This window comes from Antechinus flavipes, chromosome 2 (assembly GCF_016432865.1).
Source record: "Antechinus flavipes isolate AdamAnt ecotype Samford, QLD, Australia chromosome 2, AdamAnt_v2, whole genome shotgun sequence".
NCBI classification, from domain to species: Eukaryota; Metazoa; Chordata; class Mammalia; order Dasyuromorphia; family Dasyuridae; genus Antechinus; species Antechinus flavipes.
The window spans coordinates 527,517,355-527,759,499 of record NC_067399.1 but is presented as its reverse complement, the minus strand read 5'-3'; the positions used below and the strand labels follow the sequence as shown (position 1 = coordinate 527,759,499).

Here is a 242,145-nt window from a genome sequence, read left to right as displayed (position 1 = left end):
TCTATGGTTTAAGGCTAGGGAGATTTAAGGGCTAATTTTCAATTCAAAAAAGGTGGTGATTATGCTCCAGCCCCAAATCTCCAATTGAATTGTAGACAGAGATGGCCATGGGAGTTTCCCCTAAGAAGAGGAAGGTGGGGCCCCTCCCAAAGGTGGGAGGGGTTGAGAATTTAGGGTTTCTTTAATCCAGGTCCACCCATCCCCAAAGATCAGGGAGACACAGTTTACATCAATTTCATTCAAAAAAGGTAAAAAATGAATGATCAAAACCACTGAAATATTTTTGGTATATTCAATAGAGAATCTGAGTGTTGAGATTTTCCATTATATGTGGGATATCAGAATATTGTGTAATCTAATTGCATCATTATATATTGTATCTCAATGTGGTATGCAAATTTTTAAATACCAAAACTTCCCTTTTCAATATGACAGCTGTCATAATTCATTTTTTAAAACATTTTTTGTATTGAAAAATTAAAAATAATTTAATCACCTGATAGTTATTCAAGAGGATCATAGGATGGAATCTCAGTTATATGGTCAGCAAGATTTTGAATATCTGGTCATTTTATATAAACTCTCAATAAATCCATATATATCATTACAAAGTCATTACAATTACATTTCACATCCACAGAACAAAGAATATTTACAATATTATATTCTTATGAATTAACCCTGGAGAAATCTAATCTTTAAAACAGCCAATGAAAGAGAATAAGCCAATGAACAGGACTCATCTTGGTATTCCTATTTCCCTTGCTGTAGAAATCTACTGAGAACCATACCCCACCTCCCCTTCTGATGTAATCATGGACACCGTCCTTACTCAACCACCTATTACTGCTGAATCAGAGGAGGAAGGAAGAGGCGGGTTAAAAACAAGCTGCCTTTTGCCTGGGACCCAATTCTAAGTGAGAAAACCAAAGACTGAAAAGAATGCCTGGAACACCCATAAAAAGTAGCAGACTCCCAGACACAAGAAGAAAAGGAGACAACCCAAGGAAGCAATAGTGTAGATTACCAGCATAAATAGCTGTATCCAGTTTGAAGAATGGTACAAAAACTTCAATGGAACTAGTTATTTTCCCCAAAGGGTGGTAATGGCAGGAATCCAGATTGGAAAAGGATAGTTTCTAACTTGAGGCTGAGGCAGCCTTGCAGCTCAATGTCAGAGGTGTGGCCATCAGAAAAGGAATGGATCCAGGAAATGAATGATAGGATTTTTTTTAAAAAGGTCAAAAGACCAATTGTGTCAAGAAAAAAAAAAAAGCCTCAATAAAAGCCTAGAGCACAATCAGATAAATCAACATCTGATTCTAAAACCAAAAGGATGAATATTAAGTTCTCAAAAGAGAAAGTTCTCAACAAGTATTATAAAACAAAGGAAAATGAACCAATACTTGAAGAATGGGATGAACTGAGTGAAGACCTCAGGGGAATGTGGTCTTGAACTAAGCACTAATTGTGACTTGAGACTTTGCAATAGCAAGTTGAGTTATAGCTAAAAAGCTGCAAGTGTTCAATTTTTTTGGATAAACATTTTCCCTCGTTTCCCCCACACATTAGCTTTTAGGTTCTTCTTTTAAAGGCAAGATGGCTTGGGGAAAGAATTCTTTCATCCAAGAGATAGCAATTCTCTAGGGAAATTTAAGAGTTTGTTATTTATTAATATTCTTTTGTTTCTGGGGTAGATATCCCCATTTAGAATGTAAACCTGCATTCCTCCAGATAGTGGGAGAAAAGGTGGGAGGGGAGCTTGTTCTTTTAGAGTCTATTTAATCTTGTGTTTTGAAGTTTGTACTTTGCACTCCTTTACTGACACCTTTTCTGTTCAATTACCCTTTCTCTGGAGGTGGCAATAAATCCTTTTGGTTTTTTGCTTAAAAAGCAAATTAAAATATCAAGGTAAAACCTTGAGAATCTGATTTTAAGGGTCACTCTTCCACAAGTTTGGGAATTTGGGATATTTCCTGTTTGTGAGGGGTCTCTCCCATACGAATCCTTGAGAGGGTGCCCTCTGGAGAGTTCTCCAGTGGTTTTGGACTCAGTTTGGGAACTCCTGCTCCGATCAGTTAAATTCCAGAAGAGAGAAACTCAGAGAAAGCAAAAACAGAAGTGTGCTAGCAAAGATAGAAGATTAATTTGGTGCAAGAGATTAACCAGCTGAGAAAAGTTTGAAATCAAGTAAGTGCACAACCCAGGTAAGGCAAGTAACTGGTGAGGGGAAAATGAGGAGGTTGATTCTAAGCAGTTCAAGTCTATAAGAGGACTTTCCTTTTGGCAAGAAGTAGGGAGCCAGCTGCGAGACTGGGAGAATTTAAGATTCCCATTTCTCTTTGAAAACTCTTTAAGAGATCTGAATCCTTAAGGGTTCTCTCATTTTTCTTTGGTTAGATCAGGTGAGTCTTCCATAAAGAGAATTAAGATACTGTGAATTTTGGGAAAGGAACAATCTAGTTGGCTCTAAAAATCTTTGTAGTATTCTGGAAAGATGACCCTTCTTTAGGAAGAATTGGGATTAAGTACCAAAATGTGTAGGGATTAAATACTGTTGTTTTGTTTTTGTTTGCCTGCCCCACTCCATTGGAGGAACTGTCCATCCCCCAAGGGCTGTGTGTAAATTCAAAGAAATCTTTAATACCAGCAGGCTCCTGAGGTTTCAGTTCCAGATTCTTAAGAAATCTATTACTAAGGTGATGTTAGAGACTAAATTGTTTTAGAACAAATTGCCTATTGCTTTGTTAAAGAATTCGAACTGGTCCAGAATACCAGACTGGTTTATTTTGTTGAGAGGAAAAAGGGAAAGACCATCTTTTGAAATAAAGGATAAGTTTTTAAGGAATTATATACTGGCAGTGTCCTCATCCTTTTTGGCTATTATGAAGCAAGAATTGCTGGTCCAGATGACACTTTTGGAGTTTGAAGTTCCAGGAGAATGGGTGCTTACTAAGTCTTGGAAGAAGCAGAATGGGAAGGACCTTACTAGACATTACAGATGATTGAAACTACAGTTGGGAGGCTGAGAATACCAAGGCTAAAGGACCTCTGGAGGAACCTCAAGAATGAACTGTTAAGGACAATTTATAACCTCGAAAATTGACTTTGCAACTAGGAATGGTTTGGTGGGAGGGGAGATTAATTGTGCTTAGAGGAATTTTAACAATATTGGTGGTGTACCTGTTACTTATATTTCCAGAAAATTTTATAGGGACTCTTGATTGAAAGAAGTTGAATTAAAATTTTTTAGGATGAAGAAATTTGTAATGTTAATTCCAAAAGAGTTCTTTAATGTGAAATGAGAAAAGTATATTTTATGTGACTTTTAATTAGTTATATTAAGTCATTTAAAAACTGTTCCCATTCTTTAGAGGAGCATTGAGAACAGTGGTTTATGTCTTTGTCCCTTTGAACATGGTTAATACCTGTACATGTTTTGATATAAATTGGTTATTGAACATTTTAAAGTGTAATGTTGAATTAAAAACCCATCTATTTAGATATAAAGATAGACTGTGAACTTTCTAGGATGAATCTTTTATTATCAATGTAATTAGGTATAGTCAATACATATTTAGGATATGTAATCCTTGAGAGCTAAATTCACCTGAAGTGTTGATTGAGACTTACTATTTGAGATAAAATCCCTCAGGACTGTAGCTGATATTATTTGGAGTTTTGAATTCAGATATGATTGTCTGATGGATCATCAAGCCAATAATCCACCATCTGAAAGGAATATGCCACAAGCTATCTGAAGGAATGTGATCCTGAATTGTTACAAGTGAAGGTTAGTATCTGGGCAAGAGTTGGGAGGACAACCTTGGCCTCTGCTTAAGGTGGGATCCTTCTGATTCAGTTTCCCAGTGGTATTCCTTTGAATAAGAGCCCACGTGATTATTCCTCAGTCTGACTATAAGGTGAAATTGTTATTGCATACATTTAGTTAAGAATGCTTTATCCTGTCATGTATGTGCTCTCAGGCCAAGATCGGAAAGACAAGTTTTGATGCTATTATAATCATGTCCCTGCTTTTTCCTTTCATAGCAAATTTCTATAATCAGGGCAAGTATTCAGTAGAAGTTATGAGCACAGTTCAAGTATCTGAAAAAAATGTGATCATTATATTCTAAATAAGTAAGTAATACATATTTGGCTTAGTCCTTTATCTGTTGCTAGATGTATATATCTGTTTCTTTTAGCATTTTTGTTGTTGCTGACTTTCATGATAAATAGTTTTATTTGCGAAAGATTATCTACTACAATTACTAGGGACAAAAATGATTGGAGTGATAAATGGTACCAGATGGGAGTTGGGGGTACAGAACCCCAATTTTTATGCTGAATAGGCTCATTGGTCAAAATAATTATTAACCAGCAACAAAGGCATTGGATTTGTCCATGGATCCGGCCCGCTCAGACTAGAGAAACAGTACTCCAGAATACATTGGTATTTGCTAGAACTCAGCTTCAGTGAATACCCAAAGTGTGAATCTGAATAGAATATTCAAGGCCAGGCAGAAGATATTCTTGGTAACTGCCTTTTGTTAATCTGAGGGACAGGGTTTATATACTCTTTAAGCTACTGTTATGTTAACGATAGCTACCTCCAGGTGTCACCATGTTCATTCCAGGGTTAATACATAAACCATAATTTGACATTTCAGTCCTTAATTATCTTATCCACCTAAACTATCCACCTAGTACTATTTATCAAAACAGAATTGTAAATAGCATAGTTGTGATGCTCATCAATACCAACAGAATTGTAAATAGTTGTGATTCTTATCAATACCAAAGTATTTACTGAAACAGTTGCAAATAGCAGTAATTATCATAATCAATATATTTACAAGACAGAATTATAAATGGCATAATTGTGACACCTTGCTCCTGTCACATGCATTCTCCATCAAGATTATCCTAAATTTATCTCAAGTATGTCTTTCATTCATTATTAGGGAGGTAGTAAGCTATTAATTTGAATTGTTCACCCTTATAGAGAGCAGATCTCAAGTAATACCTGGACTGGACTCTTCCTGTTCATGGACTTATTCAATATTAGCCCTCTACAATGGGAACAGTCACATAGAATATACTTTTCTCATTTCACATTAAAGAACCCTATCAGAATTAACATTAAAAATTTCTTCATTAGGCTACTTGTATTAGACTACTTGACTGAAGAAGGTTGAGTTTGTGGAAAATTATTTTTTTTGCTATGTAAAAATTGATAATGGACAGGTAATGAAGGAAATTCCCAAAGACATCAGAAAGTTGGCCTGTGTCCCATTCTAGATCTGGTCCTCACTGATGTGATCTATGGCATGAGGTTTGTCACCAAATGATGGCAGGCACCAAAAGTTGGGATTTGATCATGTGAAGATTCACGGTGGCCATTCTCTTTGGCACAGGATAGATTTGAGGAAATGAGTTGCAGACAAAATAGGAGGATATGGTGGACACCAGGAGTGGCAGATGTGAAGTAGAATTGGGAGAGCATATGAATAACAAGTTCCCCCATGAGGTGAGAGCCATTGTCTGGCAGAATGCCCAGAGTTAGCTAGAGGAAAGACACTCTGAGGGAGAGAAAATATCTTAGTGGTCTTAATCCTGAAGAGAATTTAGCAAAAATTTTCATCATAAGTAGATCTTTTATGGGAGAAATGTAGCCTCAGGTGTTTTAAGATGCAAACTGAAGAGGGAAGGTTTGGGAGTCAGGTGGTGGACTAGGTCCTAGACCTGCCTAAAGATATGCCATCAAGATAGTCTGGGAAAGCTTAACTTCTTAACTTAATTGTAGTAAGACAGTTAGTTTCCCAGACTAAATTCCCATTGAGATTGTCTCAAAGGTTATTGTGTCTATCTTTAAAGATGCTAACTAGACTGGAGAAAGGCTGGAGGAATTAACAGTGGACTACAGACATTGCTGAGCAGGATGATAAACACTACAACCTGAAGAGGGAGGTCCAGTTAAACAAGGATGGACCCTAGTAGAGAAAAAAGCACAAACCAGGTCCAGAGGGATTAGAGAATGAGAAAAAGAGGGTTGAGGAAATGTACCAAGAATGGTGTGAAAGGTCTTCAAAGATTAAAAAAGAGGAGGGACAGAATGGAAATGAAGACCTTTCATGGAAATGTGGCTTTGAACTATGCCCTAATTGTGACTTGAAAACTTTGCATTAACAAATTGAACTATAGCTAAAAAGCTGCAGGTATTTGATTGTCCCCTTCTATTTTCCCTCAGTTCTTAATTAACATTTAAATACTTCCATGATGGCTTTGGCAGTTCAGGTAACAGAATTCTCTCATCCAAGATTATCTGTTTGTATAGCAGTTCTCTAGAGAAATTTAAATTAAGAGTGTGTTATTCACTAGAATTCCTTTGTTTCTGGATAGATATCTCCATTTAGAATGTAAGCCTGGACTCCCCCAGACAATGGAAGGATATGTTGGGGGTGGGGGCAGGCTTCTGCATTTAAAGACTATTTAATCTTATGTTTTGAAGTTTGTGCTTTGCACTCCTCCACTGACATTTTTTCTGTTGGGAGTTGCCCTTTCTCAGTTGATTTAATCTTTTTTTTTTCTTTTTACCTTGAGAATAGTTGATTTTAATTTGGATAAGAGTCACTGTCTCACATACTTGATCAATCACAGAATGCTATAAATTTTCACGAAAGCATAGAAAAATTCCACAATAATTATTTTTTAAAATAAAGGAAAGAAATTGTGTAAGAAAAATTAAAAATATAAGTCAGCTTTGAATGTTCAATGCAGAATTTTTAAAAATCATTTGATTAGAAAAATAATTGAATCCATGATAGAGATTATCACCAAAGAAATAAAAGATTACAGATTTGGAACACAAAAATATTGAACTGGAGAAAAATCTGGCAAAAAATGAAGCAAAAGTCAACAATGTTAAAAAGAACATATAAATTCCATATGAGCAAAAATGATTGACCTTGAAGATGGGATACACAGAAATTTTTTATGATCATAAATCTCTCAGAATAATATGAAAAAAAACAAACAAACCTGAATACCATAATGTAGGAAATGTCAGAATTGTAAATATAGAAATAAAACCCTAAATGAAACAATTTAAATATTGCCTTGAGGAAACAACAATACAACTTGTATTACAGGAACCTCATAATATACTCCCAGCTAATGGAAATTTCACAATTATATTCTAATGTTATGCCACAGTTCTCTTTTAACTGTCCTGACTCAGTTTCCTTGTACAAGTTTCCCTTGTCTCAGTCTCCCTAATTACTCCCCTAACCTGTAAATCTCCCTCTGGTCCATGAAGGCTGAGGACCAATTACTCTAAGGTTATAAATTGTTAGCCCAAGCAAGATAAACAAGAGAGTAGACCTCTTGATTATCTTCTGTCCTCAAGAATTTACAACATCCCTCTAAAATATTCCAAGATATCTCTGGGTATTCAGACTTCCTCTCTCTGAGTTTTTTGATTTATGGCCTTGATAGGGGCTTTCCCGCTCTTTCCCTCTTCTTTGTCTCCAAAGGTATTTAAGAAGTTGGGGTTCCTCCATTCATTTGCTGGAGAATGGCAGCTGCATGCTGGACGCTGGATTCTTTGAGATGACAGTATCCTCCAGCCCTGGGACCAACATGAATTCCTTGGTCCCAGTATATCTTTATCTCTGTCTGGACAATTTGAGATGAGAATCCTGTCCAGTCAATCTTATTCTCCCATTAATAAAATATTAAAAACTCTCTAATCTCTCTCCTGCCTCAGTTTCTCCGGCATTACACTATGAGTACTTAAAGATTTCCTTTTGGTAAGGAGCTACTTTAATTTCCAAGAAGGCTTTATAACTTCTACCTCTCCCTATGTATGCCCTTTAAAAAAAGATTTCTATTATTCACTGTTATAAATATCATGATGTTAATTCATCAAATAAACAATTATATTTATGAATACGTACATTGTGAGAAAACAAATTTAAATATTTAGTAATTTGGAAGAGAACTGTATGTACCTGGTTTGAAGTAGTTGATAGACAGTGATGAGAAATCCATTTCATTAACAGTATGAAAACCACTGATCCCCTAATTAGTGTTGGTAACTTTTAAATATCTGATTGGAAGGGAAGAGAATTCTTTTGTTGCAGTCCTGTGAACTTTTTAAAACACCAATTGAATGACACTTATTTCAAAACTTTAAATTGACATCCTAAAGCTAATATTTTCCACCCCACTCCCCAGTCTATATCCTTTGATTTAATTTATTAATACAAATCCTATTGTAGAAACTTTTTCTCACCCATGTAGGTTGAAAGTTCATCTGTAATTTATAGTATTAGAAAGGCACTTGAGGTACTGAGAAGTAGAGTCTGGCAATGGTCATTTAGCCAGTATGTTTCACAGACAGGATTTGAACCTGTTTTCCTAATTCCAAGGTCACCCCCAACTACATGATACATCATGCTGCCTTTCAACCTAATACATTTTTAAGTTCAATTTTCCAAAGGGAGAATACTGCTTTTAAATAAGTGTAAATATTTGAGCTCTTTACTTTCACAAGCGAGCATATTCTTTTAAGGGAGTGGTCCCTGAAAATATTCACATCACAGAAAAAAGCCAAGTAATGTGATGCTAAATAAACTATAACTGTAAAAAGGCAACTCTCCATCTCTTTATGTAGTGCAAGTTAGTCCCCAGAATGAATCAAAAAGGGAATAATGCTACAGAATTAATAATTAAACTATACCTCAGGGTAACTTTTAAAAGTGAGTTTGAAGATAGATTCAAAGTGTGTGGGTGTAGGTGTGGGTGTGGGGGTGTGGGTAGTAGTAGTAGTAAGTAAGTGAAGAACTTCCAGCAGCTGTATGTAGTAAAGATAAAGTGAAGAAATTCCAGCAGCTGAACTTCCAAGGACATTTAACTTCCTCTTCTGTATTTTTAGTTTCTCTAGGTCTCTGTGACCTGCGTGAGTATGTCGAGTAGCAGCCAATATGTACTTAGATTTTAGATATATGTATTTAACCTAGAATGACGACATTTATCATTGTTCAAGTTATTAATGTTTAGGCAACTAGTTGCCTGATGTATGGTTCCTCCCAGAACTAGGGAATCTGCTGTTTTTGGCACGAATAACATCCAATTAAGGGATGCGGGGGAAGGGGTGGGGGACATCTATCTCTTAATGTTCTCCAACTCATGATGTAATCCTTTGTAACTAAAACCTATAAAACTGTATACCTTATCCCCTTCTTTAGCCCTTCTACCGTGAGATCTCTCTCTTTCCCTCCTCACGGTGGAATTGCTCATTCTCATGAGAATGAATAAACAACTTTTCTGCTTTTTTTTTACTTCGAGAGGTCTCTGAGTAGTCACTTTTGGATAGGATTTTCTGTCCCTCACAAAAGGAAGAGAGACAAGTTGGAATATAGCTACAAAATGGAGGAATAGAAGCATAAAGCTGGAGAAAGGGAAACTATTTACTTGGAGCTGGAGAAAGGGAAGTATTAGGTAGGGCCAACTTTTATAAAGAATTAATCTTAGCATGAAGGTATCTCAGAAGCTGTGATAGGGAAATTGCCTTTCACCCCTTCTTCCCACGTACTGACACAAAAGTGGTAACCTAATATTTCCTTTCCCCTGGAGTTCTGTAGCAAAGATCTAAAACCACTTTGGGAAAGGAAAGAAAGGGTAGGGGAGAGTAGAATAACATTTGTTTACCTTTATTTTAAATGTTTACTTTGTTTTTATAAATAGTAGTAACCACTAGCCCTTGCTAATTAAGATTGTATTTATTGGGAGTACTGTTGGGAAGAATCAGCTGTGCGAGGGAAATATCCTTCACTAAGAGAGATAGCTTAACACTGATGTGTTTTTTCAGAATTCTGCTTCTGACTTAGGTCTTGAAGCTGACAAACTGACAAAGAGAAAAAGCTTATCCTAGGAAAATCCCTTTGGCCAATACTCTAGGAATATAAACCCAGTCCTTCAGTAAAACATCCGAGTGTACAAGCTTATATTAGTATTCTAACAGTAATATCTAGCCAATTATTAATGTAACCTTAGTATGCTCATTGCAACTTTTTATAGACTTTGAGAAAATATTCTATTAAAAATATGCTTCTCTTAAGGCACATTTCTTCTGGAACTTATCTGAGTATATTAATTAAACCATTCTTCTTGTAAGCCTTGCTTCTGATTGGGGTAAATACTGATTTCAGAAAGATGGATTTTATCTTAATCCTTTTTACCATTATATTAATTACATGTACTTTGTTTTGCTCAAATAACATGTCTTAAATATAGACTCCTACTTTGTGTCGACTAGTGGGAAAACCATTCTTCTAGCAATTTTAAGGGTTATAGAAAAATAAAGGAAAAGTGGAAAAAATAGCGTCATTCATTGATGGAGGAATGAATTTTAGTTCTAGATAAAGTTTCTCTATTTGGAGTAGAAATGGATCCATTAGTGGATTTGGAACTCTCTTTTCCTACAGAAAACAGAAAACCTGGTTAAATCTGAATCTGCTAGCAAGAATGATTTAGGAAAAAGCAAAAAGTTAGCAGTTAAGCCTTTCTCAGGAACATCATTTGTGTTTTTCAGTATTTGAAATAGAAATTTTCTTTTAGAAAGATTAAAAGGAACATAAGAAACTGGTGCTAGCATAGGGAAACCAATGCTGAGAGAAAAGAAGGGCATCTGTTCAAAATTGGTTACTTTATTGTTTGAGACTTTACCACAAAATGGAGGTATTGGGCAGAAGCTACTCCCCATCACTTCGAATTTGGTTAAGAGCTTATGATCTTTTGTCTCTGGATGTTAAGACCAGAAAGACAGTTTATAGGTATGAGATTGAAGTAAAGAGGGAGAATTCTGATCTATTTCATTATGACATTCCACAGCCCTCCTGCTTCCTCTCCTAAATGTTCTTAATGTCATGTCTCAGCCCTCAAGTGGACCACCACAAACATTAAACACTAAATGCAGGTGCTTAAACATTCCATTTGAGTTTCTCAATCACCTTGGGAAATAAGTACGATTATTAACCCCTTTTTGGGGAGGAAACTGAGGCAGACAATGATTAAGTGATTTGCCTTAGGGTCATACAGCTAGTAAGTGAAGTCATGTATGAATTCAGATTTTCTTGACTCCAGGCCCAGTGCTCTTAAGTGGTGGCACTTAAGCTGCCTCTAGGAATAGGATTTTTTTTCCCCCCACTGAGGCAACTGGAGTTAAGTGACCTGCCCAGGGCACACAACTAGGAAGTATTAAGTGTCTGAGGCACATTTGAACTCAGGTCCTCCTGACTTCAGGGATGCTGCTCTATCCACTACACCAACTAGTGCCTCTAGGAATATAATTATTGAAAATGCCATGTTTCATTTTATACATGCATTCTCCCTAATGCATTTTATTACAATATTATTATCATGGTACAGAGGTTAAGGAGGCTAGGAAGTTTAACATGATCAGTTCCAATGCAAAGTACTTTGTGGGAGGAGACGGTTGCAAATCATACTATCAGTATCAAAGTGTTGAAAATACATCATTAACTTATCTAAATAACTCACACAAGTTTTTAATCTTTGGGAGTAATGAAATCTATAAATTTTATGTATTAGAAAAATACAATACTTAATAATACAAGAGAGTATATTTGCTACTTGACTCTGGTAAAACATTTTTATTTATGTAAAAACTATAAAGTTTCAAGGTATAAATCCTTGTTCTAAATATTTAACAATGTGAATATGAACTTATTTCCTCTGTATTAGTAACATAGAAGAAATAATTTCTAGAGTTTGGTCATAATACTTTTTAGCCTTCATCTTTACAGGTAAAGAACCCTGTTTTTTTTTAGTCTTGTCTTTACAATGAAGATCTTTTGATCATTGCTATTCTCTAGATCTTTTAGAGCTCTTGGTTCAAATCTGAATTCTACCACTTTCTAAATTCTTGAATAACGTTTCATTTCCTTGTCAAATGAGAGCATTTCCTCTACCTATCTCACAGTTATGAGAATAAAATGGATTTTGAAAACATTATTATACTGGGTAGTTAGTATAGCCTCTACCAACTATCTGCCTTAGGACTGAGAACAATTTATAGTTACTATGTGAGATCTTTAAGAATGAAAATCACAGTAGCAATCTGAGGTTATTTTGGTATGTAGTGCAGTGACTGTGTATAAATGACAGGTTACCCATTTCAGCCAGATATATGGATACTATTTAGTTTGGTGACTCTGTGTGTGTAACTAGTCTGTCAAATCAAACCATTTTGTTCTGTTCTTTCTGCAACTATTCTTAACTTATGTGTTTGCCATGAAAATGCTTTAACTTTTCAAACTTTGTCTGAAAGGAATTCGCCTACCCTGAATTTCCTCCTATGATCATTTAAAAGCCTATTATTCTAACTCTAATACATTTTTTTTACCCACACGGTAAAAAGGATTTACTAGTTACTACTTACTGAAAATTCTATAGAATTATTACATGTTAATGTAAAATCCGTTAGATATTGAACATAGGATAACAAGTATTTTTAGAAACGTTAAGTACTGACACAGTGAATACCTTATAGTTTTTAATTGCTATGTTGCCTTTTTTAATAAAAATGATTAAAAAATCTCAAAAGGAATGGGCATGAATTCTACTTCATCAATTTCTTTGAGCAACTTATAATAAGGATTTTTATATGTAAATGAGACAATAAAAACATTTTGAAGTTCTTTTCAGAAAATAAATCCAAAGAATAAAGAAATGGCTTAAATAAGGATATATCAAATTTAATTTCTTTTATTTTATTTTTTTTACTTCACCTATTCTGAGGTAACTACTATTTCTAAAATTCCACAAGAGTTGGGTGAGAAACATTAAAATTAAAGATCTGTCATTCAGGTAAGAAGACAATTACCTTAACCACCTGGTTTATTCATTTAAAGTATCTTCAATGTGGTCCAAATATTTTTGTTACATGAATGACTTTTAGCCCTAACATTAAATGCATATTTTTCCAAAATGAAAATTTCCCCATAAATACAAATAGTATTTTCATAGAGTGTGTTGAAAATTTGGAAAGTCAATGACTCTGCCTCTGTCAAGCACAGTGTTCAGATAATTATTCTGAAACATTCCAGTCAGTTTAAGGTGATTTGTAAATGTATTACTCTTTGGGAAAAAGTTGCAAGGAAGAAATGGTGGTATAGGTGTTATTTCACCATAACCCCCTGAAGTTGTTTTATACATGATCATCTGAGGTTTTGACAATGTAGTACATGTTTGGAGGGTAGGTGGATCCAACATACAGGAAAATACAGGATTGCCTGGATTTACACAGGGAGGAAGGTCTAAGGGTTTTGGTTGTTTCTTTGGAAGCAATTTCTTCTTAGGTGAAGTAATTTTCTTTTCCTAAAAGATAAATACATCATATTATTCTCAGAGAGTTTGATAAATAGGTCTACTCTATTTGACAAAGTCAGTTCAATAAATATTAAGTAACTACCACGTGTAAAGCATTTTGAGAAGTTCTAGATATTAAAAAAAAAGTACTACTTCTTGTCCTCAAAGAGCTTACATCCTACTTAATATAATATGAACACATAAACGTAAGGCAGGATAGGGAAGAAAGGAGGAAACAAGTGGTTTTGTAATATTTAATAGGGGAAAGAGAAAGCACTAAGAGGCAGGGAGGAAATATTACAGACAGCCACACAGCCCAAGAATCACCTAAGCTAAATTGTAAAGGAAAAGAAGGATTTTTGAAAGGTGAAGATGAGAAAGTGTATTTTTAGACTTGGAGCACAGTTTATGTTTACAAACATAGGTGGGAAGATATGTTAAATTCAGAAAACAGAGTAATCTTGTTTAGCTGGAATATAGGGAATATATATGAATATAGAGTAATGTGAAACAGGGACAGAAAGGGTTGTTTGAAACCAGAACATAGAGGACCTGTATTTTTTCCTAGAGGCAATATGGAATAATAGAAAAACAAGAGAATAAGCAACCTAGTCAGACTTGTGCATTAGGAAATATGACACCTATATGGAGGAGGATTAGCCATGAATGGGGGAAACTGAGGGTAGGAAGAGCAATTATGAGGCAGTTGTAGTAGTCCAAGTGGGAGAAGATAAAGTTCAGAACTAGGGTAATAAGCATGTGAGTGGGGAGAAGGCATTCTAGAGATATTGTGGAAATAAAGTTGATAGGTTTTGACAACTGAATACAATTTTTAAATTTTTTGACAATTAACAGAAATATATTTTCTCTTCTACCCCAGTTGAAAAAATAAAGTCTTGTGACAAATATATATAATCAAGCAAAATGACTTTTTGCATTTTGTGTGTTTGTATTTATCATCTTATACTACTAAGTTCAACTTTATCAGGAGGTGGGAACAATGCTTTATCACTGGTCTTCTAGAAGCTTAGCTGGACAGTGCTTGATAAGAATTTTTTTTTTTTTCTGAAACAATTGGGGTTGTGACTTGCCCAGGGTCACATAGCTAGGAAGAGTTAAGTGTCTGAGGCCAAATTTGAACTCAGGTCCCCCTGACTTCAGGGCTGGTGCTCTATCCATTGCACCACCTAGCTGCCCCTTGATAAGAATTCTTAAAAGCTTTTGATTACTTGCTTTTACAGCATTGTCACTATACAAGTTATTCTTCTGTTCATTTTACTCTGCAATCTTTCCAGTTTTCATTGAAACTATTCCTTTCTTCACTTCTTGGAGCACAATAGTTTTGTTACATTCACATAATCATAATTTGTTCAGCCATTCTCCAACTGATCAACACCCCTTTAGTTTTCAGTTCTTTGCTACTACAAAAAGAACTTCTACAAATATTTTCATAATATGTATAGGTCCTTTAATTTCTTTGGAACCATAGACCTAGTAGTGGAATCAGTTGAGGTAAAGGGTGTGAATGCAGAGTTTACTAACTTTTGGGGCATAGTTCCAAGTTGTTTTTTTAGAATGGCTGTACCAATTCACAACTCTACTAACAGTACCTTAAGGTGTTTGATTTTTTTTTTTTTAACTCCTCCAATAGTTGTCATTTTCCCTTTTTGAAGGTCAACTTTGCCAATCTGATGAATTTGAGGTAGAATTTCTGTTACTTTAATTTTTGTGGTTTAGTTGTTTCAGTCATGTTTGATTCTTTGTGCCTGTGTTTGTAATTTTTTTTTTTTTTTTTTTTTTTGGCGAAAATACTGGAGTGGTTTGCCATTTCTTTCTTTAACTCATTTTATAGATGAGGAAACTGAGGCAAACAAGGTTAAGTGACTTTCTCAGGATCACATAGATAGTACTTAAAGCCAGATTTGTACTCAGGAAGATGGTGTCTTCCTGACTCCAGACCTAGCTTCTATCCATTGTGCCACCTAGCTGCCCATAACTTTGATTTGAATTTCTCAAATTATTAGTCATTTGGAACATTTTTTTCACATGCTATATATAACTTTAATTTCTTCCTTTGAAAACTGCCTGTTCATATTCTCTTGACTATTTATCAACTATTTATCAGTTGTTCCAGAACAACTGAATGAATCCAGAAAGAGAGGAAAGTCGAGAATAACTTTGGGATTATGAATTTGTATGAGTGAGAGATTGGTAGTACCTTCTTTGAATAGAGACTTCTCTAGGGAGGATAGATTCAGTGGGGACAATGAGTTTAATTATGGCATTTTAGATGCTAATGGGACATACAGGTATAAGTATATGACAAGCAACTGACAGTACAGACTAGAATTCAGGGGTTCAATTAAGCTTATGTAGATTTATAAGAAATATATATTAGATGTATAGATTTGTAAAAAAAAAAAAACCTTTGGAGAAGAAGAAAGTGATTAGGTTATCTGATGGAGAGATATAGGGGAACAGTATCATGTACTTCAGGAGAAATTAAGTGAATTTATTGGGGAGACAGAGGTAAAAATAAAAGTCTTTCCCTATGAGAAGGGGATGCTAGAGATATAGGGACAAAAGTGAAAGTCTTTTCCTTTGAAGACGTTACAATTTAGCTGAGGGAGATAACATAAAAGAATATACAAATTATATGTCATTTTCTAGGGAATGCAGTAACATAGGGGGATAAAGAAAGACTTCATATAGAAGATAGACCGTGAGCTGAGTCATGAAGGAAATTAAGATTTTCAAAGAGGTGGATGAGGGGGGACTGCATTTGACATAGAGAAGCTATTTGAATGTGGTCTGTGAGAAAATGATCATCTGGGTTGGACTGTAGTATTCATGAAAGGGAGTTATATGTAATAAGGCTAAGACTAAATGCCAAATAGAGTTTATATTTGCTGCAAGAGATAATAAGAAGTAGACTTTTGAGAAGAGAATTACATGGTCAGATTTGTACTCAAGGAAAATTGCTTTGATTGTTGTGTGGAACATGGACGGGGGTAAAAAGAAAGACTTGAGAGAGACCAATTAAAAGGTTACTACAGAAGTCCAGGCAAGAAGTAATAAAGATCTAAACTATGGTTGTCGCCATGTGAGTGGAGAAAAGGAATCATATCCAAGTGAGGTTGTAAAGGTAAAAATGGCAATAGACTTTATATATGACTTAGTGATAATGAGGATTCAAGATTAAATGATACAGAAGATAAGAGTACTGGGCCTGGAGTCAGAAAGACACAAGTTGTGTGATTCTGGGCAAGTCACTTAATCCCTATTGGCTTTATTTCCTCATCTGTAAAATGGAAATACACTGGAGAAGGAAATGGCAAACCAGTTTTTTTTTTTTTTAAAAACAGACTTTCATGTAGAATCAGACATGGTTGAATGACTGAACAAATGAACCTTCTTTAGTAGAAAAATGGTGGGACCCTTGACAGAAATGAAAAAGTTCAGAAGTGGGACAGATTTGGGGGAGAAGAGAATGAATTCTGTTTTAGACAGGTTGAGTTTAAGATATCTTTGAGATATCCAGTATGAAATATCCAATAGACAATTGGTGATATGAAATTGGAGTACGCATAAATCTAGGAGTCATCTGTTATATAGAAATGATAACTGAACCCATGGGAACTAATAATGTTACAGAGTGAGAAAATGTAGAGAGAAGGGAAGAAAGTATCCAGAACAAAGTCTTGGTGTACAGTAAAGAAATAAAACATGTAACATGTAGACATTCTGAGTGGAGCCTGAACCAAATTAAAATGGAAATGGAAAATATTTAACAAAAATAAATAAAAATACAATAAAACAAAGATGATGTTAATTTGTGATGTTCTAAGTATATGCATCCAAAAAGAATCCTTATGTATGGTTTAGTGGTCTGTTTCTATTTGAATTTGACACCACTGATGTGTACACCCACGATTAGGAAGAATGATGCAGATTATAATATAGCAAAAGAGGCTAAGGAGTGTTCAAACCAGTGGAAGGAGAACCAAGAATGCAGTGTAATGGAAACCCAGAGAGAAAAGAGTATCTTCAAGGAATAGTGGTATTGAATGCTGCAGAGGCAAAAAAGGATGAAGACTGAGAAAAAACCATTAAGATCGGTACTTATTTTTGATAGTTATAATTTCATTTAAGTGGTGAGAAAGTTGTAAAAGGTTAAATGATAGGAAAAGTGGAGGCAATGATTTTCAAAGAATTTGGCTGTAAAAAAAAGAGGTAGAGTCTAATGGGGGTCTTAAAGATTAAAGAAACTTGGCCATAGGGAGAAACTGAAAATAAGAGGAAATGAGAGACTGACTCAGTTGGTGATTATGGAGGAATTTGGGTGGGATTAAGAGTACAGATAGAAAAGCTGGCTTTGGTGAGAAGGGTTATCACTTCATTAGAAACTGAAATAAAGGAGGGGAGAACTGGAGATAATATGAAGGAGTTAAGAGATGTAGAGAAAAGGAAAAGGAACTCTTATGATAGTAGGAATGTTGCAGGGCTTGAATGACTAACAAAGTTCACAAACAAAGGGTCAAAGATGCAAGGATGGAGAGGAACACCTTATTGAAATTGTTGCCTGTGAGGAAAGAAGACAAACCCAGAGCAATGATGATGGTCTGGGGAAAAAGAGAAAGATAGGAGAACAGGGATTTTCAGTGGGGATATTTCTTTACATCTTGTCAATAAAGCACAAGAGAATGTAAAATATTTTGCTAAAATTGTATATATTGTACCAGCTCCTTGATCTACTGGCTTAGAAACTGTCAAAAAATATAAAAAGATTAGTACAGGATGAACAATTGCTAATGAAGCCAGACTGGTTTTTTATTTTATATAGATATATATGTATATAAAGCTTTTTAGAGCTTCACTGGATTATTTTTTAAAATATCATACAATTTTGCTGGGAATTCAAGGCAAACTCATGAGTCTGTAATTTTCAGATTCTACTCTCTTTCCTTTTTAAAAAAAGTCAGGACTTTTGCCATTTCCCAATCCTGTTCTCTCTTAATTTGTAAAGACAATTGACAGTAGATCAGTACACATTCATCAGTTTTTCAGATCTGTGGAATAGAATCTAGTTCATCTAGGCTTTATGAATCGAATTCTTAAAAGCTAGATAATCTTTTATTATCTCTAGACTAGTAATGGGTTTTATCTCCCTATCAGCTATTTTGGTTCTAGAAGTAACCAAGCCTAGAATTGTTTCTTGTGTTACTATTGCTCTTTTGACCAATGGTTGTGGACCTTCTTTGATCCTCTTCTCTTTCCGTGTTTTTGTTATCTTTAGCATTTGTTAGCTTTGGTTCATAGCGAGATTTAGCATTCTTAAAGCTCTTATAAAATAGTACTTTGGTTTGTAGTCATCCACTATTGTCTGTCTGCTCTTCTTCTTTTTCTGTATATCTTTTTTTTTTTTTTAAGTTAATTAATTCCTTCATGTTCTTAAACAATTGTTCCTTCCTATTTCTGTTTTCCTCTTTAACTCTTGCCTTTTTTAGCTGAGGAAAATAACATCTGTGTCCTTGAAGGGTTTCAGTTTCTTAAACCCTCATCATCTTTAGCAATGCTTTCTGTATTCCTTCTGCCCATATAATTTGTTTCCATGTGAATCCATAGAATAGCAAATAAGGGTGACAAGTTTTGGGAGTGTCTTATTTCTCAGATACATGCTTTAGGAAAATAGAAATTCTTTCTATTAATGTTAGATAAGACAAATAGTTGATTCAATATTCCTTACCACATTAATAAAATCAGTTTCAAAATCTGAAGAAATTACAGTGACAATACAAGTCAAACTCTCACACAAAAGAAATTTCCACTATAACACACATTTGGTTGCTCAATCACTGTTTGAAGATCCCTTGAAGAGAGTGAACACTATTCAATTAAAAACTAGTCTCTTTTTCTCTGATCTTTACTCCATGACCTCTCCCTACATCGATGTGATCATTTCTTGGGATTTAATTAAAGCAGATCCTTCTTCTTCAGAGTCAGTTTCAAAAAAAAAAAAAAAAAAAAAAGCTAGAGATCCATTACTTAACTAGAGATATTTAATGGTTCTTCTCTTCCTCTGGTCTATCACATTTTACTAGCCAGCAGTGCTTTGACATAGGTTATAATTCCTTTTTGTTTCTGAAAATCTCTTTACTTCTGTTTCTTAAGCCCTTTATTTTTCTCTATTTTCCCTACTAACTTGGAGAATAGAACAACATTCTTTGAGCCTTCTCATCTTCTTTTCTAGAAGGGAGACTGGCCTGCACTTTGAATTTAGACAGCAGTTACTTGTCAATGAGAGACAAACATAGTAAACTATGCAGCTCATCATAAAATTCTTGTGGCCCTTCATACTGGTGTGAAATGAGATCTTTGGGCCTCAGTAATCTTCATGGTAATTCCTGTGACCAACCACAGTAGTAGATTGCCTGCAATCTTTCTTTTTGAGTCACTTGGGCCTTCTAAGATGGTTCCTTTTAGCAACATAAAAGATTGGTCTTCACAAGAGAGGGGGGTAAAAATGAGTTATCTTCTTTGAGAGCACTTTGTGTACTAGAAGTTGGAAAGAATGTGAGAGAAAGCAACTTTAAGAGGGAGTTTGTGAACAAAAGACCATTGGGTCCAGAGGATTTTTCCCAGGGCACAAATGACGTCTAGATCAAATGATACAATAATTAATTATGCATTGCTTTTTATGCATTCTTTAGTGCATCCCTGAAAAAAAATCTCTGAAGCATTGTTTGAAACAGTGAAAATCTGCAACAGTGTTGTACAGTTAAGAGTTGGGGGTAGCAGATGTGAAGGAAAAAAAAGTACTTCAGCTATGGCAACTATTGGGCTAACAGAATCAATTAAATTTAATAAATACTTAAGTTTCAAATAGCTGAAATAATTAACAGTAAGAGTTAAGCTCTTAGTAAAATCTTTAATGCAACCCAACAAGCATGGAAGATATAATTATACATTTATTCTGAGGGAAGTAGGGAAACTATCACCCAAAATAGTAAGAGCCATAGCTATCTCACAAATGCTGTACTCTATACTAAATTTAATAAAAGCTTATACTTTCATATCTACTACTTTGTCTTTCCTTAAACCACGAAAGGTAGTAAGATTTCATTTTACAGCAGAAGAGAATTGATTCATAAACATGTACATTATTGTCTAAAATCACCTAGCTGGTTAGCACTTAGATGAAGCTCTCCCAGGTCTGAGACTTGTGCTTTTTTACCCTAGACTATCCTGAATTAGTTGTCTATATAATCTTTCTGGATAAATTTCCCAGACAGATTCTGAAGGGAAATTTTCCCCAGCTGAGAATTATTTCAACCCTAAATTGCTTAATCTTTACTAGGTGAGGGTTATCAGATACTTTGTTGTCCTGGAAGAGGGAAAGGAATATTAGTGGATAGAAAAGTATATGCATTCTACTATTTGTTTTGTAGCATGTGTCTAAAAGTGTAAGCTCTTTGAGTGTGCAAGATATTGTCTATAGAACTTAATAATATTGAATTGAAATGTTTTATCTTTGTATTTTTAGGGCCTAGCCCACAGTAGATGCTTAGTAAAAGTTGGTTTAATCAATTAAACTTACTATATCTGCTTTAGACTTGGTGGGACAATCCAGTTCATTCAAAACAGGAAGCTTCTATAAAATTTAGATCAAAGAATTATTTGGCAGTTTTAATTTATTTTTTCTTACATTATTAACTCAGTATATAAGTGCTGAACATATTTAACCCTTAACATTTAGGCTTTGGTTTTTAAAAGTACAATTTAATTACCAGTAATTTCTATTTTATTATGAAATTTTTATGTGATATCATAAAAGAACAGTTATGATAGAACGTTAGTGCTGAAAGGGGAGGGGTCTTCTGACAATGGATCCAGTGCTCTTTTCAGTTTACCTTAGATGTCATATCAGCAGCTGCTGTACCTTACGTAAAGACAATAATAATTTAAATTACATTTTAAATATTATATCTTTCAGAAGTACCTTGAAAGTGAAAACTGTGTTGATATTTACCAGGTCATTTTAAGGTACGAGTATATCTTTTGCTAGCAACATATCTCCCCCACCTCCATCCCCATTTGTTTTTTTTGCCTTGGCTCTAAAAGTACAAACTCCTTAACCTTCTATTCCCTAGGCACTTAACTTCGCACAACCTACGCAATCCATTTTTTTGGTGCGCATCGTGTTCACTACGCTCTTCAGGCTGGGGATTAAAGGTTGGCGGTTCTGTCCGCCAACACAACTTGATCTTTTGGAGCAAATTAGCCCTACCCTTTCCCTCCTGAGTCTGCCCTCCTTCAAAAAAATCAGGATTTTACCTGAGAATCTGATTTTATTTCTCCACTTTCCCGCCTTCCAGTTTCTAAATATCATCAATCCTTAGAAATACCCTCCCCGCGCCACGCACATACACACCGCGCTCCCAATCCTCCATCGCCCATCTCTTCATCGCCCATTCCTCCAACCAGCCAGCCCAGTCCCGTCCTCCAAAGTCTTTTCTAAAGGGAAGTCTCACCATTTTCTTTAATCTCTTCAATATACTAAATATAGCCAGCTGTGGTCTGGCGGGGAGGCGGCCAAAAGAGCCCCACCCGCTACAGCACTAGAAGCCTCGCCACACCCCGAGGAAGCCGAATAGAGATCCGACTCTCGAGATCAATCAGAGTAAAATAGATACGATCAGAGCCGGGGAAGTCCCCGAACCCGTTTCCATAACAACGAGCTCGTGCGCCCCTTTTACCGCTAAGACCCGGATGTTGTGATCGCACAGCTGACTCTCTGGGCGAGCCGGGGCTTCCTAATGTCGCCCAACGGCGGGGCCGCATTGCTCTCTGGGAATCGTAGTTCTCCGACTCCACCTTCCTTCAAAGACGGATTGAAAGGGGACTACAAGTCCCAGCATGCTCTTCGGCGCCACCGCCGGTCGCTTCTGTCGCCTCAGCAGCAGGAGCCTGTGAAGCAGGTTGTTGTTTTTATGAGAGGCGTCACTGGGGACCTGAGCCTCGGATCACCGCCAGCACGATTGCCAGCGCTGGCTTCGGGAGGTGGCCCTGGCCACTTTCAGGTACGAGTAGCGCCGCGTTTGGGTTCTCCTGGAGACTCCAGGTACTGTTTCTGTCGGAGGCAGGCACTCTCCCCAGCGATCCCCGGGGTCGACTCGGGCTGGGGTTGCAGCCTCGATTTACTCAGGGTCTCCTGGGAGAGGCTCCGGGCTGTGCGCATCTATGTGTGCCAACTTTTCGGGTGTCTGGCGACCCCTCTGGGGGCGTGTAGTTTGAGCTTATGAAAAAAGAAAAGAGGTTTCCACCTGATTTTCCTTCCCTAAACTGGGACGAAGCCTATGGGATCCATATGGAGTGGAGTTTAACGCTCCGCCAAGCCCGCGGGTCCTGCAGATGGAATTTGCTTTTTGAATCTTGTTTTTTCTATAACCGAAATCAGTCTGGAATGGGGGCTGCCGCTTCCACTGTGACCCGCGGGCAGCCGTCGGAACCGCGGGGGCGGGAGGGAGTGGGAAGGTCGCTCGTTTCTTCAGTTTTGAGTCAGCCCAGCCTCCATTTATTTACAGCCTCTTGCTGCGCCCCAGTGCTGAAGGATGTTCAAATCCTCAGGGCTACGGAGCTCTTTTTGGGCTGCATTCCCACCCTCTTTGGCTGTTCACCTCTTTGCCCTTTGCTCATTCCCCCAGGTTAGATTTCTCCCATGAAGTAAACTCACAAGTCTTTAAGCTCCTACTATGTGCTCTTCATTGCCCTAGGCTCTGGGGATACAAGTAAGAAAAGTGGAGGCTTGTTGTTTTCGAAAAGCTCATTTTCTTTTGGGAGAATACCTGGGCTGTAATAAGTAATAAAGTATTTGCAACATAAATACAAGGTTAGTGGGGGAAGGGAAATAACGACTTAGAGACTCCAAGAAAGGCCTCAAGGGAAGCAGCCCTTGGTGTGAGTCTGGGTAGGGAGGAAGGGCTGTTAAGAGTCTGAGGTGCAGAGGGAGAGGGTATTCTAGACATGGCACGTTAGCCTGTGCAGAGCTACAGAAGCCAGAAATATGTTGTACAACAAAGTGCAAGTAGAGTGGTTGGGCCAGAAGTGAGCATGAAAATGTTACCACCTCAGAAAGATAGGTTGAATTCAGACTGAAAAGTATTTCACAGTCTGGCTCCAGTTTTTCCAGACTGTCAGGTCAACAAGCATTTATTAAATATCAGACACTGTGCACAGAGGATGAAAAGAAAGATGAAAATAGACCCTGCTATTAAGAATATCACAATCTAATGTGATACAAATAGAGGACTTTGTATCCTAGAGATAAAGGGGAGTCACTGATACTTATTAAAATGGGGTCATGCATGATCAGTTCTGCACTTTAGGAATATAAATGTGGATGGATTGAAGAAAGGAGAGTCTTTTGAAGCAAGGGCACCATCAGTTTTGAAATAGTTCAGGCAGAGGAAATGAAGGACTTGAATTAAGGTGGTGTGATAGGTGAGCAAATGGAAATATTGGGAAGTGAAATAACAAGACTTGACAAATTGGATATTGATTGGATATAGAGATATGAGAATGATAAGTTTGGCATTATACTTAAATTAGTGAACTTGGGCAGTTGGAGATGGGTGGGGCCCTCAGCAGAAATAAGGAAGTTGGAGGAGATGAGAAGAGAGAAGAAAACCACAAGTTTTGCTTTGCTTTTTTTTTTTTTTTTTTTTTTTTTTTGAGACAATTGGTTTCAAGTGATTTTCCCACAGTTACCCAGCTAATAAGTGTTAAGTATCTTGAGATTGGGTTTGAACTCAGATCCTCCTGATTCCAGGGTTATGCACTGTCCACTGTACCTTTTAGCTGCCCCAAATTATATTTTGGACATGCCTAATCCAACATGTCTGTGGGACATCCAAGTGTGCTAGGGACCATTAAATATGGCAATTTAGAGAGCATTGTTAAGTTGGAGAATCCTATCCCCATCTAATGGGGAAATAAACCAGATTGTAAGAGGTGGATGGTGAAAATATGGAGGCCCTCACTGTCGACAGCTTTTTCTAGGAGTTTGAACAAAAAAAAGATGCTTATTGCCTAAATGACCTTGAGCAAGTCATTTTAATCTTGTGAGGCTTCCAGATCTAGATCTATGGACTTTCCTGAATTCCCTAGCCAGAACTAATTGTTTCTCTTCTCCTAGCTTTAGGCTTGTCCCAAGTACTCTTTAATTAAAGTGCCTTCTTTCTGTGAATATTTCCTATTTATCCTGAACATAGCTTGTTTGTAAATATTTCTTTGCTTGTTCTTTCTGGCATTAAATTGTGAGCTCCTTGAGTTAGAGATTGCCTTACTTGTTTTTGTGTCCCTGATTTTAGCACAGTGCCTAGCACTTAATAGGTGCTTAATAAATGTTTATTGACTGATTTTGTTTTCTAGCCTGTTAGGACTAGAATTGGGAAGATGTTGGAATCCTTACAAAATGTTAACTCATTAGAGTTGATAGAGACAATAATTATCTAATTTAGCATGGTTCAGTATGATTAATCTGATCTTACAAAGAGATGTTATGGGCCAGAAGAAACAAGGTACTAAGTGGAACTGATAGAAACAATGCTTGTGCTGGAGATATTTGGAATGGTGGCTGGCCTCCTGCATGCACTTCCCCCATTGAGACCAAGGCTGGTCTGAAAGGCTCTCCAGAAAGCTGCCCAGCCCCAGATAAGGAGACAAGAGATTCATTCCAACTTTCATCTTGGTGCTGGCTGGAGACAGAAGAAAGCAGAGGCAAAGGACAAGTTGCAAGAGCTCTCCGAACCAAGGAAAGCTGAGGCCTCTTAAGAAAGCGACCCGGGCCCAAGGAAGGAGAAAATAAATATTTGCATTTTATCAGCTGGCTGTTTTTGAGGTGATTATTACTTTTAACTGAAACTAAGGTTGCCTCTAGAAAACCTATCCAAGAAACCTGCTCCCAGAGAGAATCATTATATTATAAAGAAGAGAACACCACAGGAGGGATTTTCAAAGACTATACAGGGGTCCTCAAACTACGGGCTACGGGCCAGATGTGGCAGCTGAGGACCTTTATCCCCCTCACCCAGGGCTATGAAGTTTCTTTATTTAAAGGCCCACAAAAACAAAGTTTTTGTTTTTACTATAGTTCAGCCCTCCAACAGTCTGAGGGACAGTGAATTGGCCCCCTATTTAAAAAGTTTGAGGATCCCTGATCTAGAACATCCCTCTTATTTTACACTTCAGAAAACTGATCAGCCCAAAGAGGTTGTGACTTCCCTTAAGAAAGCAGAACTGGAAAGAGTTCATCAATGGCTCCCCTTTGTAAAACTTACCTTTTGCACTTTTACAAAATACCTTTTATCAAAGATTATGTGCTCATTGTATTTCTTCCACTAAATTTAGTATTCTTTGAAATTAAGGACTTTATCTTTTCATCTTTTATTTCTTTTTCTCTTACTGCATCTAACACACTGAAAACTCTAGATTATTTGTTGGATGAATAAATGTTTTATTGAATAGAAGAAACTTTGATGGATAGACTACTAATAGACAATAAGACAAAATAGTCTTAATAGCCATCCTAGGCAACTGCTTATATATAATTCAAATTCAGGGGATTTAGGATTAGCTGTTATGATACTTAAACTCAAGTTTCTTACAGAAGAGTGATTTCAGTCTTTCATACTTTCTTATCCCATTATTTCAGTAATTCAAGTTTTCATCCTTTACCCCTTACTCTCTTTCTTATCACTCTTATCCAGTCTGTTGCCCTTTCCTTTTGATTCTACCTTTACAACATTGTCCATAAATGTCCACTTCTCTCTTCAAGCAAGAGTACCACCTGGATGCAAATTCTCATAAACTTATGCCCAGGCTAGTCAAATAGTCTGCCATTTGGCCAATCTGTTGAAATTCTATGCCTACAATCTCCATCCTACATTCAACTGTCAAAGTGATTTTCCTAAAGTTGAGGTCTGGCCATCTTACTAACCTATCCAACAAATTCCAGAGACTCCGCGTTGTTTCTAAGGTCAGAGGTAAAACAAAACAAAATAAAAAAAAAACTTTGGTCTTTAAAACCCATTCTTCCTTTTTGATTTTATACTTTTATTCTTCTTCTCATTCTAGGTAAATCAGTGATACTTCATCTCCCAAGCCATGCATTTTCACTGACCATTTTATGTTAAAAATTCTCTCCTTCCTCAAATCCTTCTTTTGACTTCCCCGGCTCTTAGCTGAAATCCTATCTGCCTGAAACCTTTCCTGTTTTCCTCTGTGATGATTCTGTTTTTCTTGAACATGTTTTATTTGTTCATAATTGTTTCTATGTTACTTAAAATCATTGGGAGTGCTTTTACCTTCCCTCCCCCTCTTCCCCCTCCACTTCCCCCTCCCCCACAATATCCCAGAACCTAGAACACAATAAATGTTACTGAATGATTGCTCTTTCTCTTTTGAAGGACTGTGTGGATTAAAGACTTGGGATACTGTTTTATTTCCAAAATTGCTTAGGACTAGTTCTACCTTGAATCTCTTTGACTACAAATTTTAAGAACCTCTTCAACAGTTTAAAATACTTATATCTTTCCTCCTCTTGGCACTTTGCCTGTATCCCTAGCAATATAAAAGCTAACCAAAACAGTCCCTACCCTCTAGGAGTTTACCTTCTGTTGAGGAAAAAAAAAACAACAACACTATTTTTATCCTTTCGGATTTACTTTCTTTTGGGGTAGACCACTCATAGATTCAAGTAAATTTAAGGTAGTTTTGGATGTTGGTGGTATAGGAGGTACTTAGCAGCTGGGGTTGGGGGTGAAGGGAAGAGGGCTCCACAGGATCCAAGAAAGTTTCCAGTAGGTTATATTTAACTGAGCTTTGAAGCTGGCTAGGGATTCTGCGAGGCTGAAGTGAGGTGGGAATGTATTATTGTCATGGGACACAGTCTTTTCAAAGGCATGGGGTTGGAAGATGGAATGGTATGTATGACAGACAGTAAATAGTCCATTTTGGATGGAATGGAGTATACAGAAAGGGGAATAATATACAGTAAATCTGGGACTTTAAAAATCAGAGTCATATATATCTTGATCTAAAAGTGCCAGGAGGCTAGAGGAGCTTTTTGAATAGGGGAGTGACATGATCAGAGATAGACTTTGGGGTTCTTATTTTGACAGCTGATTGACCCTTCCTGTCTAACCCCCTCCATCCAATTCTTGATCTTCTCTCCTCCTTGAACTCATTCCACTCATCATTTATTCTTTCATCTCTTTCTCATCTCTCTCCTCTCAGCCTGCAAAAAAACAAAATTAAAAATTAGCTAGTCTTCATATCTCATTGATTCAGAGCTAGAAAGGGCCTTAAAAGTTGCCTGGTACAATTTCATTTCACAAATGAGGAAACTAAGACCTAGAGAAATTGAATGACTTGCCCAAGATCACAATCAGCAATTGGCAGAGCTGAGGATCTGAACCTAGTCCTTTAGTATTCTTTGCCCTAGTGATAGTCTAGGAAAGAAATGATGAGAATGGATGCTGTGTTAGTGGAGAGAAAGAGCTGACTAAAAAGGATGGATGAGGGAAGGATGGTGAAAAGAGCCAGGACTAGAGTCAGGATCTTGGTTTAAATTGAAACTAATTTTCATCTTCCTCTCATTCTCCAGATATGTGTGTTATGATAAGGCTCTGTCTAGGATCTTTTTCTTTTTTTCTTTATAATCTCTTAGCAATCTCATCTATTTCTTACACACACACACACACACACACACACACACACACACACACACACACACACACCCACCCTCAGTTTTTCTCTTGAGCTCCTCTTTATCTTTTTCAATTGTTTACTTAAACATTTCCACATAAGATTTTACACTAATATCTTAAACACTATGTTCAATTAAACTAATCATTTCACTACACTCCCCTTTCTCCCTAACTTGTTAGTAAAATGGATAGCACCTCTATCCTATCAGGGACTTAAAGACAAATCCTCTTTCTCACTTTAGTACAATTAATTGCCAATATTCGTTGAGTCTACCTATACAATATTTTCCCTATGCCATATCCTTTTTCATTTATTTTGGAATTGGAAGTGATTTCAGGAATCTTTCACTCTAATCCTTCACTCTAATCACTCTAATCCTTGGAAATAAAACTGCTCAGAGGTAAAGTAGTGTCCCAGGACAACTAGCTAATAAGAAATATAGCACATTCTTTGTTTTCAAATCTAGTGCTTTCATCTCTTATTACCATCCTAATTTAGGACCTCATTTATGTCTTCCTGGGATATTAAAATAGCTTCCTAACTAGCCTTCCTCTTTCTAGTATATCTCATCTTTTCATTCAATAGAGTAGTCTTAATGCTACAGGGCATGCCCTTGTTCTGAATTCAGTACCTCTTCTTTTATATGATAAAATACCTAACTCTGGCATGGAACCACAGTCTGGCTCTAATATACTTTTCCAGGTTTATTTCACTCAATTCCATATACCCACAATGGCAGGGATTCTTAACCTTTTTTTTTTTTTTTTTTTTTTTAAGGTTATAGACCCTTTGGCAGTAGAGTAAAAACTATGGATTTTTTTTCAGAATAAGATTTTTAAATGCAAAATAAAATATACAAGATTACAAAAGAAATTATAATTAAATGCAATTATCATCTGAAATCATAAAGTCATATTATGCCTTTATAATCTTAGGAGAATAGAAAGGGAGGAGGAAAATGAAGAGGGAGCAGGAAAAGGAAAGTTTGAAGAAATTACAAGACGTGGATTCAAACAAAAAGGCAGCTGACATTTAAATCTCATTCTCATATGAAGGGGTCAAAGTTTGCACGATTGGATACAAAAATATATTTTATTCAACAGGGAATAGGAGAGAAATGGGAGAAAGGAGAGGGGAATTAAAGGGAGTATAGATTAAAGGAATTTTTAGACCTAAGTGAAACAAACTCTTAAGGATGTACAAAAATATTTATAACCATTTTCTATCATGGCAAAGAATTAGAATCTGAGGGAGTACCCATTCATTGAGCAATGAATGACCAAATAAATTATGGTTGTAAAATGTGATGGAATGCGGTTGTGCTATAAGAAATAGTGGTTTTGGAAGAACTTGGAGAGGCTTTTCTACTTGCCTGAAATTCACTCCTTATCTATCTCCAAATGTTATGCAGTTTTGGGTTTTCAAGTTCTAGGTACATACCATCTACTCCAGGAAGCTTCCACCTCTTCCATCCCAGTTGAAAAATAGTTTTTAAAAAAACAGTTCAGGGCAGCTAGCTGGTACAGTGGATAGAGCACCAGCCCTGAAATCAGGAGGACCTGAGTTCAAATGTAGCCTCAGAGACTTAACACTTCCTATCTGTGGGATCCTGGGCAAGTCATTTAATCCCATTTGCGTCAGGGAAAAAAAGTGGTTCATATTTTATTATTTTCAAGTAACAAATATGTTTTTTAATTATTGTCTCTCCTCTCATATGCCACAATGAGCAGGTTTAAAAACAAATCAAATCCCCATATCAGTCATGTTTGAAAATGTTTGTCTCTGAATTTAAAATTCATTGCCTCTCTGTCAAGTTTTGAATAGTGTTTTTTTCCTTGATTCTTTTGGTTTCATGATTTATTGTTCCCTCACATTTTCTTAGAACACTTTGATTGAATCATGCCTTTGCTATAATCACATTTTACTTTATGTTATGCTTATTTGTGTATATCTCTTCGATAGATACTGTGTTTTTTTTATCTTTCTATCTTTGCATTTAGCAGCATTTAATTTTAACAATAACTTAGTTGATATGAGATCCTTAATAATATTATAAAGTGGGATGCTTTGTAAAATGCTTACAAAGAATCCTAGAGTCAGCTCTGGAGTAATTCTTTTTACTTGTCTGACAGATCTTCTCACTGTCTTCCCTTCAGGCTCATTATTCTTGTTTTCACTTTATAGGTGAAGAAACAGGTTCAGAGACTTGCCCATCATAACAAAGCTAGTAAATGTCAGAATAGAGGCTTGAATTATTCATCCTCCATCTTCTAGTACAGTGTTTGTTTGTTTTTTTTTTCCCCCAATTAAATTTGATGAAGAGAGATCTTGAGAAATATAAGCTGGAAGCCATTGTACTATATTACTGTATACCTCTTTTCCTGTTTAGCTTCATGCCCATTTTCCTTTTAGATAAAGATTAAAAGCAAATGAATTCATTTGGCTGGTAAATTTTATCAGTATTTTGGGAATGGGAATGAGCAGTTGGGCTACAGACATAAAAGCAAAGGAAGGTAAATATGGTATCTTCTAACACATAGAAACTAATCTTATTTTGATCTAATTTTCCTCTTTATTTTGACTGATATATCGGGATAAGACCCAGATGTGTGGTTTTTCTTTGTTAAATAGAAAATATTTCATTCTCACATGGTCATATTACAGATTGACAAAATATCTCTTCTTATCTTCTTGAAATTCAAGATTGCCTATTGTATTTGATAAGGCACTGGATTTTGTAAATATTTAGATTTGGTGCATTTTGTTAGTATTTGTAATTAGGCTTTAAGTAGAGATGTTTAATGAACTATAATGGTCCAGCACAGATTGACTTTTAATGAAAGGGGATATTATTTTCCCAGTTCCTGTTTTGTTGCTTAAGCCATTATTTGGAATTAGAAACCATTTCTGCTATGAATTTTATTACTAAGAATTATGTGATTTGTGTTCTTTGCTTTAAAGTTTTAATTTTTATTATTTAAAAGGAAATAAACAGTAATACATGAAATCTATTAGACATTCCAGAAGATTACTTGATAAATTATAGGAGAGTGCTGTATTTAAAGAAAGAGGTTCCTGTTGTACATTATAAGTGTCAGTTGAAATTAGCATTGATGTATTCAAATGGTTTGATGCTTATAATCTTATACTGAACTCCTTGACCATCTTCCCAAAAAGCTATCACCAAGAAATTTATTATTCTGTAAGGTTGCATCAATTTTGGTACTTGCACTTCATCAGTACATCCAAGGTGCTGGAAATTTTCCTTGATTCCTTGCCATAAGAATACTCTGCTAGCCACCTGTCATCTCTTGCTCTTGTCATGTAACCAGTTCATCCTTTCCATGTCACACACATGATTCTTCGATAAAATCCTTTACTCTTTTTCTTAAATTCCTAGTTCATTATATGTTGCAGTCTGCTTAGTTTCATTGTATGTATTTACATTGTTTGTGTGAACTTATTTATTTATTGCTGTTTTGGAAATATTGGGATATCCTGATATAGCAATACTAGTATAAAAATTAATAAATTAGTAAAAACCTAGTAAAATTGAGAGCTCTGCCAAAGCCATACAAGCTGTTCTTTTCTACTCTTGAGATCAGCAATTTTTCGATCTGTTCCCTGTCCCAGATAAACATACTGTAGGGCAAATTTTATAGGATGTCTTTTCAAATGAATCTGAGCAACAGGTATTTCATCTACTTGCTGTTTCCAATGTGATTAATGCTTTTTTTTTAAATAACTTTTTATTGATAGAACTCATGCCAGGGTAATTTTTTACAACATTATCCCTTGCATTCACTTCTGTTCCGATTTTTCCCCTCCCTTCGTCTACCTCCTCCCCCAGATGGCAAGCAATCCTTTACATGTTGAATAGGTTACAGTATATCCTGGATACGATATACGTGTGCAGAACTGAATCGTTTTCTTGTTGCACAGGGAGAATTGAATTCAGAAGGTATAAATAATCCGGGAAGAAAAACAAAAATGCAAGCAGTTTATATTCATCTCCTAGTGTTCTTTCTTTGGGTGTAGCTGCTTCTGCCCATCTTCAATGTGATTAATGTAATCAAATATCCAAAATCATTATGGATATAGACCTTTTAAAAGACCTCTTAATAAATTGTTGGTGGAATTGTAAACTGATCCAATCATTCTGAAGAGCAATATGGAACTATGCCCAAAGGGCTGTCATACTGTATACCTTTTTAATCCAACAGTGTCTCTACTGGACTTGTATGTCAAAGAGATCATAAAAGGAGGGAAAGGGTCCCACATGTACAAAATTGTAGTAGTATTTTTTGTAATGGCAAACAACTGGACACTGAGTGGATGCCCATCAATTGGAGAATGGCTGAATAAGTTATGGTATATGAATGTTATGGAATATTACTGTTCTATAAGAAACGATCAGGAGGATGATTTCAGAGAGGCCTGGAGAGATTTATATGAACTAATGATAAATGAAATGAACAGAACCAGGAGGTCATTGTACAAGACAACAGCAAGATTATACGATGATCAATTCTGATGGATATGACTCTTTTCAACAATGACATGATTTAGGCCAGTTCCATTGAATGATCTTGTGATGGACAGAATCATCTGCACCCAGAGAAAGGACTATGGGGACTGAGCGTGGATTACAACATATTTTTACTTTTTGTTGTTTGTTTGCGTTTTGTTTTCTTTTTTCTTTTTTTTCCCCTTTTTGATCTGATTTTTCTTGTGCAGCATGAAAATTGTGGAAACGTGTATAGAAGAATTGTACATGTTTAACATATGTTTAATTACTTGCTGTCTAGGGGAGGAGGTCAGAGGAAGAGAGGGAGAAAAAAATTTGGAGCACAAGGTTTTGCAAGGGTGAATGAATGAATTAACTATCTATGTGTATGTTTTGAAAATGAAAAACTTAAAAAAGATTAGCCTAGGTTGGTTTAAAGCCGAAATTGCAAACTCATCCCCTATGAACTGTTAGGAGGATGAGTTATGGGAAAAAGCTAATTATATTCAGAAGTAGAAATTGTTTTGGTCTATCCACTTGGGAATGTTTCATCAATTTTAACTAAGTCAAAAGAATGTACAATTATTATTTTAAGTTTAGGTTTCAATGAAATAAACCTGCCTGCTTTTCTCATCTCATCATTTTCTCATCTGAATGACTTTTATAGGCCATCTTGGATTGAAAGGAAAGTAACAATAAACTGTTTAAATATATTTTTAAAATTAATTGAAAGAAATTCTTACTTAAATTTCAATATAATTTTTGGAAGGATATCAGATATTCAGTAGATAATCAAATGTTTAGTGACTTTAATTTAACATCAGTGAGTTATTGTTTTTTTATTTTTTTGGTAATACTTTCTGAACTTTGGATTCTGATTGTATTTCTTCTTGATATGGGACCTGGAATCATAGATTGAAAAGTTATTTAGTCCAACCACCTCATAATATTATTAGCTAAAAATATTTAGTGTTTTAAATTTAAAAGGCAGTTTGTATATATATTCTCATTTCTCACTACAATCCTATGAGGTAGGTGCAATTATTTGCCTTTTCTTTCATGAGCAAATTGACAAGAGGCCAAATGATTTATCTGAAGTAAGATAGCAATATTTAGAGCCTGTGTTGAAATCCAGATGCTTTAACTTTCAATCCAGGGAATCTGCCACTTATATCACAGTGGAAAAGCGTTTGGCCAAGAAATTTCTTGGTAAAAATTAAGTCATATTTGATTTCTTAAAACAGCTTAGCTTGCTTTTTACCCTTCCTATGTTGAAAGAAAACATATACATCATCTTTACTGGCTGACTTGATTTTCATACTGCTGAAATGGAAAGATTCTAAAATTGCAGTATTATATTTGTGGTTTTATTTTTGTGTCTCAAGTCTAACAAGATCAAATAATGTAGTTAGTAAGAATAGGGTATTATTTTTCATATTTTTGAAATGAGACTTTTGCATTAACTATATTTGAATATGTTTCCACTATATCTACGATATCAACAATGTGGATAAATGCACGCTTTTGAGCTAAACAGTTAGATTATTGATTTTTTTCCTCTTGGGAGACATTTCAGTCTTTGACCATTTGTAGTAATTCTTATTTCATTCAGCATTTGACATGTTTGTAGCTAATTGCAAAAAATATGTAAAGCAAAAATTATAAATCATTATTATACTTTATTAAAATATAGAAGATCTTGAGGTATTTGTGGTTTTATATTGTTCAGGTTTATATAATTAGATGATAATTTTAAAGAAGTTTCCATTTGAAAAATCATCCCATGTTTATTCTGCAAAGAGAAATGAATTTTAGTAAGAATAAGTGATATCCTTTATCTGGTTGTTTAAAAAGAAAAGACATTTCCTAGTTCTTTGACTTCTTTGTACTAGGCATTGGGGATATGCAAAAATTAAATACCGCACCTGCCCTCCAGATTTCAAGTTTAGTACATTGGGTTTGTCACTTAGTGTGAGTATACATTCTTATAAATTGTTGCCTTTTAGATGAAGAAAACCAGAAAGGATTACTTTATCTTCAAATATAGCAATAGTAGTTTCTGTTTCTCAATTTGAAGGATGTTCCATCATAGAAGAAAACAAACTCATAGTGCTATTCTTTACTACAACAGCACCTCAAGTATATGTGGAATAATCATGTATTGACTCAACTCTCTATAGCAAAAAAGAAAATCTGGATTAAAAAGAATTAATCTACTAATCTGCTATTTCTCTTTATATTACTAAAATGAATTACAACTTTCACATCCAGTTTTAAGAAACAAACAAAAAAATGGCCTTAGGTTCCAATTTGTCTCCGGGCACATTTTAATATTTTAAGTACTGGTCTAGTTAATGCTATTACTGGAAACTCTTTCACATTCTCCTTTTTTGTAGGGAGAAATTATTTCAGAAACCATTCTCATGACATATATTTATAAAAAAAAAAGTTCAGGGTAATTATGTGATCCTGTGAGCTCTAAAACAAAATTCCCCAAAGTCATTATTACTCCAGCATTATTTTCTTCATTTAAATTTTACTTTTCTTGAGGTAGTTGTCATTTAAAAAATGTTATTCTTTGTTAATAGAATGACTATTAACTATTACTATTAACTTATTTTTTCATAACTTTTTATTAACTTATTCTTTAAAAAATTTTAAAATATCTTTTAAAAATTATTATTATAGTTTTTTATTTACAAGATATATGCATAGGTAATTTTTCAGCATTGACAGTTGCAAATCCTTTTGTTACAACTTTCCCCCTCCTTCCCCCCACCCCTTCCCTCAGATGGCAGGTAAACCAATACATTTAACTATTATTCTTCACAAGATGATATAGTCATACCACAATGCCAGAATTACCTATCTACTCTTTGTGCAAAGTGATTTCTGTCACAATTACAGTGATGCTTGTCTTCTTAGGATTGATCTCTTTTTAGAAAGCAGAGAGGATTAACTTGTTAAAGACATACATTAAGGTTTGAGAAAATTAATAATAAGGGAATACTTAGATAGAACAGGGGATAGTACTTATAACTGAACTTCAGACCAGTCTTTGTGAACTTGAGTAAGCCCCCATCACTTATCTTAGAAGGCAGCCTCTCTCCTTTCTTTTCTTTTAAAATTTTAAAAAATTTGTTGTAGCTAGTAGTTGATGTACTTTTTTTTTTTTAAGTTTATTAATTGATAACTTTTAATTTCTTTCAGCCCCAGTAACTTTCTCTTGTAAGCAGAACGTTATTTATTTTCCTTTTTTCTTTTTAATAATAGTGTTTTATTTTCAAAATTTATGCAAGGATAGTTTTTAATGTTCATCCTTGCAAAACCTTATGTTCTAAATGTTTCTCCTTTCCTCCAACCCCTCTAGATAGCAAGTAACCTGATATATGTTAAACATGTACAATTCTTCTATACATATTTCCACATTATCACTTTGTACAAGAAAAATCAGATCACACTGGAAAAAAATTGAGAGAGTAGAAAAAGCAAGCAAACAACAGAAAAGATGAAAATACTATGTTGTGATCCATACTTAGTATCTACAGTCCTCTTTCTGAATGCAGATGGCTCTCTCCATCACAAGTCTATTAGAATTGGCCTGAATCACCTCATTGTTGAAAAGAGCCATGTCCATCATCTTGTTGCTGTGTTTAATGATCTCCTGGTTTTAATCACTTCACTTTACATCAGTTCATGTAAGTCTCTCCAGGTCTTTCTGAAGTCATCCTGCTAATCATTTCTTATAAAACAATAATATTCCATAACATTCATATACCATAATTTATTCAGCCTTTCCCCAACTGATGGGCATCCACTCAATTTCCAGTTTCTTGCCACTACAAAGAGCTGCTACAAACACTTTTGCACATGTGGGTCTTTTTTCCCTCTTTTATGATCTCTTTGGGATTCAAATCCAATAGAGACATTGCTGGATCAAAGGGTATGCAGTTTGATAGCACTTTGGGCATAGTTCTAGTAAGAAATTTTTAAAAAAATCATTAAAACCAAACACATCGATCTAGTGTGAAGGAAAATGCTACATTCCCACACTGAGTGCTCACCACTTTTTAAAGATTGGAGGTACCTTTGCTAATCTCTTAGGAGCCCCACTCTGTCCTTATAATTACTCAGATTCCTATTTCCATTACATTGTTGTAGTTTTTCTGTGGATCCACCCTCTCCCCTCTCTTCCCCCCTCCCTTTTCACTGCCACCCTTCCTTTTCCAATCTCTCTAGGTTTTAGTCTCAATCTGAATGAAGTGTTTGGATTTCGGCAGCAAATAATGTGATTGAGGTAAGCAATTGGCACTAAATGTTGGGGTTCCGTTGTGAAGAATTCACAATGGCCTTTCTTTTTGGCAAAAGGTAGGTTTATTTTTGAGAAGAGGTTACAAAGTGAAGAGGTAAAAGGACACCGCAGATATGAAATAGTTAGGAGAGCATATAAATAGAGACCATAAGGCATGTGGGACAAGGAGAAGAAAAATACCATGGAGCATAGGGCCATGATGGGCTAACCCAGAAGAATTCAGCAAAGATGGTATGGGCCATGGGCAGATTTATAAAGGAAATTTAACCTCAGGGGTTTGACATAACTTGACTTTCTGGATACAGTACAGTGGGGTTACACAAGACCGGAGGTGGGATTGTAAGGTTGAGCTGATCCCCATCAGTGCCCTCAGGGAGTAATCTTAGTATTTCCGGCTTTCTCTGCCAATCTGATCTTGTAGCCCAGAACCTCAGCATCAAGATTGACAGAAAATAAAGTTAAAAAATTTAATATATAAAAAAACTTTAATATGTAGCAATACTAGACTTGATGTCATAAGGTTTGATGTTGTACTTATTAGCTTTGTGAGCTTGGGACAAGTCCTTTGATCTCAAGATAAAACGAATTAGTTGGAATCCTTGATTCCCTAAGGTCTCTTGCAGCTTTATCTTTTGATACGTTTTTGCATATTCATTTGAAATTTAGATTTTAATGAGTCACCTAAGTAAATACACAGGTAGTATCAGAGCTTGGACTCAGGACTTTTGGAACTATGTACCATTCTCTTCTCTGTGCCATCTTGCCTCTTCATGCTCTAGAGACAAGTGCTACAGTGGAAGTATGCTGGAATTGGAGATTAGGAATTCCAGCTCTTCTCCTTGATGTTTGTTTATTCTTTCTTGAAGATGATAATTTTTGATGTTTATATACTGATTACTGACTTATGGTTTATAGAACACTTTCCTATTAGCACTTAGCTTTCTTGCAGTCTGCAACATGAAGCCTTTCCTGATTTCTATTATCTTCTCTCCAAAATTGTTATATTTATTATATATTTATATTCCAGATACCTGTATGTATACATATTGTTTCCCATAGAATTTAAGCTCCTTGAGAATGGTTTTTGTCTTTGTATTCCCAGTACTCAATAAATTCTTGTTGATTGTTCTGATCCTACTAGATCCTATACATGGGGTATCTAAATGTCAATTACAGAAATACATTATGAAGCACTATGTAAGATGGCATTTATATTTAACAAATGACATATGGGATAATATCTGTGAAATAATATGATCAGAAAAGAAGATGGGCTGGTCATATAACAAGACTATAACACATGACAAAACTAAGTCCTGTATCCACAAAATGCTAAAAGACCTTAGAATATTGAGTAGAGGGTATGGTTTGAAATTTAGTAGATGAATTTTGAATAGGTTGAGATTGATCCAGTGAATATATTCACATGGATGGGATCCTGGATTCTTTGAATTGTTATTATTGCCATTGTGATTATTTTTTTCCTATCTACTTGTTTATTTAAAAAAATTATTAGTATTTTATTTTTCCTAATATATACAAAGATAGTTTTCAATATTCACCTTTGCAAAATCTTGTATTCCAAATTTTTCTCCCTCCCTCCCTCTCCTAGATAACAAGTAATCCAATATTGCTTAAACATGTGCAATTCTTCTATAGATAGTCCACATTTATTGCACTTAATTTTTAATAGTGTTTTATTTTTCCAAATAAATGCAAATAGTTTTCTGCATTCACCTTTGCAAAACCTTGTATTCCAAATTTTTCTCCCTCTCTCTTCCCCTGTTCCCCCTCCCTAAGATAGTAGACAATACGACATAAGTTAAACATGTACAATTCTTCTAAACATTATTTCCATATAGTTTTATAGCTCTTTTGGCATAGTTCCAAATTGCACTCAAGAATGGCTGGATCATTTCAAAACTCCACCACATCATTGTTAATAGTAATAGTAACTAGCATTTATATAGTGTTATAAAATTGGCAAAGCATTTTAATATATGAAAAGTTTGAGTGACATAGTTTCTGGGTAATTAACCATTTTATAAATTATGTTAGAGAATAATTATTAAAGGGGGAGGGTTATTGGATCATGTCTCATAAACCAAAGACCCTTTATGAAATTCTCTGAATGTTTATATGCCTTTGGAAGAGTGATGTTATTGAAGTGGAAATCAACTCTGATTGGTTAACAAGTGATGAGAAAATGAATATACTGAGAGGTAGGTTTGTCCTACTGAGGGTCTCTGGGACTATGACCCTAATTACTCCATTTTATATAGAGAAACTTATCTATATCCATATCACCCCATTTAGGGTAATCTAGATTAAAGGGGGAATCCACATCTACCCAGCTCTGTCTGACTAAAATACAATGGGCTGAAAACCAACACTTTCACATACAGTAAAATTTTTTGTTACCTTTAGAATAGATCTAAGTTTTTAATTTCATTATCAGCCCTGTTCTGTCTACTTTGCCCAAAGGAATATAAACTTTGATCACTGAAACCTAGCCAGATATCTTGTGGTTTGTAGGCTAGTTTTCTTTTTTATGGATCATACTTTAAACTCAAATTACTCTTGCTCTTTTTGGCCAACAGTTAAGTCCCAGCCCAAGATTCATTTGGTCATTGTTTGGATGGTGTCTCAGAATGAATGTAAATAGTACTTATTTCTGTTTTGGTCAAAAACCCTGAAGGTATATGGAGTTTTTAGAAATATACCTAGAAATGTTATCATTAGATGTATTTCACATATCTGATATATTTTCTATATCTAATAAATTATTTATATTTATATATCTGAATATCTTGATTATCAGATGTATTATAGATGAGAAATGATATATTTAGAGAATCCACTAAAAAACTACTTGAAATTTGTTGTGTTTCTAGTATCTGTGTATTCTCTAGGATTCTCTAAGTATAACATCATATCAATAGTGATAGTTTTGTTTCCTCATTACCCACTTTAATTCTTTCAATTTCTTCTCTTATTATCTAGTACAATATTGTGTATGTGTGTGATGACATATAATGTTTGCTGATGTCTTTAGATAGATGCTGCTTCTCATTTTAAAGAAAATTCCATTTATTTATATGCTCTTTAGTGTTTTTATTAGGAAAAGGTGTTGGTTATGTTAGTTTTGTTATTGAATGGTCATTTATACTGATAGTTTATTTTATATTTAAATAGTCTTGCATTGCTGGTATAAATCTCACTTGCTGATGGCGTATTATTTGATTATAAGTTTGCTAATATTCTTCTGTTAAGATTTTTGCATCAATATTCATTAAGGAAATTGGTCTATAATTTTTTTTTCTTCTGTTTTGGCTCTTCCTGTTTTAGGTATCAGCCGCATATCTGTGTCATAACAGAAATTTGGTAGGATTCTCTATTCCTCTGTTTTTCCACATAATTTATATAGTATTGGAATTAATTGTTCTTTAAATATTTGGTAGAATTCACTTGTAAATCTATCTGGCCCTGGAGATTTTTTCTTAGGTAATTCATTGATGGCCTTGTTCCATTTCTTTTTCTAAGATGGGATTATTTAGGTAATTTATTTTTCTTCTGTTAATTGGGGCAATTTATATTTTTGTATATATTCATCTATTTCAATTAGATTGTCAATTTATTGGCATATACAGTTAGGCTTTTAATCACTTTTGAAATTCTTTCCTAGTTGCTGGTTAGTTTTTACTTAAAAATAAATTATTATTATTATACCTTGTTTTTATATTACTTAGATTTCCCAGTGCATCTTCCTTCTCTTTCCAAAGATCCACCTCTTGTAACAGACAAAAGAGAGGGAGAGGACCATTTCAGCAAAACTAGCAAGCATATTTTAAAAATTGACATTATATGTGATGTTTCACACCTTTTACTTTCCCCATCTCCCATCACTGTCCCTCAACTCTTTCTATGAAGGAGCAAGGTAAATTTTCCAGACTCATTTGGGGCTAAGTTTAGTCATTATGATTTTGCAGTATTCATTTTTCAAATCAATAAGTATTAAGTTTCTGTTATATGTTAGATGTTGTTAAGCTCTGGGGATACAAAGAAAGACAAAGAACATTATCTTCTCTCAAGAAGAAGAATTGGTTGTATGATATCTTCTCCACTAGGTAATACCTAGTGGAGAAGATATCATACAACCATACCTAGTGGAGAAGATATCATACAACCAATTATGCACAAAGAAGATATCAATTGGAAGTAATTTCAAGGAAGGCAAGATTCAGGAGGATTAGTAATAGCATCTTGCAAAAAGTGTTTTAGCAGGGACTTGAAGGAAGCCAGAGAAGCCAGGACACAGATATGAGATGGAAAAGAATTCTAGTGTTGGGAGACAGCCACTGAAAATATATGGAGCTGGGGGATGGAATGTGATTAGCAAGGAGGCCAGATTCACTAGGTTACAGAGAACATGGAGGGACAGTAAGGCGTATGTAAAAAGACTGGAAAGGTAGGAAGGGGCAGTGTTCTAAAAGGCTTTAAAAAGTCAAATGGAGGATTTCATGTTTAGTCCTGGGAGATAAAATAGGGAGTTTATTCAATAAGAGAGGAATACAAATATAGACCTGCAGTTTAAGGTCATTTTTAACAGCTGAATGGAGAATGCTCTGTGGGGAGAGACTTAAGTCAGAGAGCCCAACAAGCAACCCAGAGTGCTGATCAGAGGAGAGGAGGGGGTGTGTAAGTTAGATTGTGAAGGTAAAGAATGAATTCTGGACTTGGAAACCAGTTGGATGTGAGGAAGTGAGAATGAGGAGTCAAAAAATGAGACCTAAGGTACAAGTCTGAGTGACTGGGAAGATGGTGTTTTATTTATTTATTTTTAAATTTATTTGGCAATAATAAGAAAGTTAAGAAGAGGGAGTTTGAGGGAAAAGACATAAGTTCAGTTTTAACCTGTTCAGTTTAAGATATCTATGAAACCTCTTTTGAGATTTCCATTTAGCATTTGGAAATTTGAGATTGGAGGTCAAAAAAGAGATGTTAGGACTAGACAAATAGCTCTGAGAATCATTAGCATAGAAACAATATATGAATCCATGAGTGTCGATAGAATAGAGAGAAAAGAAAAGAGGGTCTAAGACCAAGATTTAGATGAAATCATGTTGAATAGACATGATCTGAATGATGTTCCATTAGAGGCAACTGACAGGAAGGGAAGAGAACTAGGAGAGAGCATTATTAGGAAAACAGAAAGAAAAGAGAATATCAAAGAGAAGGTATGAAGAAATGACAGTTTATGAGGAATGTGATAAGTAAAAATGTCAGGTTTTTGGAAGCACATCTTTATGTTTGGATTGCTCTCAAAATTAGACTTCTACTTGCTAAATTAACTTTATAGCAGATAGTTCAAATAATATTCATGACAATTTATGATTTAAATTTATTAATGGGTTAAATATCTTACCTTTCTTATAAAGCTAGGTTTTAAGTGTCAAGAGTTAGGTTTTAAACTGTTTCCTGAGAGGAAAGGACCAGTATTTGCTCATCTATACTCTGCTCTTATCATTGTAAACCTCTTTCTATATAAGCTGCCTCACTACTCAATTACTTCATCAACCTATGTACAACAGAGAAAAAGCCTCTTCATGACTATCCTGCAATGAAGAGAAATATTAGGCAAGACTTTTGCTTATTATTTTTCACAGATTTCACTCCATAGATAAAATGATGTTCTTATTCCAAAGCAGGTTAGGCTAATTTAGATAATGTATAAGAGACTATAGTTATTCATGTTACTATTTTGCAAGGCTGAAAAATCTTTTCTCTTCCTCAACAGCAAATATTACTTTCAAGAAAACATTTTTATTTGATTTTTGGGCAATCTGTGAAAAGCATTTTATTTTTTGACTAAATTTAGATAGAATATGGGGGGGTAGGAAAATTTAAAGGTTAAAAATGTCAAGTAACATTGATCATTGAATCACTTAATAGGATGTTAACATATATCCATTTTCTTTCTGAATCCTTCTGGAGTCTGCTGACAATCCATTGTTTACTTTACAACAGAATTTTAGCCATGTAGGAGAATAATGCTCTGATTCTTTTCCATCATACCTGTATTCTAGAAGATAAGGTTTTGGAAATCTGTTCTTTTTCATAGTAAGATGTAGTTATTCAGGAATGATGAGGGTACCATCATATCAGGTAACAAATAATTAATCCATCTCTAATTTATTGAGATTAGAATCATTATTTTATATAAAGAATAAGCAAGAAAGAAAACAGGTATATTTGTATTTTTTTTTTTTTTTTAGTGATAGTAATTTCTAATCCCTTGGTTTCTGAATTCATATGTTCTTTTTACATTAAAGCTTAGTTCAGTGAGAAAATTATAGGTAAATATCATAGATTTTCCTCTATATCAAGGGACAACCTAGAGATCTTAATTTCTAGATATAAGGAAAAATAATTTTTAAAGAGACTGTTTTTATATACAAAGTTAATTTAGAAGAACCTGATATTTATTCTTAGGGAGGAAAAGCCTTTAAACCTGATAATGGCAAAAGTGGGAAGTGCTTTTTGTATTAAATATAACAGGCATACAAAATTTTATTCAATGGTTAAAAGAGACCTGTGAGCAAAAATTTAGTACATTCCTACATCTATTGCAGAAATCTATTTTTTAGGTATATGGTAGAAGAGTGGTCATCTACTCAATTTTTTTTTTAAATAAACATTTTTAATGATTTTTGGATTTCTCACTAATCCACAAAACAGCTTTTTCCATTTTCAGAAAGCTTTTATTGTTGATGAGTTAGATGGAAATTTGTTTCCCTCAAGGTACCTTGGTACTAGCTCAGCCTTAAGGAAAACAAGATACAAAGATTTTTATCTTTCCATCATTTCCTAATTTCTCATTTCCTCAAACTCCTTAAGTCTCAGAATTTGCTGCTTTTATTCTATTACTCTACCTCAGCCACATATATAGGCATGGCCATGACATTACTCACAAGTGTTCCACTTCCCCTAATTAGAAGCTGACATTCTATTATGTAAGTGACCACAACCTGCTATTCTACTCTCTTACATCTCACCTCTTCCATGCTGATTTCTTACCCTCATGATTCCTTAGTTCTTTCTCAGGCCACTTTCTCCACCTCCCACCTTACCCCATTCTCTTTTAGATGTGCCTTTGATCTTATTCCTCCTGATTTTAGGAGTTTGTCATCTTCAGCCTTTTCCTATGAATTGATTCCTGTAATTGATTACAAATCTATCTTTTCATTAAATTACTGCCTTAAAACATGCCCAAGTCTATTCTTTCCTTAAAAAAAAAAAAAAAAGACCCTATCATCCCTCCCAGCTATCATTCTATATTTTTCTTCCCTTTCTTATCCATATTTCTTGAAAAAATTGTCTGCTCTCATTGCTTCTTCCTGTCTTCTCACTCCACAATTCTTTGCAACTTAGCTGTCCATCATATCATTCAATTGGAAACTGTTATTTACAAACTTAGCAATATTTTAATTACCACATCTGATGGTCATTCCATAGACCTAATCTTTCCCAATTTTTCTCATTTGTCATATTGATTACTGTTTCCTCTTGAAAAGGAGGCCCAGTCTTCTCTTTCCTTTCTGTGTTTTTTATTCTCTCCAGGTTTACCTTCTACCTCATTTACTGCCTTTCTCAGTTTCTTCTGCTGACTTTATTTTCCATATCATATTTCTTAACTATTTCCATATCATATTTCTTAACTATGATCCAATTTTATTCTCTGCTCTTTTCTCTTGAAAAAATCAATAATCAGATCCTAAGGATTTAACCATCATGCTTTATGTAGATGATTCCCAGATCTACATAGCCAGTCTTGTTTTCTTCCCCCACTATTATGAAGACATCTTAAATTCAAAATGTTTAGAGCTGAACTTAACTATTCCTCTAAACACCCATCTCTTCAAAACTTTTCTATTTTTATTGAAGAAATCCTATCATTCCCAGTTGTATTCTAAGCATTTACCTTGGATTCCTCCCTTCTATTCCATGTAACGAAACAGTTTTCAACTCTTACTGTTTGTATCTCCACAGAATCTCTCACCTCTTGTCTTCTGTCAATTACAAAACATCTAATCACTTCTCTCATAGATTATTATGACAGCTTTCTCATTGGTCTCTCTGCTTTTAGTCTTTTACATACAGCTATCAAAGTAATTTTTCTTTATCTGGCCATGTGACTCTACTTATTTAATTCAGTGGCTTCTTTTTGCTTCTAGAATAAAATATTACCTCCTTGATTTATTTCTTAAAGCCCTATACAACCTGACATCAAACTATCTTTCCAGCCTCATTGCATATCACTTCTCTTCTGCATCTCTGTAATTTATTGACCTTTGAATATGGCCTAGAGAACTATGTGTTATAATTCATGACATTTCACCACCTCTTTACCTTTGCACTGTATGTTCTCCATGCTTGGTATATACTTCTTTCTTACTTTCCTTCTATCTCATCTCATAGAATTTCTCTCTTTAAGATGTAATTCAGATAATCATCTTTTGCATAAAGCTTTTCTTGATATCCCTCCAAATCCTTCAAACCTCCTTACATTTAACTAGATTTAATGGATGTCATACCATTGTGCCTTATGTGCTTGATCTCCAGCCTTCAGGGGAAGAGAAGAAGCATTATTTCATTGTACCTGTGTCTTGCCACTGAGATGAAAAGAGAAGGTACCATTTCATTATTCTATCCTGGTCTTCTGCCTTAGAAGATGGAGAGTTATCACCACTTTTTTTGCTCTTGAGTTTTTCCTCCCCTGCTTGAACTGTCCAAGACTCTGAATGGATTCTTCCCCATACCACCTAAACCCTCAGATCATAATAATACTGACTTGAAAATCTTTCTAAATGTTTTACTAATTGATGAACAAACTCTCTCTTGACTCCTCATAATGAAGAGGGGACCCTGAAACTCTAAAACTCCTTGAAGGAGAAAATCAGTGAGGAAGAGTTGAAGGAAATTTTCTCCTTTAAGGAATTTGAGTTTCAGGGTCCCTTCTTTAATCCCAATGATTCTGGAACCCCCTCAGTAATCAGCTAGACCTTGTTCCTCATCTTTTCACTATCTTATTACTTATTCCCATTCCCCTAATTGCCCTTTTCCCACCTTCCCTCCTCACCTACCCCGGGCCCTAACAAAAAGCTGCCTTATCTCCAAAATGCTTGCTCTACAGACAACAAACTTCCTTTCATCTTAAATCTTTTTTTTTCCATATTTCTTTTCACATTCTGTCTCACAGGACTTTGGCTCCTTTCTGATAATACAGACTCCCAGCCACCCTTTGCAACATAGATTGCACTTTCATCTCCTCCATCACTCTTCATGCCCATTCACACTTTGAATTAGGAAAATTGTAATCATTGACTCCAAGAAACTCTTAAGCAGAAGAAATCTCTTTGTGTTTTTTCCTCCCAGTTGAAGGATTAGTCAGGATATAACAATGATCTGAAATGATTTACTACTTTATGGTATTCAAGATTTTTGCTTTTTTTTAAAAATCATATTCTTTTGGGAAATTTAAATATTCTTTTTCTTTTCTTTTTGAGCCAATCAGTGTTAAGTGATCTCAGCCTTCTTTCAGGCTGGGGACTTCATCTATCTTCTTCTCTCCCTCAAATACCTCTTGAGGTGACCTCACCTGGATACCATTGCCCTTTGTTTCAGGCCTAGTGTATCCACATATGTATAGTAGCATCCTGCCCTGGTTCCTTTTGTTCAATTCTCTGGCTGAGTATTGTTTTTTTTTTTTTTTTCCCTCAACAATATTGTATTTCTTATTTGTAACAGCTCTTTTTGTGGTAGCAAAAAATTGGAACATGAGTGGATTCCCATCACTTGGGGAATGGCCGAGTAAGTTTGGTATATGAAGGTAATGGAATATTACTGTTCTGTGAAAAATGAATAGCAAGCTGATTATAGAAAGGTCTGGAAAGATTTATATGAATTGATGCTGAGCGACACATGCAGAACCAGAAATATATTGTACATAATAACAGCAAGAATGTGCGATGATCAGCTAAGAAAGGTTTGGTTCTTCTCTGTAGTTCAGTGATCCAAAGCAATCCCAATAGACTTTGGACAGAAAATGTCATCTGCAGTCAGAAAAAGATCTAAGACTGAATATAAATCAGCACATGCTATGTTCACTTCTTTTTTCTGTTTTTATCTCCCATGATTTTTCCTTTTTGCTCTTATTTTTCTTTCTCAACATAATTCATAAAACAATGTAAATGTAAAAAAAAGTATATTAAACTACTAAAAATAAATAAATCCAATGACAAAATAATAATTTATTTTTCCAAATACATGTAAAAGATAGTTTTCAACATTCATTCTGTAATATTGTTTCAAATTTTTTCTCCTTCCCTCCCTTACCTTGTCCTTCCTCAAGACACCAAGCAATTTAATATAGGTTATACATGTACAATCCTTTTAAACATATTTCCATATTTGTCATGTAGTGCAAGAAAAATCAGATCAGAAGGAAAAAAAAAAGAAAAAGCGAACAAACAAAAAAGATTAAAATATATTCTTTGATCCACATATAGTTTCCATAGTTCTCAATTCTGTACGTGGATGGCATTTTCTATATCAAGTTTATTAGAATTGTCTTGGATCACCGGCTTGCTGAGAAGTGCTAAGTCTGACATAGTTTATCATCACATGATCTTGCTGTTATGTGTCCAGTGATCTCCTGGTTCTGCAAACTTCACTCAGCATCAGTTTATCTCTCTCTTCTGGGCTTTTTTGAATTCAGCCTGCTCATAATTTCTTATAGAAAAAATAATATTACATTACATTCATATGCCATAAGTTATTCAGGCATTCCCTATTTGATGGGCATCTACTTAATTTCTAGTTCCTTCTGGCTGAGTATTGTTGAAATACCATCTTTTGATTTTCCTTCTGATAGTTGGTAAGGTAAGTTGTGCTTACTGAGTATTAGAAAATAGGGATTAGCCTCTGCTTTTCATCCATGGAGACTGCTGAAATTGTTTTATCACTTGTGCATAATTTTTATTTTGGAGAGATTTGAGAGGTTTTTGAGTATTGGAGAAAATTTGTATCCTTTTGCTTATTAGCCATGTGACCCCAAAGTCCAGCATAACAGTAGAGCCCCTATCATAATGATATTTCAGTTAAAATTTTGCAAGGAGTTTAAAAAAGAGAGAGTTCAAAATTTTTGCTTAGAGTCTCCATTTTGAGCATTAATAGAAAAGTAGAGAAGAGGGTTTGGGGGGAAAATAATGAATTCTGTTCTTGACATGGCAAGAGATTTGGTGGTTTGGTTCTTCCATTATGAGATTCCCAGTTAACAGCTGGTGATGCCATTTGAGTGGAGAGTATTAGTATGTGGGTGATTGGGAGAGCTTCGTGTAGAAGTTAACTGAGCTGGGTTTTGAAGGAAAGTTGATTGCAAAAGGCATGGAATACCAGGAGATCATTATATACCTCAACAATAATACTGTTTGAGGATATATTCTGATGGAAGTGGATCTCTTCAATAAAGAGAGTTAATTCAGATCAAAGATGGACAGAAGCAGTTACACCCAAAAAAAGAACACTGGGAAATGAATATAAATTGCTTGCATTTTTGTTTTTCTTCTCGGGTTATTTCTACCTTCTGAATTCAATTCTCCCTGTGCAACAAGAAAACTGTTCAGTTCTGCACACATATATTGTATCTAGGATTTCAATTGGAACTTATTCCAAACCCACAATATTTTTCTCCAGTTGATTATGTCTCTCCTGGTTTCCTTATATTGACATGTGTCCTAACTACACATGTTCAGGACTTTGGGAGTCATCTTGTAATTACTCTTCATTTACAGTCACTAATTTTGGTATGATCAAAGCTGGTTTAAAAAAACTTCTTGTGTTTTGGGGTTCTCTTCCTCCCACTCCCTCATTTTCTTGGGTTTAGTTTGGGATAAGGGAAAATTAGTTAATCCTTCTACCAGGAAGCAAAAGGGCAAGGGATAAAGTAGGGTTGTGGACAAAGGGGGAAGAGGGAGGAAAAAAGTTGGGTTTGTTGGACTGGCTAGTGGTAAGGTACATGAGCTGTTTTTTTTTTTTTTTTTGTTTTCGTTATGTGGCTAATTGAAGGAGGACAAGGAGGAGGAGCAGGAGGAGAGGAAGAAGAGGAAGAACTAGAAGAAAAATTAACTCCTGTCAGTCCCAGGAAGTTTGTGATTATGTTACATTCATTTAAGCTTTTTTGACACATGGGGCAGTATTAAGCAATTCCAATCAGATACTGATCATGTGTCTGGCAGTCAGTTATGAAATGAGTGATTGCTGGGTAACTACTGGATGTTCTTACTCAACCCATAGTCATCTTTGCACATAAAACATTCTAATGCTGAACCTATCTATCTGCTTGTTCCTTTGTGATTTGTATAATGGGAAAGATTGTATTTTTTCTTTGTCTAATGGTGGGGGACAGGTGTTTTCAACTAATTAAGGAGCAGTATAATGATTATATCCAGGCCGTTAGCATCCCTTGTGTAGGTTCTTGGATTATACAGGCAATATTTTCCTACTTTTAAAACTCTAATCCAAGGTTTAATGTCGCAGGTGCATCAATTCCTTTGACCAGCTGCTAAATAGTCTTTTCTATAGTTGGGTTGCTTTCAGACCTTTTTCATCTTCCTGTTTCTTAATAAGCGTTGTAGGTCCTTAGATTTTACCCCAGACATAAAATGTGTGAAAATTCAAAATTGCGTTAAAAATCACAAAAGCAAACTAGCTATATATAACTCCACAGTAAGATGGAATAACACTGATCCATGCTCTCAAATACTTGTTTATGCTGACTCATAGAACCTATAGAAGAGTTGAAACTATTATTTTTGGTCACTTATGGAAGTTCTTTAATAAAATCACACATCTTGGGTAGCTATAATTTGGAAACCTCTGAAAGATCTCAAAAAAGGAGAAAAGCTTCCATTTCTTACCCTCCCCAGTTTTATCTCACCTGCCATTCTGGGGGCACAGGGGCAGTTAGTTGGTGCAGTGATAGAGCAACAGTCCTGAAGTCAGGAGGACCTGACTGAGTTCAAATCTGATCTCAGACACTTAACGCTTCCTAGCTGTGTGACCCTGGGCAAGTCACTTAACCCCGATTGCCTCAGCAAAAAGGGGGAAAAAAAAAGGAAAGAAAAAAAGAAACACAAAACGGAAAAGTTTGTATTTTATCTTAGAAGTAATAGGGAATCACTGAAGTTTCTTGAACTTGAGGGTGGGGTGTTCAGACTTGTGCTTTAAGAGCATCAATATGACATTTATGTATAGGAAGAATTAAGAGTGGGAAGAAATTGTAAGCTTTATCTTATTATTATATTCAGGTGAGAATTGATACAGACCAGAAATAAGGTAGTGATCATATAAGTAGAGAAAAGGAAAAGAATTAGAGAGATTTTGTTACTTAAACAATGGACCAACCAACTGTAATAGGGAGTATGAAAAAGGCAGACAAATCTGGGTTTACCCCAAAGTTCTGAATCTGGGTAATTGGGAGTTTGGTGATACCTTTAACAAAAATAAGAACATTTGGAGAAATGTTTATTTTTTTGGTTGGAGAAGAGCAGGAGGAATTGGAAGATGCAGAATTCAATTTTGGAAGATGGGGTTTGTGATGCAAAATATTTAGTAAAGATGTCCATAGACAGTTAGTGATGCTGTACTGAAGCATAGGAGAGAGTTGGATTGGATTTCTAGATTTGAGTTATCTCTATAAAGATAATTAGATATTTAGGAGCTGAGATAAGCAAAAGAAGGTATATAATAGAAAGATCAAAAGCAAAGTCAGAATAGCCTTATATTTCCAGGGACCAAGATGATGCCTTGCATGTCACAGTTAATAATTCTTAGATTGCCTAAAATAACAAGCACAAATTACTTTTTCAGAGTAAAATTAAGGCACCTAAAATCTGATTCTATTATGCATAACATTTCAAAAATCTTAGTGCAATTTAAAGTTTTAATATCCGTTCAAACTTTCTCAAGAATTGTCCACTTTAGCATGATTCTTCATCTCATAGTCTACTAAACCCAGCTAATAATTATCATTCTTAAGTATATTTCACAAAAGTCTTCACTCAAGAGTTGTGCAATGAAAGAGTACTGAATTCATAGTAAGTGAACCTTTGTTTAGGTTCTGACTTTATTATTTACTATATATGTGTGACCTTGGGTAAATTATGTAACTAAGCTTTGTAGACTTCAGCTCCTCATTTGTAAAATAAGGCTGCTGATCAAAATTTTGAATTCTATTTTCCTGGAGTTTTATGAATAAGGTAATATATTATAATGACCATATTATAGATATGGAAACAGAAATTGAGAGATAAAGTGAATTACTTACTAAGTATCTTAGAAGTGAAGGAGCTGGCTCTCAAATCCAAGGCCTGGGGAAATTATTTTTATATGATACCAGGTTGTTTCCAATGTCCGTTTATCTTCTGGGGCTTGGTACATATCTAACCTCTCTCAGGAAAACTTGCTAGAATATCACAGTCCGCTGTGATTATCCCATCCTCTGTATTTATTTTGTACTTCTTGCCTATACATTTAGTGTTTATCTAAATATTTAGTTTCAAAGGTAAGTTCCTTTGAAGACAACAATTATGTTTATCTCATTGTAGGAACTCAAATGAAAAAAAAAATTCTGTTTCTTACAAATATATGTATCATTGTATTTCTAGATACCTGAAAAATGTCTGAAAACTCCAGTGACAGTGATTCATCTTGTGGTTGGACTGTCATCAATCATGAGGTGGGTATTTAAATCTTAAATGTTATAGTTAAATGAATTACTGCATTGATGATATTATGGATTCATTTGGTTTTATTAAAATGTCTATATCCAGAACTAAAATTATGTGGTCTAATATGTGATTTGGTCCATTGGATTTTGCTATCACCTAAGCAACTGATTGAAACTTTCTAAGGGAACCTTAACCCTTACCAGCCATACGCCTTTTGGATATTTGGATCTAGGGACTTTGGCAGGAAAGATTTTGATTTACAAAGTTCATCTTTTAACATTCTTCTTTCTCCTTGATTTATTATTAACTTTCCTTTTTTTTTTTTTTTCTACTTCACTCAACTTTATCACTACATGCTATGCTGACAGATTTCTGTTATAGTTTGTTTTAAAAATATAAATTTGACATGCTAAATTTTAATTAAATGTTAGTTTTAAGGTTATCTTGCTTGTCTGGCTCTTTTCAAAGTCCTTCTATTTTGTGTATTAATTAAAAAGTGCTTCACATTGTATGTCAGAGACTAGTCATTGATACATACCAAATACCCTGTACCAACAATAGGTCAAAATGGATTCATGATTTAGACATAAAGAGCAGTATTATACACAAATTATAAGAACAAGAGATAGTTAACCTCTCAGATCTGTGGAGAAGGAAGGAATTTGAAGTCAAAGGCGAAGCAGAGTACATTATTGAATACAAAATGGTTAATTTTGATTATATTAAATTAAAAAGTCTTTGTACAAATGAAAGTAATGCAGACATTAGAAGGGAAGCAATAAACTAGGAAACATTTTTAGATTCAAGAGTTTTGATAAAGGTCTCATTTTTAAACTATATAGAGAATTTACTCAAATTTCTAAGAATTCAAGCCATTCTCCAATTGATAAATGGTCAAAAGATGTGAACAATTTTCAGATGAAGAAATTGAAAACATTTTTAGTCATATGAAAAGGTGCTCTAAATCACTATTGATCAGAGAAATGCAAAGAAAGACAAGTCTGAGATACCACTACATACCTCTTAGATTGTCTAAGGAAAAGATAATGACAAATGTTGGAGGGAATGTGGGGAAAACTGGAACACTAATACATTGTTGATGGAGTTGTAAACCGATCAACCATTCTGGAGAGCAATTTGGAACTGTGCTCAAAAAGTTATCAAACTATGCATGCTCTTTGATCCAACAGTGTCTCTACTGTACCTGTATCACAAAGAGATCATAAAAAAGGGAAAAGGATTCACACATATACAAAAATGTTTGTAGCAGCTTTTTTTATAGTGGCAAGGAACTGCAAACTGAGTGGATGCCCATCAGTTGGAGAATGGCTGAATAAATTATGGTATATGAACTGTTATGGAATATTACTGTTCTATAAGAAATAACCAGCAGGATGATTTCAGAGAGGCTTGGAGAGACTTACATGAACTTATGCTAAGTGAAATGAGCAGAACCAGGAGATCACAGCCACAGCAAGAAAAGATGATCAATTCTGATGGTCATAGCTCTTTTCAACAATGAGATGATTCAGGCTAGTTTCAATGGTCTTGTGATAAAGAGAGGCATCTACACCCAGAGAGAGGAATGTGGGAACTGAGTGTTTTGTTTTCTTTCTCTTTTTTTTTCCTTTTTGATCTGATTTTTCTTGTGCAGCATGATAATTATGGAAATATCTATAGAAGAACTCTACATGTTTAACATATTGGATTACTTGCCATCTAGGGGAAGAGTAGGGAAAAGGGAAGGAGGAGAAAAATTGAAACACAAGGTTTTGCAAAGGTGAATATTGAAAATTATCTAAGCATACATTTTGAAAATAAAAGCTTTAATTTAAAAAAAGTTTTAGCATCCTTTCTTTCTTCTCTCTCTCTCTCTCTCTCTCTCTCTCTTTTTACATTGACTTAATTTACTCCTTTCCTCCTTCCCTTCTTTCCTGAATTGAAACAAAACAAACTTGAATCAATTGAGGCAAATAAGCACAATCAGTCAAAGAAAATGCATATATCGGCTGTGCTAAAAACAGTATCCATAATTGTTCTGAATATATTTTATCATTTCTCTGGAATTGTGTTTAGCATTTTTCCAAAGAGTTTTCTTTTCCTAACAAATTCATTCCAATCCCAAGACTTTCTTATTTCTATTGAATGCCCTGTCATTCTTCTCTGTCACCAGGTTCATATTCTTGGCCTTAAGCTCAAATCGTCATCATTCTTCCCACATTATCAAATCTTGCTGTTTATTTGTCCACATCTTTTACATTTAATCTTTTCTTTCTACTCATACTACTACTACCTTAGATCAGACTCTCATATTTCACCTAAATTATTACAGTAGCCTCCTACTTGTTCTCTCTTCATTCCAGTCTGTCCTACACATTGTTGCCAAAGATCTGACCTTGAGATTTCCCTACTCATTTATCTTCATTGGTTCCTAGTTGCTTCTAGGACAGGAGGTTTTTTTTTTTTTTTTTTAAGTATTTTGTTTTGTTTTTCCAAATACTTGCAAAGATAGTTTTCTGTTTCTTTTTTTCTTTTTTAATAGCTTTTTATTTACAAGTTATATGCATGGGTAATTTTACAATATTGACAGTTGCCAAATCTTTTTTTCTAATTTTTCCCCTCCTTCCCCCCACTCCTTCCCCTAGATGGCAGGATGACCAGTAGATGTTAAATATATTAAACTATAAATTAAATACAAAATAAGTATACATGAGCAAACCGTTATTTTGCTGTACAAAAAGAATCGAATTCTGAAATATTATACAATTAGCCTGTGAAAGAAATCCAAAATGCCGGCAGGCAAAAATACAGGGATTGGGAATTCTATGTAATGGTTCTTAGTCATCTCTCAGAGTTCTTTCGCTGGGTGTAACGTTCAGTTCATTACTACTCCATTGGAACTGATTTGGTTCATCTCATTGCTGAAGATGGCCAGGTCCATCAGAATTGATCATCATATAGTATTGTTGTTGAAGTATATAATGATCTCCTGGTTCTGCTCATTTCACTCAACATCAGTTCATGTAAGTCTCTCCAGGCCTTTCTGAAATCACCCTGTTGGTAATTTCTTACTGAATAATAATATTCCATAATATTCATATGCCACAATTTATTCAGCCATTCTCCAATTGATGGGCATCTACTCAGTTTTCAGTTTTCAACATTCATCTTTGCAAAACCTTGTGGTTTTTCTCCTCTTCCCCCTTTCTCTCTCCCTAAGATAGCAAGCAAAGCAATATAGGTTAAGCCTGTGCAATTCTTTTTTTTTTTTGGCTGAGACACTTGGGGTTAAATAACTTGCCCAGGATCTAACAGCTAGGAAGTGTTAAATGTCTGAGGCCAAATTTGGACTTAGGTCCTCCTGACTTCAGGTATGCAGTTCTTCTAAGCATATTTCCATATTCATTATGCTGTCTAAGAAAAATCAGATCTAAAGGGGGAAAAATGAGAAAGGAAAAAAACCCCAAGCAAACAATAAGAAAAAAAGGTGAAAATAACTATCCTTTGATTCACAGTCTCCATAGTTCCCTTTTTGGATGTAGATGGCATTTTCCATCACAAGTCTATTAGAATTGCCTTAAATCAATCCATTGTTGAAAAGAGCCAAGTCCATCACAGTTGATAATCATATAATCTTGTTGTTACTATATACAATGTTCTCTTGGTTCTGCTCACTTCACTTAGCACCAGTGTAAGTCTTTCCAGGCTTTTCTGAAATCAGCTTGCTCATCATTTCTTATAAAACAATAATATTTCGTTACATTCATACACCACAGCTTATTCAGCCATTAGAACAGGGGTTTTTAACCTAAGGACTATGAATTTTTTAAAATAAAAAGTATATTGATAATTATAATAAAATTGATTTCTTTTATGATATATGTATTTAAATTTATACATAGAATTTAAATATTTAAAAATATTATTCTGAGGTGGAGTATGTAGGATTTATCAGACTGCCAAGTGATCTGTAATACAAAAAAGGTCAATGTCTGCTCTAGGATCAGATATAAATTCCTCTGTTTATCTTTTAAAGCCCTTCACAAGCTAGCTTCAAACTATTTTTAGTCTCATTGGATACTACTTTTCTTCCATTCTTTTCCTCAAATAAGATATTCCTTTTCTCATCTCTTTGTTTATTGCAGTGTCCTTGGAATGCCTTCTTTTCTCATTTTCCTCTTATAAAATCTCTTAGTTCTTTTAATACTCATCTCAAGCACCACCAACTACTCAGATGCCTTTTCTACATGCACTGCTTTCTCCCATTCCCCAGTTACCAGTGGCTGTCTTAAACTTTCTTGTATTGAACTATTCATAACTTATATTTATTTTGAATATACTTCTGTATATCTACTTACCTTTTTCACCTTAGAGTGTAAGCTTTTTGAGAAAGGAGGACTGAATTGCAAAGCAATTTCATCTAATTTTAAAGATCAGGAATTATTAATGTTTCATTGTTGTCTTTTTTTTCTAGGGGTCTGATATAGAGACAGTGAATTCTGAAAATGTAGCAAATGAAAGCCCTGTGTTTGCATCAGAAGAGTACACAGCTTTAGTGCAGGAGATACATCAGGAACAGCCTTTAGATCAAGAAGGTAAAGGTAAGTAGTAAAAAAACAAAGAAAAAAAATTAAAGAAAACTAAAGCCAGTAAGTTCAAGCCCTCTTTTGTGATAACTAGTATCTAGTCTTTTTGACATATACTCAGACACTAGTCCTGTGCCCTCAAAACCTGAATTACCGGGGATAATACTATTAGAATCTTTTGGTTTTATATTATTTAAATTTTTACCTGTATTTCTTCTCTTACCTGCTCATAGAGGGTCATCCCATACAATAAAATTTTTTTTAAATGAAAAAGGAGGAAAAAAAATCAGCAATGTAGTGGTAGTTTAAAAAAATTTAAAGCTTATTTTTCTCTATCAGTATAAAACAAATATAGTTTATTTCTATCCAATAACTTAGTAGTAAATTGTATCATACTCTTACTTATCTTATGGTCAAGGTCTAATTAGACTAATAAGTCTAATGGCTTATTCAAGTTAAGATTATTACCCTAATAGAGGAGTAATTGGGGTAGGGGATATGGTGGAAAGAATGTTCCAAAAAGAACAATGGAATTTTGAAACAAAAACAGGAAACCACATATTTAATCCTATGCCAGAGTCAAGGGCAGAAAAGTATACCACAGCAATGTTTTCATAAGAAGCTTTTATGATGAATGGCTACTTTACAGATGAAGAAACTGAGGTCCAGAAGAAGTCAAATTTAGATCCAATAGTCTTGTCACTCTAACATTTTATTTGAATTGAAATAAATGTTTAAAAAATTGACATTAATGTTTTAAAAAATATGCTTCTTAGATATATTACTCAGTATCTCTCAAAAGGTATTTTTTGTGTGTATATGGTCTATATTTGTGATTGGTCTAGATTAGAACTAGTCTTTTATTGGCATAATTTGTGTAAAACTCTACAGGATACTGAAAAAAGCATTTTAAAATAAAGGAATAATATAATTTATTTTTGTTCCATATCAGGAAATAGTGAAGGTGGTACAGTGTTAATGGGAGAAACTACATATCTAGCTTTGGAAGAAGCTAACTCAGTTCTTGAGGTAAATTTCAAGGATTCCCATTTTCTTTTTGGTTAAATGCTGAACAAGATTTTATTTCTTTTAAAAAAAAATTTTAACATATGCTATGTTCACTTCTTTTTTCTATTATTTTTTTCCTCTCCCATGGTTTTTCTCTTTTGTTCTGATTTTTCTTTCCCAACATGATTCATAAAGCAATGTGTATTAAAATTCATTTAATTAATTAAAAATATTTTTCTCCATTTATACATAAAAATCATTTTTAGCATTCTTTTTTTAAAAAACATTGAGTTCTAAATTTTATCATCCTTTTTCTTTACCCTCCTGAACATTGTATTGCTAAGAAATGCTAAGTCAGTCAGTCATAGTTGATAATCGCATAGTATTGCTTTTACTATAAGCAGTGTTCTTCCGGTTCTGCTCACTTTATTCTGTACCAGTTCAGGTAAGTCTTTCCAGATTTCTCTGAAATCATCCTATTTGTCATTTCTTATAGCACAATAGAATTCCATTATAGTCATATGCCACAACTTGTTCAACCATTTCCCAGTTGATGGATATCTTCTCAATTTCCAATACTTATCCACCACAAAAAGAATTGCTATAAATCCCTTATACACATAGGTCCTTTTACTTTTTTTTTTAAATCTCTTTGGGATATGTATATAGAATTAAGAGTGATAATGCTGGGTCAAAGAGCATGCTCAGTTTGGTATATGAACAAGATTTCTAAGATAGAGAAATTATGTCATAGGAATTTTTTTTGTTTCCACTCAAAATTTAAGAAATTTTGTTATATATTTTGAAAATTTATTGATTCATTTTGTTCATAGAGATCAAATATATATTCTATTTTGATTGATTTGATTTCATTGATTAAAACCTTGAAGATATTTTAGTTCAGAAGAAACAGTAGTATTATAAAGAAAACCTAATTTAGTAACTCTTCACTCACCTGCAATGTAATTTTCCTGAAAATAGCCAGGCCTCTTTAATTAGATTGAAGAGGCTTAATATAATATATATTTTTAGATCTTGTGATCTATATACATAATTCAAATGAGAAGTACATAGCATAGTGGACCTTAGAGTAAGAAAAAACTGCTTTAAACTTCATGTTTAGTATATACTGGCAATGTGACCCTAAGCATTTCACTTAATAATGTTTTTATGTTCCAGGCAAACTGTAATAATGAAGTCACAGGTCTTGTTTAAAAAAAAAAAATCAGAACAGAAATTTAAACTAAAATATAAGTTAAAATGAAATTCTTGTGAAGATATCCTAACTTTTTAAACAAAGTGAAGCAAATTGGATTTTCTATTCAAAAATTATTATGAATAGGGCATTTTACTTTGACACTTATACTTTGTTGTAGTATTTGGAATTATGAGTTAGGTACATGTAAATTTTCTCAAGTTTTTATGGCCCAACTGAGAACTAGGCTTCTCCCTTACTATACTTATCCTTGTTTACTACTTTTATATCTTTCTCCCCTGCAGATAATAAAGATTTAGGCATCTAATATGTATGCATTATTTTATGAAGTATTATACTAATTTACAATCTTGTGGTTCTTCCTCAGACAGAGAGAGAAAAGTCACCTGATGACAATGTTTATTTTGGGGCTATCAGCGATGATTCTGACATTGTTACCCTTGAACCACCTAAGTTGGAAGAAATTGGAGCGCAAGAAGAAGTTACAATTATTAAGGACATTCAGAGTCCTGAAGATTTTAACTTAGGTTCTTCCTCTAGTAGCCAGTATACATTTTGCCAGCCAGATACTGGTAAGAACTTTACAGAGATAAAGGATCTTCAAATTTTGAGCCTTGTCAAACTTTATATAACTTTCTTTACCAAATTCTCAGCTTCTAGGTTGTTGAAAGAATTACATCATATTAGCACAATAAGAAAGTTGAACCTTTCTAGTCTTGTGTATGACATACCCTGGTTGTATGATTCTAATTATTTCACTGAATCTCTCAATATTCTGGGCAATTCTCTAAATCCATGTGAGCTATAGAGCAAATATATTATGCATTAGAGAGGGAGTTTCTGATTGAGAGTTCTAAATACTTGTGTAATATATCAGGGAGCCATTACTGTATAGTTGTATCCCATGTGTTTATAAATCAGAAGTGTAAGGCTTGTCAATTCATGATGTCATTAAAAAATGAAACATTATTTGAGGATTTATCTTACATTTAATACAAAATAGGCAAACACTACTAGGGATAAAAAGAAAATGATCAGATATGAAATTATACTTAATCTACAATTTTGAAAATGTATGTTATCAAAAAAGAAAAAAAGAAAATATATGTTATCATTAAAAAGGTAATAACAAAATTATCCTCATTGTTTTCATATCTCTTTGCAAAATTTTCTTGCTTTTTTACCTTTTCTTATTGGTTATATAATTGTTATAAATGTGTGTATTCTTTAGTTCTTTTTTATTCTGCTTGCTTTCTGAGTCTTATTTTTAAATTATGTATATTTATCATTTCCTATGACTTAGCATTCATGAATACTACTAATATAGAGTGGAGTGTTAAAGTTGCAAAGTATTTATATGGCATTTGGTTCTTATAACAAAGAAGAATGATACTTTACCTCATTTTATTTACATTTGAAAAAATTGAGCTTTAGAGAAATTAAGGATATTTTACCTGTGGTTACAGAGAATAGCTAAGAAATACACGATACTGGGTTTGACCCCAAGTCTTTCTGAATTCTAAATAGTAGTTCTTTCCACTACATCATGTATACACAATAGTGATCAGCTCTTCACAATTGTTAGATACGTGGGTATTTTTTCCCCCAATTTTTGCTGTCATAATTTTGCTGCTATAATTTTGTAGAGATGTTTTTCTTTTTCCTTTCAATAATGTCCTGTTGGCATCAGTATTAATAAACATCTTTCTCAGTTATACATTGACAGAATATCATGATTTTTATTTTAAAAGTGCATTGGTGTCAATCATAACCTCTCCATTTTTTAAAATAAATTTTTTTAGAAATTAATGAAGGAGATCCAGAAAGGAGAATAAGGTTAAGAAATAACTCAGTGATATCTTAGCATTTGTCGAAGAGTCGTAGAAATCAGTTATTTGTGTCTATGATGGTGGTAGTGGTGGTTTATTTTTGGTCATACATATAATGCAATAGAAGAAGCATGAATAATGACCTAGATAAATGTTATAGTATAATAGATTAAATTTTAATTTAATCTTTTTCCAAAATATATCCAAATCTTTCCTTTTTATTCTTTGTAACAAAGGCTTAAAAGTATCTTTTTCTTTTTTATTCACAAAAGAAAGATGGTGGGAGAAGCTGTGGAAGATTCCAGAGTATATAAGGGGATGGGATGATCAACTGAAGCACCATGTCCCGAGCCAACTCTTTGAAGGTGGTGTGACTAAATCTGATCAGCTTGTATAGAGCTGTATAGTCACATTTATTGAGTGCTTTAAAAATCCATTTGTGCTCTATAATACTAAAACAACAGTTCAAAATTAGCCCTGTTTAAAAAACAACCGTGTGGCTTAAGCTTCTTGCATGACTTTGAATTGCTTACATTTTATGAATGGATTCAAAATCCATTTTATCAGCTGATTGCTTTAGCTGTAATTTTGCTTGGGTTACAGAGCAAAACAGTGTTAGATGAAATAGATTTTGAATGAGGATATGTGTGGCTGCTGCTGTTTGAAATAGTTTAAACTGGCTTTTTAGCTAGCAATACAAATGGTGACATACACAGAAAATTATTTTACATTTGTTGTTATAGTTAGAAAATGATTCTTTAATAATGCTTTGATTACTCTTAAGTACAGGAGTCTGACTACATGATCCATTCAGACTATGACCATGAAAGCATTTATTTTAAGTAAGGATTTGTTTTAATTCTTTCTTTGTCCATGAAAATAGAAACTCACCTGAGGAACATCCTTGGAGATGATATATTAAAGAGTTACCATTGAAAACAGACTTCACCTTTATGTCTTTAATTTCACTCTACTTTTTCTTGGTCGTGAAAAATTAGGAATGCTTATGCATGCCTCTTACCTCTGTATTAGTTTTCATAATTCTGAGAGTTATCTGAATCTGTGTAATCTGCTTGGAAAAACATTGCCTAAAAAGCTTATCAGATTTGTGGCTTGACACTTACTTGCATAGCCAGCTTAAATATATGATACTTAAGTACTTGATTTGGAGCTCATTTTCTCAAATTTAAGTTAATGATTTGTTCTTCTCCAATTGATCTTTCTCCTTATTGGATTGTGGACATTATTTTTCATGTAGTTTGACCTTTGGGCTTTACTAGTCTATTGCTACTAATTACACTGAGAAGTGACTAAAACTCAGGAAAAATTTTAAGTGAAATTCAGTAGGAAAAAAAAATTGTGACAGTTATGTTGGGGAAGTGTTTGGAAAAGAAAAATAAAATTCACTTGAGTAGAGATATTTTTAGTTCTTGTAGCTTTCCTTTGGAAACCTAGATTATTTTATTTCCATTTGTAGATTTATAATCATCATATGCTGTTACATTGCTGAGGAGCTATTTCTAATACTGAAGTGCTGCTTTTTCTCTTCTTTTGCTGATATCTGACAATTTACCAAATTATATTTGTCTAGTAAGAGTAGGAAATTAAGGGAAGGATTTTTCTAGTTTTTGATAAACAAATTTCCTGGCCATATAATGGAATGATGGAAATGAAGTGTGCATTGTCTGCACCTTGTAAATTTGTTGGATAGGTATCTAGTAGTCTGTTTTTTTTTTCCTCCACCATTTAAAATTGTCTCGAAGTTGTCTTTCTTTGGGATCAAATTGACAAAGTATTTTCAGTTTTCTTCTGAATTCACGCAATTTATAGACTTTATTTCTATTGAAGGGCTAAGAATAGGCTAGAATGTAGTGATTACTTTTCCACAGGTGGGAAATGGAATGAAGAACATCTTGAGGTCAATGAGCATTTTCCCCCTAATCCCAAATAGATTCCTTCTGGAAATACATGTCAAATATATGTGTCAAAAATCAAACATCATAATAGTACTTTTCATCGTTCTGTGTTGCAAGAAAATTTTTAAAACTAATTTTCACATCTTGTAATTTTTTTTAATAGTGTTTCCATCTCAGCCTACTGATGATGAGTCAAGTAGTGATGAAACAAGTCATCAGCCCAGTCCTGCTGTGAGAAGACGACGTGCTAGAAAGAAGACAATTTCTTGTTCAGAATCTGAGGATAAGCCACCTAATGAACACGAGTCTGACCCTCCCAAGGAAGAGGTGCCTCAGCGCCCCTTCAGTAGTGGCCTCAACAAATGTATTATACTAGCTTTGGTGATTGCAATCAGCATGGGCTTTGGACATTTCTATGGTAAGAATTAAGAATTAGTCAGATTATGAGCATGTGGATGATGCAGTGGTCAGGGTGTTGAGGTCAAATCTGTTTCCTATTTAGTAATGATTCTATGATTAATTAGATGGTACGATGTTTAAGCTCCTTGGGCTTTTTTCTCCTGTAAAATAGGAATCCTTATTATCATATCCATGTGAGTATATGTGTGTCTGGGTATACATATAGACAAACACATATATGTAAAACTTGCGTCTTTCAGGGTTAATGTGATTAGAGTGGCCAAATGATAGATGTGTTTTGAAAAGTATTAACTATATTACTATAAAGGCTTTGTAGTATTTTCAGTGAGTTTTATAAAAAAGATATTTGTCCTTTTATAGGTAGGATTAAAAATATAGGTTTTTACAATACTGTTGACTATTGACTATAAGATATGAGTAAAATAGTAATTATAGTATAGTAACTTAGTAATTAGTCATTCTAGCATCATGCCCTTGGGGAAAAGATGAAGGTCATGAACTTTATGAAATGCTTTTGAGATATTTAACTGAAATTTACATTTGAAATCTACTATTACTAATTTCTTACTATTTATATGTAGGATTATATTTTGACTTTTGCTGGTCTTATGATTTAGTAAAATTTAAGATGTTTCTTCATGACTTTTCCATATTTTAATATATCATTGATGTTTCTGTGCATTGAATTTCTCATAAATTATGTAGCATCTATAATTTAAGTGAAACAATTAAGGAAACTTCTTAATCACTTATCCCTTTCTCTTAGGATATTATTGTCAGTGTAATTGATTCTGCTCAGCATTTCCTATGTATTCTAACAATCAGTTTATATGGTATCTTAAAATTTACAAGTGCCTCCCTCATTCATCATGTGATGTATAGGTAGTATTAAGTATTAACCTCATTTTATAGTAAAAGGATATGGAGGTAAGTGACCATTCTCAAGGTTATATAGTCACTATGAGAAATAAAATTCGGAAAGTTATTTTAATTTCATTGCATTGTATTGCCTCTCCCAAATAAAAATCAGAAAGGTTCAAAGGGCACATTGTCTCTCACATTTGGAGTCTTTGTCAAAGAATGGGACATGGAGTGGTCTTAAAGAAAGTGGGGGAGGAAATTTGGAGAAAAGATTGTTCTGGTAAAGGTAGGGTTGAACTTCTAAGAAGAACTCTTTTAGAAAGAATATAACCATTAACTTCACTAATAATTATATTCAATCTGTACTTAATTCTGAACCAGATTTTCAGTTTATTAGGTAATCTAAAATTTTGCTTTATCAGGTTCTTAAGTGCCTCTTAATAGGGTTTTGGGAGAGTTTGGTCTGCTTCCTTTATGTGCTGTGTGTGGGTTAGCTTTCTTACTCAATCAACATGACAAAAATAAGTGACTGTAAACAAGAATATAAAGACATTTTGGGCAGATTCAGTTGTAATGTACTGAAAGAGACTATTAATTATTTGAGACTTGTAAATCTTAATGTTGTCTCCTGATTTTCAAGTGCTGTAATTTCAAGATTGCCCTAACTTTCACAATATAATTAATCAGATGTTTCTCTTCAAATAATGAACAAATTCCAAAGTGACATTGGCTTTAATTGAAATATGCTTAGTAGATACTTTTTCAATGAACTTAACAAGAAATTATCTTCTTAATCCTTATAGATAGAAGGTAATCTTTATCTTCCTAAGATAAAAAATCGAGAATATACTGTCTGCCTTTTCCAGTGGCAGCTAAAGTAATTTACAATTCTGTATTAAACAGTAGAATCATTTGGTGTACCAGAAAAATTTCTTAGTGCTAGTAAGAGAAATGACATACTTCTTACTCTTTGATGTAATGACAGATTGCTACATATTACCAAGGTATAGTTTCTTATAAATACCTCTCAAAATGTCATTTTGTTTACCTATGTGAATTTTCAAAAAGGACATTTAGAAATAGGATTTCAAATATACTCATATAGCAACTTTTTAGAAGGGAGGAGGAAGATATATAGCCTCTGACAGATCCTTTAGAATCACTAAAGTTACATAGCTTAATTGGGATTTGTATCAGAAGAAGAAGTTTTCACACTGAGATTTCTTCCCACTAGAATTCTTGTTCTTTTTATTTCATCCCTAGAATGTCCCTCTTTTCTTCTTTTTAATTCTTAGTCATCCTTCAAAATACTATTTACATAATTCCTCCAGAAAGCCTTCCTATGGCTCTTAACCCTCCCTCACCCCTAAATCATTACTGATAATTCTCATTTCTTCCATCTTCTGAATGGATACTTTGCATGTTTTCATGTGTGTGTATATTTATGTATCTAAAATTGTTTAGTAGTTAACTAATGGACTTATTGGTTTTATTTGAATAAAATGTTGTCTTTCCACAGGTAAACCTGCAGGTAATAAGAAATATCTTTTATTCTGTTGCTTAAAGAATTTAATACCAGAAAATATCAAAATTAATGATTAACCCAGATGGCACTAAATACCCATACATTGCATGGCCTTTGAGCATTTGGTAAAAAATTAAAAATACTTAGAAAGAAAAGGTATCTGTTCATTGAAAACTATTTCCCTATTATGAAAAAATATTATAAAATGGCATGTTAGTGCTTAGAAATCACAAAGCATTCACACTATTATTATATATTATTAGTGAGCATTTTCTCACTAATCTATTCAGATTAATTATAATAAGATGTGGTAACTTAACTTTTCTGTAATTATATCTTACTATCCTAAATTGCTTTTTTGGTGATGAGAGTATGAGGATGACTGTAATGTGATGTTATGAATATAATGTAAAGAAATGAATGACTTAAAAAAAATACCAGAACTTATATAGCCAAATAAGTGAAGTAGTTACTTCTGGGAGATTATATATGTATTCCAGTGCTGTTGCTATTGTTTTCTAAAATTATCTTTAGAAACAGTTTGAGCACTCAGAAAATAAACAGACAACACAAATTCAGTACTTTTAGTTTTATCATTGAGCCCAATGTATGAGCCAGATAAATTATCCATGAGACTTTACCCTCAAAAGGGCAAACATTTGAATATTTTTTAGGAATGTTCTAAATAACATTCTTCAGGTTCTGCAGTTTCAAGAAAGGAATTACAAAAATATTTTAGTCCAGTGGCAGTATCATTGAAACAGAAAATGTACCCTCAAGGATTAATTTGAAGGAAACATATATTTGGATGTAGAAAGTTGTAGTGTATTTAGGCACATCCATCCTACCCAAACTCTCTAATCTCATTGGTCTTAATATAGATTATATCCCCAAAATAAAATCTTTAAAATGGAAAAAAAAAATAAGTACACTGAAAGTTAATGCTATGTACAGTCCACATTTGAATTGTATACAGGCCATATTGGTGGGAAGAATGTGTCTGTCTTATCTTCCTAGCTTGTATTTTATTCATATCTTGTATATTTAATATGATCATAGGTGGATTTATTTCATATTTAAACTTTTAATTTCTTTCCTCTCAGTTTTCATAGCCCTCCAAAAGGTTAATGATTACCTTTTAATCCGGTAACTTTAGTCCTTATCTTCCTTGACCATAGTTAAAAGAAATATTTGTTATTACTAATTTGTCTCCTTTTTGATCATTTCTCTTCCCTTGGCTTGACTTGTGTCTTTCAGTGTTCTTCTATGCTTTGCTTTCATCTTTTCCTACATTTTCACCTTTGTTGATGTTGTTTATTCTGTGTTTAATCATCACCTTTTAGATCTATATATCTATCTCCAACCTATTTCCAGAACTAAAATCCATATTTTTAACTCTCTACAGGATAGCTCCATAAATAATTCCATAAAATTTCATAAATAATACTGCAAGTAGAGTACTATCCTAGGTTAATGTAGAGACAAAAAATATAAAATATAAAAAGGAAGTAGTCTTCAGTATCTTGGAGCTTATTGTCTAATACAGGTATAAGACACACATACTTAAATATAGTGTTCTATGATTGCATCAGTTTGTTTGGTTTCTCTTAAGACACAATTTATAACCCATTCTTGCCTACCTATCATGTGTGACTTTAGTCCATGTTGTCCTATAAATTCGAGTTTACCCAGTTTATTAGAAGTTTTCCCCACTTTTTCTTCACAGATACCAGTAAGTACTTGGGCTATCTATTTGTCATCTCTCATCCTTTCTACATGAATGACCAATCTTCTTTTTCTGTCATACATTTTCCTGGTAGCAACTTTGAAAAATGAGAATTCAGGATGTTCATTTGTGATAGATACATTGCAGCCTCCTCATACCCACCAGACATCTTTTCTTTTACTTTCTGAGTGATAGTAATTTTCGATTCTTTTGATATTGTCTTTATGTCTCAGTTATAAAATAAAACATATAGAATAATTCTAATAAAGAATGGAGAGAAAAATCACCGAGACATTTCACAGGGAAAGAATTACTTAGATGGGACTTTAAACAATTAGTTTAAACAGTAGAAATTTAAAAATGGAGGGAAGAACATTCTAGGCCTAAGGAACTTTGTGATTAAATTCACAACAGTCCAAAATACAGGGCATATTTAGGAGTGTGATCACAACATATATTTAGGGCAGGAAAGAACCTTAGAAGTCATAATTTATTAGAATGGATAAGTGGTGGAAGGCAGAAGCAGGAGGATATAATTGGTAATTTGGTAACCAGTTGAAAGGACCTGGGCCACTCTTTTGCCCTTAAAAACAACTGACATCTTGTGAGCAGGCAGGGCTTAGTGGTTATTGAATAGCTTCCCTTATGTCTAGAAAAGCTTGGTTCAAATCTTACCTCTGATACAATCTTCCCAGACTCTGGACAAGTCATTAACTTAACTAGTACTCTGGGCACTGATAACTGTAAGTTGCAGAGAAAATTCTGTTTTTTAATAGTAGAAGGGATTTCTTTATCTTGGAATTCTCTGTAAAAATAAAATCACAGGCTCAGTCTCCATCCTTATTCATGTACATTATAGCATTGTGGGGTTTCTAACATGGAGTACTAAGTTAATGGCATTGATAGAACTATTGAATAAAGAAGATAAATATTTCAGGCAAAATCACAAGTTTGGCTTTTAAAGTATTCTGTTTAATGTATTGGTGGTGGTTCGTTACAGACAGAAATGCTCTATGACTAGTTGGGAGATGTATATGTTTAGCTCAAAACTAAAAATGCAGATTTGAGAATAAATAAAAGATCACTAAGATAATACATAGCACTTTTCATCTCTTTAATAAATACTGCAACCATTATTGCCTACTTTTGCCCCTAATTGTACTATTTCTGTTAATGATGCCACTGTTCTCTCATTTACTTTTCATTTTTGACTCTTCCCTTTCCCTCACCCTTATCCTTCATGTCTTAAGTCAATTGCTATATATTTATGATTCTACTCTAAAACTTACTTGAATCCCTTTTTCCTTTCCATTGAAACCACTTTAGTTCATTTCCTCATCTCTTTTCACACTGCCGTCATGGCCTGCCAAGTGCTCTTCCAGTGTCCCATTTTTGCCTTTTCCAATTGTGTCTTTCTCATCACTGACCAACTCATCCTTCTGACTCCCAGCTTGTGACCAAATTGTCTTTCCTAAAATGTTTTTTTACTACTTATGATTCCATTGTCCTGTAGAACATTCTGTTGGTATTTAAAGCCCTTCAAAAGTTTGTTCCATTCTACTTTCAAATTTCATATACTATTCCCCTTCAGGATTGATGTAGTCTAGTCCTCTGAACTTTTGGCATGTTTACTATTCCTATTGTGCCTTCTTTGCTTGTTCTCATATCTTTTGCTCTTGTTTATACTCATTTCTTGGAAGGGATTCTTCTCAGTTACTTTTGTTGGAATATTCCCCTTTTTTAAAGACCCAATTCAAGTGCAATCTCATGATCAAGTCTTCCTTTCTTCCTGTTCTTTCCCATCTTCCCACTTGAAAGCAATTTCTTCTCAACATTTCTTCTAACATTTTGCCCTTGACTTAAATAATTCTTTGCCCTTTGCACTTATATTCTGTTTTGTATATTGTGGATGTGTTTTGTCATAATTAGCTTGTAAGATTCTTTGTGGATGTGTTTTGTCATAATTAGTTTGTAAGGTTCTTTGGGGTCTATTTCAGATTTCTTCTTAGCTCTACTGCCTTATGTGATATTCTATACCTAGTGCTTAATAAAAATTTGTTTAGTTAAATTTTATGTGGTTGTTAGTATATTTAAAATAAAAAATGAATTTAAGTAGATCTTTGTTGTTTCAAAAGGTACTTCCAGGTCATAATAACAAACATCATTATGCAAACAAAGCACAGAATTACTTTGTTAGTGTAAAACTGAAAGTGCTGGTTAAGCAAGCTTTTTATTGTATTGGAGGCTGATATTTAAAATGTAACTGGGAGAATTATTAATGATTTAGAAAAAAGTTCCTTATGAAGTAGTCACTTTTGTTATTTTGTCTTTGCTTATTAGATGAATTTATATATTTTAAAGAATCAGGTGAAGTTGTTTTATGGTATTTTTGGTGATCAGATCATCTTACCACAGACATTGGTTTTTCAAATAGCAGGTTTTATTGTTTACTGCGTGCTTAGTAGTATCCTAGGTACCATTGAGGTAACAAATAAATAAATATAAAACATGGTCCCTCTTTTCAGAGACCTTACTATCTTTTTGGAGAGAAACACTTAATCTTCTTGTATTATTCACTATTTCATGAATAAATTGTGTTGCAACCAGTATATGTTTACCATACAAGTTCTTAAGAGTCTAGAGTTGTCAGGGAAAGATTTGTGAAAGTAGAAGTGGATCTGATTCTTGAAGGATAAAGTACATTTTAGATAAGAGGAGTGAGTTGATATCATTTTTAGGGAATGTGAACAAAAGGATGAAGGTGATTATTTCATATTTGTGGGAACTGTGAGGAAACAGTTCAAAGTAGGGCAGAAAGGACAGTAGTGAAAAGTAAGGTTGAATCAATGAGATTGGGCCAGAGTGGGGAATTTTGAGAGACAGAAGATTTTAAATCTGATTTGATATGAAATATGGAGAATTTTAAATTTCTTCAGCAGGGGGAGTAACATAATTGTTTTTAAAACCATTAGTGCCTCATAGGATAGGAAATAGGTTTAGAAGAGCCTATTAGGTATCAAGAAGGTGGCCATATGGGTTACTAGTATAGTCATAAATAATAAGATGAACCTATGGTTGAAACAATGGAAATGGAGAAGAAAGGGTTAAATATTAAAAACACTTTAAAAAGAAAAAAAATTCAATTACTTTTGGTTGTTGGCTGATAATTAGAAAGGATATAGATGATAGAGAAAAGATGAAAGCTGACTGAAATTTTGATTCGAGTGAATGATGATTCAATAGACAGACAGAGATATTGGTGATAGTATTGGGAGAGAGGTTGGGTGGGGGATGGGACTGAGGACTGAAATCAAGTTGGAATATTTTGAATTGTAGGTGGCAATAAGATATCTCAATGAAAATGCATAATATATTTGTAGAAACAGTTTTAAAGTTTGGTGAAAGACAGATTGATTTGAAAGTAGTCATAGAAGTGATAATGAAAGCCTTGAGAATAGTTTATATCTATATACATAAAATATATGTATGAGAGAACAGGAGGTAAAGCACACAGGCGGATAGCAAAGGAGTGAAGAGAAAAAGAAAAACAAAATAGAATTCCTTTTTATAGTTTTAAGTTTGGTGAGGCTCATATTAGCCCATTTTCACCTCTCTAATAATCAGTAGTGTCTTTGAACTCATTTGAGGTTTTCTTTTGGCAAAAATTCTAGAGTAGTTTGCCATTTCCTTCTCCAGCTCATTTTATATAAGAGTAAACAGGCTAAGTGATTTGCCCAGAGTCATACAACTATTAAATGTGTGAGACTGGATTTGAATTCAGAAAGATGAGTCTTCCTGAATTCAGGTCCACAGCTAGATGGCTCAGTGGATAGAATGCTAGGCCTGGAGTCAGAAGACCTGAGTTCAAAACAGTTTAAGATGGAAATTTTGAAATGTCAAAGAGAGTTTGTTGATGTCTGCCTAGAGATCAGGAGAGAGAATCGGCTATCTTTATAAATATGGGAATAAATGAGACTATAGAGAGAGCAAAGGATCCAAAAAAGAGCCTTTAGGTATACCTGTAGTTAGTGGGCATAGGATAACCAATAAACCAGAAAAGTAGGCAGATACTTTGGTCAGAACAATAGGAAGTAGAACCAAGAGAGAACATTGTCACACAAAACCAGAGAAAAAAGAGTATAGAACAGAGGGAAGAGTGCTTGATAGTGTTAATTAAGTACATAAATATAGAGGATAAGAATTTTTATTTGTTTGGTAATTAAATCATTGGAAATTTAGGACTGGAGTTGAATGATGAAGCCAAGAAGCCAGATTGCTGAAGGTTAAGAAAAGTGAGATGAAAGGAAGGATAGGTGCTGACTGATTATAGATGCCTTTCTAACAGGATTTGCCTGAGAGAAGGAAGAGAAATAGAAAATGATAAATGGAGGGAATGAGGTAACCTTAGTAAAACCTTATTTTTTTTAAAGGACGGGAGACTTGAGATTTCCTGCAGACAAAAAGAAAGGAAGCGGGAGACAGGGAAAGAGTTTAGATTAGATAGAAGTAGAATTGTAGTGGGGAAGACAATTTTCTGCAGAAGATAGGAGGGGGAGAAGATCAAGGATATATGGATTATGGAATCTAGTTTTTTGTGATGGAAATTTTGATTATTATTGTGTCCAAGATAGCCCTTTATCATAATTGTTTTTTAAGACATGAGGTCTGAATACTAATACGAAGTGGTACTATTTCAGGCCAGGAGAACTTGTAAGTTCTATTTTGGAAGCCTATGATCAGTCCATTGGTTGACATGGATTAGATTTAAACAGACATTAAACAATCACAGATTCATTGGCACATCATAGATTATTCTTAACCACATCTCATTAGGCAGCACTAGAAGCAACTGGAAATTGGGATGGAGTTATATAACATGGTACCACTTTAAACAAAATAATTCTGTAGGGAATGTGAAATTGTTTTTATCATTTTTTCTTCAACTTTCTCTGCAAGCTGAGCTTGGTGACATAGGTTTTATTGAATTAAGTTTCTACAAATAAAGTACTGCAGCCAAGAAGTTGTTGTATATATGTACAAATATATATATGTTAATTAGCTTTGGTATTCTAAAAATGTAGTTATCATGAAGCACTTTCTCACTAGTTTGTTATGAGTTTTAATTTTTATCCTTTTCCAGAATTTGACTTAGTTAGATTGTAAGACACTTTTAGGTAGGAAGTCTGACTAGACAAAGTATGAAAAGAAATATTTTATGAATAGCTACTGAAATTCACAGATTGTTTCTGTATTTTCTTGGCTAGTGTCTGACATTAATTTTTATCAGATAAAATCAAATCTATTGATTCTACAAAGTTAACCTAAATTATCCTCTACTCAGGTATTCTACGGTAAAGTAAGAAAGAAGACTAAAAGGCTATTGAAATGATCCCTTATTATTCTTATTAAGGAGGATTAAATTTGACAAATTTGACAAACAAATTTAACTTCTCTGCATAATACAGGACACTAAAGGAAGGAAAAAACTTAATAAACATTAAGTACCAACAACACAGTATATGCTTTACAAATATTTCAGTGCAGAGACAAATATAAGTTCCCTTAAGTTCAATGAAGTGAAAGCATTCTTAGAGATCATCCTCCAGCATTTTAGATAAGAAAATTGAAATCTCAGAGACTGGCCCAAGATTACACAGATATTAAGTAGCAAAGCCAAATGTTGTCCCTCTGACTCCGACATGAATTACAATTTTTTTTTTTGATATGACAAACTGCCTCCCCTTACTCTACATCTCAAACAATATTATCAAATAGCAAATATCAAACTTTTTACATGACATTAATATGTCTGTTTTCTGGCATTTTTATTTAGGTCCTTTACTGGATATCTCAGAATTTTTTTTTGCTTTTCTCTGTTACTTTATTACTCTCCTCTCTATCCCTTGAAAAAATAAGAAAAATATGAAAATAGAAGTCAGTTTACTGATACAATATCTTGTTGCTTCTTGCAAAGCCACCAGTTTGGTGATAATTGCATCTTGTAAAATTTAGAAGATTAAAAATGAGTTGTTTACCAAATGCATTTCTTAATCTATTAAATTGTGTTTTTTGTGTGTATGTGCATGAAGCATGTAGCAGCATGTGTGTAGCATGAATGTCTGATTAGTTTTCCTAGTGTAATTTAAAGTAGATAATGGTTTCTATTTAGTTCTTTTGAGAGGACAGTAAAGTTGTGGCTTTCCTAAGAGTTCCCTAAAAACTCTGCTTGCATGGGTCCCTGCCAAAATTAGCTTTAAGAGTAGAATTGTGATAAGATTTGGTAGCTTTTTCCTTTTCATATTTTTGGGCTGCATCCATAAACATATGCGGTATGAAAAGTAGAATTGAAAATTGTTACATTTCCATTTCTGTTCATGGTTTATATTGCTAATAGATAACAGGCATACCTTAGAGATATTGCTGGTTTTGTTCCAGACTGCCATGATAAACCAAATATCAATAATAAAGTGAATCACGTGAATTTTGTTTCCCATTGTATATAAAATATTATAATACACTAAACTATAGTCTACTGTATGAAATAATATATCTAAAATATGTACATATCTTAATTTAAAAATAGATTATTGCTAAAAAGTGCTAACCATTATTTGAGCCTTCAGCAGATCATTTTTGCTGGTGGATGGTCTTGCCACCATATTGATGGCTCCTGACTGATCTGGGTGATATAATACAACAATGAAATTTGCTACATCCGTTCACTCTTTCTATTGCTTGAATCTGTAGAGGCCATTGTAGGATTATTACTTGGCCTAAATATTGTTGTGTCTTAGGGAATAAGGAATAGCTAGAGAAAAGGGAGAGATACAGGGCTAGTTCTGGCTAGTTAGGGGAACACTTAGAACACTCACATTAATTGATTGTTTGCTGTCCTAACATTGGCTCAGCTTATGGTACCTCAAAATAATTACAACAGTAATTTCAAAGTTTATTCATCACAGATTACCATAACATATATTAATAAGGAAATAGTTTGAAATATTGAGAAGTTTAACAAAATATGACACAGAGATGCGATGTGAATACATATTGGAAAATGGTGCTGATAGGTTTGCTCAGTGCAGGATTACCACAAGCCTTCAGTTTATAAAAAACACCATTATCCAAAAAGTGTGCAATAAAGGTGCAATAAAACTAAGGTATGCTTGTACAAGACTGAACTCTGTGGGCCTCATTTTCTGCCTGTGTAAAAGAGGGCAATGACGCTTCTTCATGGAGGTTTTAAAAACAAAACATTACAAAATGAAACTCTCTTAGTTGTTCAGAGTTTTTCTTTAGTTTTGTTGTCATAAAAAAATTAATTAAACCTCATCTCTTATGTTGGTGTACATGAAAAGTTAATGACATTTAACTTAGCTTTTTCTCATTAACTTTAATCAATATTTAGTGCTTCATAAATCTCATTTATCCAGATGCCAGCCAGATCACCAAGTACTGCCTTCTGACATAAACATTTAAAAAAATTCTTTATGAATTTCAGCATATTCAAAACTGATGAAAAATATTGTGTGTATGAAGTCATCTTTGTTGATAGTTTAAATATATTTAAAAATTAACATGCTAATAACAAAACCTTCCTGTGTTCCCTACTCAGTACATAAATAAAAATAAAGTTTTATTTGACTGATTTCCTCTCCCTTTTTTGTAGTCACTACCGACAGACTACAAATAGCTCTCTTGCAGCAATAAAAACAGTCAAGCAAAATCAGAAACACAAAACATTATTCATGTCTGCACATGTACTGATGTGAATTCCTAGTGATTCTGAAATACTAAAATCCTCCAGTATCCTAATCAAATATCAAATTATGTGCAGCATACTTTTAATAATTATTGTATTATAATTCTTTAGAAAATTGTGAATTAAAGGATTATTAGCATTTTGCTATTACATCAAATTTTTTCCTGAGAGTCTGGATAAGTGTGATTTTACTGTCTTTTGGGTAAAATATTTGAATTTTGAAATGAAAAAAAAATGAAGGTATAAATTATAAAGTTGTCTGGCTTATTTTGTAAAGAATTCAATAAATATTGTTTTAGGCACTATTCAGATTCAGAAACGTCAAGAACTAGTCAGAAAGATACATGCTGAAGAATTGAATGGAATGAAGGATTATCTTTACCAATGTCAGCAAGAACAAGGTTCTTCTGGTGATAAGGTGGGTATTAATATTACTCTCAATTTTTTTTTTAAAGATATGAGTATGCTATATAAAAACTTAAAGTTAGAGCATTTACAAATAGGATAGGACTGGCATAAAAATTTATAAAAACAAAATTCAATTGATTTATCATTATACAGCTTTATAATTACTTAAATACTCTGTTGGCTAATGAACATATGCTGTAGAATTCTTCAGTTGCCTACATAAAACTAGTGTAGCTCCTACAACTTTGTAATAACTATTTGGCTAACTTTGGAGTCTTTAATAACTTCTCTGGGACTAGTAATTATTTTATTTTCTTAATACCACTGAATACTTGGTAATTTGTATTTTCTTCGTCTTGAAGTGATTCATTGGCTAAAAATATATTTATTCAGTTAAACTGTGTTACAACTAATAAATCCTCCACTAGTTTTATTTTAATCCCCCTTTATGGTTTAAAGGGGACCTATGCTTCCTTAAAGCTGAATCAGCAGAGTACCTTGAAGACACTTAATGGTTTCAGAATGGCAGGTGAAAAGGGAGAGCATTTCAGGCATGAATTCATATAAAGTGAATTAAGTAGGGAGATCTTTCTAAGTTATTTCTGAAGTTCTGAAGGTATGATAGCTGGATAAGTTAGATATATAGAAAAGAATGCTGCCATACTTCGTGAAGTTTATGAATCCAAGTCTTCATCAAAATGCACTTTTTCTGAGGGAAGTTTGCTAGTGTTTTATATATTATTTTTTTTGCCCACTTGGCCTACATTTAGTAGCTCATTAGAACTTTTTTATGTTCTAGCTACTCCCCCCAAGTTTTCCTTTAATTAGGCTTTCTTGTGGGCCAAAGATAAGTCTTTGGTTCTTTCAAGTTCTCATAACAAAGATGTGAGATGTTTGTAACATCTTCTTGCCTTGGAAAGCTTCTCTTGGTTATGTGGCAAGCTACTTAAGGTATTCCTCAAGCAGAAACACTTTCTCTCCTAAAGGGGAGTTAACTGGTTAGAAGGACTTTATTTCTAGATACTAACATACAGTAGCCTGCTGTGCCCGTGCTGTCCTGTCAGCATTTGAGAATTCTTCCTTTGTCATTTAATGTTAAAGGAATCTGGTAGTAGTAGAACAATACCAGCAGAAGTCTGAGAAATTGACATTGTTGATATCCAGTTTTACGTGTTGTAACATCAACAAAGAGGTAGGGTTATTTTTGGGCATTTGACCTACCTTTTTTTTTCCCCATTGTCTTTACATAAAACCCCTATCTCATCCTCCTTAAACACAAAATTAAGTGAGAAAAGTTAGTAATGATAAGGTTTCTATATCAATATAAAACATTTAAATGTTAGAAGGTGGAATATATCCTGCCAAGACATTTCATTTGGGGTAGGTAATGGTGATAGTTTTAGAGAGCTTTCTTTAGTAATAAAACAATAAATGATTTGTATTCTACTAATCAGTAGAAAGATTACTCATTAGGTATCTCTAGGCTTATATTGCAATTTTCTTATGCTATATAGCATGTGGTAAATGTAAAACACTGCTTAAGAGATATTTTTCTATATAATAAATGCTCACTGCATACAGAGATAATAAAGATAAAGTTCATGTTATTAGATAAATCATACTGAAGTCTTTTTTTTACTTTTTTTTTTTTAAATGTTAGTCGCTTAAAGAAAATCTTGCATCATGTTTGAAGCTTACTGAGGTAGAGAAGATAGCTTTTGAAACACAGAAGAAAAGCCTTGCTACAGAAAACCAGCATTTAAGAATGTCTCTGGAGAAGGAAGAAAAAGCTTTGTCCTCCTTACAGGAAGAGTTAAGGAAACTTAGGGAACAAATTCGGAATTTAGAAGATAAAGAAACAAGTACTGAATTGATAGTTTCTGAAAACCAAAAACTTAAACGGCATTTGGAAGAGGAAAAGCTGAAGACTAATAGCTTTCTCAGTCAGAAAGAGACCCTCTTGGCAGAAGCACAGATGCTAAGGAAGGAACTAGAAAAAGAACGACAAACGACCATTGCCTTAAGGGAAGAACTGGACCTTTTAAGCAGTCAGCAGTCAGCAGGTGATGCAGACTCTCCCAATTCGTTGACTGAAAATAAAGAAATAGAAATTTTACGAGGAAGATTAACAGAATTGGAATGGAAGCTAAACTTTGAACAACAACGATCTGATTTATGGGAAAGATTATATGTTGAAGCAAAAGATCAAAGTGGAAGACAAGAAAACAGTGAAAAAAATAAAGGTAGCAAGGGAACTAACAAGGCTAAGAAGTCTAAAGAGACCTTGTTTGGTTCAGTTAAAGAAACTTTTGATGCCATGAAGAATTCAACAAAGGAGTTTGTAAGGCACCATAAAGAAAAGATTAAACAGGCTAAAGAAGCTGTTAAGGAAAACTTGAAAAAATTTTCAGATTCTGTTAAGTCTACCTTCAGCCATTTCAAAGATACCACCAAAAATATTTTTAATGAAAAGGGGAATAAAAAATTTGGAGATAAAAGAGATGAAGCAACTAAAAAAGCAAAAACTGTTTATCGTGAATATTTGCATCCGCAACCTAGACCACATTCCAAAAACACACATCATAAAAGCCCCACCATGGCAAGATCAGGAAGAAAACAAAAGTCAGTTCAGTTTGAAACATTTGGGAAGAACACAAATTCCCTGAAGTGCAGCATGAGTCAAGATTCAGTAAGAAATTACCACTTTTTAAAGAACCCTTCTGATTTTCTTGAATGTGGACATCAGGAAAAACCACCAGTTCAGTTTGAAACACTTGGTAAAAACACAAATTCCCAGAAAGGCACTACCGATAAAGACTGTGTGAAAAATTATCACCGTCTAACAAAAGGCTGTTCAGGTGTTTTTGAGTGTGCTCATCAGGAATCTATTAGCCTTTTCAACAGAGTATTAGACCCTGTAAGAATAGATGAATTTTATCAGTTAATGCAAAGGTATGTGCAGCAAGAAGTAAGTGACTTCCATCATTGGGGAGAACTACAGCAATTCATCAATAAGTTTTTCCATAACAGTGTCTTTATTCATGATCAGATGTTGTTCACTGACTTTGTTAATGATGTTAAAGATTATCTTGAAGACATGAAGGAATATCAAGTAGATAATCATGGAGTGTTTGAGGATTTGGATGACTATATATATAGACATTTCTTTGGTGACACATTTTACCCTCAGTATGGACCCAGGTTGGTTTCTATAGTACCATATGATTGGAATAGCTTTTAAATATTATAGTTACAGATTATAAAAGAAGTTTTTTGGATACAACTGAAACTAGCAAGTGTTTTTTTTTTTTTTTTTTCTTTTTTTTACTAGACGGAAATCTTCCTGGTTAGTTCCAGATTGAATTATGGATATACACACACAAAATTTATCATGAAAAAAAATTTATCAAAAATGTAGAATCTTTATTTTTCTCCCCTTCCCTAATATATAAATGAAATTTTATTAGCAAATTTCTAAGTCTTTAAAAACTATTCTGAAACTTAATTTTATATATAAAAATGGTATTTTGAACATACTTATTTTGACTATAAAAATCCCAAGTTTAAAAAGATAGCTTATGGAAATCTGCCCCTAGTTTTTTAGTCACACTATATATATACTATGATGCTTCCCTTGTCTTTTGTCAAAACAGTAACATTTTTCTGCTTTTCATTTCCACTGGTAAAAAAATACATTCTTCACTGAAAACCCTTGATTTTGGATACATATATTAGAGTGACAACTGAATAAGAGGATACAGATGGTTCAAGTTTCTCATCCCAAAAGGAGAAGCTGCCAGACAGGTTTTCAACAGTATCCTTTCTGTTTCTGTTTCTGCACATAAGTATTTTGGAAATGAAAAATGGAAAGATTTTGAGACCTGCCAAGATGAAGCTTTAATAATAGAGATCTTTTCTTTTCTGTGTATATTTCTTGCAGTGTGGCTTCTTTTTGGTAATAGTTTCCCTTAAGTAATTCAGTATTTTTTAGTTGACTTTGTAATTGATGATATTCATGATTAAGCATCATCCCATGATTATTTTATATTTCTTAACCATAATACTCATATGATTAAATTTTAAAATAGGAATTTCAAGGCATACCTGCTATTTCAATGAAATGACTAATCTCAATTTAAGTTCATGTTTCTATAGTCATTTTCAGTTCAGTGATTTTATTGTTCAAGGTTACACATACATATAGAAAAGCACTGAGAATTTTGCATAATTATAGTAGACTGGGTCATGTAATACCAATGAAGACAGGATTTGCTAAATATATTAATTATGTAAAGGAGACTTCAATGACTTGTTTAATGGAGAGCTTAAACTTTTAAGAGCTGCCTTGAATACGTTAAAAGCAAATGATTAGATATAAACAGCTGATAGGCTAATTATGTCATTCTAATCTATTTAAAAAGATTTCCCTAAGGAATTCTTAAGAGATACCACTTTGCCTTCTTCCAATCTTTATAGTGTCAATAAATAGTTATAAACATCTTCTGTATCCATAGCACCTTAGGTTACACCAGAATACATGATTCCATAAAACATAGAGCTCTTAAGGGGAAGGAATATACATTTATTACATGCCTACTGTGTACCAGGCATTGTGCTTAAACTCTTTACAAATATCTCATTTGATCCTTACAACTGCCTTAGGAAGGTAGGTGCTATTTATTATCTCCATTTTATAATTGAGGAGACTGAGGCTAAGTGACTTGCCAAGGATCATACAATAGATAGCCGGTATATGAGACTGAATTTGAACTTGGGTCTCCTTGACCTTAAATTTGGCAATATATCTGCTGCACCATCTAGCTCTTAATCGTATTGGATTGGGAAGTCAGCTTATTATCCTCAAGAAACTTGCCTTGGTCAGGGTTACACACTTAGTAAGTGGCAAAATTTAAACTTGGATCTTGCTGAGTCCAGGCCCAGTGCTCTATTCACTGGTACCATCCAACTTTTAATCTAATTGGGAGAATAAAAGACATATGTAAATGTGATTTATGATGATTTATTACATCTTTAGAATGTGTACTACAGAAATATTCAGATAAAGGAGAAAATCTATTCATATTTTAAGAAAAGCTACAGAGGAAGTAGAACTTGCACTTAAAGGAGTAGGAGGGAAAAGACAAAATTGGGGGTAAAACAAGATAAAACCATAGTAATAGGAATATGAGCACAGTTCATATTAGTGGGTTAACATGATGGTATATGAAGGTTCATGATAGAAAGCTGTGGTAGAGAAGTTTGGTTAGGTAAGTATCAGTTATTATTGAGCCTTGGCAAATGACAGGCTGAGAATCTTGGACTTGCTCCACTAAGGAGCAAATTCTTAAAGTAGGAACATGATGAGAAGCTTATTTTGTGAAAAAATTGTTTTAACTATTGGGAAGAATGGCTCACAGTGAGTGGTTTTGAGGTAGGTGGAAAAGTTTCTGGGCTATAGTAATCTGGGCACAAAATATTCTTCCCACTGATAAAATCGTAATTCTTTTAACATTAGTAAAGTTTTAATAAACTTAAATGTATATTTTTTAGATTTCAGCTCTTAAAAAAATTTTTTTTTACATCACTACATAGCCCTTCAATACATTTTTCCCCTTTGATAACCAGTGAAATAGCTCCATTTAACAAAGAATATGGAGAAGGGGAAACAATTCAGCAAAACTTACACATCATCCTAATTTGTTTATAGATGTAATATTCTGTTCCTGTATTTCTTTACCTCTTTAAAAGAGGAAGCAGCATTTTCTCATTTCTCTTTCTAAGGCCAACTGTGGTCATTTATTGAAGATTTTTAATTAGGATTTTTCTCCTTTTATTTTATTTTTTTTATGAAATCCTCTTTTAAGCCAAGAAGTTATAAATGCTTTTAAAAAATTACTTTTCTTAATTAGATACTTTTCTCTTTCTAATCATTCACATATACAGAGTTCATGCTGTAGATTCTGATGAGTTTATATAGGGAGGGGACAAAAATCTAAAAGAATGCTATTAGAAAAATATTCATGAAGAAATATACTTAATATACTGTAAAATTGGGTATTTCGGGAATTTTTTTTTAAGAGAAAGTAAGACATTGATTGACTTTAATAACCTTTTTCAGAGGGTTGTTTAAAAATTTAATGGAGAAAAATCTTTATTTTCTTTCCCTAATTTTAAAGGAACTTTTTTCTAACATAGAAAAAAAATGTGTTTACTGCTTTCAGTCGCCCTGATAAAAAGCATCGTATGGTTAATATTGAAAACTCCAGGCATCGAAAACAAGAGCAGAAGTACCCTCAGCCACAGCATTATAAGAGGGAAGGTAAATGGCATAAACATGGTCGAAGTAATGGAAGACACACGGCAAATCTTGAAATAGAGTTGGGGCAGTTACCTTTTGACCCAAAATATTGAACATGATTAAGTAAATTAGATAACTTTAAGAGAATTGTGGATGTTCTCTACTCTGTTCAGTATTGAAAACTAAAACTGAAGTTACCAAGAAGTCAATGTCTTTCATCTCTAATTATCAGTTTGGTGAATTTTAACACTGTTAACTCAAAAGCATCCATAAAAGCTTACTAACTTGCATTTTCTTTGTAGTTTAGCTCTCTGCTGAATACTTTTGGCAATGGAAATAAGTTTGGTTGTAGTTTTACCATTAGAGAAGCCAGGCATGCAATAGGTTTTGTGCATGAAATGAAGTTTCCTTTCGTTTTAAGGTAAGACAAGCTCAAGTCATATATGACAAAGTATAATTAACACTGATATTTGTTAAATCTGGTATTGAGTTGCCTTGGAAAAAGTACACTGTGATGGAATTTCATCTCTGTTAATGTTTTATAAACTTGCTTCATGTCTTGTCTTTGGGTTCAAAAGCCCATTGACTTGTGAAGAATTTGCTGCCTTCTTAATGAGCTTGCTGACTTGTTCATTTGTGAAATTTCTTGCACACATGAATATTGTGGAAGGAAAAAATAAAACTACACCATGGGGAAAAAAGGTCTTTATTGACAATGTAGCATTGTTAAGTATGTGATTTTACTGTTGTTCTAAGAAAATGTCTTTGATTATTCTCTCATCAAAAGAGAGATCACACAGTATCACTTGGCAAGAGTGGCTCATATTGTTTGTTGCTTGCTATTTCTATAAAACTTGTCCAATTTTTTAAAGAATCCAAAAGTTTCAATATTTTCAAAAGTAAATGCAATTTCTTCAAGAAAGATATGTATGTTTTGAAATCTCATCTTGAGCTGACTTTTAAATTTTACTTCTTTTCATAAATATATATATGACTTCCAGTTCGGCCCGCAGGCAAGTGAGTGTGGAAGATAACAGCAGTTCTCTTGTAGCCATTTGTAATTAGAAAGGTCTTTATTTCCTATAAATGTACAATTAAAAAAAAAGTTACTTTAAATATAGGGTCACATTTGAATTGAAGGTTTTTAAAGAAATTTATTTTAGTTGCTTAGCTATATTAATCTGGTTTATTTTTTTTCAACAACTTGTAAATTATAATAACCAAGTTAACTAATCAATTTATTTGATAAAAAAATGAAATTCCAAGGATTTGAATGGATTAATGTTAAGAAGGGGGAAAAACCAAATTAAAGCAATTTGGATGAGGTATGATAGCATTTTAAATACCACCTTTATCAGTGGAAGTTTGAGACCAATATATCTTGGAAGTTTCCAAAAGTTATCTTATCTTTTACTTACCTCTTCTAAAACACTGAAGATGATTAAGTGAGTAGGCAATAATGTATTATTGGAAAACTCTTGATTTAGCCAACTTAATGGATTTAAGTAAAAGTTATCTGCTTCGTCAAGATAATTCTCTTTTCCATTCAAGTCTGGGGGACACTGAAGAAATCTCATCGGAAGTGGACAATGTACATGGCTGTGGGGAAAAAAAATTTCAAAGGATAAAAAAAGAGAACATTAAAATTGTCCAAAATCTAAGGTTCTTTCATAGCATATATAATCAAATTGGGATTCTAAGCTTGGGAGAGAAAGCCCAGAATGAGTCTAGTATTGTTTATTGTAAACCAAACAACATATGCCTAAATTTGTAGTTAATAAATGACAAGGGTTCTCCTCCCCTTTTTATTCTCCCCCTTGGTTTCATTTCAAGCAAATATTAGGTTGAATTCAATGCAAATTGGAAAAAAACCTTTGATAGAAGAACTAACCTAATTGATGGGCAGTTTAGCAACAATAAAAAATTCTTTAGCATATAAAAAATTATCCTAGTCATGCAATCTAAGGTGGATTTAACCAATCTGCATTTCTTAAATTGTGAAAGTAAAAATGAAAACCTCGTTTTCTCATTGAGTTAAAATGCCTTAACTAGTAATTCTACTACAGGCGTTCTTGTCATATAAGCCATGAAGTTTTTTTTTTTTCATTGCTTGAAAATTTCTGTAATACTAAGTCATTACTCACATTGACTTTTATAATTTGAGAGATCTTCCTTCTGTAATTCCTGCCTTATGAGAGAAAGGGGAAACAATTCAACAGATATTTGCAAAGCAATGTGAAGAAATGGGAATAGTCATTTTAATATAGATTATACTTGATGCTATAGGAGTGAATCAGATTGCTAAAGGATAATAGGAGAGGGCTAAGGATAAAGCCTCAAAAGATGCCTGTCTCTAGAGATTGGAAAGAAGCTGAACCAGAGAAGAAGACTAAAAGATTAAGAAAAGACAAAAATAGTAAGAAAGATGAAGACTGAATAAAGAAGAGTTGGCAATTAAAAGTCATCAATAGAGCTGTAGCAAAGCAGTTTTTGTAGAGTGGTAGGGACATAGAGGCAGTATTCCTTAAACATTTAGGGTACGAACAGTAAATGAATAGCAGATGGGGAAACGTCAGGGAGAATTTTTTGGTTTTGTTTTTTAGTTAGAAGGAAACCTGAGTATGTTAGAAGGGAAGAGCTCTGTAGAGGAAAGAGATTTAAATGAGGGGAGCGAATTGGATCAAGGGTACCAGTGGAGAAGTCTTGGCAAAAAGAAGTCACTTCATTTTCAACCTAAGGAAAATAGTGAAAGGAGAATAAAAGATGCTTGGATTATTATCCTGCAATAGTGGGTAGCTGAGCTCAGACTAAATTAATTTTGGTGGAGCCAGCTAATAATATTATCATTAAGCCTTTGGGCATAATAATAGCACTCACTTCACCAGGTAATTGTGAGAATCAAATGAGATTAATATATGTAAGTTACTTTGAAAAACCTAGACATGCACATTTTAGCTATTATTCACAATAACTGTTGTATTTGTGCTTAATGTGGCCTAGAGTTAGGGATTTATATGATAGAAAGGAGGAAGAACTAGAGGGCAAATGTTTTGAAAAATATTGCCATACTGAAATGGATGAATTGTGGTCAGAAATATGAAGGTAAAGAAGTAAAGCCAGAAAAAGGATTGATGGTCTGAGAGAAGAGGGAGGGATCAAGCAAATGGAAGTCAGGATGAGGACAAAAGTCAGGCTTTAGGTTAAGGTAATTGGAAAGATGAAAAGAACAAGAGATTGTAAACTGGGGATAATTTCAGAATTCTAAATTAAAAGACGGTAATTTTCAAAAGATGAGAAGTCCATAAGATAAAAAGGCATTTGAGTTTAGTTAACGAGTAGTTTGAATTTCAGAGAAGCTATATTTCTCATGTTCTATGGAGACTGAGACACCAGTGTTTCTCCAAAACTGGGTTATTAAAGGATGGTTTCTGTTAAGACAGGTGAACTGCATCAGTGTATCTTAGTTGGTTAAACTTCTTGAATGAATGAGCTATTTTATTTTGGTATTTCATATCATATTCTAGAGTTGTTTATTATTCTTTGGTTAAATTACATTGAGTCTTTAAGAAAAATTATTTTAAAACAAGTTAACAATATTAGATCTTAAATGCTATTAAATTTTATTAGGAATGCTTTATTCTTCAACAGTTTGAATTATTTTTTATGTTAGGGGTCAATACTAATATATTTAAATTAATATTTTAAACCTTAAAAAATGATTTGTCATCAGTCAATTCATATCGAGGGACTTAAAAAAAAAAAAAACCCACACATTTTAAAGCACTGCCATTACTGAATTTAGTTACCTGTAATAAGGAGTAGAGTGGCAAGGCATCATTACAAAGACGGAGGCTGAAGACTGATTAGGGGAATTATCACAGAGTTCTTGAATGTGAGTCATAACATCAAGAGAACCACGTTGATGAATCAAACCAGTATAGAGGGCTAGCATCACATTTGATAAAAACAGAAAACTGAGTGCTGGTTTCTTCCACGTTTTCAAGTGATTTAAAGAATGTCCTAGAAAAATATACAAAATGAGTCCAAATTACTAACATTATTTAAGGGGATTTTTTTGTGTATACTTGTGACAGTAACTAATAATGTTAATTTACTGAGGATTTCATGGTTTAATATTTTCTAAAGATTTGCTTGGATGCCCTGATCATGTCTTTTATCATTCTCTAAAACTCTATCTTCATTTAGCTCTCATCTACCTCTTCATTTACTCATCATATCATCTCTGCATCAAGCTGTTCAATTATTTATCTACTTTTTATGTATATTTGTGTGTGTGAACCCCATTGTATCCCGTAGGCTCAGAAGAAATGGAAAAGGGGCCTTAGAAATTCTAGTCCAGTCTCCTGTGAGTATTGTAACTAATGAATATCCCTCGTGGGCACTGAAAATTCTATCAATGTTCAATAAAGATCAGTGATCATTATGATTTGTGTCTGGGATGCATATTATATCTAAGTTGTCTTTAATACATAAAGGAAATCCACTACACATTTTGGCATAAAATCTTAAATGCTATCCAAGAAAGGAGACTTCTGTAAAGCTATTTGTCCTTATTGAAACTAGAGATTCCCTCTATTCCATCTTTGACACATGGCTGTCCATCTTTCAGTAATGTATATCCAATGCTTCATAAAAAGCATTCCATTTCAAGTTTGATAGCTTGAATTGCTAGGAAGCTCTTATTATATTGGATTGAATCTTATTCTCAATTTATCTTACAAGATCTCAAATGGAGAAGAAAAAATTGCTGATTAGGAGCAGCAACCATTAATTTTAATTCTGTCAGAGGAAATAAAATTTTAATTTTATTAATTTTAATTTTTGAGATGTCTAGGTAAAGAGCTCTAAAATAACTAGCATCATTATAGACAAATTTTGGGGAAAGGGGTTCCACTTGGACTTACAGTCAGAAATTTGTGACAAACATGCTTCAGATGAAGGGACAGTTTGTGGTACAGTGGATAAAATGGTGGGCCTGGAGTTGGCAAAACCTGAGGGCAAATCTGGTCTCAGACATTTACTACCTAGGCAAGTTAGTTAACCTTGTTTGCCTCAGTTTCCTCATCTATAAAATGAGCCAATTAAGGAAATGATAAACTACTCCAGAATCTTAACAACCCCCAAATAGGGTCACAAAGAGTTGGACACAACTAAAATGATAGAATTAACAATCCCAGATGAAATAAAATGCCTAATTTTTATTCACTAAATATGGTTAAGTATAGTATGTTTAAGGCACTGCCTAGGTGCTAAGGATACAAAGATAAAATAGGACTTTAATTTGTGCTAAGGATACAAAGATAAAATAGGACTTTAATTTGCATTCTTAATTGTATCTTTATTTTTCAGGGAAGGTTCCTGGAAAGGATGTTTTTAGTAATAAAAGTTCTCTGATTTGGATCCCTTTGGCAGCCTGGTAGTTTCTGAATTCTTTCTCAGAATAGTATTTTTAATTGCATAAAATAACTACAAAGAAAATTATGTGAAATAAAAAAAAAATTTTTTTTAAACTATCCTGATAGCACTATTTCCCCCTGTTCCAATTAAGAATCTCTATTCAGATTCATTTCTATGAGACACATAGCCTAGGCAGAAGGAAAGTGGGCTGTAGAAATTTAGATGGGATGACTTCATAAAGGTTCTGGGCTGAGAGCTGGGGAAGAACTCTGCCACTTTGCCCTGGTAGCAACTGAAAGATCACTTTTGGCAGAATTGGACATAGGGACTCATTTAGAAAGCAAACTTCAGCTAATCTTGATTTCAGTTTAATCATTTCTTGCAAGCGAGCCAGTCTCCATTCCAGCGTCTTCAATTGAGTTGCCTTTAAGTGCCAACTTTTGGTGAGGCAAAACTAGTCGTCCTGCCACTTTTGAAAGCAAGAATGGAAAGAAGATAAATGTACCACTAACTAGCTTCTTAATAATACAAATAAAATTTGTAGCATACCTTAAATACCCTTCATTTCTTTCTTTTCCTTGATTCTGAATAGCTTAGGCACCCTTTCTTTAGGAAGGTTTATATGGTAAATACTTAGGGTTTCCTACATTTACATACATTTGGCCTGGAGTATGTTCTCCCCCCTACCCTTTCCCCCAGGAAATTCCCTGGTCCAAAATCCAAATCAGATCAACTCCTCTAGTCACTTAAATCCTACTTGCTTGCAAGGATATGCTCATTCCATCCTGCTAGTGTATGTTTAAGAGGACTTGAAGCCAGATCTGCTCTTTGGTTTACTACACGAGAAACTGCTCTGTTGTCTGCACATATCTGATCCTAACTAATATCGCTACAGTGGTTTTGTAGAATTAGCAGTGGTTCATAGTTGATCTGCTCTGGAGTTTCCAAAGTTAAAATTAAGATGATATGGCTTAAAAATTTTCCCTACTCTAATTAGCTTTTAAAAACTTAAACAAACCCACATTCATGCTCACTTTGGTCTCTTACTACTTTAACTTGTGTAAGTCTTGCAAGCTCCTATCCAAATTTAATGAATATTCATTCTAAGGAAATTTAAGAGACACTTCATGGGAAGAAAACTGGCAAAATTCAAATAACCAATGCCAGAATTACAAATGCTTAGGGATTATATAAATGCTAATAGTTCTATTTAAATGTTATCAATGTTGGTCTTCATCAGTGTCTGGCAATAACATTATGGCTGTAGGACAGTGATAACTGTTAGGTGTTCAGTCTTTATTGAAAATAATTCTAAAGCAAAGGCTAATTTTAAATTCTAAAGCCTAAATTATTTTGGGCAAAGAGGTATGAGCTTGGAACAACATAGAGACTAAGAAAAAAAGGAAACCTTAAGAAATACATTTTACTTAAAAAATTTTTTTAATTTAATTTTCTGTTGTTGTGTCCAGAATTTAACTCCATTTGGTCAGATCCAGTATTCATGTAGTTGCAATTCAGTTCAATCTAAACATTTTGATAAATAACTATTAAGACTACTAAATTCAGGGCATTGGGAGGCTAAGTTGTTGGTTATAGAAAGATAGATACAATATAGTACCTTCTCAAGTATAGTAAAGGCAAAGTTAGGTGCACACCAGCTATCTACAATGCAAAGGAAACTGATAAATGAAAAAGCCAGGCAAAAAGCTATGAGAAATTTGAGAAAAGAACAATCAAATGACTTCAGCTAATTTGAGAATTACCTAATCAAAACTCTGCTGTTTATGAAGTGTAGAACTAAAAGTTATTTGTATTAGACACAAACAGTGATACATACAGAGTGAAGATAAAGGGCTGGAGCAGAATATATTATGCATTAGGTGAAAAAAAGAGGTTGTATTAGACACAATTCTCTAGGTGCTACTGGATAATTATATTTATGATGCCTTTATAGCCATCTGTTTCTAGACCATGCCTAGTGCCATTATCAAAAGCAAAGTGCCACTGATCTCGTCTAGCCCTTCCAAATCCGTACCCTCTAAAGCTCCTGAAACAATGGATCTTCCTTGTCATTTTTTGTTCTTCCTTATATGTTTAATTAAATCAGACGTTTCTTAATATTCACAAAAAACTGATGTGGGAAAAGGTGCCTAGTGCCATTATCAAAAGCAAAGTGCCACTGATCTCGTCTAGCCCTTCCAAATCCGTACCCTCTAAAGCTCCTGAAACAATGGATCTTCCTTGTCATTTTTTGTTCTTCCTTATATGTTTAATTAAATCAGACGTTTCTTAATATTCACAAAAAACTGATGTGGGAAAAGGTAAGAGATAATCGTAACTTTCAAAACCTTTTTTGCTCTTGACTACTTCAGATGCTGTTATTTTATGTAATAAATTAGCATGATGCTTTAGTGGTCTATTGGATCTTTTTATGAAGTTAAACTTAGAAACTCATTCTAATGCTATAACTTATTCCAAAGATCATGCGTGCTGTAAGTTTTAGAATGGACTTAGATCAAAAATAATAAAATTCTTACCTGATATAAGACAGGTGTGTCTTTTGTGTTTTTAATATTACATATGTCTAAGCCAAAATAATCTTGACCAAATTTTAAGCACCCAAGAAACTGAAGTATAAACACACTAAACTACTTATCATTTGAACTGGGTTCTGCTTCTCTCAGGACTGAGTTGAGTTTTTTGATCTTAATAGTTTTAAATGATCTCTAAATCACCATCTATATTTTGATAGTATCATCCTAATCATTTGAAAATAAGCCGTCTATCTCAAAACAGGCACATTTCCATGGAAGGGCTTAACTTATGGGAACAACACTTATTCTGCACAGTACCATTCTTCTTCCCAAATTATTTATTTATCTTTAGGTCTCCTTATGACAATGATACTGTTGACTAGCAGCTCTGAAAACAATTCCTGACTAGGGAAAATCCCAAATCTATATAAAATGAACTATTTCTCAGAATTAATATTCTAAAAACTGTTATATGTCCTTATGAACAGACTATAACTTGAGCAAAACAGATGTGAGGGAATAACTGAATAGCTGTCTATAGGCATGGGTGACAAGAATGGAAGAAAAAGAGGAAGTAAAAAAGGCTACAACTCTTAGAGGAGTGTTGGATCTGTCTATACATCTTCACATTTTTGACTAGTCAAAGTTCAGATTTTGTGCTGGTGAACTTGGCAGTTTGGATAGGTTACAACAAAAAAGCTCTATACTTGTCGTACTATAATGAGTTGCACTTAAGGGATACTTGCTAGTTTGTCTATACTATGAGTGGGTAGTTATCTTGTTATAAACAAATAAATTTAAACACTGTTTCCTGCTATTTCATTAATATTAAAAGTTTGTACAAGATAAAAATAAGAGGAAGCCAGATTTATATTTTCTGTATATGTACATATGGATGTGTGTGTATGTGTGCATGCGTGTACACTGGGAGGTATAGGCACAAGATAATGTAAAGCTATTCTGATTAGATATTGAAGTAATAGGAATGAATTCCAATTCGTGGTTAAGTGAGGATTGGACATTTAGATGGCACAGTGTATATAGTACAGGGTTAGAAGTCAAGAAAACTCTGAAATCAAATCTTGCCTCAGACACCCCCTAGCTTAGGTGACTAGGTTAAAATCACTTAGCCTTGTCTGCCTCAGTTTCCTCATCTATAAAGTATGCCGGAGAAGAAAATGACAAAACACTCCAGTATCTTTGCCAAGAAAGCCCCAAGTAGGGTCAGAACAGTTGGACATGAAAGAAACAGCTGAATAACAGAAACGAGGTAAATTTACTTTAAGGGAAAAAAAAAGGATATTTTAAAATTTTGAGACTTGTCAAGCATGACTAATATTTTTTCAGGTAAATGATAGTTTCTATAATAAGCTAAAGTACTTACCACAGAATACCATACAAAATGGTAAAATTGGATAGATAAACCTGAATTCTTTGTGGCTCAACAAGCTGTAATAAAACAAACATTACAAAAGTTTTAAAACATTTTTTCTTACAGTAAATTAATAAATGTGTTAAATGCTGCAGAAAACAATTCTGTTAAACCTATTATAAATTATCAATGGGAAATTCTAAAGAATTTTGTATTATGTTGAATTACAAAATACTCTATTGAAATTGGTGGGGGAGGTCTTAAAAGCACAGATTCTTTTGAGTTGCAAGGGACCCAAAAGTTATCCAATTCAACCGCCTCATTTTTTGAGAAGTTAGGAGAGTTAGCCAGGGTCATACATCTACTTAAGTGTCTGAAAGTGTAATTTGAATACAGGTTTTCCCAACTCCATATCCAACATTCTATGATCATATTGCCTCTACAAGTAGAATAATATCATATAAATTAACATGCACTAGATGTTAAATTTTGTACACTAAAATAGCAATTATTCTGTAGAGACATTAGTAACTTTTTTATTAGCAGTGATCACGGCTCTAACTTATTTCAATGTTACCCCCAGGATTCACATAGACCATCCTTGGTGTTATAAAAATGGAAAGAAATCAAAAATATTTTACCAGAAATAAATTACCAGTGAGTACCAGATGAGACAAAAGCAGAGAGTGTATTCAGAGGACAAATTTAAATGCCTAGTGGCTTCTCTAGCTAGTCAAGTACAGCTGGCTAGTATCCAAATTTGAGAATAGCTGAAAAAACTCCTGGGGATCCAGGGGCTAGGCTTCAGATCTCAAAGAGCTTATGTGTTCTTCTGTCTTTTAAAAGATGGCAGCAAAAATCAATAGCAAAGATGCCCATTGCAGAGCTTTTTTAACATGTTTTCAAGGGACAGCAGTGACTCAGTATGTATAGAATATTATATAAAAAAGCATCAGAGATATAAATTGCCCATGTCACATGTTTCTTGGAAACCCATGTTCCTTATGTATATGTCCATTAAATAGTATAGTGGAGACAGCAATAGTATAGTGGAAAAAATGCTGTGTTGTCAAAGGACTTGAGTTAGATACCAGATCTGTTATTATGCATGTAACTTTAAGGCCTTAGTTCTTACTCCATAAAATGTGAGAGATTAGATGAAATCTAAGGTTTTTTCTACCCTTAAATCTATGATTTTATAATCCTATTCCCAATGTATGTTCCTTCTCACTGGTGGCATTGTAACAAAGGAAGGAAACAAACATTTACAAAGAGTCTACTTTGTGCCAGGCACTGTGCTGAGTCCTTTACAAATGTTAGCTCATTTGAGACAATTAAGAGGGCTGTATACTATTATCTCTATAAAGTTGAAAAAGGTGAAGCAGACAGAAATTAAAATGGCTTGTTCTGGATCATACACCTAATGTTTGAAGCTGCATTTGAACTTAGATCTTATTGATTCCAAGCCCAGCAGTATATCCACTAACACATGTAGCTCTTTAAAAAGGGTACCTGTTTATGGAAGTGAGGAAAATAGATATTTTTTTTATTAGTGATTGGTAAACATATTAGTGGGGAATTTGTGAATTATGGTTTTTTGTAGGACTTGAAATAGCTTTCAGAGCATCCATGTGTAAGGGGAGGCTCCAAATACTATATTTGAATACTCTAAAGCTCACTGGTACATGCATTTGCACAACAGCCCCAGTATGACTCTGTAGGTGGTTTTCAAGAATTGCTCTGAACAAAAATTCATCCCTCTGGATGAAACCTGAGATTTCCCTCTGGAAAATCCTTTTTCACTATGTACTGCTTTTTATATCTTTTATAATTTATGATTGTTTTCATGTTACAAAATGTGATTTTGTGCAGTAGAAGAAAATTCAACTAAATTAATGAATTATCTTTTATAAGAAACTTTGTATTTCTTGGTCCCTTATTTGTTTTTAGCATTAAGAAATGATTAAATAATTCATCTCTCCTGGTTCACTAAACAATCCCTGATTAACCTAAGCATTAATGAGTTATTAAAAGATGATCCAATTTACTACACAACTGAGCACATTCTTTTTTTGTTTGTATTTTTAAAAAGTTCAAGAAAAAATAAAGTCTTACCTATAAACCAGCACTGTCCATACTATAGCCACCAAAAGTATCTGATATCTCCTTACAGTTAGGAAGCATCCATGAATAAAGAAGGGTAGATGAGGGCCTAAGATAACTGGAAATCCTTGACAGATATACCAGTGCCATGGATGAGATCCATAAAATTTACCCAAGTTCTTTAGCACATTAAACTTCAAAAAATTAAGTTGAACAAATGTCCACTGAAATATGTGAAGGGAAAAAAAAAGTTAGAAATACAACAAAGCTGTTTGAATTTTGAGCATTTTAGGATCTGACACAATCTCGACCAATCTGAAGCATCAAGTTCATTTATATCTTTAAAATATGAAGGAATAGTTTCTATAATATTGGTATCCAAAAACTAGTTCTGTGTTTATACCTAATTACTTTGAGGACTAAATCATTCCTATTATTGATATCTTCATAATCTTTATTTTTCTGGCCTGAAAACTAATATGCCAATTGAAAAAAAATATAGTTCATAATGTTTTTTGGCATTAATTAGCTTCCAGTAAAATTTTACCTAGATTTACAATTTTTAACAGATTCCTAAGTTTGTAATGTAACGTTTATACACAAAATATTAATATTTAGTAATGGTCTGGTGATAAGACACACATATCACCAGACCATATTTTATGTGTGTATGTATATGTATATGTATATGCATAGATATGTAATAAGCTTTATGTATATATGACATACCATATATAAAATACACTTCTATGGATCTATGCTCTCACTGATGTGGGTACTCTCCCTTGAAGACTGAAACCTAGCCACTCTACCTTGTACATCTGTCCCTATCCTCCCGTAAAACCTCCAAAGGTGAGGTTTACCAGATGAGTTGGAGAGTAATCTTCTAAGAGTTTTAACATTATTTGTATGGGCTATTCATCTGTCAGTTATCCTTTTCTATGAGACATTCCACCTCTGAGTCTGGTTATATATCTTTTGATGAAATGACTTAAATCACTTTTGTGCATGATTCATTGGTAACATGCTACAGTACATTCATGTTCATCAGGCATCTCTGTTGTCATCTATATCTATATGTCATCTCTTTTCTATTGAGGTTCTGCCCTGGACATATTCCATGGCAGCGTCTAGCACCTTTGGCAAGCATACAACTGTTTTATGACTTCCTTGCTACCAGAATGTTGAACAAAGTTATCTTAGTTTTTGCATCTTTTAGAAAAACTCATATAATTTTGATATCAGCTGAGGAGTCATGAAATTGGGGGAGATGCATTAAGGTGGATCATCATTGAATGAAATACTTTTTAATAGTCAACAGATAATAAGCATAGTAGGATCTTATATTCTCTTCATCTTTCAGTCAACTGTTTATAAAGAAATTTACTGTAGAATACTACAAAAATCTACTTTTCCTCTCCCTGTACCTTATGAGGGGATGTCCTCAATAAATATATAGGTTAGTCTCTTAAAATTTTATAAAAAATAGGAAAGTAGGCATAGGACTTCATAGTACTGATTTTTAATCATATTTTTTCTCCAGTAATAATTTTCCCTCAACATACAGCATCATCATCTTTCTGATAGCTTGAGAATCAGTTCCTTGATACCTTTAATACTGGGTTCCTCTGTCACACTCTCTCTCCATATTTGATTTGTTAGAATTTCTCTTTCCATTTGCTTTTCCTTAGTGCTGTTTCTGTCCTCTAATGCAGCACTTCAAGAACTACAATTCTTGTTCTAGAGTCCAAATATTACATTTCAGTTTGACTGCTGAAGAAATAAATTAGTTACTGAAACCTTGATGGAACTATTCCACTTTTCATCGACTGACTTTCTCCTAATCTTACCCTTAAAATGCTCTTATGATGATTCTTGCTTTTCCCTCAACTTCTCAATGTTTTATGAAAAGGATATTGCCCATGATCTTCCAAGTCATCAGTCTTTGTAAGATTTTACAAATGAGTTTATATTCCAAACCTTTGCTACTGGCTACCAAATCTCTCTGCCTACAAGATCACATTTTCCCCTCCAGCTCAACTTCTCCTCAGTTTCTAGAACTGGCCACCTTATTTTGTTGACTAGTTATCACATCGTTAAACTTCCTTGGAAGATTGAGAGTCACTGTTGATATTCTTTTTCCATTTCCCATTTTTCACTATTAATAAGTTGGTTTCAATTATTTAGGTTGGAGATGTTTTTGCTATATTTAATTTTTGTCTCCCAATTTAAAAATTCTGATCTTTGTTCTACTAAACTGATTTCCTGACTAGTCAGACTGCTGATTTTAAAATGACTTCCACCTATATCACTAAATAGTTGTTGCCGGCATGTTAAAATATAATAATTTTCTTTGTTTTTTTTTTTTAAACATCTACAACTTCCCGATTATTTTCTTAAATGAAGTATCCATCATATGTGGGTAAAATGATTCTGTGTTTTACATGCCTCTGAACTCTTTGCTTCTCAATTTTGGGTCATATTTTCCAACATTTTTTGCTACCTTTGTATTGAAGTAAATGAATAATTAAAGTGTATATTAGTTTAATTTGAAGGGTCTTAACTTTAATAGAATTTCTTTACTCTTCAACATATACAACATGTATTAGAACATAAGTTATATTTATTTTCATGGCAGTCTTTTCGCAAATGTTCATAATAAACATGGTAATATAATAACCATCCCATGAAGTTTCTTGTTACATTTAGCTCTATTTGCCCAATATTATGCTGATTCAGGTAATGCTATCAACAATCAAATTAATGTTTATGGACAGTCTAAAAACTGATTTTAGTACCTTTCATCTTCTTTTCTGTTATGTTGCTGCAATTAGTGTGGAAGTAAATTGCAGAGAACTGAAGATCATTTTGTATGGAGACATGCCACTTATTTTAACTAAATGGAATGACTGCTTTCTTACAGCATATGTATCTGATGTTTTTAAGGAAGTGAAAGTAAATGACTAATCATTAGATGTCATTATTTAAATCCAATAACTTTGATTAATCCGAATGAGATTGAGGTGATGTAATTCATTTATTGGATGAATAATAATATCTTTTAGTTTCAACTTTTTTAACTACACATACAAAACTTTAGTATACTTCTCTCACTGATTCATCTACGAAAGACTGATAAACCTACTGAATTGCATTAAATTATAACCTATTGGGTTGAATTGCATTGGACCCTAAAGTATACTTTGGAAGTTACTTTTTTTTTTTTTTAAAGTAATTATCAGCTGTTTTTCTTATGTTCTATTTTTTGTCTTCAAAGTTGAAGGCAGAAAAAAAAATTAGGATTGAGAATTCTGGTTAATCCAGATTTGATTGTTCCAAATTTCAAATAGCTACTTAATACATTTAGACTCACCTGACCAAAAAATATACGATCAATTATCAAAGAAAAACCCAAAGTGACTAGCCTGGAAAAAAAAGTAGATAAAAAAATGATCATTTGCTTTAGTCTGAATCTACTACAAATCAAGTATCTGCAGTTGTAAGTTTAAGACATATGTGTTAAACCCTTTCATCCTCTGCTACAATATCCAATAAATATTTTCAAATCTTCAATTAGCTTTCACTGATGAGATATTGCCTTTAATCATTTTGAAGTTTATTTTCGTTTAAGCTAAATTTTAAATTGGTTTTAGTTGAACGTAGAAAATGGTTTGGCTCATGCCTTCAAAGTTTATAGTATCTCAGAACATTATCAATATCTCATTGTGGGATAAAGATGGCATAGAATAATATATAGCAAGGTGTATTTGGGGCCTAGAAATATTTAATACTTTTGTAAATGATGTGCTCAAAATACTTAAGAATATTCATTATATTTTTAGGGAATCCTTAATTGTTTAGGGGTAGCAGGATCTTGAATGACTGGAAAAGAATTCAAAACAATTTTGATTAATATAAGAAATTCCCACCATAATCCAAATCACCTATAGGCTATTTGCTTACAAGCCTTTTCAATTTGTTACCAATAATAATACTGATTCTAAATGTTTATTGAGATATTTTAAATGATCATTTAAGAGTTAATATAGAATGGGGCAAATTCTAAATTTAAATAGGATGGCATAAAAAAGAAGTCTTTTATGTAAACAGTATTTATAGAATGATATTTAGATAGCATGAAAAAATGTTCACTTTTTTTGCCTTCAGAAAATACTGTACAAGTTTGAAAGATGTAATTAAAAATCTACTTAGAATGCATATTCTAAGTTAGAAAGCTGACACTTTTAAAGAATACTTACCCAACAGGTATAAAATGCTGTAGAACAAGATCAAATTTTTTCTGCTCTTGCCAGAAATGTCTAAAGAGCAAAGGCACCCATGGAATGACAGCCGTTGGACGAATAATGAAGGCAAGTGCTACCAGGGATGAGTATATAAAACTATAAACAAGTAAAATGTGTCAAAGCTCTAATATATTTCTCTATTTTGAGAGCTGATTATCTTTCAAATTATAATATATAAAGAATATTAAAAATGAATACATTTTCTTCTTGTTAAAAAAGTTATTCCCATGTTTTAATGCTAATGTCTAGTTTATAAAATATACACAAATATAGCTTAATAGCACACTATTTTATACTGTCACTAATTCCCCTTTTTATTAGTACATGAAACCAATCATTACATTTATTTTTTCCCTAAGGCAATTATAACTTTCATTCTTATCTTTCAGTTAAACACACACTTATTTTTCTCTTCCTTCTATATCATTTGAAAAAAAGAAAAAGCCAAAACCTTATAATAAATATGCATCGTTAAGAAAAATTCTTGCATTGGCTATGCCCAAAAATGTATTTTTCATTCTGCCACTAGCCTTCTAAAAATTATTCTTCATCAAAGAATAAAGGCCTTATAAAGCAGACAACTGGAAGGACACTTAGAATTCTGAAGGCACGGAAATTTTTAAAAAATGATATAAACATTACTCTCAAAAAATTTTTTTTCTATTCGAGGAATACTACACACATGTATATTAGTAAATATAAATCAGTTTCAGAAGGAAGAAAGCACTTGATAAATATTGTAAATTTTGATTTACAGTAAATGTTGATCAGTTCTACTAGTTTTCAGGATGCAATAAGAGAGAAGAGTTTAATAATAAATTACTATATTTACTATTTCCAGTTTCCTATAGCATGAATTAATAATTATATCCAAAAGTCTAATTAAAATAGGATGCCTCACCTATTCACAGACTTTGAACCTTCCAGTGGATAGTAGAAAAGAGCAAAGGTGGTGAGAACAGTCTCCATGGTGTTTGTGAGAGTTCTGGTACAGCAATACCATGTAAACCAAGAACACAACTGGCAAAAGAACTAAAAACAATTATATGCAATGGTGTGTGGAGGAAGGAATGAAAAAATAGTGCTAAACCTTTTCCTATAGAAATAAGCACACAATTCTACAGTATTCTAGAAAATTGCCATATTTAACAGATAGTAAACAATTATCCACATCAAATATTCATAGATCATAAGATTAAAAACTGGAAGAGATCTCTAATCTAGCTTTCTCCATTTTGCAAATGAAGAAACAGGCCTCAGAAGTAAAATGGCTTGAGCATCAAATAAAAGTAAATAGCAGAGCTGGGATTTAGTGGCTTAAAAAGAAACTCACACAATTTAACAACCTTTTTGGTAGTCATTTTTGTAGTTTTTATTAATCTAAAAGCCCAGCTGTATTTTATAGATAAGTTCAATAAGGTTAACTTCTTAATGATTTTAAATCTTTGAAACTGAATTTCTCTTTGGAGATACTGATATTACTAGTACTTGACAGCAAGTCACATACTTAGTACATACTTTGTTGAATGATTTCTGATCAATGACCTACAATATACTTGTCTTTGTTTTTAACAAGTGTACAAGATTTATTGGAATGCCAAACAATCTCATAAAATATTTAAAGCCTTATGTTCATGGTTCTGAAATGTGCTTATTTAAATGGCAAATTCTGTTTGTTTTTTGAAGACAACTAAGTGTTAAACCGGCAACAGTTAAATTGATTCATTTTATAAAATTTGAAATTTAAAATTTATCATTTCCAAAAGCATCACTAGGGAATAAACTAGTTGTACAATTTCAGGTGCTTATAAATGATCCTAGAAAAGTCAAAAAGAGAAATTTTAGAGTTCTTTCTCACCAAGGGAAGACCCAACAGAAAGGGTTTGATTAGTATATAACAATAATGTTTAAAAGTAAATCACATAAATCATTTGCTAGCCAAAATGTTACGATGTTTCAAAAAATATTTTTGACAGATCAAACGAATTCATCTTTTATAAGAATTACTCAGTGAGACTTCCTAAAAAAACCCCAATAAATTACTACACAATTTACTTAAGAAGTAGAAATATCTTTATACTAAAATCCTAATGCTGAGGTTATATGATCTAATTGAACTGTATACTAATTCACAATTATGCTATATTAATGTTTATACTATTGATTCATTCATAAAAAAAAAAACAAGCTTTTTTTACTTTTGGGGTTTTAGAGGAAAAAGAAAAAAATTCAAATCATGACATTTTTTATTTCATCTTTTGGTAGATGGGAATACATGGGGAGAATAATTGTGAAAAAATTACACTAAACAGTTCTATGCTATATAGATAATTTTTTTTAAAGCATAAGATGTTTACATCTTGTATCTTTATATAACTCATTTGATTTGTACCTTTCTCTTTCCCACAAATGAAATTTATAAAGTATGGTGGGTAATTTTCTGGCTTAAGCAACATGTAATAGTAAAAAGGAAAACTACTCTTTAGGTATCTATAAGCCATGTATCATAAATCACATTTATGGTACATAAGCACTAATAGCTCTAATATTTTGGCTTTTTCTATCATTCTTCTAGTTCTGAGTAGACCCCTATATTCAGGATTTGAGACCTGGATCCAATTTTAATAGGCAACTAAGAAGAAATAAGGAAGTGAAAAAAACATCAAGGAACAATCTTGAGGAATTTAATATAGTGGGCCCTTGATTATTTCATATTTATATATGTATATGTACATATATATATATATATATTTCTTGGGGGAAATGAAAGTATTAATAAATCCCTTAACCCCTTAACTCAGTGGTTTTTAAAAAGAACAGAAGTAAAGTTAGGCAATTAGAATATAATGGAAAGAACAATGGATTTGGCACCAGATTTCCTGTGTTCAAATCTTATTGTATTACTTCATGTGATATTAGGCAGTTCCTTCAATTACCTCATCTTTAGAATGATAGCATTGAACTATATGATGTTTGAGCTTCCTCTTAGCTCTAAATCTTAAGATTTTGTGAACTTAGAGGGAAAATGTCTATAGTTTTGTTAAAATATTATATGTTTTGTAGTTAGCAGTTGCAATAGCACACTTTGAGTGCCCCTTAAAAAAAGAAATGAGAGGAAGATAGATACAACAACTGTTTATTGATAGGTTTCAAGAAGATCATTTATATGATTATACGAGTTACTTTCTGGAAAAAAAAATCATATGTATGCATGTGTGTACATGTGTATACAAACACATGTGGTATAGTGGATAGAATGTTATTCTTGGAGTCAGGAAAACCAGATTTTGAATTCTACCTCAGACATTTAGTAACTGCATGATTTATTTACTGTTTATTGTTTATGAATATATAAACTCTAGGTTTAGAATTCTATATTCCTATATATTCTATATATATATATATATAGAATTCTTTTTTTCTATATTTTATATCCACATGGATTAGAGAACTAACTTTAAAGAGATTGGGGAAAGACATACCACCCATTTTGCCACTTCTTGGTTTTCTAGTTGCCTCACCAATGAGTAAAGCTTCACATCTGCTAGAGCAGATAAAAGTGCTTGGGCAAGTCTAGGAACCCAAATCTAAAAAAAGAAAGGAAAAGAAAAGTCTATTGTACAAACTGAAAATAACAAACAAAAACAGCTATTAAAACTGGTTCAACTGGCAGCCTAAATGGCATACTTGACCTACCACTAAGAGAGTAGAGTAATTTACCAGTTGAAAGGCATGAAAATGGAGAAAAGAACAATTATCATTTAATTAGGAGGTTTGGATAGTTAACAGTTAAAAATTAATAAGGTCGGTACTTTAATATTAATCTGATAGTAAGTTTGGATACTTAATAGTTAATAAAATTAATCTCACTAATATGGGCACTCTCCAGCAGACTAGTTCTTTCACCCTTGGCTATTACTATATTAGTGACAAATAAAAAGGTAACACAAAAAATATAAGCAGTATTAGCTTTTAATTTGATTTTTGCATTTGCCATTTGGGAAGTATTTTAGTTTTTTTTTTTTTTTTAATAATGCAATTATTTGAAATAAGGGTAAAAAAAAAAAGGGCTTCTGGGAAACTTAAAAAATGTATTATTGGTCAAAATAACAATTCCCCCCACAGTCTCATGACTTATCATTTGGAAATCTGTGATTTGGCTCTTTAATGAACTTGAACTAGCCAGTTATAAGGCTATATATGTAGTAATCACTCACAAGAAATTAACTTGTCATTTTTGTGTCCCTTTTTATGTGCATAATATATTTCTGAAAAGTTATCTATGTTTAAATTTTACAAATAAAATTGTTTTTCCATTAAAATTCTAGAGATGTTTTATCTTCGATTGTCAATAACTTTCCTAAGTTAAAAAAAAAAATATTTTTGGGAAAAAGCCATCTGTGGTGACTTTTGTAAATATTACCCTATGTTTATATAGTCCTTTGTAAAGCACTTGTACATACTTTAGGAGAAACAATGGAAAAAGTCACAAGAGCTGTTTGGTCTCTGCTTTAACACCTAATGGTAGTGTGATGAGCTAAGTTACAAATAACCTCTCTGAGCTTAGTTAATTCACTTACAAAATAGCAATAATACTTGCATGCAGTTCCTGTCTATCAGGATTTGTTGTGAGGAAAGCACTAACATAAACCATGAAGCTTTCTATATTTGGGGGTTTTAAATTAGGTTTTCTTTAAGCAAAGCTGATATATATTGAATCTTATATTAGATTCTCACTTAAAGAGTGATTAATATATCTCAGGTCTTTGGGATCAAGAACCTCACAGCTATGATATGACCTATAATATTCAGATCTTCAGCACTGAATCTCATTGAAACAAACTTACATTGTGTAAATATTAATATGTTCAGTTGCTATATGACCTATTACAGAAAAGTGAAATAAATCTAGCAGTAACAAATAGCTTGGTTACTTTTATTTAAACTTACCAGCAATTGGACACTATCTTTTGTGAAGAGATACAGAATCTTATAAATGCTTGCAAAGATTAAGGGGTAAGAGAAACCTCTCAAACCTTCAGCCCATTCCCAGGTCAAATAACCATAATTAATAAAATTAAGGATAAAATGACAAACAATACTGAAATATAAAATAATTTTCCTATTCATTCTCATTTCCAAATTAAAATAAAAATTCTTTGATTCCCTTTTTTAAAATGAGAATTCTAGGAATTCCCCCCTCCCCCCCACTTTCCCCTTCACTATCCAGATTCCAAGTTAAAAAGATCCATAGCATATTTTCTACTTAGGTATCTTCCCACAACATATAGCATATTGGTGCTTAATGGATTACTGTGGAATATTTATTGAAGCAATTCTACCCCTAAAGAAAAATACAAAAGGTGGATTAGAGAAAAATCTAAGAGAATTGAAAATTAGGTTAAAATATGTGCTAGGGGTTGAACATAATTCCCAAAACATTTTTAATCTGAGGGGAAAAAAACAAAAACAATTCTAAAGGATATTTGAAAACCATGTGATGTGCAACTTCAAGAGACTGCCAATATTCATCAGGAACAAAGCTTGTCTGGACTAAAAAGCAGTTAAGTATTCTTAGAAATATGGTAAACAAGACCAGGTAAATGTTTTCACCAAGAAGATCTGAGAAAGCAAAACCAACAGTTGCACTAAAGTTAAACAGGTTAATTTCCCCAACTTTAACTTATTTTCCTAGAGACATACAATTGAAACATTTTTAGTAAGTAGCCATTATTCAGGTCCTAGAGATCTTGGCCCCATCTATCAAGATCATTTCTTAGAGCTGGCCTAGGAGAGAACAAGTTTCTATGGCCAACTCTAATAACCTCACTAGATACCACTGGCCTTGGAAGGAGGATGTTCTCTAACATCTCTGTACACAAAATTCTATGAGAATCAACATGGAGCAGTAGCAGGAGTAAGGAAGAACTGGGTTCAGATTCAAGTCTTGCCTCTTATTTTTATTTATCCTTGTTTAGTAGCCTTAGAGTCTCCAAATTGTCTCCAAAATGAAGGTAATATCCCCATGGGACAGCCCCATGGGGGCTGTAAACTAAACTTAAAAAAGTTACAATAAATTGATCCAAAAAGGAAAGATGACCAGCAATGGGATTATAATCATCTTTTTATATCATCCCCATAAATATTAACCACCATATCCCTTTTAAGGCCCTCGAAAGAATGAGCCATAACTTACCTAAACCTAAACCTTAGTTGAGCTTATCACTAGTGTTCTTTTTCTTTTCAATGGAAGGAGGAACGAAGACAAGAATGGTTTGTAATTACATTTCATATACCCCAAAGTACCCCTTCTTCCAAATGTTTTCTGGAGAGTACTACTGTCCTTCCAGTAACAGATTTTTAATTTTATCTCCTTTATTTCACCTCCCTTATCAAACCAGTTGTCAAGTATTTTTAATAACTTTTTATTGACAAAACCCATGCCAGGGGAATTTTTTACAACATTATCCCTTGCACTCACTTCTGATTTTTCCCCTCTCTCCCTCTACCTCCTCCCCCAGATGGCAAGCAGTCCTATATATGTTAAATATGTCGCAATATATCCTAGATACAATATATGTGTGCAGAACTGAAGAGTTCTCTTGTTGCACAGGGAGAATTGGATTCAGAAGGTATAAATAACCCGGGAAGAAAAACAAGAATGCAAATAGTTTACATTCATTTCCCAGTGTTCGTTCTTTGGGTGTAGCTGCTTCTGTCCATCATCAGTCAGTTGGAACTGAGTTACATCTCTCTGTCAAAGAAATCCACTTCCATCAGAATACATCTTCATACACTATCGTTGTTGAATATATAATGATCTCCTGGTTCTGCTCATTTCACTTAGCACAAGTATTGTTAACTCTAAAACATCTTTTCCATTAGGTTCCTCTCCAAAATTATGTAATTTCAAGGATTTGTGATCAAATGGGATGAGATTCAATCACAAAAATCTGTAGACCACTGTCCTAGGCAATTCTCTGAGAATAAGCTGAAGAACCTGCTGACTGCATTGGTGGAGGGGATAGTCTCCCTGAGATTATTTTATGCTAATGAAAATACAGGGGGCAAAGTTGGGAAGATTAAATTTCATAATTTATTTGCATATTTTAAGTAAAGATGCATTTTTCCCACCCAAGTTCATGGACCCCCTTGGACCGTCCCCTTTTATGAACTATGAATAAGATTTTATATTTATTCCTATTTAATTTTAACCTATAAGATCTGCCTTTTTTTTTTTTTTTTTTTTAAAGGCAATCAGTTTTAACTTGCCCCGGGTCATAGGTTAGTGTCTGAGACTGAATTTGAACTCGTTTCTACTCCAGAGCTGTTGGCTCTATTCATTTCGTCACCAATCTGGTAATTCTGAACGACTTAACTAGGTACGGAGGGTGACCCCGGATCGTCCCCAGTGCCTAAACTCTGATGGATGCTAACAAAGTGGAAAAGGTTTACGGCCTGGTGGAGGCTCATCCCCACTCCGCACCTTAAGAAAACTACAGCCCCTTGTGGAAGGCGCTGGGGTCCAAAGGCTCCCGGTTAGTTCCCCATGGCACCAACTGTTTTAGAAACAATCGAGGTGAGGTAGGGAGGGAGATGAGGATCAATTTTCTGCTGGAGAGGGCGAGGACGCTGGCGATTCTTGGGATGAGAGGGGAGAAAATCAAGGCATTCCAGGCATACTAAAAGGGCGAAACAACTCACAATTATTACAAATAATAAACAATATGGAAAAGGGGTCGGGGAGGAGGGCGGTGCAGGGGCTTTAAAAGCTCGCGGGGTAGCCAGAGCGGGAGCCAGGGCCTCGGGGTCCTAGTGCCCCCTGCTCCCAGCTCCGAGCCTCGAGCTGCGCCGCGCCTCCTTCCTTCCCTCACCGAAGCGGCTTCCAGTGCGCCCTTCCGGGGGGCTGCTGTACAAGACAGACTTTCTCTTCCTCAGCTTCACGGTCTCAGGGGAGCTGCTCCGGTGTCTCCTGAAGAAGAGGCTGCCCCCAGGCCGCTCCATGTCCCTCTCTCTCCGCCGCGTGACCCCCAAACCTCAGTGGCTTGGGTGAATGAAAACGCCTGTGGCTTCGCCTTCCGCTCTGCTTGGCCCCTGCGAGCCGCCGTCGCTGACAGGCGCAGGGGTGCCTGGGAAATCAAGGGTTTTTCTTTATTTCCTGGTTCAGGTATCGTCTCCCTCCTGAGAAGACGTACGTGCTTGGGCCTAAGAGCGGTTGTTAACTCGAGATCCTGGCTTCGGACTCTGGGAAGGTGAGGGGCCGTGGGCCATCCCTACCAGATTTACGTCTTTGTCTTTCGGAAGCGATGGAGGGGAAGTCCTCAGGTGGAAGCGAGAGGACCCGAGACGATTCCTAAAATAGTTTAACTTAGTGTGACCCCTCGGCGGGGCTGGAACCCAGGGAGAGCCCGGGATGAGATCATCGCCCCGCAGCTTACAAGCTGTGTGACAGGGCAAATCACTTATCTTCTCTGGGCCTCAATGCCAACTATAGATATTATAAATCTTATGGGTCATCATAAAGAGAAATTGGGAATAAAAATCTCTTGCTTCCCAAGACTTATTAGGGAAAGCTTTTGCTTTTCTTACGAAGTCATGAGATTCCATTCATTCATCCGTTTAGTAAACACTATTTGCCAATTACTGCTAGGAGCTGCGGGAGATCCGGGTTTAGAGAACACATTGCCGCAAACACGACTAGCTCCTTGCAGAACACCGGGATAGGCGCAGCGAATAAAACAAAAAATAGCCTTGGAGGAGCTGACATTTTAAGAACGAGGTTACCAACTCTGTGCAAATAAGTACAAAATCATTGGAAGCCAGAGACCATTAACTAGGGTGGACTACTTGGAGAGGGTAGCACTCTAGTTGAAGACTGTCAAAGTTTCTGAGCGGCAGAGCTGACAACCTAAGGCACTGAATGGGGAAACCTCAAATTTGAGAAATGTCTAATATTCCAGTTTGGCAGGAAAAGCGTTCATGGAGGAGTATCCTATGAAATCAGACAAGGCCAAGTAGCTGACATTTATATGTTTTGGTTATATACTGTGTCTCATTTGAATATCACACTATATTCCTGTGGAGGATGTATTACAGGTATTCTCATTTTAGAGACATTAAATAACTTGCCCAGCCTCTAGTCAGATGGCTAATAAGTGCCAGGTTTGAATTTGAACGCAAATATTTCTTAATCCATGTCAATTACATGCTATTTAGCATTGAAGAGGACCTTAAATTCCAGTCCAAGGAGCTTCTTTTTAAAATTGCAGACAGTGGAAAGCCACTGACGAGTTTTATAATCTTTGAAGGATTGGGCATAAATGTAGGGATTAGATTGTAAAGAGACATTGGCCCATATCCTCATTGACTGTTCAATGGAGGGTTTTTTTTTTTTTTTTTTTTTTGGTGGGGGGGGGGGGAGGAATGGGGGAGGAGTGTGTGGAAAAGAAAACAAACCAGAAATACACAGTAGTGCATGATAAATACATGAGAGGGTTATAAATCAAAATATTATATGAAGTTCAAGAGGAGACTTAGAAACATTTTTCTGAGAAGAGATCCACATTAGAAAAGGTTAAAAGTCTGATCTAAGAAGAGACGAGTTGTACAGCTACCTGATAGAAAATGCTATATGAAGTTCAAGAAGAAAAGTTACTAATCGTGGAGATTAAAAATCAGAAGGTTTCATGGAATAATTGATAATTGAGTTGGACTTTAAAGGATGAATAGGAATTCAACATTCTAAATATTGGTAATAATGAACAGAGGCAGGGAGGTGGGAAAATAAAGAGCAGCAAGGCATATTTGGGGGACCACTAATTAGTACATTTTAGCTAAGGGATATAGTACACATAAGAGAGTAATAAGAAAACTACATAGCAAAGTAGATAGTTAGGGGACTGAAGTCAGGAAAATTCATATTCCTGAGTTTAAATGCTGCCTCAGACACTGTTACCCTGCGCAAGTCACTTAAATGTTTGCCTTCATTTCCTTATCTGTAAAGTGAGCTGGAGAAGGAAATGATAAAATACTCCAGTGTTTTTGCCAAGAAAATCCCAAATATGATCATGAAGAGTTGAACACAATTGAACAAGGGAGTAATATGTAACAGATTTATAAAGGTCAAGTAGCAGCATATTGTAAAGGACTTTTGAGTGCTAGGGAAAGGAATTTTAATTTCATTGGTAGGGAATAAGGAGCCAGAAAATTTTAGAGAATGAAATTTCTTGATTGGAAATAGTGAAAATATAAGTACAGGGAAAATCCATGGGTTTTGATGATAATTTTTTGATTTGGTGACAAATTGAAATGACTGTGTAATCTGTTTTATAAGAGAAATCATTTATCCATCAAACTTGTTATTTTAAATAATATACCTTGCCAAGCACTAATAAAGGACTATGACTGCATCCTCTTCCAAAATAACAAAGGGAGATTATACGAAATATTAAAAGATAATGTGCCAAATTAATATTTTCTATTTTCTTTCTTTGTATACAGATTTGAAGATACTTTCGTGGATATACATATATAACTTTTGAAAGCATCCATTGTGTGCTGCTGCATTTGTTGATAAGATGTTTGGTAGACTGAGTTTTCCTCAAATGATTTTTGCAAGTATCCTTGGAGTTGCTGGAGGAATATATATTTATCAACCAATCTTTGAACAGTATTCTCGAGATCAAAAGATATTAAAGGAAAAATCACAAATTGTTCAAGAATTAAAAGAGAAGAAAAATTAATGACGGATTTCAACTGTACTAGGTTCTTAAAATCCAAGTCATTGACAAGTGGTTCTTAATATTGTGTTTGAATTTTTCATATACTTATTTCTTATTTGTCATATTGTCATGACCATTCTCAAGTCTACTAATTTCCTTTTACTAAAATCAGTATCTTGACATTGTAGTTCTATTTGATACCAATTTCCCTAGACTTGTAGTATGGCTACTTGCTTATGATTACAGGGTTGGGGAAGTTTATACAAGTATTAGTGGTATGTACAGTAGCACAGGAATTCTCGGTGTGAATGCTATGGACTTCCAAAAGTTCTACAAATATCAGGCAGTGTGGGATAGGGGAGGATGCTCTTTAAGAAAAAGATTACATCTTAATTTCTATTTATTTTATTTCTTTTTTAATCTTATACATTTTATGAATTCAAAAACATTTTTTGAAAAAGTTGAGAATCTCTGTTTTAGGAAGAGGTGAGCAACTGCCTGACATGGAAGCCTTTCCATTTAGTTTGAAAAAATTTAAATGCTTACTAACTGACTAGAAGCTTCTCATTTTTATAGTCTCCTTCCCAACTTTTACCTTTTATTTTAAGTTTTTGATAAGGTGGAGGAATACTGAAAGTTGGACCAGCCCCTAGAATTAGACATCTGGTGGGTTCAGAGCCAAGCTGTGTACATCGGAATGGTGATACACATCATTCTATAGCAGAATAAAAATATGTAACTTGTTTCCGTGTAACTTGTTACTGACCCCCAAGTCATAAATTGGAAAGAATTGTTTTTCCTGCTGAATGAATTTAGTAAATTAGGTATAATTTTAGTTATCTATGAAGACTACATGTAATTAAAATCTGTAAATTACCAAAAAAGAGATGTTAAGATCTGGCTGGTTAACAAATGTTCAATCAGAACATCAAATCCTGGCTCAATCAGTACAGTACAGCAAAATGACATTTGAATAGTTGCTGATGTTACCTACAAGGTAAATAATGACAGTATTTATAAAGCAGAAATGATTGTTTTGATAGAATTCCATTTTCATGAGCAAGGTTCTATATATAGAAATTCCACAAAAAAGATTGTTTCATTTATATGTTATTGGGTTTAAATAAGAACATATTAGGAAAAAGCAACTCAAGTTTTTCTGTTTAAATATAGAAGTATCTATTTTAATAACAATATATCCTTGGGGGAAATTTGTAGCACAATTTTCATAAGTAATTGTGCCAAAATGACAGGATTAGTACATTCTTTTAGTTTACCTTTCTGAGAATTATAAAAATAGTTTTTGGGTCATTGCCTAGAGTGATTATTAACAAATCAGTTTCCTTCTAAAGCCAAAATGGAGGTTAGCCTCAGATTGCATAAAAATCCATTATAATTTTCATGGAAGTAAAACAGTTAACAGTGCTTTGGATAACAAAAAACCTGGGATCAATTGAGATGATAGAAGACAAATTGTTCACAAATTACAACTTTGGGTTATATTCCAGTAGTTGTTTGATATTTAGGAAATTTTTTTCTCATTTAGACTGTTATAAATTTTTACTAGATTCCCAGGCTAGCCCACAAAAGCCTCTTTAATGGAGAAAAGTGACTAAGCAAATCAAGACTGGGGTTTTTGAATGCTACCTTTTATATTGGTATTTAAAATTTTTCCATTGAAGGGATAGGAAGACCATCATGGCCAGTCATTTACACCCCTTTGATGATCCCATTTAGAGGATAGGCTAAGAAATCTCTCCTTTACTATATTTAAAATAAAATCAGAGCAGACTACCAGCTTACTATGGAGTTGCCTTCAACTTCAGAGACTGTGCCTTTGCCTAGCCCCTCCTTTCTTAGAGAGCATTAGCAAGTATAATCATTAAAATATGCTGCTTTGTCCACTGTGGCTACCTGGTACTTGCAGTTGATATCTATGGAACAGTGCTGTGACTGTTCACATGTAAGTTACGTTGCAAACCAGGGATCTGTAACCCAGGCACAGCTTATACTTAAACACAAAAATTCCATCAAATAGTGGATATGGAAAAATCAGAGATGAATGGCGGGGAGGAATTTGGGGCAACTTGATTTAGCATTAGCAGCAGACAGGAATACCTAAAGGTGTACTAGATGTGTCTAAAGTATATGTACTTGATATAGCTAAACATTTTCATTTTAGAATTTCTGGGTTTCATCCAGAAGGTACTGGATTCCAGGTTATTGATCAAAGGGAGGAATGTATATATAGCATAGGCATTTTTACAAGATAGAGACTTATTTCAGTCATACAGGGAGATCCCTAAATTTAAGACAGTTGCTTAAGAATTGTTCAAAATATAGGTTTCCCTGTGGGAAAATGAATTCATTGCTATTTATTGAATTCAAATTAAGATCCTATCTCACTTTACCTTTTTAGCTATGTGGTTGAGCAGAGGTGTCAAACAGGTGCCTATGAAATGCAGCCTATAACATTTAAGAGTGCTACTTGAACTTGATAAAAATATAACTGGGGAATAGTTAACAAAATAAATAAAAATGCAATAGAACATAGTGAATTTTTTATATAATTGTTGGTCACAGGAATCTTTATATACAATATGGTAGCCCTGTTTCTATTTGAGTTTGATACCATTGATGTAGAGAGTATCTAAAACTGAACTATATGACTCTTACTATACCTTCCAATTCTAGGACACTGATTCTAGATGGGGCGAGTTAGACAAAGGCTAGACAAACGTCCTGATTCATAGCATTTGTTAGTAATTGGAACACGGTATGTCTCATTTCTCATAATACTTTCTAGCTCCTGGAAATTACTAGAATCCTGCCTTCAGGGAGCTTTTAATTGAATTGGCAAATCCAAATCCAGATACTCATGAATTCAAAATATAACTAATAATAAAAGTAGTATTTGGAGACTACATGAATGAAAACAGTTTGAGATTACTTCCTTTGCTATTTCGCTTTTAATACACTAATAGTACTCACTTTCCCACTTCTAGTGGCAATGAGTATGACCTTTCATATCCTGAAGACTTTAAATTGATCTAAAAAAATGATTCAATTAAACAATTTGCTTATATATGCATGTTACTTGGGAGGGTGGAGAAGGATGGTTCTTGTCCACAAAGTGCTTAAATTCTAATAGAGAAAGACAACACAGGGAGGATGGCTAAGGGGAGGAGAGTTTGGTTAGAGAAATCCCATAGCTGGAGTCATTGAGCGATTGATGTAACCTTTCTAGGAATGGTGGTCTTCCACTGATTTTCAGTATTAGAGGTGGAAAGCAGAAATGGACAAATGGTACAAGGGTAAAGATGTGGCATGAAGGTGATTGGGGATTAGCATTGTGGTGGTCCCAAGTTGAACTTGCCTCTATCTGAAGCCTGGGATCCCATAATGAGAATTGGAGTGCCTGGTCAAATGAGAAGAATGAAGAAGAGAATTCTGAAAGACTAATAGTAAAAAATTTCTTTAGTCAAAACCCACACAATTTTGTTCTCTTAGAGCTTGGTGAGATCTGTTTGCACTTTCAGGTATGGTCTATTTAATGGCTAGCCTAGTGTTGGTATCCTATCCAGCTTCTGCAAAGGTAATATGGTTTCAGTTGAAATGAACTTTGAATTCAACTCCCTAACATCATCCAGAACTTTTTCCTCCTTCAATTTACACTATTTCCCATGGAGGTTCCTGTGGGAGAAAACTAGTTTGGGTAGAGAATGAATTCTCAGGAATGAATTTATTTAAAATGCATAGCCTCTGGGAGATTCTTTGGCCTTTGTATCTGTAGTTACAGATGAAGGTTTTCTCAGCACCGATTTAATAGTAGTGACTTGTTTATGAGTGCAACTCAGCACTTAACTGTTTTGACCCCAGTACCAGGAGTGAACAACAGGGAGTTCTTGGATAGGAGCCCAGCAGTCCAGCTATTTCAGGACCTTAGATTTAGAGAAATAAAATCCACCCAGTCAGTCGCTGGATGGCAGCAAAGACTTACAGATTTCACCAATTAGTATCATTTTTATTACACAATTAGGCCATGCATCCTGTTTCTCTACTAGTTTAAATGGCTTTTAAACCGAATTAGTCCATACCAAGAACTGCATTTATAACCTCTATGGTTTGTGCTCACTCATCTTTTTCTTCCTGACTTTTCTCTTTGTCACCTTTAAGATTCCTTTTCACCGCAGAATGCTATTGTCCTCAGGAAGAAAGTCGAGTTATTTTGAAAAAATTCAGAAGTTAGAGACGAATAAAGGTTGAGAAGGTTGTGGGCAGAAATCCGAAGCTTAATATCCAGAAAGATGTAAAATGACAAAGGGCTGATCCCCCAAAGGAGCCACTGATAGTTGATTTAGTTTTTGGTCCCGTTGGTCAAACTCCAACCTTGGTGGGGAGGATGAGGGGCTAATGTACTGGTCTGTGTTCTCGGAATGGTGTTTTTTCTGAAAGGGGCTCTTGGGAAGGTGCATGAAAGTTTAATATGGAGTAACTAAATAAAATAATCACTACAGTGCGACAGAAGCGGATCTTAATATGTTCATTTCCTTTCGTCCTTCTGCCCGTCTCAACAGTACTCTTACCTCATCCCCTTGTTTCTGCTCAACTAAACGTTAATCCGTTCTTTCACTCCAGCTTAAAAAAAAAATAAATCTCTTGTCCCAGCTGGTAGAAGTCTCACACCATTTACTCTGGACAGCAAGATCAGGAAGCTTTTCCTCTGTGGGTGACAGGAAATAGGCAGCAAAGCTCAGGAACATTCGGGGTTCCTCTCTTCCCACCGGCCTACCCACCTAGCTCCTAGTGAGTTCTACCCAGTTGCGCAGGCTTTTCCCCGTGGGGCATCAGGCAGCAGGTGCAGGGCCCATCCCTGCCCTGGTTCGGGGTTACAACCTTCCCGCCTTCCCCAGTAGGGAAAGATCGGAGGACGCCAAAGCCTCCTAACTTCCCACGTGGGCACAAGGGCCGAAGACCTGGGTGGGGAAGTATCCAGCGGGTGAAGAGAAGGAAGAGGGAGGTGTAGGAAAGAAAGGAGGACCCGCCCCCACCTCTCAGCTCCTTTACGGGAAGTGATGTGGGGCCGGACGGAACATACCCGCGAGGGACCCAAAAAAGGGCAGGCAGCAGTGTGGACGCTGAGCGTATTGAGCGTGGACCTGCGGCTGTTGCAGGGACGGCGGGACATTGTAGACAGGTAAGGGCAAGGCAGAGACCTCAGTCCGTCCCCTATGGATTAGATCCGCCTAGGGTGTGGGGGCTGGGGTGTAGGTGTCTGGGTGAGAGAAGCAATGATGAGCATCTTGCTCGTGTTTTTTTAGGGAGGCAAATCACCTTTTTCACGGGAGGTTGCGCATCTTGGGGGTTAATGGAATAGGACTCGCGAGTGTTTCGTCTTGGGTTGGGGAGATCAGACAAGGAGGGGAATGGGAGTGGGCAGAGGTGCCCCGCTTCACCCCTAGGGCTCCTGCCCTGGGGCTTACTTTGGCTGATCCGGGAGGCAAGTTTTCCTCTTGGGGAGCTCTATATCTTCGGGGCAGCTCCTCAGAGATGACATGTCACTTGTTTAAGGGAGGCAATCTGGGGCTGGCCCCAGACAGAAGTCTAAGGGATGGATTCCAGATTGAGAAAACTGGTTGGTTTGAGTGGGAGACTTTCCTGATAAAGGAAAACTGTAGGACAGATTTTAAGATCCACCTTGGGCTTTGTATCCAGATATTGGAGAGAGACTATCTCTTGGAAAAAGGGAACTTAGAAATATAGAAAGGAAGGAGAGAGTTAAGCCTTGAGGCTGTTTTTTTTCCATACATTTTGCTTTGCGTTTTGTCCTTTACAACCTGTAGAGCCCTGCTGGTAGAGTTTGGCCCTAGGAAGCGCAGGGATGTCATTCTTTAAGCCAACTTCTCTACAACTGGGTTTATTTAGACTTTGACTTTCAGGTTGTGTAGATGTTAAGACTAAGTCATTCTTCCCAATAAGTCACACACTGGGGTGTGCGGATGGGTACGTGCTTGTGAATCTTTCAGAGTGTCACATTTCTCCTTTCTCTGTTTGACATGGAGGAGGAAGTTGGTAATGGGGGGTCTAAGCCCTTTGGTGATTCATAACTTGCCCAGCGGTCATTCTTCCCACTAGAATTTTCTTCACATACTGTTCTGTTCTGAGCATCTAGGGTAAAAGGTGCTTTTCATGGTGAATGAAATAGTCTCTGTAAAGAAGAATTAGATAAGAAGTATTAAGCTATTCTTACCAAGTAGCAAGGTACATGGGGAAAAATCATATTTGGAATCAGGAGACTTGGACTCCAATCCCAACTTCCAAGACCATTTTGTGCTTTGGACCTTGAGTTTCTTCCTCTTAAAACAGGGTTACAAGGTTTTTATTGATTAACTTACAAACTTCTTTTGCGAAAAGCACTTTATAAATACTACGGAGAAATTATTTTTCTCTTACTTTGCTCCTTTTAACCCTCCCACCCCCATTAAATTTAAGTTACTTGAAGGCAATGTCTATTCAATCTAAATTTTATTTTATCTTTCCCAGAAATATAATGGTGATTTGGCTAATAGGAGCTTAACAAATCTTTATTTGCTGAGTTAAAGTGAGTTTTCTCCATTGATCTCCCACTGTTTTTGCTCCTGGGCATACTGGGAAACTTTGGGTTCTACAACTTGTACCTTCCAAAACCGAATTAACCTCTGAAAACATACCACTAGAACCAAAAGGAATTCTGCCTTTGGTTAGAAATTAAGAATCATAGTCAATATTTAATAGCCAGAACATCATCAAACAAAGATGAGGTTAATATAAGGATTAGGGTGTTACTCATATTTTATTTTATATATCAGCTTACAGGGCATTTCTTATTTTAATGAGAACAAACATCAGAGTTTTGTGACTCAGAAAAATTATAATGTATACAGGGGAGAATTATAAGGCAGGGAAATACAGAGATAACTGAGTTGTTTAAAAAAAAAATCCCAACTCTTTTGTGAACTGAGCAATCATCAGCAAACACAAACATTTCTATATACAAAGAAAAAAAAAGTTTTGTCTATTTTTAAAAAGATGGCACATATAGTCACAAGTACTACCTACTTTCTTGATTTTCTACTAAGATCTCTATGGAAGGAAAGAGAAGATAGGGAAGGTGTTCATTTTCTGAAGGAGTGAAGTTTGTCTCTGAGAGTAAATAAAGATGTGCTCTTTTCTAGAATGACCAAGTTGGGCAGGGCAGTGCAGGCCAGAGCAGAAGAAGGTTAAATAGCTCTGTTTACTTCTATGATGCATCCTTCTGTGTGTTCCTTGAACACTGGGGAGGGAAAGACTAAGTCTGCTCTTCATTTCCCATTTTCTCCATTTTCTACTCAACTGCAATGAATCTTCTTAAAACTTCAATTTTTAGTTTCTACTCGGGATTCTGAACTCGTTTCTTTTGTGGTGCATTAGACACATTCATCTCCTTTGAACCTATAGTACTTTCTGTATTTCCCCTTTTTGGGATTTGTGTTTTTTATTTAAGAACTCTTTATGATTTCACCTTATCAAGAAAGATAGATCATGTATAGACTTACAGCAGGAATAGGAGGCCTTGCCTCCTTAATATAATGTGTTCTTTTTATTTATAATTTAAAGAGACATTTTCATAGATTTGGTACAATAATACTGAAAGACTACAACTTAACACAATGTTTAAGACTTGGCACAGCTAGGTCGAGCAATGGATAAGGTGCCCAATCTGGATTCAGGAAGACCTGAGTGGGTCTAAATTTGACCTCAGGCACTTAACTGTTAGCCTCATGTTTCTCATTTATAAAATGATCTGGAAAAGGAAGTGCAAAAAGCACTCCAGGATCTTTTGCCAATAAAGCCCTAACTGGGGTCACAGGGTCAGATGTGACTGAAAAATGAATGAACAAATTTAAAATTGAGGCTCTAAGCAAAAATTTCTTTATGATTTTTAAAACAAATTTCTTACACAGGATTCTTTCTTTTCATGTTCCTTGCCCTGTTATCCCAGGGCTTTATGGGCAGAATTGATGTCTTTGTCTTTTAGTTGAGGATGTTTGGGATTTATCTGTGGTGTGGAGTCGTTTAAGCTTTACAATGCCTTGATTCAGTGTCTCCATGAGTTCAGGCTTTCACATTCTACATGACTCATGTCTATGTTCTCCTACAGATCTTCTGATCTTCCCAATGTACTGAAGGCCTTGTTTTGGGTCTGTTCAGTATGCAAATATCAGTGTAGCTCAGGCTGTCACTCTTGTTGCATGTCACATTCCTGTTTTGATTATACTTTGCACATAGTGGGGAGTTTAATAAATATTTGATGCACTGAATTGCAATTATTTTGGGTAAAGATGAGCAGAAAAAACCTGAAAGAAAGGCAAATTTATAAAAAACAGATTTATAATAATAGAGGCAAGTTTTGAAAGCATTAAATGCTCTATTTTTTGTTTGTTTTTTTGCTTCCTAGTCTCTCTGTGGTGACTAATATTGGTTGTATAAGACTCAAAAGACCACATCAACTTTATTTTTCTTTCTGATGAAGATTTTAGAAATTATCTTTTATAGAATGAGTAAAATATATATATATATATATATATATAAAACAAAAACAAATATATATATACATATATAGATAGAAACATATATATATTTGTTTCTCTGTTTCCTCATCTATTAGTTTAATTGTCACTCATTTTGTTTCTATTGTGATAACAGTATTACTTAATAACTCATATTTGGTACTGTTGAACAAAAAGCTTTTCTTCACTATTACCCTAAGAGGTGGATAGTGTAAATATTATTATACCCATTTTCCAGTTAAGAAAACTGAAGCTTAAGAAAAATTAAGTAAGTTGGTCGGGATCATACAACAAGGAAGTATTACTCTAATCCAGGGGTCTTCAAACTACAGCCTGCGCCAGATTTGGCAGCTGAGGACGTTTATCACCCTCACCTAGGGCTATGAAGTTTCTTTATTTAAGAGCCCACAAAACAAAGTTTTTGTTTTTACTATAGTCTGGCCCTCCAACAGTCTGAGGGACAGTGAACTGGTACCCTATTTAAAAATTTGGGGACCCCTGTGTAATCTCTCTTGACTACAAATCATTCTGGCATCTTAAAACAGCAGGCCCTTGAAATTGGCTCCAACTCTATTATACATGCATGAAAGTCATTGATCAGGGAGATAGTCAAAGACTGGCCATGGCACAGTCCATTTTGATAAATACGTATATTCCTTGTCCAAGGAAGAAATGATACTTCCTCCATGTTCCAACTAAGCCAGCCCAGATACTCTTCTCTGTTCCTAACATTTGATCTCATATATACTTTTGCCCAGGCTGTTTCCTGGACCTGAAGGGCTCCCCTTTAGAAGGCCTTCAAGACTTAGTTCAGTTGTTGCCTACTTTTTGAACTATTTTCTGATTTCCTTTCCTTCCTCCCCAAGATATTAGTGCTTTCTTCTCACCTCCCAAATGAATTTGCATTTAGATATCCAGCTTTGGAGCCAGCAAGATGTGGGTTCAAGTACTGCTTCTGAACACATCCTGGCTGTGTGACTGGACAAAACAATTGACCCTTTGGTGCTGGAGGCTCTAGCTTCCTAAACTGTAGATTCCAACTCCGTATGGTGTCTTGTAACTGAATGTGTAGGTTGCAAAATTATCAGTATATTACATTATACTATATATAATGTTATCAGTATTATCAGAAAAATTTTGATACCTATTTTGTATACTGGGGTCATGTAAAAATTTATCTGTGTATATATTGTTCTTTCCTATCTTTTAGAACCTCTAAATGCAATTTCCTTGAAGTCAAGCACTATTCTGCTTTTGTTCTTATATCCTTAGCACCTAACATTACTGGTCACATAGTACATGTATAATAAATGCCTGTTGAAAGGAATAATTAGATATGCATGTTACTATATTGCAGTATTAACCTAATAGCACTTCTAGCATTGTAAAATACATGCCAAGGATTCCAATAGAGGTTTTTAACCTTTTATGTGTCATGGATGCCTTTGGCAGCCTAGCGAATCTCATGAATCCTTTCTCAGAATTTTTATATGTATAAAATAAAATACATATGAGTACTAGTAAAGCAGATGACAAATGTAATTTTTTTCTTCCTATCCAAGTTCATAGATACTCTGAAATCTGTCCTCAGATCCCTTCCATGAACTCCAGATTAATAATTCCTTCTCTATAGGCCCTCCTATCAAATAGCAGTCAAAGGATCACTCATGTGACTTCTTTAGAGTCACATATGTGACTCTTTAGAGATTCAGTTTTTGGTAATACACCTTTTTATTATGGATACACTTGTTAGCCAAAGTATGAAGAAAAATATGGCACTTAAACTTCTGCAGATAGATGTGGCACATAAGAGGGTGTTGTCCTTCAGAGACATATTCACATTTTTGTTAGCTGTGCTTATTGAGAAAGAGAACCTTGAAAACTAATGACATGTTCTCTTAGTTCCTTGTCAACCAGGCTACGGTATTTCAAAGACTGTGATCTTGTTTTTCATAGCTTTGTTGATGAATTCATATATAGCCTAACCAGCTGCTAGGTCAAAGCGTTATAATAAAAAGTGGTTGCTTAGAGACCAAAATATCTCATTGGTCTGATTTACTGCAGCCTGTCTACCAGGTCCTGGAAACAACAGTTATGTCATTTAGGTAGATGTCTCACTACTTGTGACTGATTAAACATAGTTGTACACTCATCCCCTATATCTTTTAAGAAAAAAGAAATGAAACTGGTTGGATTAAAAATTATCATAGGTTATATTTTGGTTGCTCATTTTAAATAGCTCTTTTGACTTTATCTGGAGAGTGGTGAACTAGATATATGGTAATAAATTACTAATTAAAATTTCGATATGGCCTGTTATTCATTTCCTAGGTTGAATTTATATTGCTAGTTATAGAGTGTGTGTGTGTATACATGTGTGCAGTTGATTTGTATAATACAGGTCAGTATCTCTTAGAAATGAATCTGGCAGCCCCCAGAGAACCAGGGAACAATTCTTTGGGGAAGAATGCCCTTCTAAGGTGGTTTAAAAGCTAAATCAGGGCTTCTTTACCTTTTTTTGTGTGGTGCATCTTTTTCACAATTTAGTGAAGCCTATGGAACCCCTTCTCAGAATATTTTTAAATGCATAAAATCAAATACATAGAATTACAAAAGAAATAACCATATGTAAATACAGTTATCAAAATATTAAAAAAAACCAACAACCAAGTTCATAAGGCTTTTATTCTCCTTCATGGACTTTGAGAAATAGTGACACTGTCCTCTCTATTCCTCATTCATCTCTCTAGTTTGGATATTTTCTTTGCTTTTTTCCATGCCTCCCCTTTTACAATCCCTGGGTTCCCTGGCTTCTTTCATCTCCCAGCTATTATCCCATTTCCCATGGGAGCCTTTGCCAACGCCTTTCTCCTATTGATTCTCTTCCATTTATCCTGCATATATCTTTGTACATAGTTGTCTTTCTGTTCTCTTAGAATATAAGCTTCTTGAGGGGAAGGAACTGTCTTTTTTCTCCCTTTTGTATTCCTGACACTTAACACAGTGGTTGGCACATAGTAGGGGCTTAATAAGTGTTTTTTGATCTACTGAATCCTGGTTAAGAATGTCTGTCCTAAATGTTCATACAAACATGATGTCCAAGTCAGTAGCAGTGTACAAGATTTCAGCTGGAGGAATATGCCATCACTTGAAAAAGTATAGTCCTTGATTTTTTTTTTTTTTGTTCTTGATGTTGTAGCCTTCATTCCTCACAAAGGGAACCAAGGGTTAAATAAGTCAGCTACTATTTAATTACATATAAATTAAATATCAGAGTAGTTCCTAATACTAGTTTCTAGGCTAATAGCTTTGAGAAGGTATTCAAAGTTATCAGATCACAGACTCAATAGATGTAGGACTGAAAGGGAAGGAATAAAAGGATTAGCATTTAAATATCTATCTATCTACCATCTGGGCAGCTAGATGCCATAGTGGATAGAGCATTGGCCCTGAAGTCAGGAGGATCTAAGTGGTAGAATAAGACAAGCCAGAATCACTTTTGGTGGTAGATGAGGAGAAGGGAGGTTGTGGAGAGCCTGCATCCATCCCCTTCACTTCTGTCCATTAAGACCAAGAATAAGTCCTTGGTCTTTTGTTTATCCTGACTTCAGCTGATTCTGAGGCATCCAGGGTACTAACTCGATCTTCACAGCCACCTATCAGCCTCAGAAGCCATGTAGTTCAAACCCAAAATTTTACAAGTGATGAGTGATTTGACTACAGGTAGCAGTAAACATCAGAGACAAGATTTGAATCTACTTCCTCTATTCCAGAGTCAGGTCTATTTCTACTGTACTATAGTTCTTTCAGGTCAGAAGGAAGAAGGAAACTTAAGGTTTCTTGCAGGCTGTAACTAACCTTGGGGGTCCCTTAAAATGAGATTAAGGAAAATTAATTATTGGCTGCAAAGATACAAAATTTCTATAATTGTATATAATAAGGTTATATAATAACTTTTAATAGGGACTCTCCAACATGGATTCAAATACCCATAATGATAAGGCAAAAGAGCTCACAGGAGAGTTTCAGGACAAAAGAACACCAGTAGACTCGTTTTTAGATGAAGGATTTTGTCAGTAAGCCCAAAATTAGAAAATGAAGAAAAAAGAGAGAAAAAAATTGAGGGAAAACCCGGAAGCAAGAAATGGAGGACTACATAAAAATGAATGATGGGGAATAGATGGGATTATGGGCATTTGTGAGAAATGAACAGGATCAACCTGATTTGGGAGATACATTTATATTGAATAGGAGATATTTATGTTGAAGTTATATCCAGTTTGGAAATCCAGGAAATAGATTCTTAGGAACTTGTATCTTGGAGCCTATGCAAATCTAGTTCCAAGATACTATGGTAGATTTGTTTGTTGCCCACTGAAAACATATTGAGAAAAGGTGAGAAATTTCCTTACTTTCTCTGCCTGTACATTGAAAGCTGAAATCCCTACCTTGGGATGAATTTTGCCTGGGAATTTTCTATCCAGTGTACCACTTACCGAATTAAGAGATGATATTGCTTTGTGAATGGTCACTCTACTTCTTTATTTCTTTTTATTTACTTTATGTCTTGATTAAATCCTTTTATTATTAGTTTTTTTTTAAATTTCCAGAGTATTACTTTTCTGATGGTTTAGCACATAATTTGTGAAATTAATTTCCCCAAACAGCAAACCAGAGAACAGTTACAACCATTGTTCCCAGTTTTTTTGGTTCTAATTTGTGATATTAAACATTGGTGACTTGAACTATAACAGTGTATAAGGAAGAAGTACTAGGCTGTGTAAAAGAATGTCTCATATTTCTCAGTGAGGTTTCCAACCAAGATAAGTTTGATAAGGTAAACTGGGCTTTTCATGCCACAGACATCCCTGACACGTTACTTAAGGAAATGGTAATACATTTGTTCATTGACCCTATAACTTCCTGTTAAACTGAAATCTATCTCTCTTTGAGATAGGAAAAAAAACCCCAACAACTTCTGAATCATGAGCCCATTTTGACATCTGGATAAGGAAATTATATGGTGTAGTCCGAAATTTGCTGAGCTATACTGTCTAACTGTTGGTAATCCAATTTGTTAAGAAGGGTATATTCTAAGAAAATCTTTCTTTCAGATACTGTTTCACTGAGAAACAACCTTTCAGAAATATCATGGAAAGTGAAACTAATATAGAATGAATTATAATGCATTAAAGCAGCAGAAAAGAGAAAAAGTAAATATTTCATCCAACTCTTTTATTCTCAGAAAAGCAAAACATAAATACAATTTATTTCATAACCAGATGTTCATTCATAGACAAGTTGTTCATTTTTAAGATCATAGTATTTAAAGCTATAATGAAGTTTATAATAGACCATCTAATCCAATTTTGCTTTCATAATAATATCTAGCATTTACAGATGACTTAAAAGTTTTCAAAGGACATAGTTTATCTCATTTGAACTTCCCAACAAACTCTGTGAGATGGAGGCTTTTATTATCATTCCTATTTAATAGATGAAGAAAGTGAAGCTTTTGTTATTGTGTATTTGATTCAGTTGTGACCAATTCTTTTTGATTCCATTTGGGTTTTTCTTAGCAACGATACTAGAGTGGTTTACCATTTCCTTCTCCAGCCCATTTTACAGATAAGGAAACTAAGACAAATGGGCTGGTAAGTGCCTGAGGGCAGAATGGAATTCTGGAATATGGTCTTCCTGATTCTAGGTCTGATTCTCTATGCGCTATGATACCACTTAGCTGCCCTTTTATAATGTATCTTGTATCATATCTGGGTATGAGTGCAATACCACGCAATGTGGTACACTGCATAGAGAAATAGGATGGGAATCAGGAGGCCTTGGATTCTGATCCCACCTCTGATACATATTGATTGTATGACACTAAGCCAGCTACCTAATCTCTCAATGTTTTGGGCCAGTGGTGTCAAACCTAAATAGAAATGAGGCCCCCAAACTATACTTAAGTTTCCCCTATAGTGACTTATTTTAAAATACAATATTATCTTTGTTTTATTGCATTTTTTATTACGTATTTTTCAATTACATTTTAATTTGGTTCCAGTGGCACCTGGGGAACATTGGGGACCACATACAACCCTGTTGGCAACTCTATAGGATTGTAAATTGTAGAGAAGGTGCCGATCTGTATTGTATAACTCATTATGGCATAATGTCCGCAAGGGCAAGAACTATGCTTTTTGCATGTGTGTATGTGTGTGTGTGTATTTTGATCTGTTTGTTTGTTTTTAATCCCCAGTCCCTAGTACAGTGCTTTGAACATAATAGGAATTTAATAAATCTATCTTCAGCTGTTTTGGCTTGATAAAGACACTGGAAAATGCTGAACTTGGGGTTATATACCTGGGGTTTAAATCCTGTGTATGCCATTAACTGGAGAGAAAGCATTCAATTTTACAGGATCTTTGTTTCCGCTATGAAATGAGAGAACTCGGACTAGGCCATTTTTTAAATCCCTTCTAGCTCTGACATTCTGTGATTCTTTATACTCATCTGTAGTACAGTTTTTAATCAAAAATAAGGCTTAAAGTTGCTGCCCTTGGCTTTTGTAATTTATGTGACACATATGACTAGAATAAACCCAAGCTAGCCACTGGTTTCCTTGGAAGCATTTATGCAAAAGATGACCTGTTATTGACTGTGGTCTTCACACAATGGGTATATGCCTTTGCAGAATTGTAGTTATCTGTTTACTAGGCTCATTCATCTACCTTATCTCTAGTCTAGATGCCAGTAGACTGTGAAGATATAAACTGACTTTTGGGAGACTAAGGGTAAATCACAGAGTAGCAGAGTTAAATGTGAAATGAGTAGAGCAAGGTTTGTGAGGTAAGCTTAGAGAAGTCTGTCTTATCTGTTGATACAGCTATTTTAATAATCAGGTTCTCAACTCAGAGGCACTTACTCCTTTTACCCTCTTAAGGGGCCCTCTACTGGGCTTTGGTTTTCTTAGTCTATATTGGCAATCACCTTCCATTATCTTGCTTAACTTACACAATTATCTCAAGCAACTTCCCTTGTAGGACATGAATGCTAGCAACTTCCTTCGTGAAGCAATAGTAGAGTTATTTTTCATCCAATTAGTAGAAAGATTAGTGGTTTTTTTTTTATTTTTCAAATGGGAAACATTACCTAATCTGATTAGAAGATATGAACCTTAATTACTATGAAAGGGAGGAAGTATCATATTAAATGAATAATTTTCTAGTCCTTCATGAACACTGCATGTTTTTTGCCACAATGTAGAAAGAAAATTTAATATTTCTAGGGATTGTTGTATTTTCTCTTACATTTACTCTCCATGCTTGTGACTAGCTAATGATGATGACTTTTGTAGCAAAAGCAGTCTGTGCTTGGATTAGAACTTGGCTTTAGCTTGTTATTTTCCCTCTACTACATATTCAGGTTTTCAATCAGGACCCAATTCAATAATAATTCAAATCTTCTATTAAATACCTTTTCATAGGCAATGATGTAAGCTGGGCAGAGTTAACAACAATGAAATTCTGTACTTTTTGACACAACCTGGTGTAGTGGATTAACAAAGGATAGAAGGTCTATTTTTTTTAATTAACAAGTTCCATCTCATATCCTTTCTAATCTTTCTCCTAGCCCACCTACAAATAACAGAAGTTGATCAGGGACAGATAAGAGGAAGAGAAAAACATATTGAGAAATGTAGATTGCATAATATACATTAAGACCAGATATTTGATTTTAATAATGTAGCAAATTCCTAGTAAGAAAATTCCCACTATTAATATAGGCATGCACCTTTTTTCCCCCCTGTCATTTATGGCCAAGGAGAATCATCTAAGAGTACAGAAAAGTTAAATCATTTGTTTAGAGTCACAGAACATACATGTGAAATAATGTAAAACATATTTCTATATTATCCACAGTATAAAGAAAGTGAAAAATCATACTTCAGTTTGTGTTCAGAAGTCATCATTTCTCTTTCTGGAGTTGGATAACATTTTTTCAACATGAGTCATTTGGATTTGTCTTGGTCATTGTATTGATTAGAATAGTTAAATCTTTCATTATTGATCATCATTACAATATTGCTGTTACTGTGCACAATGACCTCTACTCACTTCACTTTGTGTCAGTTCTTAGGTCTTTCTATATTTTTCTGAAACCATTCTCATTGTGATTTCTTATAATACAATGGTACTTCAACAACCAATGATGTGATGACTGTGTTTAGCACCCAGAGTACATTAAAATCAACTGGAGTCCAAATAAGGGAAAATGCTTGATCTTTATTCTTTGCAGAGGTGAAGGGGAATGGTAATACAAAGTGAGAGCAATGGAGACATGAATCTGGCCAGCAGTGCCTCTGGCTCTCACACTCCACCCACCAAATTGTCTGCATAGTCTCCTATACAACACATCAAATTTGCACAGAGAGTGGGCAGGGCCATTCTTTCTCCAAGCATATATTAATAGAGTATTGTCCAATTGCTAATTAGCCTCAAGTGCTAAGAGGGACCTCAGTGCAACGAGAACTTCAAGAGCTTCAGCCCATTACACAATATGTTCTTGTTCAGTCCATTTCCCAATTGATGAGCAACTCCTCATTTTCCAATTCCTTACCACCACAAAAAGAGATGCTACAAATATTTATATATATATATATAATATATATATATATATATATATATAATATATATATATATTATATATATATATATATATATATATACATATATATATATATATATATATATGAGTCTTTTTCTTTTTTCTTTGATCTCTTTGGGATATAGATCTACTAGTAGTATTGTTGTGCCAAGGGCTATACATGGTTTAATAAATCTTTGAGCATAGTTCTAAATTTTTTTTACAATTTTTCCTCAATCCCCTCCAGCATTTGTCATTTCTTAGAGATGTGATATGGTACTGAGTTCTTTTAATTTGCATTTCTCTAATCAGTAGTGATTTATAACATTTTTATATTACTATACATAATTTTGATTTGTTCTGAAAACTGCCTGTTCATACCACTTGACCATTTATTAATTGGAACATGGCTCTTATTTTTTTTTATTAATTGGAACATGGCTCTTATTTTTATACATTTGTTTCATTATTATACTCATTATATATTTGAGAAACGAGAGCTATATCAGAAAAAATTAATGGAAAATATTGATATTACTTCATTGTGTAGAGTTCCTTTTAGCAAAATATTTTCTCTGATTTTCTCTTTTAATTAGGACTTTTTTTGCTTTTACTTTGTTTGAGATCATGATTGCTACTCCTGTCTTTTTAACTTTAGCTGAAGCATGTTTGATTCTGCTCTAGCTCTTTATTTTTAACTCTGGGTGTATCTTTCTTTTTCAAGTATGTTTCTTGTAAAGAACATATTGTTGGATTCTAGTTTCTAATCCATTCTGATAATGTCTTACATTTTATGGATAAACTCATCCCTTTCACTTTCATAGTTGTGATTAGTAACTGTGAATTTCCCTCCTTCCCATTTTATAATATTTATCCTTTTCTCTTTATTCTGTCTCTTCTTAAAAGTCTGTTTTGCTTCTGATCATTGTCTCCCTTAATCTGTCCTATCATCACCCTGCACCTTTCTCCTATCCCCTTCCCCTCTTATTTTCTCCTTGAGTAAGATAGATTTCTATACCCAACTGAAATTGTGTGTGTATGTGTGCATATACACACATATATGTACATACAATACACCCATAAACATATATCTGTGTATATATACACATATTCTTTTAATGAACTATTTCCAATTAGAATGATGTTCATGCACTGCCTGCCACTCTCCCTATTTCTCCTTCCATTGCATAAACTCTTTTTTGTGTGCCTCTTATATGAGAAATTTTTCCCTATTCTACATCTCCTTTCCCTCTTCTCCCAATGCATCCCTCTTTCTCACTTCTTCAATTTTTTTTTCCTGGAGATCATCCCAACATAATCAACTCACATACTTGAGTCTGTCTGTGTACTTTCTAATTGCCCTAATAATGATAAGGATTTTAAGAATAATTTGTATCATCTTCTCATTTAATAATGTAAACAAATTAACCTTATTCAGTCTCTTATGTTTATCCTCTTTTATCTTTATCTTTATGCTTCTCTTGAATCCTCTGTTTGAATGTCAAATTTTCTATTCAGCTCTGCTCTTTTCATTAGGAATGCTTGGAAGTCCTGAATTTAATTGTCTATTTTTCTCCTGAAGGCTTATCCTCAGTTTTGCTGGGTAAGTTATTTTTGGTTGTAATCCTACCTCCTTTGTCTTCCAGAATGCTATACTACAAGTTTTTTTTTGCCCATTAAATGGTAAAACTGCTAAATGTTATGTGACAGTGACTGTGGCTCCATATTTTAATTGATTCTTTCTTCTTGCTTACAACATTTTCTCCTTAACCTTTTAGTTCTGAAATTGGCTACAATCCTGGGAGTTTTTATTTTGCAATCTCATTCAGGAGTGATTGGTGGATTCTTTCAGTTTCAATTTTATCCTTTCAATATAAGACTAGGGAAGTTTTCCTTGATAATTTCCTGAAATATCATATCTAGTCTTCTTTCTTTGATCATGGCTTTCAGGTAGTTCAGTAAATCTTTTAAAAATATTATTTTTATTGTTATACATTTATTTTAACTTTTAAAATATACATTTCTTTATAGTCAGGTTGGGAGAGAAAAGTCAAAACAAAAGGGAAAAATTATGAAAGAAAAAAAAAGTGAGCATAGTACTTGTTGATTTACATTCAGCCTCTATAGTTCTTTGCAGATCTCTGCAGATGGTACTTTCTATCCAAAGGTTATTGGGATTGCCTTGGATCACTGAATGATTGAGAATAACCAAGTCTTTCACAGTTGATCATCATACAATCTTGCTATTACTATGTACAATGTATTTCTGGTCCTGTCTTGCTCAGCATTGGTTCCTGTAAATTTTTCCAGGCCTTTCTAAAATCAGCTTGTTCATTATTTTTTGTAGAACAATGATATTCCATTACTTTTATATACCATAACTTATTCAGCCATCTCCCTTCTGATGAGCATCTACTCATTTTCCCATTCTTTACCACCACAAAAAGGCTGCTACAAACATTTCTGTATATGTGGGTCCTTTCCCCTTCTTTATGATTTCTTTGGAATACAGACCCAGTAGTAGCACTGTTAGATCAAAGAGTATGCCCTTTGGACAAAGTTCCAAATTGTTCTCCAGAATGATTGGATCTTTTCACAACTCCACCAGCAATGCATTAGTGTCCCAGTTTTCCCACATCCCCTCCAACATTTATCATTATCTTTTCCTGTCATCTTAGCCAATTTGAGAGATGTGAAGTGGTGCATCAGAATTGTTTCAATTTGTATTTCTCTAATCAATAATGATTTAGAGCATTTTTTCATATGATTATAGATGGTTTTAATTTCATCATCTAAAAATTGTCTGTTCATATCCTTTGAGCATTTATCAATTGGGGAATGATTTGTATTTTTTTTTTTTATAAATTTGACAATTTCCTTATATATTTTAGAAATGAGGCTTTTATCAGAAACACTGGCTGTAAAAAATTTTCCCAGCTTTGTACTTCCCTTTTAATCTTGTTGTGTTGGTTTTATTTGTTCAAAACCTTTTTAATTTAATGTTATTAAAGTTGTCCATTTTGCATTTCATAATGTTGTCTAGTTCTTCTTTGGTCATAAATTCCTCCCTTTTCCAAAGACCTGATACCCTTACTTTCCTGGTATCACCCTTTATGCCCAAATCATGTAACCATTCTGACTTTATTTTGATATGGAGTTTGAGATATGAGTCCATGCCAAGTTACTGACATTATTTTCCAGTTTTCCCAGCAATTTTTGTGAAATAGTGAGTTTTTTATCCTAAGAGCTGAAGTTTTAGGGTTTATCAAATACTAAATTACTGTAGTCATTGATTATTATGTCATGTGTATCTAACCTATTCTACTTTATTTTTTTAGCCATTACCAAGTAGTTATGATGACTTTTGCTTTATAATACATGCTGCTGCTAGGCTACTATCCTTTGTATTTACCCCCCCCCCCCAAATCCCTTGATATTCTTGCCCTTTTGTTCTTCTAGATGAATTTTGTTATTTTTTTCTAATTCTATAAATTTTTTTTAGTAGTTTGATTAGTATGGTACTGAATAAGCAGACCAATTTAGATAGAATTGTCATTTATATATGTTATATTAGCTCAGTCTATCCATGAGCAATTGATATTTTTCCAATTGTTTAGATTTGACTTTATGTGAAAAGTGTTTTCATATAGTTTCTGAGTTTGTCTTGGCAAGTAGATAACCAAATATTTTATTTTGTCTACAGTTATTTTAAATGGAATTTCTCTTTCTGTCTCTTGCTACTTTGTCAGTAATGTATAGAATAATATGTAGAAATGTTGATGACTTGTGTATGTTTCTTTTATATCCTGCAACTTTGCTAAAGCTGTTAATTTTTCAATTAGGTTTTTGGAAGATTTTCTAGGGTTCTCTAAGTATATCATGTCATGTGCAAAGAGTGATAATTTTATCTCCTCATTGCTTGTTGTAATGCCTTTAATTTCTTTTTCTTTTCTTATTGCTAAAGCCAACATTTCTAGTACAATATTATGTAATAATAGTGATTATGGGCATCCTTGTTTCACCCTGATCTTATTGGGAATATATCCAGCTATTCTCCATTACAAATAATGCTTGCTGATGGTTTTAGATAGATGCTGCTTATTATTTTAAGGAAAACTGCATTTATCTAATTCTGAGAGGGGAACCACTAATGTAATTTTGCCGCCTATTTCTTTTTTGTAATTGCTTTAATATCTTCTCTAAGAATTTGGATGCTCTACCCCCTTGATGCATATACATTTAGTATGGATATTGCATCGTTACTTATGGTACCCTTTAACAATACTTTCTTATCTCTTTTAATTAATCTATTTTTACTTTTGCTTTATTTGAGATCAGAATTGCTACTACTGCTTTTTTTGCTTCAGATGAAGCATAATAAATTTTACTCCAGCCTTTTACCTTTACTCTGTATCTCTGTTTCAAATTTGTTTCTTGTAAACAACATATTATAGGATTCTGTTTTTTAATTTACTCTGTTATTTGCTTCTGATTTATGGGAGAGTTCATCCCATTCACATTCACAGTTATGAGTACCAGCTCTGTATTTCCCTCCACTTTATTTTCTCCCTTGTATATACTTTTTCTCTCTTTTTCCATCTTGCCCCTCCTTAGTCCCTTCTTTTACCCCTTTTTCCTCTTACTCCCGTTAAGGGTAAAATAGATTTCTGTACTCACTTGAGTGATTAAGTTATTTCCTCTTTGAGCCCAAATTGATGAGTCTAAGCTTCAGACAATGCTTATCCCCTTCCCTCCTTTCCCTTGATTGTAATAGGCCTCTTCTTGTGATCTACTTTGTTCCATTATACCTCCCTTTCCCTCTTCTCCTAGTACAATCCTTTTCCTACCCCTTAATGTATTTTTCTTTGATTTCCTCACAGCGAAGTCCATTAACAACCACATCCTCTATTCCAACGTGTCCCCTCTAACTGCCACAATAACAGATACAGTTCTCAAGAGTTACAGATATTTTCCATGTGGAGATGTAAACAGTTTAACCTTTAAATAAATATTTTTTCCCATTTACCTTTCAGTGCTTCTCTTGAGACCTGTGTTTGAAGACTAACTTTTCTGGTTCATTCTGTTTTTTTCAATAGAAATGATTGAAAGTCTTTTACATCATTGAAGATCCTTTCTCCTCCCCTGAAAGATGATGCTCAGTCTCTCTCACTAGGTAGTTAATTCTTGTATGTAACCTCAGGTCCTTTGTCTTCCAGAATGTAGATTCTTTCAATGACTATTTCTCCCTCTGATTGTAGTATATCAAGGCAATTTCCTTTAATTTCTTGAAAAATGCTATCCAGGATTTTTTTTTTTTTTTTTTTTTTGGTTATGGCCTTCAAGTAGACCAATAATTTTTAAATTGTCTCTCCTGGATCTATTTTTAATAAGTCTTAGCTTATTTCTCTTTGATCTGTTCTTCAGGTCAGTTGTTTTTCTGATGAGCTATTTCATATTTTCTTCTGTTTTTTCATTCTTTTGAATTTGTTTTATTATATCTTGATGTCTCTTGGATTCATTAGCTCCCATTTGCCCAATTTTAAATTTTTAAGGAATTTTATTCAGCGAGTTTTTAATACTTCTTTTATTTTATTATTGTTATTTTTTAAATCAATTTTGCTTTTTAAGGAATTCTTTTCTTTAGTGAATCTTTGTGTCCCTTTTACTATTTATTTTTAAGGTCTTATTTTCTTTAGTATTTTTTTGTGTGTGTCTCTTTTACCAAGCTGTTAATTCTCCTTTCATAATTTACTTGTACTGCTCTAATTTTTTTTTCCCTATTTTTTCCCTCTACTATTCTCTTTAATGCTTCTAGGAATTTCTGTTGTTCATGTGCTCAATTAGCATTTTTCTTTTAGGCTTTGATTGCATTGCTATTTTGAGTTCATGACTTGGACTTCTTTGCTGCCATAGCAGCTTTTTACAATCAAGTTTTTTTGTTGTTGTTGATTGCTTGTTTTTCCAGCCTATTTCTTACCTTTGAATTTTATGTCAAACTTAGACTCTGCTCACCTGATGGTAGAGAGGTACTATCCCAAGCTTCAGGCTTTTTCATGCTGCTACTATCAGAGCTAGTTCCAGGAGTCTATATATTTTCAGTGCTTCCAAGTTTGTGTGATCCAGAGTGTTTATTGCTCTCCTGATCTTCTGAGCTCTGGTCTGAGCCTTTGTTCTCCTGCAATCAGAAGCACCAGTGCTCCTCTTGGTCCTAAGAATGTGACCAAGACCTCTCTGCCTTTGTGAACAATCACAAGCACTTTTCTTTGTCCTGGAACTGAGTATGGGCAGTAGACTTCTCAATCAGTGCCAGCTGTACCCAATACCAGCAAAGGGTTTTCTGTAATGTCTTTTTGAGTAGTGGTTTGACATGCCTTCCCATTCCCCCCTTCTCCCCCCGCCCCATCTCTTGGCTGAAAGCTCCTGAAGATATTGCTATCACAACCACCTCCAAGACCTGCTGCTGGAGCAGCTACTACATGGACTCTGGGCTAGCCCTGATGTCATAGAACTCTCTTGCTGACCTCCCACATTATCTTAGGCTGGAAAAATGTCTTATCTGTCTTTTGGTTGTCTTTGCCACTTCAAAATTTGAATTGAGGCATTATTTTTAAGTTTTTTTGCAGGTGAATGTTGGGAGAGTTTAGTTAGGTTGCTGTTTCTCTTCTTCTGTCTTATTAGTATAGTCTGTAGTATTAGTGCAGTCTTAAGCAATTAAATAAAAAATAATAAATCTTTTAAGCTTAGAGTTACACTAAAACTTTTGAGGCACTTTGTATTATATAATCAGGTAAAACAACAGCTTTTTGTAATTGAAGGAAAAGATCAGGATGAAAATATAACTTTTGTAGACTCAATGAAAGCATTTCTAGGACAAATCCTGTAGCAGGCAGAATGATAGGGATAATAGGTACCAGATCCTGATCCCGTATGACTTTGGTTTCTTCTGCTAGTTCTTTTACTAGATTATGAGTATTGGTAAAGCAAACTCTATTAAAACATTTCCTTAATTTTTAAAATAAATCTTTCAAAGTTTTTTTTCCCTCATTATTGTTGTTGTCATGATATAAATTATTCTCCTGGATCTGCTTACCAAAGTACTTGGCTCAAGCCTTAAAAAAAATTGTTACTGTTGCTTCTTGCTTTTATCGGAGTTCGGAAATGGTGTGAAATGAAGTGAGTAAAATCAATTATTTATTTAAATTCTGAGCTGCCTTGTTGGGTATAAGCCAGGAGATTCAGGAGGTAGATGATGTGCTGACTAGCCAAGGATGACACTTTCCTTAGCAAACAGTGGAAATAGGCAGCTAAGAGACCAAATAAACAGCAATGCCAAATGCGGCACCAGGTGAACACTTGAATGTATACAGCAGCATTGCTACAGAGAATTGTTGAGCCGCACAATTTAGGAGGGAGAGTAATTACAGTAGGCAGTTTAATTCAATGAATTCTAGTGGAGAAAGAATGGAGCAGCTTGGCAAGTGAACCAGATCAAGGAGCTGTGGGAGGCAGGATCAACAATGGCAGTGAGGAACAGTGGGCTGGTGAGAGAAAGGGATATGAGGGTCAGGTAGGAGAGGTTGCCAGGCAGATGGCACTGAAACCTGCTGTTGGAGAAGGAGTTTTCTGATGATTGGCTCCTTTCTACACTAGCGTGTGGAATGTGGGATATTGTTCTCATAGGGAGGTGTGACTCAGGATAGAGCACTGGGTCTAAAGTCAGGAAGAACTGAGTTCTAATCCAGCCTAAATCACTTATTTACTGTGTGACTCTGGACAAATCAGTTAACTTCTGTCAACCTCTGTTTCCTTATTTGTAAAATCGAGATAATAATAGCACTTTCCTTTCAGGATTGTTATGAGGATCAAATTAGATATTTGTAAAGTGTTTAATACATGACATATTTCCTTCCGTGGTTCTGAGAATAATGCTGCAGATTGAACCCTTCCTCCCTCATTATTTACCTTTTTTTTTTCTATTCTAATTAAATGCATCATAATTTGAAAATAAAAACCAGAAGTCAAAGGAATAAGTCCTAGCAATGTCAGAGAATATCTCTGCTCCCCAAAGTGGTCTAATATTTTCGTTCTGAATGATCCTCATTCTCCTTTGGACCAGATAAAATTACAGTGAGAAGAGAGAAATTGCTTGTAAAGACATTGGTAGACATTACAAATTCATATGAGTTTAGAGGAATTTTCATTTCCCTGAAGCTGTTACCTCAAATCTTTATACAAAGCTGTCAGTCATAGGATTGTATATTTAGAGCTCAAAGGGACATCAGAAGTCATCTAAAAAACCTCCTTACTTTACAGATGGGTAAACTGAGAACCAGAGAGTTTAAGCAAAGTGTTTGCCATCACACTGGTACTGATGGCAGAGGCAGGATGTTAAATCATGTGCTTTGATTCCAGGTCTGGCATGCTTTTTGCCTGCATCAATAATAAATATCTCAGAAGCTGAAAACTTATATATTATACAATTTTCCCAGTGTTCAGGATGACTTTCTCCGATTACAGTCATTTATTTATGTGATAGTAGGTTCAAAAAGGTATATCAGTCTGCCTTAACATTCCATCCTTTCTCTATGCTTTCTGTTATAGTCCTACTTTGAGATAAAGAAGTTCCAATATGATTCACATGTCTTCAGAATGTATAGCACTGTATTAATAGTCTATTTGTAATTTCAATCTTTTTTAAATAAGTAAATATTTAATATAGGATTCCTAAAAGCATCAGTGCAGTTTTAAGTCTAGTTTAAGCTGTAGATTTCAATGACCTTTTAGATTCCTTTCCCTCAATTTACATTATAAAGTCCAAGGCATTTGCAAAAGACTCTCCTCATTGGTGGAGATTGATTACCCAATTCTCTATGCCTTTATAAAAGGCTGACTCCTTGAGAAAATGGGAAAGAAGACATCCTTGGTGTTTGGCTTCCATCTGAGAGAGGACTAACATACTTCTGGATACTTTTCAGGGAGAGGGGCCTGAAGGTAGAGAACAAATCTTTTCTTTTTTGTTTCTTTGAAGTGGTAAGCCAAGACTTTTCCAATTACATCTACTAACAAGTAGAGTTTTATGCAAATGAATTTGAGCTCATATAAATACAAATTTATATGTATATCTGTATCATCTTTACATCTAAATCTGTAATTTGTAATTTATTTGTAATTTAGAAAGGTTGGTGCAAATGATGGACAATGTAGATAACAGAAGATTTGGAATCAGTTCTTGTCTTTGAGACTAGCTTTCTGACCAAAGCCAAGACATTAACTTGTTTCCTCATTTGTAAAATAAAGATCATTAAGGCTGTAGAAACTACCTCACAGAGCTGTTGTAAGGTTAGAATAAGATAATATATATTAAAATATTTTTCTAACCTTAAGGTACTTGTAAATGTAAATTATTACTTATACAAGTTGTTTTATCTAATTTATTTAATATTTAGTAAGGGTAGATAAGTGGCACAGTAGATAGAGCACTAGATCTGGAGTCAGGAAGACCCGAATCAGATCCAGCCTCAAAAACTTACTAGCTGTGTCATTCTGAGCAACTCACTTCATCCTATTTGCCTCAGTTTCCTCATCTGTAAAAGAAGCTAGGGAAAGGAACAGCAAATCACTCTAGTATCTTTGCCAAGAAAACCTCAAATGGGGTCAAGAAGAATTGAACATGACTGAACAACAACGATATTATTTAATAAATTATTTATTATGTTGGTTATTATTGCTGTGAAACTGGTACAATGATTAAGAGTTGGGGATAGGGCATGTTGACTGATATTCCTAAAAATCATCTTTATTATTTAGTAGTTCTATTCTGATAGGAGTCAGGTCCTCCTGAATGAACTAAATGGAACTCTAAATCATATTCTTTCATGCTCCTTTCTAACAACCCCTTCCTCTTATCATCAGCTTTTCTATGTTACTCTATTACTTACTCTGTAGTGGTTCTCTGATTTATCTTGGAAGTTGCATGGTTGAACTCCCTACTAGTCTAAAGAAACACTCTAATTATTAAGAAATAATAATCATTGCTGAAATATTTTCTTGTCTTTTGAAATTTGTTTTGATATACTTTATTTCCAAATGTATTTATTTACTTATTTGTTTTGCTGAGGCCATTGGAGTTAAGTGATTTGCCCAGGGTCACACAGCTAGGAAGTGTTAAGTGTCTGATACCAGATTTAAATTCTGGTCCTCCTGACTTCAGGGCAGGTATTCTATCCACTGTGCCACCTAACTGCCCCTTCCAAATGTATTTCATATCCAAATATATTCCTCCCTATCCTCTATTTAGGAAGTCATCCCTTATAATAAAAAGTTTAAAAAAAAAAAAAAAAAAAGAAAGCAGAAAAAAAAAGTTCTGTAAAACTAACCAATGCATCAACTGAGTATGAAGGTATTCAGTGTTCCACATCACTGGTGTAATCTTTAGCAAACTTTATGGATCTTTTTCATTACTTCATGTTTTCCTTAAGAAAACACAAATAGTAAAATTATGTTTTAAGTAGTAAGTTTTTAGTGCTTTATGTGAGGAGTTTAGTTTTCTCCTGCTCAAAAATAGACCAACTAATTGAATCTTGGTAAGCTTTTGAAAAGAGGGAGGGGGAATCACTTGACTTTTTAGCCCTAAGACCACATGACAAACAGCTGAGAGTAATTATGTAGAGTGAGTTTTTACCAAGATGCAGTATTTTCTGTGCCCCTGTATCTAGAGCAAACCTCTTTGAAAAGCTTATCAGTCTCTAGTCTTGACTTTTTATATTTTTCTGTCTGGGTAAGATGAAAAGTAACCTTCTCCATGTGGACATGTGATTGGAAGTCATTCACTTACATCGGTGGTGGGAACTCTGATCTCTAAAGAATTTGGAAAAAACAGCCAAAATTTTGCTTTCGCTGTTCAGGTATGTTTTATTTGCTTAGAGGGACATTGTTTCCTGTGGCCCATTTTCAGATAATTTAATCCTATTTGATTTAGAAAAACTTAATGTTGCATGTATTAATATAAATCTCACTCCAGACTTTTGGAACCACCGCTAAATTTTCTGAATTTAGCTTGAAAGTATAGTTTTGACTGTAAGAAGGTGAGTATGAATTACTGTCTGCATTAATTTGTTTCTCTCATTTAACAAAATCAAGTGGATTTTTAAAAACTAGTGGATAATCTTTTTAGTGAATCTTTCTATTGAATGAGTTCAATTATTAAAAGTGCTCTTATTAGCTTCTGATAGTTTATGCCAGTTTTAATCTGTGAATGAAAGTACTAGCTTCCTCAGTGATAGAAAATTAGATTACAAAAATTACAAAAATCTTTGTGTTTTTACAATCTCATTTCTCATTTGAATTATCTGATATAATTAAAATTGCCTTAGAGAATTTATATAATTGAAAAATTTTTTTCTTTTAAGTTTTACTACTTTGGAGGCAGTGTGATGGGGTAGATGAGCTAGGAGAGACCTAGGTTTGGATGCCACCTTTGATATTTATTGTTTTGGACCATAATTTCCTCATTTGTAAAATGGGTAAAGGAATACCTATTGTAACCTAGCTCACTAGGCAAATGGAGTCTATGTCTATGAGTATGTCTATGAAGCACTTAAATACTTCATAAACAACTCTTACTCGTTTTTTAAAGTTATATCTTCTAAATATTAAAATAACAGTTGTCAAATTCTATTTTGGAAAGATCCACATCTGAGTTATTTTTCTTAATCACATACTTAGACTTATTTTGAAGAGAAAAATCATTGGGATAATTATAATTTAGTGCATTCATTGGGTAAAAAAGTATATATTGTGAAAAATCTAACACTTGCTGGGGTAGAGGCTTGATCTATCTATAGTTTGTTGTTGCCGGGTTTTCTTTAAACCACAGGAAGGGTTCTCAAAAGTGAGAGCCACGGATGGTTTATGGCAGCATTTTTGTCATGGCATTTTACTCACCACACAAACATCTGCCCCTTCCTTCTTGCTTGCTGTCACCTAGCTGGCAGTAGTCACAGTGGGAGGGGAGTTCTGATGGTAACTAGGAGTGGGAGGAAAAGGAGACCAGGAAATCACACCCTCAGCAAGATGGCACCTGTTGGCCCCCAGTGTTTGTACTCCAAAGCCAAGGGCAAAAAATTCTCTTCCATCGGTCTTTTTCTTAGGCCTTGAGAATACTGCCCCACATTCGCATGCAGAGGAAATAGAGGTGGGTTTGCCATTTGTTGCTTTTCCTTTGGGTGATATTAGGATTATAATACCAGTGGTGTTGGCTCTTTTCTGACTTGTCACTTCCCTAACTTTATTTTATTTTTGGCTCAAAATGTCCATTGTGGCTATTAAAACTCTTTTAAAAAATAAACAACTATCTGTTTTTTAAAATGATATCTTTTGTTTTCACATCAATTTAATTTCTGAAAATCTAATTAGTCTCTTCCAGTCCCCAAAAATGATGAAAAATAGCAAACATGTATACAACACTTTATAAATATTTTCTCAGATTATCTTCATGACAACCCTTATCATTATCCTTACTTTACAGGAAATTGAAACAGACAAGTTAAGGGACTTGTCTAGGATCACACAGTGGTGTCTGAGGTCAAACTTGTACTTAGGTCTTCTGACTCCAGATCTAGCACTTTGCTCCACCTAATTGTTTATTCCCTAATGACAAAGAATAAAAAAATTACGTAGGAAAAAAGGAAGTAGACCTTCCAACACAGCAATCTCTCTGGCAACATATATAATGTCCTATTATATTCATGTCTACAGTTTGTTTCATCATTCCCAAATTTATTCATTCTTTTGAACCTGTATATGGAAGAGGAATTTGACTTTTCCTCTGTCAGCAATTATTGAAGTAGACAGGGCTATCCTTCATTTCAGAGACTCAAAGCTGTGGAGAACAGTACTCTTAAGTAACCTGATGACAATCAGATAGCCTAAGTATTTGACTTGACTTTCTATCACCAGCATAGAGACTAAGGACTGTCTGAAGTTGAAGATTTGTTGCAATCATTCTGCTAAGTTGAGAGCATCTCTTCCAATCACCTCAGACTTGTGACAGGCTTTTCTGTGTTATCTGAGTCGTGATCTAGCTGGGAAGGCCTGCTCTCACTGTCTTTATCCCTGTGAGAGACAAGACAAAGGGCCCATGGAAAACTGCTTGCTCTTTCTAAAAAGGGAGATGTGAGCCTGTGTTAATCTCATGTTTTTGTGCTTTGGTGAATCCTCCAAAGCCTGTGGATTATTCTGGCTTTGAAGAATCTATTGTTTTGTTTACATACAGTTTCCTTTCCCCCTCTCCACCTCCCCCCCACCCTCACTCCCCCCTTCTCAAGGTTATTCAGTTGGAGGATATCCAAGCTGTTTGGGACTTTGCTGGCAATCAGTTCAGCAGAATCACTCCATCCTGGCCACCTTTGAGCTTACTTGAAGTATCTTTGTGATATCCTTGGTATTTATTTTATTCATATATATATTAATTTGGATTTCACTTTTTGAGCAAAAACAGGCAATCCCCACCTTTTTAGATGGATATTAATATCCAATTTAAATATCAGTTCTTCTCTTTATAGGGTTTCCTGGGTTTCATCCTTTTTTAAAATTGAGCTTGGAGAAGAAAAGATTTGTAGGGTAGGATTGAGAAGTTAGACTAAAATATTTGTCTTCAAGGGCCATTCCTGGGGAAGGTGCCTCAGACTTGTTCTCTTTGATCCTCCAAAGCCAATTTAGAAATAATGGGTGAAAAAATGAGGCATATTTTGGCTAGAAGTAAGAAAAAACTTTCCAACAATTTACACTGTCCAAAAGCAGAATAAGCTATTTTAGGAAGTGATGAATTCTCCATCATCGGAGGTCTTCCAACAAGGACAATTTGCTAAGTGTGTTGTAAAAGGGATCCTTTTTCTGGTACTGCTTGAACTAAATGGTTTCTAAGGTCCCTTCTAACTCTGCTATTTCTGTTTTTCTTTAGTCAAATGACCATATTTGTGATCTGCTAATGTCTGATGTAGAAGGGAGAATGAATGGGGAGCCAAGAGAAAGTGTCAGAAAGAGTTGGGTTTCAATTTTTTTTTTCCATCTCCCAATCTTTATTTTATGCCATATTTTTTGTGTCTTGTGTTAGGAATTGTATATTCCCAAGAAATCCTAGTGATGGATCAACTCTTCAGTACTTTTGATTACTCTGTATTTTTGCATCTTTTTCTATGCAGGTCCTCTATAGACATCTACCTATCAAGATATAAGAATATCTTGTATCAAATTTAGCCACTGTATTTTAAAGAAAAGGAAATAACTAGCCTCCCATATAGTGCTGACATTATTAAAAATAAAATTAATTACGTATATAAATGATTTCAACCACATCTTTTATTTGATCACGTAAATGGAGATTTTTTTTTTTTTTTTTGAATAGCCTTTCCCTTCTCGGGTCCTTACAACTCACTTATGCCCAGAAGTCAGCATAATTCCATCCTTAATCAGAGTTTGGGGTATAGTCCAGGGATCCTTCTGGCTGTTAAGTTGCAAAATATTTTTGAACAAGTGTGCAGAAGCATGTCTGGATTGCATGCTCTTTACAATGACGCATGATAAGCTTCAGGAAACCTATTATCTCAACTTCCAGAAGCAAGAATAGGGAGATACAGCATCAGTATTCAGATCAAGGTCAAATGTGGTGTTGAAATTAAACCCCAAACATAACTTAGAACTCTTCAGTGTAATTCTCTCTCTTTCTTAAAGATACCATAATTTATTTTTGATTTGTTGGGAAATTTGTAGAATTTTGTTAAATCAGAACAGGTAAAGTGGCTTGTAGAAGTTGTTTTGAGTCAGATACTTAGGGAAACAGATGTTTTCAAGAGTGTGGATTATTAGTAGGTTTTGATAATAGAATGTGAACTCAAATTATGCAGAAGCTATATAATTTTTTATCCTTCTTGACCTCTCTGCAGCTTTTAGGAGTCTTCATCATCCTCTTTTCCATGATACTTCCTTCTCCTGACTTCTGGGCATAAATGTAAGGACCAGAGTGGGGAAAGACTATTAAAAAAAATTCTCCATTTATATGACCAAATAAAAGATGTAGTTGAAATTATTTATATACACAATTAATTTTATTTTTTATAATGTCAGTACTATATGGGAGGCCTGATTATAGTCTCCTCCAAACACTGCTTTTACTTTCTGTCTATAAAACTTTCAGTAACTCCCCACTAAAATCGAGTCCAAACTCTTTCTCTTCACCTTTAGTGGCCCTAACCTTATCTGATCAACTGCTCCCTCTTCCTCCCCCGCTTTTTTTGTTGTTGCTGTTGAAGGCAGTCAAGTTTTAATGACTTGCCCAAAGTCACAACTACTAAGTCTGAGGTCAGATTTGAACTTGGAGGTCCTCCTGACTCCAAGGCTTTTTCCATTGTGTCATCTAGCTTCCCCCCAACAATATTTTTCTATTCTTGCCTGTCCTGTGCCCTATTTAGTCAAGTTGGGATTTTTGTTGTGCCTCTGTCAGAGACTGTTTTCTTCCCCTTGATTTCCCAGCTCTGTCTCAGGATACCTTTATGCCTTAGCTTGTGGACTGAGGTCTTCCTAGGCATTTCTGGCTCTGGGAGAGGAGTACGTAAACAGCTAATATCACCTCCATCTCAGGACCAAACTCCATTTTTTTGCAGCTGATGCCCACTGCCTATTTCCTAGACCCTTTACCTAGATTCTGGTCTTTAATTGCTCAGAATCCAGCTTGCGTTCCCAACTTGGTTTGGCCCAGACCTTGCTTATCCCTCGTTCTCATGTCTCCTAAGTTAATTAATTGTTTCAGTTGTATCCCCACTCCTCAGGGCCCCATTTGATTTGCCATTTCCAGGTCATTTTACAAATGAGGAAGCTGAAGCAAACAGGGTGAAGTAACTTGCCCAGCATCACACAGCTAGTATGTATTGGAGGCCAGATTTGCATTGATGAAGATCAGTCTTCCTGATTCCAGGGCCCATTATATTTCACTGTATCACTTAGCTGCCCCAAATTAACCAATAAACAAGCATTTATTAAATATCAACCATTATGTTTCAGGACACCAGAAAACATTAATGAAAACAATTCCTGTCTTCAAGGAGCTTACATTCTAGAAGGGACTCATTCGCATATATAAAAAGATAAATAATAAATATAAGATACTTTTTTGGGGAGGTGCAAAGAACTGGTCTTAGGTAGAAGGTGGTGTTTAAGCTGAGCTTTGGAAGAAGGGTGGGCTTTTAAGAGGCAGAGGAGAAGAGAGGGTACATTGCAGGCTTGGGAGAAATCTTAGCACATAGATGGAACATTCCTGTGAGGAACAGCAAGAAAGTCAGTTTGGATTGACCAATGAGTAAATAAAGGGAAGTAATACGTGCCAAACCTGGAAAGGTTGTCTGGGGCCAAGGGTTTTAAACACCAAGCAGGAGTTTGCATTTGATCCTAGAGGTAGGGAACTGCTAGAGTTTGTTGAACTGGGAAGTGACATGGTCCTTCCTGTACTTGGGATTACTATTTTTAGAAACTGGATGGAAAATAGTTTAGAGAGGGCACTCATTGCAGAGAAACCAATTAGGAGGCAATTGCCATTGTGAAGTGAGAGGCTGAGCGAGGGTAGTGACCTTGTGTGTGATGAAAAAGAGAGATTCGTATTAGAAATACGGCTGAGGCAGAATTGACAAGATTTGGTAACTGATTATACAGGCATAACGTGACATATATGTTTAAAACACCAGCCCTGAAGTCAGGAGAACCTGAGTTCAAATCTGGCCTCAGACACTTAATACTTCCTGGCTGTGTGACTGTAGGCAAGTCACTTAACCCCAATTGCCTCAGCTAAAAAAAAAAAAAAGACATGTATTTCACAGTATATACACATGCATGCACAATATAATGATACCCTATAAGGTAACATAAGTGTCTCATGTACACAATGTAACACACGTGTGCATACACAACTATACCCATAATGTATAAGGCTGTCATATATTGCAGGCCTACACAATATATGTCATACACTACCCTTGTCATACATGTATAAAACATACACACCACATAACGTGTGTGTGTTTGCATATTCGTGTGTGTGTATGTGTGTGTGTATATATATATATATATATATATATATATGTATATATGCTCATATGTGTATGGCTAAATAGACACATAGCGAGGGAGAGTGAAGAAGTTAGGATGACCTTCAGGTTGTGAATCTAGTTGACGTGGATTGTGGTACCCCTTATAGAAATAAGAAAGTTCAGGAGAATTGGGGGAATGATAATGAGTTTTGCTTTAGGTGTGTTCGGTTTGAGATGTCTGTGGCATTAAGTTTGGAATGTCCATTGTCACTCTTGCCCAATTGGAACTTAAAGGGGAGAGTGGGACTAGGGTGGGATGCTAATTGAACCTATGGGAACTGATAAGGTCACCCTGAGAGTGTCCAAAGAGATGATAAAGCCCGGGGCAGAACCTTGAGATGAGCCCACAGTGAGGAGGAGGGTAGGCTATGGTCAATGAGCCAGCAAAGGAGATTGAGAAAGATCTCTCAGGCCTTTGGTGGTGAACCAAAAAATGGCATCATGACAACTGGGGAAGAGAGAGTATCTGCCGCAGAGGGCCAAGTTGCTTTATTCCTGCTGCCTGAGTCTCTTAATCTTTACTAGTCCGAAGTTCTAGAAAAAGTTCTTACTTGAGCTGTTCTCTCTAGGTTCTGGACCCTCTTTGCTAGTCTAGACCTGTTTTTCCCGTTTCAGTTGATGTCTTTAAATTTGACTGCTTAGAGCCATAGCTCCTTCCTACTGTTCCTTGTCTCCACTGTCCTGCCAGATCCTCTTCTGTCCAGTTCTGTTGTTGCTAAAGTCTTGGTGTGATATTCCTAAATATGAAATGATTCTATTTAGAAGAAAAGGTGATGGAAATAAAAATAAATTAATGCATTTATTAATAAAATAAAACAGTAAAACAATTTTTAAAAAATCAGACAGGTTGTCAGACAATAAAACTTAGCTATGTGGGGAAGAAGGAGATTGAATGAATAAATGAATGGAAATGGGGTATTAAGTACTAACTATATGCCAAGCCCTGTGGTAATTGCTGGGAGTACAAATACAAAACTAGAACAAATTACTACTCTCACAGAGTTTATGTTCTAATGGGAGAAATATCAATTATAGATGGGTAGGGGAATAGAGAAGGATCATTTGGTCTAGGAAATCATAGAAATGGTGAATAGGATAATAGAGTAGTCTGTTGATGTGCACTAACTTGTGGTTGCTCAACTCACTTTAATGAGAGTAATTAAAAATTTATGCTTTCTTATCAAGGAACCTTGAGGAAATAAAAGAATAAATGGGATGGACATAGGAAATGTAGTTGATAAAAAACAAAAAATATCAATAAAAATAGGCTTGGTTTTTTTTTTTTTTTTTTTTTTTAAAGAATAAATAGGATGTCCCAATTAGTATCTCTTTCCATGGGCAAATGATTCCTTTAGCTCAGGAATGCAGAAAAAAATACCAAATACAGGCTTTTATAATCTGGTATTGAGTTTATGAGTTTTAAATAGAGATTTTACACATGAGTAAGATATATAACCTCTTCTGTGTTACTTTTACTTGATCTAGTGGATTTTGTCAACCCTCATCCTTCTTGCTTTCCTCAGCATGGTGATACAATTGATTACTTTCTCTTATTGGATATTCTCTTTGTGTTTTCTTTGCTCTCTTTTGATTCTTCTCCAATCTGCATAAACACTCCTTTTCAGTCCCTTGTTGGATTTGTATCTAAATCATTAACTTTGGAGGTCTCTCAAGGCTGTGTCTTGGTCTTCTTCCCTCATCTTATACCATCTCACTTGGAGAGCTCACTCCCCAGCTCTCATGGGTTCAATCCCTATAGAGATGGTTCCCAGATCTTTATATCCAGCCCTCGTATTTCTCTTGAGCTCCATTCCCATACTGACAACTTTCTTTTGAACATCTCAAACTGGATGTCCCAGAGCCATTTCAAATATGATAGAGCTAAAATAGAACTCTTTATCTTTCCCCACAAACTCTCCCTACTTCCTATTACAGTCAAGGATACCACCCTTCCTCCCAGTTTGTTGTGGTTCATTTATTTTCAGTTTGTCCAACACTTTGTTATCCCATTTGGGTTGTTGCTTTTTGTTTGTTTTGTGGGTTTTTGGTTTTTTTGTTTGTTTGTTGTTTTGCAGAGATACTGACTTGGTTTGCCATTTCCTTCTCTAGTTTGTTTTACAGATGAGGAAACTGAGATAAATAGGATTAAGTGACTTTCCTAGGGTTATACCCCTACTAAGTGTCTGAGGCAGCATTTGAACTCAAGGAAGATAATTTCTGACTCCCAAGTAGAATGCTTGATTCACTATGCTGCCGGGGTACCCTCCTCCCAGTTGTCCAGATTGAAAACCTTGGTATCATCCTCAACTCTTTACTTGCACTTACTCTATGTAACCAATATATTGAAAAAATCTTGTCATTTCAATCTTCATAAATATTTCTCATGTACACCCCTTTCTCTCTACTCAGTCACAACCTTAGCTCAGGCTCTTGTGTCAGGATTGGTGCAGTAGCCTTCTAATAGTTTACTCTTGCTTCAAGTCTCTCCCTGCTCTAATTCAACCTATGGCTATTTTTCAAAAAAATTCCTTAAAGTTCAGATTTCACCTTGTGTAGTCTAGTCTAATGGCTTCCTGTTGACCCTAAGATCAAATAGAAAATTCTCAGTTTTGCATTTAAAGCTCTTCACAATATGACCCCTTTCTACCTTCAAGTCTTATAATTTGTATTCCTCCATAGACTCTCTGATCCTGCCATACCAGCCTATTTGCTGTTCCTTGTGCATAGCACTTCACTTTTACCTCCATGCCTTTAGGTCAGCTGTCCTCTCAAGTTTTGAATGCTCTGTCTTCATCACTTATTCAGGCTACCTTTCGTTTAGTCTGTATAGATTTTGTATGTACAGAATTACAAAGAAGTTGTAGAGTTAACATTATTTCTCTCAATAGAATGTAATCTTCTTGAAGGCAGAGACAAGTGTTTTTTTGCCTTTCTTTATATCCCTGCTGTGTAACACAGTGACTGGCACATAATAAATGCATAATAATTTTATTTATGATTATCAGCCTTTTGCTGAGAAAATAAAAGCAAGATACCAGAAACTTGAAATTTAGTCTTATATCATCATTTTTATCATCCAATTTAGAGCAAATGAAATCTTTATAGAAAAAGTCAGTGTCTGTTTGAGCTTGCTTTTTCTGCTTTTGAACAGCTTGGTTGGGAAATTTTTCCTCCTTCCAACCCTAAATTTCCCTCTTTGCAATTTCTACCCATTGTTCCTTGTTCTGTCTTTTGAGGCCAAGTAGAACAATTTCCCCTTTCATGTGACAGCCCTTCACGTATTTGGAAGACTGCTATCATGTCCCTCCTAAGTCTAGGCCAAATATCCCCAATTTCCTCCATCCAGTACACTAGTGTCTTTAAAATGAGTTGCCTCCAGATGAACTCCATATTGCAAGAGACATCTGACCAAGTCAGATTACGGTGGGTGTTCTTTCTTCTGGACAGTTTGCCTCTTCATACAGCCTACTTTTATTAACTTTTGGGGGCTGTCACCCTGTTGATTGCTTTGTACTAAACCCCTAAACTTGTCTAATCATAATTAATTTATCTTAAGCTGACACAGTTTATTTTTTTTTAACCTAAAGAGAGAAGATTACATTTTTTTCCTATCCAATTTTATCCTATAAAATTTTGTCTTTTGTTCTAACAGATCAGAATATCTTTTTTTTTTTTTTTTTTTTTGAGGCATTAGGGGTGAAGTGACCTGCCCAGGGTCATACAGATAGAAGTGTTAAGTGTCTGAGGCTGGCTTTGAACTCAGGTCCTCCTAAATTCAGGGTCAATGCTGCTTGTCCCCAGGAAGATATTTTTGAATCCTGATTTTGTTGTCTAATGTATTTAGTAACCTTTCCAGGTTCATGTTGTCTGCAAATATAATACTTATGTCATGTATGCCTTTATCGAATTTACTGATGGAAGAAAATTCATTGTTCATTGTGTCCTTTGATGAAAATTTCCTCTTTAATCATAGTGATGAAGACTGGATTTGGGATGGAGTTAGAGTGGGAGTAAATTCTTCAACTTCAGTTCTCCTTGAGTTCAGATTCTCAAGCTTGGGTAAAGTGATAGTAAAGGTACCTCGCTGAAACCTTTTAGGGATGACCTTGCAGGATAGGACTGAACTTTCCTGGCTTTAAAAGAATTCTGGCTGTTGTCAAAGTAAGACAAATGACTGCCCAACGTCACACAAGAAATGTCAGTACTTCCTTCCTCTCTAAAGTCAGTGCTTTTTTCACTAGATTTATGTAGCATGTCTTCAGGAAGACTTGAATCCAAATCCCATCCTTGACACATCTTTGTTTTGAGATTAAGAGCAAGTTCTGAAATTTTTGATATTTAGTTTACTCATCTGTAAATAGGGATATTTCTCTTTGGAGAATATCTCACTGGATGACTATGAGGCTTAACTGATATAATTGCAGTGGGTGTTTGGAGCATATTCATTTTACAGTGTAAGTGCTTTACAAACTCTGATGACTGTTAGAGATGGAAAGGGAACTGGGATTTAATTGATTTGAGGATCTCTATCCATATCAGCACCTTCTTCAATTTGCATTTTGATGCAATAGGAGGTTAAGTGATTCATAGTACACATCAGAGGCAGAGCTTGAACCCATATCTTGCTGGCTCTCTGAGGCCACTGTATCATATAATATCTCTGTTCATATCAAAGAGAAATCTTTTTTTTTCTTTTTTAAAAAATGAGTATATTCTTGCACATCATGGGAGACACTGGCACTAGACTGTGCAGCATGGCATGCTCTCATCAGAGAAGGTTCGGTGCTCTAAGAGCAAAGCAGAAATGAATTAGCGCAGAATGAATTAGTGCAAAGTTAGAGAATCCACCCTGAATGTCATTGGGATTATATGTGTCCAACCTGTGGCAGAGCATTCTGAGCTCATTTTGATCTGATCAGCCACATATGGACTCTTAACATGCTGTTATTTTGGTCCTCTTCAAGAACAAAGGACAACAATCAATATTCCAGGTTGTGAGAATATGTATTAAAGGATCTTATATCTTGTATCCCTAAAGATATTCTAAATATTTGGTTCCTGGTGCCTTCTGATTCCCCCTTTCTTGAAAAGTAATTTAAATCCCTTTCTGACACACCTTTTTATTGGATGTGGGCAAGGTGTCATATCCTTAACTAACTTTTTCCTCTCTCCTTTCATTTGAGGAGTATATATGTGTATGTGTATCTATCTATCTATCTATCTATCTATCTATCTATCTATCTATCTATCTATCCTTGAGAGTGTGGACATTGGCCTTCCTCACAATTGGTGTTCATGATGATCCATCTTCCAACTCAGTTTCATATGGCATCTCTTGAACACTCTGCTCTGAGTTTAAGCTAAGATTTCATTCTTGAATGTCTTTCTTCCTCAGCATATTTTGGTCCAACACATTTCTCTCTTCAGTTTTGTTTCAGGAATTATACCTAGTTTTTTTTTTTAATCTCTGTTTTTATACTTATATAAAGTCAACTCTAGATTGATGATGCAATGACACTAATTCAGCTTCATTAATTTAGATTCATTATTCAACAAAAGTTATCCTTTTCTATGTTTTTTTTTGGCTTCAAATCTTGTTCATCCCTAATTTTTATTTTGTTTTCTTTCTCTTCCTTTCTTCCTTTATGCAATTTACCTGACATCTATAATCTTCAACTTTTTGATGCCAACCAATTCATATAATCAATAATCATTAATATTATTTATAATATAACATAACAATATTATTTATAACATATATCAGAGCAGAATAATTATTGACTATCATATAATTTTTTAAAATTAATAATAATGTTAATATCAGTCATATGATCAAGTGCTATCAGTAAGTGTCAAGGAACCCTGGTTTAGATCACAATTTAAAACATATTTTTACCATTCTCATTTTTAATTCATCCCTCATAATGAAGACTCTGTAAACTTTCATATTTTTTATGAAAGCTGAGTGACACGTATCAAGTGCAAGAGAATTTGATTGGTTCCCTTATGATGGTTAGCTTGTACCAGATGTTGGCCAACAATCCTTGTACATAATATAATACACAGGACACACTTCCTTCTATAAACCTCAGCTGATGGAAATACAAACAAGTGACTCATGGCTGATAATCTATATACTAAGCAGGTGGAACAAGGAAAGATTTCTTAGAACAATAAGAAGGATATCATTTTGGCCTGTTTTTTACTTGTAATCAGCATGGAAGTGATTTTCTTGATGCTTAAATTATTAAGATATTGTTTAGAAAGTTGTTTACACACACACAATACATGTGTATATACATGTGTAATGTATATACATGTATGTACATTCACAAACCATAAAAATACAGACATGTGTGTGTGTGTGTGTGTGTGTGTGTGTGTGTGTATGTATTCCATAGGTCATGATGAACTAGATTAGGACCTTAAAATTTTGCCTTCCCCTTTTCCCCTCAGTTAAGTTCTCCTTACAAACTGCAGTCCCCAAATCCAGGTGCTACCTATAGTGTGGGTGGCATTAAAATAACTTCAGAAGAACTAATTTTGTGGCTCTGTTTCATGATTTTTCTGTGAAGTGATATGCTATTTATATTCTAATATACAATTTCCTGTGAAATTTCATACTGCTGCAGCATTTATAACAACTTTTCTTTCAAACCTGTGGCTAGATGCTCTGGTTCATGGTTTTTTTTTAATAACTGTATTATCTTTTTCATAAATTTGCATGCAAACCAGATGTCAAGCCTGCAATAGATAGTGTGATATTAAGAGTTATCTTCTGGATTCCTTATTGTGGAAAGAGGCCTTTTTGATATTGAACCATAGTTTTTATAGTTTCTAGTTCCACAGATTTTATCTGAGCATTCTATTTGAATTTTATATTAATGAGATAGTCATTATCAGCATTAGAACTTTCAGGGCCTTTTAAACTCTTATGTTCTCTAATTCTATGCCTTGGGATTAACTCAGGGCAAAGTAGTACCTATATACTATGAGTAGCAATGAAAATCTTCTGGAATTTTGAAACCTTGGGGGAAAATACCTTCATACCTATTTATATGCAGAAAAATGAATTTTTGAAAGTTGAAGTTTGTGCAGTGCTTATCTTTTAATTGTCATTTTAACTGCAAATTTTTAGTTTAGGAACATGTTGATTTGTGCATGAATCATTATGTCAGTCTTTCTTGTTTAGCTTTTCATGCCTTCTTTTTTTTTGGGGGGGGGAGATTAGCAGAAATATTGAAGTTGTTTGCCATTTTCTTCTCCAGCTAATTTTGCAGATGAGGAAGCTGAGACAAACAGGGTTAAGGGACTTGCCCAGGGTCAGAAAACTAATGAGTAGTATCAAGTTGAATTTGACCTGATTCGAAGCCCAGAGCTCTATTCCTTCCCCTATGTAGCAGTCCTTTACAACCTCAGTGACTTGTAAAAATCATTTAAATGTTTATTATGAATGCAATTGCAAGGAACTTGAAGGAATTTAGTCTTACAAATTTTTGTCAGGTTATAAAGAAGAAATGCTTGGATTACAGTAGAACCAAAAAAGTACCTGGCTGCTCATAACAGTAATCTTCAAGCTGTTAGAATGACTCCAAATTTGGAAATGAATAAAACCTGCAAAAATCTCAAAGCTTCTTTAGTTATGAAGTAGTCTTTTAATGCACATAGCCAAGAAAAAGTTTAAATTTCTTCTTTCGAGATGTGATCAGATCAGTTCACAAAAGGAATATGCTTTGGCTGAGTGCCCCACTCAAATTTTAGCACCAAATCTGCGAAGTGAGTGTGAAAGAAGCGATGACATGCCCGAGACAAAAAAAGTAAAAAATAGAGAGGAAAAGAAGAGGACAGTGTTGGAGATCAACAAGGGCAACTGTGCTGAGAAACTGGAGTGAGGGCATGGGGAAAAATAGGAATAGCAGAGAACTGGACACTGTGGAATAACTGGCAACCAACTGAGCCTCAGGGTTGGGACTTGGAAGGCATAATGCATTGCTCTGTGTTTGCAAGTAGGTAGGGCTGCTGTTCCTTCATTTTTCAGTTATGTCCAACTCTTTATGACCCCATTTGGAGTTTTCTTGGCAAAGATACTGAAGCCATTCTTCTCTCCAGATAATTTTACAGATACGGAAACTGAAGCAGAGTTTAAGTAACTTGGCCAGAGTCACACAATCTGTGGCTGAATTTGAACTCGTGTCTTTCTGACTCCAAGCCCAGCTCTCTATCTCTTCATCACTTAGCTGCCCTAGTAGGGGTAAGAAGGGGACAAATAACCATTAGTTTTACAGCTCAATAGCCCATGAAGGCATCTGTGCCACACTGAAGGCAGGCCAACTAGTACATAGTTCATTAGTCTGAGGATAGTATTTTTTGCATAGCATTTTTCTATGTCATAGGAGCTTTAAATTAGACCTGGAAAGAACCTTAGAGGCTATCTCATCCATCTTCCTCCTTTTCTAAACTAATAATTTATAAGTGAAGACTAGAGAGGTAAAGGATCACATTTAGTGTAGTTATTGTAGTTAGCAGTATTAAATAGTACTTCTGGGAATCAAACCCAGATTCTCTGACTCCCAATCATAACACTTTCTATTATACTACACTATCTTCATAATAAACAATGTTCATGATGATATTGAATCTTCAAGAAAATATTGTCATATTTTTCTTTGTTTAGTCAAGAAGTGTCATTTTGCATCTGCTACTTTGCCTGATTTCAACAAGAAATTCCCATGTCCTCCTAACCCCTGGTGTCCTGTTCTGTACCTTTCCTGCTTCTTTTTGTGTGCTGTCTCCCCTTTAGATTGTTCACTGAAGTTCACTGAAGGCAGGGACTGACTATCTTATCAGTTGTAGCCCCAGCTCATAGAATTATTCCTAAAATGTTGTAGTAACTTTAAACTAGAAAAATAAAATAAAAATAAATAAAATAAAATATAACAGCATATCTCTTGCATGCAGACCCTCAGCACGTCACACCTGAATTACTGGAATAGACTGCCAATTGATTTCTTGCCACCAATGTCTCCCCTCTACAATCCATTCTGTAATCAGCTGTCAAATCAGCCTTTCCAAAATGCATCTATATCAGTCCCCTTTATCTTCAATTAACTCTACTACCTCTGTTTGGTGTATATAAAAATCCTCTATTTGGCTTGTAAAGTCTTTTATAGCTTGCTACCTTCCTGCCTTTCCAGTCTTCTTATAGCATGTTTTCCTGCAAATACTTTATAGTCTAGTGACATTGACCTTGCTGTTCCTTGAACAAGACATTTCATCTCCCAATTCTGGGCATTTTCACTGACTATCCCCCATGCCTGAATTTTGTCAGCTAATGTGTGACTTCCCTGGATTCCTTCAAGTCTCTACTAAAATCCTATCTTCTGCAGGATGCCTTCACTGATTCCTCACCTGCCCCATGCTGAGATTATTTCTAATTTATCCCCACATTTGATCCTAGAGATAAGAGGGAGTCATTGGAATTTCTTGTAGGATGGTGACACAGTCAAACTTAGGCTTCAGAAGCATTACCTTGGCAGCTGGGAGTAGGATGGATTGAGGAGTGGAGACATATAGTCGAGGGACCAGATCCAGCCTAGAGTTACTATTTAAATTATACTGAGTTTATTTAAAATTCCCCATCTCAGAAGAGGATTTTATGATAGTGACCCTAACTGGGGGTGCACATAGGTTTGTCTGAATGGAAGTAAGCTTCTCTGTCCACCGTACATGTGCTTGGCCGCAGTTATTTCCAAATACAGAAAATTGCCTTTCATATCGAGTCCCTCACAGAGTTTGGGGACAGACCTTTGTCTGGATAGGAAGGAATTCTATATCACATCTCCCACAAGACTCTGGAGCGAAGGAGCTGTACCCGTTGGGAGAGGGGAGTGACAGAGGCAGCTCTGTTTTTAAAAATAGCAATCTTAATGACAGTGGAGGATAGTTGGGGAGAGGAGAGGCTGGATACAGCTTAATTTATTCTGTGTCATTAATTTCTGACCAAATCTTGCCTGCTTTGGAACACCCATACTGGTACCAGCAGCATCATAAAGGGAACTCAGGCCATATATATACTGGGCTTGGAGTTAGGAAGACCTAAATTCAAGCTGACCTCAGACACTTACTAGCCATGTATCGTTGGATAAGACATTTAACTTCTATTTTAGTTTTCTCATCTGTAAAATGAGGATGATAATAGCACCTGCCTCCCAGAGTTGTTGTGAAGATCAAATGAAATAATAATTAGAAAACACTTAGCACAGTATCTGGCACGCACTAAATGCTCTATAAATGTTATTCTTATTTTGTTTATATTATTTATCTGTGTATATGATATACTGCTTCCTCTTCCCTCAACCGAATGTAAGCTCCTTAAGGATAGGGATGGTTTCATTTTTGTTTTATATACCCAGTACTGGCCCAGAGTAAGTACTTGGAACTCAAAAGTCTAACAATCTCTAATGTGGCTTATGTGTAATGAAATGCACAGCATATTCATTTGCTTCTGAGATAGAAATTGCAGAGATGGCAGTATTCACACTGCATTTTTCTCACTCTGAGGACATGGGGAAGGCAGTGTGGTGCAGTGGATAGAGCAGTGGACTTACTCAGAGAACCTAAGTCCTCTACTTAATGATCTGAAGGAAACTTTCCTAGGCCTCAACTGTAAGATAAAGTTGTACTTCTTGGCTTCTGACAATCTCAAATCTGAGTCTGTTAGAAAGGTACTTTCAGACTTTTCCATAAAACCTTCAGGATTTGGTTCAGTATCTTAACCTGGGATTCTGCCAAGCATATTCTTCCTGCATGATAGGATATTATTATGCCCTTATTCTAGGTACGAAGCCTTTAATTCTTTTTGTTTCTTGCTTATTTCCACATTTTATCGTCTTCTATGAGATCTTACATAGCTTTGGGACATACAATATCAAATACCTTCTCTCCTACATTAAAAAAAAAAAGGTAATGATAAAATTGTGCAGCCCCACTCAGATTCCTCCCTCAAAAGACTTTCCTGACTTATTCTAGAGGTTCGTGCCATCAAAATACCAGAAATTACTTTGTATTAATTTTAAAAATATTTCTTTTGTACAAGTTGTATGTGAGTAGAATGTTCCTTGAGGGCATTCCTTGTAGTTCTACTATCTGGCACAGTGCTTGCATATAATATGTATTTGTTGAGCTGAATTGAAGTCTAATTGTTCCTTGCCTTTTTCTGTAGTTCTGACATTTGAATGTTTCTAGAGGGAAGGATGGAATATTTGTTTTTGTTTCCTTTTGTTTTGATTTTGGAGAATAGCAAATTGTTATCTTTTCTAGAAAATGGGTCCACTGGCCGATTGGATAGACTAGAGACTCTTAATCTAGAGTCTGTGAATCTATTTAAAAAAAAAAAAAAACTTAGGGTGGGTAAGTGTTTTAACACAATCTTTTTCTTTTATAAGCCTACTGTATATTTTATTTTATACATTCTGTATCATTGATCTGAGAAGGGGTCCATTGGCTTCACTAAATTGCCAAATGGGTTCCTGACACAAGAATGCCTGGAGTGGACCAGGGAGAAAATGACCGCGTGAGGGTATTTGACATTACTAAGCTTCCTTGTGGGGACACAGAAAGACTTTCTTCATATCCTGGATGCAGGAGAAGTGGGCTAGATTCTATCTGTGCCCAGACAGTTGCCATAGAGAATTCACTCATTACCCTTGTTCTACCTGAGACAGTCATTTTGAAGAAACGGTAGAGAGTTAGTGACAATGCTTTGGCCATTCTTTGTCAGTAAGCAGCTCTTCTTGAAAGATTTAATTTTCACAAATGGTCAGTGTTTAACTGTGTTCTTACTGGTAAAATTCGAGATGCACCATTTGCTGGCTAGAGAGCATCTAGCAAAGAAAGCTTTGATCACAAAGAGCCGTCTTGGCTTTCTTAAATGTAGGTTGTATTAAAATGAGCTTTTTCTCCTTTCTTGACAGGTTTACTAAACGGGTAGAAGGAACCATAATAAGCATTTTTTTTTTTTGTACTTGGTAAGTTTCACAATCTCCTCCCTCCTTTCCCTCCCCCACCCCTATTCTGGGTAAGCATTACAAAATGTGTTCTGAACCAACTCTACATGAGCAGTCAAAGTTAAGGGGAGCAAAAAACCTGTTCCAGAGAATCTGGATCAAAGAGAGACCTTTGGTGGTGATGGAGGGAAGGGGGTTGATTTCATTTCTGATATTGGTGGGGTAGAGAGGAAAGAGACTTAATTATTTTAATAATTAATTTTTTTAACTGTTGAAGGGATATAAGTGCTCAGAGAAAAGCATTTAAAAATGCTTTTTTTTTTTTTTTTTTTTTTTTTTTTTTTTTTTTGTGGAAAACATTGATCAAACTGCTAGTACAATTATGTGGATTTGCGACTAGTTGACTAACTGGAACCAAAGAATAATCTGATGGCAGTCTAGAAGATGGTCTTTCATGAAGTATTCCAATGCTCTTTAGGGTTTAACATTTTAATAGTGATTTGGATGAAGACAGAATTGATACTTAGAAAATTTGCAAAAGACAAAGTTAGATGGAATGGCAAACACTTTATGGCTAGAGATGGGGTCAAACTTAATATATATTTTAATGGAATTAACTGTCAAGTCATACAGCTGAATTTAAAAAAATCATTATCTCAAGTAAAGATAGGCAAGGCATGGCTAAACAGCATTTCATTTGAAAAAAGATCTGGGTTTTACAACACTGGCTCATTGGATAGTGCTGGTCCTGGAGTCTGGAAGAAGTACTATGACCTCAGATACTTACTATCTGTGCGTCCCAGGGCAAGTGCATGTAACTTGTATTAATTTGTATCAATTTCCTCCATTTCAAATGGTGATAATAAAAATTTCTACCCCCCAGAGTTGTCATGGGGAGAAGATGAAACCATATTTGTAAAGTGCTTAGCACAGTTCCTGGTATACAGTACATACTATATAAATGTTATTGCTATTAATATTATCTAAGATATGTAAAGCACATAATTAATCTTAAAACATCATATAAGTGTATTCATTATTAGTTCAACATGAGTTAACAATATGATGTGACCACCAAGAAAGAGTAGGATGCATTAAAAAGGCATTGTGTTCAAGATCAGAAAGGTATGCTTTATTCAGGCTATATCTGGATTATTTTATTTTGGCAATACAGGAGTGACATAGATTCTCATAAAATATTCAGAAAAGGGCAAACAGAATGATTAAAGGGCTTTGATTAAAGATTAAAACCTTAATCAATTTTGTTAGCAACATTATTATTTTGATTCTTTGGAATCAATCAAGATTGGTCATTGCACTGATATGAAGTCTTAAACCTTTAAATATTTTTAATATGTATAAGTATATATTATGGTGGCCATTGGGCATTTTGTTTTTTTTAGCTCTGCTTGTTTCATTTTACATAAGGTCATAATACTACTTGATTTTTAAAAATTCTTAATGTGATTCTTGATACATAGTATTTCTTAACATAATAATTTCCCACCATATTAATATATCTTTCCTCCAATCAATGGATACTCATTTTGCTTTAGTTTTGTTGCTACAAAAAGTTCTATAAATATTTTGGCATATCTGGAGTCTTTCTACAGTTTCTGACTTTCTTGGGGTATATGCCCAGTATTCTTTAGCCTTAAATTTTGAAAATAACTCAGTGTTCTCTTATCAAAAATCAACTTGAGGCCATGAAATGCTAATCTCATCATAGAAATATATAACTTTTTATCTACTCTGATCTACCACCTGCTTTCACATCAGGAGTATTTTCAGTCAGCTACAAGGCACATTGGGCTTTGGGGTAGGATTATAGGAGTGGGAGGGGGAAGAGTAGTCCTCCTATCCTCTGTAGAACTTTCTTTATTTTCCACTGGATATACTCCTAGGATGCCAGACTGTTCTCTCCTGTTTCAGTGCTTTGGCAAAATGCTAGTTCAATTTCTGGCATGGTGTAATTTCTCCAGCACATTTGTGCTTTCATATGTTAGGACTGTCAGGACTGGTAATAGTGTTTTGGTGATTCTTTGCACATATTCTTACTTTAAAGGAGATTTGCTAAGGAACCATCTGGTTAAATGTTATAGTTTTAATAAGAAAAAAAAATCCTTCTGAATATTATGTACTTTTAAGTATTGAGCTTTCAGAACTTGACTGTTTCTCTCTGATTTCCAGGGACCTGTCTACAAAATATCTGAGAGATTTTTATGCAGACTCTTTTCTTTTTTTTTTTTTTTAAATAACTTTTTATTGATAGAACCCATGCCAGGGTAATTTTTTACAGCATTATCCCTTGCATTCACTTCTGTTCCGATTTTTCCCCTCCCTCCCTCCACCCCCTCCCCCAGATGGCAAGCAGTCCTTTACATGTTGAATAGGTTACAGTATATCCTAGATACATTATATGTGTGCAGAACCGAACAGTTTTCTTGTTGCACAGGGAGAATTGAATTCAGAAGGTATAAATAAACCCCGAGAAGAAAAACAAAAATGCAAGCAGTTTATATTCATTTCCCAGTGTCCTTTCTTTGGGTGTAGCTGCTTCTGTCCATCTTTGATCAATTAAAGCTCTCTTTATCGAAGAGATCCACTTCCATCAGAATACGTCCTCAAACAGTATCGTTGTTGAGGTATATAATGATCTCCTGGTTCTGCTCGTTTCACTTAGCATCAGTTCATGTAAGTCTCGCCAGTCCTCTCTGTATTAATCCTGCAGACTCTTTTCTATAGAAACCTTCTGTTTTTTTAATCAGATGAAATTTCCAAAACTATTTTTCTCTCCTTCCTTATTCTGAGAGTCATTCCTCAAAATCCCTCAGATACAATTTTTAGTCAGCTAACAAGCATTTAGGGACTTGATATGTCAGACACTGGGCTAAGCACTGAGGATACATTCTCATTTTAATGGGGGGGAAGGAACAATATGTAAAATAACTCTATTACAGTATAAATGGGAAGAGGGGAGAAAGCATCTACAAAAAAATGAGTGTTTATTGAAAAAAGGAGAGTGGTGGGATTGTTTTTGTTTTTGTTTTTTATTTCTAATGCTTCCTTCAACTCCACATATCGTTAAATGTGGAGAAATATACACACTCTGGGGTTTGTATCAAACCAGGGCAAATGAAGGCAGTGCTTAATTTTCTTTGGGATAAATGGAGAAGTGGAGCTAACAAATGTCCTTCTCCCTTAATCTTGTCAGGGATTGACTAGACAAAGAAGGTTGTAGAAAAGAGTATGATTAAAGTAAAGACTTGTTACTTTTAGGGAGCAGAGAAGAGCCAGTTAGGTTCCCCTCTCTTCCCTCCCCCCCAAGCTGAGGTATAGAAACTCAAGAAGTTCTGGTGCTTCAAGACTAAACAGTCAAGCTGTGAAAACCAAAATAGCATCTATTCCTTCTCAGTTTTAAATCTGCAGAGCCTTTAAAAAATTCTCTGCTGTTTCTTAGTGATTTTAAGAAGGGTTCCTGGTGCTGAAGGGAAATTATAACAAATCTGGATATAAAACATAATTCAAGTTTGGAAAAGCCACTTTATAGTTAAGATAAATAAAGTTAGCTCTTCCATCATAAGTAGTTAGGGATTCAGTTTTAATTTAATGGAAACCAATCATTGGACACTGGAGGAAACTTCAATTAAGATAGCTTCTTACTCTAGTAAGCAGCAAATCTTGTGAGATAGATGTATTACTGGGTGGCCATCAGTTGAAACATATAAGTGTAAAGAGAGTTATAAAATTAACTATGAGAATGTTAGTTTTTACAGACTGTAAAATTCAGGAGAATTGGCTTGCTGGCTTTTTTTTCCTTTGTAAGTTTGCTCTTGTAGCATTTGAGAGTTGGAAATTAGACCTCAGAGGTCATGTAGTCCAACCTTTATGTGACGAAATTCCACCTCTAAAAACATTGCCCTTCAAAACAAAATTGCCAACAAATAGTCATCTGGTCTTTATTTAAAATTCTATTTTTCACTTAGCTTCAGTTTGTATAAAACACATCTAATCTCTTTTCTATATGAGAGCCTTTTCTTTCAGATACGTAAAATATGGAAGACTAACTCTCCTAGTCTTTTTTTCAATGGATCCTCCTGTGAGGTGATCTAACTGTCTCATCAAGAGTTGTTTTTTTGTCATGTATTTCTTTCTTTGCCTAGTAAATTTTGTGAACTACTTCTCAAAATAATGTTTATAAACACTAAAAATGAAATACATAAGATTACAAAAGAAACCAGTTATATTGAAATAAAAATGTGATTTTTTTTCTTATCCAAATTCATGGACCACCTGAAATCTGTCTTAACTCTTAATCATGATGCTATTCAGCTTATTTGTGGATTCTAGAACACAATGCTCCATAGGAGGACTGACCAGGCCACAAGATTACAATATTTAAAGCTGGAAAAAAATCTTAGTCATTATGTAAGAAAAGTCCTTTATTTTATAGATAAAGAAACCAAGACCCAGAAAAATGAAATTACTTGTCCAAAGTCACACAGTAAATAAATAAAAAATATAGAGCAAGGATTTTAACCAATGTTTCCTGACTCTTTTCATTCCAGTCAGTTCTCTTTCTATGGTACCATACAGAGCACCCCATCACATCACTGTTGATCCATATTGAGCTTCCAGTTCTTATACTTCCATATTAATTTAGATTATTTGTTTAGATTAATGACCCCCAATGTTGTATTTGTGAAGCTGATTTTTTAAATCCAGGTATGGGGCTTCACAGTGATCACTATATAAAATTTCAATTTGTTCCAGCTGATATGTGGCCTTTTTGGATCCTAAGTGATTTAACTTTTTAAAGTTTTCCTTTTAGCATTGAAGTTTAGTGACTACTGAAGTTTAATTATAAAGCTACTCATTTTGATTTGATAAAAATTGAGACTTTTTTTAGGCAAAAATAGTTTGTTCTTTCCTTCCTCCCTCCCATCCTTCTCTCTGTCTCGCTTATATTTTTGAAAGGACAACTGTCTACTAAAACCATGTTGCTGAATCTGCCATCTAGTGGTTAAATAACTAGATTTGTGATTTCTGGGCCTTTAAAACAGGATAGAGATTAAATTCTAAGGGTGGAGATTCCACCATATTCTCTTGTATATAGAGTTCTAGCATTTCTTCCAGTGACTCATTGGGCAGGACACACATGTCTGTCCTCTCAATCTTGCTAAAAAACAGTTGTCCTAGGACGTGCGTCAAAAACTAGAACAGGATACATGTGATAGCAATTCATGTTCTTCATTTTCAAAGGATATCCTGTCTGTCAAATCATTGTCCACAGCATCTACAAATCTTTTTCTCACAATGGGGGCATCATGAAAATTGAATGTTGAGGGCCTAGTGTGGTGGATTTTGAAGACGCATCCAAGGAAAACAAACAGCATGTTTGGTAACAAGAACACAGTCTTCCATATACAGGGAATAAACTCCTGTGAAAAAACATCAGGAAGCCAGCCACTTGCCTGAATTTCATTCTTTTCTAAAGTTGTGAAGGGGATAGGAGATATTGGCCCTCTTTGCCCTTAAGTTTATGGGGAAAGGAATGGGCTTGTAATTTGATTAGCATGGGAAATTCCTGAAAGATGAAACTTCTACCGTTGCAGTTAGGCATTATTTCCCTGTACAACTTACAGGCTTGAAGAGTTTCCTTGATTACTAAAATGTTAAATGATTTTGTTCAGGGTCATACATCTAGTATGTATCTGTATCATGCTATGGACCCAGATCTTCCTGACTCCAGACCTAATGCTCTATCCACCATGCCTCCTAAACTGACATAAGAGGCAGAGAAACAAGATGAAATTAATCTTATCCATTATCATTACATCTATCTTTAGCAACTGTCCTTATCCCTTTTTTGATCTTTGATCTTTTCTTCAGTGTACTAAAAAACATCACCAACAAACCTCTCTCCTTTCACCTCCAATTCCCCTGGAATTGTTTTTCTTTATCTCTTTAGAATGTTCTCCTTTCCTGGACTCACTTTCCCTACAGATTAATACAGTGGATGTTATGTAGAATTGATTCTCCTCAGTTCTAAGATCCATGTCAGACTGTATCAGGTTTTCCTTTTTAACAAAAGATGGTCATTTCCTACTCAAGAATCCATTTTTGCTTCAGCAATTAGATACTTTTTATTTGACTGACGTCCCAAATAGCAATTCTTTTTATGGCTTCCTCTGTCTTTTGAAGGATTAAATTATATCTAGGGCAAACAAAGAAGTTGTTCTTCTTTTGACAGAGGGAGCTTTAGGAGATGTCTATTACCCCATACCATGCCTTCATGTCAGCCTTGTGATCTGTCGTCTAAATTTTTTATCTTTTCTCTTTCTGTCTAGGTTATTTGTAAATGCATATGTGTGTCTGAATACATACATGTACATATATATATATATATTTGTATTTATATTTCAGTGGCATTATTACTTCTAATTCTGCTTCCCTTGATCATCCCATAGATGTTCTCCAAGGTAGTTCCCTTTTGGTGCTGAAATCTAGCATTACTATATCTTCATGATATATAATGGTATTCTCTTTCCTCTCTTTTTTTACTAATCCTTCTTTTTTTTTTTTTTTTTTGGAAAAAGGTATATGCTTTCCAGGGTTATATTCTAGTCACAAGTTGTATTTACTAAATCTCATTGATAATTATGAGAAAAAAATTTGCCTCCTTACAATTGAATCTCTGGTTCACAATTTAATTACTTATTCTTTGTGCATTTGTATGCAGACATCTGAAGCCCTGGTGTTTTACTTCTAGCTCTTTGTTTGGATCTTACCTTTTATGAATTTTGAGTGTATTCATTGATCTTCTTTCTACATTGTACCGTGGTGAGGTTTTAAAAATTGGAATCTCCAAATTTTATTTTTTCTCATTTATTTTTTTCCCATTACATTCAAAACAAAATTTTTTATACATGTTTTTAAAATTTGAGTTATAAACCTTAACCCCACCCACCATTAAGAAACAACATCTGAAGTTACACAAAAATACAAATTTTCTTTAAAAAAAAATTCTGATAACTACTTCAGCATAAATAATTTCCTTATAGTCTTATGTATTTTGTTGTATGAATTTAAAAATAAGAATGTGTAAAGGAGTCTGTGGGATTTATAAGATTGCCAAAAAGAACCATTATACATAAAAGGCTAAGAACTCCTGCCCCTTGTTCTCTTCTATTTTCGTCTTCTCCCTTCCTTTGGAGGTCTTTGGATTATTTTTTCTGGATTCCAGGCAAATAAGTCTTGTCTTACCATTCATGCCTTAGGCTGTGGATGGAGTACATTTAATAAAAGCCCATCAATTCTGTAATTTGAGCCATAGTCCAAAATCTGTTGCTCAAATAATATCTTCTTTACCAGCTATTCATCTACCTTTCTTTTCTGCAATGACAACACATGATGAAAATATCACATGAGCTTTGAGGTCTTTATGTGGTTGCTTTTTTTTTTTTTTTTTGAACAAGACTCTACTTAGCAATGTTTTATAGAATCTTTCAGATAATGTTGTTTGTACTCACATGATTCTTCACAAGAGAGTAGAAAAGGCTTGAGAACTATATATTTTATGTCCCATGTCATTCCCTAGAATGATAACATATTTTTATTATTAAAGCTAAACTGATAAATACTTGTCTCTGGAGTCCTCAAAATGTATTCATCAGGTCCACCTCTTATCTCTTCTTGCTCTGATCCTAATTGGGTTGATCTGTGGAACCATAATCTTTTCTTGGAGAAAAAGCTGCTGCTTCATCCTCAGAAGATCTGGCTCTATCCTTTTCTGTGAAAAACTTCATATATATTACTCACATATTTGGTCTTTCTTCCTTTATTTTTCTTGTCTTATTTCCAATCTTCTGGTCGAAGTCAACATTCTTTTCTATTTACTGAGATCATTTTTTTCTTCTTCTTCGTATTGACAGTGAAGACCTTTTCTGTTATTGTTTTATTTTTTAAGGAACACTTCATTCTCCCTGATAATCTAGAAAATGGACAGGATTCCTACGAGCTTCTTATTTTGAGCTTAGAGACGGCAACTTGGAGATGGAAGAAAGATGAATATCACATATTGTATGTAGATCACTGCAAATTTCTCCCCACTCTCCTTGTTGGAAGCAAGATTCTTGGGCTTTTTATATATCTTGCTAGTAACTCTTGTGGCCAATTCCCCTAGAGAGCTGCTGTGACAAGCTGTTACAGTTTAGCTATGTGACAATTCTTTTCTATGGAAGATATGTGTGGGTGGCTATCTAATAAAGACATGGCTCAGATTACATATGGCACGAATATATATCTGATCAGAATCTCCTTCTCCAAAGGAGAATGTGATTTTTGTATTTATGAGGAAGGAGGGTTATGCTTCGGTCTCATTTTCCAAGGAGGGTATTGGGTTACAATTATTACTGTAATTACTACAAATTAGACACAATTATACATCACATCACAATATTTAGTCTAGGGTAGCAGTCCTTGGTCATTATTGTTTTTTTGTTTCATAAACCCCTTTCAACAACAACAAAGTATTGTGAATCCAAAGAATAATTTAATATTATGAATCAATATTCTTTCTTCTTATTCATAAAATGCTTATAACTACAGTGGCAACTTCAAAAGAACTCAATTAAATTTTACACTATATGATTATAATTAGTAAATATGAATATCTTATTCTGTCTGTAGACAGAATTATAAAATTAATTATAAAAAATTAACAAAATTTTTAGGTAGGATGTTCTATAAGAATTAAAACACATCAAAATCATTGTGCACATCATCATGAATCATTGCAAAAACCACTTATAATGCTTCAAACATGAATACACATTGTGATAAAGTACAAATATAATTTGTACATAATATAATTTGGCAATTATTTATTACTTAAGGTGCCATTAAGGAATTTTTAGCATTAACCCTTTGGATCATTATCATGAAAATCTTAGGTGTTTACAAATTTCTAAGAAGAAATCACTGATTTAAGGTGGGTGTTCTTCATCTAGAGCTTTTTAAAAAAATCATCATTTTTTAACATAATTTGTTGAATTATGTTCTCTGAACATACATTCTCTGAAATTACATAAATATATGGATACACACATGTAATTTAAAAAAAACTACTAACATTAAAAAAACCCAAAACATTATTTTGAGGAGTCCATACACTTCACAAGATTACCAGATGAGTAAGTCTATAAAAGAAAAATGGTTAAAAATCTTGGTTTGGTGGACAATACATTGGGGTACAGTTTAAATTCTATTTTCTTTGATTTGCTCAAGCAGAGGGTAATATTTGACTTGTAAATGTTTCCTAAATTGTCTCTGCCTTCAGTCTCTTAGTCCTTCAAATCAACCTACACAGTCAGATTAATCTTTCTAAATCTATTGTTAATCACCAATGCTGTCAAGTTTCAGGTTGCTTACTGATTAAAGTCCAAATTCCTCAGCCTGGCATTAAGGCCCTTCATCACATGACTGCAGTTTTATGTTTCACTACTACTATTCTCATACTCTAGCCAAACTGTATTATTCACTGTTCCTCAAACACATCCCAAGCTTTTCTATCCCAAAGCCTTTGTTGCTGCATTTGCCTGGAATGTCCTCCATCTCTTTCACCTGTTAAACATTCACACATTCTTAAGGCTTGAGCTCAAGATCTGTCTTCAAAACTGCCCTTAAACTTGATTTTCTCCCCTTATATTACATATTCATCATGCCTCTTTTCATAACTTGTACTATAGATTTCATATTGTATATTTCCCACTATTTCATATGATCTTTACATTATAGGAGAAAAAACATTGACTGGGAATGGGGTGGGGCAGGAGAACCAAGTATCTTAGCTCTGAAATTTTCCTGCTAGCTGTGTGCCCATGCTCTTACACCTTTTTGATCCTCTGTTTCCATTTTGTAAAATGGAATAATATTTGTCTTTTACTTCACAGGCTTGTGAGGAAGGTGCTTTGTAAATCACAAATGTTTGTTGAATTAGATTTGTTTTCCATCACATGATCTTTCTTTGTGGAAATATTGTTGTTTATTTTTTTCCTAAATGTATAAAATGAGTTAAGGACAAAGGTGAGTTGAAGAAAATTAGTATTTGCTTTCTTGTCTATTTCTTTTGGGCATTTTTGAAGCAGAAGTAGATGCTTCACTGAAAAGAGAGGTAAATGTAAAAGGGATGGGACATCAAGTTTTAAGATTTAAGGACCTAATTTTAAAATTTCAAATTTCAAAAAACAAGAAACTTATTTTAGGCTTTTTAGGGCCAAATGTGATATTATAGTTGCAGAATATTAGAATATTGCTACTAAAGTGTTCTTTTATTTTATAACATAATAGTTTTATGATTGTGATAAGAGATATGACATCTTTTGAGGGAAAGAATCAGTGGCTCTATCATGTATTACTAGCCTGCCACACCTGTGTATACAGAAGCCATACCAGTTAAATAGAAAACCATTACAGTCATAGTATCATAATTCATATTATGTAAATAGATTTACAAATGTTTGCAAAAGCTCTGCCCCTGTAGGCTGTCCAATGGTATGAGAATAAGATGCAAGATAGCTGAACAGCCTGGAGCTGTTGGGTAGCAGGTATGTGTCCAGGAGCACATTGGAGTCGAGCAAAGATTCATTATTCAGGTAGGGGGAGTTTTGGTTAAGTATTTGTACCTGGAGCTTGATAAGGGGGAGAGTGGAAAAAGAGGAGAAAATTGTAGTTTTTCTGTATATTGGAAGGAATAGCTGGAGCTGAAATAAGAGGGGAAAATAACAATCTGAATACCTAAATTTTAATGAGAATAAAAAACTGAAGTAATTACAGAAGAGAAAAAGATTACAAAAATAAGTATTCTGGTGGAAAGGGGTGAGGAACATCACACAGGGGAAAAAATTTAACCTTTAGAGCATTTTCTTTGTAGAATCTCTATATATGGTTTATATGTTTATATGTTATATAGAAGGTAGACATGTTGAAGATGGGATAAGATGAGGTTATTCCCTGAATTTCATGTGGGTTTTCTGTGTGGGAGACATGAGGATAAAGAAAAGTAAGCCATCCTAAAGTAAGGTTCAGTTGAATTTCCAAATAGATTGATTTTTGTAATTTTGGAATTTCAATGTACTTTGGAGAACAAAAACATATTATACAAATGAATAGTTATAACGAAGAAGAAACAGCCATTCTTTTTAAAAAGAATTCCAAGTAAAGAAAATGAGATTCACTCTTACATGATATGTAAGTCTTCTTGAAAGGATAATAAAAAAAGTGTAAAAGAGAAAACAATTTTTTTTCTTCTAATCACACAGTCACTAAAGGCTCTGTCTTTGTCTCACTCTGCCCACTTCTTCCCTCATGAATCAAACCTAGAACTAGAATCTCAGGCCTAATTTGTAGTGGTAATCTTCCAGGAAGATGAGTTTTTCATATCATTTTCTGGAGTATGTGTAAAGAAACACTGACCTTTGATTTTATGTGCACAATAGTGCACAAATGGGGGAAAAAATATTCTGGGTACATAATTTGGCTTAATTTAGATTTATCTCTCACGGAGAATTTGTCATCCTTGTTGTAATTAAAAAACCCAACCAAATAGAATAGAAATTATACTAGTATAGAGCTTCATAGTTTGCCAATTGCTTTGTTATCCTAACTCATTTATCTAGGTGTTAATAGTGTTGACAAAGCATTTTGTAATCTCATTGGATCTTTTCACAAACCCTATGAGATTGGTAATTAAAATATTGTCCACACCTTAAAGATGGGAAAACTGAGGATAAATGTCTTGCTTAAAACCACACAGATTGCCATTGGTGGGTATAGAATATGTGCCTATGGTTTCTGATTCTATGTGCAATGCATATTGGACTATACCAGTTGTTATTCAGATGTTCATGCAAGATTTTCCAAAACTAAAAATATAGCTTTGGGAGACTATTTTTGATGGGAGATGAAAAGGGGGAAAAATTGGACATACTTGCAGGTGATGATATCAAGAGTTTTATTTTTTTAGTCTCTTCATTATGCCTATCCCTTCTCTGGGAATTTTCTCTTTTCCTTATTTCTGTTTCTTTTCTGTATTCATTGATGCTTTCACTAGTAACACTCTATGGCTACTGTCCGCTTGTGGGTAAATCACTTAACCTCTCTGTGCTTTCCATTTCCTTATCTGTGAAAAATGATGATAATAATCACTATTTCATGGGGTCATTTGTGAGAAAAAATTTGTAATCCATATATGAATCCTCATGAGAACATGAGTTATAATTTTATATCTTTTAACTTTTTATTCTGATTGAATCAAAGCATGTTTATTAAATTGTTAAATAACAAACTTCCTTTGCTTGCACAATAATTGACATATTTCATATGTGTATGAAATATACACACATACATATATATGCATATATATGTGTGTGTATATGTGTGTGTATATATGTGTGTATATATACACACACACACACACACACACACACACACACACACACACACACATTCTAGATTAGGTAAGATCTCAAAAGGCAAGGTATTGTTTCTTTTCTATTCTTTTAGAGTAAAGATAGGGAACCTTTTTTTCTGCCAAGGGCCATTTGGATATTTACAACATCATTCAAGGACCATACAAAATTATCAACATAAAGAACTCAAACTTTGGGTATTGCTATTGCTAGCTCTTAGCTCATCATCTGCAGTTGCCTTAGCAAGTTCTCCAGCTTTAGCGCCTTTAGCACAATGCTAAGCACATACTTGATTGTAAATAGACGATGTTGAATCTACTTAGTCTTGTCTTTGGATATAGAGTACTAACATTTTTTCTTGTGCTTTGTATTTTGAAGGTAAACTACTGTGTTTTTCATTATGTCTGATGGAGACTATGATTATCTCATCAAGTTTTTAGCCTTGGGTGATTCTGGAGTTGGGAAGACCAGCTTACTTTACCAGTATACAGATGGCAAATTTAACTCCAAATTTATCACAACAGTAGGCATTGATTTCCGGGAAAAGAGAGTGGTAAGTTCCCAATCTTTGTCTGTGGTATTTAGAAATGCAATCTCTGAGTAAACATTTAGGATTTACTTGAATTACTTTGTTGACTTTGGAGACATGGGGAGAGAGCAGAGGTTGGCATCTCAAAGTAAAAAAATAAAATAAAAATAAATTTGAACAAGACTATCAAAATAAAAAAAAAATTCCATGACTATAGCCATATAGACAAAAGCTACTAATTGAAGCAGCATGGGAATGGGAATTAAGAGAGTAAAATCCCACAAGCAATTTATTTTAGGACCCTCAGCAAATCATTTTCTGAGCCTCCTTTTCCTCCTCATGTGTAAAAATTAAGAAAGGTAGTTTGACTAATGCCAACATTCTCTAAATGATTTGCTTTTATTATATACATTTTTTGGCTTCTGTATCTGAAATTATGCATCTGACTTTACTGAAGAAGCATTTATTAACACATGTACTATTATCATTTATAAGAAATAATTGCCAGAACAAAACACGATGTTGTTGATACTACCATCAACAATTATGATATTTATAAATAATTTTCAAATAATATTTTTTCCACTGACAAAATATTTATTTAATTGGTCACTCTATTAATTCTTGTCATTTGCTCCAAGAACTTTGTCTAATTGAACAAATAAAATATATACACAAATAACAGTATATGAAACATGATATTTGGAAGTCATTTGGAAGATCAGAGGAGGAAGAAATCCGTATGAATAGAAGTGATCTAGGGAAAGTGTAAGGCATCTATGCTGAAACTTGAAGTTTTGATATTATAATAAATATTTCCGTTTGGGAAAGATGAAGTTTTACGTCTATATCTCAAGGAGTATTTAAAAAAAAATTAGTCAGTGACAGTTCCATCCTCAGTGTTCTCATAACTCTGGGCTCCTATTGTCTAGTTGCCCATCAACAGCAGCAATATAAGCTGTGCCATGGTGGCACAAGGCACCTTTCGTCCCAGCAATTGTTGATGCTTTTTAAAGAAGTTCTGAGATTCTACTTTACCAGAAGGAGAAACCATAATAGCTTGACCCTTGATTCCTTTTTTTATCCCTAGAGTGAATAAGAATTTTTTTTTAAATTCAAATCCTATAATTTTATTGTGCAAAAAAAAAAAAAATAACCCCCAACCCCAAAGCCACCAAACCTCACCTCCCAAAACACAAGGGTGGGAGGATGGGAAGGAGGGGATAAAGAAGGGAGGAACAAAAAACAATTCCAAACTCCTAACTCAAAGATGGTTATTTTTGAAATTTAATATACAACATCACAGGAAGGGAATAGGGTGAGGCCTTCTCTGAAATGGGGGACTTAGCTGCCCCTTTCCAGGAGGTTCATCAGTTTTAAGGGGATCTCCATGAACAGGGAGCTTCTGATAAGGTAGCAAGCTTGCAAGTGTCTGCTAGGTAGTACTCCCCTATTATTTCTATCCCCCACCATGTTACTGCTCCACAGAGAAAAGAAAAATTTGTCTTTTGAGGATTGGGGTTTTAAAGGGGACATGGTTTCATAAGTCAGTTTTTATCACCCTGATCAGGTTAGTTAGAAAGCTGAATTTTCAGTGGGGTTCCTCAGATGTGTCCTTGGGGAAAACATCTTAAATGTCATCTCTTCCAGCCCTTTCATTTATGAGCACTGATGAGGCCTAATGAAGGTTAAGTGTTGCTCACAGTCTTACCCATAGTATCAGAATAAAGATCTCTAACTTATTATATAGTATTAAATGTTAATCTCAGTATTTAAGTCTTTTAGTTAAAAGGGTTAACACCTTTTAGTTGGTGTTTTTAATTGTGATTCCCAAGGGGAACTAGATATCCTTCAGATTTTGCTCTTGTTCTTGGTACTTGTTTACTGTTCACCAAAGATGTGTTTTGTTTCCCTGTTTTTTTGAAATTTACCTCTTCTAGGTCTATAGGGCCAATGGGCCAGATGGAGCAATTGGCAGAGGCCAGAGAATCCACTTGCAGTTATGGGACACAGCAGGGCAAGAGAGGTGAGGCTTGCCCCAGTTATAGGAGGAACACAAAGCAAGCAATGATCTATAGACAATCACATGATCAGAGAACTGGCCAGTTACCTGATATGCACCTGGGCAAAAAATATGCGGCCAACTAAACAGGAAATTTATCAGACTGACGTGAGAGTGATGGTTTTGTTTTCCATAAGTTTAAAGGGAAAATAATCTTTTAAAAAATTTATTCCTTTTCTTACAGACATTTTATATTAACATATTTTCCCCTAACACAGTTCCTTTATTTCTTCTTACTAATGGGGCCCTTTGTATGTGTGGTTGCATCATTAAGACTCACCTGCTGAAGTTCTAGGTGGGTCTCCCTATCAGAATCTAGAGACCAACAGGAATAGTCCACGTAGCCTTGGCAGGATGTTGCTTTCAGTTCCTATCTGGCTTCTGTTATCTCTCTGAGCCTACCTGCCTAGGATTTTATTGGATATGAGAAACAGCTGTTTTAATGTTTGAATGATAGCTATTTGAAATCAATATTTGAGGAAAACCCTGTACACCTGGTTGGATGACTTAAATTCACTTTACTTGAGTTCCTAGAAGCCCGGTGTTGAGATGGGGGGGCAGGAGAGGGAATGTGAGAGTTTCATGTTGCTCCAAGTCTTGGGAGAGAGAATTGGTGAGGTTAGTGACTGAGTCATTGTTACTCTCCAGTCTTAGGGACAGTAGCCTTTGGGAGAAGCTTGAGGTTAGAGGCCAGAGGACCCATTGTGGCAGTGAGAAATAGTGGAAAGAATGTTGTAACCAGGAGAGACATGGTTTAGAATTCTGCCTCAGTACTTAGCTATGTGACCATGACCAAGCCATATTGTAAGGTTACCCTCAAGTTTTTAAAACAACCATATTTAGTATTTGGTATTTATATTTATTTAGTATTTTAGTATTTATTTGGTATTTATAAATAGTACTTTAAAAATTTGCAAAATATTTTAGATGTTGTCTCATTTTATCCTCATAATCGCTCTAGGAGGAAGGTGCTTTAATAATCCTAATTTTACAGATGAAAAAATTGAGGCTGAGAGTAGTCAAGTGGCTATCCTAGTGTTACACAGCTAGTGAAGATCTAAGACAGGATTTGAGTTTAGGTTTTTCCAAGTTCAGCTTTCTGACTTTTAGTATATGTGTATAGTATATTTAATATGTGTATATGCCTATAATATACACACAAATACATTATAAGGATATGTAGTATGGTGTATAGAAAACTCACTTCAGAGTGAGAAGGAAGACTTGGGTTCAAATCTTGCCTATGATATTGGCTTTGAGATCCTTAGTCTAAGGCAACTATTCAAGACTATTAAATTCAGAGATGTGTTGATCGAGGAAATTACCCACCAGGAGCTTCTTCTAATGAGTCACAGATCCAGTAAAAACAAACAAACAACAAAACATTAAATTTAAAAATATACAAGTATTTCTTTTATAACATGATAATCAAATTTAAAAAATGGAAATATGTTTTCATATGATCATACATGTATTATAGGTTATATATTGTATGATTATACACATATTTATATAGGTTATACATTATATATGTATAAGCTACATAAAATTGCTTGCCTTCTCAACAAGGGGGGAAGGTAAGGAAGGAAGGGAGAAAATTTGGAATTCAAATTAAAAAAAAAAGAATGCTAAAAATTGTTTTTACATGTAATTGGGAGAAAATAGAGTATTAAATTAAAAAATAAATATACAGGTATACACAGTACTCATTGCCTAATTATTCATGGTTCTGTCATAAATTATTGGGTAATCTATGGGCTCCGGAATTAGTTTTTGTTATTTCTGCTAAGTGATTGACTAAATTACCTCCCCTTTGTATAGGGACCATTAATTTAAAACAAAGTAGCTTGTTCTCATGAGGGGACCACTAAAATTTTGCTTTTGTGTTCCTAGATTTCGTAGCCTGACTACTGCATTTTTCAGAGACGCTATGGGTTTTCTTCTCCTTTTTGATCTGACCAATGAGCAAAGTTTTCTCAATGTCCGAAACTGGATAAGTAAGTACTTTTTTCATCTCTCTTTATAATCTCTTTTAAAAAATGTAACTTAGAGAAATTTGTTTTTGAGTTCAATTTGTAATTTAAGTCAGATAAAAGAAAAAATGCTTTAATAAGTTACATTTTTTCCTTTATCTGACTTTCAATAATTGTTCTTTCCTTCCCTAGTTAGAAGAATCATAGAAATGTAAGAGAAAGACTTTGAGATACCATATAATGTGTGTTGTAGTTTTAAGTTAGAATTGAACCTAGACTATGATTAGAAAATAAGACTATGACTCATTTAAAAAAATTATCCTGCAAAGATTCCACATCTCTTATTGTTCAGGTTTCTTGGCAATGATGGCTATTAAATTAAATTGCTATTGCAAGATGTAGTTGAAATATGTGTCAGTTATTCGTTAACTGTAATGGCAAATTTTATTTTTCTGCCTTCCTATTTTTTGTTATCATGGTTAATTGAATGTTAGGTATATATTTTTTCTATTATTCTGATTGTTTTTTAAATAGTTACTCAAGACTGTAGGATATGTTGGAATTTTAAAAAATCAATATTGCTATAACTTAGTACATAGTAGTTAGAGAGTTGGCTAGCAAGACATGGATTCAAGTGATGGCTTTGACATATTAGATCTGCAGCCTCAAGCACAGTCATTTCTCCTCTTAATTTCTCAGAAGCCCAGTCAATTTTGAGATTATAAATTACAGAACAATGAATGTTTTGGATTGCTGGAGGGAGCTTTCTTACTTGGACTTCTCCACTTCACTTGAATGAACTTCACTCCATCCACTTCAATAAAACTCTGAAGTTCTGAAACAAACAAATCTGTTTCATATAAGAGGAAAAAAAAAAAAAAACCTCAAACATATTTACTTTGCATGATTTTGTGAGATGGTAATAAGGTTTTTGGACACCCTAAGTGGCAAAGTGAATTGAGCATTGGGCTTAGAATGAGGAAGACTTATCTTCCTGAATTCAAAATCAGCCTCAGATACTGACTAGCTGTGTGACGCTGAATATGCAATTTAACCCCCATTTGCCTCAGTTTCCTCATCTGTAAAATGAGCTGGGGAAGAAAATGGCAAACTACTCCAGAATCTTTGTCAAGAAAACCCCCCCAAAGTCACAAAGTGTCAAATGGGATTGAAAACAATTGAATAACAGCAGCAATGTGTGTATTGGTGTCACACTATATGGATAGACTCCTAAGGTGTGACACTATCTTAGTGATTCTAGGCAAGTGCCCAACCCTTTCCAAACTCATTTTCTACTGGATATAATTCTTAGGTGTGGGACATAAAGTGAAAGGGATCTTAGAGATCATTTAGAGGTGATACATTCATTCAATATTTACTCATTATTGATTATTCAGAGGTATTTTGTTCCTGGTGTTGGGATGGGATGTGGGAACATAATTCCTCTATCTGGCTTAGCCCTTTGCAAATAATGCTGGTTCCTTTTGGAATCAATAGGTAAGAGTCAGGATGGGGCCATTTATGACATGATTGTAGTTAATCTGAACCAATTCTCTCATGATTATTCTGAGGTTTTTAGTGCAAAACAATAGAATAGATTCTATTTCTGGGTGCTTCAGAGAACATTTGAATAGTATCAATTCTGTCCTATCCTAGATATATTGTATATCTATATACTACATATATGGAGTATTTGCAAAAGTCCTATAACTTCAATGTTAGTGTATAAACTAAACTGCTTCAAATACCATTACTTTCTTTTCTTGGTGGGAACTCGGACATAGAAAGTTTATGTTGCAAGTACTTGTATGACACATGTCATTATTAAACATTAGATTCCACAACAATATTTATTTGTATTCTTTGTCAATTAATAGGATTTAAGTTCCTAGTACAGGGTTGTTCTTAAGTGTTCTCGAAGAGGACCATGACCTCAGGGAGATGATACTTTGGATTTAAATGAGGGAGAGTTGTGTAAGGTCATGGTTCTTAGAGATGGCAAAGGCTTAGATAAGGTCCTTGCCTAGAAAGATAATCTAGTGAGAAGGACAAAATATGCACTCAAAACACTTAGTGATAAAAGACAGTTTTTAAAATAACATTGTATTATATTATACAAAGGCAGCCTGGCATAGCTGATAAGAGTGCTAGCTTGGTGACCAGATAACCTTGTTTCAAATCCTTCCCTGGACAGTTGTGTGTCCCTTTATATCTCAAGAAATTACCTGGAATTTCACTAAGTCATGGATGGTCTGCAATCTGCCTTGATAGAGAAAGTTCCTCCTGAATGTCCCACACTGATAAAGTTGTAGAACCTTTATGTATTCTTCTATGTTCAGAATATTACATTAATGAGATTGGAGAAGAGTGATCATTAGAATGACGTAAAAGAGGGAAGGGAATTTGAAAAGAGGTTGAGCAATATAATAAAAGACTACAGAGATGGAGAAAAAGAGAACAAAAATGGAGTAGAGAAGAGAGGAGGGAAAAGGGAACATTTTGGTTTGAAAGAAAATGTGGCAATGAAAGTATTAGTAAAGTGTCATTTTTTAAAAAAGCTTTATTATTTGGGAGATTGTGTGCTTGGCTAGTTGACATTATTACATGGTTTAGTTGGTTTTCTCTTGTGTCTAGATGTAAGGCAGCAACCATGAAAAAACCTATAAACACAAGGGATAAGAATTGTAGTTATTTTAGCCTTCTAGAATTCCTGAAGGTTCTTTTTGACTCCATGATTTATTCCATTGCTGTCTGTGCCTGCTAATTCTCTCCTTCCCAATGAAATCCTGTTGTTTGTCCTAGAGTTACTATACTGGGAAAGATTTATAGTGAGAAACAAGAAAATACAGTAGAGGAAAAAATTTGAACAAATGGATTAGATAGAAAGTCATTTTTATTTGCTGTAGTAAAAACTTTGAGAATGAATATCAAAACAGTTTTAAGGTTGGAGCAGTAGACATTGCTCTCAGCCTCTATTTTTTTTTTAAACCATTTACCTAATAAGAGTATGAGCGAGCATAAATTTCTCTGTGTTGGGAAGAAAAGAGGAAGTTTGAAAAAATTTAACCCTTCATCCAATATTTGTAAGATATAGGATTTACTTAAGTAAAATTATTTTGCTCTAGTTTCCATCCTAGAATTTTACAATTTAATGACTATTTTCAATCTTAAGCTGTTTTCATTACTATGGACCTATAACCACTTCTTGCATTTATTTTTCTATTGACAGGCCAACTCCAAATGCATGCATATTGTGAAAGCCCAGATGTAGTGCTCTGTGGTAATAAAAGTGATCTGGTGGATCAGAGAGTAGTAAAAGAAGAGGATGCTAGGGAAGTTGCTGAAAAATATGGGTAAGTTTTTTTGTGACAAGATAAGGAAACTTGGGTTTTTAAAAAGTGCCATAAGGAGGCTCAGTAAAAACTTGCTATAATGTTGACTTTTGGAGACATCAGACTACATGTTTTACCTTTAGGGACCACAGTTTTCATATTTTTAGTTATCCAATGTTCGAAATGTGGCTGTAGTTGCTCCTACTTTTCCCCTTGGGCACATACAGGTAACTCTTACGGAACGAGGGTATTTTCTGTTCCTCTGGACCAAAGGAATCCCATCTTTTACTAAAACGAGTCAAAATTGAAAGTGCAAGGGCAGAAGAGTTTCAATCAAGCCTCCTATCATGACCTTGGCTTTACAGTCCAGACTGTCTTCCTTCTTAAATTATATCCATTTACATCATATAGGTTTTGTTGTCCATAGTTATTTACATGTTCCCCTCATTAGAATATGCACTTCTGGAGCACAGGGACTTTTTGTCCTTCTTTGTATTCCTAGTGTTTGACATGGTGCCTATTATTCAGGAAATACATAGAATTGATTGTATTACATGGGAGACACTGGCTCAGACAGGACTGTTCAGTATGGCATGTCCTCATCAGAGAAGATGCTGTGTTCTATGAGTAAACCAGAATTGAAGTAGTTCACAAGAATTGAGAGATACGCAAAGTTACATCCCAAATGTTCACTGGGACTATCTGTGTCCAACTAGGAGCAGAGCATTCTAAGTTTGTTTTGGTCTGATCAGCCTCAATCTGGCACACTAACTTGACTCTAACATAGTGGTATCATTTTGTTCCTCTTGGAGGACAAAATACAACAACTTACATGCTAATTGAATGACTGACTAGACTTGATGAGGGAGAGGAGTTGGGCTAAGTGTGCAGGATGAATGGAAGGGAGGAGATGTTGGAGAAAGGGAAAGTAGATAGGAAGAATCCTTTTTATTGCTTATGATGTATTAATATGATGGATATTTTCTCAGCAAAATATTTTCTCAGTTTCTGGTCAATCTTACTGAGTGGCCAGGACTTTATAGACTGGATTTTAGAAGAGTCATTTGTTACTTGTTTATGAAAGGATCAACAAAAAAAAAAGTTGACTTTTTGTTGATGAAAGTCTTAGATTTCTTTCAATTCAATAGAAAGATCTACCTGAGTGTGACAATGCAGAGACTAAAGGTGTGTGTGTGTGTGTGTGTGTGTGTAGAAATTTTAGTACAAAGTTAAAGGACTAAAATAGGAATTTTACTCTGTCAGTACTTCATTCTTTTTTTTTTAATTAAAGCTTTTTATTTACAAAGCATATGCATGGGTAATTTTTCCAACATTAACCTTGCAAAACCTTTTTGTTCCAAATTTACCCATCCTCTCCCCCATCCCCTCCTCTACCTGGCAGATAGTCCAATAAATATGTTGAAATACATGTAAAATCCAATATATGTATGTGTGTGTGTGTGTGTATATATATATATATATATATATATATATATATATATATATATAGTTATCTTGCTGCACAAGAAAAATCAGATCAAGAAGTAAGAAAAAGAGAAACTGAGAAAGAAAACAATAGTCCAATAAATATGTTGAAATACATGTTAAATCCAATATATGCATATATATACATATATATATTACATAGTTATCTTGCTGCACAAGAAAAATCAGATCAAGAAGGAAGAAAAAGAGAAACTAAGAAAGAAAACAATAGTCCAATAAATATGTTGAAATACATGTTAAATCCAATATATGCATATATATTTATATAGCTATCTTGCTGCACAAGAAAAATCAGATCAAGAAGGAAGAAAAAGAGAAACTGAGAAAGAAAACAAAATGCAAGCAAATAACGTGAGAATGCTATGTTGTGGTCCACACTCTGTTCCCACAGTTCTCTCTGGGTGTAGATGGCTCTCTTCATCACTGAACTGGTTTGAATCATCTCGTTGTTGAAGAGAGCCATGTCCATCAGAATTGATCTTCATATAGTCCTTAATACTTCATTCTTTGCTCATTTTATTCTTGGAATAAAGCAGAAACTACTTAGAGGAAGTGTGCCAAGAAGCTGTAGGAGATAAGGTTGGGTAAGCAGCATGTTTGGACTGTAGGACCATAATTTTTAAAATCAATTCTGTGGTTTTATTGGTATAGAGAATTCCCTCTAGTACAGATTGGGATCCTGTAACTAACAGAGTAAGTGACTTGTGAAGGGTCACATACCCAGTAGGTGTCAGAGACTGGGCTTGACCTTTTTTTTTTGATTTTGAGAGGTTAGCTCTTAATCCACCATGCCAGATTACCTCATGAATATTAGTTTATGGAATGTGGATTTTGTTCTGGTGCAGGTTTTTGAAGGTTTTTGAGCAGGGAGTGATGTGAAATTTGGGTTTTGTTTTGTTTTGTTTTTAAGGAAGATTAATTTGGGGGGGGAATGCCCAGCATAGGTAGGAAGGATGAAAACCTGGAGTAGGAAAACCAATTTGTAGTTGATTATTGTAATATAGGCATGAATATTTAGATTAAGAGAAATGAGGTGTAAGAAAAGGCTATGGATTTTATAATTATGAAGTCATTAATTATAGTTTGAATGATTTAAGTAAACTGGTCAAGATGGTAGTCAACTTGCAAAGGATTAAGGAGAAAATGGATGTCAAAAATAGAGGCAGTGAAGGAAGGAGCAAAATAACCTACAAGGTCCTTCCAAAGTCAATGATTCATTACTATTGTAATGGGTGGTCAGATAGGTAGTCAAGCAGGTTTTATTGTTGTATGGAAGAGCTGTGTATATTTAGAGAGAAAGAAAGAAACATCTAGAGAAGATGAAAATATTGGGTGGAATGCTATAGAAAGGTAAGAGATAAACATGGCAGAAAGGACCATCACGAATTTAGAATGGAGGTTTTAAGAGTAGCATGCTCCTCACACATTCTGTTAGGTCCCTTGAACATGCTTGAGAGGATTGATGTAGAGAAGTGTATCTTGAGTAACATTGAGGATGGCTAGGATATCATCCATAGGGTTAATTAGTGAGGTTGGGGATAGTGCATAAAGAGACAAGATGGAAATGAATGTAGATTTAGAAGAGCCAGCAGAGGTGGTATTCTAGGGAACTACATTATGAATAAAAGACTGGCAACAAGGAAAGACCAAGTAAATTTTTAACATTCTGAAAGTAGGCAGGTACCTTTTCTCAGAGAAACATTTTCAGACAAGTAATTAATAAATGCAGTACTGCATTAGCACCATCTTGTGGAGAAAAGTGAATAATACAAAATTCCAGTATATACTTGAATACAATTCTTTATAAATACAAAATGTGATTCAAGGCTTGAATTCTTAAGCTAAGTATTTTACCAAACTTTTGTAGAAACCACACAATAAGGAGCCATTCAAGAAGAAAAAAAATTACCTCTTTTAAAGGTAGTTTTGTGTGTTTTTAAAACATTTTTTACTTATAGGATTATGGAAAAAATTTATGGAATAAAATGTCATTGTGTCCCCCAAATGATTTCTAGAAATTATGCAGTAAGAAGATTGCATGTGCTTAGTGTCAGTGATCACTGAAGTTTTTTTTTACAAAGGGCGTCCCAAAACACTGTTTGAAGCATTAATAGTTAATATGTTTAAATAGTTTAAAAAGTTTAAGACTTTTGAAATACCTTCTGTACTTGAGGACAAGTAGCATTATTAGCAAGAACAAGATTAATTTGTATCCAGGGTGGGTAGGAAAGGGATAGCTAGAAAAAGGTTCTTCAATCTTTGTATCATGACAGTGTATGTCATGGCTGTCTTTAGCAAGCTTTTGAAATCTGTGGATTCTTTTTTTCCAAATAATTAGAGGAAATGTTAAATGTCATATGGAGATAAGTAGAAATAAAAATGTAATTATTTTCTAATCAAAGTTCATGGATCTGTGAAGTCCATCCATGGACTCCTTGGGATCCTTAGACTAGTTTAAGAACTTCTGATAGAGGGGTTGGTGGATGTATTTCTATCCACTCCATTCTGGTGGTAGGATTGATGAGGGGAACCCCAAAACTCTCTCTAAAACTTCTTCAAGGAGAAAGTCTCCTTGAATCCTGGCCTCCTAAAAGACCCCACATGAGGGAAACAGGATAACCAGTTTCATTTTGTTTTCTTGAGAGATGAGCACCCACACCCATAGATAATACTCACTACTGATTAGGCTGATCTTTAATTCAACGGGAAGCTTAGAGACACTCATTCAATTCTAAGACTCTCCAGCTCAAGCTGCACCAGCCCCCATCAAGAGCAACTCCCAGCTTGCAGCCAAGGTCTCAATTATAAAATGAGCCGATTTGGGTATCAGTCCTTGCAAAGGACTTAATAAGCCATCCCTGGCATAGCAGCAACTCTCTGCCCTCTGAAATAATATTCTCTTTCAGCATTACCTTTTCTTTATCTTTCTTACCAAGACTTTATACCTCTCTATTGGGATTTCTCTGCTAGAAACTTTACTTCTCTGTCAGGACCTTGCCACTGAGGAATTCAGTCTCTCTATTCATGCATAACAAAGGCTGACTTCCCAATGCCTATAATAAACTTCTTTTACTAGTCTAGCTTTTTGGGTTCATAAATTTCTTTACAAAGGACCTCTGCACCAGCAGAAGGGGATTCCCACAACTCCCTGCTCTGTGCCGAATCTTAGGGGGACTTAGAGGAGCCAAACCTCTTCATTTGGTTCCCTGAACCTGCCACTAACCTCATCATTTAGCCCCCTAACCACCAGGATTCCTAACCTCTTCAGGATCCATTTATTTCTGTAGAAATTAGAAACAAAGAATTTTTGATTCTGCTTTTGAACACTATTAGGTGAAATATGTATTTCAAAATATCACAAAGGTAGCTTTCTTTACAAAAAAGTATCTGAAGACATATTAATTTCCTGCTTTGGTATAAATAATGGAGATAGTCTGAAAACCACATGGCATTAACCCAAATGTGCTCTGTCTTCTAGAATCCCATACTTTGAAACCAGTGCTGCCAATGGCACCAACATAAGCAAGGCAATTGAAATGCTCCTGGATCTAATAATGAAACGAATGGAACGATGTGTGGACAAGTCCTGGATCCCGGAGGGAGTAGTGCGATCTAATGGCCACAACTCTACTGAGCACTTAAATGAAAATAAAGAAAAGGGTGGATGTGGCTGCTAAAAAGTAAAGTGCCATAATAAACTGCTATAATTCAAGAAACCTGTGTATTTTAAAATTTTGAAAATCATTTCTATGTGGTACAGTTGCAGTTGAATGCATTTCTGTGAAGAATTAAGAAAGCAGAAAGTAGTATTTCCTAACTAATTTAACTGACTGCTGCTGAGTAATTTATAAAAAAATTAAAAAAAAATATATTCAGACTGGAATTTAATTAACAAGCATATTTTTAGTGCTTAATCCATACTAGTTAATTCCTTCAGGGATTTATAATTTTGTAGCAGTAATAGTCAATAAAATTGTATTCAGTCATGGAATTTGTGGCTAGAAGAGGATCTCAAAGATCTTCCAGTCCTGAAATTTTTTCACAGCTATTTACTGTGATAAATTCTTGGTGTAGGAGTACTGAGTATCTCCTGTATGGTGGCATTATAAGCAACTGAAAGAATTATTTAGAGAATTCTATTTGTAATAAATTTCCTATAGGAAGATTATTTATAAAATCAAAACCAAGTTTATATTACTGTGTGTAAGCTGCAATTGTGAAGCCAAATTTTAAAAACCTCCAGCTGTACCATATATGAAATTATAAAATATCATTTATGCCACTTGAATGTTAAATCAGAAGGCACGCGTGCACACACACACACACACACACACACACACAAGTTTGTTTCAAGTGTAAGAGGATAATGATTTGGAGATATTTATAGAAACAAAGGGGCAAAAATTGCTGTACTTTTGACCTCTCCAGTATTGTTCAGTGATGTTCTGGGGTAATTTGTGGAATCAGCTCTACTGTGATGGGAGCTGAAAGTAAAATTGTTTATTCTCACTTTAAATAAATAGCAAGTGAGCCTGAACAAGTTTGTTGAGGGGGAAGCAAAGAGAATTTTTTGGACTTTTATCCCCAATTCCCACAGTGAAACCCATATTGCTGTACACTTTACAAATGACTTCCCCAAGTCTTGGTAGGACTATGTGTGACTGTGGGTTAAAAGGACCAAGGTTCTAAAGCCATTTATTTTAATATTTTGGGTATTGTTTCAATGTTATATGAGCAGTAAAACTGGTGCTTCTAACTCTTCATTGTATTTTCACCATAGAGAAAAGTCAGGATAATTGTAAATTATGGGACTAATTCACTTTAGTTGGAAGTTATATTTGGCCAGCAAATTTTTTGTGTTATAACTGGTGCTTTGCACTGAAATTATTTGTAAACAAGAAAACATCTTGAACAATTTTTTTTTCAAATTTAGGTTAAATTCCTAATATTGGTCTGGTTATTTTTTAAAATATTAAATTTTAAGCTTGTAATTACACCAAGTAATTTTTCACTTGACTCCTGGATAGTATGTAGGTGATGTTTTCAAATTTCTTCCTTTTTCTTTACTAGAAGAAGTTGATTTTGTATGTTAATGAAAGGCATATTTTTTTTTACTGCTTTTAAATTCTAATTTAATTTCTAATGCAGTGTAAAAATGATTAAAAAGCATTTATTTTACAGAAATTTTTTGTCAACACCATGCACTGCACGTGTGGACATGTAACTCCAATACCTTGCCAAAGTGTCTATATACTAAATTTAAAGTGGTTTGCAGGTTCTTTTTAGGTATTTTCATAGCCATTTGTTTACAGAAATCAAAATTATTTCTTTCAGGGGAATAATATTTATTAAAAATTTCAACAAAGAAATGTAAACTCCTTATTCCAATGGCCAGCAAGTCTGCGATAATATTTAATATACTTTAAATTAAAAATAAAAATGTATTGCATAGATCATACAGTATTTGGCTAAAACTGAGGAAATGAAATTAAAAAATAATTACTTTTATAAAATAACTTTCTGGTGAATTTTTAAATGTAGTAGAGTGTAGGGCTTGCTTCCTGCCTCTTGCTTTCTAAAATATGATGTACTTTTCTTCCCTGCTATAAATTATATATACTAAATTTTTATTCTGATTTACACCTGAAATGTCTGAGAGAACTTTCAGAAGTAGACAGGGGTAAAGAATATATAGTTTTTTATATTGTTATGTGCAATTCCAAGGAATGGATTCTGAAATCACTGGATTAAGTTGTTTACTCAGCAGTGCCTTCTGAAGGTGCTACATTAGAGTAAATGATGTTAGTATAAATCAGAATGCATATTGTAAGATAATTTGTATATTTTAGAATAGCTATATACATATACTATACTTGTATGTTGTGTATGTAATCATGTGTCTGGGATTGACTCATCTCTCAAGGCAAGTTACATGTGTTCATATATTGATATTTAATTTTAAAGAACTACATGCATAATTAACTGCCCATTCCATTAGCCTTAAGAAAGTTAAGGTGTAAATTTCATGCAATTCTTTTAAAAGTGTTATTTGCCCACATGAACCAAGTTTAGCTACTGAAATAAATGATGTACATTTTGGAGGGAGTAATTTGTTTAGGTTTGATATTAAAATGCCATATTTTTGTCCTACAACTTATTTTTCTATTTATAGTCTTATATAAAAAGTAAAATGTATCTTTAATGAAACAGCTTTAACCTTGTGTCACACATATTATGCATAATAAAAAAGGTCTATCAATTTCATATGTGAATTTGATTTTATTTCTAGTTGTACCTAAATTTAAATTGAGTTCAGAATATTCTTTGGAAAAGAACTTTTCTCTTATTAAAACATGCCAGTCTCAAGGTAACAGTTCCTATGTTCATTGAAATCAATTAGATGACCAACTAAGTAAATAAATGCATTTAGGTTTTATACATTTGCAAATCAAGAAAATCATCATACTATAAAATACTGACAAAAAGGTCTACAAAATGCTAGGCATAATGAGGAGAAGATATTGTAGAAAGCAAAGAAAACAGTACACCTGATTTGTTACTAAACTATATTTTGGATATACCTGGATTACCGTGTCTGGTTTTAGCTGCTGACCTTTAAGAAAAATGTAATGAAGATAAAGAAGCTGATAGAGGGATAATAAAAACTCAGGTTTTATAATTAATGAGGTGAGGTGATGAGAATAGAAAGCTGAATCAAAGAGCCCTTACCCTCAGGTAGTATTCAAGTAGGGAGGATTACAAGATGTGCAGAAGGAAGCATGCCAGAATATAGAAGAAAAGGAGAGCAACAAAGCAGAGTTTCAGGCAGAATGATCTGAGAATCTGGGGAATGATTATCTTCTGTAGGTAGGGGCAGTGAAAATTTCATGGAAAATATAGTACCCAGGCTTGGTCTTGAAGAGACAATTATGTCAATCAATCAATCAATCAACCAATCAACCAACCACCCAACCAAATAAGTAGGAATTGTCTATTATGTTCCATGAGATGCAGTGTGGGATGATGGATAGAGCTAGTCTTGGAACTAGTTAGATCTAGCTAGGTTTACATATCTCTGATACATACTATTTATGTGTCTGCCTCTGACATTATCTGTGTGATTCTAGGCAAGCTGTCTAGATGATTCTCAGAAGTCTCAGCAACTTTCTTAAGACTATGTGTCAGGGAAGGTATTTAGACCTATAGTAGAGTATAGTAGAGGAAATTCATCTGGAGCTTTCTCTATCAGTGAAATGATGGATTTAGTCTCTATCCCTACTATATAGTAGGCATTGTGTTTAGCACTGTTGTACAATATCCAAAATGAAATAATTCCTGCTCTCAAGGAGTATACATCCTTTTAGGAGAGACTACACATACACACACACACACACACACACACACATACACACATATTGAAATACAACAATAAATACAATGTAATTGGGGCCAATCAATGATTCGGAAAAGTCTCACATTAGAGGTACTACTTTGGCTGAGCTTTGAGGAAAGCTAAGTTCTATTTGTTGTTTGACTCTACTCATTCTTTAGGATTAGATTATTTAGTTTCCAAAGAATTTTTGGACTTTTTTCCAAGGCCCTTTATTACACATAATTTTTATATCATCACGATCTGGAAAAGATTCATTTCATATTTCTGCCTTTCTTCATTTGATTAAAGCTAAAAATTCTGAGAAGCAGGGGAGAAGAGAGAATGAATTTCAGACATCAATTGTAGCCTATGCAAAGACATAGACATAGAAAATACCGAGTCATGTACATAGAAGATACCAAGTCATGTAGAGGGAAAAATCAAGTACAGATTGATTGGACTGTATATGAAGAAGAGTATTATCTAACACTTCTGGAAAGGCAGGATGGAGTCAAGTTGTAAAGAGCTTTAAACATCAGAGGAAGTATATATTTGATCTGAGAGGCAATATGGAACCCTAGGCTTCCCGAGAAGATTGACATGTCCCAACCTATTCCTTACACACAGCACTTCAGAGAAGAAAGTTTGAAAACTAAGATGGTGAATGCAATAATATAGATGAAAGATGACTTTATCTTTTGTCCTCAAATGACAGAGCTGATACCATGTCTTGCAAATGAATTGGATTTAAGTGAGGGAGGGCTGAGCAAAGTCACTCATATCTTCCTCCCCGGAGTCCTCTGGATCCAGTGGCAAGATAGAGATGAGGATGACTGGAGGTGGCCCCAGATGCCTTTTAAAGTTAACATCTTACCAAGACCTCAATTTAACTAAGACTATGCCCAATCAGTGATTAAGGTTAGAGGATGATTGTGTGAACAGAGAGAAGGGGTGTAAGACTTGGCGACTGAATATGCAGGATGACGGGAGAGTCGATGATGGGCCTAAAGTTATGAACCTAGGTGACAAAAATTCTGCCATTGACAGAAATAGGGAAGTTGAGAAGGGCAACAGGTTGTATGGGGAAATATCAAGTTCTGTTTTAGACATGTTGAGTTGGAGATAGTGATGGTATTCAGCAGGCAGTTGGTGTTGTGAGCCTAGAATTTGGGTGAAAGATTGGCTTGATTTATATAGATCTTGAAATCACCTGTATAAAGATGACAATCAAACCCTTGGGAGCTGATAAGGTCACCAATGTCTCATTGTGCTTTGCACATGGAAGGAAAAGAGAAGCCCCAGTACAGAGTCAGGTTATACTCAGGATTAGGAAACAGGAGGTTGTGATGCAGCAAAGGAGAAAAAAGAGAGAGAGCAATGTTGTGAAAACTCAGAAGGGAGAGAATATCCAAGAGAAGGCTAGTTAACAGTAATATATACTTCAGAGAGGTTAAGCAGGATGAGCTTTGAGAAAAGGCCAGTAATGATAAAGGAAGGTGCTTTGTGTGTATCTCTATGAGAAATGGTCTGCTTGAACAAATATTGTCAGGAGAAAATATGAGTCTGAGGAACAGCTAGCACTTCAATATACCTGAAAAGCAGAGTGTATGAAAGGAAAATAAGTCCCTTGTTTGAAAAAAGACTAAGAAACTTGAATTTTTTTTCTAATGACAATTAGAGTCACAGCTCCATTTAGAACCAAATCTATTCTTCCTTTTGAGAGGAAGAATGACTTGGTTGTATCTTGTATTAGTTATATTACTATTGTGGTATAGTGTGAAGTATGGATTAGAAAAGGGGGCAGGTACTGGAGTGTGATCCAGATAAGATATGATGAGCACCTGAATAGGACAGTAGCTGTGTGAATAGAGAGGAGGATCTATGCAAGATTTGTAAGATATTTTGGAGGTAGAATTAAAACAACTTGGTAACTGATCGGTGTTAATAAGGAAGGAAAAATAAAATTTATCTTGGAGGTTTTGGACTGGCATCATGGTGATGCTTTCCAGAGAAATAAGGAAGTTTGGAGATAGAGGGGATGAATTCACTTTGCTTATATTGAGTTGAGGGTGCTGGTGCAATATCCAGGTGTAGATGCCCACAAAAAGGTATTAGAATATATATGATTAGAGTTAAAAAGAGAGATTTGGACTAGATATGAATTAGGAAATCCTCAACATAGAAGTGATGATGGAAATCATGGGACTAGATCCAGAATCAGAACACTATATACCAGTTCTTGTTCTCCTTGTCTTCTTCCTTCCTCTAAATTATAACCTGAGTCTCTGTGCTGGGGCTTCTTTTTTTCCTTCCATGTATATGCCTTTATTTCCTTTTCTCTCATCTAACTTCATTACTCAACTAAAACTGCTTTCTCTGGTTACCAAATCTCTCTTAATTGCTAAATAGAAGTTTTTCCCCCCTTAATCCTTATCCTTGACTTCTCTGAAACATTTGACTTTGCTGTTCCTCTCTCTTCCTGAACATTTTCTCTTCTCTGGGTTTTCATTGCTCTCTTTTGGGAGAAGAAGACAGTGTGAAAGTTTTAGGGATTTGGCAAGGTCAAGGAGAAAACCTTTTTCTAGAGTAGGAAAGACATAAAGGAGTCAGTAAACTGGAAGAAATGTTGATAAGAAAGGGAGAGGAAATGACTGATGATGTAGATTCCTTGAAAAGCCATAAAGAGATGGATGGGAGATAAAGGATATGGGAAGAAGTCTGTACTGTAGAGGAGGGGGGCTTCCTTACTTTCTTTGGAGCAGAAGATAGAATAGGTGTAGAGAGGTTAGAGAGATTTTGAGATATGGAGAATAAGTGATGATTGCATTTTGTGTATATTTACAATTTCTGTAAAGTATGTGAGATTATTTACTGAGAAAAGGATTGAGATGGTTTATGCAGGAGAAAAGAGGTTTGCTACAGTTATTACAGAGAGTAATAGGGAATCAATCAGAGATGAATAAAAGGCTTACTGTATAATGCTGAAGGACCAATTAATCAGTGCACGAGGCTGGTTGGATAAAGAAAGGCTTAACAAATTTATTCTGTCTGGAACGAAGAGATTCCTCGATAATAGTGCACTTTAAACATGTTAAGGCTTTCCTCATAATAATCTTATGAAACAGATGTTACAAGTATAACTATTCTAATTTTGTATATAAGGAAACTGATGCTTGAAGATATTAGCATAATGCAGTAGTAAAAGTGCTTACACTTGCAATCAGAAAACCTATGTTCAGAAACAGTGTTTGGCATGATGGTGACCATAATATGCCTGTTAACTTCTGTGAACTCTTATTTATTTATAAAATGCAGATGATAGATTTGTGCTGCTTTCCTCATAGGGCCATTGTCAAACAAACACTTTGTGAATTGTAAATTATTATATGAGTTGTCAAGTTCATATAACTAGTAAAGGAATCTTGAATTCAGTCTAATTTTCTAGGTCCTGTGCCCTTTGTAGTCCACTAGCCTGGCTTTTGACAAAACCATGAAGAATGGAGTAAACATGGACTGGATCACCAAATCATTGTGTACTGCTTCAAATTCTACAGCATTTCTTAAATGTTTATTAACACTATATGCTAATACTGTATGCTTAACACTATATATATTAAGCGACACCCTTTGAGAAGATTCATTTTGTAAATATATCTTCACTTTATACAGGAGAATTAAAAAATAATTTCACACAGATTGTACTAGACTTTGAGGCCACATGTAATGAAATGCACACCGGGTTCAGAGTCAGGAGATCTTTCTCTCTTTTTGACTGTGCATGTTCTTTATTTTGGGCAGAGATGACATGCTTATCCAATTTGCAGATGACACAAAAAGTTAGAAGAATAGTCAATGTGTTGAATTATATAAGAGTTAAAAGGATCTTGAAAGGGTTTGCTACATAGGCATTAAGGAGATTTCAAATATATACAAGGAAAATTCCTAATGATTTGGAGGGATCCAAATGTATAATGGGCTCTGGAGACGTGTGATGGGTATCTTATTACCGAAGGCTTTGACAAGAAGGATGGATAACCAGTTGTAAATATCAAAGAGGAGATTACTATTCATGTTCTCTGAGGCTTCCTCTTAATCAAGTTTTCTGCAATCTCAGGGCAATAATCAGAGGTATTTGGGAGCATTGTCTCTGGGATTCTAGGTATAAATATCTTAATTTCTGCCTCCTCTTCTTATAGTGTTATATCCTCAATCAGAAAGCATTTACTAACTGCCTATAATTGGCCAGGCACAATGCTAGGCACTGGGGATCCAAAGACAAAAAATGAAATAGTTTCTGTCCTTAAGCTTACATGCTACCAGAAAAAAACAATATGGTCAGAAATAGGTACATAGAAATTATATACAAGGCAATTTTTTTTGGTGAGGCAGGTGCCAGCATCTCGTATGTGTGTGGCAGAGATAAAGGAAGACAAAGTTGAAGATGGTACTTAAGATTAGCTTTAAATGAAACCAGGGAGTCTAAATGAAGAATTGAGGAAGGAATATGTTTTAAGCACAGGGATATGCAAAGCTAGAAAAGGAAATGAGGTGTCATGTGTGATGATTAGCAAAGCCATTTTGTTTGGAAGTAGAATGCAAAAGAATAACATATGATAGGGTTAGAAGTGTAAATTAGAGCCAAGGTACTAAAGCCAGGCTTTGGATTGAAGATAAAAATTTTTACTGGATCTTTCAGGTAATAAGGAGCTAGCTGTGTTTATTGAGCCAGGGTATGGATACTGTCAGATTTATGTTTTAGGAATATTACTTTGACAGCATTGTAAGGAATAGAATGAAGAAGGCTAAGACCATGCAAACAAAATGGCTAAAATATCCATACTCTGATTGCAGAGACTTCTACTAGGTTTATACCTCAAAGACTTGATAACAACAAAATCCCCCATATACACTAACTTTGAGGCTATTGCAATAGCCAAGGTAAGAGTTGATGAGGGCCTGCAATGAGGTGGTGACATGAATAGAAAGGAGGAGATGTGTAAGCTACCAAGAAAGACCTGGTCAACAAATTGGAAACTGGGAAGTAAAGGATGACTCTAACTTTGCATATTATGAATTATGTAATATAATTAATGCTAGGGCTTCACTAGGACAAAATATCTACTTCAGGCTTTGCCTTGGAAAGCAGCTCTCTCCCCCTCAGTCCTTCATCTCTTCTTTATTCCTTTGTGATGCTTTCTAAGGCCTACGGGTCATTCTTTAGGCGTTCTTTATTAAAATCTGACTGTACCAAGCAGTCTGTTGAACCAGACAACCACAGGGTTGCTGACTCTTCTGTATGGGTTAGAGTAGGGAGTTTTCCACCAGGCTGACAAGTCAGGGACATGGTGCTAGGGCTTTGAACATATATAAGATCCCTTTTCTTTCTTTTTGGTCTTTCATTTTCCAAAGTATATTAGATTGCCCATTATACAGTAGGCATTTAATAAATGTTTGTTGAACAAAGGGCTTGAGGCTCCTGTCTTCACTTTGCTGGTAGCCCTGGGCTAGCTTTCATAGGAATACAGAGGAATTAACCTTTTCATTGGCAAGGCTGAAGTGGTGGAAACAGCCATATAGTATTTGGAATATAGGATTCAAATTGTTTTCCTTGCTACTTGTGTGACTTTGTGGTAGTTGGGAAATGATGCTGGATTTGGAATAATCTCTTGTAAGGATTTGGCATCAAAGATATATTATCATCAATTAATACATTTATATACATACATATTATATGCACATATATGAACAAAACCATTCTTTGATAATAAGTGGTCAAAGGATATGAATAAGCAATTCTCAAAATAATTGCAATCTATTAACTGTAGAAAAATGCTCAATTACTAATAAAATAAATGCAAATAAAAACTCAAGACTTTACTTCATACCTTGCAAATTGGCAAGGATGAATAAAGATGCAAATGGTAAATGTTGGAAGGATTGTAGAAAGATCGATATACTAATACATTCTGGCTGGAGCTGTGAGGCAGTACAATCATTTTAGAAAGCAATTGGGACTATGCAAATAAAGTGACTAAAATAGCTATAATCTTTGATAAAGAGATATCACTACTAGGTTTATATCCTAAAGACTTGATAAGAAAAAAGTTCCCCCATATAAACCAAATTATTTATAACAGCATCTCTCTCTTTCTCTGTCTCTCTCTGTCTCTGTGTGTGTGTGTGTGTGTGACAGCAAAGAACTGGGATCAAAGTAGAAGTTCATGAACTGGGAATGGCTCAACAAATTGTGGTGCATGAATGTAATGGAATACTACTGTGCTGGAAGAAATAGTGAATGGAATAAATACAGAGTAATATGTAAAGATCTGTATAAACTGATGGAGAGTTTAGTTGGAGGAGCCAAAAAAACAAACAAACAAAAAAACAATACACATAACGACTTGTTATTGTCCGTGGTATTTTCTTGGCAAAGATCCTGGAATGGTTTGTCATTTCCTTCTTCGGTGGATAAAGGCAACTGACTTTCCCAGACTCACACAACTAGTAAAATTAAACTCAGGTCTTCCTAACTCCAGGCCCGGGTTCTAACTGTCTCAAAATGATGACGGTAATATAAACGGAAGGAACCACACACAAATTGTAAAATTGCAGATATGCTTCCAAAGAGATTCAAGAAGAAACTCCAATTTATTTTCAGAGTGGAGAAGTCCACGTACTATATATATATATATAAATCTATCAGATTTGCTGGGATTTGGGGCGATAGTTCTTTTGGAAGGGGGGAGAAAAATACTCTACCATCCCTTCTAATTCTGAATTTTTGACCTCTCTGTGCGTCAATTTCCTCACTTCTAAAAGGCTGAGGTTGACTTAGATGAGCTCTGAGATGTTTTTCTGTAACATTAATGCTATGATTGACAGACCTTCCCCGGGCCGTCAGGGGGCACAGTGGAGAGTCCCATCAATTGTCGCTCTCAGCAACGCCCACATGATGGCGCCAGAGGGCCCAACACCTCCTGCCGCGTTGTCCCGGGACCTCCAAGAAGCCCTGGAAGAAGAAATGTACTTCCGGAAAAGTCTCTATCGTCACTTCCTCTCAAGCGCCCTGGTCTCTAGAAAGGTGGCTGCTCTACTTCGAGATGCGCATCGAGAAGTGTTATTTCTGTTCCGGGCCCGTGTACCCGGGGCACGGCATGATGTTTGTCCGCAACGACTGTAAGGTGAGACCGCGAACGGCTCGCGACTACTGGGGGAGTTGTCGGTGCGGGCTCTTCGGGGTGAGCGCGTGTCGCGTCTGGCGTACATTCCCCGGTAATCAGAGGCTCGCTCCCCCAATCTCTAACACACGTGACTGTGTGCTCTTTAAAGGGCCTCGCTCGCTTGCCGTAGTGTTTTGTCCCTTTTCCGGTCCGCCCTCTATCGGTAATTTGCTCAGGTCCCGGGAACTCCAAACCTCACTACGTTCAGGTCCTTCACTGGTGTCGCGTCTCGAGATTGTCAAGTCTTGGGAGCCTCCCATCCTAGAGATTGACTTAGAGACAGCTTGTTTTCATTTGGGACTACAGGACAAGGCAATTTAAACAGCGAACAATTTTGTTCGATAAATATTAAGCCCCTTTTACATATTGTTAGCTTAGGGAATTGGAACAGACATGAAATGACACCTCAGCAATTAACATCCTCCTTGAGGGATGCAATTAAATTCAATTCAGTTAAACAGGCAAATTCCTGCTTTGTACGAGGTACTTCCTAGGAGTGGAGATTAGGTCGAAAAATGAACAAGAAAGGAGCCAGTGCTCTGCTTAGGGGTGAGCAAAAGCAGCAGTTCACTGTAACGAGCATATGTAATTGTGTAGTTTGGGGGGATACCAAAGAGAAAAAACTGAATTCACCTCCTGACCTCAAAGACTTTCGAGGTACGGAAGTAAAAAGTTTATACAAAAGAGTACATAGTAAGTCGTAGAGGGAGAAAATGATAATACCTGGAAGTGGGGCTGGGTGGTGGGTGCAGAAAGGCTTCCTGTAGCAGCACTAGGGACGATAGAGTTATACTAAAAAGTGGTAGTGAGAAGGAAATGCTTTGTGATACATTTTGCCCTCTTGTACAAAATGGAGTGCCTACAAATTTGTGAAGGTTAGTGATGAGAACTGTTAGTCCTGCATTTTGACTTCGCTTTCTTCTGTCTTATCATCTTTTGATACTTAAAAAGAAGCATAAAATTTGAGTGGGAATGGTGAGGCAGGAAAGAAGATGGTCATGTGGTACCATGACATTGTATTTTATGATATAAACATATTGAGCTTAAGAAATCCATGGATAGAATTTGGGGGTCTTTGAACTCAAATGGTAAAAATAATTACATTTTAATTTTCACTATCTGCTAACTGAAATTTAGTATTCAATTATTTAACATTTTCTCAAGAAGGGCTCTATGAGAAAAAGAGGTTAAGAATCTATGTTATAAAGCCATCTTTCCATCTTCCATTTAGCCACTAAAGTGATTTTTCTTAAGAGTTATGGTCTGATCACATCATCTCAGGAAACTCCATTGGCTTTCTATTGCCTTAAGTACATTAAATAAAAAAAAAAATATGCTTGGCATTTCAAAGCCCATCATAACCTGGCCCTCTCTCATCTTTCCAGTCTTTTTATGTCTTAATCCCTGAAAAATACTCTTGAATCCACTCTAAATTCTGGGCCTGCCTGGACTATTCTCCCTCCTCAGCTCCATTTGCTAACTTCTCTGGCAAATCCCAGCTAAAATCTAATCTTTTACTGGAAGCCTTCTACAACCTTAAATTCCAGTTATCTATTATTTATTTATTAATTATCCTGTGCTTGCTGTGTATGTATTTGACTATGTATCTGTAAGCATTTTGAAGGCAGGGACTGCCTTTGTTTCTTTTTGTATCTCAATACTTAACACAATGCTCGACATAGTAGGGCTTAATAAATGTTTGAGGAATTGAGACAGTTCTTAGTGTTATGTTTTGCTTTTGTGTATGAAAAACTTATGATGTGTAACACACTTTTCTTCATGGAGAATGAAAATCTGCTGTTTCCATAGGACTTTTTAAAGAGTAAGGAAAGAGTATTTAAGTTCTCAAATTTAAAAGTTCTATATTAATACTACAGAGCTATGATGCAACCATCTATTTGTGTATCTTCTAGATACTTTTGAATTCAGCAGTTCAAATTATTCCTTAAATATGACTACTTGTTTACTTGATAACCTAATTTTATGAGTCACTTTCAGAATTGTATAACAAACTCAATTTCATTTTATTTGCAAAACTCCACAAAAATTAAGTATATTAAAATTTCTGCCATTGTTTCTGAAGAATGTTGTACAAATTATGATAAGATACATGAGACTGAATAAATAGTTTTAGTAGAACATGGAAGTGTTTTAGGGGACATTGGTCTGTGTTCAAATATAGAAGGAAGTTGGATTATTAATCACATTAAGAGACCAATATATAATTTTGTTTATTTTTAAATCAGATTTGTGAATGGGTAATGTTAATTGTAAATACAATATTCATTTATAAAAAAAAATTGTAACAAGACTTGTGATCTCATTTTTATAATGAGCTCCAGATGAGATGCTTTCTCTCCAATACTGTTTAGTTCTTGTCCTCCAGTTTAATCTTGGAGAATTGTTTGGAGCACTGAAAGATTAAGTGATTTACCAGGGATCAGACGGTGAGAGTTGAACCAAGACTTCCTGAATCTGATTCTAGCTTACTTTTCGTTTTATGATGCCTCTCATCATAAAAATAGCTACAATTAGATTAATAAAACTTATTTAGTTTTTATTCACTTGTTTTCAGGTATCACCTAGTTTGGCATTTAATTACTCTTTTTTTCCCTCTTTGAAAGCATTTGAAGTACACAAAAATTCTTGAGAATTAAGGTTGATTAGAAATTGACTTTGCTTTTCTTAACATCTTTCTCATTCTGGGTGACTAATTTGAGAAATTTATTGTTTTTAAAATTTATAAAAATAAGTAAGTACATCTTGAGGCTATATTTCTAGTGATTCTAGCTTGTTGGTGGGTTATTCCCTGAAATTTTTTTTTCCTTGAGTTTAATGTTAGTATGTAGTTCCTGATTGATTTTTAAAATGAAGTGAGTGACAGGAAATGTAGCAGTTGTTATTTCTCAGTTTTACTTTATTATGTATTTGGATTGGGACATTTTGTTAAAGGAGAAATCTTAATGCTAATTTATTTGTTTTATTTTTTTTTCCCCTTAAGGTTTTCAGATTTTGTAAATCTAAATGCCATAAAAACTTTAAAAAGAAGCGCAATCCTCGCAAGGTTAGATGGACAAAAGCCTTCAGAAAGGCAGCTGGCAAAGAACTTACAGTGGTAAGTCTGATATTTTTCAGAACTTTGATGTTTATTTCAGCAGTATGTGATAGTTTGATTATCAAATGGCACCTAATAAAATGACCTTTCTATTATTTTTCTAGATAATTTGTAATTCTCAGAAGTCATTAGATATAATTCTGTAGAACTTATTGAGAAATAAATGCCCGCCAAGTTAGAGTATGTAAGTGTACTCTGCTATATTTAGTTATTTAAAAAATTCACAACTTTTTCATTATGAAAACAGAAGGTAACTGTTGTTGCATGGATAATTCCTTTCATAAATAATTTTTGCAATTCAAGATATGATATTAAATAAATAACATTTTAAAAATATTTGATAAGGAAGAATCATAAAGTCTTTCATGATTTTTAAGGAGTATTGAATCCATCCATGGTAACTTGCAATGTTCTGACCAGTGAAAGCTGAAGAACTCTGCTGATATTTATTTTTAATTACTGTCAGGATACAAAGAGCTTAGTATATTATTACTTAGGATTGAATTTTTGTAGATCAGTGAGTGACAATATTGAATATTCCCCTGTTGATGAGTCTGGGATTTAAAAAACATCTTAAACCTAAACAAACAAACAAAAAAGAAAATCCTAGCTGATTCTTTCAGGTAGAGATTCCAGGATTGCTATAATATCTTTTTTGCCAACTCCTTGAGATACTAAAGAATAAATTTCAATTTTTAACATTATAAAATGGGGGAGGGGGGGGAGAAGAACTAGCAAGAGCACCTAAGAAAAACTTAAGAGCCTAATTGAACCTTAGACAGGAAGTCAAGTTATAAGCTATCCTTGTACAGGACAGTGTGTACAATTAGGCCCTGTCATTCACAGAGAAGGTAGATAGATGATGGATCATGTTCCATCCAACCAGAGAAGTTCTCAGACTTGTGGTTCTTAAGTTGTTGGGAGTAACTAAGGTAATTTGTCTATAGAAGCCTAGATATTATAGGTTCTGATATGTTCTTAAGTTGAGTTTGTGTCTCAATTTATTACATGATTTGTCATGTGCATGAAGTAAATGCATAGCTGTTGGTTTCATGCCTTAGAACTTCCTCAAAAGGTTGCTTTTTTTTTTTTTTTTAAATGGAATTGATGAGAGAATCTGCCAGAACAGAACCCTGCTTTTGTTGTTCATTTTGCTTTTGTAAATTTATGTAAAGTGGTACCTGTACAGTGTCTACCCACAAATGAGATAATGTATGTCAAGTACTTTACAAACCTGAAAATTCTATATGAATACCTACTGTAAGTGGATAAATTGATTGTGCTAAGGTTTGACTTATTTAATGAACAAGCTCTCATTTAAAAATAACACTTAAAATGTCTTAAGGACATAATTACTAAGATTATGGTGTGGTGTTTGAAGGTTTAAGAATAAAAATATTTAGCATCTAATATGGAAACAGGAACATAGGCCACAACTCAATTCAGTCTGTTTCTAACCATCACCATAATAAATGGCCTCTCTATTTTATTCATCTGAGGCACACTTTGCTTATCTTATGGACAACCATCTTTGCTATCAACATACATGTGATAGGGAGTCCTCTGTAATTGCTTCTTGTCCCTATCCAGCAGCTGGCTAATTAAAAGAAGACATTCAAATCTCTTCAGCCAGACTTCTAGTGTTGGCATAATTGGCAGTATTGTATTGATTTTTTAAAGAAATAGTAATTTAGTATTTTAATTTTAAAACACTATCTTATCCTGTCAAGGCAATCCTTATCAAGGAGTATGTGTATTCTTAACCCATTGAGAAAATATGTCCTCAAATAAACCTAGTGGAAAGTGCAGAAGTGCTAGTGGGATATACAAAATGAGAGTGTTCCTTGGAGGGAAAGGATCATTTCTGGTGAATAGCTACAATAGTGATTTGCTCAAAAAATTATTTTTATGATCTTTCTCCCAACTTAATATTTTCAATCATTAGCATTTTAATCACTTGCCTTTAAAACAACATCCCCCCCCAAAAAAAAAAAATTTCGTCATTTGTGATGAAGTTGATATTTTGGTTACTTTCTAGACAATTTTTTTCTTAATGCTGAAGAAACGTCCAGTGAATTGATATTGTTAATACAGTGGTTTTTTTTCCCCCTAAGTCTGTCAATATTTGTCAGTGAACATTTTTTAATACTGTTAAATTCTATGGAAATGGCTTAAATAGTGATAGTTGTCATTTTTGAAAAGACATAAAGAGATACAAAGTGCTAGCCTTGTTGGATTTCCTTTGAATACAATTTTTTTTCACTTGTATTTTATTTATTTATTTATTTTATTGTGGCTTTTTATTTACAAGATATATGCATGGGTGATTTTTCAGCATTGACAGTTGCAAAACCTTTTATTCCACTTTTTCCCCTCCTTCCCACTACCCCTTCCTCCAGATGGCAGGTTGACCAATACATGTTAAATATGTTGAAGTATAAGTTAAATACAATATATGTATACATGTCCGAACAGTTATTTTGCTGTACAAAAAGAATCGGACTTTGAAATAGTATACAATTAGCCTGTGAAGGAACTCAAAAGGACAAAAATAGAGGAATTGGAAATTCTATGTAGTGGTTCATAGTCATCTCCCAGAGTTCTTTCGCTGGGTGTAGTTGGTTCAGTTCATTACTGCTCTGTTGGAACTGATTTAGTTCATCTCATTGTTGAAGAGGGCCATGTCCATCAGAATTGATCATCATATAGTATTGTTGTTGAAGTATATAATGATTTCCTGATCCTGCTTATTTCACTCAGCATCAGTTCATGTAAGTCTCTCCAGGTCTTTCTGAAATCATCCTGCTGGTCATTTTTTATAGTAATATTCCATAATATTCATATACCACAATTTATTCAGCCATTCTCCAATGGATGGATATCCATTTAATTTCTACTTTCTGACCACTACAAAAAGGGCTGCCACAAACATTTTTGCACATACAGATCTTTTTGGGATATAAGCCCTGTAGTAACACTGCTGGATCAAAGGGTATGCACAGTTTGATAACTTTTTGAACATAGTTCCAAATTGCTCTCCAGAATGGCTGGATGTTGAATACACTTTTTCAATATTAGTATTAAAATTCAATATTCAAACACTAATATATTAGTGACTATTAACATCATAATTTTTAACTCAAAAGATTTAAAAATATTTTGAGATTAACTTGATTTTATTTGCAGTTCACTCCACTCTAATCTCTAGATTATAGGAACGATATGTTCAGAATGATGTATTAGCTACATTTCTAAACATTGAAATATCTAAGATAAAATCTCTTGATTTCCTTACTACTTTAGAATATTTGTCTTTTTTTTCGTCTTTTTCTCTTTTTCTCCTTAAAGAAAGAAATAATCCTCTTCCCCATTCTCTCTTTATTTCCCTCTTGCCCTTTTAGACATCTTGTTCTAATCCTTCTTCTCTTGTATCTTCAGTCTTTCTCCTTCTTGCTTTTTAAGTTTTTCATATCCACATTTCTGAATATTTCTAGTTTTTCTTATTCCTAATATTTTTGGAAGAATAGTCTTACTAGTTTGCGTCTAATTCCCCAATAACCCTGTGTAATATGGCTTCTGCTGGAACTTCTTCAGAGGTCCTCAAGGAACTGCTAGTTAGTTTATCAAGTAGTTTCGTCTTAAACTCCATCCTACTTCTGAGTTTTGTTTTATTAATAAATGATTTTTTTGAAATTTTTTTCCTTGACTTCTTTAATATATTCTGGTATCTTTTTTTTTTTTTTTTTTTAAAGTCTTTATTGATCCTTTCCTAGTTACTAAATATTGTTATTACCCTGATTTTTGTTCTTGGCCCTCTTTCCCTATACTTAATCTTATGGAAATTTCATGGTAATATTTCACTTGTATTTATGTAAGATTTATAAAATACTCTAATTTGAGGTAGGTAGCATATTTTCCACTGATTGCCATTTTACAGATGAGGAACTGAAGTTCAGAGAAATTAAGTGACTTGGCAGTGATCCAAATAGTAAGTGTTAGAGCTGAAATTCATGCCTGGGTATCCTAGAGCTGACTCTGGACTCTTAGCCAGTTTGGTCTAAAAACATGTGCAGTATTTTATCTTTTAATACTATCTTTTACTGCTCAGCACTTAACTAACACTTCTTTGTAGATACCTTCTTGATTTCCATAGCTAGCTGTCTACCTGTCTCTCTTTCTGAATATTTCTACCTTACTCTTTTGGTGGCATTTGCATCTTGGTGTTTTCAAAACCAAGTTAATAATCCTTTACTCTAAACCTTTCAAACCTTCTTTTGACTTCTTTCTTTCTGGTAGTAGTACCACCTTTTCCCCTGTCACTCAGACTTAAATTTTAGCATAAATCATCTTTGACTTTACCCTTCCTTGCATTTTATCAATAAATACTGTTGATTTTGCCCCTTAAATGTTTTTGCAAATATCCTTTTTCTCTACTACTATTCTAGCTTAAGCTTTTATTAATATTATTAATGACTTAATCTTTTTATTTCTACAGTAGCTAATCTAGCATCTCACATATAATTCAATGAATGGATAAAAATGTATCTGCTGGAGTCATTATCCAATAAGAAATTAATGTCTCTGGTTTGATAGTTTGAACTGTTGATAGCTGTTAAAAGCTGCTATTTGTTAAAGGTAAACTTGGTGTTTTTTTTTTTTATAAATGCATAGTTTTTTCTTTTTTCTATATAGGATAATTCATTTGAATTTGAAAAACGTAGAAATGAACCTGTCAAATACCAGAGAGAGCTATGGAATAAAACAGGTAACGTACAAAGGTTTTATAGGGCTTTGTTGAAATAGGAACTCTCAGTCCAGTTGCAGCCCCTTTATAACATAGTAGGTAATTTATCTTAGTTACCACTTTGGTTCAGAGAAATTAATAAGTAATAACTTTAATGCCAAAGTGTAAATATCTAGATAATGTTTTTATTAAGATATATTGAAGAATTTGAGCACAGATTTTCTTTAAAACAAGAAATTTGATGTTGTGGGAAAATACCTTTGAGTTTGGCAGAATTTGGGGACAGATAAGCGAAGAAAACTGGAATATTTATATAATTAATATTCTTTAGTGACTGAGAGTTACTTTGTCAGTTTAGTATTTGTAAACATGTATAGTTTGGTTTGTTCATTAGATTATTAAATTAGATATGTTTCATTAAAATAAAATTTCAGATGAACTTAATGTTTTTAAAAAATGTTTGTAATTTTTGTTAGATTTTTAGGTATTTTAATGAAAATCAGGTTTAACTTTGAACACTAGAAAGAACTGATATAAAATAGGAGTCCTCTGTTCATAATCATAGGTCTTTATGTGATAGATCATAAAACTAAACAGTCCTTATTGTATGGGTTCTGATAGGAATTGTGAATATGTCTGAAATTCTCACACTTTTCATTGGAAACACTTCCTAATAAGGATCCCTTTCCAAAATTTCAAGGTTTTTTTTTTTTTTTGATTATCAAGTAGGTCTTCTCAAAAATATTGGACATGCTTTCAAAACATTTCTCTTGTATTGGGTACTTTCACAATGGCAAGTGGTTACTTGAAAGTACTCATTTTCAAAAACTGAATGAGGGAGGGAGAAACTTTTGGCAGGGTGGGATTTCCAGATTCACTGACTTTAATTTTACCCCCAGGGAACTTGTTCTAATTGGTCTAATTAGTTCATTAGTGCTTATAAATGGTGAATCATCTCTAATCTATATTCTCAAAGTAAGCTTTTCCATAAATATTATTTTAATTCTTTGATCCTCACATTAATTCTCAGAGGTAGTCAGGTGGATAATATCTTCATTTTGCAGAAGAGATAAGAGAATATGCAGAAGAGATATGCTTTTTGGGGCCAGCAGTTTTAATTTTATTTTTACATACTTTACAACTCTGATCTTTAAAATAATAACATTATTCAATAACAACATTAAATAGAATTCATGATGCCATTAAAAAGCAAGTTTAAACTAAGCAGGGCACATATGTAGATAAATATATTTATCCATTATTATAATTCCCTTTCTCCATTTGCTTTACTGGTATTTTGTTGGTAAAGCAAACTTTACTCTTCTTTAACTGTAGATCTTTGCATATTTTGCAACTATAATGTGTCATCTTGCCACAATACTTTTTTAAGATCAAAACTGAACAGCCTTTGAGGGTCTTAAAAAATTAGAGAAGAGGTATTTATAAAAGGATGGATTGATGAACATATGAAGAATAACATCAACTCATTTCTATATTATTCCTTGTTTTTTTGTGGTGATGGTATTTGAATTCACTTTCAATTTCAATGCTTTCTAAATTAGGATACTAATAAAATAAATTATGTTAAAGGGTGGGTTCATTTGAATTACAAGGATTGAAAGCATATATTTATGTTAGAGTTTTATAAATATATTTTTATCTTTTTTTGTTGCAGTTGATGCCATGAAGAGAGTAGAAGAGATCAAACAGAAACGTCAAGCTAAATTTATAATGAATAGGTAAGAATATTTGAATAAGGTAATTATAGGTATACCCTTCATCATAACATTGTCCCGGTGAATATTTCTAATATTTTACATCCTATTTCTGTTTTTAATGTCTTGAAATATTTTTTTTCTTAAAATACTTTTGTAATATTTTTTGGCCAATTAGCCAAATTTAATGTTGCTCCTATGGTATTAACCATAACTTAATAGTATTGTTTTGTTTACATGGGGTATTTTCAAGGAATCATTTGAAGTTTATTAGGTTGTAATATTGGAAAACAATAGCTGCAGAAACTCTTGAGTTTTTGGTGGTGAGTTATTTCATGGCAGGGGGAAAAATAAAACAAAACTTACTTCACTTTTTGCCTTTATTTGTCAGAATTAACAAAAAGGGGACATCTGAAGTTTGAGTGTCATCATTCCATGAACTGGGGATTCATTAACTGTTTATGTTGAGCTAATTTGCTCTGCTAATTTGCTCTGCTCTGCTAGTTTCATGAGAAATAGAATAATTTATAAGTCCTGTAATTAGAGAAGAGAGCAATGATTAATAAGACCTAATTATGTGATAAAATGATTTCTAAAGTCCTGACAATTGTATTTAAAGACAATTGTAATTAAAAACTATAGAAATCTATTAAGGCTAGAATTAAGGAACTATATGGGAATAATTTTAAACAGCTCACCAACATAGATTTATTTACTAAATATTTAATGAACATCTTGTGAATGGTCTGTCTTAAAAGTCTTAGTGCGGTGTTAAACTAATAAATGAAAGCAGATATAAAAATGTATATAAAGTTCTAACTGAAGCATAAAAATAAAATGATAATTGCTATCAGGTAGTTTTACATTTTAGTTTGGGAATTAAGGGCTAGCCACATGGAACAATTAAATGACATTCTGTGCCAAAACAAATGTTGAGGCAATATGGACTAGAGTAATTGAAGAACCTTGGGGAGTTCTAGGCCCTGAGTGCAGTAACATTGCTGTTTATCCATGTTAGGAATGTCTGAATTAGTATTTCATGTGAATTAAATAGTCATTTTCAGTTGGTGTTGGAGTAATGATAAAATTTGGTCACTGTATAATGAGTATAACCTGAGTATTGCAGGTTAATGAGAGTGTTATTCCAAATTGTGATGCTTCTTTTTATTTCCCACTGTAGATTGAAGAAGAGCAAAGAACTACAGAAAGTTCAGGCCATCAATGAAGTCAAACAAAATATCCACCTTATCCGGGCACCTCTTGCAGGTAATGCTTGTATGTTCTTTTTTAAGCAAAGACTGTATTTATTGGAAAATAAAATTAAAAGAGGAGGTTACTATGTTCATTCTTGTCGCATCTATAAAGGGATTTGATATATAAAAATGTGAGGTACTTGTGATACTGTCAGTTATACAAAATGTTATATAAATAATGCTTATGTTATTAATACAAATGTAATTTATTATCTGCTTTTGATCAAAGAGTAATATTTTAAACTATAGTCTTCTCTTTGGGTCCATCTAACTACTCTTTAGTTACATGAATTTGTTGAATGAACTATTTGGTCATTTGGGGGTATGGTAAATTAATATACATTCCAGATTGTAGAGGACAAAGACAGAAAAAGAAGATTGGCTTTCAAACTAGAATCCAAAATGTTTAAGTCCTGGTATATATCAGTTCTGTCATAACAAATAGTGAATGGTAACATCCACATAGCAAAAGTATTTCCCATTTCTAGGTCATGACCCACTTCTTGTAAATAATATTCTTATAAAAATTACTAGCATAATAAGCAGTGTTAAGATTTCTGAATTCACAGTAAAAACTTCAAGGTAATACAGATTTATTATTGGCATACAGTGGTATCTATTTGGTAGGAGTTGACTTTATAGAGGCAGAACTTTTTTAAATGGTTAAAACAAGTACACAATTTCTGTAGAAAATACTGTTTTGAATTTTAAGAGCACAAAATGATATTTTTTCCCCTGCCTTTTTTTTTTTTTTAGGCAAAGGAAAACAATTGGAAGAAAAAATGGTGCTCAAATTACAACAGGATGTGGACATGGAAGAAGATTCTTAGAGATCTCAAAATGTTCTGCAATCTTCACTTTATATCTGTCTAGAAAATATCTTGCAGAGCCTTGGAACTCTTGTTCATCATTGATTTCTTTTTCATATTAATTCAGTAAAATGAGAGATCATTAAAAATACATCTCTTTCACATTGTTATCTGTAAACTATCAAGTTATAGAGATGTTAAATGTGTGGATTTCAAGGTTAAAGCAAAATTGAATTGGTGCTCTTTTGAAAGTCATGAAAATGCTATTTATAATTACAGAAGTGCATAGAAACAAAATGGCTGTATCATTAGGATAATGACTTCCAGCATTTATCTAATGTTATAATTACATTATGCTTTAAGGTCACTTAGGTATAAAATAAAACATTTCTTTTTAATGTCTTCCCTTTATTATCATGGGAGTGGAATATAACTATGTTTATTGAATTAGCAGTTTGTACAGTAATTGGTTATAAGTTATCTTCTCTACTATCAGTCAGAGTTTTACTGTTTTGCTATTTTATTAGAACAGATGAATATAGAATACTTTTTATAAACTGAGCACAGATATTCTGGTTCCTTTGGCTGTGGTTTAACTGCTCTTTTTTATCCCGTTGTTGGATGGCTTAGTTGAAGATGGGGTTGTTCATTGTGGAAGTGGCATTAGCCTTATTCATTTGCATTATGTATTATCTTTAAGCCCCTTTTTGGGATGCTGGTTAGGAAAGTTTCTTTTCTTTTTTTTTTTTAGTAGAGAGGTAGTTTTAGAGAATTCGAATCTCTTTTCTAGAGCTTTTTTTGTAACCTTCAGAAAAATTGAATCATGCAATTAGCATCTTATTATCATTCAAGAAACATTAGTTTTATTCAGATTTAGGAGTCTATCTAATGGGCATCATCTTGTAGGCACAGTTTTCATGATGATGGGAACCCAAATGAAATATTAGAGGAAAAGGAAAAGGAGGCCTGAGATAGGACAGGGGTTCCTCACACTTAGTTGGTCAACCTTTATGAAGATAAGTCCCACCTCTGTTTATCCCTAGTCCTCCTGAATTTCAATTTTACATTTTCAACTATGTTTTAGACATTTTAAACTGGATTTCCCAATGGCATCTTAAACTCAATATGTTCGAATCTGAATTTACCTTTCTTTCTAAGCTGCCCCTCTCCCTGTTCTCATTCCTAGCTTCCCTATTACTTTTGAAGGCATTGCCATTCTCCCAAGTCATTCATGCACCCAATATTCCTTTAATCGTTAATTCTCCCTCCGCCTTCACCTCCCTAACTAATCAGTGGTCAGATGCTGTCATTTATATCATTAAAAACATACCTCACACATACCCCCTTCCCTCGTGACACTGCCACCACCCTGGTGAAGGCCCTCTTCATCATATGTCTGGACTAATGTAATAGCCTGCTGGTGGGTCTACCTTTTCAAGTCTTCATTCCTATCTGTCTTTCATTTAGCTATCAAATAGATATTAAAAGGAAGATCTGGCCCTACCAATCCCCTCTCTTCCCTCCTATCCCCATTCAGAAAAGTTCAGTGGTTTCTTTTTACCTCCAGGATAAAGTTAAAATCCTCTGACCGTCAAAGCCTTCCTAACCCAACCTTCCTGCGTTTCCAGTCTTTTTACACCTCAGGTACCTCCAAGTATTCTACACTCTGCATTCCAGTGAGACCAGGTTCCTCTGCTGTTCTTGGCCCATAACTGCATTTCCTGACAGTCAGCCTCTTCACTTGCTGTCCTTCACACCTGAAGTGCTCTTGCTCCTGAATTTCTCCTCGCTTCCCTGGTTTCCTTTAAGCCTCGCTCCACCAAAGTCTCCTAAAAAGAAACCTTTCCTAGCCATCTTTAATCTTGGGGCCTTTCCTCTGAAAAGACCTCCAAGCCATCCCATGTACATATTATTTGTAACTAGTTGTTTGTTGTTGTTTCCCTTATTAGAACTTCTTGGGCACACGGATTGGTTTTTGCTTTTGTATCCCTAGTGCCTTGCACACAGATGATGCTTAATAAAATGGAGGATGGCAAGACAGCTATAAAAACTGCACAGAGCTCAAAAAATCAAAAAACTCAGCTGTAGTAGTAAGAGAATGGTATGGAAGGGCTTTAGGATTTGAGGAATATACCTAGTCTTTCAGTCCCCAGGAGTTTGAGGGAATAGTAGGGATGGTGTCCTCAAGGAAAATCCAGGTTTCAGTTAAAGTGAGGAGGTAAAATGCAAAAAAGAAAAGTTGAGCTCATTGTGGGAGGACGAGACAGGAAAACTGAAGCACTGAATTGTACTGTATCCCAGTCAGACAATGGCTGTTACGGTTGAGTCATCAATAAAAGGTGGTTTCATTGTTTTAAGAATGGAGGGAACCCCTGAAAGTCAGTTGGAAGGTGCATGTGGCCACCTCATGCAATCTTTATCTGAAATGGACGGTAGGCTCCACCACAGCACAAGCTCAGGGTGAAAACATGGGCGAGCTGTGCACCTGAGAGCTCGGCCTCAGCATCCACGTTGACCCAGGCAGCCAGTGCCGGAGCAGCTCAGGGACTAAACCCCGCTTTTCTCTGAAGCTTGCTGTAATGTCAGGTCTTTTGGAATTGGGAGAAACGAGAAGATTGCGGCTTACTGCCCAGTCTGTGAGGCTGTAGCGAGAGATGCTGAAGAAGGGCTGAAGGTGTGAGTACGAGTTAAGGAAAAGTGACTTCTCAGGTCCTGGAGCTTAGGCTTTGGGATCCAAGAGCATATCCATCTGGGGAGTGACCCAAGCATCGGCATCTTGGACTCTGGTGCTGGGCAGGCCTCGGTCAGCACTGCAGACAAGAAGCATTGGACAGGCTGTGCGGGGGCCAAACAAGTGGCAAAGAAGAAGCCGTGGGCCCATTTCAGCAGAAGTACGACGGTGTTATCCTTCCTGGCACATAAAGTCCTGTTTTCCATTAAAGAGGTCAATAAAATGATCACCGAAGCGTAAGAAAAAAAAGGAAAGTTAGAACAGAAAGCTCCTTGAAGAGAGATTGTTTCATTCTTTGTATCCACTGTGCCTGGCACATATAACAAGTACTTAATAAATCCTTTGTTATCGATTGAAAATGAACCCTTCTATAATATGTCTGAAGTTGTAGAGCTGGTTTAAGATCTTCAGTGAAAGGGAAATTCATTACTTTCTGAGGGAGCCCCTTCTAATTAAACTTAAATTTGCCTCTTTACAACTTTCACTGTTGTTCATATTTTTGTCTTTTGGAGCTAAATCGGACAGGAGCTTATCCCTCTTCCATCTGATGTTAATCAACAAACACTTATTAAGTACTTACTAATGTGTCACGCACTGTTCTAGGTCCTGGGGAAACAAAGGCAAAACATAGTCCCTGTCTTCAAGAAATTTAATATTTTAATAGAGGAAGAAACAAAGTAGATAAGTACATACAGAATACTGAGTAGATGGAAGGGAAAGAAGAGAATCAGGACTGAAGGTATGATTTTAGTAGTCTTGAAGGAAGAGGAGAGAGATGAACAAGAATGTGACTGGCATGGCGGAGGGTACAGAGGTAGAAACTAGTGTTGAGGAGCAGAAAGTGGACACATCAGAGAGTGTGGAGGGGAATAAAAGTACTAAGACTGGAAGGTAAGAAGAAAGGGATAGGTTGTAAGGGCTTTAAATGCCAAACAGGGCATTATGTAGTATCAGTTAAGAATAAGCTACATGTTGACTGAGGGAGATTGTGGGAGATCACTAACAGCTGAGTAGAGAATGGCTTGGATTGAGAAATTTAGGGCAAGGAGAAAAGTTAGATGGCTGCAGTAGTCCAAGCCAGAAATGATGAGGACCTGTACAGGTGATGTGTGAATGGAGACAAAGGGACACATAACTAGAGATGTGATGAAAGGGACAGATGATGAGTTTTGACAGGAGCTTAGCTATGTAGGATACTTGAGTATAAGTGGAAAGTTATGGATGATGTGGAATTTTTGAACCTGAGTGACTGGGAAGATGATGATGTTCCCAAAAAATAATAGGAAAATTTAGAAGAGGGGTTTGAGAGGGGCAGGAAGGGGGTGAGAATAAGAGGAGATCTGTTCTGTTTTGGACATAATTGAGTTTCTGTTTTGACTAGAAACCTAGAGGGTCTTCCCCTCCTAGATATTTGTATATATGTATCTGTGTTTGTATTTATGTATGTATACATTCATGTAAAAGAAGCCATTCTCTGCATCATTTCTTACCTAGCCTTGATTACTGATTAGCGTCAAACTGGGACCTGTTAAAGACCTTACTTTAAAATACCAAGGTCTCCCATTGCATCTGGGGCCATCTCCAGGTATCCTAATCTCTATCTGGCTATTAGCTCAGAAGGCTCTGCGGGAGAAAGTGAGGCAGGTGACCTTGCAGAGTCCTCCTTCACTTAAATTCAGTTCACTTGCATGTCATAGCATAATCACCCTGATGTCATGCTCCTCTTTGAGGATGAAGAACAAAAACCAACAATTGAGTGAGATTTTTATGGGACATTCAATTCGGAAAGTTTTAAGTGGGATTGGAGACAGACTAGGGCTGTACAGGTAGATCTGGGAATCATCTGAATAGAGATAATTGAACCTGGGAGCAAGCTTATTTAAGAGAGCATAGAGAAAAAAGAGAGGAGGGCCCAAGACAGAACCTTGGGGGATACCTAAGAAAAATAGATCTTTTTAAATACTTGGAGATAAGATAGCATGTCCACTCTGACCTTGACACTGGATCATTAACTTTTTGAGTCTAGGCATTCAACCAGTTCTATTTGATAATATATTGCTTAGCCCCTATTTCTCAATCTTCTTCATAAGACTAGTATAAGGCTTTTAAAAAATCAACTGCTTTATAAAATCTAAATAATAATTTCATAATTGATTACAAAATAATCTATTTTATAAATATCAATTTTTATCTTCTGACCCAATAATTTTGTAGATTAGAAAGAAGCTTGATATAAGCCACTCAATGGAAATTTCTTTGTAACTACTGCTTTCCATTCTTGATTAACCATTTCTTTAATGATTGGATTGAAAATTTCCCCTAGAATTTCCTATTTATAGGGACATACTGTTCATCAGATACTTAGGCCTATGCTGTCTAGTTTGGTAGAGTCTGCTGGAGCTTACTCCTTGCTGCTATAGCCTTTGAGAAATAAAGATCACCTCTAATCCTTGCTGAGCCATGAGAACATGACTTTAGTGAAGGACATCTTTGTTAAGGAATGTCATGTTCAGCATGAAAGAGACAAGATAAAAAGAAGATATGTCAGGAATATCATGAGTGTTAAGTGAAAGTGGTCTTTAATCTGCTATAAAGAAGTGAAATTGATTCAAAGCATCATTACTTCTTAAAATCAAACCATGTTAAAAGGTATCTTAGATAAAATAGATTTTAAACTGAAATAAAGACAGACATCTTCAAAATGACATCATCTTTTCATATCTGATGGTTTAACTAGCTATGGAAGTAATGAACAACATTTACATAATGCTGAGAACATTTATGCGTCTATTAATAATTTGGCTCTACCATCAACTGTGTGACCCTTATAAGTCGCTTACCATCTCTGAGCCTTAGTTTCATCTGTAAAATGATCCTAAGAAATATTCTCTATTGTCTCATTGAAATTCTTTCTACAATTTAGTGAGGAAAGTGCGAATGTGATATCATGTTATAAAGAAATGGAAAAAAATCATACTTTTTTAGTCTAGCCCCATGATTTCATCTTCAAAGGGAACTTAATGTCTCAATCTCCTCTGTTAAGACAGAGCAGCAGTTCTGCAGTTTATACTCAGAATTGCTTGAGAGTACTAAGAGGTTAACTGCTTTGCTCATAGCTACATAGCTGGCAGGTTTTGGATAAAAATTGTTTCAACCTTCAACTTTCTTGTAGTTTTGACACAGTGAAAGTTAATCAAAAAGGCCAATGATATGGTTAATTTACCTTCATTCTTTTTGTGCAGTAATATGATTTGCTTAGTTCTTGGCCAAGCAGAATTCACTGAAATCAAACTCATAGGCATTTGAGAGGTTATTTTTAATAGGTCATCCATAAATTGAAGTTAATTAATATCCATGATGGGCTTTAATTTCTTATTCATTTTGGAAATGATATTCCCATTGTCATGGGAACTATCAAATATAATTCTAAGTTCTTCTTTAAGGGTTCTGAAGGTAACTTTGTGGCCTGATGATAGCTTTCTGTTTTTGGTATTAGATAGAATTAGTGAGTTCAACAAGACTGGGAGACTGATTGGATATGTGAAGAGTAGAAGATGACATCAAATAGATTGTAAACCTGGGTCTCTAGAAGGATGGTGTTGCTCCCAACATAAATAAGGAAGTTCAAAAGAGGAGTCAATAGAGGGTGAAAGATAATGATTTCTGTTTTGGACATTGTTGAGTTTGGATATAGATTACTGAACTGGAAGTCAAGGAAGACCTCAATTCAAATCTAGCCTTAGATACTTTCTATCTGTCTGGCCCTCATCAATGTAATTTGCTTCTGCTTTGATTTTCTCATGTAAAATGGGGGATAATGAGAGCATCAACATTCCATAGTTATTATGAGAATAAAATTAAATAATATTTGTAAAGTGTGAACCTTATAATGTACTACAGATACCAACTATTAGCTATTATTAATTTAGCAGTAAAGAGCATGCTATGTTATTTACTGTATATATGGTTAGTATTACTATAACTTCATTGTATACAGTTTTGTCAGCAAAATGTAGTTTTCCTGATTATCTCTTTTCAATTCAGTTTATTTTGCTTTTGCTTTGCCTGAGACCATGATTGCTACTCTTGTTTACTTTTTATTCCAGCTAAAGGATAATAGGTATTGCTCTAGTCCCTTATTTTAACTCTGTCTGTGTCTTTCTGTTTCAAGTATATCTCTTGTAAACAACATATTATTGAATTTTGGTTTCTAATTCATTCTGTTTTCCTTTTCTATTTTATGGGTTAGTCCATCCCATTCACATTCCCAGTTATGAATGTTAATATTTATTAAGTTTCTACTTTGTGCCAGAAACTATGCTTGTAGAAGGTTGGACTTGATGACTATAAGGTCCCTTCCTATCTACAAATCTATGTTCCCATGAATTAGGCTTCTGGGATGGACCCTGAAATGGCCCAGGATCTCTAAGGCTTATAAGCATGAAGTAGACCATAGATAAATTAGTTGCCTTTTGGATCTTGGCCCTTTTTAAAGGCACAGCACAGTGTAAGTTTTTACTAATTAAATTTCATTTAACCTTGTCCTCTATGGATCTGAAGATTTAGCCCTGGGCACAAGGCTCAGCACATGATTAGCATTCCATCTTTAATAATATTGTAATGATGTCTCATTGAACAAATTGCCTAGGAACAAGGCTTCTTTATAAAGAGGTCAACCATATTAAAAAAAAAAAACAAAATTTCATAGCTCATGTGAAGCATTGATAGCAAGATAGTTGCAGGGCAAAAGTTTTCACTAAGCTGGGCTTAATTCCATGTGATACAAATGGCTCATTAGGCAAGCTCTGAACATGGGGGTAAAGAGGGCATTTAGAAAAATTATGAAGACATTAAAGTCTGTCTTTAGTATCTGTTTTGCACATGTTTCCTCTTTAGTAGCATTCCTTCTCCTGACTTATTAGATCACTAGGATCTGACTTCAATCACCTATATCTGTCTCAGACATTTCCAAATTCCCTTGTTTTCCTCCACTTATTGTATAATTCCATCTTACTATCAAAATAGAAAGTTAGCCAATATTAATCATTTTCTCTCAAAGATTTTTAGTTAATTAAATATATTAATGTTAATGAATTTCAGTCAATATGTTATCTCATATTGAATTTACTTTAGTTAGTATTTACTGATATCTTTGTACTCTAATCTCTCTTTTCTGATATCCTCAGATGTATCATTAGACTTAAAAAAAGTATCTAATTTTCATAGTGAAGTTTCTGATAATGAAGTAAGTTGTTAATAATATAATAGCTAACATCTAAGTTTCATGTAAATTAACTAATTTGAGGGGCAGTGAGGTGACACAGTGGAAAGAGCACCAGCCCTGAAGTCAGGAGGATCTAAGTTCAAATCTTGCCTTAGACACTTAAGACGTCCTAGCTGTGTGACCCTGGATAAGTCACTTAACCCCAATTGCCTTAGCAGAAAAAAAAATAAGAAAAAAATTATCTAATTTGATTCTCTTAAAAATCTTTTAAAAGTAATTTTAGAGATACCCTGGAGAAGTTGACCTGTAATTGAGGGAAAAAGTATTGGGCTGAGAGTGCTAAGGATCACATCATTCTTGTAGCATATAGTACTATCTATAGACTTTAATTCTTGATACTATAAACATAAATTATCCAATAACCAACAAGTGGCCTGATAGAACTGAATCATATCAATCAATATTCTAAAATGTGAAACCACAAAGTTGTTAAATGGAAGAATGCCTCCTAGGTTCCTATTTGAGAAGCAAATAAGGTAGTTAGTCTTCTCATGCATCTAAATGTAATAAACATAATTTCATGAGATAGTTTGTCATTTTGTGTTAAAGTGTTTGTGATTATTTCTGCAAAAATATTTCTATGAAAATAATTGTGGCTGAAATATCTAATGCAGAGGGTTCAAGATAAGAAAAATTATACAAAGAATTCAAAAGACCCTCTAAATTACATCAGCATATACTTTGATACTTATTAATGTGCCAAATATAGAGTTAATCAAGGCTTGGTATGTAATAGTAAGGATCTAGCTAATCATATAAAATCATACAGGGAATGGTGTGTAATAGTAAGGGCTAATCATACAAAACAAATTTGGATTGGAGCCATTTAGCATATGACTTCCTCTATGGGAGGTTAGTGATCAGTCAGCTAGCATTTATTAAGCATCTGCTATGTGCCAGACAGTTCCTGCTCTCAAAGAGCTCAGTCTAATGGGGAAGTCAATATGTATAAAACTAAGTACAAACCAATTTTTAAAAACTGGAGTGGGGGAGTAAGTTCAGGGAAGGCATCAAGAAAAAGGAGAACTTGGAAAGGTAAATGAAAATGAAGATGGATGGTGTTAGTAATACAGGGTTGGAGTTTGGAGAGGGATTTATAGATTTAGAATTGGACATCAGAGGCCCCCTACTTCCATCTCATCATTTTACAGTGTTGTTAAAATGATTTGCCTAAGATTGCACAACTTAGCTAGCTAGTAAATATCTGAGGTAGGATTTGAATCCAGGTCTTCCTGACTTCACATCTAGCATTACATTTACTACATTATGATGCCTTTAAAAATAAAAAATCCCAAGTGAGACTTGAATCTGCAGTCCTTGGTCTAAGTGACTTGTGCTTTCACCCAAGGGTGCAAGGAACCCAAGGATAAAAGGCATTTTAATTTGAATTGGTTAACTATAAAGTCAAAATTCTGAAGAAGGACAAGTGAGACTAGAGTAGGAATGATGCCCTGGAAAAGAGGAAAAGAGTCAGTGCTCTGGAATGGATGATCTATCTGGAGTTTCAGCCTAAAAGAATGAGAGGCTTCTGGATGATGGTGATGGAGGGAGAGTTTGAAGAGCAATGAAGAGCAAGAAGCTTGCCTACTGCTTCTCTTTGTATTTCCCTAAGTGACTCCTTCTCATTTATGGAACCTCTGTCCTAGAGCCCTTGGTGTCCTGACTGATGAATGCTTTCTATGGCCCACTCTATCTAGGGATCTGTTAGTAGGCTTCATATTCTACCCAACCATTTTCTTGCCATTAATCTTGCATGTTGCTATAAGTTCTGGACCATTGGGACCTTCCCATGTTCAAAGTGGAACTTCCATTGTTCCTAGAAAGAGTGGGCCAATTAATTCTGCAGTGACTTCCTAAGCCCCTTTTCCCTATCGCCATATTCCTCTATGTCAATTCTGCCTCTTAAAATCCCTAGCTCCCTTCAAGATTTACCTCATAGGTTATTTCCTGCACAATGTCTTTCCTGAATAAATTATAGCACAGTAATCCAGTGGAATATGCCTTTACTGTAGGAAATGATGAAATGACCAGATTCAGGCAAGCCTCGGAAGAATTGTATGAACTGATGCAGAGAGAAATGAGAACCAGGAGAACAAGTTATACAAGAACAACAACGTTGTAAAGAAAAAGAAATCTGAAAGTCAAGAATTCTGATCAATACAATGAGCAAAGATAATTTCAAAGGACAGGGAATAATAACACATGATAACCACTTTCTGACAGTGAGATGATGAACTCAAGGCATAGAATGGGACATTTTCAGGCAAAACCAGTATGAGCATTTATTAAATTTGGCTATGCACTTGTAGAGATTTTATTTTTCTTTCATTTTGGGTTGGAAATGGAAGAGGGATTAAGAATGGGGTTACCAAATAAAAAAAAAGAAAGAAAAATAAGATAAAAAGAGTCATTGATATTTTTAAAAATACATAGATCAGAATAGAACACGTCAGTGGAAAATATATATGAAAAACTTAATAATTATAATAATGTTAATAACAACTGTCTTATACATACTATACAGGTACATAGGTACAAGGCATTTTTTTTTGTTTTGTTTTATCTCATTTAAGGTACAAGTAGATGCTATTGTTATTCTCATTTTCTAGTTGAGGAAACTGAGGCAGACAGAACTTAGGTGACTTGCTAAGGCTCATACATTTGATGAAGTTGTCTTTGAACTCAGGTATTCTTGATTCTAGGTCCTACTACTCTATTTAGTATGGCACATATACTTTGAAATAAAAGCAAGCTATTCATTATACAGATTCATATTCACATACATCCTATTTTCTTATTCTCTTTTGTATACAGAAATCCTTTTTTTGGTGCTGAATAAGTTTAAAAGTTGAAAAAAAGAATTTAAAAGAAGAAAGAGAGAAACCAGATAGCAGCCACTACGATCTGGATTAGATATAACATTTGGATAAGCTAAATTTCAAAGGAAAGGTTGCTAAATAATCGTAGAAAAAGGATACAGAAGTGATAATGGAAAGTAAAGAGTATTTCACTTTTTTTTTTTTTTTTTGCAACCAATATGTCAGGGGAGCATGAGAAAATATGCAACAAGAATTGGAAAGGATGGTCAGATATTCAGGATCATCTGGGAAGCTAGGTCTTAATGAATACTAGTAGTTGCGGGGGGGAGGGGGGAAGAGGGAAGAAAAAGTCTAAAATGAAAGGAAGTTTATTAATTATATAGAAGGACTTCCAGAAGACACAGTAAAAGGGGAAAACAGATGTGGGATGGTATATTGTTAGGGAAGATTTGAAGTGTATGAAAATAAAAGAGAAGACATTTGGGGTTGGGGAAGAGAGTTTGTTCTTTGGTGAGTTCCAGGTTCATTGGGCTGAAGAGAGCAAATATACTATTAGGAAAATGATTATAGGTAGTTTATTTATGGATAGAAGAGCTTTTATGAAGAAGGCAAATGATTAGCGTCTTCAAGGCTTTGGCCCTAGATCTGGACGCTTCAGCATAGTCTTAGATTGCCTCCCTTGGGGTTATTATTGTTTTTGTGTCCTGGGGACACCATGAATCCCAGGCAGGAGGCAGTTTGTTTAAGAGGTATTGGTGAGTCTTGGGAACCACAGGAAGCCTCTGAAGCAAAGCCTAATTGAACCTAATGGTGTTATAATGTATTGGGCTCCTCTGAAAGGATGAAGGGTGAACTCACAGTTCTGTATTTTGTTACTTAGCTCTCTAGGTCCCACTTGATTCAGGTATTTATTCCTCTGTTGGTTCATGCACTTCATGATATATGGTTCCCTGGAACAGTTTTTTTTCATGGGCTCCTTTTCAGAGATTTGAATCTATGTTTGCCCAAATGTTATTTCTGTTTCACTTTCCCGTTCTTTTCCCTTTCTCTGTTCTCTGTGACTCTTCTCTTTTTTTTAGAGGCCAAGTCCAAGGGTGTGGGCAAGTGTTTCAAGATGGTATCAGTGTAGCACCAGGACAAAGCAAGGAATTCGCACCTCATCAAGGAAAGATCTTTTATTTTTATTTAAAGCTTTTTATTTTCAAAACATATGCATAGTTTTCAATATTCATCTTTGCAAAACCTTGTGTTCCAAATTTTTTCTCCCTCCCTTCCCTCTCTCTCTCCCCTAGATAGCCATTTTTTTGTAAATATGTGCAATTCTTCTATACATATTCGTACAATTATCTTGCTGCACAAAAAAAATCAGATCAAAAAGGAAAAAAAATGAGAAAGAAAACAAAATGCGAGCAAACTACAATAAAAAAAATGAAAATACTATGTTGTGTTCCACACTCAGTCCCCACAGTCCTCTCTCTGGATGCAGATGGCTCTCTTCATCACAAGATCATTGGGACTGCCTGAATCACCTCTATGTTGAGAAGTGCCACATCCATCAGAATTTATCAGAACATAATTTTGTTGTTGCTGTGTATAATGATCTCCTGGTTCTGCTCATTTCACTCAGCATCAGTTCATATAAGTCTCCCCAGGTCTTTCTATATTCGTCCTGCTGGTCATTTCTTACAGAACAATAATATTCCACAACATTCATATACCATAACTTATTCAGCCATTTCCCAACTGATGGGCATCCATTCAGTTTCCAGTTCCTTGCCATTACACAAAAAGGGCTGCCACAAACATTTTTGCACATGTGGGAAGGAGACATCTTCAATACCATCACAAAGTCCTCATGGCTCCTCTCTCTCTTTGTTCCTCTGTCTCTGCCTCTATCTGTTTGTCTCTTGGTAAAGCAAATGGTACATTGAGGAAAAGTCATCACTGCCAAAAAACAATCCATATCAGTGAGGATAACTAAGACCTAGAGCAATCTGGATGGAAAACTACTGTGTACATATTTTTCTCAGTTATATGTAGATGAGTTCTGGAACTTACACTTGGCTCCTAAATGAGAAAAAAAATAATCAATTTTTGTTTCCTTCAGATGTATCTGGTGTTTCTCTTGACCTATTTATTATAAAAAATAACTTCTGAAGAATCTTGGAAAGGACATTACAAACAAAGGGGTTCCTCATTTGTAGGAAGCAGTAGCAGAAATACATAATTCCAATTAAAATATTTTTATTACGATTTGTTTTCTTAAAAAATATATGCTTTTACCTCATGTTAGGTCATAACACCCACTAATCAGATATATCTGTAGGTAGCTAGGTACTGTATGCAAAGGGCTCTGAATTTTGAGTCAAAAAGACTTAGTTTTAATTTCTACCTCAGATACTCTGACCTTACATAAATCACTTCTCAGATTCAGCTTTATCTCCTATAAAATTACATAACTTATGCAAAGTTCTTTGCAAAACTTAACGTGCTATAGAAAAAAACCATTATCCTTATATGCCACAGGCAAAGACACAATAACAACATAGACTGATGACTTAATCATCTTGGATGTCGGCTTCATCAAATGCAAATATCTGTGGAAAACAGTATCCAATATTCCTCAGCTCCTGATTTATGCTTTCAATATTTTTGTTCCTGCATGGATATTAGAGTGGAAGCAAGAAAGAAAATGAGAATAGTAAGTGCATAGCATTTGAGTTGGGATTTATGAGTGATTTGAATGAATCCTTTGCCCTTAATCTTTCCACCATAATTTTAAATCTGAAAGTTGGGTACAATCATGATATAGTTTTTTTTAAATTTTCCCATTCTTCTATTGGTTACAGCTATTTCTGAGAGACACCTGGAGGGGATTGAGATGAGGGAGAAACAGATAGAGCTTCCAAAAAAAACCATACATAGAAACATCTAAACACATACAGCTGTTCAAAACAGGTGGCTAAGAGGCAAGTTGGCAATTTAAACTCCACAGGTCCATTTCATTTTGAGCTTCCAGGCAATTTTTCCAAAATGTGTATTTATTGAAGCTCCATCAGACTCTAGAGTTTTCATCCAAATCCTGCATTACTCATCCTTATTTCTTCTCTACTCAGGATTCATAGTACATTAATGGTACACATGTAACTCTTGGACTGGTTTCAAATGTATTCTTGCAGAGTAAAGGCAGACTGCTACATAAACCCATCAAAACCTGAAAAATGTGTGAAACTCTAACATTTTCTAGGATCTGATCAGATTTCACCTGGCCTCTCAGAAAATGGTGCCAGATTTTGGCAGTGTGATATGATGGAGAGAATATTGGATTTGAAATCTGAAGACGTGGGTCCATATCACAGTTTTGCCATTAATTATTACTTATGTGACTTTAAATTGTATCCAGGGCAATCTCCAGTCATCCTGATTTCTATCTTGCCACTGGACCCTGATGTCTCTGGAGGGAAAAGTGAGACAGGTGACTTTGCACAGCCCTCCCTCACTTAAATTAAATTCACCTGCATCTAATGGCACCATCTCCCTGATGTCATGGTCCTCTTCAAGAATGAAGGAGAAACAACAACAATGTAACATTGGGGAAACCAATTAACTTCTCCATAAAGTGAGGGAACTGGACTACATCTCCTATGCAATCTTTTGTAACTGAAAAGTTGTGCTTTGATGATTCCTTCGAGTATTTCCCTTTTCGTGTGCATCCTTTCAGAATGTTTTTAGAATGGGAATATTTTTAAAGGCTGTGTTAATCTGACAAACCAACACTTCCAGGGGAAAGAAGTCTGGGCTGACTTGAGTTGATTCCAAGCTCTGTTGTTTATGAATTGGTGAATTCTTAACTTTTTTTGTTAGTTTTTTTCTTTTGTAAAATGTAACTGATGCAAACTAGTGCTCGGATTACTTGCTTCACGACATTGTTTTTCTCGTTTTTAACCTTCATCAGGAAGGCCATAGGTACACTGTGGATCAGGAAGGCAGCAGCTGCTGTCAATTCCACTTTGGGCAGCTCCTAGGGAGAAGCTTCTGGATTGATGAAGGACTAGTCCTTTATCTCTTAACGCTGGTACTGTGGGTTTGGGATGGAGAAAGAACAAGAGAATAAGAATAAGGTGAGAACACATTGTGGTATTGCAGTGTAGCTCTGGGGCTGGATGCCTGAGCAGTTTTCTGTGTGTGTTTGTGCTTGTCTTACCTGGAGTTGTGTATGGTTCTGAGGGGAATGTCATGTGGTGGATTTTATTTTAAGATGCTGGTGGTGTTAGGCATAGACCTAAGCATGGTCTGAGCACGGATGGTGCTGTTACAGTCATTGGCAGCTGTGTCTGGGGCAATAATCTCAGTCCTTCCCAACACCTTTGGGTATGTCTGTCCCAGAAAAGTTGCTGAACCCTTACAATCAGTTGTCATGAGGACCTTCTAGCTTGAAATTCTTTTCAAAGGGCTTTTTAAGTGTGAATTTATTATTATTGAATTTTTCCCAATGTAATTTAGTTAGAAATGATCTGGGTACAAGTCACTGTCCTTTTTTTTATTATTTTATATTCTGTGGAATATTGCGTGGGTAGACAAAATGACTGCTTTATATAATTGAATAACAAATATTGGAAAGTGAGTGAGTATGTAGGCTCACTGAAAGCATTGTCAGGACAACTCTAGTAGCAATTAAGATAATAGGATTATGTGTACCTCATCCTTTTCTACTTGGTTTTGATTTCATGCACCCTCAACTGCTCCATCTTCCCCCATCAATAGTTCCCTTAAATATGCTGTTTTTCTTTATTAAAATGTAAGCTCCTTCAGATCAGATTGTCATGTTTGTTGATATTTGTAACCTCAATGCGTGCAAAAGACTTTGCATGTAGTAATTGCTTAATAGATAGGTGTTTTAAAAAATAAAATTCATTTATTCCTTCTTTTTTGGTTTCTGTTTTAAAAGCTTTTAAATCCACATAGTTTGAGGTGATCCATATTTGATTAGATGTACTAGCCATCTATAAAAATCTATATCTATTTACATTATAAAAACTGTTCTTAAATTTTTATTAATATATATGCATACATATGTGTATAACTTTTTTTTTTTTTTTTTGATATAGCAAAGAACTGAGGGGGGAAAATTCAGGGAATCTAAAAAAAAGTGGCATGACTGCAAAGGAATTATTTTGTGCTGCAAGATTATGATGCATTTAAAAAAATATAAAAAGACTCATAGGAATCTCTTTCATAGAAGAATTATTCTAACCCTCCTCCCATCCCACACAAGTTAGTTTAATTTTTCCTTAAAATGTATTGAAATATTCCTTGATAGTTGGCTCAGGGGACTACTTCCTTATCCCCTAAGTATAAAGCAGCTTTGAGGACTCAGAGGGTTTCTCAGATGCTTGGCTGATGGATGACACGGAAGGTTTGCTCAGTTGAATCCACTCAAGGCTTCTCAGTATCTCTTTTTATTGAATGCTCTTTTGCTAGGTTTAAGTAAATCTTTTGTCAACATTTGTATGACCTACCATTGTTTCATTTTATTTCATTATCCAAACTAAACTACTAGAGGACTGAACTGAATAAGATCTAGTCCAGAACAACACCTTATTTGATCAGTTTTGAAAGCCCCAAGAATTTTAACTAAAAGTGGCATCCATTCCTGATTACAAAATACTGACCAAAAAAATCTCTCTCCTACTTTTTCAACAAGAGACGACAAACTAAAGATATAAAATTAGGCATGTATTCTCAGACATAACCAATATGTTAATTTGTTTTGCTTGGCTTATACACATATGTTATGAGGAAGGGTTTTCCTTAGTGGTGTTGTGGGAAAGATGAATTTAAATAGATAGTGAAAGCATGGGTAGGAAAGAAATTAACAGCTTTTAAATGGAGAAAAGGAAAAAAAAATGGATAAGAGAAGATAAATAGAGCAATGTTATTATCTCTTTGTTAAACTAAACATGTATATTTATTTTGAAGAATGGCATGTAGCATATATGGTTTCTTATATAATCTGCTTTCCTATTCTTTGTATCTTGAAATATTTGAATTTTTAAAAGTTTGACAAATTAATAATATTATAGATTAATGTTATATATATGTATTTTTATTATTGTGTTTAACCAGTAGGCTCATGGGTTTTGTTCTTGTGACTCTCAGGACTGATAGATTCACTTAACTTGGCATGTGACCAAATAGCAAACATCAGGACTATGAAGTCTGAGACAATGTTATAGCCAGCAATAGCTCAGCTAATGTAAATTCGGCGCAGTTTTGTGTGTTGTTGCCAGATGGAATTCATGCTGGGGTTGATGGTCTGCAAAACCCTCCGTGGTTTTGTTACCTTAAACCAGTGGTTGAAGATAAATCAGGAAGTACAAGGTAATAGTTTACCAACCCCAATAGTTGGGAACAGAAATTAGCTTTGATGATGGAAAGCATATGGTGCAGTGGAGAACCCCTTTTTCCTTCCCCCACCCTGCCCAAAACATTGCATTGTATTTAGATTAGGTCTTCCAAAGAGATGTTACTTTTCCAAGCCTCGATTTCTTCATCTGTAAAGGGGATTGAATCTGATGATTTTTAAAGGTCTTTTCCCAGTTCTATGATTCCACAAGTACCTCCAGACTTCTCCTTTGCTGATTTAGGAGGGCATATATGATATAGATTGCCAAGTCATTATTTTTTATTGCTTTAAATGAGTGTCTGTCATGGGTTTGGAAATTGATAGTCATGGTCTCTCTAGTTTAAGAGGGCTATAACTGTATGATGCCCAGATGATAAGTTAAGGGAAGGATGATATGCCAGAACTCTTTCAGAAGATTTTTGTGTTATTTACCAGAATCATATTATTTTTTAATTACAATCTGCTTATCCCAGCATGGAAAGTCTTTAGGAAATTAATCCCATTTGCTGCAGTTCTTCTAATGAGTCCATTTATTTATTGGGATATATAAATGTTCACTCCACATGATTATATAAAATTCTTTGCTTCATATAAAAATACTATTAATTCATTTGTGGGTGGTTTGTTTCAGCTGCAAAGTCCAACTGTAAGATTTTACTACCCCCACTTATACTATATTAATTTATATCTTATTTAATCAGTGTTTAAATTGAACTGGGATCAAAAAGAACAAAACACTTGGTTTGTCATAATTATAATGGAGCCAATGAAGATAGGGCAGGATTTCAACATTAGAAACTCCCTTATATAAATACAGATGGGTAAAGAGATGATGTTGATAAAAATATTTTCAGTCTATAAAACCACTTAAATTCTTTCCATGGTAAGTGACTTTGGATTAGTGATTTTGAATTTGTTTATATTTGGTGGACCTTTGAGTAGAAATTCTATAGTGTGATAATCAGTACAGAGAACTCATTCCTGATGGGCTTTAATTAGATCATTGAGTTCTAATTAAGAGATTATTTGGCTCTTGAGAAGTGATAAGCCAAGGTGAAATATATGTACTCTTACAGGCAAATTCATTAATATTATAAATTTCTAACAAGAGGGGACCTTAGAGGATATGTAGTCCAATTTTCTTATTTTACAAATGATGAAACTGAGATTTGAAGAGGATCAGAAACTTCTCTGATATCATACATGGAAGAAGTTCTGGAGCCAGGATTTATACCTAAATTCTTTGACTTCAAAACTTGGTGCTCCTTTCACTGTGTACAGAGTCCCAGACGTTGGGTCAAGGTGGATTCTATTATTTAAGACTTCCTCTTCCCCCTCCCCCTCCCAGGTACTGATTGTTTTTACTTTTGCTGCTTTGTTATAAGCAAAGCTACTTTGATGGATATTTGCTTGTCTTGGCAAAACCTTCATTTTATTTTCATACATAGATCTTGCTTACTCTTGCTTACTCTTGATTTAGAGTAAGAGGATCTGGGTTCAGATCCCAGCTTTGTTGCTTTCTGAGTTTGGTTAAATCACTTAACTGTGGGATTAAAGTTTGCTAGCCTATAAAATCAAAGAATTGGATTAGATTTCTAAATGAATTCTCTTTCAATAGTGAATTTTAGATCCTGTCAGTTTCTTTCTTATTCTTCTCATAGCAATCATTACTGTGAATATTAAACAAACTAACAAACCCTAGAGATATTTTGTATCTTAATATTCCAGAATGTTGAATTCCATATTATTTTCCCTTTACAAGCTCTCTTATGCCATTCACAGAGGATTCTTCCCCTCTCCCTTCCTTTGAGTAGCAAGTAAAAAAAACTGCTGGAGTTGGTCATATTATGTGCCCCCAAACAATAATAGGTTGTTTGATCTTCTTGCACTTCATGATATGTGCTTATAAAAAGACCACCATGAAAATAATTGCAATTTATGCACAATCATCTTTTGGGAAGGATTAAAAGGGAGATAAATTCTAAAAAGAATTTTATAACTCTATAAATTAAATCAATATATACTTGGGTACTAAATTACTTCAGTGATAAGCCCCTTTATAAAAGGCTCACACTTATACATCAATTATTTTGAGAAAAGTTCTAGTAAAAATGGGATTGGCTCTGATTAACATCACAAAAATGAAATTAATTATATTTTAAAGATAGGAAATAGTTCAGTGTTGATGTGGGAGTCATTCCTAAATTAATATATACAGTTACATTACAAACAAATTACATTAGCAAAAAATTCAGATTGATACAAAGTTAAATAGAAGAATAAAGAATCAGATATAGCATGTCTGCCCACTAAAGGAAATAAATTATGAACTATTTATGTAAGTTATTGATAATGAAAAATGTGAAATAAACAGAGGAAAGGTCATAGACTATAATTACTTATTATTCAAATTTAATTGATGTAAATTGCCATAATAAGAAACCAGAAGATTTTTTTTAAAAAGCAACTTAGTCAGCAAATATCTAACTTCATAAGTGAAGAGATGTGGCAGCCAAAGCAATACTGGTTTAGAATAGAAAGTTGTTTAAAATTGGTTTAAGGAAAATTAAGGACAATATTCCCCTTAAAATAGAGAGAAGCATATAGTATATAATCAATTTAAAGAAAACTCAGCAGAGACCAGATTAAGCAAAGTCATGTTAAGGGCATTTAAAGTTGAAAATAAAAAGAGAATAAGAAATAGAAGAAAAAGGGAAAGATATGCAAAGATGTTTATAATGTAGAAACGAGCTTTATGTAACAAGAGTGTGTTGTTCTCCACCCCGATCTGTAACCCAGAATGTATCTTGTGGCTTGAAATGAAGGACAATAGATCACTCAGCTCTTGTCCCTTCTCTACTCTGCTTTAAGGAAGACTTTCATTCTTTCTAGAAGAGGAAGCAAAAGGTTGGAGTTGAAGATCAGTCTGCTCTCCTCAGAGAGAATGGATATTGGGCTAGGATTATATCTATTTGCTTTCTTAAATAGTGTTAATCTAGCACAAGACTTCCTAAACTTTTTCCATTTGGGATCCCTTTTCTTCTATGAAATTTTTATTTGACCTTGGGTATGTAGGAATACAAATAAGTATACCTATTTGTCTAGATATACAAATCAAACATTTATTTACTGATAATAATTCACAATTTTGCAACTCCCACCTTCAGTTGTGAAACTCCAAGTAGAGTCTTGAACCACATTTTAAGAAGTTGGGGTTGAGAGCAAATGATCAGGTTCAACCAACTGCTTTTTCTCACTATTGGAGGTGGAGAGGAAAGGAATCCCATGATCCGTATCTATAGGCTTAGCTCTTTTCCTCTTAAATATCAGTTCCACATAGCAATAGAAAATAAATCCATTTATCCAAATTGTAGCAAAACAGATCAGAAAGTATACATAGAAGAATATATACCATACAATACAAAGTGAAGAAGCTCTTCCCTTAAGAGAGAAGAAGAGGGAGAGAGATCTTGTCCAAGGGGAACTTTTCTGAGTCCCTAGAGTAGGTATAGGGACATAATGGAGACTTCCAGCTCTGTATATATTTTCCCAGAGTCTTTAGTGACATGAAGCTTCTTCCACCATTCCTCAGAGCTGGAAACCAGAAGTGACTTGACACTCCAAGAGTCTTGAAGAAACCTGAAGCACTATGGAGCTCTCCTCTCTCTCCAGCTTCATTTACTCCTCACCTGGGGCAGGGCATTCACTATAAGGAAATAGAACAAGAATTGCAATGACTCCCCTCCAATTTGAGCAGAAATATTGCCAAAGAGAGAGCAAGCAGCTATATTAGACACATATATATAGGAGACATGGATTTGGGCAGTAATACTGTTGTGAAGAAATTGAAGGATCTCTGCACAAGATAACTGAGAGGAAAATATAACACATGAAGCAAATAACATCAGACTTCCTTAATATATTGAAAAAAGATATCAGAACATCAGCTACTACTAAGGTCTACTTGACTTTCAATATAAAAGTTAGACAAAAATAATCTACACATGTGTTAAAGGCATTGGTAATTAGAATGGGCCCCAAGTGAGATTTTACCTTAATTTTTAAATTTTATTTTATAAAAATTGCCTTTTTAGCTTGTCTTTTGACCAGACAGTCAAAGTGTTTAGCTTCTGATTGTTAATACCAATGCAGGCACTTAGTTTCCTTCTCTGCCTTTTTTAAAAATTGTTCTCTTGTCCCTACTTCCCATTCCCATTGTATTTTCTCTTTTGTGCATTTTGCCTATCTTTTTTTTTTTTTTTTTGTTACTTTAGATTATGCCAGCTGTGCCTGCATGTAGAGCAAGAAACAGTATTCAATTCTTGTGAAATATTGCAGTTGATTATTGTTGAAAATACAGGCTTTTCTAATGATATAAACTTAAGTAATGCACTGTAAATTCTATTTTAGCTGTTTTAGTAGAGTTTGTTCAATAAATAGTAAAACTACAAGGGTAACTAAATTGATTGGTCATCTTTGAGGAGACTTGCCACTGAATGCTGTATCTTGATGCATTCATGTTACTTCATATGTGCCAGATCAGGCTATGGAACTAAAGATACTAAACAATAAATTCCAAAGATATTGAAAATCTACCTATTTTTATTAAAAAAGTACTGTCTCACAGTAAACCATATCTCTACTATCATAAAATAACTATAGGATGTAGAGAACTTAAGATCCTGTGTTAGAAGACACTATAGATTAGATGGATTCCTTATGATGACCTGGTTGAGAAACATGAACAATAGTTGCCCAAGATGGGCAGGCTTGGTACATTAAATTGTTGGAGGCAACAGTTAAAAAATGAGATCATAACTCCCTTTGAGAAAGTATAAGTAATTAGTTGGGAGTTTGGATAAACTAAGTAGTTGATAAATGGTTCAGAGTTGTTTTAAGAAGTTTAGAGCAGAGTGTTTAATAACATGAACTAGATTGAAATGTAATTCTTACCTGATTTGAATGTATTAATATATTAATAAAAATAACATTTGATTTTAAAGTCAATATGTGATCTTAGAAATCCTCATGTATGGCTTAGTGGTTCCTGTTTCTTTTGAATTTGACACTACTGGGTTAAAGATTTTTCTTTGAGTATGAAGTTGCTTCATTTCTTTGAAAGAGTTCTGGGATCTATCTATTTATCTTAGACATAACATGCCCATTTGTGATGTTCTTTTCTTTCTTCTGCTTGATTTGAATTTGAATGGAGTTTACAAACTTGGGGAAAGATGGTATGTGAAGAAGAAAAATTAGTGGGGCTATCCTGGCTCGTATTTGGAAGTTAAAGATTAGAAGAAAGTATCAGAATATTTTTTTTTGGAAAGTTTGAGTCAGCTAACAGGGGTGTTTTAAGGTCTGTTTTTCCTTTGCTGTTAGAGGAAAGGCATGTTGTTTATCATAGTAACCACTTTGAAGTCTAGAGTACCTTGGAGGCCCTCAACTAAAGGAGACATAGCTGCCAGCTGTTATGTGATCTTTTATACTCTCAGGGAGCTGGAGGAATGATAGCTAAGTTGATGGTGTGGGACAAGAAGAGCAAGGCGCTAAAGTGAAAGAAACACCATATGTTTAGTAAAGATGAAAAAGTTTGTGGAAAGCTTGGTGTTTTTGTTGCTGTTTTTGTTAATTAAGAGGACAAACCTTATTCTGAATTAATTTGGTGTTTAGTTATATGTTTATGTGGAGCTCATTACATAAAGGTGACATTTTACACGAATGGTGACATTTTGGAGAGATGATGGAAATGTGGAAGGAAAGCAGGGTGAAAGCATTGCAGAAGCCAGCTACACTGACCTAAGTGAAGTTTCTTTCATACTCAAATGGAACTTCTATCTCATCTATTTGGATATTATTTAGAAAAAGTTGATGGCTGCCAATCGTTCTTGTTTATCCTGGGTGACCATGTACTCTAATAAGGTCATCATAGGGATTCCTGTGACATGGTTCCAGCCTTCCTCATTTGCTTTGGCATTGCAAGGATACTGATGGAATGTTTAAATTTTCCAGTTGCTAACCCTTGTTTTTGTCATATGACTAGTACATCTTTTTGGTTCATGGCATTCTTTATGTTTATTGTTTCTCTTCTTAAGTTTCCCATTAGTAATTTGTTGAAGCCTATTCATTCCAATCCTCAATCTCTCATTTATGCAGAGAAAGGGAGGTTTGATTCTACTACTTCCCTTTCCCCACTTCCTCCAATATTAAGAAAACTATGAACTTTATTACCTGAGCTGATGAAGTTACAAATGACAAGGTGAGGAGAGGTTGATGTGATTTATGATTCTTGGTTTGTAATTTATCTGTCACATTCAACTCTTTGTGATCCCATTTAGGGTTTTCTTGCAAAGCTATTTGAGAGGTATACTATATTCTTCTCTAGCCCATTTTACAGCTGAAAATTGAGGCAAACAAGGCTAAGTGACTTGTCCAGGGTCACAGAGCTAGTAAGTACCTGTGAAATAGCCCAGGCAATAAAATTCAAGACAGCCACAATGAGGAAGATTTAGAGTTTATTTGATACCGAGCTCGGGATGGAGTTCTAATCGAATTCCGTACTTTCGCAGAGCCTAAGACAGCTTTATAAACGTTTTTTTTTTTTTTTTTTGTTCGGCTATGTTACATTGGAATCTGTGATTAGCATTTTACAACAGGGTGCAAGCAGATATTAGATCAATCTTGAGCACCGCTGGAGCACCACCCACCTGGAACAGATAACCTTAAGAGCATTGTTGACCCGGTCTTTTGAAATACAAAAGAAATCCCCAATCTAACTAAGCAAACTTTCTTCTACTGGCCCAAGGCGGGAAGGAGGGATTTGTCCATTTCACCTGAAGTTAGATTTGAACTCACAAAGATGAATCTTCCTAACTTTGGGTCCAGCACTCTACCCATTTTGTCACCTCATTGCCTCAGGTATGAGGTATAGAAAGGAGTGTCTAGAATTAGCAAGAAGGGGATTCAAAGATTACCCATAACCCCTGGACCCCAAATCCAATAAACTCCAACACTTTGAAACTGGGATCTTTTCAAGGCTAGAAAGCACTTCTAAGTGTTCATGAAGTAGTAAACTAAGGTTGGATCTAAAAAAAAAATTAATTATTTTCTTCAGTAGATCACGGCTTAAATAACTGGAAGCAGAAGTGGGTAGATGAGTGGGCAGGAATGAAATTAAGTAGGCCAATCATATGGTATTACCTTCATTGGCCATCCTTTTGAAATGAGTGGAGGAAAACCATCAATCAATTTCCATTATAAAGGAAGTGTCAAGCCAGATTTGAAAGCAGGAAGAAGCATCTTTCTAACTACAGACCTGGTTCTCTGTTCATGGTACTAAATATTAACAATATTTGTGATTCTTTTATGAAATTTGAACACCTATCTCTGAATTAGAAGGAACAGTGAAATTGCTTGGGCTTAAAATTGCTTGGGCACACTTTGAGACTTTAAATAGCTAAACCCTGCAGCAAGTCAGCAATTTGAGAGTTTAATGATTTTCAGTCAAGGAGTTTGCCTGAAGTCAAGAAAGAACCCAGCTCTTTACCTTCAAGCCATAACTTAAGAAAGTGATGGAGAAAATATTAATAGTGTTGATTAAACTTAAAATTATCTCATTCATTTTCAGAGAGCCCATTGTTAACAAGTATCCGTATACTCTTGCATAAATTGTAAAAAAATAGTAAAACAAGGGATTATACAAAATTCTTACCATAAAGTCTGATACATAAATCAAAGAGAATACCAGGCAGAAAAACTATAGACCACTATCTCTAATGAATATTAATGTAAAAAATTTAAAATAAAATATTAGCTAAAAGCCTATGGTATTATGTCACAAAAATTAGACACTATGACAAGATAGGATTCATACTAGGAATTCAGAATTGGTTTAATATTAGAACAACTATAAAATTAACTATTATCAACATGGTTATGATGCGGGAAAGATTCCTTTCTAGATTCCCATCCTCTCCTAGTTAATAATGTAAATTGCCCTTTAACTCACAAATCCTGGTCCCTTTGAATTCCAATAGAAGATCTGACCTGTTCCCAGCCCCACCCGGATATGAGCCAACTTTGGGGCTACACCCGAAAGCCCCTCGAGCTAAGTCTCCTATTATAAAAAGGCCATGCTGGGAACCCCTCTTTGCAGAGATTCCAAACATGGCTACCATGTGAGGACCCTCTGTCCACTGGACCCCCTGTCCAGTATCCTCCTTATCTCTACCTTCGCCTATACTTTAACTTTGCTTATTTAATAATAAACCTCTTTTATCAATCTAGCTCTCCGGGCCAATAAATGCTTTTATTGGGAACTCGCGCCGCTACTAGGCCCCCTTGCGCCGAATCTGTACCCCAAACCTGCCACTAGACCTTAACCCTAATTTCATTTAGGTACCCCAAAGCTAGACCTCAACAGTTACAGTAAAGCAATAAAAATTAAACGATTTTATCAATAAATGAGAAAAAACTTTTGGAAAAATATAACACATTCCTGTTAAAAATACTAGAAAATAGAAATAAATGACACTTTTCTTAAAGTGATAAGTGGTGTGTATTTAAAATCAATTATCATTACCCACAAGGAGTTTAAATAAGAAAAATAGGGGCAAAACAGGCATGTCTATTGTCATTTCTATTTCTATGTGACATAGTAATAGAAATCCTGGCTATAAAAATAAGCTGAGAAAAAGATAATGAAGGAATACGTTAAAGAAGAAACTTCTTCCAGATGTGATGTTGTACTTAAAGAACTTTAACTAGAAAATAAATTGAAGTGATGAATTCAGCAAAATTGCAAGATTTAAAATAATTTTACCAAAATCATCAGCATTCCTGTATAATATCAGTAAAATCCAGCAGGAAAATATAAATTGCATTTAAAATACAGAATGTATGAAATTCTTGGGAGTATACCTACCAAGATACACATAAGAATTATATCTAAATCTATATACATACATAGATATAATTTAACTATATAAATAATACATATGCATATGTATATAATATATATAAAATATATTTTACATGTATACATACACAGATATGTGTATATGTAGAGTGTATTTATATATATTATGTATATATATACAATTATAAATGCTATTTACAAAATAAGCTTAAATAATTAGAAAAATTAATTACTCATGGATAGCAGTTGCTAATATAATAAAAATGATCATTCTACCTAAGTTAATTTTCTCATTCAGTGCCATACTAATCAGATTAACAAAGAATTATCTTGTAGATTAGAAAATAATACAATTCATATGGAGACAAAACATCAAAAATCTCAAGAAAAATAAAGGGGGAAAAAGTAGAAAGGAAGGGGATATGGCAGTGTCAGATGTCAAACGATACAACAAAATAATAGGTTTTAAAGTAAATTAGTACTTGTTAAAAAATAGGGAGATCAATCAATGGAACAGATTAAGTACACAATATATAGAAGTAAATGAAGTTAGTAGCTTAGTATTCAATAAATACCAAGACCCCAACTAGTTGGATAACTATTTGTTATTTGATTAAAAACTGATGGGAAAATGGGAATAGCATTACAGAAAAAATTAGATTTAGACCAACACCTCACACATTATACTAAGCTCCAAATGGACATATGATTTAGATATAAATAAACATGAAAATAAACATGCCTGTCAGAAATATTAATTACCACACAAGGGCTAAAGAGAATCACAGAAGACAAAATGGATAATTTTGATTACATAAAATTAAAATGATTTTCTACAATAAGATCCAGGAAATCTATGATTGAAAGAAAAACAACTGGGGGAAAAATCTACATGAAGTTTCTCTGACAAAAATCTAATTTCCAAGATATATAAAGAACTGATTGAAATATGTAAGAATATGAGCCATTTATTTCATATTCTTTATATTAGCATAGATGACTAAAAAAAAAAAAAGAAAATGACAAATGTTGGAAAGGCTGTAGAAAAACATACAATAATGCACTGCTGGTAGACCTGTAAAAGATCCTCTGAAAGCTTCTCTGAAATTTGGATTTATGGTAGCATTTTGATCACACTAATCCTGAAATTTTCACTTGAGAAAGTGATAGTAGAGGTCCTAAGTAGGAGTGATAGTGGCCACAGATAATTATTTTTTCTAACAATTTTTTTATATATCTGGGGCAGTTTAGTTGAGTTCAAAGTGAGAGTAACAGAAATATAGAGGACTATTCGCAAAATATTTTTATTTGATTAGATTAGTCAGTCACTCAATCATTTAGTGAGTAGTTCATAGTAGAAGAGACTTAAATATTTTTTGTGTTAGGTAAAGAGCAAATTTTCTGAGAGTTGACGATTACATATAACAGATTAGTTTAAAAATATATCATGACACAGGTTATTTTTAAAATTCTTTATGCCACATCCTTTTTTGCTATCAATTTAGCATCTGCTAATCTTTGTTCAGTAGCAAAAGGAAATTATTCCCAAGAGATGCTTTTTCAGTTGACTCCCAGAGCAAATGTGAATATTAATATACATGAGTTATGATGGCTTCAGGACTCAACTCATGTGGATTGGGTTTCATTTTGGAAGCTCTTTATCAGAGACATTATTTATCATATTTGATTCATTGTCTCTACCTGGAAAATCTTGGTATATTCATGCTGAGGTTTCTTTAAAAGTGAACAAAGGAATTCCTAGTTACTATGCAATACAGTATGGGATGACATTAATTTTATCCCACAAAGTACATAAGATACAAAGATTCACAAGAACTCATGAACAGATACAGAAAGCAGATACAAAGTATTCACTTAGTCCTCTGGTTTTTCCCTAAAAAGTATTAGACTTGGATTTATCAGAGCAACCATTTTAACATTCCATTGAATTCTCTTTCATAGAGTCTTAAACATTCCCCCTCAAAGATATGTAATATCATTTTGTGGCTTAGAATCTCCCTAAAATATGTATTTAGGAGGCTTCTAAACAAGCAATCATATTAGATATGCACTGCCCAAATTACTGCTCTTTATACTCCAAGAGAGGCTTTGTAGAAACTATACTTTGTAGAAACTATATTGTAGAAAAGGCTGGATTCTTGTTTCTCCAGGCAAAATACTGCACCAGGACATCCTCTTCTCTCCCAAAAGGCAGACTTCTGAACTCTTGTAATTTGGCTGTTGAGGCATATCTATACTTGTTTTTTAAGAGAATCTCTACTTGATACTATCTCTTGATCTTTCACAGTTCTTGTAATCTTCTTGCTTTGTCCAGGAAACTGGATTTTGAGCTCATATTGTGAAAATAATTGAAAATATGTATGTATCTATATAAAATGTTGAGCTTTAGGTACTGTGAACTGTGAGCTTTTGGACTGTGAACATTTATATACTACGGCTTTTGTTGTTGTTGCTATTCAGTTGTTTCAGTCATGTCTGACTTGTTGTGATCCCATTTGGGATTTTCTTGGCAAAGATACTGGAGTGGTTTGCCATTTCTTTCTCCAGCTCATTTTATAGATGAGGAACTGAGGCAAATGGGGCTAAGTGACTTCCCCAGATCACACAGATAATAAATGTCTGAGGTCACATTTGAACTCAGGAAGAGAAGTCTTCTTGATTCCAAGTCCAGTTCTGTTATCTGCTGTGCCATCTATGTCTTGCTACTTTATGATTAGGTATGTGCATGCTTATCAACTGCTTCTGTGGAGTGGTGGATGGTGCTGGTGGTGGGTATGGAGGAAAGAAAGGAGAAAACCCCTCTTCCTCACCTTTTTTTTTTTTTTCCATCCTGGAGGAATCAAAAGGGGAAAGGCAGAGAGTCAGTAAACATTTATTGAGTACTTTCTATATGCCAGACATTGGGCTAAATGCTAAGGAAACAAATATGAAAAAGAAAGGCAGTTCTTGTCCTTAAGGAGCTTATAATCTAATGGGGGGAAGAAAACAAAGGAAGATGAAAAAAGTGGGGTGGGGGAGAGAATAAAACAACTGTGCTACAAAGAGGAAAAGAAGGTTGAAGGTGGAGAAAAGGCCATGAAATTTGGAGACCAGTGGTAACTGGAGAATGTGGTTTTAGCTGAATTCTGAGGATGGAAGTCAGATTGCAAAGGAATTGTGTTTTAAGATTAGGCTTGGCGCTTCTGAGGTCAGTTTCTCTAAGGAAGGCTTTACATTTATGAAACATATCATGGGAAAAATACTGAGTTAACATTTTTTGAAAGCTGGTATAGCTGTGTCCCCCAAATAATATTTTATCCACCATCAGATTGTTTTTCCTCCTAATATGCAATCCTCCAAATAGTATTTTATTGACTATTAGCTTGTTTTTCTCCCTGATAAGTTCTCCAAAATAATATTTTGTCCCAATCCCGTGATACAAAATTTGGTCAATTCCAGGGAGACCATCCAACATTATAATATAAGAGCCACACTCAAAAGAGTATTGTGGAGCTCATCTTCCCCTCCAGCAGGAGCATCCCTCCCTACTAGAGAGCTTTCTTTCTGCTTAAGAAACTGCTCTTCAGTACAGTGTAACTCTTACATGAGTTTTACTTTGTTAGTGTGTATGCCCGAGTTGTGTTAAATTAATTATCTGAAATAGAAAAATCCTGAGGCACAACAGTTTCAAGTATAATGATTTAATTAGCAAAGCTAGCATTTTGCAAATCAAACCAGGTCATCTGACCTCCTTAGAAATCAGAGACCAAAGAGTGATTTATAGAGCTTGTTTTTATAACAGAAAAGAGGCACAAATTTTACAGGAATAAGAATGTATAACAAGAACAAAGAAGTAAGTTAATTTATAAATATTTGGCTGCTGGCATGTGGGGTGCATAATGGGAAGTTTCTAGGATAGGATAACTATTCAATGTGATGTTCTATTTTATTAGGGCTTGTATATGTTACCTTGTCTTTCAAAGTGAGATTGCCTTAGGAATCTCTGAGTTGGAAATGAAGCATCTTGCAATTAAAAAGATTACTTTAAAGGGCCTGTAGTTTGAATTTACTACTTGGAGTCTAGGAGAAGGGGAACTAAGACAGAAAAGAGGAACTTAATCTTGTCAATCCCTTTTTCTAAGCTTCCAGAAAGAGGAATTTAGCCTTTAAAAAGTCTTATTATTCTATGATTATTTTGTTCCTACAAAGATATATGTCTCACTTTAAATTATCCCTACTATATGATAAAATTTTATCAATCTGTTCCCCAAATTTGTAGGTACCATTCAGGCTAAAGAGAGTATCTATATTGGCTTAGCTTAGGTTTAGGGTTAGGTTCTCCTAAAAAAGGGAATTGAATCCTTCAATCAAATTAAAAATAAATTGAAATAATACTGATTGATTTGAAGGTTATTCCTTTCCAGCTGTATATTGGGTCTTTTTTTCTTCTTCTCTTCCCTTCTCCTCTTTCCTATTGCTTTAAATAAGCTTTACATTGAATGGACTCTTTCTGTTTCACATGTCGTTCTTATCATCTGAACAAATTAAGGGATTATTTCCCCCAATGTCTCTGACTCACTGGTGTTTCCTTAGAAATAAACTGATGGACAAGGACTTAACCTATTGACAGCCATACCTATACCTATGACACCATGAAGCCAGTTGTAGAAAGCAAGGATCAATAGGGAAACCCTGTGCCCTCCCAGGAGGGAAACCTTTATGCCTGAGAAATACCATAAAACAAATTAAAAGGAAGTGAGAGAAACAAAATTTTAATTGTAGTTGATTTTTTTCAAGGTGAGTTGGGAAGATGTGGAATAATAGACGTGCAATTTAAGATGTAATTTTTTTTTAATTTTGGAGGATATTTGAATGTGTCCAGTGGTAGGAACAAAGAGGAGAATAGGGCAAGAAAGTATATGGAAATATGAAGGATAAGCCATTTTCTGCAAAACAGAGAAAAGTTTCGGATTAAGGGTGCATGCAGAAGGTTGAATTTTGCAAACTTTTGGATCACCTTATCAAAGACTGGAGTGAAGGAGGTGATAACAGGTTAGGGTCAGATGAATGTAAGATAAGCTGAACAGAAGAAGTGTAGAGAATTCCCAGGAAGCTAGAAACTTCAGTAAGTGGGATGTTCCCTTCCTTCTAAGATTAATCAAGAGTGCATTTAAGCTTGAAATCATGAGAAAACAAGGTCTTGGCAGAATTACTGGGGCATTGTGAACTTTAAATAAGATTGAGTCCCTAGAAACTAACAACATGCTTCAGAGAGTTAGATCACAGGAAAACAGAAACCAGGGTTGGTTACAGAACAATGTTTATAGTAACATATTGTTTTAAGATATATAAATAACATGATTTCTCTCAATAATTGGCTCTGTTGAATTATTAACAATCCAGTCTCCTTATTTTCAACTGCCACTAGCCCATTTGTGTTGTGCTAGTCACAATAGAGAGAACGCTTTCTCAGCCTCCCTCTCTCTCCCTCCTCTCCTCTCTTCTCTCCCCCCCTTCCCCCTCCTCCCCGCCCCTCGCAATCATGAAATATTGGGTTATGTTCTCAGCAGGAAGGAAGGAAAGAGAATAGTGTGGGACTCGCCTTATGCATGGATCCTTCTTTTATTTTCTTCATTTTCTGTTTTTTTCATTCCAAAGGCATTGCATGAGACAAAATTTCTCAGACTTAAAACCTTTTTTTATTGGTATCTTTAAAAAAAAAAAAATGTCACGTACATCTACCACTGTATTTCCCTGTCCTGGCCCAGACTGTTATCTCTTATAATGAATTTTTTTTAAGTATAGAAAAAATAATAAATATCGAAAAATTATGTTGTATTTATTATTCCATACCTGTGGACTCCCACCTTTGCAAAAAAAAGAAGAAAATTTGCCTTTTTTTTTTTTTGGGGGGGGAGGTCAAGATTGGTCATAATTTTGTAATTCACTTTCGATTGGTTTATTGACTTTATTTTGCATTACTTGATATGTCTTTTTATACTTCTCTATATTTATCATATTTGTGAATTTTTATAGCACAGTTTTTTTTTTAGCACAATAAATTTTCATTAAATTTATAAATGTTTTGCTGGAATTTTATTTCTGGGTATATATTCATTAATGAGATGGACCTATAGTTCTCTTTCTTTGCTTTTTCCTTCTCTGAATTAGAGATCATGACTATGTCTAATAAAAGAAGTTTCCTCAAGTGTTTTCTTTCTCAATTTTGAGAATAATTTGGAAAACTAGTGTTTTTAAATGTTAGAATTAAATGTTTTAAATGTTAGAATTTTCCATCTCAAAGAGAGTCTTCTCCAATTTGGCTTGTTCTTTTGCTGCTAATTTAATTTTATTTTCTTAATTGATTTAATATGTTAATTTGAGTACTTTTTATTTTTATATATCTGTTTCTTTTGAATTCTCAGTTTTGGTCAGCATCTAGTTGTGAATGGCTGCTTCTGATTATATATATATATATTTAATTCTCTTGGTTTTGTCGTGATTTTACCTTCATTTTTCATTTTTAAAATGTTATTTTCCTCACTCTTCTTCTTAGGCACATTGGCCAACAGCTTATTCATTTTATTAGTCTCTTCATGGATCCTACTGTTTTACTTATCAATTCTATAGCATTTTTGATATCAAATTAATTTTCTTTGAATTTAATTTAAGGGTTGCTTTAGCTCCATGCCAGAAATTTTTAGTATTTTTCTTGTCATAATCAGTCTTTTAGTTATTAATTATTTTATTTTATGATGTTCCTTAGGCAACTCATTATTTAAGATTTAATTATTAAATGTTGAATCTGTATATTTTTACTTGTGCTCCCTAAATTGATTATTATTTTAATTTGTAAAATTTAGCATTTTGGGGTTTTTTCAACCTAAAGGGGAAGAGGAAGCAAATGCAAAAAAACAAATAGCTTAAGAAGGATGACTAAAATTCATGAAAAAGCTACAATAAAACTAGATTTTCCCACATTTGTCTACTACCTCTTATCCTTCCTCCTAACCCCTCACCAAATAGAATGAAGCAAAGAAACTCAAAGAAGTTACTAAATTAATTGTAGTTACTTGCTTTCTCAATGTAGTCACAAAGTAGAGGGAAATTTTCTGGAAAGGAGCCCTAGAGTCATCTCACCAATGAATTGATATGTGTACAGTAACATATTTATTCATTGCAGCTGCAGTAGCAATGGCAAAAGTAATCACTGGCCTGTTTCTCTCTAGAGAACAGGTCATTAAAGGCCAGGGACCCAGCTCTGTGCTCAACCCTGAAATGTCAAGATGGAGCATGAACTTCAAAACACTCAACTTTTTCTTGGCATTTTTCTTTCCAAAATCTTTGCGATACATTAAAAATCCCAATAATGTCCCTTTCTTTGTAAAGAGTAAAAAGATGTCTCCATGTTTTTTTGGGGAAAAATATTTTTTTTTAAATTTTGGTAACACACACATGCATATACACAATTTGCCCACAGCATTTCATACAATAGATCATGAAAAGAGAGGGCTTCATGAAATTGTGAATCTCTACTTTGTAATACTTGCTGAAAAAAGTATTTATTTTCTCCAGATTACTTTCAAAATTGTTCTGCTTATTTGTTTTTCCTTCTGAATATCTTTCTGTTTTCTAAAAATAATATAATGTCTCTTTTTTTGGGAGGATTCCCTTGACCCTCAATGCCAATTAAAGACCAAGAGAAAGAAGAAATTTACTTTTGTAAGACATAAGCATAATCAGCAAAATGAATGAACACAATAGCCACATCTAAAAATTAATCTTTGCATTGTATGCCTAACACCTCTCTATTAGGAAATATGTTACATGCTCCATCATAGATCCCTTGGAGACATAATTGGTCATTGCATCTTTCAGAGTTATTGTTTATTATTTTTTCTTCATAATATTATTGTTCTTGTATCAATTGCTCTCCCACTTCTACTCACTTTACTCACCAATTCATACTACGTAAGATTCTCTGGAATCGTCTTTCATCATTGCTTACAGCACAATATATTATTCACTACATTCATAAACCATATTTTTTTTTTCAGCCATTCTCCAGTTGTCTAAGAGGCAATCTAAGATACCTTCTCAAATCTTGGTTTTTTTTCTTTCTTTTTTCCCCTGGCTTTCATCCTCTTCTACCTCCTACATTAGGATGTTTGTATTATGCATAACTGTTTTCTTCCTAATATCCTAGTCCCTCTGAAGCTTCCCTTTATTTTTACTTGTTTTTCTGTCAAGTTTGACATATTTTTGTATCAAGCTCCATTCCCTCCTTTCCTTCCATCTCTTTTTCCCACTTTCCTTTTCTCCCTCCCTCTCATGACCTCTTCAGGATTGATTGTTCCCACCCTTTGCCAGCTTTGCCAATATGCAAGGTATAAGGTAGAACTGTAAGGGTGTTTTGTAGTTTTGTAGTTTTCTTATTAATGATTTAGAACAGTCTTTCAATATTATTGTGAGGAGCTTATAATTCTTTTTTTTTGAAAACTATTTCTTTATATTTTCTAACCACTTATCTTTTGAGAAATGGTTTTTGGTCTTCATATTTATAATAGTTTCCTACATTTCTTGGAAACAAAACTATTATCTAACAAATATGATACATTTTTTCACAGTTGATGTATTACTTTCTTATTCTAGATACATCTATTTTGTTTGTGTGCAAGTGAAAAAGTTATAATATCAACATGATCAGTTTTATTCTTTTGTACTGTAATTGCCTCTCTCCTTTGCTTTATTCAGAATTTATCTCCGACTGTGAGAGGATATGATTGGCTTCCATTCTCACTTTTTAATGTTAAAATTCAGGTTGTGTATACAATTATAAATGATTGTGGAATGTGCTATAAGAGGGTGGTTTAATTTCTGCCAGATTTTTTTCTGCTTTTTCAGTAGTTCTTGGCAAATAGGGAGTTCTTTCCAAAGTAATTTATGTTTTCAGGTTTATCAAGCATTAGATTATCATGTACCATTATTTTTATTTCTCGTTTGTCTAGTCTACTGGTAGTCTATTGATCTATTTTTCTATTTTTTAAGATAGTACTAAGCAGCTTTGATGATTATTGTTTTATAATTTCAGTATTTGAGATCTGAAAGTACTATTATCCCTTCATTCTTATCTTTTTCATTAGTTCATTGATATTCTGGATTTTATTCCCCTTCAAATCTTGTTATTTTTTTACTGACTTCTTTAGAGAATAGCTTTGGTAGTTTGGGATAGGATTAAAACTGTAAGTTAACTTCAGTCATATGGTTATTTGTATTATATTGGAATAGATTAGCTTTTAGCAATGATTATTCTTCTAAATTGTCTTTATTTCTTTAATGAGCATTTCATAACTAAATCTATATAAGTATTGAATATGCTTTGGCAGTTTAACTCCCCCAAATTTTATGTTTTGTAATTATATGAAGCTTGATTTTTCTTTTTATTATTATGCAGAAATATTGTTAATTTCTTCATGTTTATTTTAAAGCCTGTCATTTTGCTGATGTCATTGGTTACCACAGCGATTATTTTCCTAGAATTTTTAAAGTAAACCATGATGCCATAAGCAAATTTTTTTCCCTCTATCTTTATTCCTTGAATTTATTTATCTTATTTTACTGTTATTGCTAGCATTTTTTTTTTTTTTTGGATTATATAAAATACAGCAGAAACAGTAGGTGTCTTTGCTTGACCACTGTATTTGATGGAAAAGTTTGTAACATACCCTTGAATGATACTTGCTTTTGGTTTCAGATAAGTATTTAAAAATAATATTAAAAAGACTCCTCATGCCTCTTCATAGGTTTTTTAAAATCATTGATGAATATTGAACTTTATCAAAATCTTTTTCTACATTTATTGAGATAACCATATGTTTTGGGATGCTACTGCTTTTAATGTAATTATTATATCATCTTTGCATTGCTGATAAAAATTTAGTTTGGATATAATATATTATTTCTTGAATGAAATGCTGTAATATATTTGAGATGATTTTATTTAAATGTGTTGAATTGGTATTACATAAAAATATTGTTCTATGTTTCTTGTTTTTTGCTTTATCCTCTGGTTGAGGTAATATCATATTTGTCTCAAAAAAGGAGTTTTTTAGAATGTTTTCTTTCTCAATTTTTAAGTTGAATTTGTGTAGTGTTGGTTTTAATTGTTTTTAATTGTTTCTTAGAACTTTAAAACATATGGAGTGATTCGTGAAATTATGTATCATTATTGCACAGAGGCCATACTAATCTTTTTTATCCCATTCCATGTTTAATCCCGAACTGCCTATTCTATGCTGAAGTGAATATAATTATATTTTTTCATATTTTTGCTTTTGACTTCTCTCCTGCTTGATTTTACTCCACTTCATTTTTAAAAAATTCCTCATCTCTTTAGTTTCTTTGGAGAAACTTCAATATATATTAATTTTCCTCCTATCTGCTACTGGAATATTTAAAAATCTACTTTGAGAGTTATAAACTTTTCTATATTTTCATTTCTAATTTCTTCTTTTTTTTTTGAAACAAATTTTAGAATTTTCTGCTCTTTCCATGTTCTCTTGGGATTCCACAGGATTCTATGTTTCATTAGGAATTGGTTTGCTTTCTCTTAAATTAAAAAACTTAATGAGCTTTGCATTTTCTTTGAGGGATAAACACTCATCATTATACGGGCAGCTAGATGAAACATTGAATAAAATGCTGGGCTTGGAATCAGGAAGAGTCATATCAGATTCTTACTAAGCTATGTGACTTGGGAAAGTCCCTTAGCCTAGCTTGCCTCAGTTTACTCATCTGTAAAATGAGCTGGAGAAGAAAATAACAAACTGCTTGAGTATCTTTGCTAAGAAAATCCACAAAGAGTTGAATATAATTGAAACAATTGAACCAAAAACAATTCATTATTCTATTTAATTTTTAGGATCTTTTCTATTGATTTATTTGCCAATAATAATTGCATCTACCTCCCAAGATTGTTATGAAGATGAAATGAGATAATATTTATAAAGCACTTTGTCATTCTCAAAGCATTATATAAGTTGTAGCTATTATCACCACCACCACCACCACCACCACCACCACCACCATCATCATGATTATTACTGTTATTATTATGATGCTCTGAATTTTTTTTTCTTTTGGCTGTAATGGGCTGAGGCTTGAGTTGATGCACTGAGGTCCCAAGCACATGAGGCTAAATAGTAATTGGACCATACTCTATTAATATATAAGCTTGGAGAAAGAATGGCCCCCACCCACTCTTTGTGCAAGTCCTGATGTGTTGTATAGGAAATGACGATTTTGGTGGGTGGAGGCAGGGGAGTGGAAAAGGAAGGGGAGGAGAGACTTTTGGGATTGCCATTGCCACGGTTGGCTCGGTTCGCGTCGCTCTCTCTTAGCTGGCTTCCTGTCGAAACTGCCTATATTTGCTATCGCAATCTTTCTTGCCTATATTTGCTATTGCAATTTTTATTCACCTCTTCACTTCAATAAATATTGAAGATTTTCCCCTTAACCTGAATTCCTGACTCCGATTGATTTTAAACACGCGGTCATTACATTTGGCATCTTTTACAAGTTTTTTTCTTCCTCTGTCACTTTCAGGATCTTCTTCCTTTTCTGACTGACCCACTCTTAGAACTAGATCATAATGTTTCTTTAGCCTTTTCTTGTGTTGAGGGATTTAGGTTTTAATGGTCTTTAATCCTGCCCTAAGAAGTTTCTGAAAGAACAAGACTAGCCTTATTTAGGTTTACTTTTCTTTTAGGCCTGATATAATCAAATATTGGCCCAGTTCCTCCCTTTTATTTCCTTTCTTTCTCTGACTGAGACGAATCACCATCTGCTGATTTTTTAGATTCTGGACAGTCTATGCAGCCTTGGTAGGAAGTGGGGTACAGTGGGGTATCCCTAAACAAAGGAATGTTCCGGTCAGAAAGGCAGCATTGCTCTCTGTATCTTGTGCACAACTGATTTCTGCTGCTTGTTGGGGTTTGTGGTATTGGGTAAAAAAAGTTATGCTGTCAAACTCTTTGCAGCAGGATGGGATCCTGATATGGGTCTTGGGTTCAAGGTACAGATGAAAGGGCAATTTGCATATCCTTAATATGAGTATAAAAGCTGGTGAAGTAGTGTTTCTGGGTGAGAATAATAATATCCTCTGATGTTATTTTAAAAGGAATTTACCTTTACATGATATTCTCTCTGTCTCTGTTTCTCTCTCTCTCTCTCTCTCTCTCTCTCTCTCTCTCTCTCTCTCTCTCTCTCTCTCTTCTTTATCTTATGGATTCATTTGAAGTTCTTCATTTAACATATAATTCTGACTGCAGAAAATTAAAACTTCTAGTTCATCATCTTGTTGATATTGTGACCTCTTGGTCACAATTTAGTCCTCTAAATTCTCAGAATTCTTTGACAATAATAATTTCCCAAATCCTTTTTTTCATATCTATGTCACTTGTTCCATTGACATGACTTTATTATTGTTTGTTTAATTTTTAATTTTCTTTCCTTTGTTACATTTTACTTTTTTAAAAAGTGTTTTTCCATTTCAAAATAATGGCAAAAAGCTAATTTATGCTAGTCTTTTAGCAACTACATGTGTAATTAACCTCTATATGATTGGTCAAGCATATGACGTTTAAACCTTTTACTACAATATTTTAAATGATATCTTTCTATTAAAAACTTTCATTTGCAATACTTGGAGACAGCAACGAATTACTGACAGATATTGGTTAGATAAATGCAGAGTACAGAGTTTTTATCCCATAGTTTCTAAGAAAACAATACTTTGCCAAAAATGAGGGAATTTTGAAGCACACATTATGAATGAACTGCTTATTTGCATAAGAAGAAATTTCCACACTGTGAATTCCTTACACTGTTAAATCACAGATTTATCTTCTATTCCTTTCAGAAATAATTAATTTTGTGATTTTTAAAAAATGTCTGCAATTTCTTCTTCAAGAATGACTTCTTAAAATGATGTGGATTTTTGTTTTGGATTTGATTTCCTAATGGTGCCTGTTTTTTTGTTGTGGAATAAGAAAGCAGAATACTTTGTCCTGCTGATTCTTTTGATATGTGAGTTTTTGAGGAACCTTTTGGGCAAAACTTGGACTTGTCATGAGAAATTTCAGTATGCAGAGGAAATGTTACATTTTTTACTCTGATTTCTGAAGATGGGAGGATTTTCCTCTTAATATAGAGACAAAACTGCATTTATTTGAAAGGCCACTAATTATTTCTGATGAATCTAGAATTTACATAGTTATTTGAGAGTAATTTGTTCAGGGAAGCTCCAATGTAGTGTTTATTGATGTAGATTTTTCTCTCCAATGATTTAGATCACAGTCCATCTATGCTTGCTCATTCTGTGAAGCTTTTGTTCATATTCTCACATGAGCTTGTCACAAAGAGTCCATCCAACATGTTGAAGGCCTTCCTTGAATTCTGTTTATGTTTTATAGGATACCAAAACCATAAAAATCTTTAACACAAACTTTTAAAATAATAACTTTTTATTTTTCCAAATAATGCAAAGATAGTTTTCAACATTCACCTTTGCAAAACTTTGTGTTCCAAATTTTTCTACCTTCCTTAACCCCCTTTCCTAAATAGTAAGCAACCCAATATAAGTTGGATATATGTAATTCTTCTAAACATATTTCCATATTCATCATTCTGTTCAAGAAAAATTAGCTCAAAAGAGAAAAAAAGAAAACATGAGAGAAAC

At 34.4% G+C, this 242,145-nt stretch overlaps 6 protein-coding genes and 1 pseudogene across 13 annotated transcripts; 5 read left to right on the top strand and 2 right to left on the bottom strand.

Annotated features, from left to right (window-relative positions):
• Positions 1–12,774: 12,774 nt before the first annotated feature.
• PIERCE2 (piercer of microtubule wall 2) lies at positions 12,775–22,111 on the bottom strand. Its single transcript, XM_051980694.1, has 3 exons — positions 21,927–22,111; positions 20,993–21,046; positions 12,775–13,404 (listed from the first exon to the last, which is right to left on the bottom strand). Exons 1-3 carry the CDS (start codon positions 21,927–21,929, stop codon positions 13,048–13,050), a joined length of 414 nt encoding a protein of 137 aa, XP_051836654.1. The 5' UTR covers positions 21,930–22,111; the 3' UTR covers positions 12,775–13,047.
• A 268-nt stretch (positions 22,112–22,379) lies between these two features.
• On the top strand, positions 22,380–82,028 carry CCPG1 (cell cycle progression 1). Of its 6 annotated transcripts, XM_051980685.1 has the most exons (11): positions 43,132–43,148; positions 49,110–49,174; positions 51,710–51,780; positions 56,247–56,373; positions 57,311–57,387; positions 58,950–59,154; positions 60,684–60,776; positions 62,491–62,745; positions 74,921–75,039; positions 76,690–78,230; positions 81,251–82,028. In XM_051980685.1, exons 3-11 carry the CDS (start codon positions 51,721–51,723, stop codon positions 81,438–81,440), a joined length of 2,667 nt encoding a protein of 888 aa, XP_051836645.1. In that variant the 5' UTR covers positions 43,132–43,148; positions 49,110–49,174; positions 51,710–51,720; the 3' UTR covers positions 81,441–82,028. The 6 variants fall into 6 exon arrangements, with proteins under 6 accessions (XP_051836644.1, XP_051836650.1, XP_051836648.1 ...); XM_051980684.1 differs by lacking the exons at positions 43,132–43,148; positions 49,110–49,174 and adding an exon at positions 22,380–22,475; XM_051980690.1 differs by lacking the exons at positions 43,132–43,148; positions 49,110–49,174; positions 81,251–82,028 and adding exons at positions 22,380–22,475; positions 78,765–80,569.
• PIGB (phosphatidylinositol glycan anchor biosynthesis class B) lies at positions 82,018–105,156 on the bottom strand. Its single transcript, XM_051980696.1, has 12 exons — positions 104,933–105,156; positions 102,549–102,680; positions 102,009–102,130; positions 100,541–100,645; positions 97,960–98,090; positions 97,014–97,154; positions 96,128–96,179; positions 92,767–92,978; positions 90,664–90,728; positions 85,134–85,347; positions 82,746–82,926; positions 82,018–82,407 (listed from the first exon to the last, which is right to left on the bottom strand). The coding sequence occupies exons 1-12, from the start codon at positions 105,060–105,062 to the stop codon at positions 82,294–82,296; spliced, it is 1,599 nt and encodes a 532-aa protein (XP_051836656.1). The 5' UTR covers positions 105,063–105,156; the 3' UTR covers positions 82,018–82,293.
• Positions 105,157–105,212: 56 nt separating this feature from the next.
• PIGBOS1 (PIGB opposite strand 1) lies at positions 105,213–108,522 on the top strand. The gene is made up of 2 exons (XM_051980695.1): positions 105,213–105,310; positions 107,559–108,522. The coding sequence occupies exon 2, from the start codon at positions 107,636–107,638 to the stop codon at positions 107,798–107,800; it is 165 nt and encodes a 54-aa protein (XP_051836655.1). The 5' UTR covers positions 105,213–105,310; positions 107,559–107,635; the 3' UTR covers positions 107,801–108,522.
• A 3,874-nt stretch (positions 108,523–112,396) lies between these two features.
• RAB27A (RAB27A, member RAS oncogene family) lies at positions 112,397–182,289 on the top strand. Of its 3 annotated transcripts, XM_051980692.1 has the most exons (7): positions 112,397–112,976; positions 154,121–154,174; positions 167,002–167,176; positions 169,093–169,178; positions 171,108–171,211; positions 174,417–174,540; positions 179,504–182,289. In XM_051980692.1, the coding sequence occupies exons 3-7, from the start codon at positions 167,024–167,026 to the stop codon at positions 179,700–179,702; spliced, it is 666 nt and encodes a 221-aa protein (XP_051836652.1). In that variant the 5' UTR covers positions 112,397–112,976; positions 154,121–154,174; positions 167,002–167,023; the 3' UTR covers positions 179,703–182,289. The 3 variants fall into 3 exon arrangements, with proteins under 3 accessions (XP_051836652.1, XP_051836651.1, XP_051836653.1); XM_051980691.1 differs by lacking the exon at positions 154,121–154,174; XM_051980693.1 differs by lacking the exons at positions 112,397–112,976; positions 154,121–154,174 and adding an exon at positions 164,635–164,808.
• Positions 182,290–190,442: 8,153 nt separating this feature from the next.
• RSL24D1 (ribosomal L24 domain containing 1) lies at positions 190,443–202,651 on the top strand. Its single transcript, XM_051980683.1, has 6 exons — positions 190,443–190,578; positions 193,619–193,732; positions 198,425–198,497; positions 200,152–200,215; positions 201,372–201,457; positions 202,201–202,651. The coding sequence occupies exons 1-6, from the start codon at positions 190,498–190,500 to the stop codon at positions 202,272–202,274; spliced, it is 492 nt and encodes a 163-aa protein (XP_051836643.1). The 5' UTR covers positions 190,443–190,497; the 3' UTR covers positions 202,275–202,651.
• A 1,910-nt stretch (positions 202,652–204,561) lies between these two features.
• LOC127546876 (60S ribosomal protein L11-like) lies at positions 204,562–210,792 on the top strand (annotated as a pseudogene).
• Positions 210,793–242,145: the final 31,353 nt, after the last annotated feature.

Coding starts and splice junctions, on each gene's coding strand:
- PIGB (XM_051980696.1), bottom strand. CDS start 105,062: ATGGAGCGGCCTGGGGGCAGCCTCTTCTTCAGGAGACACCGGAGCAGC. Junction 102,131..102,548: donor AGTTGCACATCACATGGTTT/TCAAATATCCTT, acceptor TCCTTAATTTTA/TTAATTATGGTTATTTGACC. Junction 98,091..100,540: donor AAGAAGTGGCAAAATGGGTG/GTATGTCTTTCC, acceptor AATTGTTTTTAG/TTCTTTTGCCAGTTGTGTTC.
- CCPG1 (XM_051980684.1), top strand. CDS start 51,721: ATGTCTGAAAACTCCAGTGACAGTGATTCATCTTGTGGTTGGACTGTC. Junction 51,781..56,246: donor GGACTGTCATCAATCATGAG/GTGGGTATTTAA, acceptor TTTTTTTTCTAG/GGGTCTGATATAGAGACAGT. Junction 57,388..58,949: donor AAGCTAACTCAGTTCTTGAG/GTAAATTTCAAG, acceptor GTTCTTCCTCAG/ACAGAGAGAGAAAAGTCACC.
- RAB27A (XM_051980691.1), top strand. CDS start 167,024: ATGTCTGATGGAGACTATGATTATCTCATCAAGTTTTTAGCCTTGGGT. Junction 169,179..171,107: donor GACACAGCAGGGCAAGAGAG/GTGAGGCTTGCC, acceptor TTGTGTTCCTAG/ATTTCGTAGCCTGACTACTG. Junction 174,541..179,503: donor GAAGTTGCTGAAAAATATGG/GTAAGTTTTTTT, acceptor TCTGTCTTCTAG/AATCCCATACTTTGAAACCA.
- PIERCE2 (XM_051980694.1), bottom strand. Junction 13,405..20,992: donor CCAAGTCTAAAGCAGATATA/GTAAGTTTAATT, acceptor TTTATCTTTTAG/GAAAAGAAAATTACTTCACC.
- RSL24D1 (XM_051980683.1), top strand. CDS start 190,498: ATGCGCATCGAGAAGTGTTATTTCTGTTCCGGGCCCGTGTACCCGGGG. Junction 190,579..193,618: donor TTGTCCGCAACGACTGTAAG/GTGAGACCGCGA, acceptor TTTCCCCTTAAG/GTTTTCAGATTTTGTAAATC. Junction 200,216..201,371: donor GCTAAATTTATAATGAATAG/GTAAGAATATTT, acceptor TTCCCACTGTAG/ATTGAAGAAGAGCAAAGAAC.
- PIGBOS1 (XM_051980695.1), top strand. CDS start 107,636: ATGTTTGGTAGACTGAGTTTTCCTCAAATGATTTTTGCAAGTATCCTT.